Source organism: Patiria miniata, unplaced genomic scaffold (assembly GCF_015706575.1).
Source record: "Patiria miniata isolate m_02_andy unplaced genomic scaffold, ASM1570657v1 HiC_scaffold_30, whole genome shotgun sequence".
Classification (NCBI taxonomy): domain Eukaryota; kingdom Metazoa; phylum Echinodermata; class Asteroidea; order Valvatida; family Asterinidae; genus Patiria; species Patiria miniata.
This window is the reverse complement of record NW_024037070.1, coordinates 2,826,535-3,114,892: the sequence shown is the minus strand read 5'-3', so window position 1 is coordinate 3,114,892 and position 288,358 is coordinate 2,826,535. Positions and strand designations below refer to the sequence as shown.

Below are 288,358 nucleotides of genomic sequence, written 5' to 3'. Positions count from 1 at the left end.
CAGAATTGCGACAAGTTTCAACTTTGGAAGCCATTATAGGTCAAATTTTTCTGACCCAAAACTGGCGTCCCAAACTGGTACTCCTCATGTCGCATTTCTCAATGTAAGGCTACACGGCTCTGACTCTACTGATTTGAGGAGATCTCCTCAAATCAGTTAATACTAATCAAGGTTGATTTCTCGTTTTATTTTGCCTTGTCACCGAAAACTCCTTTAATCTAAAACAAAAGAATGAATTAATAATTAAAAACAAAATAATTAATTAATAATTAGAGTGAATAGTAACACTCTTGCGAAATATAATAACACTCTTGCAAAATTGCCTGTACATCTGCGTGTAAAATTTGATTCCAAACCCAACTGACTAAATGAAATCATGAACGATGATCCCCGGGACATGATTTGGAGCAATCCACGGCTGATCCGTGTTTTCTAATTGAATTGAAACCCCTTCAGTGACACGGCCAGTCGGTGTTAATACACAGACTCGTAACCCGCCTCATAATCTCCGGCCCGAGCCATTATCAATTGGTAAGCTAAGAGTGCTGACGAGAGACTACATGAGAATCGGCGTATATATCTCCAAATTGATAGCAACTCGATTTATACCAAGCCATAGGCATCATCGGTACAGTCACGGGCACGCTGTTCGTCTAGACTTACGGCACAGTCCAACGGGTCCGCCGCGCCGCCCCGCACGGTTCAAGTTATCTAATGGTGACGCGCTCTCCAAAGCGTCCTCCGCTATAGCCCCACCGCGTCTGGGGGATTTGTTGCGAAGAGAGAAGATTCTTCGAGTCGGGATAGGGAATATGGAATTATCATTGGATACAAAGGCTGTGGAGATTACTTAAAGCCATCAGCTTTATGCGAATGACTGATGACTTTGAGTCAACACGTCAAGCCTGTACGTACGTGCGGATGGACAAGTAGGAGGGAGCGTATAGTTACCATTCACCAGCAATTGCGATCTTTTTATCACTGAGATTTGGGAGAATGTGACAGGAATGAGTGAGCGTACATCGACAAGGACTACTTAATTTAACAAGGTGAGTTGCCCGATTTCAATGATAAGCATAGCATAAATGTTCAAAGCGTCTTCCGATCAGATTGGTGTCCAAAAAAAAATTCAAACCTTATCACAAAATATCATTTTGTTGTGTGTTGTCAGGTTAACAAGTGAGTTGCTGCATTACTTTTATAACGAGTGGGTTCGGTTCTTCATTTGTTCATTCAAAACAAGATAAGTGGGAACCAATCAACAATGTGTTCAGAATGTTGGACGCCTTCAATTAACAAATTATTACTAGCCAAGCTTTCGTTACCAAGCCGTTGATGACATGTTAACTTTAACCCCTCCCGAGAGTGCTGAAACAGTTGATTTCGGAGTTAATTTGATATTAATCTATATCCTCAGATCACACCACTCTGTAACAAAATGTTAATCCTGGTATAATCCTCCAATGATTACTTTTCTGGAATTATATTAATGCCTCGTAACACGGGAACGCAGTTTTACACCAAATGACACCTTATTCTTAGAAGCTAAATGTACTTTGTCTAAAAGCGTCTGTTATTGTTTCTGACAGACAACAGCCGTCGCGCAACAGGTTTTCACAATTTTGATTTTCTCATATTTTTTTTTCAAGTTGCGTCCCGATAGAATAAGCAGCTTACTGCACGTTGTAGCTGCAAAGATGAGTTATCAACAAATCTTTTTTGGTCGGTGTATCCGATATAATTCCTTCTTAAAATGCATCAGATATATAGGACTTTTGTTGGCCTTATGCCGAAAGGGCAATTGAAAATATAGTTTTCATAAATCCCATCTGCTCCGTTTCCGTGTGCATCATGCATCAAAGTCATAAATGTAAATCTACAGAATTCATTTGCCTCTTCTCATTTACCGCTAGCTGAGATATCCCACAACGAAAAGCTTGTCTGTGAGGGATGGGATTTGAATTCATTATTATTTATTTGATAACAATTATTTCATAGTTTATCTTATTCAGTCTGAGTTAGTATTTATCGGTACACACCAGTTTTGTTTTTGAAAAACAAAGTTTCTTTAAGAAATACATTCCAGAAATGAGAATAGGTAAATTAATTCTGTGAATTCACATCATTTATGACTTGGAAGGTCTAACATGCATGATGAAGTGATGAACACGAGAACGTACCAAACGAAAATATACAACGAAACAGACTGAAACTTGAAAACTCAAACTTAAATTTTAAGTATGGCACATAAACCCAACTTATCTTTATAATTATGTATGATCTGTAGTATTCTTTTCAAAATTAATGTGGTATGATTTGAAAATATGATTTGGGAAGACATGTACACTATAAAAAAAAAAAATAAGTTAGTAATTTGGGCGCAAAAATTAAATAAAATACCTACTTTAGCTTAGTCAAGCAATTTTGACTCATAGTTTGCCTCCTAGACTGAAATGTTATGCAGGTTTATTAATATGTTTCAGTGAATTGACCCATCTGACTAATTTAGTTAAGTCATTTGAGACATCGTGCAGGACAGATTTTAATTAGTCAAAATGACTTACTTAATTTTACAAGTGTACGGTCAGTAAGCTGAGACTTTGTCAATAACTGACCAGCGATTTACTGTATCTCCTCCCCAGTGTAAAACCTACAAGATCCTATCAAGCAGAAGATTTTTCAAACAAGAATTTGTTTTGCTTGGACGATATATTAACCTTGTCCAAAGGGTGGATAAGGAAGGTAATTCCATCCGGTCCACTTTGTACAGATGGTCAATACCGGACGCGCAAAACTAATCACAACTTCACAAAGGTTCGCGTCGCAAACAGGTTATCATGAAAGTAAATCACCAGCAGGAAAACACATACCAGGAAAACATTAAATTTTAATCCAAAGCACAAAAGCGAGCACTGAAGCACTCAATTTCGGAGCTAAATTGAAATGAATCCGTTTCACAGAATACATGACACTGTATTAATAGACAGCATCAATAAATTAACCCACCACAAATGAGGTTTCTGAATAATAATGTGTTGGGGGGCTGTCCGTGCTTCTGGAAATAATTTAACGGGAATGCGAGCAGCGGCGTAGCTAAGGGGAGGGGGGCGTGGTGGGGGCTGCAACCCCCTCAGCCCCCCCCCCCCCCAATTAAAAGTTCCTCCTCAGTCGCCCCCACTGGAAACTTGGCATCCGGAGAAAAGCACGACCGTATGACCTACCACGACTAGTATCTGCAAGAACATAAATTCCCATTTTCTGCGACTTTGTGCGTATTTTTCACCAAAACACTTTCTTTTCGCGAGTGGCTGTTTATGTTTACGTCTGTTGAAAGCAAATATAACAATAGTTATTGTCTAACAATAACCATGACATAGATTTCGAACAGCGCCCCCATGCCAAGCCTCCCCATCCCCTCCCCCTCCCCCTCCCCCTCGCCCCAAAAAATGATTTTACGTAGGTCGGATGTCCGGTGAAAAACACCAGTCTACCTTTCAGCACAGATGCAATTTTTGGGCGCCCCTCCATTGTAATCTGTAGTCTATTACATCAGGACGGATTTTTTTTTCAAAAGTATCAAAACTCTAAATCTAAATTTAAAAAGGACTTTTGTCGGCCTTACGTGCATGTCAGACATTCCATGTCATAAAGATGGACGAATTGCTCTGCATTATTCTTATTTTGGGATGTATTCTGAAAGAAACTTTGTATTCCAAAAACAAAACTGGTACCGGTAAAGACCAACTTCGACTGAATAAGATAAACTTTTAAATAATATCAAATAAATATAATGAATTCAAAGAGACATTTGTACAATTGTTTTAAGTATGGTCTAGCACAAAAAAAATAGAGAAAGCCACTGACATTTCTAGAGCTTAAGAATATTAGAAACTTTTGGAGTGAGCCCCAGACGTAGGTACATGATGCCCCAAGTTTCCTTTTTGTGCAGTAAGTCCCAAAGGAAGGGCTGTCAGCGCCAGCCGACATGGCTCTCATGTGTCGCGGTCTAAAGGTACCTTAACATGGATGGATTTTGACAAACTATAGCTTGTTGGATAGCGGATGAATAGGCCAACAAGCTGACAAATCGGCAAGGCTTCAGACTTGAAACTGTTGGAGTGAGCCCCAGACGTAGGTACATGATGCCCCCAGTTTCGTTTTTGTGCAGTAAGTCCAATATATAGCAAGGGCTGTCAGCGCCAGCCGACATGGCTCTCATGTGTCGCGGTCTAAAGTTACCTTAACATGGATGGATTTTGACAAACAATAGCTTGTTGGATAGCGGATGAATAGGCCAAGGAGCTGACAAATCGGCAAGGCTTCAGACTTGAAATTTTTGGAGTTAGCCCCAGACGTAGGTACATGATGCCCCCAGTTTCGTTTTGGTGCAGTAAGTCCCATAGCAAGGGCTGTCAGCGCCAGCCGACATGGCTCTCATGTGTCGCGGTCTAAAGGTTCCTTAACATGGATAGAATTTGACAAACTATAGCTTGTTGGATAGCGGATGAATAGGCCAACAAGCTGACAAATCGGCAAGGCTTCAGACTTGAAACTGTTGGAGTGAGACCCAGACGTAGGTACATGATGCCCCCAGTTTCGTTTTTGTGCAGTAAGTCCCATAGCAAGGGCTGTCAGCGCCAGCCGACATGGCTCTCATGTGTCGCGGTCTAAAGGTACCTTAACATAATAGGAGGCTAAAGCCATGGAATGACAAGTAAGACCTTGTCAACACCAGCCAACAACTAAACCTACTACTACAGCTGCTATGGCCTGTCTAATATAGGTATATGCCTACAGTACCACATGAAACATGAACTGCCTTGTTAAAATCCTTGTTTTCAAAGCCAAGCTAAGAAATAGCTCCTTTATTTGAGGTGAGTTGCACTTACCTCTCGACATTCTTCTTTCATACATTTATTCTTGATACGAAGATCAAACCATCGGACTGTGCCGTCTTCACCACAAGACAGGAAAGTGTATGGGTCATTAGGCACATGGGTCCCATGTCCAAATACTCGCATATGTCATTGTGGTGACCTCGGCAAGCTTATGGAATAATCAATCATACGAACAATAAAATACAACGAAACATCAGACTGAAACTTGAAAATTTAAACTTTAGTTTTTAAGTATGGTACATAAATCCAAATTATCTTTATACTATTATGGACAAATAATAATTCAAAATTTATGCAGTACGACCTGCACGGCCAGTAAGCTGAGAATTTGTAAACTGACAAGCGATTTACCGTATCCCCTCCCCGGGAGAACCCCCCCCCCCCCCACACCCCGTATCAAGCTGAAGATTTTCCCCCAAGATCCGCCGGCTAACACACTCCATTAAATCCCGCTCTCATGGGAATGAAAAACCTCATGAATGTCATGTAATAAGTTGATAACTTTTTTTACGCAGAGGATTTGAGGGATCAAAATCCAACATTATTTATCAAAAAATATATGACTTAAATCGAAAATCATCACGTAAAAAGATTGCTTATGAGGTTTTGTTTTAAACATGCAATGGGGAATGCATGCATATATTACTCTTCGTTTATCACTCAGATTGACATAATGTAGATATGATGTTGGTGAAATTATGCATAACGTTATCCCTTGATAGTACTGGCTTGATGAGATGGTTTTGCATACGCCCTACATTTTGGAATATCGAGTATGGCAACAGGTGTTGGTCGTAACGATGGCAATTTAATATCAAGAAAGGGTCATTGACCGCCTCCCAACCCGTGTCATTTCTTGCAAGAGCACCAGGCTGATCTAAGACGATCCTTATTGGCCGAGTGCGAGTCACGTGGGATGTCGTATCGCAACCTCGTCCCCACGGCCTCGAGCAGTGCACTCCCCTTAGCTGCTCTCTCGATATATAATAGGGAGAGGTTGAAAGCAGACCTTATCTAGGAACGAGGTAATTAAGGTCTTATATCGAATGCCCTGGAGTTATAAGTCGTGAGATAATAGAGAGGTTAAATTACGCATTCTCGCAAGAACGCGTACGCCTACGGCCCGCGTTGCGTCATGGATACGCGTGTGAACGTCACGAAATTTGCGTTCGCAACACCCGTACAACTGCTAGCTTGCCGTTCGCAACGCCAAAATACTGAATTTGCCGTTCGTAAAAACGTGTAGAAAGGTAAGGAAAACCTCCTTTTTTAAGGCACATTCTATCATTTCCATGTATAACAAGTTATAACGAAGTTTTCTCGCAAGTTACTTCATCCGTTGTCACATTCATGAGAAAAAAGTATCATTTGAAATGAAATGCGAATCTTTTTAACCTCATTGAAAAGGGTATGTTTTATGTGTGTGTTTTGATAGTGATCGTGTTGCTTGGCCACATGTTAAACAAGCATGAATTTATCTTCATCATCCTATTACATGAAGGCATATGAAGAATTTCATGTATCCTAACCAGTTCGTGTAATTACATCTTTATGACTGTGCCATACACTCGCACAACGTAGTCATTAAAAACACTTAGTTTCTGGAATGCAATTGATGATGAATCCATTAAATCACTCTCATCTGTGCGTTGATCAAACATCCATCTCCAAGCATCTGACATAGTTTGCTTCTAATTTGGTTTTTCAGCAAATGTTTTTTTTTTTCATATAATGTACTTTTCTAGATGATCTGTACGTTTCCCGATACTTCGGTTCTATCTTGTTCGAACAAAAGATGCCTCTATACCTCATTACATCTTTTCAACAAATCTATTTACTCATTCTTGTATTCCCTGCCTATATTTTTTATTTGGAATCGAAATTAATGTGAGCTTGAATGAATTAAAGTGAATGGAATCAGTGATGTGCAAGCTTTGCTTGGCTCAGATTGCTCTCAGTTTCGTTATTCTTTGGTTTGGTAGAGCTATAAGCTTATTCTCGATAGTTTACTTTCCAACAGAAAAGATAAAAGCCTACTATGGACGGAGCAAATGACGATTTTCGGCCAATGACGACATCATCTTGTTGCGAGAGGTCATGGCTAATGATCCATACTCCTCAGCTGAACCTGGAAAGAAATGGGATGAAACTGCAGACGCAACAGAACTCCAGGGTCTGAGTGGGCGACGCTGCAGGGAAAAAACATCCCTTTTGTTGACCTACTACAAGAAAGAAGATGCAGAGGCGCTGAAGAGGTGCTCACAGATATTTTTTTCTCATGAAATCGCTCAAGTCCACTTTATTGTGCGTTATGATTACAGATATAACTGAAAGTGAGTTAAGAGCTTTGAATATAACATTGTTGAAATTCTAGTTGTTAAAACTGCTGCATATTTTTATCAACTTTGTAGATCTGGCACGGAAGAGGAGATGGAGGAGAAACATCAACTCCTTCAAGAAATCAAAGAGCTTCAGGAGGAGCAGGTTACCAGACTTGAGAGTGAAAACAAGAAAAAGGAGAAGCAGAGGAAAATCGCAGTGGAGATAAGAAAGGCGGCTTTGGAAACATTGCCTAAGAAACGTACATGTATGTGTCTCGTTACTGTCATAGTTAAGATGCTTTGATGTTACAAGTTTTTGGACATTCACGTAATGCTTTTTATTTCATTTCATTTGTTACCTATACATTGCAGCCGATGAAAGCCAGATTAGCGACTCTGATTCTGACAACAACGCCACACCCAGGAAAGCAAGAAGATCTTCGTCGTCCTCAGATCTGATGATGTTTCTTAAGTCGAAGGCAGAGAAAGAAATGTCACTGAAGGAGCAGGAGATCAAATTGAAGAGTGAACAACTGGCATTTGAGAAAGAAAAGTTTGAACTAGAAAGAAAAGAAAGGGAAAAGAAAATGGAAGCGGAAAGTGAGGAAAGAAAGATGATATCATAATGGAATTCATGAGGAGGCAACTTCTAAAGTAATTAGGCTATACATGTAGATATCGAGATGAAAAAAACTCGTCTGGTTTATTAACAAATTCTATTTGGGCTTCAATATTGAAATAGTAAGAGTGTATTATTTTGCAAAACGGTTTTTAAGTTTAATGGCTTTGTATTTATTGTAATTTATTGTAGCTATTACCACAAACGCACTGTAAACCCCGGACTCTTGCCGTATTCATGTGACAGAAGAATTTAAAAAACCTTTTGAGCTAACGACTTTTAGTTAAAGCCTGTGTGTCTAATAATCATCTTTCAAATGCAGTTGTAATTTACTCAATTATAACATTACGCCAAATACTCTTCCAGCCGTGGGGGCCTGACACCAAAGTAATCTGAATTCTGGGAACCGCAGAGGCATGTGTGGCAGTTGGTCATCAAAACCGCAACTTTGTACGTTTTGCCCACAGATTGCAAGTATAATTTCTGATTTTTCTTGAAGTCGACAAAGGCAAACAATGATACGACCTTCCCAAATGCCCACTCGACACATTCACGAACACTGCTCATTTTCTTGTTGAACAGCCGCTGGTCCTCCGTTAGATTCGCTCCCTTGAATGGCCCTTGTAGCTGTAGTCGTAACGGGTAAGCTGTATCCCCGTTTAAGCGGAATGTATCCCCCGATGAATGGTCGGGGAGCATCTGAAGATCTTCCATGAGGTTGCTTTCGGTTAGCAAAGCTGAGTCGTGGCGTCTCCCTTCCATTTGCCCGAACATGTTGGCAATCAGGCCATTAGTGGTGACGACTGACTGGTATTTGAGAGCGTGCGTTCTCTTATGGCCGTTGTATACCTGTTGAAAGAAGGCAATCACTTTAATATGAAAGTTTCCCATCTTATCAGACTAAAGATAGTCACAACTATTATCTTACACGACTTGAAGCTTTGCATAGCGGATGAGATAAAGTATAAAGTTTGCGGGTAACACCAAGTGGAAAGAAATCTCTTCTTGGAAGAAGTGTGGAGGCTAAAAAGAACCGGTTGGTTGAGTGTAGAACTCAACGTTTCAGACAGTGTGCTCTGCCTGTCCTCACTCAACCTCCTGAGGACGGACAGAGCACACTGTCTCAAATGTCGAGTTCTACACTCAACCAACCTCTTTTCGGGACCACACTTCTCCAAGAAGAGATGTCTTTCCACATATGGTTTTACCCGTAAACTTCACAATTTATCTTACATGGGGTTATCGGCTTAAGTTTGCCCTTACGATTATTGACCGAAATGGAGTGCGATGGCCTAGCGGTTAAGAACACCGGACTCACGTTCTGGTGTTTCAGAGGCAACAGTGACGTGGGTTCGAGCCCGCCGGCGGACACTTGTGCTCTTAAGCAAGGCACTTAACCATTATTGCTTCGTCCTTCGGATGGGACGTTAAGCCGTAGGTCCCGTGTTTTGTATAAATGCACGTAAAAGAACCCAGTAAACACTTATCGCTAAGAGAAGGGGTTTGCCCCTGTGTTTCTGGCCTCCTGTATAAACTCCTACGTGGAGTATTTAGGAAAAGAACCAACCAAGAACCAAGAACCAAGAACCAAGAAATCAAAACAAATTCTTCCTACTTCTCGTTGATGTCTGCCAGGTCGACAAATCGGGCGTGCGGTACCATCAATGAATGCCCAGATCGATGTAAGTGGACTCCCACGTTGATGGATGGCATATGCGAATTCTTCCAATGTGGGACAACCAGGGCTGATTGAGATCGAATAACTTATCTCCAGCATGTTCCCATATGATATCTTGGATGGCATTGATCATTATGGACAACTCTTCAGGATGACGGCCAAACAGTCTGCTAAGATCTGTCAATCTGTAGTGTAACAAAAATGCGACGTTATAGTCATATTTAGAATTGTGTTCAATCAGTTCCCTTTCCCCTTTTCTTTGATATGCATTGTTACACATTAATAAAAGTAAGCTGAACCAAATGCATACAAAAATTGTACAAACTATAATGATAATCTATAAAAAGGTATAATACTAAAAGTGTACTATTTTAAACGAACCTGTTTGGGTACGCCAGACGTCTAAGCAAGAAGAACAAGGAATTCTGGCCAGATACTGTGGACTCGTTGTAGCAAGTGATCTCATGAGGGATTCTCAGTAGTCTAGTTCAATTCAATTTCAATTCAAGAAACATTTATTTCATACTCCTTTAGAGAAATACATCAATAAACAAAAGGTTTTGGGTACATAGCAAAATAACGAATTCGATATATGTGTCACACACAAAAAATTTAATAAAAGTAAACTGCGCTATTAACAAGTGTCAAATTAAGTTTGGTTTATGTACAGGAGAAAATAGGAGTATGGGGCTGTTTGAGTAAGCCGAGGCTTGTAAGAAACAGCCTTTACAGACAACAATAACAACAGAAAAACAAAACTATAACGAGACACAGACAATACAGACAAGACAAAAGTGACACTACTTAACCTGACAGGATATGAAAGTACAAAATGAGTAAATAATTGGAAAAGCAATGAAGTTGAAGGAGCTACAATTAACATGATGAAAATAATAAAAACGATGAAAATGCATAGAAATCAGGTTGGGAAGCTATGCTACATACGAGGACAGAAGGAATTTCTTGTACCGTGATTTAAATCGCCCCACGGAAGACAGTGTTCTAATGCTGGGATTAATAGTATTCCATAATCTGGGACCATGGTACCGAAGAGTGTTAAGGGAATAAAGAGTGCGAGTGAATGGAATGTACAGGCTACTGCTTGATCTAGTAAAGTGACTATGGGTGTTTTGTACTGAGGAAAGACGAAAATGTGCTGGGGAGAAGATTGTTGGTGAATTTGTACATGAATATAGCAGTGTGAAATTTATTAATATCAGCAAGAGTAAGAGTGCAAATAGATGTGAACAATGTTCTCTTGGCGATGAAAAAGTGCAAATCCGAACAGCCCTTTTTTGTGCAATATTAAGTGGATATAACTTGGTATTACTGGCACGAGCCCAGACAATGTTGCAATAGTTCAAATAGGGTAAGATGATAGCCCTGGTGGACTCCCTTTCCTCCCTACGTTACGGAGGGAGTCCTGAGTACACATGTGCTCACAACCGAACGAAAACATTTCTGACCAATAATTTCAATATTTTTACCTTGTTGGAGAAGCTAATTTTTACGTCGTAGTATTCTATGTGTCCTTATCTGTTAGTACGCTGGGTTCAGGAATTCCATATGCGATGCTGACTGACGTCAATCAGGAAAATAAACTCGAAAGCATCGTTAAACTTGTACGTGTTTAGTCTCTTTTCATCAGTTTCTCACCGCCGAGTCTATTCTAGTCGTACATCATGTACGTCTGTACGGTGCAGCGTGTAGTCTGGTTCCCTAGACCGGACAATTATTCTCGACGCTCATTATCACATCTGGTCCGGGGGACAGACTATGCTGCATGAATATGCAGTGCGCACGCGCGATTTGCTTAGTAACCACCCTCATACGCACGCGCACTTACTTGAAGGTGAGGTCGCTAATCCAATGACCGAGCGTGTTTTCGCGCCAGTTACCAGAAACACGTTTCGGCTTTGGTCATTGGTTGAGCGTTTTCCTGACATCGGTTGGCTGGAGTGACGTCACGGTTCCAACCAAAACTAAACAAATGAGGGCGCTTAGCGTGCGTGCGCGCTTTCGGATTGTACGCACGTACATTTGTACATATCATGTACATTGTACATGACGTACGACTCTGGGAATAAACTGATGAAAAGCGACTACAAACACGTACAAGTTTAACGTTGCTTTGGAGTTTATTTTCCTGATTAAAGTCAGTCAGCATCGCATATGGAATTCCTGAACCCAGCGTGCTAACAGATAAGGACACATAGAGTATGTAGGCGTGAAATATTAGCTTCTATAAAGAGGTAAAACATAACAAAACTCTGGTAAAAATGTTGTATGGTTTCATGTAGAAAAGTCTTGTCCTGGACGTTAGTCGTATTGCAATGAAGACTTCGTCCAACCTGGGCTAGGTAAGATGAGAGTGTTATAGAGGAGGGGCATAGAGGACGACAGTTAGCTGTCTTACCTGATCATGGCTAAATCTAAATAGGTTTAGACGATCACTATCAGTGAGGCTACTCGTGTCAAGCCTTGCGCAAAGAACTCTTGGTACTTTTACTCGTAGAGCATGCTCCAACAAAATTAAGTCCTCATCGGCATCAGTTAATTCCTCACTTATCAAATACGCAAACGCAGTATCGTCGACACTCGCTGCCATAGTTGTTCCCGTGGTGGTTGTACGAACACGTACTTCAGCATGCAGGGGCTCGGACAACTTAAACTCTTTATCGCGTCCTCGAAGCTTCCACTACGCGTTGCCGTATGCGTTTAGTAGAAATGGTCCATCATTTGCAGCCATCCGAAAAAGTAACTGGCGTATTATTGTTGAAAAGCATACTTGGTTAAAAAATAGTAAGTGGACTAAACTCCCTGTGAAATTAATCTTTCTGGCAAGCTATCATGTTTACGGTGGCTGATTTCCGCCAAGAATACATTTTTTTTTATTACGGCGTTATAACGCGATAAATAATTTTATCGCGTTATAACGCCGTATTATCGCGTTATAACGCGCTATTATCGCGTTATAACGCGCTAATTTATCGCGTTATAACGCGCTATTATCGCGTTATAACGCGCTAATTTATCGCGTTATAACGCCCTAATTTATCGCGTTATAACGCCCTAATTTATCGCGTTATAACGCCCTAATTTATCGCGTTATAACGCGCTATTATCGTCCTTACATTGTACTGTTTAAGTGATTTTGAACGGGAACCTCGTATTTTGAGTTTAGTAGGAAGGGGCGTAATCATACATGTCGCCACTACATTTTAAGTTAAATGGAATGGAGTTTGGCCGCCACCATGCATTTAAGTTTTTATCAGACTTGTGTTTTCTTAAAAAGAAGTGGTTTTCTGGCTAGTAAAATAGCAAGGAAGAACCGGTTTTGTGCAAGCAAAATTCAGGGAATAATCTGTTGATATTAATAACTTGTTGGAAAGTTCCAAGGTCATTCCAAGAAAGTTGCCGCCGTGAATTAGGGTTTAAAACATGGGAGGGGGATGGGATTTGCTATCAGCATCAGCAGGGCCGTTCCTCATTCTTTTCTTTTTATGGGATGTATGATAACATTGGAGTACGAGGGGCTCTGCGAGCTGATGAATCTTTTTTTGAAAACATTGTGTTTGCAACCAGCTAGGGAAGATTTTCGTTTATTTAAGACTTACAAGCAGTGCGCACGCGCACGCGCGATTTGCTTAGTAACCACCCTCATACGCACGCGCACTTACTTGAAGGTGAGGTCGCTAATCCAATGACCGAGCGTGTTTTCGCGCCAGTTACCAGAAACACGTTTCGGCTTTGGTCATTGGTTGAGCGTTTTCCTGACATCGGTTGGCTGGAGTGACGTCACGGTTCCAACCAAAACTAAACAAATGAGGGCGCTTAGCGTGCGTGCGCGCTTTCGGATTGTACGCACGTACATTTGTACATATCATGTACATTGTACATGACGTACGACTCTGGGAATAAACTGATGAAAAGCGACTACAAACACGTACAAGTTTAACGTTGCTTTGGAGTTTATTTTCCTGATTAAAGTCAGTCAGCATCGCATATGGAATTCCTGAACCCAGCGTGCTAACAGATAAGGACACATAGAGTATGTAGGCGTGAAATATTAGCTTCTATAAAGAGGTAAAACATAACAAAACTCTGGTAAAAATGTTGTATGGTTTCATGTAGAAAAGTCTTGTCCTGGACGTTAGTCGTATTGCAATGAAGACTTCGTCCAACCTGGGCTAGGTAAGATGAGAGTGTTATAGAGGAGGGGCATAGAGGACGACAGTTAGCTGTCTTACCTGATCATGGCTAAATCTAAATAGGTTTAGACGATCACTATCAGTGAGGCTACTCGTGTCAAGCCTTGCGCAAAGAACTCTTGGTACTTTTACTCGTAGAGCATGCTCCAACAAAATTAAGTCCTCATCGGCATCAGTTAATTCCTCACTTATCAAATACGCAAACGCAGTATCGTCGACACTCGCTGCCATAGTTGTTCCCGTGGTGGTTGTACGAACACGTACTTCAGCATGCAGGGGCTCGGACAACTTAAACTCTTTATCGCGTCCTAGAAGCTTCCACTACGCGTTGCCGTATGCGTTTAGTAGAAATGGTCCATCATTTGCAGCCATCCGAAAAAGTAACTGGCGTATTATTGTTGAAAAGCATACTTGGTTAAAAAATAGTAAGTGGACTAAACTCCCTGTGAAATTAATCTTTCTGGCAAGCTATCATGTTTACGGTGGCTGATTTCCGCCAAGAATACATTTTTTTTTATTACGGCGTTATAACGCGATAAATAATTTTATCGCGTTATAACGCCGTATTATCGCGTTATAACGCGCTATTATCGCGTTATAACGCGCTAATTTATCGCGTTATAACGCGCTATTATCGCGTTATAACGCGCTAATTTATCGCGTTATAACGCCCTAATTTATCGCGTTATAACGCCCTAATTTATCGCGTTATAACGCCCTAATTTATCGCGTTATAACGCGCTATTATCGTCCTTACATTGTACTGTTTAAGTGATTTTGAACGGGAACCTCGTATTTTGAGTTTAGTAGGAAGGGGCGTAATCATACATGTCGCCACTACATTTTAAGTTAAATGGAATGGAGTTTGGCCGCCACCATGCATTTAAGTTTTTATCAGACTTGTGTTTTCTTAAAAAGAAGTGGTTTTCTGGCTAGTAAAATAGCAAGGAAGAACCGGTTTTGTGCAAGCAAAATTCAGGGAATAATCTGTTGATATTAATAACTTGTTGGAAAGTTCCAAGGTCATTCCAAGAAAGTTGCCGCCGTGAATTAGGGTTTAAAACATGGGAGGGGGATGGGATTTGCTATCAGCATCAGCAGGGCCGTTCCTCATTCTTTTCTTTTTATGGGATGTATGATAACATTGGAGTACGAGGGGCTCTGCGAGCTGATGAATCTTTTTTTGAAAACATTGTGTTTGCAACCAGCTAGGGAAGATTTTCGTTTATTTAAGACTTACAAGCACTGGTATGAATACCTGTGTAGTTATATGACTAAACTGCCTAGAGCGTATTTTTTTTAGGTTTTTTTTCCCTTTTTTGGAAATTCAATACGCATATAGGGAGTAAAATCAGTTCCACTGCTGGGTTGCGGTGATGGGTGGGTTATAACTTGTCAACACATAGCGGGCCCATTAGATTGGTGATAACCGGAGAGCGGGAGTTTCAAAAAAAACTCATCCGGTGTTTAGGCGACGCAGGGACTGGTTTGTGTACATGTGGTTTTTGTTTCTAGTTCACTTAATGTTTTGATTTATACCGGTGGTAATATGCCGTCCCACCTGTTTTTCTTTTTTGTGTGTCGGGGGAAACAGTGCATATTTTCTGTGCCCTTTTTACGCACTTCATCAGTCACCCTTTGTTTAATTCTTTTGTACGTATTTACTTTATTGCTAATGATGGTAAAGAATATTTTACGCGTTAGCTTTTCTTGTAATGATCAGACTAAGTGGATTCCTTATTTTTTATTTTTATTTCGAAATCCATGCCTAAATGACCATTATGTTAGTTCTGTTCTTCAAGAAGTTCCAAAAGGATTTGAACGTTCTCCTCATCCAAGTTTTTTTCTTGGTTGGATGGTGGAGATGGGTTAATCCTTGATCGGACCAGGCCATCTTTTATGTTTTTTTGTCGTTTGTATGCCAGGATGGGTTGGGTCGCAAAGAGTGCACTGAGAAAATCATTATCGCTGATCAGATTCCAGTGTTTCAGAAGGGCCTGCTTAAGAGCTGGGTGTTTAATTTGTGGGTTGTAGGGTAAAACAAAGACCAGCGGGATATTCTTTTCGGTTTTTACACGCTTTTAGATTCACGCGAGTTTCGCCTTTTTGGGGAAGAAGGGCTAAATCTTCTTGGTTGTATCCGCGTTTTTGTAGTTTGTCTTTGAAGAATTCATCCTTCTCCTCAAATTCTTTTGAGTGTGTGCATATACGGTCATATCTCATTATTTCTCCCTTAATCAAACCGCCAAACACTGACTCAGGGTGGGCTGAATCTCGAGCAAGATACTGAAAGGTATCAGTTTTTTTGGTTGCTACTCGAGTATCCAGTTTCCCTTCTTTTTTGAACCGTTCGCCTTTGTAGATGACGAGGTCGAGGAAGGTGACTTGACTGTTTGAAATCTCTGACGTGAACTTGAGCGTGGGATGAATTTGGTTTAGAGTTTGGACGAGGTCACCGGCTTGGTCTTCGTTACCGTTAAATATTATTAAGACGTCGTCCCTGTATCTCATGTAACTCACAATTGAAGGATTGTGTGGGAGAATAATTTCTTGTTCATATTTGAACAGGGTTATATCGCATATTTCTGGACTGCATTCGCTTCCCATAGCCACGCCAATTTTCTGTCTGAAGAACTTTCCATTGAATTCAAATATGTTTCGATGCATGATAAGTTCCAGGAGACAGCGAGCGTGTTCTCTTGTAGGTTTGGGTATTGCGTACAGACTGTTATCGGCAACTTCAAGTGCATCGCAGACTGATTCAATTGCCTCATCTTGTGGGCAATTCGTATACATGGACACAATATCCAATGTGATCAATAGGCTATCCTGCTTCAATGTCACGTTGTTTAGTTTTTCAAGCACATGCCCGGAATCGCGTGTATATGTGCTTTGTTGTTTGAAAATCGGAAGCAGAAAATAGTCTATGTATTTTGAAATTGCCTTGATTGAGTCGGACCTCCGCAACCACTAATAATAGGCCTCCCCACAAACCGCGTTTCTTTGGGTGATTCTTTTAATTTGTGAACTTTCGGTAAGAGGTAGAGGCAAGGAGTTTTGATCTCGTGGTTGTCATGGTTGAGAAACTCAAATGTTTTTTTGGATATATCTACACGGATGGTGTATAATGTGCAAATGGATCCGAAAGCGGGCAAACAATGCACGCCTACATGCACTGAAGTAAAATGGATGCGTGTACTGTAAAATTATGGCGCCGCAATAGCGCGTTATAACGCGATAAATTACGGCGTTATAACGCGATAATAGCGCGTTATAACGCGATAAATTAGGGCGTTATAACGCGATAATAGCGCGTTATAACGCGATAAATTAGGGCGTTATAACGCGGTAAATTAGGGCGTTATAACGCTATATAGCGCGTTATATCGCGATAATAGCGCGTTATAATGCGATAATAGCGCGTTATAACGCGATAATACGGCGTTATAACGCGATAATTTATGGCGTTATAACGCCGTAATAAATAAAAAAATGTATTCTTGGCGGAAATCAGCCACCGTACATGTTGAAGTAATCAACGAAAGAAGGCCTTTCCAACGGTGCGTCTTAAGACGCACCGTAGGAAAATTTAAATTAGTAGTTCGTTTTGTTATTCGGCGCAGCGCGCGCAAGCATTGGCACGCGTCACGACGCACAGGCGCGCGCGGTTGCTATAATTCGTCGGATCAGTGTGCGACATCGCGTATAGCTGCAATAGACCGCTTGCAGACGCGATCGATAATTGACGCGCGAAGGTTCGCGACGCCATGTTGTGGGACAAAATGTGCATGGATAGATATACGCTTGTCTCACAACATGGCGTCGCGCGCCTTCACGCGACGATTATCGAAGGCGTCTGCAAGCGGTCTATTCAAAACAAATCAAAACATGATTCAGCAACTTTTGATTTGAAATTGAGATCCTAGAATGCTGTTTTTTTTCGGAATATACAGCTGAAGCTGAGGTGAAACTTCAGCAGGTTAGTTTTTCAGTATTCTTCATTAGATTTTGAGCACTTTTGTTGCTTCAAACCATAGATATAGAATAAAAAGACTAGATCGGCAGCGCGTCCACACGCACCCATTCACAGTGCGATATATCTCCGCCATGTTTGTTGTCTCTCGTAGACGCGCAAAAAATTAACGTAAAGTATAATGGAGCTAAATGTATCTTTCCTCCAGCACGTGACCTAGCTCAACGCGCGCGAAGCTAGAAATGCGCACCGAGTATTAAAGCGATGCGTACACGCACGCTAAAACACGTTGGCGTGCCGCTTTTCATTTCGGCTACGGGATAATCAGTTTATTTTCTGCAAAGTTAATCTTTTTAAGACAACCAATTTTGCTTATTAGGCCCTAATCATAATCATAGGCATCCATGTTCAAGAGATACTGATTGAAATTAAAACAAGAGTAAACTGGGGTTTCAACATTATGGGAACGATGTTATCTTATTATTTTATTCTCTTGTGTATAATTATAAGCATAGAAGGTCTCAAGTCACAGAAAATAAACTCGCAATATGCGCGTAAACGGCGTTGCGTTTGTCACCTCTAGCGCGCAATTTGTATCTTTCCTCCAGCACGTGACCCTCCAGTCAAGGCCGTGCGTATGCACACGCTGCCGATCTAGTCTTTTTATTCTATAGCTATGCTTCAAACGAACAAAATGCACAAAATACAAATGATGGACTATATCTTTAATCTCTCTAAGCTACATCTGGTTTCATCATTCCCCAACAATTCTTAGAAATCAAATAATTAAGTCGTTTATTAGAACTTTGATACTGAAAACGGATGGGCTCTGTATGCCCTAAAGGGAAATACTATTATGGCCGGTTTATTGTTCTCGATGGACACGTAAATTAAAGGGACATTAACGGCCTGAAATCCCCGAATATTTCATGTTTTTGATTATTTACCTATACGATTTCAAAGGTCTGGTTACAATTTGTGGCACAGCCATACGTATTTCGAGTTGTGTCTATTTAATGCAGCGTACACGTTGTGTATGGTGCACATAATACACACATTACTGGATCACATGGTGACCCGTGAAATTCGTTCTTGCTTGGGTCTCGCAAAAATAACACGAAAACGCCCAGTTTTAAAGGATGGTTGTGTGGACGTTTATATTCGACTTTTAAATGCTCTTTCTATTTAATATCGTTTCGTTTAAAATGCGTTCTGTAGCCTAGTTGGGCGCATTCCAGGCCGTAATGTCCCCTAAGGACCTTTTTAATGGCCCAAAGCAGTAACACTATTTTGGTTACGGGTACCTCAGTCGGGATAAAGACGGAAACAAGCGGAACGAATTGATAATCTGAAGTCTTAAGAGCGCGGCAATAGGGAGCAATGATATTATTATTGCCACAAGAAAGCAAAGTGATTCTCAGTTATTGCCATAGTTATCGTCAATCATTATGTCAGGTGTTTGGTTGAAATATAAATCAGACTACACATCGACGTAAACAAATTTATAAATATCATAGCAGTAATCATTAGTGCTACACCATCTGTACCAAATACAAACTGGTTTTTTTTTTTTAATCACTGACATGTATTTGATTTACTGTAAACCCGAGAATTCATGTCTGTGGCTTAATTGCCACTGCTGTAATATTTCAAGGTATCACATAAAGCATGAATGGAGGAATAATTAATGAAAGAATATCTCTGACCGATCATATCGTAATGACAGGTTGTGGATATGCTGAATATCGAATGTTGAGTCACTGTGTTTCACATCAGTTCCCTGGTGAAATTACTATTTAGATGGGGGTTTTTAAAGAGGGGGGGCGGGGGTGGCTGGCCATAAAAAAAACTATACCCTGGGTATAATTGACCAGCTGGCACAGGTGAACGTCACGGGGGGAAACAGTCTAAATATATCGCACCTTGTAGCATCATTTATTAACTGACATCGATCAAAGGATTGGGTAGAAGTCTTTAGTAACACTATACAAGTCTTATCTACGTAACGTTGACGTTACATATGTACCCGTGTATAAACAGAGCTGAGATGAGCTGTGACCGAGGGGGGGGGGGGGGGGGGGTTGCGTATCCCTCGGTTGTATTAATATTGTTTCATCCACGGCAAGAAGACACTGAATTTCGACTCTGACAAATTTCCCTGAGCTGTTTTTGCCATCAACAATTGAGAGTTGGCTTAAGCTATAATAAAATGCTTTGGAGATAAAAAAATTAAAATAAAAAAAACAACGCCCGTTCGCGAATTATGCGTTGTAAATTTTGTATTTGAACGAGGAAACAATTCGTCAGTGACACCACGAAGTAACACTCCACGTGTTAAACCATATTTTTTGCGGTTTTCAGTTTTTTTTACATTTTTAAACATTATTCATCAAGGCCTACCATTGCACGAAGTTTCAAATCTTCAAGAGCTTTACTTTAATAATTATGCTTATTACCATGGCAACTTTTGCGCGAAAGTGACAATTTTCGTTTTCACGAAGTAACACTCAAGTTCCATTAACCATTGTAATGCATGGCGCGCACTCTTCTCAAATGCGAGCAAAAACGTTTCACGAAGTAACACTCTTCTTGTTTGAGCGCGCGCGCGCTGACCTCCGTTTCAACGAAGTAACACTCTTCTAGTGTTGTAATACATTGAAGCGTGCTACTTCGTGAAAACGAAAATTTACAGTTTCGCAGCTTTTTTGGTTTCACGAACTAGCACTCATCTTTTTTCTCTTATTTCTTGTTGTTTTAATACACAAACTGGTCAAAAACAGCAAATTTAATGACATCAATACATCAAGTGTCCACAACGAGAAACCTAACTAAAAATACTCTGCAGTTTTGGCGCAAAGTGTTGTTTTAGAAGGCGTTCAACTTCAGATGCCGTTTTCTCCGATTGCTAGTTTTTACTGGTATGTACATGAGTGTTACTTCGTGGTGTCGGTGACGAATTTTATGAAACAGGTGTTATGAAACACGCCACCCGAATTTTTGAGAGAAGTCGCGGCAGACCTGATACCATGTAGGGTTAATTTGTCTGGTATCCTGTCATTTTGAAAAGAGTGTCAAGATTGGCGCCGATATTGCACCAACTAAGTCCTGTGTACCATGTGCGAATGTCGTTTCCAATGGAGACAGGGGGGGGGTTCGATTGGAAACTTGAGTGCAACTGTTCTTAAGAAATTTTTTTCATGTCAAGCCCATCTCAAATATTTGTTTAGTGCGATAAACTTTACTGCGAAGTCAGCATTTTCAGTTCGTGTGATTGGCGGTAAGTTGTGACGTAAATACTGCCACTGTCGCTTAAATTACATCAATGTAATTTCATTATAAAGCATGTCAGGCTCTGACATAGATTCGTTGCACTACTCCAAACAAGAAGTCATTTCATCAACATGACGAGGGCGCAAAATTGTGGCATGTAACACGATCGTGACTGGTAAGAATTAAATTACAAATTGAAAGGAGAGCGGGCGGCAATTCTTTTGGGTTTTTTGTTTGTGCCTTTGACGGGAGAGAAATTAAGAGAATGTATCACGATTGCTTGCCAGATTAATGGGGCACCGCCATTTTCAAAGACTGCATTGATAAAGAAAATATCACGAAAAAAGCCCCGAATCTAAAGACGAATAATGTAAATACTCTTTAACAAATTTGAGGTAATTTTTTTCTTCTTCTTTTTTTTTACGTCTGCAAAAGAGGCTTTTATTTGGGTTGCTTTAATGAACGAACAAATCCACCCCGCGAGTAGAGTGGTTCCTGCCCTATGTTATCAATTCTGATACGGGGTTGGAAACCAGTCTGCGCGAACAGAACTATTTTCGGGCCTTAAGGTATTCGAAATTTGTAAAGAAATTAATCCATATCTAAAAAAATAGGCAGTTTTTTGGGGGGGTCGATGCCTCATTAGAGAGTGAAGAACTTTCTATTGCAAAAGGAAACACTTCAAAAAGTAATACATGTAATTATATAGTTGGACAAAATAATTGACTTCAGTCAATTTCTTAACTCAATTGTATCAATATTAGTGCCACTAGTCAGTTTCCCATTGTGATTGATTACATTAAAAAGTAACTAGGGGCCTATACTTTTTTGTCGGACTGAAACTCAACAATACCACGGTCAGTAAATCTTAAACATGTGTTTCTCTCCTTCAACGACACCAACTGCACGTCCCGATCAAATTAAATAATTCCCAGCTCGTCTTATTTCCAAAAGCAAGAAATAAAACAAACACTAATCAAATTCGCATTCTGGAATTGCTGTTTCGAACAATACAATTCCGTCTTTTTTGCATCTTGGCCAATCAGTTCTCATTGTAACCTTTTTTTGTTGGTTACTCCCACAAATCAAATTAAATACATGTGAGATGCATGTTCTTCAACGACACATAATGCACGTCCAGAGTAAATCAAACTTTTCTCGTCTTTTTTTTCTGAGAACAAGGTACAAGAAACCTTATTAAATTTGCGATTCGAAATTGCTGTATCGCCCCATGAGACTCGGTCCTATTTGCCTATGAGCAGGCCGCAGTCAATATTTATGCCCTTTTGATTTCTCAGACATACCAAATAATGTTAAAGGGGAAACGCATACATGCAACCTCGTTACCAGGTGTCAATCAGTTTTGATTACAACAAAAATATGTTCCAGATGATTTGGTTTTCAAGTTATATATCATGCACAGTTTATGTTATTCGTGCGATTTTATACCGTCCACAAAACTTCACTTTAAAGGTCTCTTTCCTTTTGTGTATTTTAGATCCCAATACGATTTTTTTTTACATAAGTAACCTTAAAATACACGTTATCTTAAAGTTGTATTATTTGTGGGCTCATTGAAAAATAATTCAAAAAGCAGAGCACACTTAATTGTTACGACCAAATTTTTTGCAACTGCTGCTTCCGTAACAGTTCAAGCGCGTCTTCGTAAGATGACACCACTGTTTTGGCACGAATATGGAAATGTCTAACAACATCAAAACCTCAAAAGCCAAAACAGTAATAAAAATACTACTCTAATGATTCCATTACAAGAAAAATTCTCCTCCACTTGCTCTTTAGGTTTAGCTGATATTGTTATTATTTTTTTTTGTCACCTTTTATTGAAAACTTAAAGGGAAAATACAACATTTGCAAACATCAAAAAATAAAACTACCAAATCATTTTGAAATACCTTGCTGGACTGTTAGTGAATGAAAGTGTAAAGCATCCTGTAAAATCATGGCACCTGGTATACTGTCATTTTCAAGAAAAGTGGTATTTTTGTATCAATTTCGGCCGATCAGCGTTGGAAAAAAACTGGCTTTTTATCAAATACTGGCCCCAATTGACCATCGCACTTGTTTGCAATCGATTACAAACCTATGAACGGGTACGAGCCAGCTAGACTGGTTCCCTGACCTTACAATTCCCCAATGTATGTAAACTGCTCTGTTTCTTCTTATATTGAGTCAGGGAACCAGACTACAGGAAAATGATTGTTTTTCTTGGTTTTTATAGCATTTTCGAACCCAAAACCTCAAAAAAAGTCAGTGTAACTATATTTGCTATATATTTCCAACCCCCCAATTCCATCCATTTCTGAAAATTACCGTAAAAGCAAATGATGTATATTCCCTTTAAGTACAAGATTGATAGCTAGCATTTTAGCCCCAATGTTAAACGTGACATCCATAAGCGGATAATACACAAGCATTATTACTACACACGTGCACTGTGTGATGTACACAAAACTGGTTTATGCTATACTTTGAGACCAGTTTTCTTTTCAGCTAAGAGATACAAATTGCAGAAGTAACAGTTTTGCATCAAAATGAAACGTGACCTCCATATATTGTCTTGATTTTATTTTTAAATTGATTGAATCTTCTTTTTTGCCATATTTTTACTCTTTGTGAACACATTTTTAAATTGATATAGGCTATATAACTAAGCTATTTTTTCAAAGAATTTTAGAAAAAAATTTCACAGCCTTCAGTGTGCGTTTATTGTTACATGCCTTGTTTTGCAGCGGTACCTTATTGAATATAAATGTCATAGCAAGACTCAATTCGGAATATAAGCCCTGAAGGACAGGAGTTCATAGAAAAACATGTTCTAGTGCGTCGTAAAAACCCTGCGTCTACCATTATTCTGAATGCCTTATATCGATTATTTAATACAAAAAGACCTGGCTTGTATGAAAGCAGGTAGCATGCACATTCAGTGTGACTAACGATCTCTTTCTCCTTTTCTTGGCAAAATAACAGAACTTAACAGTAGTCCGTTTATAACTTTGACCATGAGGGTTTTGCAGACGACGCAAATTTGACGTTTATGAAACATTCGCGGCGGCGATTGATCGGTTGATTATGGGGGGAGGGGGGGGTTGCGAAAAGTACCGGTAGCCGTTTACAAGGGCCATGATGTAGAGGCTTGGATAAGGCCTGGACCGTTATGACGTTATGAAATGACCTGATTCTGGCTGGAATTAATGTGTTCATATCAGTGGCGTACCTGGGTATATATTTGCAGGCGGTGGGGCACTTAGGGGGCCTCATTTTCTGGAAGGGGGCACTAAATGAATGTTTAACAATAAGAATACATTCTTCCGTCACAGTAAACTAATTTCTTATGAATACAAATAGCTATGTCTAGCAACGCATTAAATTTATACATCATTTTTAGTTTAGCCTCGATAAAAGAAATGCTTTTATTAAGCATCTCTTTGACAATATGATATATTTCAGATTTATCGAGTTAAAAATATTAAAACATTATTAACTAAAATGTATAAAAAGTTAAAGATTGTTGGTGTAAGTTTGGGAGATTTCTGGGCGCTATATTGACAAGATAAGCATGTACAAATATAGTTTACCAAATGCACTGCCAAAACTATTTGGGCCGCAAAAAAAAGAGGTAGCCTAAATCATGCAGAAAAATAGCACATGTCTGTTAACCCTAATAGGGCAGGGGACAGAATCCACCCCCAATTTTTTCGCGATACCCTTGCAAAAAAATGTTTCCCGACCCGAGCTTTCCTGACTTTTTTAGCATGGAGTCTTGCGCATCTTTTGATACATAAAACATACAATTCCGACCATGGGTTATCGCGCAGCGAATTTTTTTGGGCGCAACTGAATTTCCCCATTATGTAGTGTGTACACAAGCAGAATTACCGTTGGTACATATGAATAATTAATAATCCGATAATTGCAAAACCCTTTAACCTATAGTCATGAACTTTCTTGGGTATGTTATATTAAGTTGTTCTATGCATGCATCAAGTTTCATAATTTTTCGTCACTCTGTGGCCGAGATCTGAGGGCCCCACCCCTAATTGTGAGATGGTAAAAAAAAACCGGCTTCTTTAGGGTTAACCCCCGGCCCCATCCCCCTTGAGAGCTAACCCCCTCCTTGAGCCAAAACTGGATCTCTACATGTCCCATTACTAGATAAAACCACAGAAAGCCTTGAGTACACCAGAAGCCTCTTTGTAAGGAACTGACAGTGAAAGGCATGCCGCATAACCGAATCATCTGAACCATTTATTCGCTGACGGATAACCTCATTCCGACGACTCACTCACTTGTGGGTGTTGAATAACTGTCCTCGCACCTCTGACCAAATGTGTTCTTGCACCACGAGTCAGAATGTGTTCTACTGTATTTGTTGTGGGTCGTGGCACTCTGTTCACACCTAGTGGCCGTATGGCACCTGAGACAAAACTGATGGTGCCATGCGGTAGCTATACAAGGAGACGTATTGCACCCCCCCCTTCCTCTTCATCCCTCCCTCCCCCATCCCCTTTTGCCCCACTCAGAGTTTTGGAAAGGCAAAAAGGAGTTATTAAAGCACATTGAGTGCCTCCTCCAGAATGGAAACACCCCCAAAGTCCCTCGCTCTGGTGTCCCACTGCCCACTGGTGTCACGCATCCTCGCAATGTAGGCCTAACCTTAACCCTGCAGATTACCACGATAGTTCAGGGAACGCACGTCGCACGTGCTGCAACACACGCTGCTCCTTTGTGACGCAAATGATGTGTGACGCAAGTGTGGTTTAGTTTTTACAAACTTTACACCTGACCAGTATTTTTTGTCATGCCTTACAGTAAAATGAAAAACCAATATGACAATATTTCTTTAAAACCCGTATCATGTATACGCACTGTGGTTTGGCAGTGTTTTCCATCCGATAGAATCTGACAATCCCACACACTTTCTGTCCCCTCTCAACAGCGCAGTTATCTCCAAGGTGCGAATACGGAAACCAGTGGATCATCAGTAAAATCTGCAAGAGTTATACTCTTTCCAAAAATGAATTGGGAATTTGGATACAATTCGAGTGAAGTGATGGCACTTATGAACGATACCACCGTGCCCACGGAGGGCAGGCCGCCTGAGGACTTCGTCTTCAGCAGGGCGGCTATGATCGCCCTGACCGTGGTCATCTCCGTGGTGTCAGCCGTGGGAATACTGGGCAACGCCATGGTCATGTTCATCGTGTTCCGCTACAGGGACATGCACACTGTCATCAACTACTCGTTTGCTAATCTAGCTCTGACTGACCTGACCTTGTTGCTATTGGATGGCGTACCTACCGCGGCAGATACCATGGAAACCAACCTTTCGGCAAAACTTGGATGCAATGTTCCTATCTATCTACAATATGTAAGTATTGTTGGCCACATGTGCATACAAGTCCTTTTTATGTTCTGCATGTTCAGTACTCTTTAAAGTTGCGTCCCCGTGCTATTTGCGAGTTTCAAATAACTTTCATCCCGAAAAAGATTCTTTTTCTACATTACTATTCTAGCAATACAAAAGTTATTTCTACTTCGACCGAAAAAATGGCCAATGATTAGCAATTATTACTCTACAATTTCGAACTATGGGCAGCCAGACAACAATTCCGTTCTCGCAGGGTAGGCTAGTTCCCGCCCCACTATCAGTGTATTGTTAATGTACACATCTGGAGCCAGTCTGCTCGCAAAGCGGTTCTGCTTGAGCCCAAAACAGAGCTTTATTTTCAGAGGGTTGCCGGCCTCCAAAAAAGGGGGGAAAGGAAGAGATCTTTTGTTGGAATAAAACATACCAGTTGAAAATTGTTTAGTAAAAAAAAACGACCAAAAAAAGCAACCCTAAAACATTTGCTTTTAAAAAAAAGGGGGATCGGTGGATGTTTATGTTTTTGGTATCAGACAGTGTTGTAGGTCTCGAGACCGGTCTCGGTCTCGGTCTCGGTCTCGAGACCACTTTTTGCCGGTCTCGGTCTCGGTCTCGGGAGCTGTGGTCTCGGTCTTGGTCTTGGTCTCGGTCCCCTTTGGTCTCGATATTTTGGCTGGTCTCGAGTCGAGACCAGCCAAAAAGTGAGGGGGCGGATTCCGCCCTCGGCCCTTTTAGGGTTAAGTAAAGAATCAGTTTAGGGCAAATGTAACTGCAGTGTGATGCTAATGGACATGTCTCTCTTCACTTTCTAGTGAGTGAGGCATAGTCCAATAACCATTGCTCCTCTTCTTATTTCTCGTTTTTATTGTGGGATGATCTGTTGAAACAAGCACTTTATAGCCATCCTCATTGATTCCAAATACAACTGAGATTTAAATATTATGAATCAAGACTGAAACATTATTTTTACCGTCAGATTTTGTATTTTGAATATGAGGAACAATTCAACTCTTTTTCCCTAGAAATATTGGTGATTTTTTTTCTATTTTCCTTTAAAATTTTTCCTTTATTCGTGGAGGCGGGAAAACGGGGTTTTTTTTCATTATATTTATTAATGGATATTCATCAATTCGTAGACCGTTAAATTGGTATTAGTGGTGGACAGCTGAATTTTGTGATCTCTTTATTAAAATAGACACGACTTGGGAATAGAGTATGCAAATTATGTGAAATGTTCACAGTTACTACTCAATAACATGTTCTTTATCCCAATTATATTTGTTACAAAATGGAGCGTGCCATTTTTTTTTATCATACGGTCACTTTCTTTTTGACTCGCCATGTATTCATCTTTTCATCTGTGATAAACACAAATTGAGCTACTGCCATGGTCACACAAAAATAGAGTCTAATTGCCTGCCTCGTCTCCTTCCTAAATGTCCATTGCATTTGCATGAGTCGAGAAGAGTTGTGTTCCATTAATCGCTATATGCTGTTTATGGCCATCACAATAAACTATTAATATATTGGCAATATGTTGTACTTTTTAATCACTAAAATATTCAAGTAAATTGCCCAGCGAAGTAGCCGATGCGGGCGATACGATGGCACGGTACAAAACAGAGAGGCGTGCGCACTGAGCCATGAATCCTAAAAGTACATCTCGCCCACCACATTCAGTTTGTGACATGCAGCGCCATTCTATTGTGTCGGCCATATTCTCAAATAGGCTAATGGCGATGATGACGGCGGGCAGATTAACAGAAGATAGATCAGGCAAATAATTATGGTTCATCAATCTCCTGTAGTATATGTAACGTTATTGACATTAAACAAAAATAAAGTGGCATTACATTTCAGCCTTAGCCAGGCCTTCTTCAGAGGTAAATGACGGAGGAACAAGAAACAAACATGTAGGGGACACACAAACATGCAGGGTTGGAAAGAGAATCACAAAGAGGGATGGGGGGGGGCAGACCAATCCATATCTGGCTACCATCTCTCAATTTTTTGGTCTACATGTACAAATCTATATTCCATGACTGAAATTTTAAAAAATAAATCAATATTTTCTTGCTCCAAATTTTTTTCGAATCAGGTTTACAAGGAGGTCCAATGTTAAATTAAAGTTGCATTTAAATATCCGTTAGTGGTCATTGCTGAAACCAAGGTAGGGTCCGAGTTCTACCTTTAACTTTTTACTTTTGTCAAGTTTCAACATGTTCAAGTTTTGCAAAAACTAGTACAAATTGTCGTACTCCCAAGTTAGAGTTTCTTCATCAGATTTACACTTAATAGTAGTTAAACAATATTTAAAAAAAAACATATTTTTAAAAAAGTGGCAAAAATATATGGAGTTCATCAAATAAGGTTTTCCCCTTCTTTAAATTAGGTTGTTTCCAATTTTTTTAATTTATTGTGACAATAACAAATTCTGTTGCCATGTTGTAATTTATGGCATGAAGCAAACACGAGGAGCACTCGCATGACACAATTAAGCAGGTACAAGTGATTTCTAACTTTCAATCACTTCCTTCACATCCCCATGAACATCAACATCTCAAGGACAGATAAGGTTTTCCCCTTCTTTAAATTAGGTTGTTTCCAATTTTTTTAATTGATTGTGACAATAACAAATTCTGTTGCCATGTTGTAATTTATGGCATGAAGCAAACACGAAGAGCACTCGCATGACACAATTAAGCAGGTACAAGTGATTTCTAACTTTCAATCACTTCCTTCACATCCCCATGAACATCAACATCTCAAGGACAGACTGTTCAGCTGTAATTAGTTTATTTAGATTATTGTTGTTTATTATCCGCGGTCTCAGTCTCGGTCTCGGTCTCGGACCATTTCGGTCTCGGTCTCGGTCCGCCTTGAAGGGGCTGGTCTCGGTCTCGGTCTCGGTCTCGCAACTTCAGGTCTCGGTCTTGGTCTCGGTCTCGGACTATCCGGTCTCGACTACAACACTGGTATCAGATGAAAGCTGAGAGCTCTTTCTTTCAAATATTGAAAAAAAAATCATGGAAATAGCACTTTGGGTTGCTGAGAAAATGCCAATGATGTAAAAGTAGTCATTTTTCATCCTGTACACAAATACTTCAAACAGTGAAACATTTTACTGTAAGCCTACTGTGCAATTATCCTTCATTTGTGAAATGCCTTCAATATTTTGACATCTTTATTATGCTGAAAAGGTATAAAATAGGACTAAAAACGATGAGACACCTGTTCAGGTGGAGAATAAAAGGTATTTCCATCAAATTCATTTGAACTCTTGTAATGTTATGTGCCATGTTGTTTGTAAGGGGATTAGGGACCTGCACAAAAATGTACAGTGGAAATCCCTTACTGTGGTAATTTTTGTGTACAGGATAAAAAAATGACTGCGATTGGCATTTTCTCAGCAACCCAAAGTGTTTTTTCATGACTGTTTTAGTATTTAAAAGAAAAAGCTCTCAGCTTTAACTTGATACCCAAAACAAAGAAATCCACCAATCTCTTTTTTAAGGCAAATGTTTTAGGGTCGCATATTTTTTTTTGGGGGGGGGGATTCACCCTGTTTTGGACCGGTACACACGCTGACTTTGCTTAGCTCAAAAATTATTCAGCCATTTTTCTGTTAAGTAGTTTAATGAAATTCGGCCCAAGTCGGAGCCCACTCACCTCAGGCTAAGTCAATAAACGACCATTTGTTTTTAGCTCATTCATTATTTAACACCCGCAGGAATATTGATTTAGCGGCATGATTATTTGGTGCGTGGTTTTAATTTTGTTCAAGACAGACGCCCTGGATGCTGTTAAGTACGGAACTGAATCAACAAATTTGGCGCGGACAGGTCTTCATCAAATTATTTATAGCTGATAGCGACGGCTTACATTATGTAGCACAAAGAAAACAAAGCGGGAAAATGAAAAGGTAGATTTATTATATTATGGTTGAGCATAGATTCAGTCACATCACATTATTTTTTTAACACTTACATGACTCAAAGTTATGTGCCTTTAACTGTGATTTGACATGTGTTTGGTTTTATGGCTTCAGAGAACACTGTTATTCGAAAAAAAAACATTGAACTAATTTTTCCGATTGCACGATGTGACAGCCTCGCGTTGAATATTATGAAACAACCCTTTTTACTAAATTTGCTTCTCAAAATGTTTTAATGTCTTTGAAATGAATACGTTGTTACTACTCGCGAGTACACAGTGAGCGGTATGTCAAAGGAAAACTCTCTTATGTTTTTTTTTTATCGGGTACCCCCCCCCTTTTGTTTTTGGCTTAGAACACCTCCCCCAAAAATTATCACCCATATTTCTCGCCACGCTACTGTAAACCGCAATGGCACAGAAATGTACATTTTTTAAGCTCTGGCAGGAGCTTCTTATGTCACTTTGTGGTCGGTCCGTCTGTCCCCGAAAATTGACCAAAAGTATGGTGTTCTATATGTGCCATCGGCGTCACATTTTTCGGCGTCGCATTTTAAGCTCTGCCAGGGATCATTTTGATCGATTTTATGCAAGACTTTAAATGCAAGACTTCTTGCAACACGGCCAAAGCTCATTGTGCACTCGCACTTGTTTGTTTGTTTGTTTTTTGGGGTTTTTTTTTTTTTTCCGAAGACCAGGAATCCATCTGTACCATGCACGCGACCAGAAAATGTCCACAGCGGTTAAATTTAAAACATCAGACTATGCCGAGTTAATCCCAACACGATATCGCAAGGATGACGCAAGAATGACTCAAAAAAATAAGGAAGGGTTCATTTTTCCCGAGATCGTTCTTTCAGTCGGAAGGGAGAGCTTAATAAATCCCTGTAGGGGGGTTTAAACTTGAGCACACTTCATCCTGACGCTGTAATTGCCTGAACAATGGAAGAGTGGCGCCCATTACGGCGAATTTCTATATGAGTCTGATCTTCGGCACTGAAGTCGTTGAACTCAATCGTCGTTGAGGATGCGAGTTTAAATTCCAGCCAAGAGCTATCAAACGAGAGGCGGTCTCTGAGGGATCTTCTGGGTGATTGCATACCTGAGGAACCATTTTATTTTCTTCTTTGACATTATTTATAGGAGGAAAACTCGGAGGAAATGTAGGTGTCAAGTGTCCTAATTAATATTTCTGGCGATAATAATAACGTACGTACGTGGCAGACATGATTAAAACGATGATTTCGAAAATCACCATTTCTTTACGGCGCTATTGGGAGCGCCATTCTTTTTCAATTCTTTTTCTTTCTCCTTTTTTTTTGGGGGGGGGGGTTTAACACGTGTTCCACTTCTTTTAAGGTGTAACGCTTGGCCCTACATTTTATTGTTTGTAATTTGATAAATGAAATGTTGGGTACAGATTATCATGCATAGGTACGTCTACATTGCGCCCGTCTAATGAACCGCCTTAAGACCGATTTTAATACCTGGTATTACAACCCAGTCAAAATGACACATTACCTCTGAGGGCATATCTGTTTTCCTCTGTGATACGCACAAGTTGACAGTTTTTACTTTCATTGTCACTGAATTTAAAAAAACAACCAGTCGTCAGTGAGGGCGCACTGCATGTGCAAAGGGTCTGCACATGCTCAGAGTCTCCGTTTAGGTTTATTTCATTCACATTGAGTTTTGTCGTCTCTAAGTCAACTGCCTTCCTTGTGAAAGTAAGTAAATTAAACTCTTCGGTACCATGAAACGACTGAGAATATTTCTATTCCCCCTGGACGGGATACCAGTCCGTCGCAGGTTACTCATCAGCTAATGCCGGTACCCATTTATACTCCTGGGTGGAGAGGGTCAAGTGAGGATGAAGTGGCTTGCCCAAGGACACAACATATGATCAGCAGCTGGATTCGAACCCCTGACCCTCTGATCATGAGTCAGGAACCCTAACCACTTGGCCACACTTACCCAGCCTTCCTTGTGTACACACCATTAATCTATCTGGTCTGACAGCATATAGTGTCGTTGTTTGTTGCAAGACTTCCTATATGCAATAATTGTTTTGAATAACGATACTCGATACATTACGTGTACCTTCTCTAATTGGAAGAGCATTGACAGTCAAAACATATGTCCATGTATACCCCGTGTCATGATGGATCATTAGCAGTGCTCCTTAATCATTGCGTGTGTGCTACCTCTATGGTGCATCAAGGGATGACAGTCGTCTCGTTTACATTACGTGTTCTTGTCTTTTGAACAGCCGTGCTAATTGTTACATTGTCTGTATTGTACGTTGCGTGAAAGTAGTGATCCGTGTGTTTCGTTCCTTTTGCTTGATAATATAAGGCCTACGCACCTTTTGTCTGTTGCGTGTCACGTGTTGGATTGGTGATGTAAGTGTTGCTCTGCGTTATTTCGAACAGCAGTAGTGCTCCTTGACGCGTGTTTACCGTATGTGTTGCATCGGGGTCATTTCATGTCAGACCAACGCACTTTTTTACCTCATGTCTTCCGATTTTGATAAAAATTGCTGTGCTTGTAGGTCCTAATGAGCAATGAATACACACCAATTTTTAGCCCGATCCGACCTACCATGTGGTCAGGGCAGAAGCCACAAAAAATGGCATTTTTAGAGTAAAACACCACCCTTTTGGTATAAATATGTCCAAACTATGGCAATTTTCATCGAATATATGTGAATTTGGTATTAAAATAATGAGGATTGCATGCTCAAATCACTTCTTTTGTCAAAATTAAATTTTGTAAAAAGTAGGTCACGTGACCTTTAATATGCTATCGTGACCTTTGACCCATTTTTTGTAATAATGTATCATTCCGAAAATCAACGAAATAAAAATAACTTGCTAGAGCATGTCTTCCTCTATCAGAATCTACTAAAAATCAGTTGGGGTCTTTAAAATTTACAACTTTATGACTATTTATGTACAGTTGGTAGGTTACAAATGAGTCAATTTATAGACTTTACATACGAAATACACCAACACAACTTACTATTCTGTTTCTTAAGTTACTAAAATTTATCTAGATGTTTATGTATAAAGTGCAAAGCCAGGAAAAACAAAATTCTACCTTCTGATTCCAAAGAAACTGTCTAATCAGAATATCTGGACTCGGAAGTGTGCTAACCACTAACAGTAACCAGGCCTTCACCCAGTACAGCGGACTCACGTCCAGGTGAAATTCATCTCAAATGAACAAAATGCCAAGTTTGTGAGAGTCATTAAAGTTCAAGAAGCACAGTGATGAATGAGTAAAGGTTACTTTGATTGTAATGTTAAGTATTATCTTCAAGCAAACTTGAATCCTAGACCCTGATTAGTCCATCTATAGCAACAACTGTGTGATTTTATATAATATTGCACAGCTATATTGCACCCCAGATATTAAAAACGTACGTGTACATATGTTGTGTTATTTTCTGCTGGACGGACCAATACACTACATGTATGCACGTACATCTTCACCGCGTGTACGCATTTGATATCAAGTTTGCTTGAAGATAAATTGGTTATAAATCCCACTTGCGTTCGTGGAACACGGAATTATGTAGTGCATCGAGTGGCATATTGGTCACGGCAGCATTGCATTATTTCATATTCCAAGCGCGCTCGTGGGATAACTAATTATCAGTGGCACCCAGGGAGGGGGGGCTTGAACCCACCCCCAACATTGTCAATTTGTTTGTTTGATGTAGGCTAGTTTTGTTGGTCCAATCTTTTACAGAAATTTGAACAAAAAACGATTTATGACCCCCCCCCCCCCCCCACCAAAGCCAAATCCTGGGTGCGCCACTGCTGATAATTTACACTATGAGTCTGGACCTCATCAGCCCTCAGAATGAGAAATTCACAAACCAAGATATATTTTAGTAACTTTAGAAACAGAATAGTAAGTTGTGTTGGTGTATTTCTTATGTAAAGTCTATAAATTGACTCATTTGTAACCTACCAACTGTACAAAAGTAGTCATAAATTTGTAAATTTTGAAGATCCCAACTGATTTTTAGTAGATTCTGATAGAGGAAGACATGCTCTAACAAGTTATTTTTATTTCGTTGATTTTCGGAATGATATATTATTACAAAAAATGGGTCAAAGGTCACGATAGCATATTAAAGGTCATGTGACCTACTTTTCATGCAATCCTCATTATTTTAATACCAAATTCACATATATTCGATGAAAATTGCCATAGTTTGGACATATAATTTTATACCAAAAGGGTGGTATTTTACTCTAAAAATGCCATTTTTTGTGGCTTCTGCCCTGACCACATGGTAGGTCCGATCGGGCTTAAAATTGGTGTGTATTCATTGCTCATTAGGACCTACAAGCACAGCAATTTTTATCAAAATCGGAAGACATGAGGTAAAAAAGTGCGTTGGTCTGACATGGAATGACCCATCGTTGAGATGGCAGTGGCCCGCGATACATTATCTGCACCCTCTCAACCTGGCAAACAATCTCGATCATATGTATTCAGCCTGACAAGCGGTCCTTTTTCGATCGTTCATCGCCCACTTCGTCTCAGTCATTTTTACCAAGTTGCTTCCATCAATTTTCTAACTTTCCCCCTTTTGAATTCCCAGAAATTAACTTTGGTAATACTCACTGGAGGTCACTATGGCCAATTTAATAATTTCCCGTCCGTACTGATAGCCAAAACGAAGAGACGATCTTTGTGAAAAAAATTGAAAGCCCTATTCAATGATAGGCCTACTTTTGGGGAAACGAAAATGCAATTATTAGGTACAACGAATTTGTCTCATCAAACCAACTACCAACAAAGTGGATAAACAAGTCTGTAATCACGCGGACACCAATAATTGATGGGACAAATTACTACCGGTTGACCGCTGATTATGTTTGATTTTTCCAGATCATATAACGTTGCCTCCCTCGTTTGAAGTGTCTCACGACGCACGTGCGACAAACACAGCTCGTCTAATGTATAAACGGTGATAGTGCATAATAGTGCATCACGGTGGTTGGGGGCGAAGAGTTATAATTACACCACTAATTCCCCGAATGGAACAAGTGGCGTTAGTATATTAAGTAGCGAGATACTTAAATTAGCACTTGGACATTGAAATTGACTCGTCATCCGTACACAATTAGGAGAGGTGATTACCGGTTTTTTTCTTGACATGAAAATTGTGAATTGTGATATTGAACGAATGAGGTTACTGGACTTTATATGTCCTCTCCGCACCAATGACAGTTGCAACCATTCCATAATGCGTATGTTGCAAAATATCGAACGGCACAGCGTACTCATCCGGTATCGTGTTTTCAAACTCTTCCCCCAATCACAATCAATCACCTGGTTATTCTTCAAATCGGCATGTTCATTTTAAATTGCCCTTTGAGTAGATTTTCCTTCATGTATTTTCAAGAAATGTCCCCTTCTCTTGATTAATAGCTGCTAGACATTGACACACGATACACACATTCAGCGCTATCAATCAAGTTAAATGGTGTTCGGCGAGGGCCCAGAATCGATCTACAGTTGTTAAAGTATAGGTTAGGCTAGCTGTTCATTGCTTGTGGTTTCCGATGTTTAAGACGATTTTAAGTCGAACATATTTTGGCAGCTTCAAATTAGGCTCGTGGCAAATTTTGAATTTTGTTGCAGTTACAAATAAACACGGACATATGGCTGTCAAATTCATTACGCAAACAGGTGTAGTGACGGGACAGTCAGCCTTTTTACCCTAACAGAAATAAATGATTAATTATTTATGGACAACACGATGTACCAATTTAAGCAACAAGACCTGTAACGTACCCTTTTTAATGCACTGTCCACAGCTGCGACAGCGTATTCTTCCGAAAGCTTTATTGCCACTTTTTATGCAAATTTGGAAAACGCGGGTTTTTTTTTTTACTTTGTTTTGCAATCATTGGTGTTCACTCGTCGGTGACTGAAGAGGCGCAATTAAGGTATCAATTGAAAGCTAATGAATTACCATTTAGGATGAAGCCACTTTAACGTTGTACAATTTCGTAATTGCATATCAGCCCATTGTTTTTGGATTACTTTTTAGACGCGCACATTTTCAAGCTGAGGGATATCATATTTCGTTGTAGCGAGGCTAGAATTCACAGTGCAGCTACTTTCTTGACTTGTTTACAAAATAGCAGCCTGCGGCTACTGTACTGGCGTTAAGGAGTATTTTATGATCATGTGTAAACTATGTATTTTATTTTATTTTTTATGATCGCGCCTGAAAAAAAGAGTTCAAATTTTATTCAGCTTTTAGGCAAGTACACCCCCATGTCAAACCAAGTCACGTAACGTGCCGTGCTTGCTCGACGGTGAGGAACCTGTTTTTCTCCTTGACTTTGCTCAAGTAAATACCAAGATTTCAAGTATGTCGCGCAGATAGTAGCTGGAAGATGTTCCCGCTACTCAGCGTCCGAGGACAAAATGCCCGAACATATAAATCCATGTCAAGACTAAAGTGGGAAACGTCTACCATGATGCATACGCTTTTACAGACCATATTGAATACACATACCATATTGAGTACACAGACCATATTGAGTACACGACGAGGATTGATGATGACGAGTTACATTGCGGCTTGGTAACTCGGTCTTGCCGTCTTCATCAACCGAACAAGACCCATTCCCTCTCTGTGATAAATCACCAGGTAGTGGCGGTTGATCGGGAGGAACGTTCGTCCAAGCTAGTAGTCACAAGGGGATGGAGCGCTGTGTCATCCGGGTGCTGCTCGCGCCATGCATTACTGGTTTTAACTCCATCGCGCGGTAAATAACGAAAAATGGTGTACGTGACTTGTATCAATCAAGGATCCTAGACACCAGGATAAACGACTGTTCTGAGCTCTAGTACAAAATGCACTGAGCGAACTTGCCTTAATTGGTTAGACGCGTGATAACGGGCATTAATACCCGTTGGCGCGTAATCGCGAATTTTCCAGGTGTCCTATTGTGTTGGGTTTTTGCAAGACATCTAAAACGGAAATATTCATAAAACTGTAAGCAAAACTGCTCCTTATTTAAGATTTAATTGTTCCAAAATTGTTTAAAAATAAATACTTCAGGATATAACAGATGGTATTGTGCAGTTTTTGTCGTCACAGATGAAGTATTTACCCGGGAAATAAACGTCAAATTTCGTGGAGAACACCGTTTACCCAAATTTCGTTTTTAATTAGGCTTTTATTAAAAAGTTTTAGAGAGATAAGATGCCGAACCGATGAAACAAATTCGACATTTCATTGTTCATCTTAAAGCTAAAGATATTGTGCTCGGCATTACCATGGTTATGTAGTTATCACTTATCAGAATTCAATAATAAAGACCAAAAACGTAGACTCATTAATATTCAAAAATATAATTCGCTGGCTTGACAGACTTCGAGGCCAGATCGGGCGCAGAGCCTCGCAAATCTGAAAGCTACCGCGTGCAGTGGTCTTTGTTGATAAGTATTCATGGTATTTGCCACCAGGGCCCGATTTCACGGCGCTGCTAAGCACACGATTTTGTGCTAACAGAGCCTCCGTCTATTTCATGGAGACCGTAAGCAAAAGCACAGCAAAAGGCACGCTTACTTAAAAGGAAAAATTTGCTGAACTATAGTGACGTAACAATGGAAATCTCCATGCACGCGCGACCGTTAGCCCACACACGCCGTGAAATAGTGCTTAAGGTTAGCAAATGCTAAACACAACTTTTGTGCTAACTGTTAAGCAGCGCCGTGAAATTGGGCCCAGTACGGGACGTTATCGCGTCTAACCAGGAGTTGGGCCGAGTCGTTAATCCTTGTGTGTAGGATCCGTGTATCAATATGCGTGGTGGTATGGCGTCATCAATCTAAGGTCAAACAGTGTATTATTGTTTGCCACCCGCGCAGATGGAATTGACAGGTGATAATTCATATAAAATATGTCGGTGACTGAGTTCATGATTAACAAACAAATCTGGGTTTGTTACACCATTGCTAATTACTTATCGTACGGAATAGTCTCGAAGTCTGGCTTCCGACCCAGTATCCAATGAGATGGCATGGCATGATAAACATTTTTTTCAAGGACAGGTATAGGTGAACATTTAATTTAATTTAATTTAACCTAGACATTTTGTTATTGCATTTTTGTTTTGTTTTTAAAAGCGTTAAATAACGTCTTAGGTAAAGTTGTAGAGCGAAAAAAGCCCCTCGTCTTCTGACGTATTATACGTGCTATGGGCAGCCATTTTATGGGCAGCCATTTGGGCAGTCATTCAATTTTATATTCAGATCACGTCTGGAAATAGAAACGCTCTCAAAGCTTCTCCGGAACGCCATTTATCAAACTTTGTAACCATGGTGAACACATCACGTCAAGTGACTCAATCTGCTTTTCGCAGCAAGGTTTCCAGGCGGAGTTTCCTGACAGAACTACGATATATTCAAGAAAAGTTCTCGTTTCACAAATAAATTTGAATTATTGAATTGCCTTTCCATTCTAGCAAATTGTATTTTCAATCAACAGAAAAACTATACAACCTGGTCTTCCAAAGATATTTTTTTATGATGTGCCAAACAAAGTCATGAAGATGGATATACATTTATATGTGGTCAAAATTGCAACGTATTGAGTCTGCTACTTACATCCCAAGGGCGAATTTAGGGGGTGGGGATTCGGTTTGGGATGGATACCCCACCCCCAGACACCCACCCCACCCCACCCCAACCCGGCCACCACCCCTATCCCATCACCCCCATCCCAACCTTGCGCTTGACCACTGTTAACGTTTTGGTACACATTACTGGTAACAATTTCCAAAGTTTGCTTCTTAAAATATTTTCAGACCATAATTGCAAATCTCACTTCAAATATTTTGTCACCGCGTCTTGACTTCAAGATCTTAGCAACCCTCTTGAAAAATCCTGGAGCAACTTATGTAAGCCGTGACTTTTTGGGGGCTGGACCAAACTTTTTCTGAAATAGCTAAAGTTGCGCATCTTTTTAAATATTGACTTTAGCAAGAAGTCAAACAGTGTAAAGTTGATCTTACCATCAACAAACCAAGATTACTTTTTTTGGTTTTACCCTTTTCCTAAAAAATTTCAAACAATTTTTTATATCCTGCTTTACTAGTGTTGATCTTAACACGAAATGAACCATGCGAAAGAAGCTCTATCCAAATGTCATCTCGAAACATCCCCTACCCAAATCGCAAAAAAAACACAGACTGTAAATTTTGAAAGGGTTCAAGCAGAAATACATCGATTGTGAAAATATCCTTCGGACCGTTGAAGTGGTACGTTTTCATCCCATGCCATTTTCAACGTGTTGTGACGCACGTAACAGGCGTGATATCTGGGAAAATATGTATCTGAATGTATATTTGCCTTCGAAATGCGTCCGGATTCCTCTGAGACGCTTCGCCTGTAGGTGATAACAAAATACTGAGGGAAGTGTATTGCCGAAATCTGATACACCGAAGCTTTAACTCTGGGTACGACTTTTGTCTTCCCTGCAGGTGTCTGCCGAGGTGTCTTCTCTAACCCTGGCTTTTCTCTCCTACGACCGCTACCGCCTCATAGTGTATCCGATCAAGACACTCCAGCGGCGGTCACCCATGGCCCTGCTGAAAATCTTCCTCTGCATCTGGTTAGGTAAGGTATAAAACACGAACCGTGCACCCAGTTGTGATGCAACGATTACCAACAGAGTTGTCATGGTGAAAAAGGGTCATTGTTGTTGAAAACATCATTTCGTGTCAGGTATCGTTGTAAACATTTCGTGTCAAGTCGTCTGTAATTTCATACCAATGCACACAATTTTATTACCATTGCTGCTCGCTGATTCGTTTAAATGGCAACAAATCGAAGTCGTTTTTGAGCGGGGAGGTTTCGAATATGTTTATAGTCTTTCGTCGGCCATACTCTAATATCTGATTTAGTGCACACTCTTGCATGGCAACAATTGAAATATATAACGCTATATTTATCATTTCTCGCAAGAAATGATAATAATTGCACTGGAAAATAGTCACATAATATTAAGATTTGACTTAAAAGTTGAAACCAAATTTTTCCAAATGAAAACAGAAAACATTTAAACCATTTTCTCGTAAAAGACTCAACATACCTGTACATGGAATACGCTGAAAACTACTACATTTTATGACTCTTTCGAACCGACTTTAGTGAATAATCTTCCAATCCTCTCAACTCTCGCGGGACCACGCGAGATCCCGTGGCTGCAATCAAAGCAGTCGTGGTCTCGACGAAGCAGGCCGTAAACGCCCGCCCGTCTGCCTCGGCACGCACAATTTGCCACCCCTTGGGTACTGGACAGAGAAAATTGCAACAAAGTCGTTTCCCGATCGAAAAAAAATACCAACGGTTAAAATCATCTCAGTTGATAGTTCTCAGAGCTTTCAGATTGTCTCTTTCCAACGTGTAATTCGAGGGAACCTTGGGGAGCAATTTCAGTCGATAAGTCGAGATATATATCGAATGACACAACGCTACCGTGTTTTCTTTCGGCAAAGAGAACAGGGTGAGTAAATAAAAAACGAGACGCAAATGTCGGGACTATTGTTTTATTGAAGTTCTGCATTTAGCACTTTCAATATCTAGAACATAAAAGCCCAATTCAAAAGCTTTCTTTTATAGTACAAGAATCATTAAACACAACCACCGTTTTAAAGTTCTGTCCACGGATCACAAAAAAAGGTGTGCGTTCTTTCAGCAAAATGACAACGATTCACACACATCGCTATGTGATTTGTTTTCGTTTTGCTGAAAGAACACTGAATTTTTTTTGTGATCCGTGGACAGAACCTTAAAACGGTGGCTGTCTTTAAAATTCCGAAATTTGAAAAGTACATGAGTGATTTGAATGATTCTTGTACTACATGCAGAACTTCACTAAAACAATGATCCCAACATTTGGGTTTCGGGATTTTTTTTACTCACCCTGTAGATCGGTACAGACATTAGGTGGCTATTTTCATTTTCTCTGTCGGTATATTAGTATTAGTCACGATGGCCTTAATTGTTAACAATACGTTTAAATCATTTCTACTAATTAAAGGCATTGTCACGGGTTCAAATCGACCCTAAAACTAATTGATGTTCGAAAGTCGACCTCTTGAGAAAAAAAATGGACTTTACCCCTATAGTTTTTTTGTATTGTGTATTTTTCTCTATTTTTATGATGATTAACATTATTTATTGTTATTCTGTTTCAATACAGTGTCTTTCATAACGCAGATTCCCACTGCACCAGCTGCGGGTCTGACACCAGAGGGCGCATGCTCTGAATACATTGCTACCTGGGGACAGGAGTACTTCTTCAGCTACATTCTAGCCTCTCTGTACATCATCCCTTTCGGCGTCATCGTCATCTGCTACCTCCAGATAGGCCGGAAAATGCTGGAAGTCGGCCCGCCGAGCAGCATGAAGGCCCACCGGCGCAGGCGAAGTGTCAACATCATCCTGGGAGTCATCGTGCTGTATGCCCTCTGTTGGATACCAGTCCACATCGTTCACATGTGGATGGCCTTTGACCCGAAAGTCAATGCCAGGAGCCCGCTGTACGTGGAGCTGCATACCGCCGCCAACGTCTTGATTTTCTTCAACAGCAGCGTCAACCCGTTCGTGTACGCCCTCATCGGCCCGTCGTTTCGCAGACACATCAGGTTGATTGCGGTCTCTCTAGCCAAATGTCAACCTAGGGTTGCTTTTGCCGACCAGAGGAGTGAGAGTAATCAGAGCCTGTACGGGGCCAAAAACGCACCCGCATCATCGGGAGCTCCAGATCCCAAGACACCGGAAAATTCGATCCCCGGTACATCCGACAATGCATGCAACGGTGTACACGAATCGACTTGGCTTTGAGGTTATTGCCACCGTATAGTTGCACACATATTTCTGTATGAGATGGCATTCAAGTGAACTGCCTGAACACTTTGCACTATCTGCACTGACCTCACTTCTAAAAACATTCCTACTGGTGTGTGACCGATACTTACCTTGACGAAACTTTTCACCTCTGAGTTATGTTTACTTTTTGCTTCTGTATAGCATCCGCAATTGGTGCACTTTTAAGCCTTGCTGGGCATACGTTTAGTGAGGCTTCACGGCGTGAACGCACTCTTTTGGTACACTGTAGTTGGGCAAAATGGGTTGATAATTCGACCAATGCTGGTCAAATTATCAACGGCCTACACTGGCCTTTACTTTCAGTTTTTACCCAATGATAGCCACAAAATGGTTTCACAAATGTTCATCTTTGTACGAGTGCTCCGAGTTCCCCACATGTATTTTAGATTTGTGGAAGTGAACGAGTTGCCACAATCGTTCTCTTTTGTGTCATGCGATTTTTCAGTTTCCGTAAATTGAGATGCTAGTAGCAATTTTACAAAGGCCTTTTCCGAGGGTGTTTTTCTGAAGAAATCAGTGTACCAAATTTTTTAAAACTCCGACTTTTACATGCTAATTTTCCTATTCGAGGGGTACGGAAGCGCGCCACCAAGGGTCAACTTTCAGGCTCTATAGCTGGAACAATTTGGAGTCATGTGCGAAATTAAATTGAATGCCATAATAAAAGGTAGTCTATGTAATATACCCTGGTCCTGGCGAAGCCGACCATGGCGATTAATTATGCAACTAAACTGCGTATGACCTCGAAAAACTGATCAATCAGCAGGCGCCTTCTATACGCGCGTAAAGCTCGCCTCATACTCTGCGCGAAAGCGAAAGCAAACGCGAATTTATTACGTCATGGCAAGTTTTCGCGCTGCGAATTTGTAAAAGTTGAACACATTTCAACCGGGGCGAATTTTGCAGCGAATTTTTTATGACGTCAAATTCGCTTCGCATTCGCTTTCGCATGAAGTAATGAAGTATTCGCTTTCGCTTTCGCATGAAGTTAAGCCCGGTTCATACTTCATGCGAAAGCGAATACGAAGCGAATTTGACGTCATAAAACATTCGTTGCGAAATTCGCCCGAGTTGAAATGTGTTTAACTTTTACGAATTCGCAGCGCGAATGCTCGCCACGACGTAACAAATTCACGTTCGCTTTCGCTTTCGCGCAGAATATGAACCGGGCTTAATGCGAGCTTCCCGTGTGCTTAAACATCACGCCCAAGATAAGTAGCATTTTTGTACAGGTTGTTGTGTTACAAAAACGCGGCATCGAAATGTACCAATCTTAGTTCTGCTTTTGGAATGAAATGACGTCACGCATGCTTAGATACGCTGTATATCAGACGTTATACAGGAGACCTGGCTCCGTGGACAGGGTGATACTCGGACTTAATAAAAGGCAGATTCATACTCAACGCGCACGCAAATTCGAACGGGAATTGGTGACGTCACGTGAAGTTTCACTCTGCACATTTGCACAAGTTGAACTATTGAACTATAGTAGCAAAGGCCAACAAAAAAAAGTCTCCGGTTTCTGGTATGCGCGCGCGTCGCCGTAGCCATGCGCGTCGGCAAAATGAAAAAAGTTTTTTTTCAACGAAAGATGATGTCTCAAAACCGCCAAACTCACTGGTTTGACTGGAATCCTGCTGCTGCACAATTTTAATGTGTTTTTAGATTGGGTTATGGTCGAGAATAAGCTTTATGTGGCCTCTCTGGACTCCCATATATTTGCACTAAGTTTAGTCGGGCACCATTTGCAGTCATCAGCACACATTTGAAGCAAAAAAAACTGGTAAAAAAAAAAAAAAAAGCCGCGTCGCCGCACCACTTTTTGGGCAAGCTTCATACCAGAAATCAGAGACTTTTTTTTTGGCCAAACGTTTCATGACTTCAAATTTGCTTCGCATTGACATTGGCTTGAATATCGAACTTGAGTGCGAAACTCAAGCCCAGCCAATCGGGCGAGGTTAGATGACGGATGATCAACACTTTGAAGGATGTAGCAAACGAATTATTGAAAGTCAGACAAGATTTAGGTTTACACGGTGAAGTCAGCAATAAGAGTAAGTTGGCGGTTTCACAATGTGACAAGAAAGTCTGTTGTGAGTTTGTGTGGAGACATCGTCATTTCTTTGGTAACACCATCAAGTGGCCTGTACCAAAAATCGTGAGTTTCCCCCAGTTCTTGTCAGAACCACGCAAACACATAAAAGAGATATTTTTGGTCACATGGAGCGACATCAAACTTGTACTCTTAAATTGAATAACGAACCCGAATGCCTCAATTCTGAATCCGGGAGATCAAATGGATTTGCAGACAAAGTGGCTGAAATACGGGGCTCAAAAATGAATCCCAATGCTTATTTTACGAAGTTTGCCACACATTTTGTTGTCAATGAGGTTAGTTTTGCATTTGAAGTAGTACGTGCACGGAAGAATTTTGTTTTCAATAAACACACGGGGCGTCCTATGTCAACGGAGGTGCGTTTTTTTAACGAACCGAAGGACGTTAATTTTAAGACGGGTGAGATTTCGCCCCAGAAGGTTGTACACCCTTTGTTACTTTGTACAAGTACTTCACTTTTTTTGCAGACGTGCTATTTATGTCAAGGTCGCAATGTTTAAAGAAAATTTGAAAAGAAAATGAATTAGCCAATGGTGGTTACACCATAATTAATGTGGTTACGTTTTAATTATTATAGTGCTATGTCGGCTGCCGATGGATTTCTTTTTTACGGTGTTACTCTTGCGTTTGTACATTATGGGAAAACAATGTGTGTTATACAATCTCAGGGTCTTTCTAAGTCGGTTGATGTGGTGATTAAGGGGGAAGACACAGTCTTCAACATTGCCAAAAAGGCTCTAGCATTGTGAAAAGGCGAGTCGAGAAGGCACACAATTATATCGGAAGTTAATGCGCTTATTCTGGGTCCATTCCACCGCAAAAGATAATACACCTTATGCGTAGCAGCCATCTTAGAGGGCAATGCCTTTGTTTTGCTGGGATATCATTATGCATGAGTGAACCTTATGCAAATTCATTGTAAATGGCCGCTACGCATAGGGTCTATAATAAAAACTCTGAAATGGCAGTTTTAACTCAAAAGTTTGAAACAAAAGGGATGCTTGTGCCGACCAGAGAAGAGAGAGTAATCAGAGCCTGTACGGGGCTAAAAACGCACCCGCATCATCGGGAGCTCCAGATCTCAAGACACCGGAAAATTCGATCCCCGGTAGATCCGACAATGCATGCAACGGTGTACACGAATCGACTTGGCTTTGAGGTTATTGCCACCGTATAGCTGCACACATTTCTGTATGAGATGGCATTCAAGTGAACTGCCTGAACACTTTGCACTGTCTGCACTGACCTCACTTCTAAAAACATTCTATACTGGTGTGTGACCGATACTTACCTTGACGAAACTTTTCACCTCCGAGTTAAGTTTACTTTGCTTCTGTATAGCATCCGCAATTGGTGCACTTTTAAGCCTTGCTGGGCATACGTTTAGTGAGGCTTCACGGCGTGAACGCACTCTTTTGGTACACTGTAAAAACAAAAGTTGGGCAAAATGGGTCGATAATTCGACCAATGCTGGTCAAATTATCAACGGCCTACACTCTTGGGCAAATTCTACTCAAAAGTTTGACAGTTTTTACCCAATTCAACCCAATATGAGGTAATTTCATTCCAATTTTGGGTAAATTACATTACCCAACAGTGTTTTATCCAACCTTTTTACAACGTATAGATGTATAAACGTGGATTTACACTTTGAAAATGTTTCCTGCTTATGACCAAACAAACTTTGAGATTCCTCTTCTCTTATATTTTCAGAGAAAGGCAATCGGGCCGATTCCGCAAAAGTTTGTTTTCTCCAAAATTTGAGCGAAGGCTCGGGTACATACGGGAGCGGCTCCAAAATCACAACCAAAATCAACTGTCAGCTCCCATTTTTGATGAAGTTTGGTAAAAGAAATACGATCAAAGCATGCAATTACCCTTCAACGAAATGCCGACCATATTTCGAGCGAAATTGAAGTTAAGCATTCAGTGTGCTAGAACAATTATTTAGGTGGTTTTGCGTTCTTCCTTTTTTAGTCTTGCACAAGTTGTTTGCCCGAGCTATCTGTGTTACTTTCAAATTTGTTAACAGACGATCTCTTATCGCTGTCAAAAGATCCTTTGCCAAACATTTTGTATTGCTGCAATGGACATGCGGCTGCGAAGTTGACCCATCATCGGAAATCATTTATCGCACATTGATGTGAACACAGCGCGCTGTAAGGATATGAAACAAAAAGCGTTTACCGTCAGAGCCTGGAAGTATGGCATTTACTTTCAGTTTTTACCCAATGATAGCCACAAAACGGTTTCACAAATGTTCATCTTTGTACGAGTGCTCCGAGTTCCCCACATGTATTTTAGACTTGTGGAAGTGAAAGGTCAGTGTTTGACACGATCTTTCTCTTTCGCGTCATGCGAGTTTTCAGTTTCCATAAATTGAGATGCTAGTATCAGTCTTACAAAGGCCTTTTCCGAGGGTGTTTTTCTGAAGAAATCAATGTACCAATTTTTTTTAAAGTCCGACTTTTACACGCTAATTTTCCTATTCGGGGGGTAAGGAAGCGCGCCACCAAGGGTGAACTTTCAGGCTCTATAGCTGGAACAATTTGGAGTCATGTGCGAAATTAAATTGAATGCCATAATAAAAGGTAATAGACCCTGGTCCTGGCGAAGCCGACCATGGTCTATTATTTGTTAACACATTCGGCAATTAATTATGCAACTTAATTGCGTATGAATTCGAAAAAATGACCAATCAGCAGGCGCCTTCTATACGCGCGTAATGCGAGCTTCCCGTGTGAAACATCACGCCCAAGATGAGTAGCATTTTTGTACAGGTTGTTGTATTACAAGAACGCGGCATCGCAAGATTGACCAATCACAGTCTTAGTTCTGATTCGGAATGAAATGACGTCACGCATGCTTAGACCACTGATCTCTATATAAAGACTGGATAGCGGATATGCATACAACATTCACACAGTAGACTTTGCATATTGACCAATTCGCCCCCGGTCTCACGAAGATGGCCGCGTATATACGAACGTTCTACGCGTAAATACGCGCGCGTTGTATCAACAGTTGACGCGCATTTTGGTCGTGTACACATATTATGATGTTCTAAAAAGACACATTTCCGTAGTGATTATTATTTCAAAAACGCCGAAAAAGTGATTTGCGGCATTATAAAAGTAACCACGACGTTAGAAAAATTGTAGTAAACCTTGGTCAGTTGGTCAGTGGTGGTGGCCAAAATATAAGTCAAGTGAACCGCGACGTTACAAAAGAAATCATGCTGTCTATAAAAACGACAACTTGTCCTTTGTAGATCACCAGCCGGTCTCACCAATATGGCGTCAAATTCGTACATTGTGCGGCTCTTTATTAGCTATCCAGTCTTTATATAGAGATCAGTGGCTTAGACACACTGTATATCTGTATATCAGACGTTATACAGGAGACCTGGCTCCGTGGACAACGGGTGATACTCAGACTAAATAAAAGGCAGATTCATACTCAACGTGCACGCGAATTCGAACGGGAATTGGTGACGTCACGGGAAGTTTCGCTCTGCACATTTGCAAAAGTTGAACTATTGAACTATCGTAGCAAACGTTTCATGGCTTCAAATTTGCTTCGCATTGGCATTGGCTTGAATATCGAACTTGAGTGCGAAACTCAAGTCCAGCCAATCGGGCGAGATTAAATGACGAATGAGCAAAACTTTGATGGATGTAGCAAAAGAATTATTGAAAGTCAGACAAGATTTAGGTTTACACAGTGAAGTCAGCAATAAGAGTAAGTTGGCGGTTTCACAATGTGACAAGAAAGTCTGTTGTGAGTTTGTGTGGAGACATCGTCATTTCTTTGGTAACACCATCAAGTGGCCTGTACCAAAAATCGTAAGTTTCCCCCAGTTCTTGTCAGAACCACGCAAACACACAAAAGAGATATTTTTTGGTCACATGGAGCGACATCAAACTTGTACTCTTATTACATTGAATAACGAACCCGAGTGCCTCAATTCTGAATCCAGGAGATCAAATGGATTTGCAGGCAAAGTGGCTGAAATACGGCGCTCGAAAATGAATCCCAATGCTTATTTTACGAAATTTGCCACATTTTTTTGTCAATGAGGTTAGTTTTGCATTTTAAGTAGTGCGTGCACCGAAGAATTTTGTTTTCAATAAACACGCGGGGCGTCCTATGTCAACGGGGGTGCGTTTTTTTAACGAACCGAAGGACGTTAATTTTAAGACGGGTGAGATTTCGCCCCAGAAGGTTGTACACCCTTTGTTACTTTGTACAAGTACTTCACTTTTTTGCGGACGTGCTATTTATGTCAAGGTCGCAATGTTTAAAGAAAATGTGAAAAGAAAATGGAATTAGCCAATGGTGGTTAAACTATAATGAATGTGGTTATTTTAATTATTATAGTGCTATGTCGGCTGCCGATGGATTTCTTTTTTACGGTGTTACTCTTGCGTTTATACATTATGGGAAAACAATGTGTGTTATACAATCTCAGGGTCTTTCTAAGTCGGTTGATATGGTGATTAAGGGGGAAGACACAGTCTTCAACATTGCCAAAAAGGCTCTAGCATTGTGAAAAGGCGAGTCGAGAAGGCACACAATTATATCGGAAGTTAATGCGCTTATTCTGGGTCCATTCCACCGCAAAAGATAATACACCTTATGCGTAGCAGCCATCTTAGAGGGCAATGCCTTTGTTTTGCTGGGATATCATTATGCATGAGTGAACCTTATGCAAATTCATTGTAAATGGCCGCTACGCATAGGGTCTATAATAAAAACTCTGAAATGGCAGTTGTAGCTCAAAAGTTTGAAACACAATGATTAAAACTATTGGAATGTACTATGTGCAATCAACGTTTTCGTTTATGTTACCCAGATGCACTCGTTCCAAATCCTATCTCGACGTAGACGTCTTGCATCTGATGTCACATCTGAGAAGTCTTTGTTCCTCTGGCATAGGCATAGGCACGAGTTGATTCTTTGTACATTCATTGTCACTGAATTTGAATAACAAAACAGTGCGGAAAGAATGTTGCATCCTGACGCCATTTTTTCATCATATATTATCTCAATGAAGGTCATGCAAAAATGTTGTAGAAACATGAATCTGGGACTGAAAAACAGTTCCAGTTTTGTTACTAAATACTCTGAAAATGCACTCAACGCTCCATAGACTTATACACAACCAAAGAAGTGGCGTCTAGATACTACATTGAATTTCTTTCCAAAACTGCCCTCAGTGACGGGGCACAGTGCACATATTTTTAATCTTGACCTATAGTCTAAACCATTTTAATTGAGGCCACCTTAATTATTCACAGGGAACTGTTCCATTATTTTTGTACAGCATGAAAGCAGTTCTCCGGTTTTGTGGAATCGTTCAAAAAAAGTTATATTTTGTGACACTTTGCGACACCATTTGAACAACGTAATAAAAATCAACACTATATACACTTAAAAGTTGGTGTGTTTTCTATCTTTTACTCCGAAATTCCTTTGCCTTTTCCCAATTTTTAAACATTTAAACACTTTATTTTAAAGTTTGAAGCTTTTTACTTGAGCCATTCAATTTTAAATTGTGAAGAATATCCCACTAATGAAATTGAAATTGTGAAAATCGATGGAATAGATTTTCACGTTGAATGTTTTCAGCACGAATATACCGCTGTTAGTTCCATCAGGATTTGAAATATATACTTCGAACCTCGAACCTTTGGATCCAAAGCTTTTTGTTTGCATTTCGAAAGTGGAAAATACAGTTAAATTACAAAGTGCGTAAGATTTCATTCACATTGATAAGTCCGCACATAATGTTAAACTGACAAATAAATGCACACGTGACAGTTTTAATTTCAGAGAAATACATGGATGTTACATGTACCATGCTAAGTATAGTGGCACAGGTTCAAGTTTGCCTGCCTAATAAAGATAATGCAGAATTCTTGTAATATCTACTCATTTATCATAATTTCATTCAAGAGATTGTCACATAATTATGGCATATATTGATGACTAGCATTTGAATTATAAGCATGCACCAGCATCAAAATAATTAAACTGCCCGTATATGTCGGGGTTCGAATCCCGCAGAGGGCAATTTGCACATACAGCTCAACTGTCCATTCACAATTACACAGCGGCTGTGCTGCATATATACAGAAGGGGGAAAAAAGAATGACATTCACCATTCCTTTTTTTGTCGATGGTTCGAATCTCGTATGATTTCATCCGTCATAGCCAGTCCCGATTCATTGTGCTGGTTTTGCATATTGCAGTTCCGTCCAAATACATGCATGTTCGCTTGAAACCATGATGAGACTCATATGAGAGAAAGTGATCAGGACGAGGAATTCGGTCGGGAGTTCGAATCCCGTATATATAGCAGTCACAAGTGAGTTCCAATTATGTCCGTTGCTATCGTGGGTTTAAAAGTGCAGTGGTGTTTCGATCCGGTCCGTTTCCATCGTGGGTCTAGAAGTGCAGCTGTGGTGCAGGTCGTTTGCATATTCCGTGACGTCGCCAGTCACATGGAACATCGCTCCATTCACCAGTTTGCAGTACGTTAGCGCAGTCTTCCCTTTGACCAGTGCTGGGTGTAGGTAGGGTCTCCTCACTACTGCTGCTTCCTGCACGCCCCAAGCCCCCAAGCCCCACTTCCTCACGGGCCCAGTTCCTGTACCTTACATTACTGGTACCATCCTTGCACTCCCAGGTACCTAGATTTCAACGTAATTAAAAACAAATCATTAAAACAGCTTTCATTCACCATAACTTATAACGTTCACAAAACGTTCACGCTTCCTGCATCCTGTGGACCTCTTTGGTCAAAGGTCCACAAAGAGAATGCAAGGTTTAGAGCACATTTTAGAGCACGCTTTAGCCAACCGGCAGCGGTGATATAGCGGTGATTTTACAGAGCGAAATCAATCATCTTGACAAAATGCAAATTCTTCATTTTCAGAGCATCAATTTTAAAAACGTCTTCGGTTTACATCTCGGTGCAGTTAATCCAAAACTATGACGGCCTCACGAGAAAAGCCTGCATGGCGAAATAAAGAATTGATTTTCGAATAGACAAGTGAAAGAAGTGCACAATAAGCTCTGGCCGTGTTGCAAGATGCATGAAAGTCTTGCATGAAATCGATCAACATGATACCTGCCAGAGCTTAAAAATGCGACACCGAAAAATGCGACGCCGATGGCACATTTTGAACACAATACTTTTGGTCAAATTTCGGGGACAGACGGACAGACAGTCAGACTGACCGACCAACAAGCTCCTGCCAGTGCTAAAAAATAGTATAAAACGCACCTTCAGACTGCAGATCATTGCAGTGAATCCAAAACTTAGATGACACCAGACTCACGAGGAAATCAGTTTCATCGTCAGACTGTGGCACGACCAAGACACTTCCCATCTTGATGCACTCCTCCTTGGCCTCGGACCACGTCAGGCGCTCATCGGTGGCTTTGTAGCATCTGCCTCCCCAGTGGTTCCAAGTAGGAGGACACGCCCCTCTAATGGAGGCCTCACACATCTCACTACTACCCATACATCTGATCATCAGATGAAGGCTTATCAAGCTAAAGATAAGCCGTTTGGGCAACATGATTCCAAACTGGCGTCTTGTGGTGAAATAACGCAGTTCCCAGGTTGACCTGCAACGTACAGTTAACGTAATAATTAATTGAAAGGGATGACCATCCGACCACTTCCGAAGCCATTAAGCCTCGCACGTCACAGCAATATTAAGATTAAAAATGTAGGCTGCTGGTGCCACGTTTCTGGCCATAAAAGTGTGTCAATGAAAATTGACACTTGGTTACCAAGGTCACCGAGTGCACCTTTCATTAACTCCGTTTGTTTGGTTAAAACGCTCATAAAAGAGCTACGATTGACTAGTCTAATTCAGAGAATAACGGGTTCGTGAGACACCTAATTAGGCATTTTTACGCTTTATTGATCCCCAATTCAGCTGAAGAACTTATGGCCTTCTCTCGGGATAATTACCAAAACGCATTGTTGCAATTGTAAATCGAAAAAGCAGTTGGGCACAGTATCGCTTAAAAATGAGAGCGCTCTTTCGTTTCAGGTTTACGAAATCTCGATTCTACTATTTAGCGGACTGGCTTCAGCATCCAATGTCATGTTTTGAGAATTGGATCTATATCTAACAGCTTCGTTTCTGGTGTTTTTTTTTCTTTTTTCAATGCACATATCCAATGCCACCACACATCCGTTCTGCTCGTTATGTTTCTAGAGAAAAGCTTGCGACTTGACCACAACTGAAATCAAAACCACAATTTGGTAAACCCCGATGGATTGGCCATGCAGACGCCGACACTTTCTTTACGCGTGCAGGCCTGTATACTTACTTACTGTGGGAGTGCAGTCGCCCTCCCATAATTAAGCACACGTGTAAAGAAAACATGACATCAAGATTTAGGCCCAAGGGTTATCATTCATTAAATCAGTGAATAAAAGCAACTATCAATAAGAACGTAATAGCCCCCGCCCCCACCGGTTTAGAATTTGCAACGAATCCCGGACACGCAACTGTCATCTTGTTCCCCCTCCTCCCCCCCCCCCCCTCCTCCTCCTCCTCCCCCCCCCCCCCCCCCCCCAAACTTTGATTCCAGATCCAACGGGACTATGGAATATCCCCTTGGACCGTAGTCTGGTTCCCCGACCTGACAATTTCCCCCGATGTCTACACGTCTAAATTGTAGGTCAGGCAGCCTCCGTGGATAAAAATAAACATGACGACATTGACGGCCCTTTTTCAAAGCTCGACTTCGTTTCCGAATTCGCTTTATCACATAAAGCCTTTAATGTTCCGATAATTTTTTTAAAAATAAATCACTTGCTTCATATATCATACAGTTATGATATACAGTTTAATACTTCTGTAAAAAAAACATTGACTAATTTTCACCTGGAATCTTCAAAGTTGGACACCCAAACAGCACTGTTAGCAGGCGGAGCCGAATTGAGACCACGCCGCGTTTTGGAAAATGCCGGTAACGGTCGTCAAATTCAAACTAGTGCATGACGCAGCAAAAAGTTCGCCCCTCGTATACGATCCGAGTGCAAAATCGTCGTTGAATTTCAAGTTTTCTAAATAAAAGCAATGGATATTAAATATCAACTAGTTTTTAAAGTTTTTAATAAGCAATTAGCAGTTAATAAATCCTGTATTATACTCGGAAATACTTGGACACTATCCGATTGTCGACGAAATGAATTCGGTAAACTTCGGACAGTTTCGGAAAAAGGAGGAATTCCTCCCGTTTTAGCAACGTTTTAGTCACGTGGTGTAAATTGTGATACATTGTATTACCGGAGGCTACCTGACCTAAGATTCATCAGGAATAGTCGGAATCTTTTGGTCTGGGAACCAGACTACTTGGACCGGAGACAGAGAGAGCTCCGCGCGCCGTTGGACAACGGGTGATAGTACTCGATCGGACTACAGGACGTGCAGAGAATCCTGTAATCTTTCCGAATGGGCGCGTGCAGCAATCTCATTAAGGAACGAGGCTTAAGATAATTGAATGACCTACATCTGTCGACTTGAGATATTTACAAGCGCCATTTTACCGTTACGCCTTACTGACTACACGGCAGACGGATCATTCATGATTTATTACAGCGATGCGATTCCATTGTTACATTTTTATTCGATTGTCGCTGTAGCACCTGTTGAGAGGCAGATTCATCCGTGAAAATGCGCGCTTTCACTGTGCACGTTACGGTTTGTGCACGTTGTCACCATTAGAGTGTATCCCGCTTTTCACCCGTTCATCACGAGCTTGCTGTTTTTAATAATGAAAAAATATATATCTATCAAACCTGGCTCATTTTAGCCACCATACAATGTTTAAACACAGGTGGAGAGAAGAACCAACTAAAAATTCAATTTTGGGGGGGAAAGGTGTCATTGACAGCCTTTTGACACACTCAAACGAACCCTACAGTAGACCTCTTGTTTCGCCATTTCCTCGAAAGTTAATATCATCTTGAAACCTTCAGCGTAAAATATGAGTTATTGCTCCCATTCACGCCGCGGCTCAAAAAGCACTATCCGCCCATGGGAATGGGAAATACTGTTGAACAAATAGGATCATGAGGCGATATTTGTGTGCGAATCATAGTATACAAATTTCGGCCAAGTTCGCGCAAGGACTATAGTTGACCAATGGTTAACTAATTAACGTTTGCCCGAACTCTGTCTAGTCGACGGTGGTTGACTACGCTAGTCGACTATTTGGAACCAGCCTACTAGGGTTGGTTGCTTCGCTGGTAACTAACAGCCGCGCGCATTCATTACTCTAGCAGAGAGCCAGGATCCAGAAGTTTTGCGATGACATTTTGACCAGCGTTTGACTAGAGACGTTCGCACGTTGCTATCAGTGCGCAGGCGTAAGGTACGTCACAAATCAACCACTAGTCGACTAATGGTCCATGCCCGAACTTGGCCATTGAGTGGCTCAGCGTGGAATGGGAGGAAAATTTTTGCAAGGTAAAATCTAGCCTTGGTCAATGCTCTCGTCGTTATTCGTCCCGTATGCGGTCGATCGTCGGCATATATCCTCACGCGCTATGCACACGCATGTAAAAATACAGCGCGAACAGCGACCTCATGCGGCCACTATTTTTTTATGCGAATCAGTTGGGGACAATCGAGAGCCTTGGTTCAATCGTCGGCAAAAGCTTATGTTTTTCTTTACTTTGCGCTAGATTTCTATGCGAATACAGATAATGTAAGCGGGGCTAATATGTGGAGTGTCCAATCACACCTTGATAAATCCGGACGTCATCAAATTATTTGCAGCATATGGAGAACTAGGGAGCATTTGCTCACTCGCCACTAGTGCAGCTCTGTTTACGTGGGAAGACTGGCTCATGTCTAGGCGCTCTGAGCAAATTTTCATTAATATGCGGAAAGTGTGTTGGTTTAACTTACTTCCTCGCATCGCATCACAAAATACAGATTTTCCTCTTTCACATGAATATAATTTCTTCATGATCAAAGGCGAATAATTATGTGCACTTTTTCATTGAAAAACGGGCAACTCAGTGAAAATTTCGCGTTTCTTATGGAGGTCACGGCACATTTCCCCGATTTTTGAGGGTGCGGGTTTACTTCTTCGAACAGCACACGTGTGAACCCGGTCGCATACAATTACCTCGCACGGTTTCTGAAAGATAACACAATAAGCTTTCCATTCATGTAAGGCTATGCAGGTCGCCGGGTCAATGCACTGTTGTGTGTGACCGCAGAGCATGCAGGGCTTTGATTTTCTGCACACATGGGTGGCAAAGTTCTCCATATGCTATTCCGCCTTTTGCGGACGTGACAGGAACCACTGTTTTTGTGCATTGGTGCCGTATGCAGAGACACACAATGTGTACGTGCATGGATTATGTACGGTGCCACGTTTCACTATGGAAGTTTCCACGCAACCAATAAGAAAACGACATTTAAGGTCAGCTAACATAATGAGCACCACCCTCAAAACCTCACATGGACAATTGAACCAAGGCGCTAGATCGGGTCCAACTGATTTGCATAAAAATAGTGGCCACGTGAGGTCACTGTTCGCGCTGTATTTTTAATGCACTGCATGCATAGACATTATGACTGCATGCATAGCGCTAGCGAAGATATCGTTTACCGCGCTACGGCCGGATGAATAACAACTAGCGCCTTGACCAAGGCTAGGTAAAATCTGGACTTTTCCATTTCACGAGGCGAAGCCGAGTGAACTGGAAAAGTCCATATTTTACCTAGCGATAATATTCCTCCCATTTCACAATTTAAAGCCACTCAATATTTGTTTTATATAACTGACATATAGATCCTTGTCATATGATATATATTTGAACTTTTTTTCAATACAAAACTGGAGGAAAATGCATTTTTCTCTTCCAAAACCACCCTTTCACGAAAATGTTTGAACCCAACGCTGTAGCGCTGGCTCTTTGGAACAATACGCGCTACCCGCATCGCTGAACGCGCACACCAGCATGCATTTGCACACAAATACCGCGTCATGATCGTAACTGTTGAATAGTATTTCCCATTCCCCATGGGCGGATAGTACTTTTTGAGCCGCGGCATGAATGGGAGCAATAACGAATGCCACGTGATGTGAGTTCCGCCAATCAAATGACAAGGATCTTTATGTCGGTTATATAAAGCTTTTTGTAACACCTCACCCACAGATTCTGTGTCTTGGCGAGAGAGCGAGTCACATGTTACTTTCTATTTTTACTATCTTTCTATGCACGGCCAAAAGTACTATACCCGTAGCAACCAAACTACTATACCATTAGCAACCATTATATAACCGACATACAGATCCTTGCACTTTGATTGGTGAAACTCACATCACGTGGCATTCGTTATTGCTCCCGTTCATGCCGCGGCTCAAAAAGTATTATAACACCTCACCCACAGATTCTGTGTCTTGATTGGCCGAGAGCGAGCCACATGTTACTTTCTAATTTTGCTATCTTTATGTGCACGGCCAAAAGTACTATGCCCATAGCAACCAAAGTACTATACCATTAGCAACCTTAAGTACGTTTTACACGGCGCGGTATTTGTGTGCAAATGGATGCTAGTGTGCGCGTTGCGCGTTGCGCGTATTGTTCCAAAGAGATCGCGCCGCAGACTTGGGTTCAAACATTTCGTGAAGGGGTAGTTTGGAAGAGAGAAATACATTTTCCACTAATTTTGTATTGAAATTGAAGTTTATTTCAACTGTGTTCAGATTTAAACAATTTGAAATACTAAAACCAAGCAGAATCTTTGGATGAAGTGTTATAAAACAAATATTGAATGCTTTATCTCGTGGTGAAGTAAAACTAGCCTCCCTCGGTGATCCATGGACCATTCTATTTTCCCTCGGCTTCGCCTCGGGAAAATAGAATGGTCCGTGGATCACCTCGGGAGGCTAGTTTTACTACACCACTCGAAGCATTCAATATTTGTATACTCTCCGCCCATGGGGAATGGGAGATTCAACAGGTAGGATCATGACGCGGTATTTGTGTGCAAATGCATGCTGGTGAGCGCGTTAAGCGTTGCGCGTAGCGCGTATTGTTCCAAAGAGCCAGCGCTACAGCGTTTGGCTCAAACATTTTCGTGAAGGGGTGATTTGGAACAGAGAAATACATTTTCTTCCAGTTTTGTATTGAAATAAAAGTTCAAATATATCAAATGACAAGGATCGATCTATATGTCAGATATAAAACAAATATTGAGTGGCTATAAATTGTGACATGGGAGAAATATTATCGCTCGGTAAAATCTGGACTTTTCCGGAGTGATTGTTTCAAATCAAAACCAACTGACAGAAACCAACCACGGGTTTGTTGGGTTATTTGTTTATACTTATCTGTTTGTTGGGTAGTCGGGTTGTTGGTTTTTCGGGTTGTTTGTTTGTCAGGTTGGTTGGTTGACGGGTTGTTTGTTTGTCGGGTTGGTGGGTTGACAAGTTGTTCGTTTGTCGGGTTGTTTGTCGAGTTAGTTGCAGGGTTGGGTGGTTGCTGCAGGCTGGGTGGGTTGGTGGGTTGTGCGGTTGGTTCGGTTTTCGGGTGGGTGGGTTGTCAGGCGGGTAGGGTGGGCGGGTGGGTAGGGTGGGCGGGTAGGGTGGGCGGGTGGGTAGGGTGGGCGGGTGGGTGGATGGGTGGATGGGTGGATGGGTGTATGGTTTGTCGGGCGGGTGGGTGGACGGGTGGGTGTCTGTGTGTCTGGGTGGGTGGGTTGTCCGGCGGGTAGGATGGGCGGGTGGGTGTCTGGGTGTCTCGGTGTGTGGTTTGTCGGGTGGGCAGGCAGCTGGAAGGGCGGGCGGGTGGAGTTTTCTTTCTTCTTTTTTTTGGAGTGGTGTTTGGGAGATTCATCACAGCAAAGGTATACAGCCATTTTATTCGACGGAATTACCCTTTAAATTTTTAAGTTTATAACTGTCTTGTACGGGCTTGTCGTCAAGGGGGCCAGGGCGGCCGGGCCCCCTGATGAGCAACCCCCCCCCCCCCCCCCCCCCTGTTCTTTGGACCACATCATTTGCGGTCAACTAAGGCATGTGCTTTTCATAAGAGCAATTTTTCTGCATATCCACCACTCCCCCCCCCCCCCCCCCCCATGTGGTGTGCCCGCTGGTTAGTACTGTGGCCCCCCTAATGCCAGGAGCTGGCGACGGGCCTGCACTTGTATTATTGGGCAAATTTCCATACGAACTGTCATGTTATTATGCCTTTTCACATTTTTCCAGCAACATTCGGTGAAAAATGTCATCAAAATCTTTTTAACCAGAACATAACGTTATTTCGAAAATTACGAAAATGAAACCTATGCAGCCTCCATCCCTCCAATTCAGCGATTCATCATTTCATCCAGCTATCAATCCAATTACTTATTCCAATCAGTCAGTCATTCACTTGATGAACTGCAATTAAATGTTTATATTTAAGCTTTGCATTTTCATGCACGAATTTATTACCAAGCTAAAATTGCCCAATTATTTAATGATACATTTTTACACTGATACAAGTCATATTTACAATACTAACAATATGCCGACAGAAATAAATAATTGCTAAATGATACTGAACATGAAAATAGAATGGGTTCCCAATCCACAATGCGCAAAGATGCACAAACACTCATAACATGGGGGCCCGGGTGGGTGTGGAGTATGGGTTTCACTCATAGGGCCCGGGTATGGGGTATGGGTTTCACTCATGGGTTCCGGCTGTGGGGTATGGGTTTCACTCATGGGGCCTGGGTGTGGGGTATGGGTTTCACTCACATGGGGGCCCGGGTGTGTGGTATGGGTTTCACTCATAGGGCCCGGGTGTGGGGTATGGGTTTCACTCATAGGGCCCGGGTGTGGGGTATGGGTTTCACTCATAGGGCCCGGGTGTGGGGTATTGGTTTCACTCATAGGGCCTGGGTGTGGGGTATGGGTTTCACCCAGCCAAATCTGATTTTCTCAACAAATTCTGGCCTGTCTTCTTCTTTCATAAAAGTTAAAAAATACATGCAAAGTCTGTTTGAAGAGCTTCTTGACATCAGATTTCTTCTATGCACGACTTTAAGAATTCAACAGAATTTTCAATTGACACTGATGATTGAAGCCGTTATTTTCAGCAATTTCATCTTACAACAAATGCTTATACCTGCATTACGTGGATAGACGTTCCACAGACAGAAAGGCATTCACTTTTTACCAGCCCAATAAGGTATTAAAAACTTGCTTAAATTGATCTCAAAATATTGTACACAGTGACCATCATCTTTATCTCACATATCAAATACAAGGACGTTTTACGTAAAAAGAAGAAATTAAAGATTTTTTAAAAATTCCTAAAACCTTAAGTCATATTCATAGTAATTTACAGAATATAAGAAATACATCAACCCTTAACCAAATTGCTGTATTTTATAAGAAAGAAATGTAGAAGATTTCCAAAGATCAGCTGATTCCAACAATCTGTCAATTGACTGATTTTTGGAAATACAAAGTGCAATGGACAAAATTGTGTTTCATGATCAAAAGGTTGTGCATGGTTTTTCACTGATTTCTCAAAAGGTGTAATATCCACTGAGTTGAAACTTCAACATGCTAGGTTGTGAACACTCTTCTTTAGATTATGAGAGTGTTGTTATTGGAAACAAACAAAGTGCATGAAAAGCAAATGATCCTACATGCCTTTATGCTTGCTTGGCGGTTTTGCCATTTGTTGCTTTAGTGAGCTTCAGCCGTTATTAGACTTGTCTCCAGTTCTTCCTCCGTATCGGATTTCGTGCCTCTCACCTCAGAGTACCACTGGTTTGCAAGATGTCGCATCTGAATTCTACCATCCGTCAAATCCTGTAATTTTTGAAAAAAGACGCAAGCTCATTCTGACAATTTCTTTGCTCAATGCGACATGTTTTTTCCATACTGGTGAACAGGTTGCACTGCACCTTTTCCATACACGTATACAAAATTGTATACATGTTCGCTGGTATGGAAAAGGCGTGGTGCAACCTGTTCGCCAGTATGGAAAAAACGCTACAAATAGATACATAGGCAACTTGATGCAAGGTGGAGGAGTTCTGCTCAAGTATAAATGAGGCAAGGGTTAAAAGGTAATAAACAACATTTGCTTTTTCCGTAGTTTTGAGAAATGGATGTATTTGGTGTTAGTATTTTATAGCAAAAATGTTACACTGACCCGTTTAAAATTTTGTGTTTACAGATGCTGGAAAAACCATGAAAAAAATGCTGTTCTTGTAGTCTGGTTCCCTGACCCGTACTTCAGATGAAACGCAGCAATTTATAGACGTCGGGGAATCATCAGGTCAGGGAAGCAGACTAGCTGGCTTGCACCACAATCGCTAAATTAGGGCTAGTTTTGGAAGCATGTCTGCTTGGTACATATTGTTACAAGCTTGGTACAAGCAAAATCAACTAGGTTGGTTGTGCAGTCACATGTACCATTATGCCAAGTAATACAAAGATAACATTTTATTTTGATTGACATTTTCACGTACTCAACCAACAGTTTCCCAAGCTACTTTTATGTATACCTACCATAGGTTACTAAACCCAACCTTCCCAAATCCTCCAAAATGCTCTTTGCAAAATGCAGGATTTTGCAGGATTGAGGCAATATGGCAAAAGTGTGTTGCTGATTTTGGAGGATGCACTGTGTCAAGGTCTTGGGCCGGACCATGTGTTGTTTATGCTCAGCCATGCACAAATTTATACTTGAAATACTTGAACTACATTATACTTGAAATCCTCCGCACTGCTCCAGGATGCACTGGCTCTGCCTCAACATACTGACAGTGATTGCCAGAGGATTTTGCAGGATTCAGGCAGTGGTCAGCCCTCCAAAGACCAAATTCAAGAAATAATGGAGAATTTTGCAGGATTGAGGCTGTGTACAATTTGAACATGGAGGCAGTTGGAGGATTTTGCAGGATTGAGGTTGCATCCTATCAAATATGCCTAGGGAGTTAGGGTTAACCCTAACTCCCTGGGGGGTGTGCAAAATCGTATTGAATTTGGAGGATTCAGGACTGTTAGGGATCACAAATGGTATAAAATACCACTCTTACCTTGTTTGTCAATCGCCGAGTGAAGAACGGCAAAAAGTACTTGGTGTCCCACTTGACGAAGCCAGTCAGATGAGGCTTGATGTAGTTGACTTCATATTCCTCTTCTGTCAGCTCTGACAGATGCTCAGCGTCAACGGCACTTCCCTACACAAATAAAAGGATCCACAAGTCATCAGTTACTCTGAACATTATCTCTGGGTCATTCAATAAATTTAGGGTCCAAAGTAGGATATATTTCCTGTCCCTGTTACCTTGGTACTTTGTAATTTATGACTTCAAGTGATTTTTATTTGTTGGGTAGGTTGTTTGCTATTCATAATCACTCGGAGGATAACTGCACTATGGAGTCACGACTGCAATAAGGAAAGCAGTTATGAGCTGGAGTCCCATCACAATGCAACGTGCACGCAGCATCCCAATGTGAAAAGACAAAGTGTACTGGGCAGTAATGACTAATTACAGTATTATTGACGCTTTTTTGTGACTGTTTTGGCAGAGTTTTCTAAGGACTTGCCGAACAAAAGCTTGAGATAAACAGATGTACTGACGTGGACATTTCGAGTTACAGTCATTCCTAAAGGTTCACAACAATACATGAACAGGTTTGTTAATTCAGATCATGCTAGTTTTTCTTTTTTCATTTTTTTCTTCATAACTCACCAAATCTTCTGTTTTGCTGAGTGTGACTTCTTTCTTCGGTTTGCCCGACTCCGGTCCGATAAGCTGCAAGATGAGAAAAGACGTCAAATACTAAACAGCAATTGCAATGGACTATTGAGTCCGTGCATGAACAACAGAGGCCTCTAATCACCCAAGCGAGGCAAAAGCCTCAAGCTAAAATGAATCTCAGGACTGAAATGTCTACCTTCAAGACCGGCATAGTCAGGCCACCGATGACCACAACTGTAAACAGGACAACAACGAGGGTCGTGGTTACCAAGACGTGCCTGGTCTGATTACCAAACATCAAATGGAGACTGAGGGCGTAAGCGATGGCTCCCCGCAACCCTGGTGACAGGAGAAGCAAAAAATAAAACAAAAAGTCCAAATCTAAAACAAAAATCTGAACCACAACCCTTGTGGGCAAGAGTAATAAAATGAAGCAATTGATAATAACTTATGACACAAATCAATTATGGTTCAAAATTTTTAAGTCAAAAATTAACACAAGCCTGAAATTACGACCTTTTTTTTTTTTGAAAAGGACAGGGCTAAATTTCAAGGCACTGCTAAGTACATGAAACGCTAAGCTTTAGAAATACTGTTTTCTACTTCTTCTTTTTTACAGACATCCTTATAAGCAATGAAATGGCAAAGGGTACACTAAAGCTCCAAGGGTAACTTGCCCCTCCCCTCCACAACCAAACAAACGCATGAATTACTTACCACTGAACCACATGACCAACTGCATTTTCAGTGTGATCTTGTGTTCTCGGAACTTGTTGCAGAGAAACGACAGTGGGAAGATGTTAAGTGCCCTGCCAACCAAAATCAGCACCTACGTAGAAATGAAGGGGGGGGGTTGTTAAAAATATAAACAAGAATTTGAAATTTTGGTAAAATTCAACATCTGCTATACCTGGGTTCTTGGACTGAAGAAGGTAGCACCAATTAATCATTACCACAAATTCTTCTTTAAAATCGGTCAAATATCAGTCCTTCTGCTACCTGTTCTTAATATCATCTTAATAAGCTCCTTGTCAATGTCGGGCTGGCACATGTTAAACTTAATCACGCATTTTGAATATTGGAATATTCGGTCAAATTAATATTCGGTCAAATCCAAGTTGTAATAATCGAATGCTTATTGAGCCCAGGTGCAAATCTGAGACACAAACCAAGTCTAGTCCGGGGCCTAATCTTAACTCAACCCTCTCTTTTCCAGTTAGGGACTCAAGTTGAGCAGCATCCCAAGTCTTACTCCTAGTCGCACTTACCAACGTCCAGATGATGAAAGCTGGCTGGAAGTCGTGATTAAACGTCGGTACAGCCAGTCCCAGATACACAAACACACAGGTCTCTGTCAGGTCAAGAAATTAAAAAGTATTTACCTCTGAAATCCAGGGGATTGATAGATTGATCTGATAGATTGATACTGCAATCAAAACAAGTTCACTGCAACTCACTTAAACCGGCTTACCAACCACTATTTCTGTTGACATCCACAATCATATTGTCACTAACGTCCATAACAGATTCCGTCTTTATGACTGGAATTAATACAACCAATGTTGGCCTAACCTTTGACCTATGAGTTTTGATTTACCTGTTGGACTCTCTGCAGACATCATATCCATTAATCAGTGTAATAACTATAACTTATACTGAATAATAACTGTAATTATAACCTACACGGTTTGGGGACAATAGTAGTCTTTAAATGATTTCGAAAGTAAAACCAGGAATTCTTAATTTGCTTATGAAACCATAAAACAACCCGCAAACGGTTAATTGATCAGTGGCATAGCGAGAAATGGGGTTTTTGGGGGGGGGGGGCTTTACCAAATTTGATTTCCGCCAAAAAATTTTTTTTCATTTGGCAGACAGCCATGAAACAAAGACAAAGTCAGGGTTTGGAAACGTCCTGAGACTGATGGTTCAAGCAATGTGCACATACCAGCTACTCCTCCATTCTTTCCCCCCTCCCTTCCCCCAGTCCCTTTTTCACCCCTACTTTGTATGGGAGAGGTTCAAAAACAGGGGTTGGACCCTAAATCCCGCTCTCTATGCCACTTAATTGGATATCCCACAACTTATATATCATATTTGTAAACTTACCTGCCAAGAAGGCCAGCGTACGGAAGGTCTGTTGGACGTTGATCTGGGTGATGGGTGACAGGTTATGATGCGTGTAGTGAGACATGGTGATGCCACAAAACAATATAGACATGATACCTGAAAAGATTGGAAGGTTTGCACGGTGAAGAAAATATAAAATGTTGCGGTTGAACCATGTAAAAAATCCCTTTTGTGAGTTTGTGAGGTTTTCGAAAGATCCGCAGAGAGAACCCAACATTTTGGACAGTATGCTCTGCCCGTCATCAGGAGACATTCTGTCCAAAACGTGGAGTTTCCCCTTTTCTTTTCAGAACCTCAGAAACTCACAAAAGAGATTTGTGACATGGTGCTACTGCAAACATACTCTTATAGCCATAATATATGTCCAGCACAAAACTAGTATTCACATACATTCAGTGTGAAATATCACTGTTAGAGTATTTCAATGGTACTCTTGAAGATACAAGAACACACGCATTCTGTTGTACTTGAACTGGGAGCAACTTTGAGTTTTATGAGAAAACTTGTGGTATGTTATGCAGGTCTATAACACGCATACAGAGCATTTGTGGCGCCCATCTTCTAACAGTTTTTACGGCACTGGTGATCAGGTCTGTAATGTATGCTGTACGGTAAACAGCAGTACTACTTTCATGGCCCAAGGTGCAGGTCACACAAAAGCACTCGGTATTGGAGAAGCATATGGGCTCCGTGCACAAGTACCCCCTCAATGGTAAGAAAGGGAAAGTTGGGGGAGACCACGGGGAGAGACATTTGAATGTATTACCGATGACGCTGGCTGCTCACGTAAAGATGCTATGGTTTCAGCACATTCAGGACAAAAAGAAGTCATGCGAACTTTGCGCTATATACATGTGCAAACCAGTGCACACAGGAGCCCATGCACTGTACCTAGTAATGAGACAGTTTAAGCATAAGAATTATGGTATTTACCAGATAGTTTGAGTCCTTCCGAGAGCACGTAGGGCAGGTAGGAGAAGATGAGGATGAAGGCAAACTCTAAAGAAGGTGTCTTCCTCAAGTCAATATGCTTCAAGAGGTACAAAAAGGTCAAGGTCAAAGGTTATGCTAATATCTTACAAATAACTATAAGAAAACACTCGTCACAGAACTAATTGTGTTTAAAATCAGTTTCATCACATACCGGATGCACAGTGCCCTGCCTGTTACTCCTTTAGGCCTTTTCACACTGTCATCTCACCTACCCATGGTGAAATTAAAATGGGTCTACGGTAAGTGAAACTGCGTCCAACTATGGGTAGGCAAGGCGGTATGCGTACATGTACATGGGTCAGTTGTAGATTTGGGTTTTCTACCCGGGTACAGCCTCTCAGCCCTGGTCCTGACCAGGGTTGGATTTTACCCGTGTAGACAGCTGGACTTGTGAAGAAGTTGTGTGGGATTTCTGCTAGTGTGAAAGGGGTTCCTGAGGTCTCTGTGTTGGACCCGGGTTCAACAAGGAGATTTGATAGTGTGAAAGACCCTTCTAACTACAAAAATTCAAATTTTCTTGAAAATGACACCCCGACAGGAGCCATGATTTCACAAGACGCATGGGACATTATTCACTTACAGTCAAGTAAGGTTATTTCATAATAATTTGGTAGTTTTGATTTTGATGTTTGCAAGTGTAATATATTACCTCTGAAGTCTGGACAGACACCAAATCTACACTAATCTCAACTGTAAAGGATATCAAGGCACTGATGATACCAATCAGTATTCCGATGGCAGCCGAAGCAGAGAACATGAGACAGAATGATCCTACGGCGTAACCAAATGCCTCGCTAGACGTCACGTTGGCCATCTCTTGGCTGTTTAGATTGATGACAGTGCTGGAAGAAGACAAAGACAAGACACGATTTGATAAATGTTTCATATCAGCAGAGGTTACATTAACATGGTTTTCCCATCTTTTTCTGTAGACTTTTAACACAAATAACCCTTAGCCAAAAAAATATTATACATTGAAATATTAAAGGCATATAGGATCATTTTCATTTATCCCCAAAGCAATCTACCAAACTATCAAAAAGCTTACTTGAATTAAAGATCGTACTGGTACTAAACACCCCGTGAAATTATTCTGTCGGGCTTGCTGTCATTTAGAAGAAATTAAAAAAATGTAGGTGATTTCCAACGATCAGCCAATTGACTCATTTTTGCAAATAAAAGTTTGCTTTAGACGAAATCGTGTTTCGTGATTAAAAGGTTGTGCATGGCGTTTCACTGTTTTCTCAAAAGGGTAATATTCACTGAGTGAACATTCTTCTTTGGATTTTGAGTGGTGTTATTATTGGAAACGATAAAGAAAATGATCCTATATGCCTTTAAATTGTGCCCCCACATATGTAATGTTATAAGCGCTGTATGCCTGGTGCTGTCCAATTAACCCTAACTCCCTAATACTTCCTCAGGACTACCCTGCTACATCCAACAGAATCCAACCGGAGATTCCTGCTCAATCCACTGTGCCTTATTATTCAGTTGTCTGCTGAATCCAACGGAGTCCAACTTGGCGTTATAATGCGGTTCAGTACACAAGGGGTGTACTGCTCAATCCAACAGGCTCCATCGGGTATATGACATAGTTGGATCCTGTTGGATTCAGCAGGGTTAGGGTTCTAAGTCTTCACTTACGCCGACATGACAATGGAGACAGCATCATTTAGTATGCTCTCTCCAAACACCAGCATGTTGAGTAGAGGATGAACATCGATAGCTGAGAATATCGCCAGCGTTGCGACCGGATCAACGGCTGAAATCAAGGAACCAAAAGCGAAGCTCTCCACCAAGTCCAACTTGTAGGCCACTTGCGCCTGGAAACAGAACAGTAATAGCAATACTTGTGGCCATATTGGTCAACTTCCTTCCGTATGACTGACAACAATTAAGTGGTTGTAACCAGTACTGGTCCCAATCCAAGGCCAAAATTGCAAGAAAAAAATAAAACTTGAAATTTATAATTTGTCGTGAGTCCTTGCTCAAATGTGGCTATGATTTTGGATTCAACATTACTTTCTGAAAGTAATAATGATCTTAACCAAGACCTGGACTTTGTCAGTTGTGTGTCCGGATGCGAGTCTGAGACCATAAGAACCTTCAAAGTAAATTGCGCGTGTCCAGGGTGTAGTCATTTCCTTTTTTTTTTTAAATATTGATAGCAATTATGAAAAGTCTCATTTTGGGTCCATAAAAGGCCAATTAACCATGATATCTAATAAATGATGTACAGAAACGATCCCAAACTCCTAGTCTGTAATCTCATTGACAATTACTAGATGATGGATGCATAAGATTTTGGGGGAAAAAAATACATTTTCTGGTTTATTCACTGAGCTCTTCAAAGCTCTGTCATGGACATTACATCTCCATTTTTTTTCAGGGAATAAACAAACTCATCAGTTAATTTTCCGCATTTAAGAGTTTTCAACTCCGTGTTCATGTGTGCCTGTAAAGTAAATACATGTAACAGAAATTTTCAGAAATACCTGACCAAGTAGGTAGAGGCCTCCCCCCACCACACTGGCTGAAATAACGGTGCCAAAGACAGCAAACACAAGAATGGAGCCAATGTTCTGGAAGAAATTACCCTACAGAGGCAACAAGAAATTGTAAAGTAATTCAATGAATTTGTGCAAAAAGAAAGACAAAATAACTTTGAGAGAAACTTACATGCCATTAGTTTAAAGGACATACAACATTTGCTTAATTAATATGAAATACATAGCACCTGGTGTGCTGACATTTTCAAGAAAAGTGGTACTTTTGTGTCAAGTTCAGCCGACCAGTGTTGGAAAAGAACTGGCTTTTTTCAAATACTGCCCCACTTGACCATATTAAGTTAGTCCACATTCTGTTTGCAATCAATTACACACCTATGAACGGGTACAAGCCAGCTAGACTGGTTCCATGACTTTACAATTCCTGACGATTACAAATTGCTCTGTTTCATCTTAACTGGGGTCAGACTACAGGAATGTGATTGTTTTTCTTGGGTTTTTCCACCATCTACGAACACAAAACTTCAAACAAGTCAGTGTAACATATTTGTTATAAAATACTAACCGCCCAATTCCATCCAATTCTGAAAATTAACAGCAAAAGCAAATGTTGTATATTCCCTTTAATGCAGGGTCGTTGAAAAGAATTATTATCTAAAAAAAAAATTAAATCAACTTTTATTTCATTTCAATTGGATTAAATTGTTTTACTCTCAAAGAATTTTAAAAAAAATTATACAAAATATCTGCTCTAAAAAATGAGATAAATCTGCCGCATCACATTTGCCAAATCACTTGAGGTACTCCATCTGTTTATGGAACACTGAACATAAGTGAAGGACCCACTATGGAAGCCTAGTTTGTCATCTGCTAAAATGTTTCTGTCCAAACAAAGATTGCAGTGAGCCGGCAGTTGTACGTGTGTTAAATATTACACATGACGCCCAGGCTCTGACCTTGTGCAATGAGTAGCCGGACTCGAAGATGATCGGAGGCAGAAGAATAAGAAAGAACATGGTGGGATCCATCATCTCATAGTCCTGCAAATTGGCAAACAAGAAGAATTAATGAGGAAACACATTACTATGACAGGATGCGAACCAGCTACATCTGGAGTAACCTGCAAGCGTTTTACCAACCGTGTTTTATGATCTCAAGTTGGTTAACTCTGAACCCTAACCCCAAGGCCTTTTTGCTAGCAACCATCCTCAATCCTACAAAATCCCGCACTTGTACATGTACATGTATGTTCAAATGACTGCCTCAGTCCTTCAAAATCCTCCATCAGCCCTGCCTCTCATAAAACATTCAGCCTACATTCTCCAAAATCCTCCTCTTCTTCAAACAACATTCATCCTCAATCCTCCAAAATCAACCGATACTATGTCCATGTGCCCTCAATCCTCCACAATCACCCAAAAATTGAATGTTGCATTCATCCTCAATCCTCCAAAATCCTTCAAAACCGCCCGGAAGACTTTGGAGGATCGAGGAAGGTTAGGGTTAATCTGTCAATATCTTTCTTTTGCAGATCCTTGTAATGGAGAATCATGTTTCAATTAATTAATGCAAAAAGAAACAATAGGTGTGGGCGGGATTGCGTCATCCAATGAAAACATCTACTCATTTGCACACCAGATTTCATCAGTTGCTATGTGTTACCATTCAGCACTCCAGACTCAAGAACCATTGGGTTTCAAGGACACAGGTCTGGGGGCTAGATGAGCCAATGTAAAAAATATTCCTGGATGTTCACGCCCACCTGTTTGAAAATATCAACCTCTTCTTTGAGGAAACATTGGCTCTTTAAGAAACCAGTGATGTGAATGTTTTCTTGATGTTCTGAACAATATGCTCCATTTGTCTCCACGGAAATATCCAGATATATTATGTCTGGCCCTTTCCATCCAAATTTGTTTTAAAAGGGGACATTTAACGATGTTGCAAAAACTTCCACCTCTTTAAGACAATGGTATCTCCCTCCCCCACCCCAAGAAAAAAAACAAAACGTTATTTTATTTGTCTTCAAGGAAATCACACAGGAAAACTGACCAGGTGTGTTATAATTATTTGAAGGTAGAATAAAGTAATTGACTGAAGCGGGGTTTGAACCTGCGACCTCCGGAATGCCGTTCCGGTGCTCTACCAACTGAGCTATCCAGCCCTATGTTGGCGCCCCCCCCCCCCCATTTAGTCAATGTCTTTGTTAAAAAGTCGCTGGTCTAAAGTTATAGACCCATATATGCCATGTAGCTAGGGATCACGGCCAAAGTCACTTTGCTAGCAACATAACAAAATAAGACAAAGCTTCAGATCTACGATTGAAGCTTATGACATACCGTGAGTTTATACTCTGCATTCTTGGCATTCTTGGTGAGCAGTGATATCAGACCAATCAACACTCCCAGGCACACCACAGCGACACTCTCCGGTAAAAGATGGAACTTGAACTTGATCAGAAGATGGACCAAGATGATTGACAGGGCTGCAAGGGTGACAAAAACAATGAAAGAAGCTGATTTGTAGAAAGGTTCAGGGTGTTTTTTATCATTACAGTGCAAACTGTAAGTATTATCCTCTTTCTTCACAACTGCTTAAAGGTAATTTTGCAAACATTCAAAAATGAAACTGCTAAAATAACATGAAATATCACGGAGCCCATAGTATGGAATTTCCCAACTATTGTTGGGACTGTTGCCACATTTGAGGCGTAACATGGTCATACCTAGAATGAGTAGAATGAAGAACAGGGCCAGGCTGCTGGAGTGCTCTTCCTCAGCTGAGTCTTGAGCAGGCAACTGACTATCCTCCGTTGTCGTCTTGACTGGACCTGCCTCAGTTAAGGTCTGTAAGACTGACGCGGGGGTGGTGTCCGACTCATTACCAAGCCTGTCAAAATATATCACGGGAAAGAATATTGCAATCTGACGTTACTTCGGCAGTTCTGTACAAAGTCTATTGAGGGTCAAGAAAATTGTTTAAGTAAGCCTTTTTCCTAACAAAATTGGAAATGTTTTTCAGTCCCAGATTTATGTCTTATTATCATTTGTGCAATCACTGACCTTCATTGAGATAATGTATGAAGAAAATGTTGCAACATTCTTTCCATGTTATGCGTTTAACATTATTAAGGGGTTTTGTCAGCATACATTTCATCAATTTCTTTTATTACTGGGCAGTTTGTTTCACTCTTCCAGAGTGGTCATATAGAATTCACTTCTCTAACAACAAATGAATGAATCTCTACCATATCACATCCTATTGCCTACACTCTACAGTTGTTTGTGATGCTGCTTTTGAGGGGCCAGGAGTTTATATCTACAGTGTTCTGACTGCACCATAGCCAAGGCCGATGTCTTTTTGTCTTTGCATTGAGGAAATGATTTATAAACATGCATAGCCATGTTAATAGTGTGACTGGCTCACAGTCACATAGTATTTCCTGGCATCCCAGAAATCCCTGTTTGATTGTGCTGATTCAATGGCAAGAAACATTGAGATGAAGTTGATTTATTAAAGATAGTGGATATTTTGCGGGAGGTAATGACGGCAAACTAACGTTTACTAAAGGTTTGCCGGCGGCAATCCATATCAACAGAGGGCGCTGTACTCTTTAAGATAGGGCTGAATTATAAGATGTATTAAATTCCCACCAAAAGTTGTGTAGTACGTTTGGTGTAGGGGTTAAAGCGAAGGCTCTAGTAAGCGGGATGACTCGGGTTCGATTCCGACCGCAGCACATTTTTAAGTTTTTTTTCTCATCCCCAAATAAATAAGAATATTCTTCTTTTATTATTTAAACATGTCTCAAACATTTTTTTGCAGAGTATTACATTTTCTTTTTCAGATTTGTGGCTCTGGAGGATTTTTTTTAAAAGGGAAATAAAGTCCGAAATTATAAAATGGTCTGAATCCCATCTTGTGAATACGAGGTTACAACGATAATTTTGGCATGGAGCCAGACTAAAATTTGTCACCGGAAAATGTTTAAGCAGTGTTAAGTAGGTACAAAAAAACAGTAACTGCGCATTTACACAGCTTCTTGGATTCCTCTTGGGTGAAATCACAAGACAAGGTGAGGTGAAAATTGATGTGTTTGGCGGCTACTACTAGAACTATGATGCTCCGCGTATTTGGCGGCAGTTAATTGGTGAGCTAGTAGTACTAGTAAGTAGTAAAAAAATAGTATGGACATTTTCCCGCAACATTCTTCCCAAAAAGATTATAGGCCGTTGGCCTATAATCTAAGTATTAGGCCGAACAGTTTACCCTGTGCCATTGATCTGTTCTGTTGTTGACATTTCGCTGGGTTGTTCTTCCGGAGGAGCCGGAGGTTTTGTTTCCTTGTCATTCTTGTCATTGTCACCAGACCGGCGCACTCTTTTGACCTCCTTTGAAAGTACCGATCCAAAAGGATCAGAAGCAACACATCCAGACCAATCTATTAATATCAAGGCTACTAACAGTCCTCTTAATACTGAAACATTCATTCTTGTTGAGTAATAAAAGTGCAGACAAATTCTAGGTATGTTGTCACAATTAATTCTTCGTACAAAAATGATGATTTGTTTCTTTTTATACACAACATGGTACCTTCTTCAGATAGCATGTATTTTGCAGAGCGGTCGTTTGGGGTCCCAACATAAGTTGATAAGTTAGTACAACAGAGGGCGCACTAGTATATTCCGATTGGGGCATCTGCAAAAAAAAAAGCAATTTAATTTGTGCACAAAATGAACGTGCCCTGCGACAGCCGAATTATTTTGCAGCCAATAATTGGATTATTGTAAAGAAAAATGTAATAACTGCATTTCTGTGGATTTTTTTTCGTTCGATGTCTCATTCGAAAGTGAATAACCTTTATATTTATAGAAAATCAATTGAACAAAAAAACGTATCTGTATAATTATTGAGGTACAACTCGAAAATAGCACGTGAGGAATAATCTTTCAGGTTTACTCAAATTTGTATAAAACGGAAATTTTGTTTTGTCCTTATTTTGGTTCCATTTGTTCGAATGGTTCTGGAGGATAAGGACTATACAATGTGAATATTGATGTCAAGATTATCAGCAGAAACTGCATTGTTTCCTTTGTGCGCCCCCCCCCCCTCCCGCAATAAAAAAAATATATAGGACGACAGGCCTGAGGCGGATCCAGAGAGTGGTTGTGGTCGACCAACTCTCCCCCTCCCCCGCCCCGAAACCGAAAAATTATAACAAATTATATGCTGGATCTGCCCCTGGACGATTTTACGTAGTAAGTGGACTATCGTGTACTAGGCAGCCCCGTGGTTAAAGTTAGCAATAAGATTCAGTTTCATATATGGATATGAAACGTCCCATCGTAATTCTTTGTTTCCAGGTCTTTATCTCACTTTTACCACATAAGTCATCCTTGCATGTTCAAGTTCCTGCCTATATACCTTTTTCCCTGATATTGCATCTCGTAGACGGTCGGGTTAGTTCAAGTTCCACAGGAATGCAAACCACTGTACACCACAAATAAATCAAACTATTATATACCGAAAGCCCATGGACTACAAAATCAGTGGTAAAGGAGCAAAGATACGTTTTTAGTATACGGTCAAATTATCAGTCTTTATTACTATTTATTCTGCCTTCTTGTGCTCGTGATGCCGAGGCCGGCGTACGTGAATCAGTAATTTTTTCAGGTCAAAATACTTGACGGGTACAAAGTTCACTTTTAGTGGCTGAATATTTACCAGGTTCTAGTTCAATATGATGTTTCAGTGACACACCTGCACGCATATTTTGTCTGTATATGTCTATGCACTGTAGCCGTAATGTAATTCGGCCCATAGTCTGGCTTTTTTGCGCTTGGTGTGGTTCTTCCTAATGCATTCTAGGCGAATTCGACTTCAAGGCTGGTAGATCTATACATAAAACTAAACTTGGTAAGGAATGCACATTATCAAAATTTCTATTAATATGCCTGTCTTTTTTGATATTTACTATTTCGCTGTATCCAAATTGAACTGGATCAGACTAGCAAGTTTGAAATTGTTAACAGGTTTTATTCATACACCATTAAGGTGCAGTATAGCCTTGTTTTAATAAGGTAGGTTGTTGCGGTAGCACCATGTGGCAAAAATCTCTCTTGAGTCTGAAAAGAACCGGAGGGTACTCAACGTTTCGGACAATATATGCTGTGCCCGTCGTCAGGTCATCGTTGGAATCCCTCAGTCACCTGACGACGGGCAGAGCATCATCGTGACTGTCCGAAACGTTGAGTATCCTCCGGGGTTTTTTTTTGTCAGAACCACACATACTCACAAAAGAGATTTTGCCACATGGTGCTACCGCAACAACTTACGTTATATAATAGTTTTGTTTCAGTTTGTTTTTCGCTTGAAAAAAAAATGATGTATTAAAGACACGTTCGGTTATGGCTCTCGGTATACCAGTAGGCCTATAAGCTTAAAAACCCGGCTTCCTTCTTACACGACAGTGAAAACACAGGACACTTACTGATCTGATAGGCCTACCCTATAGTTCCCAAGTTAATCGAGTCTGAAGATCATGGCCGAGTTGAACCAACACGATGTGGAGTCCAGCAAGGCTCAACCTAGCGGAGCTGGTCGGAAAAGTGCCTGCTGTGGGATGGACATGGATTACGTCAGGTCAATCAATGGTATACTGAAAGGCAACCAAATCGTAAGTCCTTTTGTCCATTAATTTTTAATTCATTACTTTTTATATAGGGAAGGAACAGTGTCCTAAAGCGTATAGAACGATGTCTAACCCCACGTCACCTCGACACCCACCCCCAACTCCAGTCCCCACCCTTCTGTTCGAATTACTCCATATTTTGGTTCCCCCCTCCCAAAAATATTAAACTGACAGCTCGCCATACTCACTGTTGGTTTTCTCGGTTCCAGGGCTGGACGTGTCTGGCGTTCATCATGAGTTGGTTTTGTGGATTGGCTGCTCTATCTATCCTGTTTGCAATTGCCATGTGTTTCGGGCTTGTATTGACGATCGTGATCTTCGTAGCCTTTGCCTTTTCGCTTAAATCAAAGAAGATCGACTTCTATTTAGCGGTGAGTTGGTATGGCCATTTTATCAATTTCGAATTCGTGATGAAGAAGTTGCATCCATGACAGTTTGTGTCGAGTGAGTATTGTGCATGTGTGCCTAAGATGCAATTTTCAGCATCAGTCAATTCTTTTAATTTTTTTTTTTCATTTACGGGAGAAATACAGGGTGAGTCAAAAAAAAGCGGAACCCAAACCACCCCCCCCCAAAAAAAAGATATTCATACTAAAAAAAATGTAGCATCAAAAATAATAATGACTGAATAGCCAATTTCATAAGCTACTTTTAGATTAAACAATTACTGAAATTACTCCATCCGTCAAAGAATATCACCATTTAAACGCAATGACCCTAAAACCTGTATCGTCCAACAAAAATGCTGACTGTTTGGAACAACAAAGAAAATGACACAGGATACTTGTTTCAACAACTGTCAACAACTGTAGTAAACAATATCTTTATTAACAACCAATAGGCAAACAATATGATTTTAAAAATGGTTTGAGAAATTAATTTTTAGTCGTTTGATTTCTTTTGTAACCAAAAACAGTTTTCTCACAGACTGTCAGTTCGGTTTAGAAAACATAGATCGACTGAAATGGCTGTAGTTCACGCTGTACACAAAATACTTAATGCGATAGAGCACCAAAAAATGTCAATAGGGATATTTTTAGATTTGTCTAAAGCTTTTGATACGGTTAATCATACAATACTTATACAAAAGCTAGAACACTACGGAATTCGTGGAATAGCCCTAGATGGGTTTAAAAGTTATATTTGTAATAGAAAGCAATTTGTTTATTATAACTCTCAAACGTCTGTTCAACAGTACATTTCTTGTGGGGTTCCACAAGGCTCGGTTCTGGGCCCCTTGCTTTTTCTTATTTACATAAATGATATTTGTTATTGTTCCAGTATAATATCTTTTTGTTTATTTTCCGACGACACGAGTTTACTTTATGACCATGATGATATTGATAAAGGGGTTAGTATACTTTATTTGGAACTTTAAAAAATAGGGTCATTGCTATTATCAAATAAGTTATCCCTAAATCTCAAGAAAACAAATTATATGATATTTAGTACTGGAAAACGTAAATATTCTCAGACAGTCCCCTTGATCCTCAATGGTACTGTCATTGATAAAGTATCAAATACAAACTTCTTAGGAGTTCATATTGATAGTCATTTAACTTGGACAAACCATAGAAATTATGTAGCTACCACAGTTTCAAAAAACATTGGAATTATTAATTGATTAATTAAAAAGCATTTTATTCCAATTGATACTTTATTAACATTGTATAACTCGTTTATACTTCCTTATTTTAACTACTCAGTAATATAATTGTTTGGGGCAGTTCCGTTTCACAAAGTAGTAAACTGGTCCTCTTTATACAAAAAGAGAGTTGTTCGTATAATTTCAAAAGCTGGTTATCTTGACCACACGGCTCCTCTAAGCTGTTAAAATTGGAAGATATCTACAATATCAATCTGGGCAAATTTATGTACAAACTTATGAATGGCCCGATGCCTACCTGCATACGTTCATACATTTCATTTTCCGCTGATGTACATTCATATTCAACGAGAAGTTCATCTCGAAGTAATCTGTATCAAATCCATAATCGAGCCACTTTGTTTAAAAATGGAACATTGCAACGCGGCATCAAGTTCTGGAATATACGGTGGCCTTGGAACGACATTTTAATATTGACCTTTTTAATGTGAACCTTGTAACCTCTGAATATTGACGTTGTACCTTCGCAATATGCACGTTGCACGCGGCTTAGTATCGCATTTTGGAAGTTGTTCCTTCTTAATGTGAATGTTCCAACTTGTTGATATTCACGTTCGATCTTGTCAATGTACACCATTGATCATGCTTGATGTCAACCTTGCACCTTGCTTCTTCGCAAAATGAATCATGTACCTTCGCATTGTGAACGTTTGACCTTGCATCTTGTTAATATCATTGTTGAACCGTCCTCCTTCGCAATGTGAATCATGCATTCTAAAAAGTACGAAGTCCTTGCCAAGCCCTTTAGTTAGATAACCAGTTATGATGGAGTTTCAATCTGACGGCTGTTTAATGTCACTTAACCCGGGCGTCTACCTTGTAGTGATTTTTATCATGACTCAAGGCTCTCTGTTTTATTTCACTCATCTTTTATAATTCATGTTCAGGCTAACCATAACCCAAGGTTGGGCATACATGTAAAAACATGCATCCTGAAGCAAATTTGTCATTGTTTCAAGGCGATCTAATCATTTCAACCGTTTACTATACACAAATTTATACCGGTTTGCTTTCTGAATGTAATGATTTCTTTCTTCCTGTACTTTCATCTTTGCCATATCCCAATAATTTTTGACTCGCCAACAGGGCTCCTTACCAAATAGTATGAGGATCCCCGCTGTTTTGACGAGCATTTGGTTTTCGGGCTACTGCTAAGTCGAACCCTACATTAATGAAAGACATATTAAAATAAATGTTTCTTAAAGGGAATATACAACATTTGTAAACATCGAAAAATAAAACTACCAATTTTTTACGAAATACCTTACTAGGATGTTGGTAAATGACAGTCTAAAGCATCCTGTAAAACTATGGCACCTGGTGTGGAGTCATTTTCAAGAAAATGGTATTTTTGTATACATTTCCAACGGTCGTCGGCCGACCACCGTTGGAAAAACCTAACTATTTTCCAACTACTGCTCCAAATTTACAAAAAAAAATTCAGTCCAAATGTTGTTTGCTATTGGTTACATGTTCATGAATGGGTGCAGGCCAGCTAGACTGGTTCCCTTATCTTACAATTTTCCGACATCTATAATTGATCCATTTTATCTTTAGTGGAGTCAGGGAACCACACTACATAATTTGCATTTTCTCAGCCACGCAATGTACTGTTTTTATGACTTTTTCAGTATACAAGAGAAAAAACTCTCAGCTTTTATCTCATATCCAAAAACTTAAAAATTCATAGATCACGTTTTTGAATAAAAAAAAAAGGGACAAATGTTTCAGGTTTGCATTTGTTTGGGTCACCTGTATGGGCGTCGGGAGGGGGGGGCAAGGGGGGCACTTGCCCCCCCCCCCCCTGGAAAAGCAAAAAAAAAAAAAAAAAAAAAAAGGGGGGGGGGGGAAAAAAAAAGAGGCGCGAAGACAAAGTGGTGTAGATTTAATGAGTTGGGGGGGGGGCAAAATGTCCCTGCCCCCCTCTAAAACTGATAAATCTAGAATGTGTTGAGAAAACAAGCATTTTTTTGGCAAAATTTTTTTTGTCCCCCTCTAGAAAAAAATCCTGGCGACGCCCATGGTCACCTGTATATATAGTAAGCAATCATAGACACCGATATTTTGCCATCGGGAGACGAGTATATCTTTAATTTCAAAAATGTATGTTTTGGTTTACATCTTGACCGGTTTTCTTTTTCTATGTATAGCCATCCATGCACCATTTTCTGGAAAGAAATGTAATCTACACCGTATAGATTACCTTTCTTTCCAGAAAATGTTCCAATTCTAGTCTAACCCCATCCTGTTATTCAACCACATCATATTAGGTTACACATCCTCATCTGTAGTTAGTCAGGTTTCGAGGAAGAGGCCAACATCGAAGGCGAAACGACAAACCATTTCCATCATAACTGGTTGTTTAACTAGGGCTTGGCAAGGACTTCGTACTTTTTAGAATGCATGATTCACATTGCGAAGGAGGACGATTCAACAATGATATTAACAAGATGCAAGGTCAAACGTTCACAATGCGAAGGTACATGGTTCATATTGCGAAGAAGCAAGGTGCAACGTTGACATCAAGCATGATCAATGGTGTACATTGACAAGATCGAACGTGATCATTAACAAGTTGGAACATTCACTTTAAGAAGGAACAACTTCCACAATGCGATATTAAGCTACGTGCAACGTGCATATTGCGAAGGTACAACGTCAATATTAAGAAGTTACAAGGTTCATATTAAAAAGGTCAATATTAAAATGTCGTTCCAGGGCCACCGTAGGAATAGCCTTACAAAACCATAAGACAGTCGGGGTCCCTAAATGTATTCACAAAGAAACTTAAAACCAAGTTTACGTCAAACATTGTATTACTCTATTCTTTGTTGTGGTCTGATCTCCTGTTGTTTTTCATTGTATTGTGTTGTTAATTGTACTCTGGTAATAAGTCACTTGTCCTTGTACTTCTATGTTAAACACAGTTAATGTTATAATGTAACTATAATACGGGTGATAATGGAAATGGGATAGGGGGAGGGATAAAAGCCCTTGGCTTCTCCTGACCCCCTGTGCAGACGCTTCTGTAGGTCATTCTAGTAAGTTAATCCAAAATTTATTTAAAAAGATTGGCCTTCAAAGGACTTTGTTAAATATTTTTAAGTTTTAAACTGAAGTTTTATCGCTGGTGATGTTTGAAGACATTTGTGACGACGATTCTTGAAATCGCATTTTTGGACGAAAGAGGTTTTTGGGTCGTTTGTGATTGAATGGTGATATTTTTCAACGGATTTAGCAATTTCAGTATTTTTTTTCGTCTAAAAGTAGCTTATGAAATTGGCTCACCAGTCATTATTATTTTTGGTGCTGCATATTTTTTTTTAAATATGGAATATAATTTTTTGGGTTTGGGTTCCGCTTTTTTTTTACTCACCCCTGTAGGAGGATTTTTTTTCCGGGAAATCTCGAACATTCTTCAAGTAGGATATTTAAGAAAGAGATAAATTTTAAGAAAGCCTAGGTTTGTCTGTCTTTATTACAGGATTTTCTTGTCAGCATCGTAGCCACAGTTGTCTACTTCGCGTTGTCGTTGCCTATGCTCATTCTCTCCGGAGGGGCGCCACTCTTTATTCTTGCGGGAGTAAGTACATTACATGGACTTACTCGACAAATACTAAAATTAAAATCATGATGTAGACCTTTCTCTATAGTTTGTAAAATTGAGCGCCGTTTTGTAAGGGCTGCCACAATAACATTTAAACCATGGTTGGCAACAGACTTTGCCCAAGATTGCATATGGACATATTCTTTTCTTTAAGAAAGATTTCATTAAGTTTTTTGGTAGAGTTTGTTGGTTATTTTGTAATTTTTAACAATCCAATGATATGTTTGGGGACATGAATAACTTTCTTTGTGACTTTGACCTTCCATAGTTTGCCAAATCATGGTTGACAAAAATTGCCAACAGTAGGTTGGCGAGGGAAAAGGTCTGGTTAAATTAAATGATACCACATTGTTACATAATTATAATCAACACAGAATATTTTACGTTTTTATGACAGTGAAATCATCCAATGTTTCCCATGCAGTTATACTTCATGGATACTTTGTTTCAAAATTTTACGATTGCCATCGAATCTTAGAGATTTGTCCTGCGAACTTGTTAAGGAGGGGGGATGTGACTATTTTGTGGGCGAGTACAGTGTATTAATTATGTGCTAAAATCTCAGCACTGTCGAGAATTCATTCAGAAACATTGCATGATTTATATATAGAAATGTAGACAGGTATAACGCATGCCGTAAAAAGCGACCATGGTCAAAAAGATAATGGGGATCTTAACCTAAACGAGTGTCTTTAAAAATTAAAAATTAAAAATCTTTCTATTTTTCGTTTTCAGATATTCGGCTTTCTGGCGTTGGCTGGCTTCTTCGTGAATATTTTGTTCAGTTTCAAGAGATGGCGATCTTCTGGCACGAGAGCCGCTAGCGATAACCAACCCTACGATACGAACCAGTAAAAAAAAAGACCCATCATTCTGCGGTGCCAAACAAAAGGCAGATAACAGAACGAGACATAAAACTGGGAAACTCAAAAGATGTAAAACTTGTTTCGAAATATAACCGTAATCATTACAGAAACTTGTACTGCTTGTGAGGGAAATGTAACATTATATTTAAAGGTAATTGGTATTTAGTTTTAGTCATTCAAATTCGGAAGAAAAAGTCATTTTGCTTACTGCATATTAAGTCAGTAGTTGACTTAGTGGGGCGCGTCACGTAACAAAATATTGATCACCTGTCGCGCCCGACCGATTCAAATCTTGGTCATTTTCGAACTCAGTTTTGTTTGCATGCAGCTTCGATTTATCTCAACCTCCAGAGTCATATGCTCGTTTGGTCATGTTGCTGAAAATAACGATGTGAGATTCCGAGTTTTATTTGAAGCTTTAGCTCATATGTTTCAAAATTAGTGAAAGATTCGAATCGGTCCCCAATACTGAATGGCGGCTTTTTTGTTGCTACACTGATGCCAATGACTAAATAAAATAGCGACGGGATTACGTTCTACACTATTCCCGCTTAGATAGTAGCATGCAAATTGATTTATTCAAAATTCATGGCATTATGTATTTCATTTATAGTACAGCATTCATTGCGTATGTTCCGAGCTTCAGTTCCTCGTTTTGTAAAGTTTCGAGTATAAGCGTGTGATTGATGTACTTCTTTTCAAAATTTAAGGTTAGGTCTATTTTCCAGCTGTTTTCAATAGCTTTTGTCAATTTCGATGTTTTGGAGAGACGTACGTAGCTTACATTGCCATACCAAAATCTGTTAAATAATATTTTGGTCCTGAGTTTGTACATTTAAAAAGGTAGTTACATATGTATTTGGAAACGACACCCGATCTCGATATCATTGTTGCTGGAAGGGTACCAAATCCGCAGCCCGACTCCATTTTGCTGTCGTATTTTCTTAATTGACTAATGTCTTAGGATTTCATGGTTGGGCACTATTTAGTGGATGCGTGATATCTGTAAATAAAAAAAGCTGCGGGAGATTGACAAGCCTATAGTGAAATGCCTAATGATGTAGAAACGACTAGTTGGCTGCAAAAGGCTGCAGAAGCGCCCTCACACGACCGTACGCATGACATCAATGTCACGACCAATCAAAATCAAGGTAGCCCGGCCCGTACCCGCCTACATAACCTGACGTCATGAATATCTTAAACTTTCTTTTGAGAAAGTAAAATAAAGGCATCGAGTTCAAATGGCATACTTATAGGAAAGAATGTAACTACGAGACGCCACTTCAGCGGTTGTGTACAAAGTCTATGGAGAGTCAAGAATATTTGCAAAGTATGTCCCAGCAAAAATTGGAAATGTTTCTCAGTCCCGGATTCATGGCTTATTTTTGCAATGACTGACCTTCATTGAGATGATATACGAAGACAAAAGTTGCGTCAGGATGCAACATTCTTTCCTGCTTATAAACTAAGCATTGAATTAAATTCAGAAATAATTGAAATGCTTCATACGTATGTATTCAACAAAACAGAACAAAAACCTCTTTTCACTATACACATAAACAGAAAAACGATCGCAATGCTGGGAAATATCTAAATTACCGTTTATTTCAACTAGAACTTAGGCGATAAATTTCAGCGATAAGTTTGTCGACAAATCTTCAAGTGATATAAAGTAGCGGTACAGTTAACTATGCTTTATACAATCATTAGCTGCAATTATATAAACCATTTTAATAGCAAAACAAAGCAACCACTCATATTTCTTCTGTTCACATGCCCTGTCCAACAAAAGGCATCAGACATGCAGAAAGCTTGCACTTGGTTTTCTAACTGCATGCTGCGAAGAATTATAATTTATCAACTTTGTTTGGATTCCTAAACGTCATAGCACAATTCAATACATGTAAAATATCAAAATACTACATGTAACAAAACAGTGGAATATCAAATCATACCAAACACTTGATTTCAGTACATGGCCATTACTTGATGTATTACCTTTCATAGTCATTTGGCATTCCATACAGGGCGAGTAAAAAAAACCGAAACCCAAATGGCAAGATCAATTTTTAAATAAAGTTTGCCTGTAGCACTTTCAAAATCTAGGACATATGAAAACCCAGTCATTAAGCTTTCTTTTAGTACAAAGAATCATTCAAATCACTCATGTATACACTTTTCAAGTTACGGAATTTTGAACACAAACACCGTTTTAAAATTGTCCACGGATCACAAAAAAAGTTAGTGTTCTTTCAACAAAACGAAAACAATTTTCATTGGGATGCAAGTGAATTGTTTTCGTTTTACTGAAAGAACATTAACCTTTTTTGTGATCCATGGACAGAACTTTAAAACGGTGTTTGTGTTCAAAATTCCGTAACTTGAAAAGTACACGAATGATTTGAATGATTCTTGTACTAAAAGAAAGCTCATTTATTGGGCTTTCATATCCTGGATTGTGAAAGTGCTACAGGCAAAAATTCCTTCAAGAACTGGTCCTGCCATTTGGGTTTCGTTTTTTTTTACTCGCCCCGTACAGATGACAAATTAATAACTGTAAGTAACACAAACCAGGCTAAACTTTGATCTAAATTTCTCTAAGATAGCTGAAGCATGATTGCACCGATTTCTCTTTGAGGCGTATACAATGACTACAACAAATTCTTTAAGTGATATGATTATTTTCCTATTCATAGAAATAATTGTATTAATTTAAAAAATGTTATAATACGGCTACATAACTAATATTTTGGCAAATAATTCTGGAGTTTTTTTTTTAAAGATAACTGAGGTATGATTCCACAGATTACTCTTTGAGGCTTGTGCAATGATTAAAATAATTTTTTGTATGTATTATGGTTCAACATAGTTCTTTTCATAGATACAATTTATTTATTTTTTAAACTAAAACGTCTTATAATAAAGCTACATAACTAAGATTTTGGCAACTACTTTTTAACAATACATATCAAGTGCACAATTTTATGTACACAAATGTTTTAACAATTTTTTTATAATTTGAGTTAAAATACATTTTCAGCAAATTCTTCAAAGACTTCAACTACATTTGTATTACACACACTCAAAACTTATTTGATAGAAATCAATATCATAAATTATACCCGTTAATTTCAGACAGATATTTCAGACATTACAAAATATACAAATTACACTTAAAATTTGGTTTCAAAATTTTACGCTTGATTGTCAAAGTGGCTACGGAATGAATTTGCAAAAATGTTTAAGTGCAAATTTATTGTATTTCAGACATTACAAAGTTTACGATTGATTGTCAAAATGGCTATGGAATGAATTTGCAAAAATATTTAAGTGCAATTATTTCATTTAAAAACAAGACAAAAATGGCAGCATTTTCTTTAATTTGGCAACAATACAACATATGCAGAGGTGCAATTGGTCACAATTCAGCCTTAGAGGAAACAAATGCGTCAAAGAAAATGTCAAATGTTGGAAGCCTCGGGACATTCAACTAGCATTGTGCTAGCTATTGTTCAGATAATCCGTCATGGGGCAGTTGCTTTGTGCAATAGCCTGCACAATGGTTCCTGCACTTGAGGGGGCCACGCGAGTGTACAGAGATTACGGATTCGTCTACAATTCTGCAAAGCAAGCAATGGGTATTATACAACACCTAAATAAATCCCTGTCATCTGATTGGTGGATCGTTGATCACATGTCATTGAATTATTCGTCCCAACGCACGGCGCGCGCGTGGCGCACAGCGCACAGTGCAATAGAAGTTTTATTGCACAGTGAATAGAACTTCCACTGCACGGTGTCACTCCTGCCGGTGGTGGCGCTGTTAAAAATCGAGATAAATTGAATATGATTGTGTTCAACCTGTTGAACAGTTTGCATAAATTAAATATGATGAACTTGTCGAACTTTTAAACAGTTTTTAACCTAAATAAATTGGCTATTAAAGTCAACCAATCCGATGACAAGGATTTATTCAGGTGTTATATAAAACAAATAATAAATGTTTCACGTTCATGCAATGGAAAGAATAATTTCATTCGATGACAGATGAAATGTTCCATTCCACTCGGCTTCGCCTCGTGGAATGGAACATTCCATCTGTCACCTCATGAAATTATTCTTACCATTGCACTCACAAACATTCATGATTTGTAATACTATAACTAAGTATGGTTTGCAGATTAGCATGATGAAATGAAGACAAGAAAGAGGTTTGCAGGCTACAACATCTGGTGTACTTATCTCTTCTGTGAAGAACTGTTGGCTCTGACGAAAGAACAGGGCCAAATTCCACTGCGCCACTAAGCACAACAATTTGCTTAGCACATAAAAAGTCTGGCTTATAAAAGCAGGTTACCAGCCAAATTTCCTTGTGATATATAAAATTGCTTGTGATTGGTATTTAGCTACTGTTTGCCTAGCATGAAAATCACATGGAGTTTTGGCTGGTAACCTGCTTTTACAAAGCCAGACCTTTTTGTGGTAAGCCAATTTTTGCGCTTAGCAGCTCCATAAATATTGGCCCCTGGTGGTTAGAGAAATCACCCGGAACACAATGTTGATCGCTGGCCTTTGAGAATCAACATGTCTTCACTCAGAAGATGAATTCTCACACGATGTCATCGGCAAACCTCATTTTTGAAATACAGAACTCGTTGACAAACCGCCCTCTACAGACACTGTGCATCCATGGCACATACTTTACGACATCACTTCCCTGGAATCAGCCACTCCCCTTCTGTAGGCGGAGTCATCGTACGCGACACTATTTCTAACTGGAGACCCAGTGACCACAGTGACAACATCAGTACTTGCTGTGTCTGGGTTGCTGCGATCCTTCAACTGTTTGGCCCTCGGCGGGGTGGGGAGGAGGACCTTCTCCAAGTTGGCAAACGGGTACTCGATGGCCAGTGATGCCAGGACGGCAACGAGGTACGACACGGAGACCACGCCGGCAAAGTAGAAAGCCTGTCAGGTTGGAAAACACGTAAAATATCAAGTCAAATGGAATGATAAAATCAGTAAATAAACTAGAGGTTCGCGTTTGTTGTTACAAACGTAGAGTGGTCGGGCAGGCATTTTTTTCATTAAACACTGTTAAGTTATGAATATTTTTATGTAAGAACAAAGGATCAAAAATTAAATCCTTTACAGTACAATCAATTATTTTGTGATAAAATTCAGTAAACATTATCTGTACACATTTAAGTTATTTCTGGCTTGATGACGTAATTATTCAAAAAAGGGAAGTGAATACTGATTTAGTTCGGAGTGGATACATGTTCATTGTGTGGAAGTTAAATAATGTATGAATATATGAAAAATGTAAGTGTATGTATTCATAACATCTAACATCCGGTTTGATAACGTCACAGTATTTGGAAGCATGCAAAAAGTGAACATTGTAATGGATATCGTTATTTGGGCTACGAAGATATTCGACATGGATCGAATGATATAAAATAGACTTAAAATGCGGGTCGTTTTCAAATTCTCATAGAAGTAACTTCCGGTCTGATGACGTCACGAATTTGAAACCTTGCCAAGTTATTTGTGGTTATTCAAAGAATATCAAGAATCGATTTGATAAAAATGGATGGTTTTCAAATTAAAGAAAGCAAACACTGTTTTATGTGTCGCTAGGGGGCGTCCTTTCGAAAGATGACGTCATCACACTGCGTTTTTGTCTGGCATTCCTCACTAAACACTTTCATAATTTGTATGTGTGTAGTAAAATGATTCCGCTTTTGAGTTATATTCGGTTTTTATTGCATTTCCGGTAACACCGGAAGTGAAGGTCAAGCGGTTTTGTGTCCGTGAACAAGAAATGTTTCTCACGGCATAGTCTACAACCTCAGGAAAAAACGAACACGATTCTCTATTTACTTCAAAAGATATAGCGCAAACTATTTTGTCAAAATTTGCCCTTAAATCGCTTGTAATTTGATACCTGATGACGTCATGATGACGTTACAAAATTTATAACATCTTCGTCAAGGCCGTAGGAAGCGGTACGGCAGGTACGGCTATGGCCGTACCAATAATAACAGGCATATCTTTTTTTTTTAATGTATACAAGGCCTTGCAAGGGTGGATTTTTTTTTTTGGTTTCTAGATGCTCTGTGGTGCGACTCTGAGGCAATTTCTGACCACTTTAACCATTTTTTTTAAGGAAAAGGTGGTGGTGTATGCAGTACCTGCCTCTATTGCGACGACACTGAAAAAAAAATGGGTTACATTTTTTTTGGGGGGGGGGGGCATGGCCCCCGTTGCCCTCCCCCAAATTTTTCTTGTGTTGTTTTTGTGTTTTGCTTTTTTTTTGTGTTTGTGTTTAAAGGGAAAGGGATCATACATGTCGCCACTAGGCCTACATGTTAAGTTAAACGTAATGGCGATTGACCGCCACCATGAATTTTAGTTGTCCTCAGACTAGTACTTGTGTTTTCTTAAAAAGAAGTGGTTTTCTAAATGAGAAAGTAGCAAGGAAGAACCGGTTTTGTGCAAGCAAAATTCAGGGAATAATCCGTTGAAGTTAATATCTTGTTGGAAAATTCCAAAATCATTCAAAGAAAGTAATTACCGCTGTGAATCAGAGTTTATGAAGGGACGGAAAGTGGGATTTGCTATCAACAAGACCGTTCGTCATTCTTTACCTGATGGGATGTGAATCAATTGGAGGATGAGAGACTCTGCGAGCTGATGTATTTTTTTAAGAAAAAAAAATACTTAACAAATACGCTCGGCAGTGCAATCATGTACGTACACTGGTATCCATACCGGTGAATTAAATTTCTAAAAAATACATCAGCCCGCAGAGCCTCTCGTCCTCCAATTTGATTCACATCCCATAAAAGGTAAATAATGAGGAACGGCCCTGTTGATGCTGATAGCAAATCCCACTTTCCGTCCCTTCATAAACTCTGATTCACGGCGGCAACTTTCTTGAAATGATTTTGGAATTTTCCAACAAGATATTAGTATGAACGGATTATTCCCTGAATTTTGCTTGCACAATACCGGTTCTTCCTTGCTATTTTCTCAGCTAGAAAACCACTTCTTTTTAAGAAAACACAAGTACAAGTCTGAGGAAAACTAAAATTCATGGTTAAATTCCATTTAACTTAACGTGTAGTGCATGGCGACATGTATGATTACGCCCTTTCCCTGTAAACACAATCATGGATCAAGCTAAAGAGCACAAATCTAGAAAGAGAGTCAAGCTACAGTTTTGATGTGATGCTTGTGATGTAATTTATCATCTTTGATGACCCACCCACTAAAACACGAATACATTTCATTCAAAAAGTCAGGGGAAAGTGGCCAGGAAATGCCTCAGATTGCACTACAGAGCATGTAGATCCACAAAAAGTTTTGCGATGAGCAAATGTCCAAAACTTTTCACTACGATAGGCTAAATTTTGACGAATTAATTTTGACGATTTATGTAAAGTTCATCAAGTGACATATACTGGTTAAACTTGCAGATGTGCAGTGCTCCAAAATGTGTCTTGTACAAATTACGAAGAAAGAAATTCCCTGTATACATAGTGTTGGGGGGGGGGGAGTGGCTTTTGGTTACATTTGGGAGGGATTGGGTCAAATCCTGGATCTGCCTCTGCAGGCCTGCCAACTCTAACACATTGAGCGTAAGACTCACACATTTCAGGTTATTCTCATGCTTTAACGCCGACATGGGATTTCTCATGCAAAAAAAAAAATATATAAAAAGGTAATTGACTCCAAACTTGAAAATAACAGCGTTGCTGTTGAAACCCCTCAGCCAGAGTCAAGTTATCATCCGGAAACCATTAACCTTTAACTCAACGTGGTGACCTTTGGCCTTTGGCCTTTGACCCCAGAACCAGTCCCAACATGCCTGTACCAATGGGAAACCCCCTACCGAAGTTAGACACCAACATTTCATTTCTAACTCAAGTTATCATTCGGAACCATTTACATTGAACTCACCACGGTGACCTTGACCTTTGACCTTTTGACCCCAAAACCAATCCCAACTTGCCTGTACCCAAGGGCAAACCCCTACCTCAGTCAGACACCAAAATCTCATTTCTAACTCAAGTTATCATCCGGAAACCATTTACCTTTATCTCACCATGCTGACCTTGACCTTTGACCTTTTGACCCCAAAACCAATCCCAACTTGCCTTCTCCCAAGGGGAACCCTCTTCCAAAGTTAGACACCAAAATCGCATTTCTAACTCAAGTTATCATCCGGAAACCATTTACCTTTAACTCACAATGGTGACCTTGACCTTTGACCTTTTGACCCCAAAACCAATCCCAACTTGCCTACTCCCAAGGGCAACCCTCTACCAAAGTTAGACACCAAAATCTCATTTCTAACTCAAGTTATCATCCTGAAACCATTTACATTTAACTCACCACGGTGACCTTGACCTTTGACCTTTTGACCCCAAAACCAATCCCAACTTGCCTACTCCCAAGGGCAACCCCCTATCAAAGTTAGACACCAAAATCTCATTTCTAACTCAAGTTATCATCCGGAAACCATTTACCTTTATCTCACCATGCTGACCTTGACCTTTGACCTTTTGACCCCAAAACCAATCCCAACTTGCCTTCTCCCAAGGGCAACCCTCTTCCAAAGTTAGACACCAAAATCTCATTTCTAACTCAAGTTATCATCCGGAAACCATTTACATTTAAAGGGAATATACAACATTTGCAAACATCGAAAAATAAAACTATCAAGTTTTTGCGAAATACCTTAACAGGATGTTGGTAAATGACAGTCTAAAGCATCCTGTAAAATTATGGCACCTGGTATACTGTCATTTTCAAGAAAAGTGGTATTTTTGTATCAATTTCCAACGCTGATCGGCCGATCAGCGTTGGAAACAACTGGCTTTTTTTCAAATACTGGCCCCAATTGACCATTGCACTTGTTTGCAATCGATTACAAACCTATAAACGGGTACGAGCCAGCTAGACTGGTTCCCTGACCTTACAATTCCCCCAATGTATGTAAACTGCTCTGTTTCTTCTTATATGGAGTCAGGGAACCAGACTACAGGAAAATGATCGTTTTTCTTGGTTTTTATAGCATTTTCGAACCCAAAACCTCCAAAAAGTTAGTGTAACTATATTTGCTTTATATTTCCAACCCCCCAATTCCACCCATTTCTGAAAATTACAGCAAAAGCAAATGATGTATATTCCCTTTAACTCACCACGGTGACCTTGACCTTTGACCTTTTGACCTCAAAACCAATCCCAACTTGCCTACTCCAAAGGGCAACCCCCTACCGAAGTTACAACCCCAAACAACATTTCTAACTCAAGTTATCATCCGGAAACTAAGCTGCCCGGACGGACGGACGGACAGACACACATACATCCGGACGGACGGACGCCCTAGGCGATGACAATAACCCTCGAGCCTCTCGGCTGAGGGGTAAAAATGATGATAGCTCAAAAAAAGGTTAAAGTGGTCAGAAATTGCCTCAGATCGCACCACAGAGCGTCTGGAATCCAATTTTTTTCGGGGCCCTTAAGCGGGCCCCGAACCCCACGCCGTTAGGGCTTCGCGCTACGCGCTCGCATCAACTGAGCTTCCTGCCCTGAGATGAGCCTGACCAATAAATTTTAGCTTCCTACGGTTGTGATCTTCGTAACATGGTACGAGTTCACACTAGGTTTTAGGATCATACCGTAAACCGTTTGGAAGAAACGGTGTTTTGTTTTGATTTCAGGCTAATGTCAACATTTTGAATTCACCTAACTTTGACCTTCCGGTAGCCCCGGAAGTAAAGGTCAAGCGAGTTCACGCACATGACAAAAAATGTTTAGCAATTAATGGTCTATCTGATTACAAGGTTGGAACATGATTGATCATTTTGTTCAAGAGTTATAGGTGACAGAAGATTGTCATTTTTTTAAGTTCATATAATAAATCGTTTAGGAGAAAACCCGCGGAAACATGCTGTACGGGAAAAAAAAAAAGATTAATCGTAACAATAATAGAGAGTGGTCGGGTTGTGCCCGACCACTCAAAAAACTTTGGTACAAAGTCATCATCTTATAACCCCCCCCCCCCCCTCCTTTCTTGTGCATCAAATTCATGTTAGCTCCGAGCCTGACAGTGCTGACTACTTGGCGTAGTGGTATTTTTTAACCAAAATTGATTTTCACTCGGCCGGCCTGGGGAACAGTAGTAAACTTCTACAATTCAAGATTTGAAAAATTTGGTACGCTACAGGGAAAATCCTGAGAATAATGCAAGGATTCAGGAAACATACTCACCAACAGGTACACAGAAAAATGGAAGGGAGACGCAAAGTTGTAGTAGAAGACGAAGATGACGATGGGATGGAACAAGTAGGCTGGGAATGTGACGCGGGCCAGCGGAACCCAGGCACTCCAAGACAGAAAGGTGTTGATCCAACCTGTGAGGGAGATATAAGGTCATGGAACTGCTAAACTTAATGATCTAAACCCTTTGGGATTTAAATTTGAAAAACATCTGGTACACTGCACTAGCTCAGAATGCTTGGCACATTTTACTTTTGATTTCTCCAGACCAAAGACACTGTTGTTAATCACATGATTCGGGGCAAGCTCTTGCATAGTCACGTTAGAGACACTCAGCACCAATACATTGTTCACAATGGGTGAGAATGGCACAAAGACATCAGACCATGCCGGAGCTGGGGTTGCTAGCATAAGGCTGGCCCTGAATCACATGATATAGTAACAGTTTCTTTAGTCTGAAGAATGCACAGTTAAAACATGCAAAGCATTTGGATTCTGTCAGCGTTCCAGATTTTATTTAAATTTAACTTGCAAATGGCTTATTGACAGAGATAGGATTGGATCTGTCTATGAACTCTAGACACTTCTTCAGCATCATGGCTAAACATTTTCACAGAATTCCTGAAATGTACCTTTATCCCATCCACCTTAAAGGGTCCATGAGATGAATTTTTCTTCGGAACAGATTTTGTGTGACTTTCTAACCTCTCAAATGCATGAACACTATTTGACATCCCTGTTCAGTTAATTTTATTGGAAAAAAAAACACTTTTTTTTTAATATTTAAAATCTTCCATGCTTTTCCTGACAACCGAGGGCACTGTTGCTGTGATATCATTTCAGGAAGCCACTGTTCAGTTTAGGGAGTTCCTGTTAAAATTGTGAACCTAAAATTTGCTTGTTGAAAAAAAATTTGAGAAAAATTTGCTCACTGGCTTTTATCTGTTCTGGCTTTTATCTATTCGATGCAGATTTAACAGAGAAAGTAAAAAAAAGGAAAAAAAAAGTTCCCGACCCATTTGAACATGTATTTCATGATACTGACCTCCATATCCATATTTGCAAGCAAACACCACCCAGGCTAGAGCCAACGCCCAGACAAAACGACTGACTGAGCCATAGACGATATTGGCTGCCTTGGTCATCGGTGGTGTGTGGGTGGTTGGGTACAGACCATAGACCACGCTCAGTGCCAAGCCGGCTGCGGCTAACCAGCCCAACAAAGCCAGAACCTGGTCAAAAGAAACAGGTACAACTACTGAATGGTGTCCCACAAAAGACTTGCAGTCGATTTCACATACTCACTGTTGCTGCCGATTTTACGAACTTTACGCAATGGCATAAGTCCACTTGCGCCATAATTTATAGCACAAGTTGTGCAAAATTTCAAGCTGTGCAACATTTCAGTTATGACAATTTCACGACAGTTTCATAGTACGCAAGTCTACAACTTGCGCAACAAATGACGTTACTTGCGCAATCATTTTAGGGGGCATAAGTTGTGGCATAGCAACAACTTATTTTGCAAGCAAATTGTGATCGCCGTGGAGCCTGTTATTGCACAACCTATCAAGGATGATACAAGACACTCACAGCTTTCTGTTTGAAGTAAAAGTAATTAAAGTGAAGTATTTTACTTGTGACAGAGTTTTTAGAGTTGCCGCACAATTCCGAAGAAAGTCAGACAAAAATATTTTTAAAATGGCGGGCAGAGGTGATTCAACAACTGTTTCATGAACAAACAAAATCATACACGAACAGCCATCATAAATGCTGTTATTTGTCCTCGTCAAAGATGTTAAGATTATTTAAAGCAAATTTACTGCACAGCTGCACATAACTTAAGATGGATTTCACGAAACTTGGCGTAGCAAGTCCAGTCATTAGTAACAGTATTGAACAATCAAAGGTAATTTGAATAGCTTGTGATTTTTTGAGTGCAGGACTTGTGATGGACTCGTTACTCGACTACGTCCATGGTTATGATTTATCTGTCTTCTCACGATGCCTCTAAACCCATCATCAGTTCATCCAGTATATTCCAGGCTTAAAACTTTTATTGAACTTACTGGAGACATCTTGACTCTGCGTTTGCCGATCCGGTGCATGATGTAGCCGAGACCGATCCCCACCAGATACGGAGCAATGCGGCAGTAGGGCTTACCGTACACCATGCTTGAGAAATCAGCACCAGGCAGTTTCTGTTGTCTGGGAAAAACACGAACAATAAAATAACGTGATAATTAGAATCCAATGACGTTTATCGAATGAATGTGCTGCAGTGACACCATTTTCTGAGTATTGTGTAATACAGGGGTGTGATTGGACAAAAATGAAAAATCCACGAACTTCGGTTGACATGTAATATACATGTACATGTCATGTATTATTGTACATGTACTTGTATAGATGTACATGTATACATATGCATGCACGTATGTCCATATATAGGCCTAGGGCATGTACATTTTATGTACTGTAATTTCTGTAATGTTAGCAAATTTTGTCGCTTCGGTAAAGAAAACAAATGGGGGAAAAATTAAGAAAAAACGTCTGGTAATTAAATAATATAATCCATATGTGATTGATTCATAAAGGCTTTTTCTGTGTGTGATGTTATTACTTTTGCATGTTGCAGAGAGAAACGATTCACACAAAACAATATGAACGGTGCTGAAAAAGTTTAATCTTACTTTAAACTCCAGTCCCAGGCTTCCAAAACATTTTTGAAATTTTGTGTTGGTGGTGGCTATTTTTCAAAGCACTACTGCAGCTCAAACTGATTTCCATCCACAGTGACACTTTATTACCAGTTCTTCCAGCTATACTCTTAAATTCCTTGACAAAATCGCGACAATAATGACACCAATGTGTTTGCGAATTGCTAGCACACGATCGTCACTGCACAATACATGCACAATACACACACTCATCCACGTCCACACGCGATATACAAACACGAGGTGCTGCAAACCCATTGAAAATTATTTTTAGTCTGGTCCTCAAGTACTCCACTGCGCATACTGCATTAATGTCTACTAGGTTCTTGACCGCACTGCATTAGACTTGTCACCAGTCCATCCATTATCGTAAATTAGAGCCTATATTTCGCCAGAAGTTTTTGGGCGATATTATTACGGAAACAGAAAACGTTAAAAATCCGGAATCCGCAAAAAAATTCCGCAGACGTTAGATTAAAAATCCGGAAATCCGGAAAAATCCGGAAAAATCACACCCCTGGTAATAACCTCATTTATTGACTTACGTTGTTTGGCCAAATAGATCTACACTGAGGTCGTTGGTACCAATGATCAGCCCAGTTGATACAAAGGAAGCTATCAGCGTTGCTACAAGAGCCAGCCAACCAAATATCGGAAAGCTGTAAAATAAAACATTAAAAAGGTGTAATCAAAGAATTGCAAACAATCCTGAACACCATCCAAAGGAAATTGACCTATCTTGGTAGAATTGCGTTAGAATTGCGTCAACGCAGCCTGTGAAATATTGTCCAATTACATGATAAACAACTGGACGCGGAATGCGCAAAATCTGAGACAAACAAAACTGAGTGTACAAACAATATTTTGCTCAGGTAAGAGGCTGCATGAAGCTAAGGTTGGAAGGTGTAAATAGGTCAGAGACTCAACAGACTGAGGCTACTGAGATGGTGTGGGGCAATCAGATGGGGTTTGGACTAGGGCCACATATCAAACATTTTCGATCTCAGGCTGTGCTCCGTGGTCATATATGGGTTGTTGTGGCCGGCTGCCAGAGGTGCCTTTACGTGCCAGCAGCCCAACAAGGTTGTAGCCGCGTCCTTCACAATTCAGCTTCTCCGCTGCCAGTAAGGATGATTAGCCTCCCAAATTATCATTATTGTTATATGGGCTTCGTGCACAAGTACCCCCTCTACAGTAAGAAAGAGAGAGTTAGGGGAGACCACTGGGAGAGTAATTCGAACACAGCTTGTCAACAACACCTGATGCTCACGCCAAGACGCAATGGCGATGTGCACACTCAGAATAAAACCAGTGCATGCACACGGGGTGTGTTCCATCCACTGGAGTCTCCAAAGTGGTCAAAAGTACCCATTGTTTTTCACACACGGAGCCTATAAAGAAGGCTGATACTAATAGCAGGAACATATGAGACAAATAAAGAAAAACAAGTCAAGAGAAACTTACTAGAATAGGGGTGCCAAGAGCAGAGGACTGATGATGAAAAACTGCATATCATTGGCCAAGTACCAGGTCCATGCTATACACTGCAGTCAAACACATTATAATTACAGACAGACTAATCACAGAGAGTAAAAATTTTTACATGAGGTGTCCAAAAAAAATAACTCTTAATTTTCAGAGAGTTGCAGACATTCAAAAGGGGGATTTTTGGAGGGGCTTTAAGGGCACACAACTTTAAAGAGACTCTTGGAATGAGACATACCTCGCCTTCGAATGCCTTGGGCCAGAAGTTATTGATATAAAGCAAGTCACTCCACCAGTATTGTGAACACAGAGGTCTTGCTGCAGAGCTCTGCCACAGAGGACCCGAGCCAAAGAACTGAGGGATGTACATCCAGATGAGAATGGTGAACGCAAGCAGGGGTGTCAACCTAGAGACAAGGAGGAAGTAACACAAAGCAACTTCAGAAAACCTTTTGAAGATGCGTGATTCTACATGTAAGGTTTAATGAGACGGCAACAATATTATCAATTTCAACAACAATACACAGAACATTTTGGATTTCACCCAAGCCCACTGCCACCGTGATATTCATAAGCCTTAATGGGCAGACATTAGCTTTAATCCTGGTAATAAATTCACCATCGCTGGCCCCTCTTTTGTTGTATTTTCCCCTGAAGATATATTTAATCCCTAACCAGAATACCACATAATACCTGTAATGTAACGTCTTGTTCACAACCCCACATGCACAGTGGATAATTTTTGGAATGGTATTTCCAATTATTTACATTAAATCAGGCATTGGGGCATTTGTTTCGTCATTCTATGTTGGGTTTTTCTTTTCGCGGTTTGGTTCCCGTATTCTGTGTTCTCCTCCAGCCTTGCAACTGCACTGGTCTTCTTAAGGCAAAACAAAAAATAGTCGGTCTCTGGTCAGCGCGCGCATCGATTTTGATCATGTGCATCAATGCCTATTGTTTCAAAAAAAATTCCGCAGTAGCTAAAACAGCGCCCTCTATTGCCGCCCCACCTCAAATTTTCATGGGCAGCTCGACTCCAATTGAAAAAGATATTCATTATTACAAATTACCTCCAGTAGCGATGGAAGTAGAACAAAGCCCATGTCTTGACACTCCTTAACTCCCGAAAGCGAGCAAAAGTGAGAAAGGCAAGCAAGAACCCACTAAAAGATAAAAAACAACAACAAAATTAGACAAACTGTTCTACATTTTCACCCACTAAAATTGTTAATCAAACAATGATAAACAATATGTGGTTGAGTAAGTATGTTAACCTTCAAAAAAATGAAACTGAACTTGAAAGACAGAGAACATAGGAACAAGCTGACAGAAAAGTAGGTTCGATTTCACCAAAAATATGACAAAGACTAAACCTATCAATTTGTTTCTTCCGTCTCCAAATAATGAGGCAAGTCTGGCTGAATCGGTGAGATCCACCAGTAGGTTACTTTAACCTTTCTGCCGTGATTAATTTGCAATAATGTATTTTCACCTGAGGAAAAAGAAACTGTCGACTGAGAAGTACGCATTGGCGATTGCTTGGAATCCAGCGTGTGTCTTAACCCAACTTAGTAACGTCGGAAGGTTGTCTGTTGAAATAATAAAAAAAACACAAATCTCTTTCAATTTTCAAACTAATCTTTTTCAAAAGAATGACATCATTGGCAGTTTTGCAGGTTGTTGGTTCTGGTCCAGCCTGGGGGAGGGTGCCTTTGGCCAAAAATGTGTCACTAATTTTTTAGCCCCACCACAGAACAAGGGCAGAGATGGTTATTGTGTTTGAATTAGCTGTTTACGCCTACGATTTTCATTGAAAACGCTACGGGCTCTGTTCATAGGTACCCCCATAGAGCCATAGGTACCCCACAGAGCCATATACACCAATCCGATTTTGAAATTACCGTGACTGCTCTGGTAGCCATTACTGGGACGCCTTCCCACCTACACGCCCATCACACGTGAGTTCTGTGCACTCTCAACATGTCACTCAAGGGGATCCCATTGTGTGAAATATCAAAGTGAGCTTTGAAGCGTCCCAGTAATAGTGGAAAGCCACCCCAGTTATCACATGGGCGACTTGGATTGGTATCCATGGATACCCATTATTATTACCTGAGGAACCCAATCCAAAGACCAACGTGTGACCTAGCATGACCCATGTCATGCTGATAACCCTGATGCCGTTCAGGGAGCCGATAGTCTTGTCTCCTTGCTTCGTGTCCATCAGTTTGGCCAGGTTGCGATTCAGGGCAAAACACAGGAGAAGTCTGGTTGCTAAATCTGAGGATACAATGGGTCCAAAGCTTTAAGTCATGCTTATAATTTTTTTTTTGGGGGGGGGGAAGAGACATTATAACTAAGTGGCTAACATAACTGGCAAACACAACTAACATAACGGGGCCGTATCATAATCCGACGCCTCATAGTCCAACGCCTCATAGTCCAACGCCTCATAGATCCGACGCCTCATAAGTCCGAAATTTCAGACTTATGAGGCGTCGGACTATTAAGCCATAAATTCCGCCTCAAAGGTCCAACGCCTCATAAGTCTGACGCCTCATAAGTCCGACAATAAGCAAACGCTGTTTCGGACTTATGAGGCGTCGGCGCTATGAGGCGTCGGACCTATGAGGTGGAATAAATAAATTGTATGCCTCATAAGTCTGACGCCTGATAAGTCCGACGCCTCATATGAGGCGTCGGACCTGAGGTGTCGGACTTATAAGCGGACCCCAACATACTTTTGCTACTATGCACCTATGCTTAGTTGAAATTCTCTCATTCAAAAATGCTCCAGGTTTGTGAACATGCAGTTGACTGTTGCTTCCACCCACTCACAATGCAGTTCGCCACCAAGAGTTTGCCAAGGAGAGTTCATTTTTCCCAATGCATTGTGGGAGATGGTCTTCGCAGTGCGGGACATTTGAAATTGTCAGTTTTTCCGGTCAGTGGTTTCGTAAGCGTATGATTCCGAGGATCTGTTTGCCCATTTCTTTTCTTGTTATCAATATGGTGTTTTTTGTAAGGCCGCAGAACGCTATGCCCCAATCTATAACATTATTAGCTCAAGTTGTCTACCAACACTCATTCAAATGAACCATGTTTTGTCAACCGTAAACTTGAAAAATGGACTCTCCGTTGCAAACTCTTGGTGGCGCACTGCATTGTGAATCGCCCGAATTTGTGAGTCAGTGAGTCAGTGAGTGAGTCAGGTACAGAGAACAGCTGTCCCTCTTTGGATCCAGCTATGGCTGTGCATCGGAACCGGGTACCTGGGAATCAGGTCAACCAACTTTACAAATTACTTCTACAACAATGAAAAAGAAAGGTTTCTAATGTCACTGGTGAGGGCATTTTCAAGTGACAACCAGGCTACATGGAAAAACAAAACAAATGTCACGTTTATGATGCTCGCGAAAGATGATTTTTTTCACCATAAAGCTAAAGCTCACTGTACACACTTAATGATCACTGTATCTTAATGACCATGTCTCCAATGCCAAGCGCTGGCCTTTCCTATAAGTTAACTCACTCTGTTTCTTCATCTCATTTCCCTCCCTATTGATGGACGGCCCGGCAGTCCCTACATCCTTCAGTATCGGCACATCATCATCGTCATCCGCCTCATCTGAGTCATCCAGTAACCTCCACGGACGTCGGATTCTCAGACCAAGACTTGGACCCAGCGGCTTCTCGGCTTGAAGCTTGAGGAACTCATCATAGAGGGCGCCAACTATCATCAGCGAGGCAATGAAGCCACAAAGAATTCTAATTTAGAGAAGAGGTCAAGTTAAATATTTGGATTAAAAAAGTAAAGAATAGTAGATTTCATGGATTGAAATTGGTAAAATATATACACTCCTTTTGTTCTTACAACCCTACTATCAAGTGTGGACAATTAATGGGAATTGTGTAACCTAACAAGAGTGTGTGATAGATGGTTAAATCTCAACCAAAAAAGTCTTTCTTTATTTAGAAACTGGGAACAAATTTCAAATAATTTCGAAGACTTCTGAAGCCATATTGTTACGTAAATCCTGTCTCCCCCTTAAAACAAACAATGGGAAATTAACTATTTTACAATAAGAAAAACAACATTTCAAGATTCTCAGCATTTTAAGTTTAAAATGTATGATAAGGTTAACAACAAGTTGAAATGTTATTCGATCAAAACACCTCTTGTACTTTGGTCAGCTTCCAAAACCAACAATACACACGATGAAGTGCAATGATATGACCCCCATACACTGTACTTGGAGGTACACAGAATTTAATACATGGCTAAATGAAAGGTCATTTTTTATAGCAAAGATAAAATGATGCAAGCCAGTTGAGTTGGATGCTTCTAAAAATAAAAAAAAAATCCAAATTCACTTTATTGCACAATTACAATAATAATTTTCATAATATAATTCACACAGGAAGGATTATTGTTGGATACGTTGCACTACATGTTAGTTGTTGAAAAGGATGTTGAGAAACAGGCATAACATGAGTTTAAAATAAGCCTTTGCAATGACAATGTCACAGTTTTTAAATATTGTCCAGCCCCTCCCCCCAAAAAAAGTATAACAATTTTTTAAAAAGGCGATTGCCTTGTATTTGAAGACAATTCTTTATATTTATTCTTTCTTTTCTATTTGATTCAAACTCCACGTAGCATTTTTAAACAAGTCAGGTGTGTTTACAAACACAAATGCCCCGCAACCGTGACTGTTTCCATGACATAACACCACTCTAACATCAACTTACATACAGTACCTTGGTCAAATGGAATGTTCATTGACAGCATTAGTGTCTTCTGTAGGTTTTATATGAATTAATCCCTAATCCCTATGATCTCAGAATAAATACAAGATTTCTATTGTTTTAGCCACTGTGACCTTGACCCTTGACCTTTCGACCCCCCAATGCGATAGGCTCCTTAGGATTGCCAAAGACAATCCACAAACCAAATTTGAAGTTCATATGTAAAGTATATCTCAAGTTATCACGCTGACAAAATTTCTTTTGTTTTTGCCACTGTGACCTTGACCCTTGACCTTTCGGCCCCAAATGCAAAAGGCTTCTTAGAATTGCCAAGGACAATCCACAAACCAAATTTGAAGTTCAAATGTAAAGTATTTCTCAAGTTATCGCGCTGACAAAATTTCTATTGTTTCAGCCACTGTGACCTTGACCCTTGACCTTTCGGCCCCAAATGCAAAAGACTTCTTAGGATTACCAAGGACAATCCACAAACCAAATTTGAAGTTCATATGTTAAGTATTTCTCAAGTTATCGCGCTGACAAAATTTCTATTGTTTCAGCCACTGTGACCTTGACCCTTGACCTTTCGGCCCCAAATGCAAAAGGCTTCTTAGGATTACCAAGGACAATCCACAAACCAAATTTGAAGTTCATATGTTAAGTATTTCTCAAGTTATCGCGCTGACAAGATTTGTCCGGACACACACACCCACACACACACCCACCCACGCACCCATACTTGTTTCACATGACTAGTGTGGACTTTCCATTGCTTTCGTGTAGTTAAGAAAAACCAGTGAAAAAACTCATTTTTCTCAAACTGTGAAAACTCTTTCAACCCAATTTTTTTTCTATGATTCCCTTTAGTGTTTCTCTTCATTCTGCTACAGATAAACCTAACCCAAAAATGCCTCTAAACCTGTTTTCCAGAAATGGGGAAACACTGTGTGGACGTGGGGTAAGTCCACACAACGTCGGTGCTACCTACATTATGTGGACGTCTTTTGTTCGGAAGTCCACACTGCGTATGTAAGACAAACTCACCCCCACCCACACACACACCCACCCACACACCCACCCACCCACCCACCCACGGAAGGACAAGGCGGAAACAGTATGCCCCTTCGGCTTCGCCGCGGGGCATAAAAATGTTCCAGACTTCTCCTTAATCTACCTCTGGGGTTCATTCTTGTACTTAAACTTTAGAAAGATTATTTCAAGCCCTGCGACTTTTCCCTTTCTCAAAAATCCTGCAGAAAAAAAGCAGATGGTCTTTGAAGGATATACAAAGGTTTGAGTTTGTCAGTAAAGTTAGAGCAGGTTTGAGTTCATCAGTAAGATAAGAGCAACATTTTTAGAAAGACAGTTAGTAACCCTAACCCTGCCATACGCAACACACTCAGTGCAACAAATGTACAACTCTGTGGGACCTAGCTTGCTGCATTGAGCCAACACCAGTGCACAAAGCCAAGTCTGAATCAATGAGACCTAGGCCCAATTTAACGGCGCTGCTTAGCACACAATTTAATGCTAACAGAGCCTCCGTCTATTTCATGGAGAACGTAAGCATAAGCACAGCAAAAGGCACGCTAAACCCCAGAGGAAGAAGTTGCTTAGCAAATCTCCATGCACACCCGACCATTAGCACATCCACGCCGTGAAATCCTGCTTAAGGTTAGCAAATTATTCTGCTATGCTAAGCACAAATTTTTTGCTAACTGTTAAGCATCGTCGTGACATTGCGCCCAAGTCCCATAGACTTTACCACAGTTGCATCCTACTGCAGTTGTTGTGACCATACTCGGAGGCAGTTGGGCCCTAAGACTTGTGACCTGATGAATCTTGCTACACTGATCAAATCATTTTGCCGTAAGTGCCGCAAGTTGTTGCGTTTAGCAGGGTTTCTGGCCAGAATACACTATGGGGTTAGGGTTAAAGGGAGAACTCACATTGTGCAGATAACACCTGCGCTGTACGGGATTGTTGGATCCTTTGCACACGTAACACTCTGTTCTTCCAGAGCATCAAGTGGTATGTTAACGCTCTCAAAAACCTTGAGGGCATCTGTTTGCACCACCGGAGAGGAATAAAAGTTAGTTGTTAAGGAAGATCCCGCTCTGCTAGGAGGAAGAAGACTTCTCTGTGTGTTCTTGGGCAACACACTTGTCATTAATTGCTCCGCCCAACCCAGAAGAAAATGGCAGCAGAGTTGCAAAATGTTGATGTGTTTCGATTAATTGTTAGTACCACCAGAGAGGAGTTATTAGGGTTAAAATGTTAAGGATCTCCATCTGCAAGGTGCTAAGAAAACTTTTCTCTGTGTCCTTGGGTAAGACACTTGTTATTAATTGCTCCGCCCAACACGGAAGAAAATAGATATACATTGAGAGCAGAGTTACACTACATTTCAGATTAATTTTATTGTGACAAAAGAGCAGCATTTAGCTATAGTTACTTCTGAAGGAGCTAAAAGAAAGTTGCAGGAGTATGTTATGGGATTGAATAGCATGAACAATATTTTTTCTAAGTATTTTTTCCTTTTCATACTCTGTGTCTAAAGTTGAAACTAAAAGTAGTGGGCAGCTGTGTTACTTAGTAGTACTTAACTGAAAATAGCAAACTTTTGTTATAAACTAGTCATTTTACTAGTGCTACCTTACTTTTCCAATTTGAAACTAGAAAGAAGTGAAGGAGAGTGGTTTTACTTACCCAGTAGGTGTGTTAAGACAGCGCTGATGTCATTTTCACTACAGTTGCTGGGTAGGCATACCCCCCATTTCATGCCAAATAAGCCCACTTCCCCCAGACTTGTTGCTATATTCTTGTTGGTCGTGCTTTTCTGAAAGGCAAGTTGTCAACAAAATCAATCAAAAGAGACTAAAAGTCAAAAAAAAAAAAAAGAGTGGAAAATAGAGGGCTGAACATCCAACTCTAGCTGGATTGTAGAATCTCTGCACCAACTTTAAAATCCAGGAATTTTAGGGTAAAGTTTTGTTGACTAATTCTCAAGGTTATAAAAAATATTCTTCAATGTCCTTTATCTTTTGGAGGTACTTGACAACTTTGTAGGGGAATGTGGCACAATGCATCAGGATTTGAATCCGGCTGCTTACGTTGTTTTTTTTTTCAGTCACTTCTCCAACACTTGTTTCCTCGATGTAGTATGGGTTTTCCCGGCTATTTTCAAACGTTTATCATTCAAATTCACTGTTTCTAATATTCAAATTCGTCCATCAACTTCGATTTAGTGCACTTCCAATGTTTAATTTCCTCTTTTGTCAGTTTATTTCAAATTCAGTTCAAGTAAATTCAAACAAAGAATTTGTTTTCATCCCGAAGTATCAATTTTGTCTCGTCCACACCAAACCTTGTTATTCAGAAATCAAATTTGAATACGAAATACGAATTTGATCTGTAATGATGAATATTCTCGACAGTGACTAAAGAGGGTAACCAAACATTGAAATTGAATGGTAAATGACTAAATTGGTTTTGTTTAAGCGTGTGAAATTTTTCTCGAACAAACTTGAATATTCGAGCCGGGAAAACCTATAATAAATGAGTGCCAGTATTTACCGAGGACTGGAATAGCCTACAGAAAATTGCTATCCAGGGGGATATTCTTGTTTCATGAGAACAAAACAGGAGACAACTACCGGCGTGATAAGTTAAGAGAGTATTTCACTTACTGACAACTTGGTCGTGTTCACATTTAAACCAATCAAGCAGTAGTTGAACCCGTCTATTGTCATGCATTCATCATAGTGTCCAAGCCAGGCCACATTTAACTGGAGAATTCCGGCTGGAGGCTTGCCAAATGCATCCAGAGCTGCAAAACATGAACAAGATCAGTCCACCTAGATGTCCTACAGTGAATGCCTTGTATGATTTGATTAGAAGAGGATGGATTGCTCAACATAAAATTTTCATTAAGGTCGGGTAGGGGGCAAATTCTCCTGATGCAAGTTTTGTCTTCTTTATCAAATTGTTAAAGAGCTCATGCAATGATTTTTTTAATGCAATCCTTGAAAATGCACCTTTGTGTCCCATTTAAGCCTATTTTTTTAATATTCATTTTGCCGTTTTCAAGGGTATATATTGGTGCCTTTTTAGGTATTTATGCTATGCACATTTTCATATTCATGAGCAAATATGTGATGTCATTCCAGGCAGAAACCTCAATATTACAGCTATTTCAGCACCAACAGTTGCCAGAATTTTGGATATTTTGCTGTCGTGAATGTTCTTTTCTTTGGCGATTCGTTTTTGTATCAGCACATGGCAGTAAGCCGATGAGCAAACTTTTCTCACAAATGTTTTCAATGAACAAATTGTGGGTTCACACTTTGAACCGATAGCACCTAAACTGAACAGTGTCTTTAGTCTTTCTGAAATGACGTCACAACAACAGCGCCCTCAGATTCCGGAAAAACATGGACAATTTTAAATGTTTAAAGAAGTGCACTTTTCAATAAAATTAACAAAAAAAACCTAGTTTTCATAATTTTAAGAGGAGTAGAAAATTGCACAAAATATGTTCCCAAAAAATTCACTTCCAAGTTCATGGGTCCTTTAATTAATGTACCTGCTTCAACGTCAGGCTTAGCTAGTTTTTAAGCCATTAGCAACTGTACTACATGTACATTGTGTTTATTCACTGATGCATAATTCATAATCCATAAAACCATAGAACTCTCGGGCAGTTTTGGGTAAGCAGTAATAGTATAATGGGTTAACAAAGAAGTAAAAGTCTACTTGGAATGCTAGTTGAATCAGTCGAGAGTTTAGTATAAAATGGTGCTGCATATACTCACCCATAACAACATCTGTTTCAAGGGTTTTCGGATTACTATTGATAAGCCTGTTTATTTCAGCTTCACACTCTGCCGAGACATCGTAACTATCCTGTGCCATGCTTTGCATTGGTGGGGACCAAGATTTGTACAGTATGTCTTTGAACTTCAGTGGATTTACTTGTACATCGGCAAAAACGGCGCAGCAGCATAGGGCTAGCACCAGAAATTTGACATTCTGTGCTGCCATGGTGACAACCAATTAATCTGGCTATAAAAAGCTTTTGCAGCTAGTTAGAAACAGTAATGGTATCAGTTTAATCTCTGTGATCGTGAGTGGAGCTTGTTTCAGATGTCTGTGAAACAGAGAGAGATGAACCTGGATATTTCTTCCTGCAAAAAAAAAAAACAGACAGAAGTGATTTGATCATTGTAGCCCAACTGTCACATTGTACATGTAGCCCTTAGGGGTGGGGGTGGAGGGGGGGGTCCCAGATTCATGTCTTTTCAATACTGTTTGAATGATCTCTACTTTCTGACTCTAGTCTAGCTCTACTGAGTGGAGCGTTGAATTACGGGTACCCCTCCATATGGATTGGAGGGGTACGCTCCACTCAGTAGAGCTATAACTCTAGTCCAATTGACAATGATTGCGATGATATATGATGAAAAAAAAGTGGCTTCACGCCTTCAGAATCCAACATTCTTTCCAATTCCGAGATTACAGTTACTGCGTGATTTCTGATTAGGAAAAATAAGACAAAATACATGAAAAATTTTACTCAAAATTTCAACGGAAAGTAGGCCTATGTTCATGATGTTATTTGTTATGTACTGATGTAGCTTGAGTAACTCCAGCTCCAATGCTCATATTTTTTACCTGCAACCTTTTTGAATGTCTTTTATAAGTTTTAACGCAATTTCAATGCCCCCTTTTTAAAGTAAGATATATTGATTGCAACACAGTCTGTAACAATAATATGTATTTCTCTATATAGACAATTTTCTGTAGTCAGATCTGTATGCACAATGTTTAAACCTTTTCTAATATTAGTATTTAATGTCATATTGTGTTTTTTAACTCGGTAGGCCTTTAACTTTTTTTTAAATGTATTTTTTTTTAAATGTAAATCACGTGCAGTTTAGCTGTGGCTGCCATTCATGATTTGTTAATAAACCATGTTGAATGAATGAATATGTCGAATTCCTGATGAGCAATGGAGCTAGTCCCATAAATGTGACTGAAATATTACTGGACTACCTAGTCCAGTATTTCAGTCACATTTATGGGACTACATTGGAGCAGTAGTAGTGATGTACGTGAGAACAGAACAAAACACGATGTGCACACTTAGTTATACTCACTAGATCATGTCACAAAAACAAATCTTACCTGGTTTGCCGAGCCAGAATTCTGTGAATTTTTAATCAATAAAAAAAAGCGCTAGCGGGATCGAATCTCGAGATTTCCAATAAAAATGCCGGATCATGATCGCGCATATCATGTGATTGCTTGTAGTTGTACTTTGATTGTGTAAACAACGGTAACGATTCTGAAAGTTTCTGACCTTCTTCACAATACTGCAGCATGCAAAACGTCATGTCCAAATACTATGCATATGGAACGCCAAAGCCGCACGGCGGTACGGTACGGTACACCCGCGTTAAAACCTAGACTTAGCTCAAGGCGTATAGTCTGATGGTCGTACACGCAAGTCCGATTTATACCCACGATGAGTAAGTTTGCACTAGTGGGAGACTACACCAGGGATGTCCACGGGGGATTTTACGAATAACTTTTGTCAGCTGTGGCTCCAGTCCAGCTTTTTATTGTATATTTTAATAGTCTCTGCCAACTTGCAAAATACCATTTTTTACCACCTGATGTTATTACAATTTATACAACACCTGAATAAATCCCCGTCATCTGATTGGTCAATTGTAGATCATGTGACATATTATTATTCGGTATAATGCACGGTGCGACCATGCGTTATACCCATGCGTTATACCGTTTCACTTTGCGCTTGTTCCATGACGCGGTATTTGCGTGCAAAATGCATGCTGGTGTGCGCTCTCAGCGTAGTGCGTATTGTTCCAAAGAGCAAGCCTTACAGCGTTGGGTTCAAACATTTTCGTGAAGGGGTAGTTCAACATCTTTAAAATCAAAGCAAATTGTAGTTTATAATTTACCAATCAAATGACGAGAATTTATTCAGGTGTTGTATAAAACAAATAACGAATGTTTTACGTTCGTGCGATGGAAAGAATAATTTCATTCGGTGACAGATTGAATGTTCTATTCCACTCGGCTTCGCCTCGTGGAATAGAGCATTCAATCTGTCACCTCATGAAATTATTCTTACCATCGCACTCACAAACATTCGTTATTTGTATAATAAAAATATGCAGTGCAAACTGTTTTAATAATAGAGCATTTGAATAAAATTCATATTGTGCAAATTCCCCGGCCTTAATTATATTCGAGCACCCTTCCGATGCGAAGTTTTTTAACCTGTTTCTTCATATATTGTGCGTACTATTTTATAATGAGGACGCTTGTCGGGTCTAGCAGGACTGAGTTTACAAAACGCTTCATCTGATAGTTTTTTAAATGCTCTAGGTATAGTATGCCAGATATTTTTATAACAACCTTGTGTTGCATTTCTGAGAACAAAATTATGACAGAAACAGAAAAAAAAGTAGAATAAGAGTCTCTGGGGGAGACGGGGGGCCGAACTTTTTACGTTTGTTGTGACAGTCTTATTGAAAACTTTTGAAACTAGTGGGAACTATTCCTTTTACTGGATTCAGTCACTGAGGTCTATTTTCTGGAATGAAAAAGCTAATTAAAAGTATAATAGCTTAATTAAAGTGTATTGGGTCGCTCGAGTAGCGTCTGACTTGGGTTGGTAACAAGTCATTTTTTGCAATCCCAAGTCAAGTTACAAGTCATTGTTTGCAAGTCCAAGTCAAGTCACAAGTCAAAGCTGGTATTTACAAGTCAAGTCACAAGTCACAAAAATAGCGACTCGAGTCCGACTCGAGTCCAAGTCACATGACTAGAGTCAGCAACTCTGTCGGTAGCTATATACAATGGCTCTTTGGCTTTGTTTCAGGATGATCAGTGTCAAAGAGGACGGCAAAAATTGAGTCATAAAATTTTGCCATCGACCACCCCAACATAAGCCACCCTAATATCGAATGACCCCCTTAACCCCCTCCCAATTTGCAGATTTAAAAAAAAATAGTGTCCAATTTGACTCCTTCATGTCATACGAGAGTGATGTTCCATTTTAAATAGTTATGTGTCCAAAGTGATCCGCTGTTTTTTCATATCATAGTAATTTTGGGTCGACACTCAATAATTTTAATGAAATATTCCTCCTTAAATGCCTGTAGCCACTTGCTTTCCAGGAGTCGCGAGAAATGAAATAGCGCCCTCAAGCGTTCGCTAAAAACGCGCCTGTTTTCTTGCGATTGTTCACGAAGTTTGTTTGTCGATAAAAGTTTTGTTCGACAACTTTATCCAGAATCATCTTGCTGTATAGTCGCTTTTTGAGCGAATCATCAACCTATTGTGTGCCTCAAGAACCGTTATTTCTGCTCAGCATACTGTTGGCTCTCAGTTCTCAGGTTCTCAGATACAAGTGAGAACTTCTTAATCTTAGTCTCTCTTTGAGATAACTGAAGGGACGACCTCACCTGATTGCCGTTTGCCAGATCTGAATTTCACCTGATAAAGAAATCTACTACAGTAGGCCAGTGGTCATCAGAGGTGCTCCGTAAAACTACTGGAGTGAGCCTACTCAAGGAGACCAACGACTTCGTCTGCCTTGCAGTACCGGGCCAGTTTACTGACTTCGTTGGAGTCACCGGTTCAGTCAAGTCGGTTGACTGGACGTCACTATTTTGGAACTGTGAAAGCTCCAGCATTGACTTTCTTGCCGGCCGGCCATTTACTGTGCGCATCATTGGGCCCATTTTTGTGTGTATTACTTGAGCATCGTGGATCCATATCCTTTTAATTAAACATTGATTGTATTTTGATTGAATTGTTTGGCCAAACGAAATTGTTGTTACACAATAAAAGCTGATTGGAAATTAATTTATTGTTATTCTCCTGTGTCCTTCCCTAAACGGTTACATATTTGGCGATCCTGCCAGGACACATTTTATTTAGGGTTGGATTTATAAAAAAAAAAATAACCTTGTTTGTTGTACAACTGCCTGTAAAATTGTAAATTAATAAGGTGATTGTTCACATGTATTGAGAGCCAACAGTTACAAATTCTTTTTTGTTTTTCCCCATTTTAAATTTGAGCATTTTTCTAGCTTCTTATCTCATCCATATAGTTTCTAAATTCTAAAACCGAGTGAACGATGGCAAGCGAAGCTCCTTCGCAGGTTGAGATAACTGATTGGTGTAAGAAGGAAGATATCCGCCCGAGCCATGCCCTCCTCCTGAAAGCAGATGGCATTCTCACTGACACAACCGAAGACATCCTGATCGCTCTCGCTAAAACCGTACAGCACATCATGAGTGTCTCGCGGAGGGAGAGAGATGTTGCTACCCAGCTGCTCTGTGAGTTTGAGAAAGAGGCATCGGATGTCGTACTGCCCTCCTCAGGCGAGGTTTCACTGAAGCTTGGTGGCCGACATGTCCCGCTAAAAATTAACCGGTTGGGAGTGGTAGTCAAGAATCGGGTGAGGATTCAGGATCTTGTCGAGAAAGGCTTGATGCTGACAACTCAAGAGAAGAAGAATGCGAACCAGTTGGGGGAGGCGTTGGCACGTTGCACACTCAACAGCAGCAGAAAACTAAGGCCATTCTCTGGAAGCAAAACACCAGCCAAAGATGAAGATGTCTTTGACACCTGGATTGAGCTGGCGAAGGGTCAACTGGATGAGGAGGAGAATGATCAAGAAAAGAGGAAGCGAATTAGGGAAGCTCTTCGCCCTCCAGCGGCGAACATAATTTCTGATCTTAGACGAGACCAACAAGCTGCAACTTCTGAAGATTACTTGGGTGCTCTTGAGTTGGCTTTTGGAGGTACAGAATCTGCAACCGAGTTGCATGTATTATTTCATTCATCCCATCAGAAGCAAGGGGAGACACCGTCAGAGTACTTGACTCGTCTTCAGGATATTCTTCGCAGATTGATCAGGAAGGGTGGAGTGGAGAAAGAGAAGAAAGATGGCTTGCTGCTCTCTCAGTTCATCAAGGGTATTCTTTATGATGAGATGCTTTTGGTTAACTTGCAGTTGAAGGAAAAAGTGTCACAACCCCCCACCTACCTTCAACTCCTCCGAATGGTGAGACGTGAGGAGGCTGAGCAGATGGTAAAAATGTCTCATCGTAGTGTCGATGCTCCTAAAAAGGAGGCCAAAACATTCCATCAATCTGCAGGTAGCAAGGAAGTTGGGGAGAAAAGGAAGACTCCTACAAACAGCCGACCCAACTTTTGTTACAAGTGTGGCTTAGAAGGGCATTATAAAGGGAAATGCCCCAATGAGCCTGATGTTGAGAAGGTTAACAGTGCATTGATCAAGTTCATCCATCAGGGAAACGGGACAGGGCATCTGAGGGGGGCCGCCCAGAAGCCCAAAGAACAAGGCCCAATTCCAGTTGTACAATTGGCACAGATATTCCTGCTTGTTTAATTGGAGAGCAGCTGATCGTGAAAGGCTATGTTGATGGAAAGATAGCCCATTGCTTGTTAGATACAGGGTCACAAGTGACTCTCATATGTAACAGTTTCTTCCAGCACCTGCGGAGGACCCTGTATCCAATGAGTGATTTGGTTTTGTGGCATGGTGGAAGTGGCACAATGCCATATCTTGGGTGGACCCAAGTTGAAATTGGGCTTGATGTCGGGTTCTCTGGCACAAACGAGTCTTTTCTGACACTGGCATTGGTGGTGCCAGATGGCAGAGATTCAGATAGGCACTAGTTGGTTGTTGGTACAAATTCTGGTGTACTGCGGAATTGTTACCAGGCTGTGTTTGGTGGAGACTTCCGAAGAGTAGACACGACTGGACAAATGGATGTACACCCAACCTGTGCCAAGATTTACAGAGACCTCGAACTCTCCAAAAGGGTTCGATCTGATGGACGCATTGGAGTCATAAAGTTTCATTCTCGGGGTACACTTACAATTCCTGCCAATTCAATGAAGACTGTAGCTGGCACATTTCGTAACAGAGTTGGCGGACAAACTACTGTACTGATTGATGCTGCTGTGCCACGCAAGTTGCCTGGTGGTTTGGACGTAGCGTGTTCCCTGGTAAAAGTTGGTGCTGGATTCAATAGAGTCAGCGTATGTCTGTTGAATTCGACAGGGAAAAGTGTACAGCTGCCGAACAAGTGTGTTCTGGCAGGGGCATTCATACCTGCCTGGACAAGTGAATCTGTCTGCAGCAAAAGTGCAAATAGTGGCAAAATTTCTGCAAGTCCATCAGACTCGTCAAATTCACACCGAAATGATCGACCGACGACAAGGACAGAGTTTGCTAACTTACCTTTCAAGTGGGGTCCCATCAGTGAAGAGTGGCGTGATAGAATTCTAGGACTTGCCCATCAGAGGTCAGAGATCTTTTCCAAGCACGAGTGGGATGTTGGTCTCACTGATGGAATTCAACATGAAATCCGACTAAGTGACGAGCAGCCTTACCGCGAGAGATCTCGGCGTGTGTCCCCGGCTGACTTGAAGGATCTTAGGGATCACTTGCAGCGACTGTTGGATATTGGAGTGATCACTGAATCCAAAAGTCAGTATGCATCTCCAATTGTCATCGTCCGTAAAAAGAATGGCCAGATGAGACTCTGTGTAGATAACAGGACTTTGAACTCCCGTACCTTGCCCGATCAGTATGCAGTTCCCGTTATTCAAGATGCTCTTGACTGTCTACATGGATGTAAATGGTTTTCAGTGCTAGACCTGAAATCAGGTTATTACGAGATTCCAATGAAGCCTCAAGACAAGGAAAAGACGGCATTTGTGTGTCCAGCTGGTTTTTTCCAGTTCGAGAGAATGCCCCAAGGCATTAAGGGAGCACCAGCAACATTCCAACAACTGATGGAACAGTGTATGTCAGGTCTGAATTTTGATGAAGTCCTGGTGTACATGGATGATATCATAGTTTTCGCTCCAACCCTGGAAGAGATGGAGAAGCGGCTGGGTAGGACCTTTGATCGTCTCGCTCACTATGGTTTAAAGGTGGCACCGGAAAAGTGTCAGCTGTGCTGCACCTCAGTAAAATATCTTGGCCATGTGGTTTCAAGGGAGGGTGTCGAAACTGACCCTGCAAAGGTGGAGGCGATCAGATCCTGGCCACGTCCAGAAACGTCAGACAGCTGCGCTCTTTCTTGGGGTTTTGTGGCTACTATCGCCGATTTATAGAGGGTTTTTCCAAAATTGCTAAACCTCTCCATCAGCTCACTGCAGGTTTCCAGCGGCACGATCCTTCAGCAAAGTCTGCGGGCAGGACACACATGGATAGACGGGTGTCATTCGGTCAGTTGTGGACGGCAGAGTGTGACAGTGCGTTCAACATTCTCAAGGACAGGATGTGTGCTGCTCCTGTATTAGCCTTTGCGGATGTAACACAGCCATTTGTGTTACACATAGATGCCTCCCGTGATGGTCTTGGAGCAGTCTTGTGTCAGGAGTCATCAGGGAAACTGCGCCCAGTAGCTTATGCTAGCCGAGGGTTGACCCGCACTGAAAGAAACTACCCCGCACATAAGTTACAGTTTTTGGCCCTCAAGTGGTCCGTCACCGAAAAGTTTAAGGACTATTTGTACACAGCAAAAGGGACGAAGGTGTATACAGACAACAACCCCCTTACTTACATACTCACCACAGCAAAACTCGATGCTACGGGCCACCGCTGGCTAGCTGCCCTCACCGTGTTTGACTTCACATTGCACTACAAGCCTGGACCAAGCAACAAAGATGCTGATGCATTGTCTCGAAGGCCTCACTGCCAAAACTTGGATGTTGTCGATCAGAAGGAAAAGATCCACATCCTGGAAGCTCGATTGCAGGGTGAAAGTGGCGAGACTGAAAAGCACTGTGATGTTGAAGTCATCCATGCTATTTCTGCCAGCCTCTTGCCAAGCTCTGCAGGCAGTGAAGTTGATGAAACCCCAACCTATCCTTTAGTGCATTCCTTGGCTCTGGGTACTGAGGCTATTCCTGCATTGTATTCTACGCCAGATGGGAGTGGATCTGGTGAACCAGTCGAATGGAAGAAAGAACAAGCTGGCGACGATACATTCAAAAGAATCCTTCCAGCAGTCATAGATGGCAAGAAACCCAAAGTTGTGGCTGATATGACTCCCCAAGAGAGGATGATGGTAGCCCAGTTTGACAAGCTGGTTTTGAGAGAGGGAATTCTGTATCGTCGGGTCATCAGTCCAGCTGGCGAGGAGACGTTTCAGTTGGTGTTGCCTAAGAAGTTCAGAGAACAGGCAGTGAAGGGACTTCATGATGACCTGGGTCACATGGGAGTAGAGAGGGTGGTTGCTTTGGCTAGACAGCGGTTTTACTGGCCCAAGATGACTTCGGAGATAGAGGATTGGGTTTCTCATTGCCTTAGGTGTGTCTCCCAGAAAACAACGAAAAAGGCCGCTGCGCCCTTGGTGAATATATCAACCAGTTCTCCTCTTGAGTTGGTGTGCATGGACTTTTTAAAGTGGGAACCTGATAGGAGTGGATACCAGTATATCTTAGTCATAACCGATCATTTCTCAAGATATGCACAAGCTGTGCCAACCAGGGATAAATCATCCAGAACTGTTGCTAGGGTGTTGTGGGAACGTTATTTCCTGCACTATGGGCTCCCAAAACGCCTTCATTCAGACCAGGGGCGAGAGTTTGACAACAAGCTTATAAAGGAGCTTGCGTCTCTTCTGGGGGTGTCTAAATCCAGGACAACTCCGTATCACCCACAGGGCGATCCACAGCCCGAGCGATTTAATCGCACATTGCTCAACATGTTGGGTACTTTGCCTGTCGACAAGAAGCATACTTGGAGCAAGTTTGTAACACCCCTGGTTCACGCATACAATTCCACAAGAAACGATAGCACAGGGTTTTCCCCCTATCACATCATGTTTGGAAGGGAAGCTCGACTTCCCATTGATGTGTGTTTTGGCACAGCTCCAGATGGCGTGTCCCACAAAGAGCACACAAAGTATGTCCAAAATCTCCGACGTAACCTGGAGAGTGCTTATCGACGTGCGTCAGAGGAATCTGCTAAATCAGCAGCTGCCAACAAGCAACGTTATGATGTGAAAGTGCGAGGGAGTGAGTTGCAGACTGGTGACAGGGTACTCGTCAGGAACGTAGGTTTCAAAGGCCCTCATAAGATTGCAGACAAATGGAATCAAGACGTGCATGTTGTTGTTGGCCGCCCAGATGATAATATGCCGGTGTACAGGGTCAAGTCTGAGTCTCGACCTGGTATTCTGAGAACACTGCATAGGAACATGGTCTTACCAATTGGTGGTATTGCTCCTGAAGTAAGCCCCAAGGTTACAGCCTCTAAGGTTCCAAAACCTGTTGCCCAGAAACTGCGGACATCAAACTTAAAACCTTCACCAGTACCAGCTCCAGTCCAGAGTGAGGAGGAACATGACACTACTGCCCCTGATGAAGATCAGGAAGTAGTTCTCATTTGGCCTAAAGTTGGAAATCCAAATGAGGTTACTGATCAGCCGGACCCTGTTGAGGAGACACGGGTGGACCTGAGTCAACGTCAAGAAACCAGTATGAAACCAGGCTGTGAGAAGATGGATTCGGTCAGACTGAGAGTGGATGCTGATGTATTTGTTCCTGCAACTGTTCCACTGACTCCATCATTGAGTTCAGTGCAGCAGGATACAAGTACCTCCACAGCCCTGAAAGTAACTGATCAGTTGAGAGAGACGACGACTTGCGACACAGGTGTGACAGAGACTCTCACTGAAGAGGGTATTACCTCTTGTTCAGAAGTACCCACACCTATTAGCCAGTCCACATGTTCTGACAATATCCCCACAGTTACTTCAAAAGCAGCCGGGGCTGTAGATGTATCAAATTCTGATGAGGAGAAAAGCTTCGGAGAAGTGGGACTTCAAATCAAAACTACTGTAGAGGTTGAGCATGATGGCGGTGGTGTACATTCAGACAAAACCGATGACCTTGGAGATGGAACTGGGATGATTGATGATGATGGTAGCCCTAACAGCTCAGTGGTTGAAGCTCCTTGCCGTGAGTCTTCTTTTCTTGATTCAGTAGCTGAGTCCGAGTCTGAGGAGGGCACTATCAGTGATCCATATCCCGAAGATTCTGAAGAGGATGAAGGGTCCTTGCAGAGTCACCCTTCACGTCCCTCTAGGAATAGGCAACCACCAAAGCGATACACTTTTAGGGTTTTGGTTGATGGAATAATGGAGTACACACGATGTTGGTCGTACAGCAACTTTATTCTAACAATCGAACAACTAGACTACCGTATTTACAAGAGAGGATTTGGAGACATGTGTCTCGTTTGATGGTTGAAAGAAGAGTGGGCGAAGAAAGTAATAAAGGAGAGTGAGTGAAGAATCTAATAAGTAAGGTGGGGCTGACTATCCAATTTAAAAGCAATAAAAAGTAGAGACTGAAGGAATGTACTAATGGACTTTGTGGTTAGGTGATAAAATGTGGTAAGAGGGACAAAGTAATAAAAGTGGGGCTTGGCCCAGTAATAGTAATCAATCAATTAGGGAGATTGATACCATAGGGTCATAACTTTTACCCACCACTGGACTGTTGCTGGGGGCAGTGTACGAGGGGTTAAAAGTTCACAGATTAAGCTATAATTATATGGAAGAAAACGCTACAGGAGCCCCCTTCCAGTGAGTGAAAAGTAACAAAAATTGATAAAACACTTAAGAACGAACGAATGTGACATAGCGTTTGGGCCACTGAACTGTGCGGCCTGAGCGGGTTGTACGAGGAGGTGGAATATCTGAGGTTGGGATATTCTGCTCGGTATTTACAGGATTGGTTTGAACTATTGGGATAGAGTGGTTGGGTTTGGGAAGAGCAGAATTCATAGCATGACCTATATCCAAATGGGCAGATTTAAGGCGATCTATGCTAACTGTGTCATGACGATTGTTCAGTTCAATGACGAAATGTTTAGCTGAACGACTGAGTACTTTGAAAGGTCCGTCGTACGGCGGTTGTAGAGGTTTGCGCACTGCGTCACGACGAACGAAAACATGAGTGCATGTCTGAAGTTCCTCGGGAACATGCGCTGTGGGACGCTGCTGTGCGCGGGTTGTTGGTGGCTAAAGATCCTGCATGGCGCGTTTCAAGCGATGAACATAGTTCGTAGGCTCTAAGGCAGTGGCATCAGCGGTGTTGTCAAAGAATTCGCCAGGCAGGCGAAGTGTGGTGCCATAGACGCGTTCGGCAACACAGTGACCGAAATCGGACTTGACTGCAGTTCGGATTCCCAAGAGAATCAGCGGCAAAGTCTCTGTCCATAGGCTTGCGTCTGGTTGTGCCCGTAGTGATGACTTCAGTTGGCGATGAAAACGTTCCACTAGTCCATTCGCGATTGGGTGATAGGCTGTGGTACGTATGCGGGTGGTACCAAGCAGATTTGTGAGTGCGCGAAAAAGTGCGGATTCAAACTGGGCACCGCGATCAGTGGTGATTACCGATGGAACACCAAATGAGGCAACCCATCGCGTTACAAAAGCACGAGCGACTGTTTCAGCTGTGATGTCAGGTAGAGGGATGGCTTCTGGCCAACGCGTGAAACGGTCAATACAGGTCAACATGTATACACATCCATTGGATGTGGGTAATGGTCCAACAAGATCAATGTGAACATGCGCAAATCGGGCATCTGGAGTAGAAAACTCAGACAGGGGTGCAAAGGTATGGCGATGGACCTTTGAGCGCTGACACTGTATGCACGATTTTGCCCATTGTCGCATTGGTGAGATAGGGAGTGTAGAGCGTCAAACACTGCACGACGCATCTCCACTGGAACAAATGGACGTGCGTTTCCAGTAGAAATGTCACAAGTTAATGTAATGTCACATGATGGTAGGGGAACTTGTTTGAACGTGAGCGAGGATGACGATGTGCGCAAGCGTTGAAGTTCCTCGCTGGTGTTCTGCAATTCCGCCATTTTGTGGAAATCGATGAGTGCAGTATGATCCGTGCGAAGAGCATTTAGTTCGACACGAGATAGGGCATCTGCGGCAGGGTTATCTCCACCTTTAACATGTCTGATATCACAGGTATTGGGAAACAAAATCGAGGTGGCGAATTTCGCGAGGGGAGTGTCTGTCCGTTGTGGTGCCGTGAGTATATGTGAGCGGTTTGTGGTCCGTTAGCACATGAAATTGACGACCCTCGAGTGAGTGACGAAAATGGCGGATGGCAAGGTATATGGCCAAAAGTTCGCGACCAAATGTGCTGTATCGTGTCTCTGCTGGTTGAAGTCGCTTTGAGAAGAAAGCGAGTGGTTGCCATGCATTGTCAATTCGTTGTTGAAGAACAGCTCCCACTGCGACATCCGAAGCGTCCGTCATGACGCACAGAGGCGCGTCTGGCTTTGGATGTGCAAGGAGAGTGGCGTTAGCGAGGGCAACTTTGATAGCGTGAAATGAAGCGGTGGCAGAGTCATTCCAAGGGAGTGGTGCCGACTTCTTTCCGGCATTAGAAAGTAGATCGGTGAGTGGTTGGAGGACCTGGGAACACTGGGGAATGAAACGGCGGTAGAAGTTGACAAGACCGAGAAATTCCCTGAGTTTGGTGAGAGTTGTTGGTTGGGGAAAATCACGGATAGCACTGACCTTTCCAGCAAGTGGTTGCACTCCGTGACGGTCAACGTGATGTCCAAGGAATTCCAGTGACTCTGTGCCAAACAGACATTTCGCGGGGTTGATGATCACACCGTATTGTTGGAGGCGGTCAAACAGAAGGCGAAGATGCGTTTCATGTTGATCGGCATCAGTACTGGCAACTAAGAGGTCATCGATGTAGGCATAACAAAAGTCTAAACCTCTTGTTACTTCATCAATGAAGCGTTGGAACGTTTGGGCGGCGTTGCGCAAACCAAATGGCATACGGGTAAATTCGAAGAGCCCAAACGGAGTCGTGATAGCGGTTTTAGCAATATCGTCTGGTGCCATGGGAATCTGATGGTATGCGCGGATGAGGTCGATCTTGGAAAATATCACAGTGCCATGTAGTGATGATGTAAAGTCTTGGATATGTGGCACTGGATAACGATCAGGCACTGTGGATTTGTTGAGAGCCCGATAGTCACCGCATGGACGCCAATCCCCAGGTTGCTTTTTGGGGACCATATGAAGAGGTGAAGACCAGTTACTGGCCGAAGGGCGCACGATACCTAAGTCCATCATGTGTTGGAACTCGTCTTTGGCGACTTTCAAACGGTCAGGTGCAAGACGGCGTGGGCGTGCGGCTGTAGGGGGGCCAGTCGTGATGATATGGTGCTCAACGTTGTGTTTGATTGTAGTGTCACTATAGGTGGGACGCGTTATGCTGGGGAAATCCTTCAAAATGTCCGCAAATCGAGATGGGGTGGGCGGTTTAAAGATGGGGCTGAGCGATGGCGATGTTGATGCTTTTCCATCGATGCTTAAGCTGGTCGTAGCATCAACTAGCCTGCAGTTGCGAATGTCAACAAGAAAGTTGAAATAACGAAGGAAATCTGCGCCTATGATTGCATGTTGAACGTCGGCGATGATGAACACCCATCGGCATGGCCGCCGAATCCCAATGTCAAGTGTCAATGACCTTTCACCATAAGTAGCTATTTGCGTTGCGTTAGCTGCTTGAAGGTCATGTCCATGACAGCGGTGGGCGCGGTCGTGAGATGAAGGAGGGATGACACTCACCTCTGCTCCTGTGTCCACAAGGAATTGTTGTTTCGTTACTCGATCTGTGACATAAAATAGGCGATGAGATGGGGAACGGCCGGCAGAGCATGTCGCCCCTACTTGCCGGCTTGGTCGTTTTCCTGGTAACCGGCCTTATAAGAACATGGCTGCGTACATTTGTGGGCCATAGCTCCAAATTTCTGGTGGTACCAACACTCTGCATCGTGCGTGGCCGTGGCTGCTGATCTACGGTCATCAGTGCGTTGGCGACGCGGTTGACTGCGGCTGCGACTGCGTTCACGTGGACGGCTGGTGAGGGTGGATATCATTGATGCCAAATTCGCTACTTCGGCCCGCAGTTGTTGAATTTCGGTTGGTGGCGGAGATTCAATGGTAGTGATGTGTGCAGAGACGGGTGCCTGGGTAGGGGAGACTTCCATGATTTTATCTGCTAACTTTGCCAATTGGTCGATGTCGACCTCTTCTGAGGTGGAAGCAAGAATTAGCCGAGCATTGGTTGGAAGCCGCTGGAGAAAAAGTTGTTTCATTATTGATGGCTCCAATGTTCGCTCCCCCAAGAGCTGTTGCATCTTGCGGAGCAGTTGGGAGGGCTTTCGATCCCCCAACTCCTCTGTTGTCAAGAGTTGATGCAAGCGTTTTTGTTCAGATTGAGATGTGCGCTTGATAAGCTCCTTTTTTAGCGTTGTGTATGGAGCCTCTGAGGGTGGAGTTATTAAAATATCCCTCACCTCCTGCGCTATAGATGGCTGCAGGGACGCCACCACATAAGCATATCTGGTGGGTTCGGAGGTTATGCCTCGAGTGGTGAATTGTGCTTCCACTTGGGTGAACCATATTGTTGGGTCAGATGGCCAGTATGGTGGGAGTTTGAGGCTGATGGTAGCGGTTACGGGTGGCTGTGCTGTTGCGCCGGTACTAGTTGTAGCAGGAGTAGCAGGCATCGTTGCAGTTGATTCCAAAATTCCACTGTTTTGTTGTATAGATCACGTCTGGGTCACCAGTTTAGGGTTTTGGTTGATGGAATAATGGAGTACACACGATGTTGGTCGTACAGCAACTTTATTCTAACAATCGAACAACTAGACTACCGTATTTACAAGAGAGGATTTGGAGACATGTGTCTCGTTTGATGGTTGAAAGAAGAGTGGGCGAAGAAAGTAATAAAGGAGAGTGAGTGAAGAATCTAATAAGTAAGGTGGGGCTGACTATCCAATTTAAAAGCAATAAAAAGTAGAGACTGAAGGAATGTACTAATGGACTTTGTGGTTAGGTGATAAAATGTGGTAAGAGGGACAAAGTAATAAAAGTGGGGCTTGGCCCAGTAATAGTAATCAATCAATTAGGGAGATTGATACCATAGGGTCATAACTTTTACCCACCACTGGACTGTTGCTGGGGGCAGTGTACGAGGGGTTAAAAGTTCACAGATTAATTAAGCTATAATTATATGGAAGAAAACGCTACACACTTTATATGATGTGTTGGGTCAACCTACTTGTAGAGCAGTACAGGCTAACGCACAAAGTAGTTGGATTCCGGAGTTCTGTAGATCATTTCTCTCTACAGACAGACATGTTATCGGGACGATACAACATGTTTAGAAAGGGAGGAGTGTAGCCACTTGCTTTCCAGGAGTCGCGAGAAATGAAATAGCGCCCTCAAGCGTTCGCTAAAAACGCGCCTGTTTTCTTGCGATTGTTCACGAAGTTTGTTTGTCGATAAAAGTTTTGTTCGACAACTTTATCCAGAATCATCTTGCTGTATAGTCGCTTTTTGAGCGAATCATCAACCTATTGTGTGCCTCAAGAACCGTTATTTCTGCTCAGCATACTGTTGGCTCTCAGTTCTCAGGTTCTCAGATACAAGTGAGAACTTCTTAGTCTCTCTTTGAGATAACTGAAGGGACGACCTCACCTGATTGCCGTTTGCCAGATCTGAATTTCACCTGATAAAGAAATCTACTACAGTAGGCCAGTGGTCATCAGAGGTGCTCCGTAAAACTACTGGAGTGAGCCTACTCAAGGAGACCAACGACTTCGTCTGCCTTGCAGTACCGGGCCAGTTTACTGACTTCGTTGGAGTCACCGGTTCAGTCAAGTCGGTTGACTGGACGTCACTATTTTGGAACTGTGAAAGCTCCAGCATTGACTTTCTTGCCGGCCGGCCATTTACTGTGCGCATCATTGAGCCCATTTTTGTGTGTATTACTTGAGCATCGTGGATCCATATCCTTTTAATTAAACATTGATTGTATTTTGATTGAATTGTTTGGCCAAACGAAATTGTTGTTACACAATAAAAGCTGATTGGAAATTAATTTATTGTTATTCTCCTGTGTCCTTCCCTAAACGGTTACATGCCTATAACTATTACAAAAAAAAGAGCCACTTTATACACTGTCTGCTTGAACCTTTAACTTCTACACAAAAAGAACAATGAAAAAGGTGGGTTTAAAGACAGCACAGAAAGTTAACTGTAGGTTTTATGGGCCCATATCAGTCCCGGATCCCGTCGCCAGCTCCGGGCATTAGAGGGGGCATGCACAGTACAGCTGGAGGCACACCACACAAAAACACACAAATACATATAATGTTCATGCTCATGGTTTTTGCCGGGGGAGAGAATTGCTTGCCAAGGGGCTTCCCCCCTCCCCTTAGCGACAGGCCTGGAGCTAGTAGTATCCCATAAAATAATGTGAAGTTAATCCACCAAAGTTCACAGTTATTCGCCGGGGGGGGGGGGGAAACAAGAGCTAAAAAACGTTTAAAAACTTTAAATTCATAGTATTTTACTTCGGGTCTAAAATGTATTTTTCTACTGTAGCGAGTAAAATGAGCCCAATTTAAACAATAAAATGCGAAGGCCCGAGGCCCAAGTTATTCACCCCCCCCCCCCCCAAAAAAAAAAAATACCCAGAAATATAGGTTTAAGTAAACAAAAAGTCGGTTTAGAAACTTTAAATCTGGAATTATAATAGGCCTATTAGCAGGCCCGGATTAAGTGTTTCGTAGGCCCTAGGCACCAGTGTTCAGTACTTCGCCCGGCCTCGGCACCAGTGTTCCATAGACCCTACTCCGCCCTGGCCTCAGCACGGGCACCAAAGTCATGTTAATGCTATAAGTACAAATCACTGTACAAATCAAGCCAGGCCAAACTGGTATAGGCCTAGGTGCTAGCTCTAAAAGCCTGTTGGCACCAAGGGCGTCAATCGCTTCTTAAACGTGGGGGGGGGGGGTACATAATGTGTATCTTGATCAGAACTATAAATGTGAGTGCGAAGTCTAAACGGCGTGGGGTTCGGGGCCCGCCTAAGGGCCCAGAAAAAAAATTATTCTAGACGCTCTGTGGCGCGATCTGAGGCATCATGTAAACATCGTTTTCGAGTTTGGAGTATTTGAATCAGCTATTTTGTGCTACAGAATCAAATGTAGGCTACACATTTTAATTCAGGGACAAAAATAGTTGGGGGACCGACATGTCCCCCGTCCCCACCGATCGACGCCCATGGTTGGCACCGTGCTTCATAACGACAGACATTACACGTAAATTTTATGTGTAGGGCCTACATGTATATGCCTATACATAATTATACAGCGTCAGTTGGTGAAATCGAAAATTGTAAGAGAGACCCTAAAACTTTTTGAAATCTTTTCTCTGCGCGTGGGTACGGTGTGTGTGTGCATGTGGGTATAGGCCTATGTGTGTGTTTTATGGCACACTGCTGTATTTTCGTATATACGGCCCCCAATTTTTTTTAGGCCCCCGAATTTTTCGTGGGCCTATAGGCACAGTGCCTATCATGTGCCTATTGGGTAATCCGGGCCTGCCTATAAGTGCGGTTTCTCCACCTTATGCTTTTGCCCTAAAGTTCATTTGTCTAAAGGTTTGATGTCCATTCCTGGTTCCAGTCGTTTGAGCAGAGGAACAAGCAGCATTTGTAGAGCACAGATGAAATAGATTCCAGCCAGCATGTAATATACAGAGTTGTAGCTGGAAGTCTCATCGAACAGCCAACCTGTGGTAAAACACACAATAATGGTGAACGTTTTTTTCCCCCCATACAGAGCTAAAGGTCAATAACTAAGCGTCTTCAAGATTGAGGTAAGCTCAGTAAGATCAGATGGAGCTGTATTGCCTACCACGAGGGTAACCACAATAAATACGTTTGCAAGCACTTGATTCATGTGAGCGTGTATAAGCCTTTACATTGTATAAAACCATCTTCGCATAATGAGCGCATGGCAGAAAACAATGCTCGTATATAGTATACTATGACTGGTGCGGCACCACAGCTTTCAAAAAGAACTAAAAAAGAAGCTTGCTTTACTGATACTTATTCATAAGATGGGATTTTTGCGTCGGGGCGATGTATTATCAAATATACATCATATCAAATTTAGGCTTTGCCCTTCACCGACGTATAAACACTGTATACTCAGTATGTTACCTCCCGAGTGAAAGTTGGAAAAACGTATAGTAGGCCTATACGTATATATATGAGTGATTTTTTTCCAACTTTCACTCGGGAGGTAACATACTGAGTATACAGTGTTTATACGTCGGTGAAGGGCAATGCCTAAATTTGATTTACTGATACTGACAGTGTTTAATGAGACAACACCACTTACCTGCAAGTATGGGTCCACTTAGCATTCCCACGCCCATGAAAATATGAAAAAGTCCCGTGCAGATAGCGAAATATCCCATTCCCACAAACCGCCGTGTCAAGACAACCGTAATGGCGTAAAAGGCTCCGGTAGAAAATCCCTGCACGATGGACGCAACCACCAAAACGGCGTATTCGTCGGCGTTGATAAGAAGCGAGGAAACGCCACACAGGAATAAACAGGCAGCGCTGACGTTTACAGCGGAAATCTTCCAGCTTATCAAAAGTCCGTTCCCCAGCTGACCAACAAGACTACCGATACCCAGTGCGCTGATTAGAAACGCGGCTCTAGAGGGCGTGACAACCCCAGTACCGACAGGCCCATCCTTTGAAATGCTCTGTGCACGTGGAACGATAAACACCGCAAATGCTGCATAAGGACCGGAGAATTCAAACAGGGTTAAACACAACAATGAAAATCGGTAACTTTGCAGGAAAATGTTCAATCCCAGTTCAGATGATACTCTCTTCAGGTGTTTGATAACAGGTGATTTCTCGCAGACTGGATGTAGCTTGTCTGTCTGTATCTCTGGCCCTCTGCACGGTATGGTACAGCCATCCTGCGGGTCAACAGAATCACTGCAAGTCACCATGACAGATCTGGATTCGTCATCACAAATTGGATCGTGGTCTATGTCTGTGATTCCTTCTTGGCTATCACCTGACACATTATCATGCTTTTTGAAATCGTGTGAGGTTTCAGTTCGCCTGGATCGGCGCCGATACCGAGGTCGGAGAAGTGCCCCGCATACCACGACATTGGCCACGATTGCAGATATGACTAAAACGGCGCCCCTCCATCCGTAAGAATCCAGAAGTTGTTGAAATACCGGAGGCAAAGCCATTATTCCTGTCCCTATACCGGAGAAGGCCACCGCATGAGCTACTTTGTATTTCCTTTTAAAATACATAGCCACTGCCACTAATCCAGCATTGAATGATATCCCAAGGCCAGCACCTATAAACCAGAAAAGGTCAAACCAAGTTCTCTCCGTAATAGTTTTTACTTTCAAACTTTTACACCATATGAAGTATACACCTCAGTCACGAGGAAGCCATATTTGATCGTGTTCCCTGAATGTATTTTATAAATTGTAAACTGTTGAATTGGATGGTGCCAGACTATTTATACGTTCCAAGCCTCACTTTCAATTGGTTTTTAAATGTGGCTAAAAATGTAGGGGATGTTTAATCAAACATTTGAAATTATTCATCAGAGCAGACTGATAATAATTTGTAATAAACTTTATGTCATGGCCATCATTTCTATTCACAAGTTCAAAAAATGAAGATTTTACCTCGCTTTCAATTGAATATGGTCGACTTGTGAATACAGACCCGGTGAAAATCCAATCAGAATATAGAAACCTAATTTGTATAGTGAAATTACCTGCTATTGAAGCCGTTATGTACAAGTGGAATATGCTGCTAACCCAAGCGCTACAGAACATCCCGAGAGCAGTCGAAGTTCCTCCGACTATTGCAGAGAATCTACAACCGTAGCGTGTCGTCAGAACTCCACCTAACAGGACTGCCATAAGATAATGATATGAGCTGTTGCGATAATAAAAAAAAAAGGTATGAAGTGGAACAACTGCAACAGTTAAATACCGGTACACTTTTGAATGACTGTAACAAGATAACAGATCGAAAGGATTAATCTTCACCTAAATTATTTCGAGTAGGTCCTAATATTTTCTCGCGCTATGATTTTGAGTTTCCCATCTAAATTGCTTAGTCTATGTAATGTAATAATATTTGAGCAGATTCGCTGATTAATTATGCAAGACAACCGCATCTTGACCTCTAGATTTTGACCAATCAGCGGGCGCTTTCTATATCGGGTCTACGGTCATTCACCGTTGTCGCGTCATAGATATGGATACAAAAGTACCCTAAACACTGCAACAAAGGCTGTGGTCACGCGCTCTGTATTATGTTACGCGAATACGCGCCCGGCTGTCGTTGTATTACAAAACACTGCATTCGAATTGACCAATCAAACGTTTAGTCCTGATTTGGGAACGAAATGACGTCACGATTTAGTAAAGTCGGCTCCGATTGGCTGAGGTGCGAGATCGCATAAATATGCATGCTTTGACATATCAGACGTTGTACAGGAGACTTGGCTCCGTATTGTCGTCATTAGGAGTACAATATTTCCACACTACCGTATTACACCTATTATAGATGTATGAACCATGTACTTTTGGTCGCACGTGATTGATTTTTTTGATATGTGTGTTAATTACGGTAAACGATAATTTTATTAGTGAAGAGTCCAAAGGCATTTTATGTGTTTGTGTAATACGTAAAAATGACAAACGGGTGAATATTAATACAAGTCATGATATTCGCTCTTTTATCAACTGAAGTATATTCGCCTTTTTGCAGTATATGGCGCATGGCAGGACCAATAGGAGGGGCTATTTTGGACTAACTAAACTCTTAGCGCCCATATTGTGTACATTGTCATGCCGGTGCCATGCCGCTCAGTTAAACGAGATAACAATGATATAGTCTATACCGTATTTAGGCACATCCTTTCCATAAAAAAAAAAATCGGTTTTGAAACAAGAGCCTAACCGCAGTGCAACTGTGAAAACCATACAAACATGTGGGGATGCTGCGTAGCACTGTAGAGCATTTAAAATGTCAATAGTAAAAGTGAAACAGTGCTCACCGGATACCCAAGCTTTCGGTGCGATGGACCTTCGTCAGGGGAATTATAGAATCATATATACATGTTTACTGTAATAAACACGTGAAAACCATACATACTGAAACAATGTACATGGCTTGTATTACCAAAATGACAGATGATGATGATCTCTTACCACTGAAGCAGGAAACAGCCGTTATGAGGCTCTGTACTGCCGCTGTCTCCTTAGCACTGGCTTCAAACTCCGTTTTCCAGCTCAGATACAAGACTCCAAATCCTCTCATCAAACCGAATAGAAAGGCGAGCTTCAAATGAGCTGCAATGACCACTACTATGCCCCATCCTCCCTCAGCTGGGATCGGCCTAGATCGTTTCTGGGCCACAATGGTGCTCCGCATTTTGGTATAGCTATTGCAGCCAGATTCTCGTAAACAAAATTGGTAGACAGAGCGCCTGGTGAATTTATATACTGCCAAGTCTTCCGTGTTCACAGCATATATGCAACATGCTAGTGCAGTATAAAATACACTAAAATAATGGTGCTGTTTGGTTAATCTTCCCGGGGAAGCACAGACGTGAAATACAATGCTGCCCCAAAGTCCGTATTTTGACCTTTGATTTCATATGGCCTACGTTCAACCATAGCAGCCAAATGCTGAACTATGGTCAAATGACATTAAACATATAAAACAAGTTGAACATACTTAAAAAAAAAAATTAAAAAAAAAGAGAGAGGATATTACAATGACATTGAAAAAACAAATAATCAGTTATGTGTCTTGGAGATAAAATTGACTTTAACTAGAGTTGTGTTTACAATTGGGAAATATTAATTAAAAAAATCTTTTGAAGAAGAAGAAAAATGTTTCTGCACCAGGCGGATTAACAAAAATTAAAAGGTATTGCTTTTAAAACGTGACTAAGCTTTGCAACACTGTGAAGATTACTTTCTATTAAAAAGAAAAACAAAAAAAATTACATGAGGCACAATAATTTCTTGGAAGAAAATACAAATACATGTAGTGCTCAAACAGTGTTTGACAGTTGTTCATTTATATAAAGACCATTCAGGGATGGGATATTGCACTGTTTCTGAATTAGCGCTCAGTCAGTCCTGCATCTGATGTTTACAAAGAACTGTTGTGCCTTGTATTCAGGGTGATTCCAAAAAAAATGAAACCCAAATGGCAACCTCTATTTATTTTTTTAAAAGGAAGTTCTGCATGTAGTGCTCTCAAGATCTACAATAGAAAAGCCCAATAAGCTTTCCTTTATTTAAAGAATCATTCAAATCACTCACGTATACTTTTGCGGTTATAGAATTTTAAACACAAACACAGTTTTTAACGTTGTCCACAGATCATATTAAAGGTAAGTGATTTTTCAGCAAAACGAAAACTATTTACATATAAAAAAACTATTCACATAAAAAACATGCACATCAGAACACTCTTATAACCAAGATAACTGGCACTTATTATAACATTATTTTATTGAAAAACCTGCTGCTTCCAATACAGCTTTATAACGTCAAGATCAGGACACGACATAGTTTAATTTTCAGGTTAAAAAAAACCCGGTGTTTGTGTTCAAAATTCCATAACTCAATTCACTAAAAGAAAGCTTATTAATTGGGCTTTCACATCTGGAAATCGCTAGTGCAGAACTTTAATAAAAAAAAAGGGGCACTATTTGGGTTTCCATTACTTTTTTACTCACCCTGTATGTAGGCTGCCCTCGTTGGAATAGGTATTGAAAGGTCGCCAAACTGATTGTGTAACGTCGTCGATCACAGATTCAGTTACGAAGATTATTCTGTGTAGTTTTGTTTGGCTAATGGAGCTCACAAGAAACAAGCGTATGCCACAATTCTTCAAAACTGGGACATAATGTTATTATGTGCAGGCTGAGACTGCGCAGTAATCGCGACAAGACGTATAGGCAAGATAATTTAACTATGATGATAGCATCGATCCACATTGTTATTTTAGTATTATCCATTAATGGAATGTGTAGTATTTTATTAGTATAATGTTGAACTACTGTATCACTATAATAGATTCCATTTGTGGATGGCACTAAACTGTGTTGTGACTTGCCTGACTTGACTAAACATTCAGTCCCACTCATCGACGTTTCTATCGACGGATATTCTCCAATAAAATTTGGCTTGGTGTGCCTCACTTTTTTGGCTGCTTCATGTTTTCTTATAAACTTTTTAAAACACTTCAGACGTAGCTCGGCCGAGTGACATTGTATGATCTTCAAACAAAATACCGTATGCTGAAAATTCGAGATAATTATCTTGTTTTGCGAGAAATAATCCATAGGCATTATGAGTGCTTATATAAGGAGCGAATTGGGTGATGATAATTAATTGCACTACTGGAAAAAAACTCCATGTCTTCAACTCAAAAACACATTTTGACAACATATTTCGTTCTCAAGTTAACCTGCTTGCGCCTTCGTATGGCTGTGGCTTTCGTATTGTCGCGCCTAGACTCCTAGCCCAGATTCTGGCCGTTATTTTATTTTTTTCTGTAGGCCCTGCTGTCCATACTTATTCAATTGTTTTCCTTGAACGCATTTTTGTTTGTCTTTTGGGGGTGTCTGCACCCCTCTGAGAAAGAGAGTTTGTCGGTGACTATGTTATTTTCTAAAGGTATGGTTGCAGACCAGTAAATTGGTCCGAAATTGCCTACGCCGGCCAAATCTCGATTTGCATGCCCTCAAAATCTTCAGTATTTGAGCAAAACCATGAACTTGAGGGTTTGTAAAAAAAAAAAAATATGGGTGGAAGCCGAGCATAGGACTGGGAGCTTGCAGTTCTGTGTAATTTGGATGTAATTTGGACCCTAAAAGCGCTCTATTTTGCAATGGAGTGTATGCATCGTTGTTCAAAATGGCGATGGGCTTCAGGACTATTTTCAGGGGTGATCATCTTCGGATGGAAATTTCTCCTAAAAGTCATCAGTTGACCCCCAAAAAATTTAAAAGAAAATGAAAGATGATGAAAGCTTTTATTTGATGTGTGTCTCGAACAATACTAAACTGCGTCAACAAGCGTCAACAAGCGTCAACGGTCGTCAGCAAGCATCAACAAATGTTGTATATGCTTTTGAACATTAGGGTTAGGGTTAGGGGTTAGGGTTTTCAAATAATTTCAACTTTAATTGATATGCAGAAGATGTTCTTTATTGCTTTTTCTACCATATAAAGCTACTTTCAATGTTCAAAAGCATATATACAAAATTTGTTGATGCTTGTTGACGACCGTTGACGCTTGTTGGCGCTTGTTGACGCTTGTTGACGCAGTTTAGTAGGACCTATTGAATAAACCAGGGAGCCGGTGTCACATGAAAATCCGACTCCTATGAAAATCGGACCCCTTTTCCCTATTATTGGTTAATCCCTCTCACGTGACCGGTCACTTTCCAAATTACCATACTTACGCATGCGCGTTATGACCAATGAGTCCGAATTTCATAGAAACGTAAATGCACGCTACACCTGCAGAGGCGGACGGACTTCATTGCATCGGGGAAGATCAGACAGTCCGCTGATAAAAGTGAAACAGGGGTCATGGTGGGGAAGGGCGCCCCATTGCGTTGGATAGGTAAAAATCAGATTTGCTCCATGTACTAAAAGTGATAAACTTAGTTGAGCAAAGCCGCTATATTTTTTGGTAAAATCATGCAGATATGTAACATTTTAAAGCAGTTTATTCTCTGATTGATAGAGCCTTAAAAATGGATAGTGCATTACGGACACACTCTCGCAAAATGTGGTCCAGCAGCTTTCTATACAAAAACCTCGTTGTCTTGGGGTTTTGTACGTAAACCTTATCAGTCAGCCGATCACGCTCAATTGACTTCGGCCAAACCGCAGTCCCATCATAAGAAATAAGTTAACAATGTTATCCGAACCATTTTTTCCGAGAGTGTGTCTCTAATGGTACAGTTTTATTGTACAGGAACGTTACATGACAGATACAGGATTCAGAGATATGGGGTGGTAATTTGAAACACCCCCCCCCCCAAATATATATATATATTTCCACTTTTCATCATATGTATTATTGTTTATGGCTTATTCTCAAAAGGATTTTTTTGTAAGTACACAATATATTAATGAAAGGAATTGTTAAAATAATTAATGACATTATTTTTCTTTCTCAGGAATTTGCGTATTTGGTGTTTTTTTTACAGTGAACAACGCTTGTAATGTGACATGAAAAGCATTTTAAAATTAATTATTTTTATACCGTAAAAAAATGAAGGGGATCATATAAGGAATTAATACACTGATGCTCATATGAGCAATGGGTTCTACTTAGAAAATGATTTTATTCAAAAATAAAATGTGGATCATTGCGAAAAACTTGAAGCTGGTTTCCATATTTGAAAAATTGCAGGAAAGTTTTGTAAAATTTGAAAGCAATTGCCGCGAGACTCCTTATCGTTTACATTGCAGGTCTCCTCACCCAAACTTACATTTAAATTGTATTCTCTGATACTGATAAGCATTGCCGAATCTCAACATGTTACTATATTCACTGACAGGTCATTTGTTTGTTCAGTTATTCATTCCTTTATTCATTTCTTCATGTTTTTAAAGTTGTTTTTCTCTTTCATCAATGGAAATCCTGCTCGCATTTTACACCCGAATCGGGTCGATGTTGTCATTTACGTGTAGATGTAGCCTCAGTGGCGTGCCAGGGGGCACGTGCCCCCCCCCCCCCCCTGGAAAACCTAGTGCCCCCCCCCCCCCCCCGAGTGCCCCCCCCCCCATCTGAGATTTGGGTTGGTTAAAAAATATATATATTTTGTTATATTCAACTCCCATCATCTGAGTTGGTTTTTCAGATCGAATTTAGCATCAAATGTGGCACCATTTTGCATCTAGCCCATCCTCCGTATGCGAAAAATTTCTAAAGGGGAGGGGGGCACCTTAGACCCCTCCCCCAGGACGGCGATCCGTATCCACCTAAGTGCCCCCCCCCCATCAAATGCTGGTGCCCCCCCCCCTGTGCCCCCCCCCCCCCCCCCCCCCCCCAAGACTGAAAAATCTGGTGACGCCACTGTGTAGCCTCACACGCGTTTACCTACTTAACACTAGGGCGATCGTGTTTCATAGGTCTCTGTACAAAAAGATACCCAGTGTCCAATCCTTTGCTCAGGGTGACCGTTTTAGCCGATTTTCGGCTAACTTTGACAGAATTTTTGTTAAAAAAACGAGTTTGACAGAAAATTTGACAGAATGAATTTTTTGGCAGATTTCTGGCAGAAGTCTGCAAAAATGGTTATTTGACAGGAAAACATTAAATTTGAACAAAATGGTACATTTGTTAAAAAAGCTTCAATCCTTTCAAACAAACCCGTACCCTTGCATAAAAGGGACAGGTTGGCTGGTCTAGGTGCTGAGGTTCACTTAGTCCGAGTAACTTGGACCCAACTTATCGCCTTGTTAAAAAAGGCGATAAGTTGGGTCCAAGTTACTCGGACTAAGGTTCACTGGGAAACGGACTTCGTCGTGGCCGGATCCGTTTGCCCGAAATTTACGCGATAATTTCACAACATCTTTATGAGACTATAGATTGTTTATAATGTAATTTGAACCTCAATTAAGGCAAAAGTACCAATCTGCATGTGATTTTTTTAAGTGTTTATAGTGTATTTCGACTTTTCGAGTAATTCTGGGGAATTTGGCAGATTTTTTTATAAATCTGACAGATTTTTGATGTGCATCTAGCAGAATTTGGCTCTGACCTTACGGTCACCCTGCCTTTGCTGCACTCACATGACGAGTACAAGAACTTTAAGATTAGAAGTCAAGTTCTCGAAATTTGTTTTGTTGTTTTTCCGGATTTTATGAGAATACATGTAGTACAAGATGGCAGATCGGGTTCAGGACTACGGGCCCATGTCACCCGCGTGCGCTCGAGCGCTGAGTGATAAAATGTACGAGAAAAGGAAAGGAGCGGCTTTGGAAATCGAAAGGTAGGCCAACGTAAATAAACGAATGCACATTGCCATTTGGCATTGCCATTATTAGGCAGTGTATATTTTGCCGGAGAGGGCAAACCTTTACTAGTTTGCCCATGGAGGAATAAGACACACTTATTCCTCCATGGTTTGCCGGATATGCACTGAACATGCGCAGTTACTGTTTTTTTTTGTACTTGAACATTTTCCGGTGACAAATTTTAGTCTGGCTCCAAAATTATCGTTGTAACCTCGTATTCACAAGATGGGATTCAGACCATTTTATAATTTCGGACTTTATTTTCCTTTAAAAAAAATACTCCAGAGCCACAAATCTGAAAAAGAAAATGTAATACTCTGCAAAAAAATGTTTGAGACATGTTAAAATAATAAAAGAAGAATATTCTTATTTATTTGGGGATGAGAAAAAAAAAAAACTCAAAAAATGTGCTGCGGTCGGAATCGAACCCGAGTTATCCCGCTTACTAGAGCCTTTGCTTAACCACTACACCAAACGTGCTACACAAGGTTTGGTAGGAATTTAATACATCTTATAATTCAGCCCTATCTTAAAGAGTACAGCGGCTGCGCCCTCTGTTGATATGGATTGCCGCCGGCAAACCTTTAGTAAACGTTAGTTTGCCGTCATTACTTCCGGCAAATATCCACTATCTTAATATTAGCCCCATAATCATCACCTGATCACAGTGATCATGCTGTTTGTTGTGTCTCATCTTTAATTATTACAATCTAATCATGACTTACCTTATTGTGAGCCCCACAGCAATGCGTGCTAAATTTCCCAAAAAGTTATGTTCCTTTATTTAACTTAAAACATGTAAAACATAAACGCTAGATTGTTTTTGCACTTGATTATTGCAAAAATTCGCTGCTTTTGCCTGCTTTTACCGGGTTAAAAAAAAATCAATGGAAAAGGGAAAGAATGTTGCAACCTGACACCACTTTTTTCTTCATATAATTCATCTCAATAAAGGTAATTCATTGCAAAAATGATGATAAGACATGCATCTGGGACTGAGAAACATTTCCAATTTGTTAGGAAATACTTTAAAAATTCATAGACTTTGTACACAACCGCTGAAGTGGCGTCAGGTTGCAACATTCTTTCCGGGAAAAGATAACATTTCCCAGGGGAAAGATTTCCGTACCTGGCCATCACTAATGTTTCCCTGCAGTGACCTATCAGCCATCATAAAGTGGTAATATCTCCTAAAAAGTCAAATTTAGCAGGGAAAATATTGAAGCATTTACTGAGAAAACACTTATAATTTTTCAGACCAGTCTCGTAGGGTTTGTAAAGTGCACAGGGTGACAAATGATGTCCAGGTATGGAAATCAAATTTTAAGGGGGGCGATTTAGATAATATTTGTCCGAAATGATGGCATAACATTAGACCATGAGCAGATGAGAATGAAATGTTAGATTTGAATCTGAACATTTTTGGAAAAGTCAAGAGGACCTTTTTTCATTGTTCATTATTTTTCATTCTGAAGTTCAAGTTCAGTTTCAGATGACTTTTGGTGTACTTGTACATTTCAAATTAGATCGGCAAATTGCAGTTCTGACATTGTCTTAACATCTATACTTTAGCATAGTGATTCATTTTAAGCAGAAATATGGAAATTTTTACAACGGAGTGCCCAAAATGTTGCAGATTTGAATCATGCTTTAGTAAATTTTCCTCTTTCAAAGAGAAATTTGTTTTTAGAAAACCTAAAAAATAACGGGGAATTGCCTTGAATATCTTCAGATTGGTGCGAGATTTAATGCAGTCGAACAGCACAGACCAGATTGACAAACTCCTACACATTCTGGGCACAGAGTTTGCATTGTCTGCTAATGGCCACGCTCGTAAGGGAGGATTGATTGGGCTCGCAGCTCTGGCTATTGGTATGGGAAAGGTAAGAGATTGCCCAAGAACTGTAAGGTTTAGCATCATCTTTGACTCTTTGAATATGAAGTAAATTGCATCCAGAGGGAATTTTAAAAATGTGCTATGAAATATACAGGGTGAGTAAGAAAACCGAAACCCAAATGTCAGGACCATTGTTTTAGTCAAGTTCTGCATGTACATGTAGCACTTCCAAATCTAGGATATGAAAGCGCATAAGCTTTCTTTTAGAACAAGAATCATTCAAATCACACGTGTACCTTTAAACATAACCACCGTTTTAAAGTTCTGTCCTAGGATCACACAAAAAAGGTGTGCGTTCTTTCAGCAAAACGAAAACAATTTACATAGCATGCATAGGGATGTGTATGTTTTAGACAACCAGTCACTTAAAGACGATGAAATTAAATTGAATGACAGTTAGCCCATAATGTGATCTGAAAATTGTACGAGAGACATTAGAGAAACTTGGCACTTTATTATTTTTTTTAAAAATGTTGCCAGGATTCAACTGCTTACTTACCTCAACTGATCCAACCTGTCATCGCCTGCTTCAGTGATCCTGACAACAGAACCAGGTACTTCGCCTGTGAGGCGTTGTACAACATTGTGAAGATTGCACGCAGTGCAGTACTCTTGCACTTCAACACAGTCTTCAGCATACTTAGTCAGGTATCTGTTCTAGATTCTTTTGTAATATTTTCCCAAATTAAAGAAGTCCTCCCTTCCCGTTTACACTCATCTTAAACTCTTCAAAGGCATATAGGATCATTTGCTTTTGATGCATTTTGTTTGTTTACAATAATAAACCGCTCAAAATCCAAAGACTAATGCCCAAAATCTAACCTGTTGAAATTTTGCCCAGTGGATACTACACTTTTTGAGAAAACAGTGATAAACAATGCACAATCTTTTGATCACAGAACACGATTTCGTCAATAGCACTCTTTATTTAAAAATCAGTCAAAATTGACCGATTGTTGAAATTCAACTACATTTCTTGATTTGTTCTAAATGATGGCAAGCCAGACAGAATAATTTCACGGGGTGTTTAGTACCAGTACGATCTTAGTAGGCTTTTGGATTATAATTTGATAGAAGACATTTCGGATCAATGCAAATGATCACGCTTATAAACCCTAAGTATCAAACATTCATCAAAATCCATTTCCCAGCCACAATTGCACTCTCTGTGTTGTAATGGTATTTCTACCTGTTGTATCTAATTTGGTTGCTTTTTCCCAATTCAGTTAGCGGCTGATCCGGACATCAACGTTAAGAATGGATCGGAACTCCTTGATAGACTTATGAAGGTGAGCTGAGTACTGATAACTCAACAGTATAGACCATTATCATGTTGCGGCCATCTTGATTTTTCCCATTCAAATCAACGTAACCAAAGCAAGGCTGGAAGGAAAAATAGTCTGGCTCCTTTTTGCACAAAAACCATTATCATTCAGTACTATTATTAGATACAAGGAACATGACTAAAATGGTGGCAGCATGAATAAAGGTCTGTTGCCGAGGACAGTGGTCTGATCACCAGGCATACCTAAGGGTGGCGCTCCCCGCACTGACTGGAAACTTTGAGAAAATTCCCCCAGGCTGAAAAAATAGTGCACCTCTATAAAACTGTGTGCTACATGGAATATAAGAGTCAATTTGGCTTCCCTCGGCCTGACAGAATCCCCAGTCTTATCTTTGTCAAAAGCCATCAGTTTAAATTTTCCCCACCCTTCATGAAATCCTGCTGACACCGCTGACTGATGACAAGCAGGGGTGTGTGTGCATGGGGAGTGGCCCTCAAAAGATAGCAAATCTCCCATTATTCCTGCAATACAAAAGGTTTTTCCTGAATCTAGATTTAAAGATGTATTGTCCATGCTATTTTATAGATCTTCTCCCCCAAACATGACATGTTCTTATAAGAATATAAATGTATTTCACTTTTAATGAAACATTTTGCTGAAAATTGGCTTACTTAAAAATTACTTTACAATTTCTTAGTTATATGCGGTAGACTGGTTCCTGCCCTCATATCAGAGTTGCTAATGTAGGGACCAAGATCAGTCTACTCACATGGTGGATCTATGTTTTGTGCAAAAATAAAAGTCTCTTTCAGAAGGTTGCATATGCCCACAATAAAAAACACCTAGTTTTCTCATTTAGATTAAACGTATCAGTTTAAAAGCTGTAAGGAGAAACTAATTTTGGAAAAAAAAAAAAAATGTTGAATAGCACAGCCAGTCATCTTTCAATTTGTGATCAAATCCCTGTGAAGTTTTTTAAGAAGTGACATTAATGTTATGTGACATTGGCCACATCTTTATTATTCTCTATTCACTGACAGGATATTGTGACGGAAAGCCCTGCCTTTGATTTGGTCGCCTTTGTTCCTCTTCTAAGAGATAGAATTTACTCCACCAACTCCTTTGTCAGACAGTTCCTTCTCTCGTGGGTAAGTGGAAGTGTCGGTGCTATTTATGAAGGCTAAACCCTTCCTATTTGAAACACTCTTGCAGAAACATTCCCCCCCCCCCAAAAGAAGATGTTCCATAACATTGTTGTACTTGGAGCCTTGCCATCTTCCAAGGTAATAATTAAGAAATAGACGTAGAATCTGAAGGAGTGTGGAACTGAATAAAAAATATGGCTGAAGAGCAGTCTTAGCTGTAGCCCTGGCTTCAGCCCAGATTTTACCCCGGACTTCAGGCATACTTTATTAACCCTAACTCCCTACTGTCTTTTACTAAATGTAATTTCTGGATCCAGTCCACCAAAATCCATCAATCACATTCCAATGCATGCTTTGCTTTACGCCTCCAGGCCCAAGTCCATCATACTCCATCAATATTTAGTCAAACCAGGCCTGCAGGACCAAGTCCCCCAAAAATCCACCAAAATGGGGGGATGGATTTTGATAGAGTTGAAGAGGTTAGGGTTAAAGGTCCTAATGGTCTTCGACACACCAGGTCCAACTGAAATAATTTCCATGTTTTCATACACTCAACCAAAAAAAGAAAGTCCCCCCTTCCAATACTTTTTTGTCTAACTCAAAAATTACTAAGCCCCTCTCACTCAAATAACGACTAATCAGTACAGAAATTCCTTAGCAATCCAGCCATACTCTTTATTTGGCCCAAAACAGTGCTAATGTGTACGAATTTATGCAGTTTGTGACAAATGATACCGAAAACAGTTGCACTTTTGTATACGTGCAAGTTGTGGTTCACACTCACCTTGTAGTATACAAAAGTGCCACTTTTTTGGGTACCATTTGTCATAAATTGCATAAATTTGTGCACATTACCACTGTTTTGTGCCAAACAAAGAGTATGGCTGGATTGCTAAGGAATATCTGTACTGATCAGTTGTAATTTGAGCAAGATGTGCCCAGCAGTTTTTGAGTTAGACAAAAAGGTGTTAAGGGGGACTTTCTTTTTTGATTGAGTGTATTTTGGGATTCCTTCTTAGATCACCACATTGAACTCAGTACCAGACATCAATCTCCTCGTCTACCTCCCAGAGATTCTGGACGGAATGTTCCACATCTTGGGAGATGCCAACAAAGAAATCCGAAAAATGTGAGACACCATTCAGCTTGGGTTCATGTATTGTAGTATATTCTTCCCACGGCGTCATTGCATACAGGGCCTTTCAAAAACAGGTGGTAGAGAGGAAGAGAGTAGTTTCCACTTTGAATTGTGTGCAGGAATTATAGATGAAGGAAGGACACATCATGGTGGCGCATTGGTTTGTGCACACGTGTGACAGGCTGTCATATTTCACATGGGTCACTCTCAAAACCTTTTAGAGTAGGAAAATGTCAAGTGTGCTAGGGGTGTGCATCGGATACCCGAGTACCTGGCCGCTCATGTCAAGAACCGTTTCAGATCGAGTACCCGTAACCAACTTTACAAATTACTTTGTAACTTTTCAGACAATGAAAACGAAAAGGTTTTAAATGCCACTTTTGGAGAATTTCAAAATTAAAACCAGGCTACATGGAAAACCAAAACAGATTTCACGTTTATGTGCATTTTGCCTTACAGTTGATGTACGCGAAAGTTGCAGTTTACCTCGTAAAGCTGTACAGCCCTTCAGACTACCTCTGGGATTTGAATTTTGGGTTGTTTTTTTACGGGTATCCGGGTACCTGTGTTTTACTCCAATAGGGTACCCTGTTCCTGTACTACCTGAAAATGCACACCACTAATGTGCGCATAGCACTGGAGTCAAATTTCTCGAATATTAAATGTTGTTAGGCCTAACTGGCATGCACAAAATGGCTGCTGAAAATAGCAAAAGGCAATTCAAATTATTTTTGGATGTGGAAATTTGTGTTAAAATTTAAATATTTTTGTTTATCTATAAAATAATGACAGTTTATACATAAAAAAAAATAAGAATCAAGATTTTGTAAATATTCCATTTGGAACTATGAACTTTGAACTTTGACCTTGCAGGTGTGAATTCTGCCTGGATCATTTCATGAAGGAGATGAAACAACTGCCGTCCAGTGTGGATTATGCGTCAATGGTTAACATACTCATAGCACACAGCCAGGCACATGGTAGGTCAGAAGAATAAAATACTGCCCTTTTGCGGTCATCACGCACAACCCAAAGGGGCAGATAAACATAGGCTGATGACCCTAACTCACTGGGTGTTTTTGCTAGGAACCCGACGGAATCCTCCAAAATTCTCCACTGTGAATCAGATCAATTATTTTTTCCTTTCGGACTCAATCCCATGTGAATCCTAAGCTTTTATTCAGGGGTGGAGAAAAAAATGATATCATGAGACCTGTTGGCTCCGTGCGCCAACAAAAGAGGGCACCTTTTTACCTTTTTTGAGAGCCCCTTGAATTGGACGGGACACAGTGCATACTGTACTCTACTGGTTCGTGCGCGTAGTACGCACGACTACCTGAATGTGCCAAAGCTATTAGCCACAGCGTCTTCACGTGAGCGTCAGGCATTGTCGTCGCGCAAATACATTTGATTTTGACTTGTGATGGTCCCCCAGACTAATCCCTACCCCCCAATAACTTTGGATCATTCGAAATACGCAGTGGATGGACCGGGAGCCAGTCTAAGTCTCCCCCAACTCTCCTTTTCTAGCCGTTGAAGGAGTACTTGTGCACGGAGCCTATTGTTGGCTGGAACGTTATGATATAAGGTATTCAAAATTCAGTGGAAAGACATTTTTAGCAACTAGGCAATACCGTAAGTACGGGCGTACATGTCAGGCACTTTAATAAGCTGCTGTTGGAAAAGTAAATGTGATACATCACTAATAATGTGACATCTATTGAGTAGAAAGCAGTTACAGACCAAACTAAGGTACCACCACCTTAAGGACCTTGTACATGTTCATCATGTGGCCGGTCGTACATCGGATTTTAGGGACTTGCCCAACTTCATAATGTTGCCTCATCACATAATTTCGTTAAGAATAATTTCAGATATGTTACACTGTCAGTTGCTAAACTGCCATGGGTTGGCTTTCAAGTTTGAGCAATTTTAAGCAAGGACAATGGATGAATTCTGAATTAACCTATTTTTCGATAAAAGAAATTCTTGATTTGTCTTTATATTGGTTTCAGATGAGGTCATCCAGCTGACTGCCATCAACTGGCTGTTGGAGTTTCTGAATCAGGCGGGACGTACCATGATACCCTTCACTTCGGGATTGCTCAATGCCACAGTGCCATGTATGGCATATGATGATGTACAAAGGAAAAATATCCTTTATTACTTTTAGGTGCTAATCTGGAGCCAAAGGGGTCAAATCACAAGATACCCTCTGGCAGTCTCGTTCAAATCACAAATCCAACATCTTGATGTGAACATTCTGAATGATTAATAATAATAATGATTATAAAGCAGGCATTTACATAGCGCTTTTACGCCACAACGAGGTATCAAAGCTCCTTACAATTATTATTTTCCCTGTTTCAACGGGCACACACTCATGAAACCTGTTCAACTCCCTGGGGAGCATACACGGCCGGTAGGCAGCCATTTCTGCGCTCTTGGCCGTAATCAACCTCCCATAGACACCATCTCTGCCCTCACAGGTACCCATTTATTCCTGGGTGGGGAGAAGCAATGAGTGACAAAGTGCCTTGCCCAAGGGCACACGCACCTTGACCCCGGGCTGGACTCGAACCCACAACCTGCAGAATTACCAGCAGACCACAAATTCAATGCTCCAGACCACTAGGCCACGGCACTCCACCATGTCCACTGATTGAGATTGTACTTTTTATTTGTAAAATGAACTTACACGGAAAGACAAATCACACAGAAATATGTAGTGGTGTTAATTTTTGCTTTATAGCTGCTTTCCTTAACAGTTGATTGCTCCTTTACGCATCAAAGAAGCAGCTAAACTAGTCAACCAAAACCTTATGAGGCTCATTACCACAGAGGATGACAAAGATAATGACGAACTAGAGGACAAACCCCAGCACACAACACCCTTGGGCCAAAGGTGAACCTAATAGGGTTTGGATTGGATATAAATCCGTACAAACATATTATTTGGAAACCGAGTTGGCATAGACCATGTGCCCTTTAATGCCATGTCAACAGGCAAACGCTGGGCGACATTGAAGCATCTTTTGCATTTTATTTAGCCCACATTAACCGAAAATTTTGATTTTCGCAAAAGGCAAAATTCCCAGCCAACTTCTGATACACGGCCAAACGCCACAGAGTCATTTCAACAGTAATTGTACGATTTTTCTTGCCAACATCTGTTTCAATACTCCGGGGTGTGCACTGGAGCGTAAATTGTACAACAATAGGCCGTGCACAACGGCCAATTCAGGATCCACAACACATGGTCCGCCTCCACAGACTTCATGGAACCTGTGTGTGTGTGTGTACAAAAGGCACGAGGGATTAGCATATTTAGACGTGACCCGGTGGCAAGTCGAGGCAATCTTGACGTCTTAACCCGTCAGCCGTGCCTGTGTACAAAAACAGCCAGTGCGTGTTATCACGTCCTCTGACGCAAACTGGTTAAACAGTGTAATGTCAACACTTTTAAACTGATCACACATCAAGAGATACACATGCAGTGCAGAAGGGAATAATTTGCTATAAGTTGGCAACACGTAACCATATAACACTCAATTTTGTAAGCAAAGGTCTTTAGGTTAATGACATTTGACTAACACCCCTTCAACAATTTGGGTAACTAGCCAGTTACTGTTCCTTGCGCACACAAAAAGTGGAAAGGAATCCTACCGACTAATTTAATGATTCAAAGTAGAAGGCTTTGTACAATGACGTTGACTTTTGTGTGATTTACTCTCTCCTTTGGTTTCAACCCCTCCAATATCCAGAGCGATAAGATTGGACATAGCCCCAACGGTTGACGTAATAACAAGGTGCATGCAGCATGATTCCATGCAGTGTAAGATCACTGCGCTGAGATGGACCTATCACTTACACATGAAGACACCAAGGAAGGCAGGTTTGATTTTTAAAAACCAGTCTTACATGTATTTTCCATTTTATTTTGGGTGTTTGGAGAGGAATTGATATTACTCCAATGCATGCTGCGATCGCAGGTTAAGAGTCATGAAAAAATTGAATGAGCTCCATTCATATATACAAAAATGCACCCACTCTTGTTTTACATTACTCCCGAGGACATTGCTTTGTGTTTCCCTTTGTCCCTGTAATATAACACTCTCCCACTACAGAGGACCGTTTTGAACAAAAGACCCAACTCCCTAGGACTGAAAGGATCTGTTGTTCTCACTTTATGTGTCGGTCCTCAGGGTTATGTAGAACACCTGCATATACGTGTCCATTTGTAGGACTGTTTAGAGCCGTCTTTCATACTGTTGTCACTTTTGTCTGGAAATTGAAAACCCTATTGTCTGTGCATCTTAATATTTGTTTGAATTTGACTCGTACATAATGAATAACATGGGTATGAATATCATTACAATTTGATATGGCTAAATTTTGTAAATATCAGGGCTTCAAGCAAGGATGGTAGATTATTTTTTGACAAATGTTTCATTTCTTTGATCAATTGGCAGATTTTTCAGCATGTTGAAGACATATTCCCAGTACTTGTAAGAACACTGTCCGATGTCTCAGATGAGGTGAGCATTGTTCAGTCCAACTTCTGGCCTGTCTTACATTTAATCATAATAGTGGGTATTTATAAAGCGCACATATCCACCAGGACTGGTGCTCAAGGCGCTACATCATTATTATTACCCCTGCTCATTGGGCCCATGAAACATTCCAAATACCATCTCACTCAGCTCCCTGGGGAGTATACAGCTCAATGCTGCCTGCTAGGTGCAAGGAAGCTACTTCAATCACAACAACCATGTCTGCCCTCACAGGCACCCATTTACTCCTGGGTGGAGAGAAGCAATGAGTGACAAAGTGCATTGCCCGAGGGCACACGCACCATAGCCCCAGGCTGGACTCAAAACCCACAACCTGTAGCTTTACCCGCAGACCACGAATCTAATGTCCTTAACCACGAGGCCACAGCACTCCATCGTATTTTTACTAGTTATTCTGAAGACATTCATAATATAGTAATTGAAACATTGAGCGGTTTACCTTTTTTTTGGTATTGTTGGAAATGCTCTTCACCAGGTTGTATTACTAGATCTTGAAGTCTTAGCTGAGGTGGTTTCATCGCCGGCTGGACCGGCAGCAACTGCGCAGACAACAGAGGGCGCTAGTCAATCAGACCAGAGGGGTAAATCAGCCTCTGCCACCAATGCTTACTTCCATAAGTTCATGACTAATCTTCTGCAGCTCTTTGCATCCGACCGCCAGCTCTTAGAAGATAGGGGGTCCTTCATTATAAGGTGAGTGTCATCAGGTATCACTCATGAATTGGTCATTTGTTTTTAGTTGGGTCATCTTCTCATTTTTTGTGCCATAAAGAGCATAATACCAGCCAAATTGGACTGACGTGAATGACTTTGAAGTTACTCTGCTTATCTCATGCTTAAAAAACACTAACTGCCAAGCCATTTTCATAGCTGCCAACTGTTACGAATTTTTCGTAATTATTACGAATTGTTTATTAAATTACGAAAATACGATTTGCCACTAAAACATTACGAATTTCCCATTTTCTACCTAACGAAAAAAAAAATACTTGTAAGGCAAAAAAAAAAAGTCGCCGGTTTCTGGTATGCACGCGCGTCGCCGTAGCCATGCGCGTCGGCAAAATGAAAACGTTTTTTTTTCAATGAAAGATGATGTCTCAAAACCGCCAAACTCAATGGTTTGACTGGAATCATGCTGCTGCACAATTTTAACGTGTTTTTAGAATAAGCTTTATGTGGCCTCTCTGGACTCCCATATATTTGCACTAAGTTTAGTCGGGCACCATTTGCAGTCATCAGCCGACATTTGAAGCAAAAAATCAGGTAAAAAAAAAAAAAAAAAAGCCGCGTCGCCACACCACATTTTGGGCAAGCTTCATACCAGAAACTGGAGACTTTTTTTGGCCTTAGAAGACAAACGAAGGACGCTCACAGGGGGGAACTGAATGATAGAAACGCGTTAAAGGGCATGAAACGAACTCCAGTGATGTGCACTGAATGAGACGCAATAGCATGAATCTGGCAAAGGGACAGAGACAATGAGCATACAGGATGGAATAATACTTTATTTATTCAGATTAATTGGTAAAAACACCTGTCTCCCAAAAATACAACTATCCAATTAAAAGTAGTATACTAAATTCGATTAAAAACCGTCCAACAGAGTAAAAATACATTAACAACAATAATTCCCTTAATTACAATAATTCCCTGAATAATATGAAAAATCTGTGCGACAATTACATGTAGTCGTGTATATTATAATTATTTTGAGTTGCATTATAACAGTGTGTTAATTATCTCAAATTTAAACGAAATACAAAGTCAATTGCAAGACTGAGCAGGAAAATATATACTAGAAAAACTGCATAGTTATATTTCTACAGAAATTCTATTGATAGAGGATAGTCGTTGCGTTTTCCAAGCTTTTGATAGCATTTTTGAATACAACAGTTGAATGTCCATGAATCGAAAAATACAAGTTTTGAATTTATGGGACGGAGCAGCGTTTTGTGCATTTTCACTTTGACGTAGGCCATGATGACATTTCATGCCAGATTGACTTATTCCTTAAACTTAAGCAGCCTTCGTATTTCTTAGACCTCATGGGTAGACTTTATGAGTATAGCGGCCGTCTTATAGGGCATCATTTGTTATTTTAATTCAGTAACAATGAGTGCTTAAAAGGTTTATTTCTGGTATGTCACAGCAAGACAAATGTATTGCCTTGATGACTGCTGATGAAAGATGATGTCTCAAAACCGCCAAACTCACTGGTTTGACTGGAATCATGCTGCTGCACAATTTTAACGTGTTTTTAGAATAAGCTTTATGTGGCCTCTCTGGACGCCCATATATTTGCACTAAGTTTAGTCGGGCACCATTTGCAGTCATCAGCCGACATTTGAAGCAAAAAAATCAGGTAAAAAACAAAAAAAAGCCGCATCGCCGCACCACTTTTTGGACAAGCTCCATACCAGAAACCGGAGACTTTTTTTTTTTTGGCCTAAAGTATCGTTTTTGACCGAAAACTTCTGGCGAAATGTTGTGATAATGGATGGACTGGTGACAAGTCTAATAAGAATGCAGTCAAGCACCTGATAGACATCAATGCAGTGTGCGCAGTGGCGTACTTGAGGACCAGACTAAAACTACTTTTCAATGGTGTGTCATTTGTGTGCATCTCGTGGATGTGCAACCTCGTACCCAGGGTGTCGAGCAGTACGCGCCCACCACTACCAACCTTGTCCTCAGTGCTTACTTTATTTCCAACCGCGTTTCCAATAGTTTCGAAATGCACATGTATGTGTTTACAAACGTGACTCATTATCATAATCGATGCATCGCGCGCGCTCAGTAACGGAATCGCACTCGGGATACGGGGACCATCGAATATACGCTGGGCATGAAGAAGAAATCGCGTCGTTCAAACATTAAACACGATCGGAAATTTAACGTGTTCAAGATCGCGAGGGGAGCTCTCCGAATTGAACGGAAAATTTCACTTTTTTCTGAATCGTAAGTAAACTTCAGTACAACCATCTTAATCATCGATGTCTACTTGTACCTCAGGTGGCATATCTAGTAAGTTGGAGGCCATTTTGAAGGTGAAATCTGATGTTTTTGTTGGAAAATGTTGGTTTTTGGGATGGGACCGTGTTGTCCAGCTCGCGGTATTAGCTTGGACCTTACTATCGCCAGACCATGTCCAAATGTTAAAAAAGGCGATAAGTTGGGTCCAAGTTACTCAGACTAATTGCATACGGTGGCCCTAAATCATTGTGTGTAAAAATATTGATACGAACTCGAAACCCCGCATCGATAGCATGCATCTCAAAAAAAAATATGCGCACATGTTATTATTGTTATTATTTATTTGACTTCAACAAACAAATACAGACATTAAAACAAAATCAATTTAAAAAAATTATATATTAAATGGTTGTTTTTTTTTTTTTTTATATTATCTTTTGGCCTACAGTACATTATTATTCACAACAAGAAGGGTATGCACATGTATGTGTACATGTAAACCATGTACCTGTACTCGATGTTTGTAAAGCTTTTGATAAAACGAGCTGTTGAAAATGACCGCGCGGGTTGATTACTAATTGGGATTTTGAAAAGTTGGCAGCTATGCATTTTGTTAGGGCTTTTCCTAAATCCTACAAAACGCAGGATCCCATTGACACATCAAGCCCCATATGGGCTCCGCTGTTCATGAAGCCGCATAAGGACAGATCTGTGACATGAGTGTCCTATAACAATTACTAATCTAGTTCATACCTTACTTTATATTTACTAATGACTACAACCAATTTTTTTTATGTTCGCCACAAAAAGCGAGGGGGGGGGAATTATCCAGTGGCCCATCCCCCGGTCAAAAAGTAGGGTGGATAAATATCTCCTGTCCCCCCCCCCCCCACCACCCTGAATTACGCCCTTGCTGTCCACCACTGAGTTTAACTAAAAGCACGGTAAAGTGTGTCTATCGCGTCCAGTCTAATGTCCCGTCTCTTATCTGTAGGCAACTGTGTCTCCTTCTCAACACCGAAGACATCTACCGGACCCTGTCTGAGATCCTAGTTGATTACAAGGATCTCCAGTTTGCAACAGAAATGGTCCAAACGCTCAACAGCATCCTACTGACGGCAACAGAGCTGTTTGAGCTCAGGAATCAACTCAAAGATCTCAATTCGGAAGTCAGTATTCCATATTTGTTCAGTTCAATTCCAGAACAAAAAAAGTAGCACTTCAAGTCCAAGGCCCGATGTCGCAATGATAACAAGGGTTTCAGCTAAGTTGATACTGCTTGGATTTTGTTGACAGCAGGCTTGATGCAACAGATGTTTTGATTCTGTTGTTGTCTTGGTTTTTTATTATGGAATCTAAAATGCTTTGATTACAAGATTTTTATCTTGTGAAATTCACATTTATGTCACTATTACAATTTGTAATTTTGTTCATTGGGGCCTGTTACTAAATTGGCAGTATGTTGGGGGGTTTTTGTTTGGTTTTCTTTCCTCTACAGAGCAGCTGCAAGTTATTCTGCTGTTTGTACAAGTCCTGGTGCCACAGCTCCATTGCCACCGTGTCCCTCTGCTTCCTCACACAGAATTACAAACATGCCTCTAGTCTCATCTACTCCTTGTATCCTTTTTGAAACAAATTGGACTGAATGTGGACTGGAACCCGTAACCCCTGCAAGTAATTCCAGTGCTGTGCAGTGTATCCAATGTAACTTTTCCTCAGCTGTTTTTTTTTTTTTTTTTTGTTCTTCGCTTCACATTTATGCTTTTAAAAATTGACAAAAACGGTAAAATTCTGGTAGAGCTTCTAAATTCCTCTTCTCTGTTACTTCCATTTGCATGCCTGTTTGTTGAATTGAATTAGTGAAGACAACTGAACCTGAGACCACTAAACTACTGTTCCAGTGCTCTTGCCATCAGTTTTTGTATAAATTGCCTGGCTGCTTTGTCATCCATACCCAAAATGCAATAGGAAGCTAGAAAATACAACTCAGTAGTAGTAAACTTTAGTATGCAGTACTAGCATACATATTTGTTCGTAGTACTATGTGGTATGTTCTTCGCTTCACATTTATGCTTTTAAAAATTGACAAAAACGGTAAAATTCTGGTAGAGCTTGGAAATTCCTCTTCTCTGTTACTTCCATTTGCATGCCCGTTTGTTGAATTGAATTAGTGAAGACCACTGAACCTGAGACCACTAAACTACTGTTCCAGTGCTCTTGCCATCGGTTTTTGTATAAATTGCCTGGCTGCTTTGTCATCCATACCAAAATGCAATAGGAAGCTAGAAAATATGACTTGTGGTAAACTGTAGTATGCAGTACTAGCATACATATTTGTTCGTAGTGCTATGTGGTACTTAATACCCCAAATGAACTCTTTGGGTGTTAGGCTTAAAGGGAATATACATCATTTGCTTTTGCTGTAATTTTCAGAAATGGATGGAATTGGGGGGTTGGAAATATATAGCAAATGTAGTTACACTGACTTTTTTTTAGGTTTTTGGGTTCGAAAATGCTATAAAAACCAAGAAAAACGATCTTTTTCCTGTAGTCTGGTTCCCTGACTCCATATAAGAAGAAACAGAGCAGTTAACATACATTGGGGAATTGTAAGGTCAGGGAACCAGTCTAGCTGGCTCGTACCCGTTCATAGGTTTGTAATCAATTGCAAACAAGTGCGATGGTCAATTGGGGCCAGTATTTGGGGAAAAAAGCCAGTTATTTCCAACACTGATCGGCCGATCAGCGTTGGAAATTGATACAAAAATACCACTTTTCTTGAAAATGACAGTATACCAGGTGCCATGATTTTACAGGATGCTTTACACTGTCATTCACTAACAGTCCAGCAAGGAATTTCAAAATGATTTGGTAGTTTTATTTTTTGATGTTTGCAAATGTTGTATTTTCCCTTTAACATAGATAGTCCTGCTTTTCTTGCCAAAAAAAATAGAATCCATTCCTTCCTGGAAAATCTCCTTATCATTCTGACATTTAGCGGTGACCTGGAAGTCACAGTGCACTTCCTGACAGAAATCGACAAGTTGGTCCAGTTATTAGAATCCCCCATATTCACATGTAAGTACACATTCTATCAGGTTTCTAATCATCATTTCCTTCTCCATGTAAAATTTACAAGAAACAACCTTGTTACTGTTTAAAATTTGCAGCTCCATGCTTTCACAATCAAATTATCACTCGACCATTTGACCCCAAAAATAAACAATGCAGTGATGAAAAATTATCATTTTAATAGGCTTTTTAAAATCTACAAATCTGGCAAAATCCAGAAAAAAATCACACTTGGCTCATACTTTAGTTGACAAGGTTGGCCGAGTTCTAACTTTCGCAAAAAATAATGAAATTAGATAAGTCAAATTACACAAAAGCAGCTGTTGTTTTCAACAGATTATGGAGGTATAATGGTAATGGCAAGTACAGTGAAACGATGCTATAACAAGTGAAACGATGCTATAACCAACACCACTATAACGAACATATGGCTATAACGAACATCCCCTTTGGGTCCCGAAATAGTAAATTTGTTATAGTGGCGTTCTACTGTACTATTGCGTTAAACCAGGGATGTGATTTCTCCGGTTTTATCCGGAAATCCGTTTTTTTTTGGCCTCAAAAGTCCACCAACGTGAATCGTGTGAATCCGTTGAGAAAATAGGGGGGTAGAATGTGCTAATTAATTATTCATAATGAGTTTTGCTTGCCGAAATATCCGAAATTTACTTACGGACATAAACTTCGTTGATCGATATGTATGCCGCACGCACATATTGGACACCCGATGTGAGAACGAAGTTGAAGACCATGCGTTGCCATTAGTGCAATTATGATTTTTCGCTCGGGGCCGAGGTTGTGGTTATGTAGGTCTAGTTCCTGTGTCGGTAGTCGAGATGCACGTGTTGCGCTTGTCAGGTGTGCAGACGAGTGCAGCATGGTACACTGGTACCCTTCGCGTGCTAACAGAATCAATGCTATGATGAAGGACCGGAACCAGTGACTACTGCAAGTACTCACAGTCACAGGTTCGTTTTCCGTGCGTATAATCGGCCGAAGTTGGATCGTAAAAATAGTAAAAATACCAAACAACCATCGATGGAAAAAGAGGATTTCTGCAAATTAATTCACAGAACGTGATCTTCATTTTCTGTTTATGTATTTTCCATTGAAATGACGAGATTGCAAAACTCGAACCTGTGGACAAACATCGTAACGTGTTTCTGCAGTCCTGCAGAATTTTCGGCCAATTGGGACGGGCCGCCGGCCGTACACAGTGCAGCAATGCACACTATACTGCGCCGGGCCGGCCGTGTGTACGGCGCGATGTTCGGCCGGCCAGACTGAATGTTTGCGGCGCTAGCGGCCGTGATGTACATGTACGTTAAGCATAATTGTGGAATGACCCACCTCAAATATATAGATTTTTAATTAGGTGAGGCAAGTTTTAAAGGGAATATACATCATTTGCTTTTGCTGTAATTTTCAGAAATGGATGGAATTGGGGGTTGGAAATATATAGCAAATATAGTTACACTGACTTTTTTGAGGTTTTGGGTTCGAAAATGCTATAAAAACCAAGAAAACGATCATTTTCCTGTAGTCCGGTTCCCTGACTCCATATAAGAAGAAACAGAGCAGTTTACATACATTGGGGAATTGTAAGGTCACGGAACCAGTCTAGCTGGCTCGTACCCGTTCATAGGTTTGTAATCGATTGCAAACAAGTGCAATGGTCAATTGGGGCCAGTATTTGAAAAAAAAGCCAGTTGTTTCCAACGCTGATCGGCCGATCAGCGTTGGAAATTGATACAAAAATACCACTTTTCTTGAAAATGACAGTATACCAGGTGCCATAATTTTACAGGATGCTTTAGACTGTCATTTACCAACATCCTATTAAGGTATTTCGCAAAAACTTGGTAGTTTTATTTTTCGATGTTTGCAAATGTTGTATATTCCCTTAATCACTTTTGATGGCTAGTCTTGATAATTTTTGTGGCGCAAATGAGAATAATCCAGGCACAAAATACATGAAATATAAACGATTTCTTGCTTTACTACAAATATAGAAATGGTGAAATATTTTTTTCCAACAATACTACCGACGCTATTTTGAAAGGCATGTTATCGGAAGCAGAAGTGATTTAAGTTTACAATTTTTTTTTTTTTTTTACAAAAATATTACAAGATCTCCTCTGAAATGCTCTAAAATGCACCAGAAAGCTTCTAAAGTTCAAAATTTTTCGGGGCCCTTAAGCGGGCCCCGAACCCACGCCGTGGCTTCGCAGGTTGTATCACAACAAAAATTCCCCTACAGGGTTGAAAAAATTCTGGGGAGAACAGCATGGTTCTCAAGTTTGAGTACAGAAAAAACTTTATTAGAACAAGAGTACATTTAAACAAATAAAGGAAAATTCTTCATAAAATGAAAACAAATTCTGCTTCAGAATTTCAGAGGAAAGTGCCCAGTAATTGCCTCAGATTGCACCACAGAGCATCTAAAATCAATTTTCCGGGGCCCTTAAGCGGGCCCCGGACCCCACGCCGTAATGGCTTCGCGCTTCGCGCTCGCCGGAGTTTGCACTTCATGCATTTAAATTTTCAGGTTTTTTTGTCACAGACCAATCACATCCCTGATTAAACTTTCAAAGTTAAGCGAAGTTCTCAATATGTCACTGAACTAGTCTTGATACAGAGAACTGAAAGCAGTATTACAGGTTTTTTTGCTGATGTTTTTGTTTTCAGATCTCAGGTTACAGCTGTTAGACACTGAGCGTAACCAGCACCTGGTAAAGAGTCTATACGGACTTCTGATGCTTCTGCCCCAGAGTACTGCATTTACCACATTGCAGCGTCGGTTAGCATGTATACCCAACTTACTCCAGATTCCTAAAGATCAGAGGTAATTATGGCCAAGCAGTGTTATGGTTGGGTCTATCGCAATTCCTCACAAGTCTTTACATGCCTCAAAAGTCCATCACAAGTCCACACAAGTCCTCACAAGTCCTCACATGACATCACAAGTCCTCGCAAGTCGTCACATGCCTTGCAAGTCCTCATAAGTCCACACAAGTCCTCACATATCAATCGCAAGTCCTCACAAGTCCTTACAAATTCACATGCCTCACAAGTCCTCACAAGTCCTTACAAATTCACATGCCTCACAAGTCCTTACAAGCCTTCATCATTCCTTACAGTTGCTCACAAGTCCTTCAGAAGTCCATCACAATTCCTCGCAAATCCTCACAAGTCCTTCAGAAGTCCATCACAAGTCCTCACAAGTCCTCATAAGTCCATCACAAGTCCTCACAAGTCCTTGCATGACCTCGTGTGTCTGCCAGTCTCGATTCAAGTCACAAGCTATCAAATGAATTTTAGCAAAGGCATCCTTTTGTTATTGCCTGTCCCCTGTTAATTGTTGCCGGAACTTGTGAAAGACTTTATTAACGGAAGGAATTGTGGTGGTCTCAACTACAACACTATGTCCCTGGGACAATGTTAGTTTCAAATTCTATTTTTTTGCCTAGGCTCAATAAGTTATTTGCAAGTTTACATTGAAATATTTCAAGAATCCTGATTTTTCTGGTATTTTAGTTCTAATCCTCCAATTTCACTGGGCTGCTTAAGTAAATAAAAAAAAAGGCAAATAACCCATTGGTAACCCATTTATTTAAGCAAAGTGCTTATGTCGGAATTTTTCTCACCACGTAAATAAACTAAGAAGTAAACCAAACTAAGACCCCGTTCCCACTTGATCCACCAATTGGGGGATCTGATCCACCTTTTGCCAAATTGCCGGATCAGATCCTTCAATTGGTGGATCAGATCCAGCAATTGTGTGTAGTGGGAACACTAACCGTTATAAGGTGGATCAGGATCAGATCCACCTTTCTTGATCCACCTCTGGACTAGGATACAGATCCCCCAATTGGTGGATCAGATCCGGCAAATGCCGGATTACGATCAGATGGGAACGCAAAAGGTGGATCTGATCTGGCAATTTGACCTGTCAACATCCGCCCGGTGCACGAGTGGCGCGAAAATGTTGCGGTCTTATGAACGAAGAAACACGTTTTCAGGCATGTAGATCGTGTGAAATTTCCAACATACACAACATGCACAATAAACAACCGCTGAACTACGAGCTAGCACCGCGCATGCACGATGCATGCAGCGCATGTGGTATATCCTAAAACTAGGCCTTTTCAGTTTTTGTTTGCCTATTCGTCCATTTATAAACCTTTTTCATTCGTGAACATTTACTTATTTTTAATCCATAAATAACTCTGAGTCCGCACTCACCAAACCGCGTCACTTTGGCACAGAATCATAGAAAAGCTTACGCATATGCGATGAGAATAGTGCCGATAACACGGTACGTACGGAGGTGACAAATCTGTAGTATTGATTATAGAAAATTAGAAAATGATGTCATAGTACATCTTGTGCCCATTTTTAACCAATGAGAAGCTTCAGAACCAGAGAATCCCTTATCGATGCAGTGGTTTCTTCTGATGTCACGCAATGAGCGGCGCTGTACGATTTCACCAGTTAATTTATGCACGCATGGACCCTCTACGGATCCGTGATTTATGTTGGTGAATTCGCGTAATTTTTTGTCGGTAAATTCTGATAGCACTATTTGAAAACTGGCCCGTCCTAGTATGCAACACTGGCAGTCCCACAGAGCGCGCGTAATTCAGAACTCAGTGACCTTTCGGACTCGACATTTCTGTTCGAAAAGGTGGATCAAGCAGAAGTGGGAATGCGACTTGCGGTTTAGTTGCGGTAAGATAACGATCACACCAAAATGCCGGATCTTGATCCACCTTTTCCCAATTCAAGTGGGAACGCGGTGTAATTTCTATGGAAGACTGCATTGCATTAGCACCGTGGTCTAATAGCTTTAGACTATGCTTCTGATATTTGTTTTGGCCTACTGTTTGTTTTTTTATAGAAAGATCCCAGGCTTAATTCCAGAGAAAAGACCATCAATCAGGTCCATCAATTGGGAAGAGATGCTCGCTCACTTCATGAAGATCCAAGCGGAGCACAACAAGACCAAACGTCTCCGCCTCCGATCTACGGATGACCAGCTACAGTCTCTCAAAATCTAACCACTCTCGCAGTGGACCCGAGTTCTAATTCAGGCAGCCACATGTCAATCACATGTCAGTCACCTGTCAATCACATGTAATTCACATGTTGATCACAAGACGATCACATGTCAAGCACATGTCAGTCACGTGTCAGACACATGTCAATTACATGTCAATCACTAGTCGATCACATGTCATTCGCAAGTTGATCACACTAGTCACATGTTCTATACTATTGAGGTCACAAGAAACAGGGCATAAACCCTGACACAAGTGTCACGTTCCATCTTAGCTTTGGACTGAATGACATTTGATGATTTTGTGTCGACTTAGATGACTTCATTACAACTTTGTTGAAAAGGGTAACAGGGAAGAAAGGGGTTCATGCTCAAGCGTTCATCCCTATCCTCTGAGAGTGCTTGCCAAGGACAATCCTGTTTTGATGAACATCGAAAGTAAAGTGGGGCACTACATTGTGTTCTAGATTCCAAAGGTAGGGCAAAACTGTAGCATCATATGTACGCAACCACTTTCCCGATGTGAATAAAAAAAATCACATTCTCATCTAAATATTGTACAGATTTTGCGTTAATTGAAGAAAAAAATGATCGTTGTTTCAAGATAATTGCAGGAAGCCTCTGATTCTGGTTGGCCCACCAGCATTGAAAAAAAATGGCTTTTTTCAAATACTGCTCCTAATTGATCATGTTTAGCAATTAGTCCGCATTTTCGTGGCAATCGATACCTGTGAACAGGTACAAGCCAGCTAGACTGATTCCCTGACCTTACAATTCCCTTATTTGCACTCTGGTTAAGATATCCTATGTGCATGTGTCATATTTGTGGCTACCATCAGATGGTTTTTATTGTCAGTTTTACTTTTTGTAATGTTGGAAACTCCTTTTGGGTAGGGTGGGGGGGGGGGGGGCAAGGGGTGGTCTACTTTACCCTTTGGTCGAGGAGCGTATTTACTCAAGGTTTTTATTATATTGCATATATTTCCTTTGCTGACTTTTGTTAAATGTGAATAATCACTGTTTGTTTGTTTTATACTGTTGTAATACTTCACAAGTAAAGTATTTAAAAAAATAGAAGATTAAAAGTGCAACAATTTTATTTTATAAATGAAATCTAAACATATTTCTTTATTGAAAAAATAATGACTGACTCTAATCTTATGAAAACAATTTGTCCATGAAATATGCCACATCTTAAGTGTATATGGAATATGATGGATGGAATAAATATACTTAAAGATTATGTTGCCAAGCTGTGTGGTTTCATAAGCATCATGGAAACTGGGTGGCATGGGTGGCTTGTGCGTAAAGCGCTCGCCTCTTACCAGGTTGACCAAGGTTCAAATCCTGGCCGCGGATCACATGCGAGTAGAGTTACGCGTTGGTTCTCTCCTGTGCCACGAGGGTTTTTCTCTGTGCCCTCCGGTTTTCTACTCTATGTACATGTAATAGACCACGGTATGAAGCCCGGGAAGCACGAATTAGTAATTCGTTCGCACGAATTAGTAATTCGTGGGAACGAATTAGTAATTCGTGGGAACGAATTAGTAATTAGTTCGCACGAATTAGTAATTCGTTCGAACGAATTACTAATTCGTGCGAACGAATTACTAATTCGTGCGAACGAATTACTAATTCGTGCGAACGAATTACTGGAGTTTGCTAATTCGTTCGCACGAATTACTAATTCGTTCGCACGAATTACGAATAGGAATTCGTTCGAACGAATTACTAATTCGTGCGAACGAATTACTAATTCGTGCGAACGAATTACTAATTCATGCGAACGAATCAGGAATACGTGCGAACGAAATAGCAATTCGTGCGAACGAAATAGTAATTCGTGCGAACGAAATAGTAATTCGTGCGAACGAAATAGTAATTCGTGCGAAAGAATTAGTAATTCGTGCGAACGAATTAGGAATTCGTGCGAACGAATTAGTAATTCGTGCGAACGAATTAGCAATTGCCTAAAAAAAATTCCACCCTGTCCCTTCCCGGGCTTCATACCACGGCGCCTATTATGCACGAGCAGATTTGCTGATTAATTAGGCAAGACCCCGCCTCTTGACTTCCTAGATTTTGACCAATCAGCAGGCGTTTTCTACAGGTCTATCGGGTCTTCGGTCATTCACCCGTGGCGCGTCATAGACTAGTCTGAGTGTCACCCGTTATCCATGGAGCCATCTCCTGTCTAACGTCTGATATGTCAAAGCATGCAGATGTATGCAAGCCGCGCGCATAAATCTGCATGCTTTGACATATCAGACATTAGACAGGAGATGGCTCCCTGGATAACGGGTGACACTCAGACTACCAGAAATCAGGAACTTAAAAAAAACTAGGGTATATTTTTAAACAGCGCCCTCTTGCTTTTAATACACACTGTTCACGAATGCACGTAGCATGCAAGTGCACATTATGGGTGCAATGTGTTTCATAATAAATTTGGGGTTTTCTGCAACTTACCCCCCCCCCCCCCCCGAAAAAAAAAGAACCGAGTTTTCGAATGCAATTGATGTCTTGGGCTGGAATTCGTTGGCAACAAAAACAAAATGAGTAAACACGTGAAAGACAATCAGAAACGTATCGGTAGACTACTTTATATTTTTTTTAATTAATTTTTTTTTTATTGGCAATGACTTCCAGTATTTACTCACATTCCACCAGGCCCGTGTTTTGGTGTGTACTCGGCAGCCTTGAGTATGGAAGTGTAGATAGGACATGGTTAAAAATAAAACTAATTCGTACGTACGAATTACTAAACCGTACGTACGAATTACTAAACCGTACATACGAATTACTCAGTGGCGTAGCCACGGGAGGGGGGGGGGGGGCGTGGGGGCATTGGCGTAGCCAGGTTTTTGTCAGTTAAGGGGGGGGGGGAGGGCCGCTGCTGGGGGGCTGGAACATTTCATGGGGGTGTCAAGTAGATCAATGATAACTTTTTTAGAAACTCAAAATCTCAGTGGGGGGCGACAGGGGGAAACAAGGTTTCATGGGGGGGGGGCTGTCACCCCCACGGCCCCCCCCCCCCCGTGGCTACGGCACTGCGACAGCCCCCCCCCCCCTCTGAAACCTTGTCGCTCCCCCAAGTCGCCCCCCCCCCCCCCCCACTGAGATTTTGAGTTTCTAAAAAAATTATCATTGATCTACATGAAGCCCCCACAACCTGAAATGTTCCAGCCCCCCCCCCCGGCCCCCCCCCCCCCCCCCCCCCACGGGAAAATTCCTGGCTACGCCACTGGAATTGCTAAACCGTACGTACGAATTAATAAACCGTACGTACGAATTAATAATCCGTACGTACGAATTAATAAATCGTACGTACGAATTAGTAATTATTTCGTACGTACGATTTAGTAATTCGTACGTACGGTTTAGTAATTCGTACGTACGGTTTAGTAATTCGTACGTACGGTTTAGTAATTCGTACGTACGAATTAGTAATTCGTACGTACGGATTAGTAATTCGTACGTACGAATTAGTATTTTGTACGTACGGTTTAGTAATTCGTACGTACGAATTAGTTTTATTTTTAACCATGTCCTATCTACACTTCCATACTTGAGGCATGTTAAGGCCAAATAATTTCCAAGCAAATGAAAAATAATTACTAACACCGGAACAAAAACGAGGGTGAACAAATAGATTAAGGTGCGTGCGTCGGTCTAGCGATAGCCAAAGTTGTGGCCTTTCTCAGTGGGTCAGCAGTTTTTCCAACAACTTTTACCCAACTTTCGACACTATAATATTACATTTGGTAGTTATGCGCCATCGAGCCTGGCTAGGCTGAATGTCTGGAATTGCGCACGTGCTGGGATTAATGAGAAGTCCAGACAGTGTTGTTGCGGGCGGGGCGCGGCGTAGACATGAACGAATTATGATTCTGCCTGTTCCATTCATTGTTTTGGACCAACTTTTCCCATGTACGCAATATATGATGATTATTCAATGAACCATTTAAGAGACAATAACCATTAATACTGATACTAGATCGTTACAGCAATCTTCGATAATCAAATGGTTAAAGTATCAGTTACCAAATGAGTCGAAGGGGTCCTGTTTTCAATCTTACGAAAATGTCCCAATTTATTCATTTCCCTACCACAAAATGGTCGAGTCTTCTTTCACGCGGGATTGTAGACCACGTGGTAAGTATTGCGCCAGCCAGTTACGATTTTGTTTACAAACTGACCGATTGTCCATTCATAAATTCACTACAGACACAAAGGAATGGTGGGTGTGTAACTGGTTCGAACCGGCTTTTTTGCATATTTGCCACGTACGTACATTTTTGTATACAAAGTATACGTTTCTGCATATCATCATAGTAACGTGCATGCCGCCGGTATTTTCGCGCTGTGATGTGAGCACATGTTGCGATTAAATTCTCGAACGGAGTGTTTTCTCCACATTTTGTAGCCAGCAACCATAAGTCAAGTTTGAGAAATCGTTTCAGAACAATCTGGACACTGTTCACGGGTTGTTTGGTAGTAGAATCGGTTTGCTCTTTCGAAGAGTGTTGACACGTAAGTGTGGGGACTTTCACCAGTGCAGTTTCACTCGCATCATCAAGAGCCAAAACCATCCGGATTGACTTGTATTTTGTAAGTTGTAAGTTACCTGTACAGTTGTATTAGGCCTACAGAAAAATGGGGAAAGGCAAGCCAGAGAAAAATGGTGTGAAAGCAGTGGAAGGAAAAGAAGATACTTCTTCGAGTGCCGGTTCCAGCGATGTAGTGGTCCTGAGGCGTGAGATCGGACTTTGGGGATGTGTCTCCATTTGCGTCGGTATCATGATCGGCTCCGGTATTTTCATCTCGCCCAAAGGAATCCTGCAAAACACCGGCACAGTGGGCATGGCACTCATTGTCTGGGTCCTCTGCGGTGTGATGTCGGGTCTGGGAGCCCTCTGCTTCGCCGAGCTCGGCACCACCTTCACCAAGTCTGGCGGCGAGTTCGCCTTCTTGTTGGAGGCCTTTGGCCCCCTAGCAGCCTTCTTGAGACTTTGGGCTAACATTATCGCCATCGGTACCGGCACAATCGCCGTGCTTGCCATCACCTTCGCTCATTACACCCTGGCTGCGTTCTTCGGTGATTGTCAAGAAGTGCCAACCAATGCTGTTCGTCTCGTGGCCGCATTAATCCTGTGTAAGTACATGTAGGCCTATAACAGTTACAGAGACTTGCTCTATCAAAAGTATCATGTCTATCATTTTGTCTATGCAGAGACCTACATGTTTCCAAATTGAAATTCATACCCCCCCCCCAAAAAAATATAAGCCTGGACCGACTGAAAATCCTTGATCATTCATTGTCGATGCCTAATTGTAATAGGGCCTATCATATGCCTATCAATTGTGTCCCCCCCCCCCCCCCCCCGGCTGCTCCACCCAAGACGTGGGGATTGTCATTAACCCACACCCATGGCATGACTGGGGTGCACTCATCATGGTCAGAATGCTAGTGATTGCCTTTTAGTTTTATGATGTAGGTAGTACGCCAATGTAAACAATGTAATTTGAGTGACCAAAATCCCTTTTTAGTCTAGTCTTACTCACTTTGGCGTTCACATATAAAATTAAAAACCCTGAATTTCATTTTGTTCTACATTTTGAAATGTTCATTTATCTCTGACAGTGACAGTTGTCAGTAGGTCTTCCACTTATCAACATGTTTACTTATCGTGTAAAAAATAGAGATGCATTGCCTTTTCTCCCTCACTTCTCAGACCCCAACCAACAAAAAGCTAAGAATTTGAGAGACCCTTGACAAATGCAGACATATTAATATTGTGTAAAGTTATCAACTCAATTAAGCCATCTGGAGGAAATGTCGGATTGTCACGAGGGATGCTTTTGTCATTCCTCCGGTCCATTGTATTAAAAGCACAGAAAATGTCGGCCAGTCATGTGGTCATGGTTCACGTAAAACTGCATGGGACCGGTTCTGAGCGGACTTTGCTTGAATTTGGCAAGTATTGCAAGTTGAATTTGGCAAACATTGCAAGTTGAATTTGGCAAGCATTGCAAATTTTATATGGCATCATCTTGAAGTTGAAGGAAGAAAGGTAGCCTATTTTACCACCTGTAGGCTGTATCCATGTGCTCGCTTCATCCCAGTGACCTTTGCTGGTATCGTGTCGAGAATCATCCCAATTAACCTAATTTTGTAATAAAATTGCCTGTCATTTGTGTATCTTTACAATTAAAATTTCAAAAATCAGCATGAGATGCTTGGCTCGGGGTTAGTAAGGTCAGGGGCATGTATGGGGCACATTCCCTAGCATTTAGAAAGGATCAATGAAAGGAGTGGTTGCCTTTAGTGGAGGCCTTTCATTCATCAATTTGAAGTGAAGGTTTAGCGTTTTTGCCAATGAGGCGCAACGCAAACCACAAAATTCATGCTAGATCTGATATTCGGGGACCCTGGAATCAACCACAGTTGATTACAGTACACATTGTTCCGTTTTTGTCACGGTTGGCTGTCGAAGCGATAATCGGATTAAAAGTGAAAGAAAAAAATTGCCACCAGTGCGTTGTTGTTCAAAGCGGTATGCAGTGCAGATGTTGCGCTTGGTTGCAGTGGAAATTATTGGAGCAGTCTGTAACCAACCTAGAATCGTGCATGCACGTTACATTATGCTTTGAGTTGGAATGCACAATACAACTTGGCAACAGGTGTTACTAAGTGTACTGATGAACCATAGCACTACCATTCAGTTCACTGACAAATTTTATGCAATGTTCCAGGAACGCCAAATTCCTGCGCAGCGCGCATAATTAACCCTTCATCATTGATCACATGCAGATTTCTAATTATAACAGACTTTTCTGATAATCATGAGCATGAAGTGAACATTTGGGCCTTCATTTACAATGTATGCGTACATAAAAAGTATGAAAAGGAAAATTTTGACATTAAAAAGAATGTTTGCCAAAGTTTGATACTACTCGAGATCATCTTGTCATCTGATTTCAAAGTTTGTTTTGAGGGGTCGTGCTGCAGCTAGGCGGTACCTCACAATGCCTTCCACGTGACCTTTGTTAAACAAGGTTGTCTGTACCTTTTTGGGTTGGGTAGTTGTACATGTGTGTAGCTCATTACAAACCCCATACCATTACCAACCTCTGAACTTGTAAACTGGATTTCTTGTACCAGTGTCCACCGCCCTTGATCTGATGCCACTGCCCTGCAAAATTTGATTACAATGGATTCGAGGATGACAATGTGGTGGTTGGTTGTTTTTTTAAGTGCATGATAGAGGTAAACTTCAAGGTCCATCGCTGTTTCACTGTTACCCAGAAACAACCGGTTTAAATTTTAAAAACTTTGCTCATTAAATTAACCCTAACCTCACCTACATTGTAAATCTACAAAATACCCGGTACTTCTACTACTGTAATATATGCCCTACTTCAGGGTATACATGTGAGTGGGCTTAGCACTCAAAGTATTTTGTAGCATGTGGTACTTTACCCCCAAATGAACTCTTTGGGGGAATAGGGATGATCATTAAACAATTAGATGTTACAAAGTGTTTTCTGTTCGAGGTTTTTAAATCATTGTTTGAAGTTGTAAAATCATTGTTGTCAGCAAATATCAGGTGCAGAATTTAAAACTATTTAAATTTTCAGTTAAACATATAAAGTTCTATTTTGATCTTAATTGAAGTACATTATTTCAAACCGGGGAGGTCCTAAATCTCAAGATTTTGAAAGGTTTCAAGAGTTTTGATGTATTGATCGGGTGTTGGGGGGGGGGATTGGGGAAATTAAATACAAGTGCCGAAAGCTGATTTTTTTTTGTGTACTTAAGATTCCCTCCTGCAAGGTGCATTTTGATTCAGTCTCAGAGCAAAGTGCGAAATGGAGGAGTACTTTAGCGGTTGTTCAGATTTGGTTCTTGGGGAGGGGGATCTTCTTGGTCAATAGGGTGCTCAGAGGGTGAATCTGAAATCCTGTAGGCCTCTATTTTAACAGGTTAATTTCAAGTAGTGCACCTGTGCTTTTCAGAACTTTCCTCAAGATGCCAGCTGTAGTGTTAGAGCGGCAGTGTTTTGTGTTTGGGGTGGAGATAGATTTTGAGAAAAATACCAAGTAAGAATGTCCATACCAAATTGTGGTATTAAAGCTCTGATGATCTGATATGTACCATCTTTCCAAGTCAAAATACCACTTACTGTTTACAAACATACTTTTTTTAACACCATCACAAGGTCTTATGCCAACATTTCAAGTCTTGCTGTACATTGGGTGCTGAAAAGTTTGTTGAGGCGGAGGCCTATGAAAGGCATCACAATGGCTCGTCATCAAAGATTACATCACCTAATTAACATGAGAATACCTATACATACATAACCTAGAGTTAGCAAGGAACTTCAGTGTGAAGTTGTGATGTTGTTTGCAACCCATAGATACGCCCACAAACACACATGGTTTAAAAGTAATTCCTTTTCCGTAGTACATGTTTTATGCCCCAAATCTGCCCCAAAAAATGTAGGAAAGTGCAAATATTGAATCACTGGTTGTGTAGACATACATGTATGTTCAAATCTCATTCAAAATTTGATATTTTAATGGTATTAGTTCAGCTGTAATTGTAAAAGTTTGAGTCGTTCTCATTTGAAAATTCATAACATTGTCATTAGACAATAAAATGTTAAATTGAAGATGTAATGCATCCAGAGCACTATAAGATTTACACTGCTGGTCACCAGTTAACACGTGGGAGTGTGCCTGATCTGCAACAAGATTGCAAATTTCTTCCATACGGTTGCTCCTTAAGTCACTGCTTAGTACCTTGAGTGTCTGAGAAGGTTTTTGTGCCTAAAAGACCCCCTTTTGTACTTCCTACAAGCAGCCAACAATTGTGTTACTGATTATACCAAGCAGACCCATTAATTGATCTTCTCTTATGTAACACCTTGCAATATTTCAAAAGAAAGCTTAGTGCTCGTAGGTCTGACCTCTCTTAAAAGTTCGTCCAGCCAACATCCTCTCTTAAGCATGAGAGGGCGTAACTTAAGTCTTGGATTTCTGGTGTCTTTGTTGCTTAAATCTGCACTGGTATGCAATAGTTGAATGGTTGAACAAGTTTCATTTTTAGGTCTCTTACATTGTCATTTATTGACTTAAATATAACAATTTTATGGATACTATATGTAACTTTTATTGATTGCACATAGGAGAGCATATCTCATGTAATTTTTGACGTGACATATAACAAATTTGAATCTTTAATCTTTGAATCTTGAAGTATTGTGTCTGTCTGGACAGTATCTTGATGTAACTGTCATTTGTTTTCTAAATAAACATTTAAATGATCTGTCATTCAGAATTATAATTTACTTGTAAATTTAAACTAAGCTAGAAATTGATTTCATGATCAGAGAGTCCAATAGATCTTACATGTACGTAATTACCTAATTATTCCTGGACATTTGCCGAACTCTTGAATAGCAGAACCATTCTGACATTTTTCCTTACCACATGTCCACCACAAAAAAAACAAAGTTCTTCCTTTTTTATTAGCACATTGAGCACAATTTTATCTTTAAAGTTTTGTTCCTCTTTACATTGGTTTTTTTTTTTAAATGTATTTATTGTAACATACAGAATGTCCATGTATGCATATTACTGTGGTAAATACCCTGCAAAAAAATCGAAATCTGTCAATCATGTCATGAAAAGATAGAAATCAGATAATAAAGTTCTCAGCCATTTAAGATTATTTGTGTACAAGCATGCAACAAAAGGATAGACAAACGAACAAACACTTACGTAATTGACTTTACAAAGATAAGATAGGTTGCATAATGATAACAATTCCCTACATGTATGTACTTGTTCACTTCATGTACTGGCTTTCTTTTACACATCGTGTTTTCACAAAAACAAGTAAAGAGTCTATTTTTATAATGTAAATTTACTTTTGTAAAATGTCTTTGAATCAAACAGGCATTCCTGTTATACAAACGTGTGTAATGGTAGTACATGTACGCAAGTGTTTCTGTACTAGTACACATCAATTTTATAGCACGATGTCGCCGTCAAAGCTATTCAAAAGTGGACCTGTGGTTTTGATATTTTTGTTCAAAAACTTGTTCTCCTATTTCTCTTTGTGCTGCAGTTGTGGTTTTCTACCTGAACAGCGTCAGCGTGACATGGACCACTAGAGTTCAGGTGTTCCTGACCATTGCTAAAGTCATCGGCCTCACTATCATCATCATCACGGGCATTGTGCTCCTCTTCAAAGGTACAAGCCTTTTTGTATTTCTTAGATGGGAGGCGTGGGGGGGGGGGTGGCAGCTTCGTCTTGATGACAGGTCTTGGATTACGAAATCAATTGTAGTATGAGCCGTGTCCGAAACAGGGATTGTTAACCATTGGTATTCTCTTCCATTGGCCAAAAAACAAAGCCAAAGGCACACAATACCTGCCTGGTTCAAATATGGCTGGACTATTTGGAAACTAGTCTGCAGGTCATGGCACTGGTAGCCTCACTGGCAGGGTACCGTGCACTGTGGAGTGTTGTGTTGACATAATTGAAAAATTTTGACCATCCTGATTGAGATTAGGCCTCGGGGTTGACACACGATTGAAAACGTGGCGTTCCACACCTGAACATTTTTAACCCTGTGTCAACTCTGCTTCCACCCTGAGAAAGATTTTGCCCCGGGTTGAACTCAACCGTACTCCAGACCTGGGTGGAGATTTCTACCCAGGTTGAAACTCTCGCCAGGGTTCGAAACAGTAGTATTACCGAGCAAAATAAGCCCAGTTTGTACAAAACAAGTGTGAAACAAAACAGGGGTGAATGCGGGGTTGAATAATCTCAAAGTCAACCCAGGGTTGCACTGGATTCGGCCAGGGTTGAGTTCAGCCCAGGTTGAAAGGCTGTAGTGTGAAAAGGCCTGTAGAGTAGCCAGACGCACCCCACAAGATGCCCGCGTAACGTGGTCAAGTGCACTGTGAACGTTGTGCTACATGAAGTAATGTGAAGGTGTTATGCATTTGGCAAAGATTTAGTGCTTGTAGGAGTTCACTCAAAAATATTGCCTGTCTCTCAATCAAGTTTGAAGATTGACAAACCTTTTTGTAAAGTCACCCAACCCTTGTTGTCAAATACAGGGAATAAGCAACGTTTTTATACCATAAACAATACTCTTAAAAGACATCTCCAACCGACTGTAAAGTACAGGTATTTAGTTTTTCCCATAAGTGTGAAAGTTTTTTAGTTCAAGACAACTTGACAGCGATGCAAAAATGAACAGATTCCAAAAAAATTGAAAATGCTGATGCAAGACGTCTGGCAGTGACGCAGCAGGCATGTTCACTTCCCTCAGGACCTACGGGTATATGAAGTCTGAAGCAGATGTGAGAGCTGCAAGTTGTTCAAAGATATCAAACTGATTTGAAGGGGAAGTACCCAATAATCCCTGGTATGCTGGCATTTTGCCAAGAAGCGTGGACCTGGCCGATTGCCAAGAACATATCCAGGACTTGGCTCGCTGGCTTAGCCCAAGTATTCATGTATCAAAAAGAATAAATAAGACTCTTGGCATGTATTCATGTATCAAAAAGAATAAATAAGACTCTTGGCATGTCGACCACAGTAAATGTAATTTATGGACGTAGGTAGGTGCGTCAAATGTTTCTCTTTATTAGGATTCCTTGCCAGCGCAATGTTTCAGCTTATCCAAATGTTCACAGATGACCCAGAAATGAAACTCTACCCAGCTCGCGGGGCACATGAAATGTTAACTCCTGCCTCGAGAGCACTGGTTTGTTTTGAGGTTGTCTGCGAGAGCAAATTGATTAACGACTTCACAGTCTCTAAGAAGGCCACTCTGAGTGGGGGGTTAAGATGGATGATACTGATCAGTCTTAAGATGCTTTTGAGTCTGCACTTTCAAAGGTTGAGCTTCAGACATTGAATGTTGTGCTTTGGATGTGTCGCCATTCCATGACCGAGTCAGGTTGGGCATCTATTTTACTGTCCCTCAACAGATAACAAGGACAAACGGATTTAGACTTCAAGTCTCTATGTATAGGCCTGATATTTTTCAGATTTTTGCCCGAAATCAGGCTTTTTGAATCTGAGAGAAAGACATCAGTATAGAAAGAAATGCATCTTTCAGACCTTTCATCCAATTTTCAGACTTTTTTTTTTTTAATTGACAGTCGCATCCCTGTATCACTGTCTAGATTGTGAAAAGCATGACTTGCAAAATCACTTGAGTTGGTTGGAGAGATTATACAAACCACAAACCTTTTTGTCTAAACGTGATCAAACAGGTATGTTGACATAAACACTGTTAATTTTACATGTAATGCGAAGTGAGATGTTTTTAAAAAACAATTAATTTCCTTTGACCTCGAAGAACATTCTGTGTATTCCGTTGTCTAGAAACCTTATTGTATGACCAGTGTCTGACACTTGACCCAAATAAAACTGAAGCTGTTTGCCTTTCCGACATGTTTTCCTCGCTGAAATGAAACGTTTTGAAAGTCGAAACGGTTATGACTGGGCAAATTTCAAAAATGGACACAAATTCTTTGAAGGTCTTGTGTAAGTAACGGATTAAATTAGCCTGTCACTTTGGATGCGTAGGGTGTCTATCGGCATGTTGAAAGCTTCCTGAGTAAATAAATGACTTGGCAGAGTGCAAGTCATCGATTGAAGCATCGTGCTTCTCTCTAGTGCCAATATATTAAGATGTGGATCTTAATTGAAGAAAAAGAAAAGCACAAAAAAGTTATTTGAGTTCTTTCAAAATCTTTTGTATCATCTTATTTGTTGCAACTAAATCATTGGAAGTTGTGTAAAGGGCCAAGGCCGGTTAATACTTCATGCGCATGCAATACAAAATTCACGCCATAAAGCATACATGCTGCAAAATTCCCCTGAGTTGAAATGTGTTCAACTTTTGCGAATTTTCAGGGCGAATAGTTGCCCTGACGTCACAAGTTCGTGTTCACTTTCTCATGCCGAGTGTGAACCGGCCTGTTGCCTGCTCTCACAGACTGATTCCATCTGCAGTCTTGATTCGAATTCTTGTTCATTCAGTAACTAGTACAGATATGTTGTTATGGTGCTGCACAAACTGGAACGACCAAATATATGCTCAAAATTTGTTAGGGAAATGACGTTTCCTTCCCAGGAGAGCTGAAAGTGTCACCTTTGCTCAGAAAATCATTTCCTTGTGACATGTTGAAAACGTTTGTGGATAAGGTGGTGTCAGCCAAAATGTAATTTAGTCAGATTCATGACTACCAGTGAAGGGGGAGGGGGTAGGGGGTAGGGGGGGGGGGGGGGGGGGGGGGGGTTCAGCAGCGGTCAGTTGGGGGAAATCTAGAAATAGGAAGAATATATTTGAGAAGAAAATTAAGGAATCACAGACTCCATTTGTGAACCTGAACCTGTCTGTGCCAGCTTTTTGGAGGAAGGAACAAGTGATATGGGAAAGGATGTTGCGTTATGGTTGTCTTGAAGACAAGAATTAACATGGTTGGGTGAATGACCTGCAGTGCAAACTGACCAACCACTTTTAATGACTCGACAGTAATTTTTTTTTTAACATGTGACACTTCTGGAATGTACAATGTATGCTGGATGACAATGCATGTTTTCACTGACTGTTGGTTTGAAAAGTACATAGTACTGTTAGTGTTATTGGATGTGCTCTCAGCCATGTGGTTGCGAAGGGCAATTTCTAAAGGTTACGTAACACTTTATTTTGAATGAAACTACATGTACATAATGTACACAGACATGGTCATGTTGGCGGGTGAAATCTTTGAAAATTAATTTCTCCAGTTTGGAAGACTGTATCTTCATGCAACTTTCAGGATTTATTTCCCATATAATGATCCAAGTATGTACTAAAAGTTGTTGTGATATGTTCATTACTTTTCGTTGAAATTGGAAACATAGGCCTCGCTACGTGCAATTTTGAAAATTGTAACACTGCAATATCTATCAATCTTTTCAAGCCTCACAAATATTAATGAGGATAAAAGCCTCCTTCACGAGTTGTTAAATAACAAATATCACCCTTTTTGCCGGCTTCCATTGGTCGATACCGAGACCCACGCCATGTCACGCGAGTGACGCTAATGAATATGCTAATATGCCCGTCATTATTGTGGGCTGGGCCGAAATCAGTCAGCCATAGCGCCTACGGCACTTTGCTGAACAATGCACATGGTTTGGGCCGCAAATTGAAAAAAAAAAATCGTTTTCGAAATTTTGCATGGAGATGGTTCACGTTGCCACACTAGCGTCCGCAACAACAGATTAAGCTGAAATTCGGAATATACTTGGATGATATAGGGTCTAAGTGTTCAATTTCTCGTGAAATAACAGCCAGGATGAATTCCTATCAATTGGGATAAATACATACATTTGGGGAAGTTTTCAAACGATTTCTTCCAGACTTTGACACTAACCAGTATTGAGGTTTCGGCATCGATGATGGCGATTTTTTCACTGACATGAAGTTTAGAATTTCTTCTTCAATTAGAATGTAACATTTCAATCATACCGAGCATATTTTCTGAGAAACACAACGTTCAAAAGGCCATGTTTTTGGGGTGCATGAATTTCACTGCTCCATTATAGCATCTAAGTACGTAATCGGATTAACTTCAAATGCCTAACAATGGCGAAGCTTTGCGATTAGCAACCATATGGCTGCTCTGCTTTACACAAATTCAGTCAAAAAAGTGCTTACATCGTTCTCGTGCTTACCTAATTACCTTAAGCTACAAACTCCAGACAAAAACTTTTTAAAAGATTTAATTAACTATTTGAAATGTTACATAGGAATTTGGTTTTTACAAAAAGAACAGTTTTAGATCAGGTTTTTTTTTTTTACTATTTAGGCTTTACTTTTTTTGTTTTGGCTTGCAATGATTTTTGATCAAGGGTTAGGACAAAAATGTTGGATACAGATACATGCCAAATACTTTCAATTTGTAACTGACTATCGTCAATAATGGATGACGCATTTGTACATGCTGCCGTATTGCCAAAACCTAATCAATACTAACAACGACACTGGATTTACATCAGCTGATGGAAACGCTTCCGATGTTGGTCTTGGAAGCCAGAACAACTGCTGCGTCATTTGGCCTTGTTAAGTTAATTAATAATAGGATGGCAAGCATGTCATGGCATTGGGACGACAATCTGTATTTGTTTTGATTTGACATCAGAAGGTGTCACTTGGAGATGTCAGTGACTGGTGTATTTGGGTGACCGGTGTTTTTTTGGCCGAGGCTTTGCTTGGCCTGTTTTATCAATGGTTTCCATGGTTACTTAAATTACCTTTATTTATCTTGACTGCTGCAGCTGTTGAGTTTTGATATTGATGTTTCCGTTTTCAATTTCTGTTTCTGCTGTATCTTAGAGACAATACTAAAATCGCTGAAAACTATAAATTATAAAGAAATATTCATTTTTATTCTCTACAGACAAACTTGTTGACTTGTAATTTGATTTATTTTTTAATGAACGGCACCTACGCTTTATTGTAACAACTGTTTTGTTTTTTCACCTTTATTAATTAATAATAAAAATCAACACTGAATGTAAAAAGGTTACATTTTGTTCGTTTTTTATTGAATAAAATTTAATTGGATGTACTGCTTTGTTATAAATGTTGTTCACTTACATTGTAGCTCCATGTTTAGAGTAACTGATTTAACAAGTATACACATTCAGGATTCAAATCCTCCTTTATTTAAATTGTTAATTTAATTATTGTATCAATATAGATGACAGTGTATTCACAAATTTTTAAAAGTTGATTATATATTAACAGTTGCAGATTAATAAAGGAAATATCAAAGGAATACAATTTTTAAAGGATGATGCAACCCTATTAAATGATCAGTATCTGGGCTGTTTTGTTTGATAGTTTCATTTTGTTATCAAATACTTCCGGCTTTCGGTACATGCACATCATGCTGTTAGATATTAATACTAGAGTGTGTGTGGATGTTTGTTGTGTTTTGTCTGGGTATGGAAGCTCAAACAGATGTCAGCTTTGGCTGAGTAACTTTTGTAATTAATAAATCTGATATTTTTTTTTTTTAAAGTGTCGGAAAATAAAGAAAGGATATCCTAGCACGCAAACTTTTGCGACCCCGCACACCAGCCAATCGGAGATGACTTTAGAAACTGTGATGTCATTTCGATCAGAAATGTGGACTAAGCTGTCGATTTGTTAATTGGCTACCATGTTTTGTAATACAACAACAGATTACCGAAGACCCGATAGAAGGCGGCCGCTGAATGGTCCTAAGACTCTTGAGATCAAGGCGTTGTCTTGTTTTGCATAATTAATCGCCAAATCTGCGCGAGTATCATATATACACTTTTGTGCAAGCGGCTATTTAATAGACTAAACCAGGTCTGCCAGGAGGGTGATGTTAGTGAAATGTTTGTCCTGGATTAAAATATATTGGAAAGCTGGGAGGTGTTAGTTGTGCAATACAGGGTGGTCCAACAAAACGGACCCTCATACTTCCACTACCCTGAGACTCAAACCACAATGCATGGGGAATCTTTTTAGAAGAAAAATGAAACCAAGATCGCCCGATTCGGGGCAATAGCTTTTGTTCTAGAGCCTGTTTTGTGAAGCAAGGTGGGGGTCATTTTTTTCCCAATGAATTACTAAACTGCACCCGGAAATTTGACTTGCATTGATAGAGGGATTGTTATCGAATAATACCCACATGAAAGAAGTATCCTTCACAAAATAGGCTCTGCAGTAAAAATTACTGGTCCGAATTGGGATATTTTGGTATCATAATTCTTCTAAAAGGATTCTCCATCAATTGGTACAGGTGGTTTGAGTCTCAAAGTAGTGGAAGTATGCCGTTCCGGTGTGTTTTTTTGGACCACCCTGTATTGGGATAAAGCAGCAGTGAGGTTTGCCCCACGGAGAAGTGTCAAGTTTTGGTGGAGAATTTTGCCATGTGTGATCAGTTGACAAGACTCCTTTTTACTTTTCTCCAAATGTTTACAGGACAAACTGAGCACCTTCAGGATGCATTCCATGGTTCCGAGAACACCGACGCAACCAAGATCCCACTGGCGTTCTACGCTGGCCTCTTTGCATACGCTGGATGGTAAGATCTGGCATCTTTGCTTCTAAGTTTACAAATTTGAACCAAAACCAAGAAGTAAGATTGAAAATATGCTCAAAACCAACATGTTCTACACTGGCCTCTTTGCGTACACTGGATGGTAAAATCACACACGTATACATTTGTCTCTAATTTTACAATTTTGAACCAAAACCAAGAAGTAACATTCAGAGTATTCTCAAAACCAACATGCTATGTTTTGTCCACTTTTCATTGTTTATTGAGCTTCAAAATTGCATGACATGGGCATTGCTTTGTGCAAGTCTGTGCTGAGCGAGAATTGATGTCAGTTTGAATGGATTAATTTGCAGGCAGATGCTGCCGCAAGTGACGGAAGAGATTCAAAATCCATCGAGGTAAGCCTTGCCAAGACGGGAGTTGTGACAACATTCCTTCATGTCTGATGGCGCAAACTTAGTTTGGTGGGAACTCATTTTATTGTTGGCGCTTAGCCAGAGATACGTAGGCGGTCACCAAGTTGTAGCTGCCAGGGTATCAGAGCATCAAGAGCAAATGTCAAGAGAAACGAATTAACGTAGAGAAAAAAAGAAATTTACGAACATGCAGTTATGGTCTAGAGACAGCCTTTGGGACAGGCCAAATTCAAACTGGATGTTCCAGAAGATTTAAAATGTGGGGATTCGATCATTTAGTGCATTATTGCTGAGTGTACACAAATGCTTTCAACAATGTTTGCCATTTTTCAAAAAAACAAACCTGGTAGTCGTCCTTGGCTGGTTTACAAAGGGCTTGTTTGTGGAATGTGTGTGTTCTTGATGTAGTTTTTAGAGCTGGAAATGCAGTGAATGATGGTTGCGTGATAAAGGCTTTTTGTCGTGTACATTTTATTGCCAAAATGTTATTGAAGTCAAAGGCACAAAAAGCATTTGTGCCCTCTAGCAACTATATTTGTAAGGATTTCAAACAAGGAATTTAATGAATAATTGCTATAATTTGTTGGTTAAGTGCGCGTATCTGCAATCTGAATGAGAACGTGTCCCGGACGCTGAATTTGGGCGCAATTCAAACGTGACTCTGCAATTTTTGATTTGAAATTGAGATCCTAGAATATTGGGGTTTTTTTGCGGAATATACAGCATTCACTGAGCTAAAACCTCTCAGGTTAGTTGTTAAAGGGAATATACATCATTTGCTTTTGCTGTAATTTTCATAAATGGATGGAATTGGGGGGTTGGAAATATATAGCAAATATAGTTACACTGACTTTTTTGAGGTTTTGTGTTTGAAAATGCTATAAAAACCAAGAAAAACGATCATTTTCCTGTAGTCTGGTTCCCTGACTCCATATAAGAAGAAACAGAGCCTTTAACATACATTGGGGAATTGTAAGGTCAGGGAACCAGTCTAGCTGGCTCGTACCCGTTCATAGGTTTGTAATCGATTGCAAACAAGTGTGATGGTCAATTGGGGCCAGTATTTGAAAAAAAGCCAGTTGTTTCCAACGCTGATCGGCCGATCAGCGTTGGAAATTGATACAAAAATACCACTTTTCTTGAAAATGACAGTATACCAGGTGCCATGATTTTACAGGATGCTTTACACTGTCATTCACTAACAGTCCAGCAAGGTATTTCAAAATGATTTGGTAGTTTTATTTTTTGATGTTTGCAAATGTTGTATTTTCCCTTTAAGCACCCTTTTTTTTAGTTTTTGAGCACTTTTGAGCTTCAAACAAACATAGTGCAAATGATCATACCTTAAAAAATCTGAATGGCAAATTACAAAGGGGTCATATGATTAACTTAGAGATTAGTTAACGTTAGACAGTACCACTGCTCATTCTTTTGCACTTCACATACATTTTGTACCAGGGCATTTCTGTCTTATATTTATAAATATACACAAAACCGTGAAGTTCTGCTCACCTGCATCCCTTGATTTTCGTCTTTTTTATGTGAAAGTTAGGTTTGTGAGATCATGAGAAGGCTCAACAAGAATGCCTTTTAAGCAAAGCAGGTGATTCAAAGAAGGAAACAAGTTTTAACCCAAGTCCATAAAAAAATAACTTTTAAGAAGGTTCTTCCCATTCGAATAGCAAGGCCCTCGATTTTTATGTGTATTTTCCTGGTTTCATCAATTTATCTATTGCAGATCTCGGTATAGATTCGTGGAAAGTGTGTCCCCGTAGAGTTAAGCCTCAGACACGAAACAGCATAACAGGAAATTATTGCAGTCTGTTTTCGGCTTAGGGTAGTCTCGATTTCCCCCATCATGTTTTCATGTCTTGAAAGCTTCTGAAACATGAGAAAATGTGCGCTTTTTTGGGTGTGTTTTTTTAAGTCTGGTCCAGTAGCCACTTGAACTAGTAAAGCTACAAGAAGTTTTGAATGTTCCCCCCAAAAATGGTCCAAATACATTGCTGTATCAGATTTGGGGAGAGGGGTCTGGGAATGTGTCAAACCCTGTTGGTCTTTCTTTCACTTTCTCTCTTTTTCTCCCTGGCTGTAAGCCGGAGGGGGATGTTGCGAAAGCATATTCCTTCTGTGTGTATGTATGGGTGTATATGTGTGTATGTGTTCATCTTTTCAAGCCATCGATGAAAAAATACCAGAGAACAAAAGAGAACAATATCATCCACGATTCCCAGCATACAAAACCTTTGGGAGTCTTGCTAAAAAGTTAAAGGGCAATAGGACATCCACGATCGACGGTGAACACACGTTTACCTGCGTATGTGTTTGTGTATCTTATGTCTTGGTTAGGTTAACTTTTGTAAGCACGATAACTTAAGAAATACTTTACTTAGGAACTTCAAAATTGGTTTGTGGATTGTTCTTGATAGTCTTAAGAACCCTATTGATTTTGAGGCCGACAGGTCAAAGGTCAAGGTCACTATTCCTAAAACAAACAAAATCTTGTCCATGCCATAACTTGAGAAAAACTTTCCTTTGGAACATCAAATTTGGTTTGTGGTTGCTCCTGTTAGTCTTATCAAGCCTATTGATTTGGGGGTCGACAGGTCAAAGGTCAAGGTCACTATTGCAAAAACAATAGAAAGCTTCCATTTTGGTTAGGGACACTGACTTTATAAAAAAAATGCCAGCATGATAGGGGGATTGCGCAAGTCTAACTAGCAGTATTTTTTTGGCTTTTTGAACCTTTGACCTTTTACTCCAGACAAAAAAGGAAGTGACTTGATGTTCAGTTGAATGCCTCTTTTGTTAAGCTGTGCAACTGCAATAAACACTTCAAAAAATCATTGTTGGCAGTGAAGAGTGTGCATGATAGATGTCACGCAATTCTTTTTTGAATCATGAATAGACTGCCTCAGGTCGAATGAGAAGTTGGCTGCATGCCAGAAATATTTGGATTTATTTTGGCAATTCTATTAAACACAATGTGGCCAAATGTACATGCATCAACAGCATTTCACATTAATACCAACATGTAGCCTACTGGGGTTGTTATTCAAATCCTTTTTATTTTTTTATTTTTTTCCTCCAAAAAAATTATGTCTGTCCAGAAAAGCTGTCACCAACAGCTTTAAATAATAGACATTTTTAATTTCTTTCTTGGTGGGATCCGAGTATGGCATATGATTTGAGGATGTCAGTAATTGATGATAATTTATAACCAATTTACCAATAATATTTGAATGTTATTCAGTCAAAAATTATTAATACCACATTAGGACAGGAAATTGTATCGATCGGTCTATTTTACTGAAACACTAACCAAATTTGACAATTTGCCAAGTTTCTGATGCAATCAACTGCCTAGTCTGAGCCGAGAGCAGACAAGGGTTTTTTTTGGTTATCATCAAAACAGATGGATTACTGGGAGGAGACGTAGCAGACAAGTTGAAATTGGGTTTTTATTTGACATGGACATTAAACGGTAAAATGACAGCAGTACAGAAACTAACAAGTAGGGGACATACAAGCATGCATGGGTGGAAGGACAAACAAACAGAGTGGATTTTCTGGATTAAACATTCATAAGATTTGTGAGTGCATTGTTGGATGTCTGAGGAACTATTAGGACATTTTTAAGCAGACTTTCCAATGCATAAGTACAGAATGACAATAAAGCGGTAAGTTCAACAGGGCCAACTGGGTCGAAGCAGAACTACGTTGGATAGTCACAAAGTGACTTATGCAGGCCGGAATTAATCCGAGTGCAGACGCACCGTTGGCAGAATAGCCACAACAGAATGTTGACAATCTCTCACGGTTAATTTTTTTTCAAAATTAAATCCAGCGCAAACCCAGATTTAGATACAAAGGAAAGAATATTCGAGAAGAAACTTCTTATACACATGTACAATGTACAGTATGTAACCTATAGCACTACACAAAACTCACTCACGGACTGTCCCTTATATCATTGATTTCCTTACAATGTGGTGTTCTTTCTTCTCAACAATTTCCTCTTCAAACTTGGACACCAAATATTGTATTTCAAATGACTATTGAATAGTCCCACTCTTTAGCCAACAGAAACCCATTCTTTAGCCAACAGAAATTGGTCCATATGGTACTGAGCTGGCAACTTCACAGTTCATGAGTTCAGAGCACTGTCAGTGTCATACTGCATGGCTGGCCTTGTTCACACGCAGTCAATGGGTTTGTTTTGATGATGCAATCACACTGGATGCTGCATGGTTGGCTGTTGTGGTGTTCTAGAAGTAGAACAGCATTCATTTTTTCCCATAATACATGGCTGCAGTCGCCCGCAACTGGTTTAATGATTTTCACATTCTGAGTGAAAGACTAAATTTGTGTTTATTTTGGGGTGTTTTTTTTTGGGGGGGGGGGGGAGGGGGGTGTGATGGGAAGGTTATGTTTATAAACAGTTAGGTAATTAGGTGCTGAAGTGCTGAAAGAATGTCTCCGCTTGTGTGTCTCGTTTGTTCATTCTTAAAAATTGGTCAAGCCTGAAGAGATAGGAAAGAGATTACAGTATATAATCTCACATGTATTTGGGCAACTCTCTAGTAGGACACGAATATTAAAAACAAAACAGCAAGTAATTGTGACATGTAAATTTAAAGTATGTGGATAATGGCACAGCCTGGTAGCAGCGTGAATGGACTGTCCATATTGGGAATTCTCCGGTCATCGTGTAAATTCTTCATTCATTGTGTGTTGTAATGACATGGTCAGAGTTTATTTTGGAAAGCATTGTGATATTTAATTGGAGAATTCACCCAATATTTTGTTAGTCTAGTTACTCCCATTGTCTGCGTGGATAACAGTAATTTGGTTTTTTTTTGTCAAACATTTTGCGGAGAAGAAAATTAATTACCCAAAGGCCATCGAGACGTTTATTTCCTGTGACTGATTCTTGTTTTGTTAAAAATTATTGAAGAAAAATCTGCTTTTATTACACAGAATTGGGCTCTAAATATACTTGATTTGAATCGGGGCAAGAATATGGCACGTGTATAACAACTGCACCGACCAAACGTACATGCATAACCTACATGTACACCATTGTGTCATACAGAAATTGAATATACTGTGATTTGCTCAATTGTTTTTGTTTGTTTTTTAACTTGCCAGCCTTGAAATTTATGTAACAATATTTTCCTAAGGTCTTCTCTCTTGTAATCCTTTTTTTCACGGACATCTGTTTCAGCCAGCCATTCACTCAAAATAATATGGACAAAAATGGTCTTTTTGTTGCTATAGAAACCTGCCCCTGGGAGTTCTGTTGTCAGTGGGCATCGTGATGGTCATCTATGTGCTGACCAACATCGCTTACTTCACTGTCATCTCGCCTCAAGAGCTACTCATCTCCAAAGCTGTCGCCGTGGTAAGTAAGAGGGTGACACCTCCGCCTCCCTCCCCTCCCCAAAAAAGTACCAACAAGGAGTAGCAAAAAGGATGGCAGCCATCTTTAATTACCGCCAACTCTAAGAACTTCTCTTTATTTTTTTCCATGTCATTTTATTTCTACAGTAATTGCTAATTCCTAAACCAGCCCATGACAGATTTCTGTTCCGTTTTGGGGAAGTGTCGGGTAACTGGGTGGGATGAAGATGGCCGCCGAACTTTAACCCGCTCTCGACATGTACGTCTCGTTCAGTGAATTCTGCATCACAACTGACTGTTAAGATGCTAACTGGTGTGACTTTCTCAGACTGAAGCTCAGAAGTTGAAGAATACATAACCGCGACCCCAGGTGCCGAGAAATCCAAGCAACTCAATTGACTGAGCGAGCCAGAGTTTTCTCCATCAAACTTTTTGCCGCCTCAAAGTTCAATGTCAGCTGAGATGAAACGGCTTCACTTCTTCGTAATCTACATCTGACTACAAGTTCTGATCTTTGATGCATTGAGGTCGAACCAGAGCCTCATCTATTGCGTGCACAGCTTCTCTACCATTGTTTCGACTCGTATCTAAACTCCTATGGCATGTATGGCATACTAATGAACAGTCCTAAACCCCTCATAATGCCATTAGAGGATGGTAAGTGTCACAGCTCAAGTCCTGCAACGAAGTTTGATGTATCTCAAATTTGCTTTTATTGTTTTATTTGCTAGTAAATATTCAAGTGCCATACGTTTAAAAAAAAACAAAATGGAAACTGACTAGGTGTATTATAATATTTTTTGAAGGTCTCCTTTTTTTCAAAAATGGGGAACTGCCAACATACATGTATGGCTGGATAGCTCAGTTGGTAGAGCACCGGAACGGCAATCTGGAGGTCACAGACTCTAACCCTGCTCTAGTCATTTTCTTTGTTTCTTCAACTATACCAAAAAAGGGGGGAAAATGTGAACTTGTGTTGGCCAAAGTACACGTACCTGTGTGTAATACCTCTTGCCTTGAAGCATGTATTTGAATCATTATTTTTTTCCTTCTGCACAAATTTACATGTAGTTCTTACTAAAATGTACAAGTCCTTTTCTGGTAACAAACGCCATGCACTCTGTCTTTATAGTATACGAGTATACATGTATACTACACTAGTGGACTAGAAGTGGCTTTTGTCATCAGTCGGCATGAAATTTGGTGGCATATTTCAGACTTTTATTTTTGCTGGTACAAGGTCATTATTAAGCCTAGTTCATACTTCATGCGGATGCGAAATCGAAGCGAATTGGACGTCATGAAACATTTGCTGCAAAATGGGCCCGAGTTGAAATGTGTTCAACTTTTGTGAATTCGCAGCGCCAATACTTACCATGATTCACAAATTCGCGTTCCCTTTTGCTTTCGCACCGAGTATGAACCAGGCTTTACGAAGGAAACGGAGAGAGACAATTAATTGTATCCTGCCCGTTGTACAAGAGATAGATTAATGATTTTCGTTATTCCGGGTGTTGAGATTAATCTGATTTCTTTTTCCGTCTTTCTTTTCCAGGGTTGATTTTATTTTAATTTTGGCTGTTCTCTTTGAAATTGTTAAGAGTGGCATAGCTGGCTTGCTTCGCGACACAAAAAGTTGTCAACTTTTCTTTTGTGTGCAAGAACATGAGTTTTCCAAGAGGAACCCAAAAGGGCCGTTTGGCACAGCAAAAGTTTCATATTTTTTCCATCTCATTTGTTTATAGACTTTTGGTGAGCGGATGTATGGACCGATGTTATTCGTCATCCCTGTATCTGTTGCTCTGTCCTGCGCTGGTTCCATCAATGGCAGTCTTCTCAGTGATTCTAGGTAAATTTAGATTTCAATTCAAATTTTGAAGCGTTTGGCAATTTTTTTTGGGGGGGGGGCATAATAGGACCTACAAAAGTAAAACCAATTTTAATATTTTTTTTTAAGTGGTAGGTAAATGAAATTGCTATCGGCATTGAAGAACATTAAAATGTACCATTGGAAGTAGTTAATTGAACTTGTTCACTCTTTTGAGACTTTTGAAATAATAGGATGTAGGGCCCACTAATTAAATCTTGGTTTAGTTTTGGAAAAATGCCAAGTTTTTACCCATCCCCTGTGAATAAAATCGGATTTTCATCATCAAAATCAATTAATTGAAAACAAATTTAATTTGATATGATTTGATTTAGATCCAAACATCACAATTACATTAACTTCTTAGATAATTTGGGGTAATTTGGGTCAACAACTTAAAAAAAAAAAAAATAACATGAAATTGGAAGATTGGCATCTTTCATTGTTTGAACGTGGTTCCCAGCTAAAAGATGTTCAAACCAGCTGAATCCAGATTGAATAGATATCTCTTCTTTAACAACCTGTTGAGGCATTGTACTGCAGACAAGTGTCATTGAACTGATAACAATATTTGCATCTATTGGTAGCATTGTGTGACAATGGGTGCTGGATAACATGGAGAACTTTGATTTGAAAATAAAGCACTCCTAAGCTTGTTGACCTTGCTATAAAATCATCACCGACACCACGAACTGACACCCTCTGCATCACATGTGTACAAACAATTTTAACATTTCAAATTTTCTTTTTTTGCCGATATTAGCAGTTTGTTTCATGAAGTTTAACATGACGAAGTTAAAATTGCTGAAATCATCTAAAATAAGCAAATTTTACTAATGAATTTTCAAGAAATTTGTCAATTCTGGTGTTTTTTGTTACCACGAAGTGACACTGCACAGGGTGTCAGTTCGTGAAAATAAAAATTTACGTGTTTTTGGAGAGTGTGCGCATGCAATAGTGTAAGGGAGTGTCAGTGCGCAGTGTGTGCGCGCACTCTCCCAAAACACATCAATTTTTGTTTTCAGGAACTGACACTCACTAATGCTATTGCATGCGCGCACTCTCCAAAAACACATACATTCTCGTTTTCACGAACTGACACCCGTCTTAATCATTTAATTGCTCATTAACTAAGCATATTTTCACAATATAACGTTTATAATTGAGTAGTTAAAGCATTTTCACGTTAAGTGATACTAAAACCTCTAAGATAGATGGATTATTTTACTAAGTAAATTTGTGTCAAACCTTTAAAAGCGTTTTTCTCCGATTTGTATTTCTGCAACACTGACCACCGGGTGTCAGTTCGTGGTGTAGGTGACGAAATATGCAATATTGCTTGTATACAAGATGTAGTCAATATGACCCATCTGGCCGGTTTTCTTGGCATGAAAAGACTAAGAATATTTCTATTCCCCCTGGATGGCACGCGAGTCCATCGCAGGTTACTCCCCAGCTAATGCCAGTACCCTTTTAAACTCCTGGGTGGAGAGAGGCAAGTGGGGGTGAAGTGGCTTGCACGAAGACACAATGTATGGCCAGTAGCTGGATTCGAACCCCTGACCCTCTGATCATGATTCACGAACCCTAACCACTTCAACTCCACTTCAGGTGAACACTTGAAAAGTGCGAAAAAATAGTTGTTTTTAGAAACCGAAAAAGGAAAGATTTTGTGATATGTTCCGAATGGATTATGTTTATTGGTTGTTTTTTTCTTCTAGGACCACGTTTGTTGCCGCCAGAGAGGGCCATCTTCCAAGGATTCTGTCCATGATCAGCATTAACAAGCGTACCCCACTGCCTGCTGTCCTCCTGATGGTAAGATATAGAAGTCACCGAAAGAACTGAGTCAAGGGGAAGGAAGGGCCATTGAAAATTGAATGTAGCAATACCGAGACACAAGCACACAATGTGGTGTCCACCTGTTTTCCTGACCCTGTTAATCTGACAACTATGCTTTTATAATTCTGATGCACTCCTTTATGCAGTCGTCCCCCAAGAGAGATTAGGAATAGCAAACTGCCTACCCAACTAAACAATTGTTTGAAGTCATTCTTAATTGTACTTGAATGGCAAATTACAAAGTACCAAGGTAACAGGGACAGGAAATATGTCACACTTTGGACCCGTAATTTACTGTATAGAATGACCAATTTGTATATGAGGATGCATACAAGTCTCGACGTAGTTATGGCAGCCATAATTTTTTTCTGGACTGTTGACATTAATATGGCAATTTTGTACTAAGATCCACTTGTGAGTTACTTTGCTTTGCCAGTAAAAGCGAACGCAAATTTGTGACATCAGGGCAAGTTTTCGCACTGCGAATTCACAATTGTTGAATACATTTCAACTCTGGCGAATTTGGCAGCGAATGTCTTGTGGCGTCAAATTCGCATCGCATTCGCATTAAGTCTGAACCGAGCTTACAGTTTAAACAGAAGTTTACATATAACCTCAAAGGCGCCACTGTCAAACATGTGGGAATCCTAAACTTTGCGTCAAAGTTCAAATTAAAGTTGACTCATCTCTGTCTTGTTTTCCCCTTCATGTCCCCTCAGCTGCCCATCTGCTTGATCATGCTTGCAAGCGATAACGTCTATAGCCTCATCAACTATCTGAGTTTTGCCAAGTGGTTGTTCCTGGGTCTGTCCGCAGCTGTCCTGCCTTACATGAGATGGAAGAGGCCTGATATCCCAAGACCTTTCAAGGTAAAAACCTGCATTTCAAACGTACTTTAAGAAAAGTTGATGCAATGGCAGGCTGAAAGCTTTGATCAGTAGTAACCCTTTTTCAGTGTACATGTATGTCACATCAAATAACCTAATATTGCAAGCAGCTGGAGTAAACAGGGCACCCAATTTGCTGACTAACCGGTTAAAATTGCACATGCATATTCAATCCAAAGTTCCATTGGGGTCATCTAACAACAGCATACAGTCTTTCCCATTCAGATGTTATATGTCTCATTCAGAATAATTATGTCTCCAATTTTGTTTGCGAATATATAACCAACGTTTCAATCAAATCCCCCCCCCCCCCCCTCATGTGCTGCAGGATAGCACCTCAAAAAATCATCATGTTTCTCTGTTAGGCGGTTTGTTAGTGAGAATGTTGACATTGTCTGTTGCTCCTACATATTTTGACCAATTTCAACAAAACTTTGTCAAAAGTATCAGTAGACCAGCCCCAACATGTCACATGACCAAACTGGGGTCAAAGGTCATCATGGGGTCACTGGGGGCGCAAACTAACCTGATTTTGTTTACTCCAAACACACTCCTTCCAGAAATTACATGGCACAATCATGTGACTCATGTATGAACACAAAGTCTTGGCCCGCAGCGTCCAGGATATTTCCGATCGAGCTTGTTTAACAGAGCAGTGTTTTCCCAAAAAATTGCAACTCTGTAAAAATTTTATGAATGTATGCAAATCTAACAATTAGAAATAGGACATTGTTTAAAGTGTTTTAATTCTCATCTTTGTTTTGCTTTGACTGTATTTTGTAATTGCTTTACAGGTCAACCTTATTATCCCTGTCCTGTTCATACTCTCCTGCCTCTATGTGGTTGCCGTATCCCTCTACTCTGCCCCATTGGATTGTGGGATAGGTCTGGGCATTCTACTGACGGGCGTGCCTGTCTACTATCTGTGCATCTGGTGGGAGAACAAACCCATTTGGCTTGATGACTTCATGGGTGAGCAGAGCTTTTATCCTAAGACGACAAAATTGTCTCAAGTTCAAAAGAGAACAAATTTCTATCATTCAGTGCCAAATTCATTTGTTTGCAGTTGTTGGAAGCAATGTTATTTCGATTTCCATGCGTAGAACACTGTATGGCTATACTTTGTAGAGTACGTGTACTTCTGAAAGAGTGCTTGAAATCATTGGAAAAAATCCATATTCCCCCCCCCCCTTTTTCTAAAGGCTTTTAAAAAAATGGTTTAACCCAACTGTGCAATAACTGGTCAGTGAACTTGACAGTTTTCACTTTAATTCACTCTTCTTCTTTTTTGCAATATAGTAAAATCCACCAAGTTCCTTCAGAAATTGATGCTTGTCGTCGTCCAGGAGAAGCAGACATACTAAATTCTGGAGGAAACAAATCCCCATGGAGTCTTCCCAGCAGGAGTCAGGGGACTAGACAGCAAGTGCATCTATCGTAGACTTTAGTTCGATGATCAAGGCTGATTGGCAAATGGGCAATTGCAGCGTCACAGACATAACACATCTGACATTTTTGGGGGGTAATTTAAGAGCTCAGTGAATAAACCTGAAATTGTGTTTTTCAAATCTGATACACCCATCATCTAGTAATGGTCAAGGAGATTACAGACTTGGATTTTTGGATCATTTCTCTGAATCATTAACTAGATTGGTTTGTCACGGACATTACATTTTCTTCCATAACGCTGGATTTGCCCAGTAGTACTGCTGATCTGTATATCTCTAGTTATTTGAATGGTGAGTTTCCCATAGCAACAGTTTGGACAGTGGCATGGAATTATTGTCCAAACTGTTGCCTGGTATTCGAGATGTAGAACGTGTCTCTGTGCCTTTTTTTGTTGTAAAATGTCGCTTAAGCTTGGACTCCAATCACGTGGTAGTGCACAGGGAACCTTAGGACCATTTGGAAAAAGCAATTTACATAGAGTTATATATTTTTTTACATGGAAACTAAAACCCTACAAAAAATGGAACTAACAGAGACTTGAAACAATCAATGCAAATGACGTCTTCACTCTCGGGCATTGGGATAGGGTGTGGTTGAGTTGCTAGCAGTGTAGATGTTAATGACTTCATCTTTAATAAGGGGGGGAAAACAGTGTGGAATTAAAGTTACGAATGGCGACTTTGCTGCATATATATTTATTTTGCTGTATTGTTGGGTGAAGGGTTGTAGTTAGGAGGACATGGGGTGTATGCGGGGGGCGTGTTGGTGCTGTTTGACATTGTCGTTCCCATTGTCCTCCAAAAACACCCCCTCCCCTCCCCTCCCCACCCCCCCAAAAAAATTAATCAAATAGTTTATTCAGCACAATGATTTACTCAGAACTTTTACTCAGAATCATTTATTTTTTTGAGATATATCATTGATTTATTCCCTTTTTGGTTTGAAATGCTTGTCTATTTGTAAGGAGTTTCTTATTTTTGAAGCTATACAGAAATCTGCCTTACTCATTTTTTTTTTTTTTTGATTTGTTTTATTTTTAAGATATATCTTTAATGTGAAAACTGTTCAATATATACTTCTTGTTATATATGGAAACAGGGTCAGGATGTTACTATATGTCTGGGAAAAAAATAAGTAATGAAAATATTAAAATATGAAACTTCTTTGTAGATTTTTTTTTGTTAAAGTCAGTTGACTTTTATTGATATTAGTTTCAATGTATTTATTATTTCTGGTGCAGAGTCTGCTTCTGAATTTCTTGAAATATTTTTGCTGGTTTTTTTTTTCTAATTGTTAACTGCTTGTTATATAAATCAACAAAGACAAGCAGGAAAGAAATACTGTAGTGGTTGTTTTTATTTTATTTATTATTTTAAGGCCATGTTCAAACCAAAAATCTTTAGATGGTGCCAGAAAAAAAATCATTTGAAGAACGGATGTACATGTATGTACAATTTAAAATCGTTTGATTTTGTTGAGCTCCATGTAAAATAAATATAAACCTGTGACTGGTTTAATTGATGAGTTTTAAATGTAGTTTAGTAGGTTTTAAGGAGTCGCCATTTTCATGGCTCTAAACTTGGAACTCTATAAACTTCACTTTTGTTAACGATGAAATAGAAGAATGGGAAAAAAACAATCAATGCAATATATTTCTAATTTTGTACATACAAAGCGTAATTACAAAAGTTGAATATTTTGCTGCTGCCTTTCAGGCGATATATCATTAAGTGAATTTGATCAATTCTTGTTAAACCGTTGGTTTGAAGAGAGTGTTTTCAATGCAAGAAAATTTCATGTGAAGGGATTTTTGTACAGTGCATTTATTGCATGAAATGATACTGACTTAAGTATCTGTAAACAATATTGACTTGGACTGAAGCTTCTGAAAAAAAACTTTGTTTAATAAATGTTCTTCTTTCTTTAAATTTGAAACAAATATTATAAATGCAAACCAACAAATTCTGATAAAGGGCACGTCAAATGCCATTTCGTGGTGAAAATGGCACAACTCGTGTCATTTTGGAACGCTTTTACATGCTGTTATCATTCACCATTCTATGAACATAGATGGAAGAATAACAAATACATGTATTTAAGATTGGAACAGAGGGTTGATTTTGCTGTATATTTAAGAAATACATTGTAATTCATAAGTTTTATTGAACAACATTTATGCACTTTTTTTTCCTGCAGAAAACTTCTGTAATTTTGTAAATATAATCTTCAGAGTTATGCTTGTTACCATTTTTGGGGAGTTAGAGAAATTTGTTTAAATTTTATTTCAGATTTTGAATTCTCCTTCAGTTAAAGTTTGCTACAGTAAAATTTTAAATTGCAGTTTAACTAAGGTAAAAAAGCATGAATAATCCAATTATGATTTATGGTATTTGTTTAGGTAACCTGCATGAATTAAGCAATTTGAAGTATTCTTTCGAGATTTTTGTTCACCCTAAATCTTCCAGATCTGTCCAGATCTGTCCAGATCTAAAAACTGAATTGTGCCTAATTTTGATGAATTCGAAATTGTACAGACCAGATTGTAATGATAACTCTTCAATAGGATTTGTGTCTTAATATTGATTGTAATATATTTTGTGGACTCTGGAAGATTTAGCCGGTATGTAATGTAACACTCAATAGTAAATACATTTATCAGTATATCTCAGCATGAACTGTTTAAAGTTTACAATAATGCTACTTTGTTTATTTTTGGGAGCAAAGTGCCTTTGGGCATTATATGTAAATATGTTAAATTCTGACCTTTTTCTGGGATATATATCAATGTTCAGATATCATATTACATGTATTGGAAATGTTTGAAGTTCAGTGAAGTGTCTTCATTTATGATTGGGATTAGGCCAAGGAAAAATAAACAACAGTTGATCACCCAGGATTTTTTTCAAAAAGAGGAGGATGAGGGCATTTTAAATTTATTTTATTGAAAAATAGACTAAAGTAGTCATATTTAGCTTACACGATATGTGCCTTAAAAAGAGGTCCTTTTTATTTGATAGTTCTGGTAGTTGTCTACTAGTTGCGACCACAAAACCCTCTGAAAGTACTTATTGAACATTAGTAAAGCTATTAGAAGCATCTGAACCTCTGAAACATCTTTTTTTTTTAAATCTTATGCCGAATTTAAAAAATTGATGCAGCCTCAAAAAAGGAAGCAGGCGGTGACGATCCACTGGTATTTTTTTTTTTCCTTGGCCTTACTAGAAGTCAATCACCGTGTATAAATATACTCTCCATTTACTGAAATATTTCAAGAACATTACATAGTTTGTCCCTTTCAAAATAGACACTTTGTCGCATTTACTTTATCCTTTTCTTTTTGGTTTGAGTATTTAAAAGACAAAGACATTTTTTTTTTCCTTTCGAGTTCAACCTGTAACCATTGTATATCCTGGTGGATAGAAATATAGAAATAAAAACTATTGGAATTATCTGCAAAATTGGATGTTTTCATTTGATTGATGTGATGCATTCCCGACAATAGAGAGGTTTTGAAACAAATGGATATGGCTAGCACACCGGAAGGGTCATCAGTTGGTGTGGGTCTTGTGACGACAAACGCAAATCGCAATCTGCTATGCATGTACGCAGCACGGATGCATCGCGTCAGTGTGAAAAACATAGTAAATAAACAATTTTCACCCTCTATTTTCAACCAAGAGATTTAATTATGTATGATTTGAACCCACTGGCAAACCTTATTTGAAACAGGAGTGTACTTTTCCCAGTAATTTCCTTGGACCTCTAGTCTTAACATAAATATAATAATAACAATCAAATCTGAATTATGATCAGGAAATCTTACTTAAAGTACAAAAATATAATCTACTTTTCAAAAAATAGATTTTTGCTTTTAAAATAGTGGGAAAACACTGTGGCCTCTACTATTGATAAATAAATGACTAATATGACTAATCGTTAGCTTCATTAGTACCAAAAGTAATGGAGTCAAAGTACAGTTTCATCAAACTGCAAGCTAAAAACTCCGTTTAACAAATTAGTTTAAAATCAGCACAGAATTGGTGAATATGCAACAGATATCTGATCTCTTGGTCAACTTTTTTGGGCTGTCGATATTTGCTCTGTAAAGACCAATCCAGGCACGCGTTTCACTTTTATCATGAAGGGCCCCTTCAATGGCAGAAGCATTGTGCTAGCTATTGTTCAAATAATCCGTCGCAGGGCAGCTGCTTTGTGCAATAGCGTGCACAATGGTTTCTCCATCGAAGGGGGCCTCGTGCGTGTGGAGTGATCAAACTGCCCGGATTCATCTAAAAATCACAGAATTGGTAAATACGCAATAAACATCTAATGATATTTCATTGTCCAGTGAACCTTCCTTACTCTATACATCGTGTGATATCCAAAACAATGCGGGGCCTAATCCATCATTTTTAAAGCATTAATCAATTTTTGTAGTAAATCAGGTGCTGCCTTAGAGCTCCCTGAAATTCGGCCCATGTCTTTGTAAACCATTATTACATTCATGTTTCCTGGGATATATCACAATGCACTTAATCTTTGACTAAATCTTATTATGGACGAAATCTGTTAAAAGATGAATACTTTTAAACTTGTAAACAATAAATAAGATATGTAATATCGATTAAAGAATTTTCAAAATATATTAACCAATAGTTTTTCTAAATTAATTTGATAAATTAATATATGATTTAATATATAAATTAATGATATAAAGTTCAACTTCCAAATGGAAACAACATTCTCGACAACGACATTGGTGGAAGGCAAAACAAAGAATTAAAATTTACATCGCTGGAATTCAAAATTCCATAATACCTGACAAATTTCTGCAAATTAATAAACATTACCTTTAAAACTCATAAAACAAAAACATTAAGAGCTTGCAATCGACAAATAAGATGAAGTCTTGTAAGCCTAAGAAGTTAGTGAAAAAAATGTGATATTTTGCACAATTTCCACTATCCATGTCATTTTTTAACTTAAAAATATTGTTCAAATGGACTCCGTGCACGAACTATTTTAACCAGTATGACTGCATGGTTAATATTGCGAATTGAATCTGACTGAAATTAAAACTGCTGTGGCAATGACCAATGACAAAACATCTCTGGGTGGACTTGATGAAGCAGGCCCTTTTTCGGGGGTGACATTATTCTCTACCACATCCATCTCTGGTGCCTGATTCCTTTTGCCAGGCTGACACTGGAATGACACCAGGCTGTAGAACCACTCCTCATTGATGCACTCACATGTTAGGTCAATAGCATTGAACTTTGACCCTTGTGGGCAACCTTCAGAAATAAACCCAACACTCCGGAGCTAGTGAAACAAAAAGTGGAAAAACTTGTCATTTGTTTATATAAAATCTTGTGAAATACATTTACATGAAAATTGGCCAGATATAGGCCCATTTTGCAACCACTCTGTTGAAAAGAATAACGGCAGACCTTAATTGTTATGTTTTCTGTTTTTTATGTCTCTTTTGCATGTCATTAATGATGGCCATTTCATGTACGACACTAATCAAAATGTGTAATGCTATTTTGCATTCAACTGTGTCCCCAACACGCACCTGGGGTAGTTTTGTCGAAGCGATCAGCGTTCGTTTCGCCCGGTGCCCATCTCGCCTGGTTCTCTCATCATCGGTGCTCACTAGCGTGTATATTGTCGTCATGGTGTACGAATTCCTCTCCTCTGTAAAACAATGTGCATGAAGACATTCCAGTTTATTTAAAAATGGTCTTTTGTATTTGTAAACATTGATACATTTGCTACATTATTAAATACAAATAATGAATGTTTGTGAGTGCAATGGTAAGAATAATTTTGCCAAGTGGATCGAACATTCCATCTGTCACTGAATGAAATCATTCTTTCCATTGCACGAATGTGAAACTTTCATTATTTTGTTTTATACAACACCTGAATAAATCCTCGTCAACTGATTGGTCAGGGCCATCAAAAGTGTGATCGTGCAATGGAACTTCCATTCACCGTGGAATGGGACTTCTATTTTTGCCGTGCCGCCACACTGGCTTTGGGACGAATAATTCAATGACATGTGATCAATGACCAACCAATCGGATGACGGGGATATCTTTTAACCTGAAACCTAAGTGTATAGACCCAGTGCATTCAGCAACCATTTCTGAGGTACTGTCTGCTACTGACAAACAAAAGCATGACCTCAAGGATGGCTGCCGTGCGTACAACCCTTAAACAAATACCAAGAAAATTTGACAACTTTTTCTTACGGGATAAGACAGTATTCTGGAGCTGACTTCGATGCACATTTTTCTCTCGGTCATATTCCTCCAGGCGAAGTGCACTGCCAGGAGGCGGGGGTGAGATCACGTCTCTTGTGTAGGTGACGGGTGGGGGCAAGGTGGCAGGAGGAGGAATATAGACTGGCGACAAAAAAAATGAATGCACTAGTTTTGGATAATGTGAAGTAACAAAGAAGTTGAAAATCAGCATTGATAGACAGCTATGTTTTTAGTTTAGAAATTAGCCTGTTTGTATTAGTAATTGTTTGATAGTGGAAAAACGGACTGCACCCTTCCAACCCATATCTGCCAAATGTTAATTAACATGAATTTTAACAGACTTGGGCTAACCCCAAGACTTCTTAAATTTGTAAAAATATTCCAGTTTGTTACAAATATTTATCCTGGTAAATATGTCTCAATGAAGGTCTATTCATACCTGATTTGGAATATTTTATGAAGATGGCAAATTCTTCAGCAGAGCCAAGCTGCCCTACATGACACGAATGACAGAAAAAAAGGAATACTACAAATCAAAACATGTTAGAATACCAACCAATAGAAGAATTGCATTTGCTCATAAATATGTACGAGTTGTACTCATTCCATACCAGAGAGTTGCCTGCTCACACTGTACCTCTTTTGAAGTTGGTCATAGTGTTGAGCTTGCTATAGTAGAAGGCCGGGTAGGAATGGTGTCTTTCCCACGGACATGGATGGTCGTGCTGCCCACCGTCGAGCACGACCAGCCAGCCCAACTGATGACCACAACCCTTATACCAATGGCTGATGAAGAAACGACGTCCAAGATTGCCATGGCTGTATATAACAACCAATAAAATCGGTTAACACAAAATAAGCCTATAACCATAAACCTGAACCCTAACACTAATCTGGACCTAAAACCAGTAAACAGCACATTAAAGTCCACACATTAATGGAATCATCATTTTCTTTGTAATCAAACATATTTAAAAAATGAATGTCAAAATTGTTGTCCAGAAAAAAAAACATAAATCACAACCAAAAGTAGGAACAGTACCCTACTAAAGTTCATGGCTTACTTTTGCTGAAAGGCATATATCGGATTCTTTGCTTTTTGTGCAGTTTGTTTGTTTCTAATAATAACACAACTCAAAATCTAAAAAAGAAATGACCCGTTGAACTTTCAGCTAAATTATACTTTTCGAGAAAACAGTAAAAAAAAAAAAAACCACACACAACCCTTTGATAACAAAACAGGATTTGGTCCATAGCATTCTGCATGTTCTGTATTTCCAAAAAATCAGTCAATTGACTGATCATTGGAAATCACCTACATTTCTTGATTTCTTCTTAAAGACGGCAAGCCAGACGGAATAATTTCACGGGGGTGAAACGACCTTTAATCCAAGTAAGCGTTTTGATAATAATTCGGTAGGTTACGTTGAGATAAATGCAAACGATCGGATGTGCCTTTTGAAGTTTAAACCTCTACATCTGCTTTGGAAATAATTAAAAGTTTAGTTTTTCCCATGAAATTGAACAATATAAAACTGGCAATTTGTGAGATAATTACCCTTCTATGCTAAAGAAATTCTTGCTGCTCCTGCTGATGTCTTCAAAAGGAGAGGATATCAGACGATTGTCGCTAAACCAATCCATCTTGTTGGAGTCTGTACCATCAAAGGTTAGCTCTAGAAGTGGCTGACGACTCTGGTACCACAGGACTACCTTCACCTACAATCAAGGGAAAAAATGCACACCATGACTTGAATCCGAGCTGGTAAATGTCGGTTTAAATTTGCCTCAGTGCCCCCTCGGTCAACGCCTTCTATTCCTAAAGGGTGTCTGAAAAAGAAACAAACCCTCAATGCCCGCTCTTTTTCATAGCTTTCAAAAAATACCTCGCAAATGTTGAAACATTTGTGGAGAGTATAGTTCATTAGCTTTTCACCAACGAAACTATCTTTGGGTGATAGCATCTAGCATAAGAAAGTCCAATTCATAAGCTTTCTTTTAGTACAAGAATCATTCAAATCACTTGTGTACTTTTCAAGTTACGGAATTTTAAACACAACCACTGTTTAAAGTTCTGTCCATGGATCACAAGAGGTAAGTGTTCTTTCAGCAAAACAAAAACAAATCACATAGGGATGTGTGTGAATTGTTTTCATTTTGCTGAAAGAACGCACCCCTTTTTTGTGATCGGTGGACAGAACTTTAAAACGGTGGTTGTGTTTAAAATTCCGTAACTTAAAAAGTACATAAGTGCTTTGAATGATTCTTGTACTAAAAGAAAGCTTTTGAATTGGGCTTTCATATCCTAGATTTCAAAAGTGCTACATGCAGAACTTCCCTAAAACAATAGTCCCAACATTTGGGTTTCCCTTTTTTGACACACCCTGTACACTCTCTAAATGTGTATCAAAATTTGCGATTAATATTTTTTAAAAGCTGTGAAAAAAGGGACTTGAGGGATCGGGGTTTGTTTTTTTAGACACCCTGTATTTATCCCTATAGTCAATACCTTCTCTACAGTGATGGAGTCTGCCCATTCTTCTACCAAGCTGCTCTTGTACAGGTCCGAGTTGACTGCCGAATCCGAGGTGTAGTCTGACGAAGCCCAGAAATCATAGATGCTATACCCAGTGTGCTGTGTCGCTTTGAACACTAGACGGAACCCTGTTGTTGAGAAATGTGCATGGAATAAGTTTGCCCTTTTACAAATATCTTTAGCCATTACCTGCATGATATACATGACGTTGTATCGCTCGATGCCACAGTGAACTGTTGAGGCATGTTCATGCATACTTCTACATGAATTTCAGTGCGAGGAAATTGTTAGGGCAAATGTACATTGCAGTGAAAGTGTAGGATGTACAGCTTTTATTAACGATACAAAAACTTACCCTCACTGTCGTAGAGATCACAGTCTTCTCTGTTGCATGAACTAGTTTGGCTGCTCTGGCCGCTGCATCCATTCTGTGTATCTATGCATTCTCTCTGTCTGTTGCGAACACCGCCCCCACAGGACTGTGCGCATTCGGTCCACTCCGACCAGAAACCCCACCCTCCCGGCAACGCCTCCAGTGTGGTAACGACAGGTGATGAGTACGCCAAGAATGTAATCACTTCCACCCAGTCCATTCGACAATGCTCCGAGTAACCTGCCAAGAAGCGACCATTTTGACACGTGGGAGGCTCTAGAGTTATCTCAGGATTGCGAGATTCTGTCGTATAGAAATTTCCTTGGTAAATTCCACTTCCCAAGCTGCATATGCTCCACAGGAATCGGTAAAAGGAATCATCAACCGCCAAGCTCTGCCAGTAGTCTTCATCCAAACTGTCCGAAGATTCCGATGAAAAGCTTTCTGAGTCTTCTCTCTCGTTCTTCGTGAGTTCTGAAACTATCTGTAGCACTTCTGTCAACTGGACATTGTCATTTGTATTCAATCGCTCAACTGATTCGATGACATAATCGCTGAAACTATGAACCCTATCGGCAAAGTACTGCACCCTGTCTCTTAAATTGCTCAGGAATCCAGAGGGCTCAAACCCCCGAATGATTTCTTCATCTTGAAACAGCAGAATGCTATACAGGGCCGTATCAACGCTCTTCAAGTCCGAGTTTTCTTGAAACTCAAGGAGTTTTCGGAAATAACTGGGTTCCAGATGTAAGACTTGTAGCAAACGAAGAGTCTCCACTGACAGAGACACATCCTGACTGGTTGCGACTATCTCTTGAACGAGGTCCCTCAAGTTAGTCAACTCCTGCAAAAACTGACAGGTGCGAGATGACAAATCCACCCAGTCTGGTTGATAATGGTACCGATAGTGCCTCTCGGTATCAAAATCTTCACAGTGGAGGTTGACTGGGTCTGTAGGCCCCACATACGAAAGGACCTCAGGCTGGCTAGTGAATGCTGAGTAGACAGTTTGGAGATCTGAATCCAAGCTGGCGTCAGTTCTCGTCAGAACCGTCTCGAGGATGTGGTACTGGTCCAAATGAGGAGCAAAGTGCAACTGGAAGGCAGGGTCGTCTACGATAAATGTCGGCTGTAAAGTCGGAGGACTTGATGAGGACAAGGGCTCAATCATATACAGCACGGCCAAGCTTGCATCACCTGTGTCATCTTGAAGGAAATAAAGGGATGACGTAGAACTCCCTAGAGAGGTGCTGATGGTAGAATCATGATGAGGTCGGATGTAGACACTGTCAGCGACCACTCCAGTCAAAATGATATACTCCTGGCTCAAAACTTTCTCAACTGTCAAGAAAAAATACTATCAATAATAAATTTACAGAACTATACACAGTTTGTTGTGTGCTCTTAATGTAAATAAATTCCCCAAACTACAACAGCTGGATTAAACAACCCCCCCCCCCTAAATTTCACATCGCAGGGAAAATGATTATCATGTGAACTTTCACAGTTGAAACATTTTTAATGTTTCATTGCAGAAACAATATTTTGTTTAACCAAAAATATTACCTGACATTGGGCACATTGTATTTCTCGTCAAGGACCATTTAGTTTTGCATATCTGTATAATCAAAAGTCCTGTAAATTTTTCTTGTTTGTTAAATGTGGGAAATGAAACAACAAGGTGCATATCCATAATAATTCAACATGGGGACTGAGGCAATTTAAGTCTTACCTGTGTATGTTTGCGGGACAGGTGTTGGTGGAACCACTGTTTTGAAACTTTCACCGACTTCATCTACAAAATTACCCAAATATTGATTACAACTAAAGGTTGGGACTGTTACTCAATAAATATTCAATTAAATAAATTTTGGGGGCTAGTCGTCCTTACTCGCGCAGCAGAAGCTGAATTGCGAAGGATGCAGTTACAACATGGTCAAGCCGAAGGCATGTAAAGGTGCCTTAATACCGGAGCACTCAGCCAGATCGAAAGTGTTTATTTGCGGAGGGGGAAAAACCTGAGAATTCAGAGGAAAAACCCTTGTGGCACAGGAGAGAATCAACGATTAATCTACTCACTTATGACCCAAGCCAGGAATCGAACCCGGGCCATATTGGTGAGAGGCAAATGCTTTAGGTACTGCGCCACCCATAAACTTTCAATTTTTCTGTTGAATGGTGATAGGTCAAACATGGCTAAAAACATGCATGTTCACACCTAACAAGAACTATTTGAGCTTACCTTCTGATGGTGCATCAGTTGGCAGGAGCATGGCCTGGTATTCCGGCTCCTCAGCAGGGTCAAAGGTGTAACTGAGATCCTCACCGACAAAGGCGGAGTACCTGTCCTCTTCCCTGGCTCCAAGACAACCCTGTACAAAGACCCTTGAAAGTCTGGTTCATATTCTTAACGGGTGAAGTCAAAATGACATCTCAAAACATGACATCAGCAAATTTTGCTGTGGTGTCATAAAAGTCCTAAAAGAGAGTCATTTTTTAAGATGCATACACCTCTTAAAAAAATTGAGTTTTTTTTCTCCTAATAAACTTTCAATTTGTATGTTTTGTTTTAACCAACAAAAAAGCTACTTTATTCTGATTTTAGGGCATCTGCAACCCTCTCAAAAGGGTTTTCATTTTGCGCACAGATAACCCACCCTGCGAAAACCAAATTATTGTCTGGCAGCCAATAATTCAAATCTTGTGAGGAAATAATTCAATAACTAAATGTCGGTGGATCTTTTTCGTTCAATGTCTCTTTGAAAAGTGACTGACTTTTATATTGCTAGGAAAAATAGCAAGTGAAAAAACAAATCCATTTTTTGAGGTGAAACTGGAAAATAGCACGGGGAACACGTCTTTAACCATTCTTGCTCATAAGCAATATATCAGTACATTTGACAGCTTCTCTTTTTAACCCCTTGATGCCGGGGCATAATGGGGACATTCCTCCATACACAGAGCAAGTGACCCGCATGACTGCACAGCCGTTGTGTGGTAGCGGGACTGCACAAAAGCAGCAGCTGTGGAACTACCCATTGGCCGTGTGCCACGGCATACCACAGCTGGCAACTGCATTCCAATGAGGATTAGCAGCCACAGCTATAGCCGCTCCCCGGCTTTAAGGGGCTAACAACTTGTCTGCAATGATTTGAGAGAGAAAGAAATCAAATTACCCTGGAAGAGTCCATGTGTTGATCTCCGATGCAGACCATAAAGAGCTGTAGCTCAAGGGTGTAACTAGACCGTAAGAACGCTGGGTAGAATCGGACTTCTACAGTGATATTCTCCATGTGATTGATTGTCCTGCCGCCTCGCATATCCTCCCCTCTATCATTGGCTAGCTTGACAATCGACAGCTGGTGACAGGTTATGGAGAACAACATAAAGTGATGGTTACAGTGAATGACGATGGCAATGATTATGCAGAGTGACAACAGACATTGGCAACAGCCGAACAAAACAAAGTTTTCTTACTAACAGAAGCCACGTCAAAGAACTAAACTCAGCCAGTCATTCAAACAAAACAATGCAAAAACAAAATGACTCCCAAAAAAACAAGACAACGCAGTTACAAAGGGCACTAAAAAAACAGAGCAATGATTATTTTATTAAAACAGTAGCCAGCACCAGCGACAAATTGTAAAGGAATGACCGATCACAAATGATATAACCAAACACAAAGTTTCTCATCAATGGAACAATTTTTCTAAGGATGTCTCCAATTTAATGGAAAGTGTCTCATGCTGTTGAAACTTTTCGAACCAAGGCTACGAAAAAAACCTTGTCATTAAATTTTAGACCCCTGGGTAAAAAAAGTCATTGAATAAACAATCATCCAAACTTACACAGTGAATGTTGGAGTCCAGGGTGCATTCCATTCACCCAAATGTTGCCAATGTTTCTCATCATTTTGTGCATAGTAATGTTTGCGCTGTTTGCCTAAGTGGCATGAATTCATTGTCTGCCGATAACAAGTGCCGTGTACAAGCTACAGATGGAAGTTGATTAATAATAACTTGAGGATTTGTGAATGTTCTTTTCACGACCTCTAACTTTTATTTTCTAACCAAGATAATTGACTGACCGTGACGCTATCCTTCTGTTCATCCACTGCGTCCACAGTTGTCTGGAGTGTCAAATCAATCCTCACTTCCCACGGTGGTAGATCACTAGTCATATTACAACCTCAAAACAAAAACCAATTCATGGGCAGCGTCACTCAATGTAAAGAAAAACAATGCTAGATTTTTCCCAAATCTATCAGCCAAGCAGTTACAACAAAAGGCAAAGCCAAATTCTATTTTGCTCTGGAATTTGATCGTCCCACTAATTTTTTATTTTAATATCAAGTTTTAAACCAGTTCACCCCGGCATTATTTTGACAGTGACCAAACCCAGGTGCGGGATTGTTTTTCACGAACCTCGATCCCCAGACGGGTTCAGGCCGTCATCTGCGGGTAGCACACCCAGATATTTCCGGCCTCGCTCGCTGCGAGCGGGTCGCAGTGCGTGTTTATCCATCATCCATTCCGAATACTGCAAAACCTTTGGTGTATACACGTCATCCGACGCAAACTGGTTAAGGGGCTGCTAAAGCCTTTTTTTTTTCTTTATGAGGTGGAATTTGCCTTGGGGAGATATAAGTTGTATAGTGGGTTTTTTGGCCCAATAGATCAGCGAGGCACAAACAAAACCAACATAAACAGAAAACACTACTTTACAAATATTTCTGCCCATCTCTGCCCTCACAGGTAAGCATTTACTCCCAAGAGGAAATAACAATAATAATAATAAAAAGTTATAAAATGCTGGTATCTAGAAAAACCTTTTCACTGCGCTGTGGTCTGAAACAATTAATATTGTGACAAACTGTCCTGCCCAAGGACAAACATGCAACAATGTTATATAGGAAAGTATTGTCTCACCCTCAGTCGTGTTCAGAGTCTGGCATATGTAAGAGTCAAAGTTGAACTGGAAGACACCAGTAGCATCCAAGGGAAGCTCCTGCACCAAGGCTGAGATATCCATCTTCAAAACCATCTCAAATTCCCAGGATTGTAGACAATACTTGGGCTGACGGAGATTACATAGCGAGGTTTTTTCCAACGTGGCGGGAGGCTGTCAGAGAAAGATCAGATGGGTGAGTTTTAGCCAGGGGAGAACTAATTATAGTTACTCATGTTCATCAATGAGCATTCTTGAACCTTTTTTTCCAAGCTAGGTCTAAAACCACTCCAGCATGACGATCTTAACAGCCAGTTTGCTTTCTCTCTAAAACACACAGAACCTATCTGGACACTGACAAATTATCATCACTAAATAACTGAATCTCTTACAACAAAAACATTATCCTGAAATGTTACCCTTGAGTCCTTCTGTCAGAGTAGCTTACCCAACTAACAACTTCTTCCAAAGAGTTCCCCTGGACTTCAGGTTCGTAGATCTCGGTTCCATTTTGGAAGACGACCATGGAACGATTCCTGGCCGGCAGCTGTGTTGAGAAGCCCATCTGCAGACGAGCACGCGACAGGTCCGGTGTGCCGTCGCTCAGGAGAAATGGCTCGACGATGGCAAAGTCAAATAAAACCAAGAGCTGACCGATCTCGTCTATGAGTCGGTCACTTACAATTGGGACAGAACTCACCACAAAACTGAAAAAGGTGAAAGAATATAATTTGTTTCGGAGCATTTGTACTTTAAATAGCTAACTTTCCTCAACTTTCAAAGTCAGTAAAAGCAATTGCACAGTGCACACCTGAAAACTAATTATCTTTTTCGAAGCAGAGAACAACCAGAACATTTCCAATATTATGCATATAAACTAGAATTCAGATAGACCAGATTAAATCCGAATTGTCTCCGACAGCATCAGCCCCAGAGATTTGTTGTTAAACCCATAGATAACAATTTGCAAACAGAGTTAATTTAACTCCCTCTGGGCCTGGGGTAAATGCCTCCAATCAACTATCACAACCCCCCCCCCCTTCCTGAAAACTAGATCCGCCCCTGATACTGCATGGATCAACTAGGGGACCAGTTTTACTATTCCAATCTAATGATGTGCATCGGGTCGGGTTGACCAGGCCAAACCGACCCGAAACATTAGCGATACAAACTGAATCCGAACCGAAACCGATTTTAACTCCCTCAAACCAACCCGACCCGACCCGAACCGACCTGACAAAAAATAAGGTAAAACCAACCTGAACCAAACAACCCCCCCAAAAAACAAAAACAAAAACCAAATACTTTGCTTGGACAAAGTGATCACTTTTTTGTGCCTGCCCTTACCCACGTGGCATGAATTCTTTTGCAAAACCATCGTCTCTCTCTCCGTCATACTCAGTTGGTTGATCGAGAGTAACTCCGCTTATTGAACAAACACATGGTATCATCACGAGGTATCATGAAAACTGTTACAATGTATCTATTTCACTGTCAGTCCCGTCCACTAGAGAAATTAATACCGTGGGAACTTGATAGTAGTACGCATGTTGGCCACCGACCGACCCGACCCGACCCGAAGTCGGGTCGGGTCGGGTCGGTTTCGGGTCGTTTTTCCACATCATTATTCCACTCACAGCAGTCAATAGTTGTAAACTATCTACCTTCAAACACTTACTTGACCATTGCAATTCGTGACAGCCTCCACACAAGTTTAATGTGCGTCTGAACGTAAGCCACTGCAGGGACGTGAACAGCGCCCCCTGGGGACCAATCAGGTACAGGGCGTATGTTGGTAGCGTAAAGGACGGTGGTGTACTGAATCTCCTCAAAATGGATGCTAAAATCCCAAATATTGGACCCATCCGACCTCTCGCAGTAAATGAAGGTGTCGAGATTGCCGTCATAACGGATCTGTTGACAAACAAGAAATCATCAATATCAGAAATTCTGAAAGAAATTAAAAACTGTGCTAGATCCAAGTCCGCCACAAAAAGAAAAGTCAGCTGAAGTATGCCTTCTCCCTTTCTAGCATCCTATCCTAATAATGGGGCAATTTTATGAGATTTACAATTTATTTGTGATGCTCCAGCACACACAAAAACAGTCTGAAGTTGCACTGCCATATCTTTGAGATAGCTTGCAGCCTATAAATTACATAGAATATTGATGCAAAATGTGACCTGGAAATACCTTTAGTATTAATCCGTCTGATTTGTCTGATTCCCATATTCTATACATCATTGGAAAGCTTATTCAACGTCCATTCCCATGAGCCTAAAATCCTAGTTTTCAAAAACTGTTCCAAGTGACTGATTTAGCTCTAGACGGTTACATTTGGTCTTAAAGTTTTGAGAAAACATTTTGTCCTAGATTAGACATGGTTCTAGACTGACAAATTTATAGGGTAGTAATATTTCAAAAGACAAGACAGTTTCAGACCAGACGTTCGCTGGTATTTAACAGAGATTTTGAAGAAAAAAAGAATTTGGAGCATCCAAACTGGCCACTAACCTCATCAAGACGAATCCCGGAAGTTGTATTATCACCTCCTCGGAGATACTCAGAGAAAAGATTCTTGACACCAGAGCTGTTGTGGGACTGGAAGAAGTCATCGTCAAAGTACTTATCGCCCCATCTTAGGTTCTCCTCGATGTTGGAGCACAGGCCGGTTCTACCGGACCACAAATCGCCGGTTTGATGGTTGATGGGAGTAACCGTCTTGTAGCGGTAAGGCTGAAAGTCAAGAAGCCAAAGTTCTCTTGCACCTTGGAAAGAATGAGGTTTGGGTGAGAACAGTTGGAAGGAAAATAAGGGGAATATGTACACAAAACAGGAAAGAATGACCAACACAGAGGTGGGGGATTCCCTCTGTCCCATATCGCGCTACACATGGAAGGCAATCCACGTTTTTAAAGGGAATTCCACTTTTTTAAAGGGAATAAACAACATTTGCTTTTGCTGTAATTTTCAGATATAGTTGGATGGGGGGGGGGGGGGTTGTTCAAATATTGTTACTCTCAAAACAGGAAAGAATGTAGTATTTCCAGACGCCACTTCTGTGGTTGTGTACAAAGTCTATGGAGAGTCAAGAACAATTTCGAAGTGTTTCCTAAAAAAAAATTGGAAATGTTTCTCAGTACCATATTCATGTCTTTTCAACATTTTTGCAATGACTGACCATCATTGAGCGTCACGGTGCAACATTCTTTCCCTCAGTCACGCCTAAATACTACACAAGTAAGGGGTTAGTATCGTTCCTTCTTGACTGACCGTATGTAAATCACATCTCACCGATGGTATCTTCTAAGACGACATCAAGTTCCGCGGTCTCACCGTTCACCGTGAATTTCCTGATCCTTGCCCGGCCCATGTCGCCAAACAACCCATCGGTCGTCTTGTCTGGAACGACTACACCGAGCTGAGATCCCTGCGAAATCCAAGTCATCTGACGAATGCACAGACACATCCACAGCACGATGATCTTCACCATCGACTTCATGGTGTTTGACGGTGGAATGCAGGTAAAAAGACTTCGACTTTTATTCAGCTCATGGCTTTCTTTTTAAAATAATGGGGTTGACCAAAAAGCCCCCAAAACGCGGCGCGCCTCCACTCAAGAAAGAATGCATATAATGGCGCCCGTTAGCGCGCGAAAAAAAATTGCACGTGGTTCGTTAAAGTTTACTATCGCCAAACTGTTGATTCTCAGAAATAAATATTATTTTAACAAAATAACCAATGTGGAAAGATTTAAGGGGAAAAGGGAAAATCGGAAGAACAGAATGCCGATAACTTCTTTCATATTCAAGCCGTCTATTGAAGATTTGAAACAAACTAAGTTTACGCAAATACTCTATACATGTAGGCCTAGGCATATACACGTTAATAACTAGCGGGAAAATTAACAATTATAATCAAAGGAATCAAAATATCCCGGGGGGAATTAAAGAAAAACTTTTGAATCGAAATGACCACAATGAGAAAGAAATGTTCCAATTTTCACCCAGCAATATTTTATTTTAGGCAACGATGTTGATAATGTAATTATTTTTGTTAACAACACAGCAATATTGTTCATCTCATGCAGATCTGTCTTTTAATTTATATACAGGCTGGGCGCGGCGTAAGCTCCAACGCGGTAAGCTCCAACGAATGGACCCACTTTTGAAAAACCATCAAGTTCAAGAAATCAAGAGATTACACAAAAAGTTTAGTTCAAATTCAAGGAAAATATAAAAAAAGGGAATACTTTTGTTTGCAATCATGTGCGGACAACACCAAAATAATGGGAGAAATGACAAGTCTAAAAATGTGAGCAATTCAGTTCGCAACATTTTCGCAGGGCATGCAGGGCCCTGCCATTTTAACGAACCATTCTTGTTTTGCCAAAAAAATGTAAATAGGTCCAGGAATGAATAGGATATAAATTTATTCTATAGGCCTATTCATGGAAACAAAACAAATTTCATAAAACAAGAAGTATTCAATAAATAATTTGAAAGGTTTGCCAAAAGCCTTTTCTTTACACCAAGATGAAGCCCCAAAATTAAAATAATGACAGAACACTTTTTATCTACTCTAAAACAAACCCAAAAATTAAACAAAACTTAATATGTTTAAAGAATAGTATTTAACGAAGTCACATAAAATTATGTGACGAATGTAAAGAAGTGTAAAATTACAAGGAACAGGCATACCAAGTAAAGCCGTAAATAATAAAGGGCTTTCCAAACAATCATAATTAAATTTTTTGTTCAAAAAAAATCGCTTATGTGGTCCAAATTCGTATTCATTTTTGCCTGGTCCAACTAACAGCAGATTTCACGCGCCAACGATTCAAAAATTAGTGGTGAAAACTACTAATTACTATAAACAAATAATCATATGTTTTTAAAAGGCGAGTGCCAAATTTAAACCTCACAATTAAGTTGAGAAAAAAATATAAAATACAACTAAAATACAGTCCGTTTGAAACAGAATCACACATCAACTGAATGAGCAGTAAAACATGAATTTAAATTTTGCCAAATTTCTAGGAAAATATATACAAAATTTGCTTAATTTTCAAGCCAGTTTTTGTTATCTATACATGTTTAGATTCAGAGCAACATATATAAATAATTCTTATATATTTCAACGGCTTTTCACCCGTGATGTATGACCCTGTTTTGGAAGGACAAAAACATAATTAAAGAAAGAAACATAAAATAAAAGCTAAAGTAAAATCATTAGAAGTCATTTCAGGTAAATTACTTTTAACTGAAAAAAAACATCTTTCTGTAAATATCATTTTAATACAAGGCATTTTGAATCTGCATGCTATCCTACAGATATCACTGTAAAGATATCATTTAGAGAAATAAGTAACAACTAAATAATAAAGTTGTGCAAATATATTTCTGGCTTCTCTTTTGCCAATCTGTGTATCACTTTTAAAACATTTCTCACCGCTGTATTTCAGTCAAAATAAAATAACTTGTAATTCCAAGTAACTTCAAAAGTAAAATACTTGCTTACACATTTAGAAACACTACAAGGTAGACTTATTGTTTTCTGTGTACATTTCATTTGTTCACAAATACTTTTCTCTTCTTCTTTTTTTTTGCATTCATAATAATGCTTATTATTTGAGCGCTAAGTCCCAACGCACTGTTAATTAACATTACATTACATTCTATAGTTAATGCAATCTTGGTACTTGTCAAAAGTGTCAATGTTTTCGTAACGTCTTTAACCTTAACTTCCTCGACATTTCTGCAGGTCCCAGAGTGCCAGGCTTGCACCTTTTTTCACTGACTGACTGACTCCCTGACTGACAGACAGACTGACTGACGGTTAGTTGAGAGTCAGCCTGGTTGTTGGCTCGCGAAGAGAACCGTGCAGTGCTATCATATATGATAACCCCTTAATTGACTAAATCCAGCCAACAGTGTACACTTATACCCAGTAACTCCTTGTTTTTCTTCAAATTCTGACTTTGGTTGGTCCTGCTAGTATGACCGACCAAAGTCAAAATCCAGGAAAAAGGGAGTTCTCGTGCCCCAGTTATACTGGGTCTAGTGTACAGCAGATGACAAGAAACACAATATAGGGGGCCACTTTGCATCCGTCACGTTAGCAGTTTTTCCAATGGTTGTCATTTTTTTTTACAGTACCTGAAACCACCCGAAAAGTTTTTGACATGTGAATGAACATGTAGGCTTATAATCAAGTAATGTGTTGAATCATTTCTTTCTTTCTTTTTCAATTATTAAAATCACCCTCAAATTTCCATCAAAAATGGACGGAAAAAGTTACCAAAGTTTTCCGTCCACTTTTGGATGGAAATTTGACGATAACATCAAAAGGCAATATTTATAATCAACTCAAATCATCTAGCGAAAGGCTGCATGTCCATTCATGTGTTGAAATTCTTCTTTGGTAGTTTCAGGTATTTAACAAAAAATAACAACCATAGGAAAAACTGCTAACGTGATGGTAAATAAGTGGCCCCATTTATTGTGTTTCTTGTCATATGCATGAAAAGACTTCTAGTGAGCAGCCATTCTGAAAAATCGAAAAAGCGTTTTATGATCTCTGGGACCAGCTCTAATAGTCTTGCCTTGTTCAGGAATCTGACAAAATCTAAAACAGTGCAGTAAACAAATAGGCACGTTCTTTGCACTTTCTAAGTACAAGTAAAAACAGGACATATTATCAGTAAATTGACAGAGTTGTGAAGTCCTGAATTCATCAAAAAAGCGCAAAAAATTGGAATCCAATTTTGACGGAATCCGGTAGTTAAGGTTGAAAGAATTATGAAACAAAGTGACAAATGTTAGGCATACATCGCCCTATCAAAGCACACACATTATGTGCAACATCTTTACAATAATGGCTAACGGTTTACTGCATTGAAAGGGCACATTTTCAACAAGTTATACAATTTTTCATAATTTCACAGCAATCTAACTACATGTACATATTCTTTCAGTTGACTATAATTCTCAACAGACCACAACTACATTATATTTCATTACCTTTGTACAAATTGTATTGTAATTACATCACATGCCAATGACATTAATTACCACATTTATCACCACGTTTTATTACATTTTCGTCTGCTTTTTATTCAAACATTTTGATTTTATTGATTAGCTTTGTTTTTTATTTTCATACTCCACAGTTGCAATGGGAAATTTTAGTATCATAAGAAGGCAATATACCCAGCACAAATGGGACGAAGGGGTACCCCCCCCCCCATCTCCCTATAACCTATACACACCCTAGACTATTGTTACCTAACACATCCCCCTAGATATCTCAAATGAATTCCTGAGATTCTGGTAACACAATGACCAACACAGAGGTGGGGGGGGGGGATTCCCTCTGTCCCATATCGCGCTACACATGGAAGGCAATCCACGTTTTTAAAGGGAATTCCACCTTTCTAAAGGGAATAAACATTTGCTTTTGCTGTAATTTTCAGATATAGTTGGATGGGGGGGGGGGGGTTGTTCAAATATTGTTACTCTTGACTTGTTTGAAGTTTTGTGTTCCTAGATGCTGGAAAACCAAGAAAGACAATCATGTTCAAGTGGTCTGGTTCCCTGACCCCACATAAGATGAAACGGAGCAAGTTATAGACATCAGGGAATTGTAAGGTCAGGGAACCAGTGTAGATGGCTTGTGTCCATTAATAGGTGTGTAATCGATTGCAAACAAAATGCGGACTAATAAATATGGTAAATTGGGGGCAGTATTTGAAAAAAGCCAGTTTTTTCCAACGCTGGTTGGCCGACCAGCATTGGAAATTTTTACAAAAAAATACCACTTTTCTTGAAAATGACAGCACACCAGGTGCAATGATTTTACAGGATGCTTTAGACTGTCATTCACTAACAGTCCAGGTGATTTAAATTAACACCCCTGTTTCCTCTCAGAACCTCTTTTAAAGAGAAATTTTTCTAAAAATGACTCCAAATGCCCTTTTAAAATTCCTGACAATTCATCAGGTGGCTGAAGGAATAAGAAATACCCATTCTTTAAAATGACTTACATATTTTTTTGATTCTTTCTAATTTTTTTTTTTTTTTTTTGCTTTCACTTATAACGCACCATTCAAGTATACATTATTGCTTGGGAAAAACACATACTGTTACATGTACTATGGAACTAGTGTACATCCATAATGCACTTTTTTAATGTTACAAAATGACTAAAAATAAACAGTAGACATATTTCCCGATCCCTACACCACGAAAACAAAACAAAATCCATGAAAAAAAATATTTCAATTTCAAAATACCTTCACTTTAAAGTTAATTCCAGAAGCTCGTCGAAACAATCTTAAAGATGACACTTCCCAAAATTTAAAAAAACGCGAGTAAAACAAACAATAATAACCTTTAAAATCTGAATCTTAAAAAAAAGGATAAGAGAACACTTTTTTGTGTGTCATTGGCGTGGTAGATTAAATCTGATTTTAATATTAAATTTTGATATTATTTTCAAAAAAAATTTTTCCAAGTTCAAGGATCAAAGTAGTTTAGAAACCACCTTTCCTTCCACGCAGCTGCAAAATTTCCAATAACAAAATCCATGATTTTCTAAAATGAACATAAAATCAACAGCTTATTACCGGTACTGTTTAGTGTTCCGTAATTTTTGATGTTCTGCATAATAAACAAAATGTTGAACATAAACACAAAAATGCTAGTGTAATAAAGCACCCTTAACCATGAGTGATATACTCTCCATGACAAATGACATGTCCTTCTCGGTTTTTGTGTCTACAGAAAAGACTGCCTTCTTAACTAAGTTCCTACACAGAGAACCTAAGAAATGTTGCACAGCACTGGAATTACATCGTCGTATACCCCACTCATATCCCAACAACATGAAAGTTGAATCGGACACCTTATAACTTGAAGTTAACTCCACTTAACTTGGTAACCAAACTACCCTACAGAGAAAGAAATAAATTAAAAAATGCTCAACGCAACTCAAAAAATGAACACAATCCAAACCAAAATTGCTACTAACAAGTTCATCACAGGCCTGAGATCATTTATAAAAACGAAGTACGGCAAGTTAAATCTGCGCGATCACCCTGGCATGCTAGCAGTGTTTATAGTCAGTTAGTAAGCACAATTTTTAGTGTACCTTACCAAAACCAACAATGACCTCATTTGACCCTAGATGGCCTTTGACCTCAAATATCTTAATTCATCTGAAGTCTCCTACCCAAAGATTATTGTCAGCAAGTTTGGTTGAGAATTAAGTCTTACTTTTCATATGACAGCACTATTACAGTTAACCAAATGGAACACACACAGTATACATGTTTATGTTACATACCTAGTGTGGACATTCCTTTGTTGTCGTATAGTTCAATTTTTCAATTTAATAGACATTTATTTCCATACATTGCAGAGAAATAGACAAGGAATAATAGAAGGTAAAATAGTAGTTAAGAATAACCTCTGCAAAACTCCAGAGGGGGGGAAACACCGTGTGGACCTGGGCAAATCCACACAACGTCGCTGCTACCTGGTTTATGTGGACATCTTGTGTTCAGAAGTCCACACACGCACACCCACGTTTCTTTATGGTGTAAATTGAGTATTTTCTATTGTTCCTCCTCCCTTTTCCTTTGTTTAAACTCAAACTTGTTTGCAACAACTCTCGATTTGGTTCCTTTCCTCAATTCATCGATGATGTTGCACATGTGTCCTCAATTTACACCATAGACAAACGTATACAAACTGGAATTTGTAAGTCCTTGACCCAGTCCTGAAGTTCAGTTGATATTTTTGTACCTAAGAATCTAAGACATGTTATGATGGTTTAAACAGCCTCCACTTCCCAGCGCCCTACTTGCCTTTGAAATGCAACATTTTTCTATTAAAGAGACAATGCACCAATAAATCGCAACATTTCATTCTGGGTTTTTTAATCACCAAAATCAACCATTTCCCGCATGAGCGTCGCCAGGATGGGGCAAGGGGGCGCTTGCCCCTCGCCCCTCCACAAGAGCCGAAAAAATGTCAACAACAAAGGAAGAAAAAAAAAGAAAAAGAAAAGAAACGAAAAAGAGGTTTGAAGCCATATTTACTATTTATTTAATACACATTTAACAAAATGGGCATATGCATGGGTGTAAATAGGGGTCGGGTGCTTATGGGTAGATATCCCCCGCCCACCCTTGAAAAATGAGAAATTGAGAATATGCTCGAGAAAGTACAATGATTTGGGGGGAAATATGTGCTTTGACCCTCCCCTGAAAAATCCTGGCGACGCCCATGATAAGGTAAGTTAATCCAGTTTCTTTTCCTCAGCAACAACGACAAGGAATTTCTGCATCTTGTAGGTGGCATTATCTGCGTATAAAAAAGGAAAAAAATTGTGAGAAAAAAATATGAAAAATTGCTTATTGATTTTAGAATTTGATTAGACAATTTTGAATAATTAGTAAGAACATAAATGTGGATTTGGGAGGTATTATAACACTCTGTTTAAGACCGGTTGGAGTCTGGAATCAAAACAAGTCAAAGACTAGATGTTGCCAACCATTTTCTTCAACAATTTTACTTCATGTGTTATGAAACCAAATGTTTTACGAGTCCAAATTTCATGTGACACTGGCAAAGTGTTTAAGACCAACCAACCATGTCTTTATCATCCGTTTAAGACCGGCCACGTGACGGGCTCTTGACCAATAGGAATGGGTAAACATTAGGTATTTATGAATGGAAATTTACGCTCGCGTTTTTTTGGAGTGATATTCCTTAATTTAAATGAATTTGGAAGAAATGCAGTTCCCCCCAAAAAAACAGAAGGCAAAATTGAAAGGAATATTGAAAAGCTTTTTTTGGGGGGGGGGGGGGGGGGGGGGGGGGGGGGGGGGGGTTGGAGTGGCTGGTGGAGAGGGGTGTAAGTATGTACTTTGAGAATATGATCGTGGCAAGTACATAATTTGGGCGTTTTTGTAGGTTACTTACGTATAAAGTTGACGAGCCAGTCCGGCTTGCTGGTCCAGTAGACTCCAAAGAAATAGACAGGGAACCCTGTGCAGATGATGGCGGAGCCAATCAGGCAGTCAATCGGTGCAGCTACAAAACCCATGATGACCAGGAACAGACACATGATCAAGAAGATGATAGGCAAGGCAATGGGAACCTGGTGTGGGACACAGAGATTTGGTTTAAATACACTTGAAATATGACTTGGTTCCAAGAGCTAGATAGGAACTTCACGACCTCCGTTTCTGAACAAGAGAGGGCACATTCAAGAGCTCAGCGGTTGGGAAATGCCACATGCAGATGCTGGTCCGAGTGCGTACGGCATGGCGCAAAGTGTGCACAACTTATTTTATTTTGAATGTGCACAAAGCCACATGGCATCTTTGCATGAGCATCAGGCATCATCGGCAGGGCATTCGAGTGTCGCGTCATCCAGTGGTTTCCCCCAACTCTCCCTTTCTTACCGTTAAGGGGGGACTTGTGCACGGAGCCCATAGGAATACAAGTTGATTGATGTCATACGTTAGTGCATTGCATTCTGGGAGCCAGGTGGCAATGTGCTGCCATTAACAGATCATTTCAAGTTCATCATGTTCATGGAGAGGCATTTACTGGCATTTCAAAAATCATTTAAATCATTCTTCAAGAACTGTTTTCACTGTCCAAATTAAACAGCTACACTTCTGAAGGACTACATTAGTTTTTTCACTATACAGTCGACTCCCGTTATAACGAGGTCCGATGGACTTTCACAATACTGTCGTTATAGCCGGAACCTCGCTAAAACCGGAGCGCAGTTTTCCTCATTCGTTGTGCACAAGGTACGGTACATGTGCGCGCGTGTTTTAATCGTGCAAGACATGAAAAGGATAGTCGTTTGTTGGTATGTACGTCTGTTATTAACTCTTTCGCTACGGCGAGCCGCTGACAGCGGCACATACAAATTGTACAGGTCGTACGGAGAGCCGCTGGCAGCGGCTCGGTTGCGTCGCTATGAATAAACAGGGTATCCCCATGACGTGGGCCATATCTACATAATTTATATTGTATAACCTCTGACCCTAGTTTCAGCCGCTGCCAGCGGCTCTCCGTCTGGCCTGGGTGCGCTTTTGGTTATTGTGAGCAGTTTGTTTACGGAGATACATTTAAAGATGGCGGCGCCCACATCGACGCTCGGCAGAATTTTCAGCTTTTAATTACGTCCAGTTGGGACGAAAAAGGTAAATTTAATTCCGTAGCGAAAGAGTTAATGTATATTAAATATTTAACTGATGGTGATGAATAAATGAAATAAATAAAATACCTTTTTAAGGGAACATTGTTTAATATTTGCGGACCTGAATCCGGAGGAAAAGGCATCATCGCTGAGAAGAATCGCTGAGGAGAATCAGGCAAGTAGGTCACTCGCACAAATCGTGCCGAGCGACATTTTGCTTTCATTTTGCATTTGCTGGAATCGGGCAAGAGAGGGCGCCAATACATGTATTACTTCCAGGTTTTAATGATCTTTAGATGTGGAACTTTACTTTTTGTTGTTGACCTTTTGGAGCAGTTGGGTATTATTGTTTCTGAAGGGATTCTTTGAAATTGTAATTTTTTCGGTTAACTATAGCGCACATTCGTGCCAAGTGACATTTTGCTTTCGTTTTGCATTTGCTGGAATCGGGCAAGAGAGGGCGCTAATATTACTTCCGGGTTTAAGTGTCTCCATGTGTAATTGAACTTTGACTTTTCGCAGCAATTGGTGATTATTGTTTCTCTGGAGGGATTCTTTTAAGTTAATAATAATAAATAAACAAAAGCAGTACTTTCGGATTAACATTTGTACATGTGGTGGGGCATTTGAAGTTCTTGGAAACCTAGCTGTTTTCATTGGGATTGTTTTTTCTGGGGCCGGAGGGGGTTCTTTATTTGTTTTAAGATTTTTATTTTTTTCTTCTTCGGATGAACCTTTTTGGGGGTGGGGACCACAGTATGTTTTAAACTTTATTTTTTCAAGACAGACTGAATTATCTCTTTTTGGAAGTTGTGGTGGCTCTGAAAAGAGCCGTTTGTTTTATGATGCTGTGTTCTTTTCTACTGGAAAAAGTCGGTGATTCTCCTCTGGATGCTCGTCCCAAGCTGCTCCTCTGACAGGTAGTCCATGATGCCAGCTGCGTTGTGGTAGACCTCATCTGTCATGTTGGCCCGAGTGCAAAGGAAGTGTTGCACTTGAGTCATCATGTTGATGCACTGCCGGACAGTTAGTTGTTCTTTCTGGACCTCCTCTGCTTCCGCCGCCGCCTCCTCCTCGTCGTCATCATTACGCACCCGATGTTCGGGCGGCAGTACTAAAGCCTATTCCTTACAATGTCAACACTTATCTCCTGAGCGCCCCCTATTGTCCGTTTGTAATAATCTAGAAACGTGGTACCGCAGTCGTAAGCAAACTTCAAACCCTGGTCATGCTAAGGGAAACCGCAGCGGGGGATTAGCGACTAGACCAGCGGTCCACTGCGCCGATTATCACAGTCCCATTGAATTTATTTATAAAGATCGGCGAGATGAAATAACGTTGGGTTGAAGTCATTACAAAGGTACATTGATGGGTGAAGCTTAAGTGTGTTGCTTGAATTGGAAGACGGGAGCATGATACCCGTTTCGGGACAAAAGGTCTGTCGTTGACAAGCTGCAATGCCCGTAGTTTTGAAAAGATGTCGTTGTAAATGGGTTGAGAACAATGCTTTTCCTCGCATTGGGTCGGCCAAAAATCGTCGTACCAAATATTTCCCCATAGTAATGTACACAAATTGATCGGGACTGGGAGAATGTGCTCGTTACATCCGGGTTATCGTTATGACCGAGCTCGTTATAACGGGAGTCGACTGTATTTGCTTGTCAATCTCTGAAGGTGAATCAGAATTTATTTTGCTTCATAAATGATTCCCCTTGAACAGACCAGTACAAGGTTCATGCTTCTAGGTCACAACGCAAGCAACTGTTGCTATAAATCTTTTTTTAAGGTTTCTCACAAGGGCATTCAAAATTGCAAAGTTTCTACTAGACTAAGGTGTAAAAAATGCTACCGGTGTGCAGAGATCCGCACTCATTATAACACAAGATCTGAATTGAGTGCAATTTTAATCAGGTCAACTTAAGTCATCATTTTTGGCCAACAAATGTAAGGCATGGAAAAGATGTCTTGATTCAAAGTCTTTTTTCTACTTGTGGAACAGATTTTTCCTCAACGTTTTCATCATTAAGTGAAACCATGTGATTTGAATTTGAATATCTGTACAGTAGAACACAGGGTCCACAAAAGATTGGCAAATGTCTAACTTTTAAAAAGATGCACCATTTAGTAATCTGGTGGTATAACATACAGAGGGAACACTTGGAATTAAAACAAAAGTTTAGAAGCAGATGTTTTGTTGACACATTTACTTGTGCAATATTAACCCTAACCCCTTGAGCACTTTTACCAGAAAGTATCCTGAATCCACCAAAATCCACCTATTGTGTCATGCACAAGAATTGTGGTGTTGGTGACTGCTCAGTATGGAGGTACCCTGAATACATCAAAATCCTGTAGTACCACTTGGCTTACAATCCTGAATCCATCAAAATCCCCCTGTTTTCAATATGGAGGTACCCTGAATCCACCAAAATACTCCAAAACAGGGGTATGGATTTTAATGGATTCAGGTACGTTCGGGTTAAAGGATTGTAAAACAAATTATTTTACGACAGTCCATTTTCTTGTATTGCACGGATGATGTTTTGAACATAACATAAATAAGGGCTCCAAATAGACAGAGTTGAACGTCCCACAGAATTGAGACTTAAAGCTTAATCTTACCTTGACAGGCCTAGCCATTTCTGGTCGTTTCCAGCGAAGGAACAGCTGCCCAGCGATGGCGCTACCGGTCGCCAGCCAGGTGACAAAGCTGAAGTAGTTAATCAACTGAATGATGTTCTGCGCAGGCATGTACAGCAGGGTCAGACAGCACTGCAAAATAAAGGAGGCATGTCAAGATCTTAGAAATTCATGGTTTTCTGTCGATCAAGTCCAATTTCCTTTTCCTATTGTTGTTTTAAGGTGCAGGCCAGAATGCACGATTTCGGGTAGGGAGTGTGTAAGCTAAAGACACCAGACCAACTCAGAGAAGTGTGTATTTGCCTGCACTCGGGACCCCCTATCGTCCCTCTTTTGTCCGTACATTAACTTTTTAGGAAGACCTCCCATATGTTTTGTACATGATCGCCAAATTGGGGACCTTCAGGAATTGGGGACCCTATTGTCCTCTATTGTTCAACGTCCCCTATTGAATGCAGAAACAAACTCATGATCATCATACATGTACATCAACTTGTATGCATACCAACACATGCTTATTGTTTAAACAAATATTTGTACCAACATTTTTTTAATAGTTATATTGTTTCTGAGTACAACCAGGGGATTGCTGTCACTTATCCTTGGGGGAGGGGGGAGGGGGAATTTTACAATGGCTTGGTACACTTAGGTAAGATCATTTCATCTCCAAAGTATCAGGAAGAACAATGTCTGATCTTAAATCTACACAGCAATCTGATGATGTCTGTCTATGTACTCACAGTGAGGATAAGGGAAGGCATGGGTGTCTTCCAGCGGACGCTGATCATAGCTAAAGCCTCGGGGAGGTGGCCATTACGAGCACCCACAAAGTATATCCTAGACAGACAAAATAGGTATCGAAAAGTTAAAACCTTCAGGTGCCATATTAGGGTCAAATAGTCTGCATTACAGAACGTCTGATTGGTGGGTTATTGATCACGTCATGAATATTCATTCCAACCCACGGCCCGGCCACACAACAAAACTAGAAGTCCCATTCCACTGTAACTAATTAATAGAAGTTCCATTGCAGTCACAATATTCAGGCACTGTATAAAACATTTAATGAATGTTTCACATTCGCGCAAAGGAAAGAATAATTTCATGAGGTGACAGATGGAATGTTCCATTCCACGAGGCCATCATTCTATCTGTCACCACATGAAATTATTCTTACCACTGCACTCATAAACATTCATTATTTGTCTACTGTCTAACTCTTATTATGATTGCCAGTAAATTTTTAGCATACACTAGTGAAGTACAACGAACACAATTTTACTTGAAAACTTATTTTCTTTTCTCGTTAGAGTTTGTCGTAAATCAAAAGCTCGGAATACAGTGCGTTACATCTTTATGAGTGTAACTTTAACTCCTTTGGAACTTTGAATAAAAAGCTTTACTACTCATTCAAGAAGTATGTTACTTGGCTCTTCCTCCCTCAATCCTGCCATATCTTCCAGAACACCAAGGTGTTTGAAGGATCTAGGATGGTTACCTGGGGAAATAAGCTCAAATTGAATTCGTCTTACCGAGATCCAGTCAACAGAAGGCCATTGACCCCACCGAAGGTCGACAAGGCAACAGCGACAGGCATGATCCAGGCCATGGGACCAAGAAGCTTGAAACCAAAGGTCTAAGAAAAGGAGAAAAGGAGAAAAGACGAAACACATCAGTCAAACATCAGCTTGCACTACTTGGGAAAGCCAAACTATTCTTGCAATAGTAACAAAGCAATATCCCAAATTTCTGACAATTAGTTTAACTTAGTAAAAATTTCAGATCAGGTTGCCAAAAAGTACTTCTGAAAAATTCCATCTGAAAGTTACAAGGGGAAGGATACCTTTTTAAAAGATTGTGGTGAAATTGGGGAACATGAGCGAATAGTTAGCAAAGCGATAAAGTGTGTGAAGGAAGAGTGCCTTGGCCTCGTGGTCTGGAGCATTGAATTTGTGGTCTGTGGGTAATTCTGCCGATGGTGGGTTCGAGTCTAGCCTGGGGTTGTGTTGTATGGGCAAGGCACTTTGCTTCTAAATGGGTACCTGTGGGGGTAGAGATGGTTATTGTGATTGATTTTTGCTGCTTTGCACCGAACTGGCTGCATCGAGCTGTATATAAAGGGAGCTGAGATTGTCTTGGGGATGTTTCATTGGCCAATGAGCAGGGTAATAATGATGTCGCTAATTGATACAGATGCCACTAATTGATACAGAGTACCCAACTCTGATAAAGCCAGATTCGCCCCGTACGTTTTGGCTCACATGCTCTAGAAAGATGCGGTAAACATTGGACAGTTCTCAACAGGATCCGGATTCCGGACTTTGCCAACACGGAACACCATCTACACAAACCATCCACACGCAATTGTGAACATGGGAACAGACCAAACCGTACAATATGTTGAAGACAACACCCTACAATGGTTTCCTGGTGGCTTCAGGCTATAATCTTCCAACAATGACGACAATGCCAAGCAACATATGCCAGTCTAACAGTCATGGCAACCAAAACTTGAACAGACACTTTAAACTGCTCATGGCCAATGTCACTCAAGAACCAAACTACCCCAACAAAAATTAAAAACTTAAAACTTTCCACTTTTGTACTTAGCTTACCAGAGCATAAGCATGAAATCAATAGCTGGCTGAGTGTCTCGCAGCTGTTAACAGATGTAGTATGTGAAAAAAAGCCGTTTTTTTTTCACAGCGATAATTCGGTCTGAACCATTATTGGTACAGATCCGAAGTTTGTATTTTCTTTAGAACGACAGCATACTATAACCAGGCCCTACGATTTCGCAGAATGCTTCATAATATTATTTACTTACAATCAAGCAGGGTATTTTGTAACATTGTGGCATTTGAATGTGATTTGATAAAATGAAACTTAAAGAACCTCCTGCTTTGTATGCACAAATGAGATGCTGAAATGGATAAATACCCTTTGAATGCCCCTATATGTAACCTTGGTATTACCATGGCAACCCTTTCCCTTAACTAATCCCCCTGGACTGAATCCAAGCCTCCACTATATATGAGCATGAGTCCAGCTGTCTCCAGATGACAAACAGAGCACACTGTTCGAAACGTCCGGTTAAAACAAGTGGTTCTTCTCAGAACCACAAAACTCAAGAGATGTTATTTATATGGTGTTAGCGAAACTTTACATTCTCCATTTCAGAAATCTTTGAAAAGGTTTGCGGAATTTAAAGAATTGTTTTTTTTCTCCTTGCCATTTGTTCTGAACTTTACATTCAACTGACAAGAATAAGTAGCTTTCCACCCCTTTCCACCCCTTTAACAGCTATACTAGACAACAATAACACTTAACAGCAAAGTGTCATAGCTTTTTTTGTTTACAGTTTATATAATACAGTACTTGGTAAAGTAAACTGAAAGGGAATGTACATCATTGGCTTTTGCTGTAATTTTCAGAAATGAACTATTTGAGGGGTTAGTATAATACTCTATTGTTTAAGTGACATGTTTGAGGTTTTGTGTTTGAAAATGCTTGAAAACCAAGAAAAACAAAAATTGTTTAAGTAGTCTGGTTCCCTGACTCCACTAAGGATAAAATGGATCAATTTATAGATGTCGGAAAATTGTAAGGTAAGAGAACCAGCCTAGCTGGCCTGCACCCATTTATGAACATGTAACCAATAGCAAACAAAATTTGGATGAAAAAAATTGTAAATTTGGAGCAGTAGTTGAAAAATAGTTAGGTTTTTCCAAAGGTGGTCGGCCGACCACCGTTGGAAATGTATACAAAAATACAATTTTCTTGAAAATGACTTGACACCAGGTGCCATAATTTTACAGGATGCTTTAGACTGTCATTTACCAACATCCTAGTAGGGTATTTCGTAAAAACTTGGTAGTTTTATTTTTTGATGTTTGCAAATGTTGTATATTCCCTTGAACACTGGCTGTGAAATATCAAGGTGTAAAGCATTAGTTAACCAAGAAAACGTTACATGGGTTATTTAGGCATTTCTTAATGTTTATTGTACACTGCTGAGAAAGGACGCAACAACCGAAGCAATGCAAATTCAGGATACTCTGTATGGCAACACAGAAAGCACAATGCTGTCTCTGAACTGTAACTATACAATGCACAAAGCAGAACAAATTCATGCTTCTTTGCAAGGACGTGTTTTAGAAATCGGAATCTGCGCCCAACCTGAATTTGTGCCACCTTCCTCTTGTCGAAAATATTACAATGTACATACTCAAGTTCCTTATCATATAATTGATCGTTCAGCCAGGGTAGGCTAAAAACTGATAGTGTGTCCAGACCCAATTGTCCAAAGAAAAAAAATACACGCTCCACATCAGCTGACAAAATAGGCTGACTATCTGAATACAATGCAAATTCCCCAGCTGTTCGATTCGCAAAGTTTACAATCCAAAGTACATCCGTGCAATTTAGCTGGGAATATGGGGTTTCCTTCGTTTCTGTCTGAGTTTTTGTGATGGTCTGAAGACAGGAATAGGAAGTGTGGTATGACTAGCTGATTCTTAAATCTGCTTGCAGAGCAGGATGTTCAAGTTGTGATTTTAGTCAATCGTTAACGCAACTGTGCACTTGGAAAGATATCAAAATTGTGCACACACAAAAATTGGCCCAGTTTTGTGGCTCTGCAGTATTTTACATTGGCAATCACCATTTGGTGCCTACAGCCCTGGCACAAACATTCTGTGCTAACCCTATAAACACATTATATTTACACGATATGCACATATACACAGGCCAAGTATCATACCGTTCCGTGATCACAACCATATTGCAATTTTTCGTACTGCACTTATTTTGTTCTTTTGCAGTTACAGTTTATTACAATCTTTCATTGCACCCATAAATGTATGGTTGGAATAACTTTTTACGAATAGTGTAAAGTTTTACTCACCACAGCTACAGCTTTGGAGGCTGTTAGTTCTGCTGTTGACATAGCAGAAAAATATGCCACGTTGGCCAGGACGTAAACAACGATCACCAAAGGAACAGAGATGACAATAGCACGGGGAAGGTTTCTGTAAATATGTTTAAAAATATAAAAGGCGGGAAAATATCAACATGTTTTTCCAGCAAAATCTGCATTGATTCCATTTCAAACTGGAATATAAAAATACATGAATTTTGAACTGAATTTCATGGAAAACAATAACAGATTTTGAACTTACCTGTACGGATTGACCAACTCTTCTGTAACAAAGTTCAGGTAATTCCTGTGGAAAAATCAAATAAATATAATAAACAATTGACCAAATTTGCAGTTCTTTTCGGGATACCCTGTATGGTTCCACAGAATGCAGCTTCACATTGGACAACTTTAAAATGGCCATGAAATGCCTGTGGTATTACTTGCACGGTGGTCAAAAGCATTTCTGAGACTATTACAACTAAAACTACACGTATCTGGATGTTTATTATTTCAAGTCAACTTAAAAATTATTCTATTCTTCTGTCATTTCTGTTCAATACCAAAAGTTAAAGGAGAATGTTAAGTTATATAAACTGCGGTACACACAATGCAACAGCTAGACCACAATGCAATGCATGCCCACAAAAAGGACAATCACATGTGGTGGACCTAGCAACAGCACAAGCTATTAATCTCCCCCACCCCCCCCCCCAAAAAAAAAAGCTTTTGGTGAAAGATACACAGCCACACATCGCTTTGCTGTTTAACAGTTCCGTGTTCCCAGAAAGTCAGACTAAGGGAACATGGTTGTTTCTGGCTGATAACCCTCACCATCCTCCGTAGGCAAACAGGCCAGAGTAAAGGGCAAGCACAATGTCTCCAACACTTGTGGTAGAACCTTCAAAGGAGTTCTCAAAGTTCTCGGTGTTACCTAAATCAAAAGACAACAGATTTTAGAAAGTGACAAACCACCGTTCTCACTCTAATAAAAAAAAAGGAAACCCCTAGCCTATTCTTAAATTTAAAAAATATATTTAACTGAGCAGGGCCAGATCCAGGAATTTTCGCAGGGGGGGGGGGGGGTTTAATCAGCCAAAAAATCTGAAAATGTACACAGGTTTTTTCTCCGGACACTTGGCCTCCGTAAAATCAAAAACTGGAGGGGGGGGGGGGGGGCTGGTACCATATTTCAATAGGGGGCACTGTTCAAATTTGATGATTATTAACACTAGATTACAGAATGGTGTACCGTATTTTGAACAGGGGGACATTATACCAGTATAATTATTTTGGGGGTGTCATGGTTTTTTGGGGGTTTTTTTTACCCCCAAACCCCCCCCCCCAACCCCCTCTGGATCCGCGCCTGCTGAGCAGTGTATCAAATAACATCCTGTAAATCTGTGCCATTTGAATTACAATTTTCCCCATCCCCACCCTATTTGTCACTTTATGAAATGTTTGTTGGGGAGGGGGCAATTTCTTAAGCTGTCAACAGTGGTCATTTGTTTAAATGCCTAATAACAAATTCAAATAAAGATTGCCACATGAAAGAGTTTATCAGGATGAGAAACTATCTTGATGTACTTGCCAGTATAAGTTCTGGCTCCAAGTCTGGTAAAAGTTTGGACTAAAACTCACTACCCAGGGTTCCCAGCACTTTATGAAAACACAATTTCGGAGGTTTCCCTCCAATTTCCCCGAGAAATTTCCAAAATTCCATGAAATATATTTTTTGCTTTAAGGTTGCTGTGAAGTCACTGGTTGCAACAGAGCAAGTAAGATATGGATAATTCACAGGCAACTTGTTGACAAGCGATGACCTCCCTTCTGCCCTTATAACCATCCTTTCTCACCATATGCAACAGAGACGCACATACACCAAACTGGTGAAAAACTTTCCCTTCTGGGTCGCTGTCAAATTCCCCAAGTTTTCCCTGATTACTTTGGCATTTTTCTCAAATTCCCTGAGTTTTCCCTGACTGGAAAACTGGAAACTCATTTTCAAGGTTTTCCCTGACTTCCAGAGTGGCTGGGCACCCTGCTTACAACTCACCAAGGAAGAGGTGGACCAGGCCAGCGACGATGATAAGGAGGAGGGCGATCACCTTGGAAGCAGTGAAGACATCTTGGACACGGGTTGCTGCCTTAACGCTAAGGCAGTTCACAAAGGTCAAGATCACTGCAATGAAATCAGAGTTTCTTCATTAAACTCGGGCCTTCTTAGAGAGAGTAACCTTGCCGAATGCAGCAACATTTTATCCAATACTTGCGCGGTCTTAAAGGGAATGTACATCATTGGCTTTTGCTGTAATTTTCAGAAATGGACTATTTGAGGGGTTTGTATAACAGATCAAATATTGTTACACTGACATGTTTGAGGTTCTGTGTTCGGAAATGCTGGAAATACCAAGAAAAACAAATATGTTCAAATAGTCTGGTTCCTGGACTCCACTAAAGATGAAATCGATCAATTCATAGATGCCGGAAAATTGTAAGGTAAGGGAACCAGTCTAGCTGGCCTGCACCCGTTCATGAACATGTAACCAATAGCAAACACAATTTTGACTGAAAAAAATGGTAAATTTGGTCGGCCGGAAATTTATTCAAAATACAACTTTTCTATAAAATGACTTCACACCCGGTGCCATAATTTTACAGGATGCTTTAGACTGTCATTTACCAACATCCTAGTAAGGTATTTCGTAAACATTTGGTAGTTTTGTTTTTCGATGTTTGCAAATGTTGTATATTCCCTTTAAATAACAGTTCGTTTTCCAATAATATCTCAAATCTGCTCGATCTCGATGATCGGAGAAGTGCGCAGTTGGATCATTTCAGATTCAACAGGTTAATATTTCAAAACAGATGAAGTAGAATCCAGGGAAATTAATTGTTTGTACTTAATTTGAACCCTTACTAATTTGGTACATTTCATTTTAGGTAAAATGTCTGGGCGTTCCGCCATATTAAATCCGATACGGTAATTTTGGGGGGTTTTCCCAAATAAGAATTTCCCAAGGTTTTCGCCCATCCTGATATTAGCAACTCAACCCTCATACTTTCATGTTTAAAATGAACTTTGTGAAATACGTCTTAAGTACTTGTATTTTATAAGTATTTACATACCAAGTCTGTTTCACCAATGCACTTTTTCCTTATGAATTTTGTTTTGGTTAACTTCATTTAATAATTTGTAATGTATGCAGGGCCCCAATGGAAATAAATTATAATTTTATAAACGATTTGGGCATACCCTGGATAAAGAAATGTAATAAATACATTTTAAAAAAATCAAAATCATTAAAAAAAAATGTTTTTGATGAAATTTGTAGGATTTGTGAAGGTAAGTGTAGGAAAAAAACATTGGTACAAAAATATAATTATTACTTGCTTGCAACTACATTGCTGGCAGTAAAGCAATTAATGACCCATTCTTCTCAGAAACGACCAACGCCAGCCAACAGCCCCCACATTAATTAACAGAGGTGGCTCATTATTTACCACACACGTACAACCCTCCCTCACAATAAACACAACTAGAAATCTCTGGCTATTTTTGACGTTTACTGACGAGTCCACCTGAGAATTATTTGCTGATAAAACACCACTGCTAATCAGGGCTACTTATTTGTTACATAATGATAATTGTGTGTGCTTCATTATAGAGCTAATTTCAGCGATTTTATTTGGTACATGTAGCAAATGAGGACTGCAAACTATTATGTCGTTTTCAGAGTCAAATTATATCGTTGCAGTTTTCAAATTGAAAACATTTGAATAGAAAACTGAAAAGAACCGAATTAAGTGACTCAGTGTCACTACTGGTAATTTTGTGTTATCAATTCAAGTACAAATGTAGCATTTTTGTACAGTTGTATCTATATCAAACTAGACAAAATTGGACAAGCGATGTATGACAAGTTCATCTTATTTTATTATTTTGGACTTGACCTTGTGAAAGAAAGAACAATAAATACATATTTGTCAAATTTGTCATTTATCTTTCAATGAAAATTATGACAAATGAGTTGGTCAAAATTCACGAATAGGTTTATCAGTAAATAAAATAGAAACTTGCAAATTATCAATTCACTTTAATGTTTAATATTTAAGCAGTTTGTATCGATCACAAGAATTCACTGGCACATAAAATAATTTTGGTTCCATTTATTATCGAAACGTCTGAAGTTGTTTGTAGTAAAGTAACAAAATATGGATCAATGGGAATCAGAATTTATCAGTACAACTGGATTTGGGAGCTGGAAAGTATTGCATTTGCCTCACTGAATGTTCCACCGCTTGTCCCTTTAGAATCATGCATGCATTCTGTAACTGTTTACATGAATCATGCATGATTCTGTAACCATGGAAACATGTACGTATCAAAATGTTAAACGTTTTTGCATTATCGACAATGCAAAGCCATTAACTAGAGTCGTATTCTTCATACACTCAATGGAACCATGGAGTTTCCTACCTCCATGATCGAACTGAGTTTAGATTGTGTCTTTGCTGTAGATTTCATTATTGTCAAGGTGGTGGCATTATCATGTAAACAAGCAAGCAATTTCCCTTCGATTTAATGACGCCGAGGTGAGATTCTAAACATCATCGTAAAAACACAGATATAGGCAGCTGCAAATTGCTTTCACGACGATGGCAGTGAATGAAACACCATATAAGGGAATCATTCATCTATGAATGGCAGGGTCGCGATGACGTCACGAGCGCGCCGCCCGGAGGCGAGGCAGTTGATACACGAAGCAATCTTCCTCCTCCATCATCAGTAGAAGAGTTTGTTACCACTAAGAAGTATTGATCCAGAGGCTGGCTGCGGTTTATTTACTACTCCATGGCGGCGTTTTGGCGACCTAATCCAAGCTTGTTTTTCCCCCGACCCCCGGAGATCGAAACGTATTTCAGGTTCCACCTGCCGCCAATGATACAGCCTCTCGGCAAAAAGCGACCAAAAAGTCGAAATCGACGTCAGGCCCACTGAAGTACAGAACAGCCCGAACTGCGCCAGAGAGAATAAATCTACCTTCTACTACATGTACTTTGAATTAGCTTTGCGTTCGGAATCACCAACACAAATTGGAGGTACTAATTAAACATCCAAAATGCATCAGAATATTGTTCACTCAATGCAGAAATCAACACTACGGACAAAACGACAGACTGGCTGTATATTAAAAATTATTATACACTGTACATCATTACCTGTCCACGCACGGCACGCGTGTGATCAGTTCATTGACGAAACACATGCATGCACAACCCACATGTCTGGTTGTGAATCTTGGCTGCAAGCCAATTTTGCCCGCGGGAAATGAAACAAAAAATTCCCGCCCCTGCGTCCATGTATATTCTCACTGATCTGTGACGCCACAGGCCAGAATAATACCTGGCCATAAATTATTTCATTTATACACCAGATTTCTTTCTTCCGGCTAGCTTTTGCCAGTTATGAACATGATGGTCAAAGGCAACCTCTTCATAAGACCTCAAATGGGACGTGATACTTTGTGAGGGGATTTTTGCGTTGCGGTGATGTAAATCAAATTAGGTTTTGCCCTTCACCGACGTATAAACACTGTATACTCAGTGTGTAACCCCCGAGTGAAAGTTGGAAACTTCTGCACGTTATGTAATGTTTTCCGTTGCATGAACATTTTACTCCATTCCTTTTTATCCTTCCCGATCTCTTCCAATAGATCATTTATTTCTTCACCCCTTCTCTCGGGGGCATTGATAGCGAGTTGTATTACGGAAATGACAACGGAAAACTCCGAAGGCACACTGCTAGTACTTCCGCTACTTTCTTGTTTCTTTGGAAACACGTAGAATTTGTATTTGACAGACAAGTGGATTTTGGAGACAAAGAAAATTCAAGAATAAAGGAAAAAGATCATTGTGTGATCCGACCATTTGGGCAGATTTAATTAATTGGAGAGAAATACTATGATCAGTTGAGCGCACAATTAAATTTTAATGGACGTCTTAAAAAACAAACAAAGCCTCGAAATTTGACAGATGTTTTCTAGTTTGTTAACTTCTAAATTGGATTGAACTTTCTCATATGCCGTCTTTTGTTGTCGTTTTGGTTTATTCCACAGCGCCGTTCTTCCTGTTTTTACCTTACTGGCACCAGACAGTCTACATCCTTACACCCTGCTGACACCCACCCATGTCACATCAGGTACGGTACAGGTACTGCAGGCAAGTAAAAAGGCCCTAAATCTCCTGCGTGGGGCAAATCACGATTGACATGCCCTCAAATTCTCTATTAGCCCTAAAATTTACTCTTTTTTCCAATAGAGGAATCATTTTTCAAAATGGCGACGGACCTTCGGGTAACTTTTAGGGGTGATCATCTTTGTAGTAAAATTTTAAGACATTATAAACCCCCCAAATGGACCAGAAAGTGAAAGATGGTGAAATAAGTTTCAGTTTGATGTGTGTCTCAAACACATTGGAGAGTTGCGAGTATTTGTCGTGATCGTTTGAAGTGAGGGCATTTGTCATTGGGGTTTATGGCAATTGATTCACTTGCCTGCACCCTGAAGCCATAACACGGCCGGTGTTCTCGTTTGCTCTATTTTGAGGGAACTGGTAACCTCTCATTGGCAGACTTGTATTCGAGTCATGAAACATCGAGTCCAAGTCCAAGTCCGAGTCACATTTCTCGAGTCCAAGTCCGAGTCCTCCAGGTCGAGTCCGAGTCACGAGTCACAAAGGTCGAGTCCAAGTCCGAGTCACGAATCACCTCTAACATTATTGGAAAAACGTACATTTTATGGAATTCAGAGATTCAGAGTCACCTTTGATATAGTATTGGAAATACGTACATTTCAGGTCCTGTAAATTTCCATTTTTCCCCACAGCTTTTCTCTGGAATGTTCTCTGGAAATGAGGAGTTCATTTGCAAAAACAGTTATAAAGGCAATTCAGACGAAACTGGTATTGTCCTAACTTATGCAATTAAAGTTCAGGTGTTTCAAATATCTTTTGTTAGACTTCTATGTATGTGTGCGTGTGCAGTGCGGTAATTTCCGTCGAGTCACAAGTCAGTTCGAGTCCAAGTCCGAGTCCGTAGCCCCGAGTCCGAGTCGTAAGTCAAAGTGACTCGAGTCCGAGTCCGAGTCACTAAAAATGTGACTCGAGTCGGACTCGAGTCCGAGTCCGAGTCACGAGTCTGCGTCTGCTCATTGGTCAGATTTTGTTTTAATAATGTCCCGTGGTACATGTACATGGTCAGCATTTACAATTCAGCCTAGCATACTCTCCAATAAAAATGCATTTCAAAACGGATGTTTAAAAATCTGAAAGGAGAATTGTATCTTTTGTTCCTTAAAAATTTAATCAAGCGGAATACGAATCCGCATTGTATCCCAAATTCCCAATACTTGCAATTATCAACGTAATGGTGTGTTACGAATTGTGCGGTAAAAGCCTAGCTTATTGACCTATATCATATTTTAACCTGTTTTATAATTTTCATCAATTTTTCTTTCACATGACTGACGGAGCAAGGGCCAATACTATCATTCCTATATTTAGTATTTTTGAGGTACAATAGTTTTGGGGACAAAATTGATAGTGGAGTTGGTGTTTTGTAGTTATAGATAATCTAGACACCCATACAAATCATCCATTCGAAATCATTTCCAGGAAAAGGAACTTACAAAGAAATAGCGCCCGTACGAAATAAAGCGAAGTAAAACCCTGCGAGACATTGACACTGTTTACATGTCAAAGAAAACTCTAAAAATAACGGATGCCCTTCGCGAGTTCCACGCATATTTTCGTATCGATGTTTGGAAATGGCATTGACTGGATAGGCTCTTTAAATGCTCCAGTATGCCTACTACCATGCTACTTATCACTTTCAGCCATCGGTGTTCAGTCAGAGCTAATGCACGTGTAGGCCTATTCAGACTACAAACAGACGTCTCGGCCTCGGGATATGACGTCAGCATAAATGTCTCCTGCCTTATTTTGTTGGCAATGAGCCAGCGCAAGTTTGACGGGCAAGCATAGCTACATCTAGTACATGTACATGTACATGCACGACAAAATATGTTAACCCAAGATATATTCGAAGTGTTCGACTTCTTTCAAATCATCACTGCGATACGGCAGCAATATTGAGCAATATGGTGTAGGATGACATAAAATTAGCTAACCTTAAACATTCTCGTAAAAAAGTTACAAGAAAACGAGTTGTAATATCGAGTGCATTGCAGTTGAATGTCGGCACGTCCTGCAGTAATTGTGTAACCAACAACGCTTTGAATTTTTGAAAACATTTCGCAGCCGCTGCTGAGTTATGTCAATGCATTGTTTACATAGTTAATTTCTAACGGAGGTTGTAATTTTGTCATATGTTAAAACGGCTAGGCGACATTTATTGGAACTTCCTGTTTAATATAACGAGCTTCTGCGACCGCAGTAAACAAAACAATTTTACTAAAATGACCACACTGCAAAAACTGTAGTGTTAATTTAACACCATTCGGTATTTATATAGGACAACACCAGTAAAATTTAACACCAGATGGTCCTATATAGATACCAATGGTGTAAATTTAACACTCCAGTTTTACAGTGCACGGAGCAGATAATACACAATAAAATATTTTATTACAGAACTGATGCAGATGAATTATCGTGACAACGGCAAAGCAATATGGGGTTGCGATGAGAGATGAAACGTGTGATACTGAATTGGGCCAGGTTCCGTAATTGGGCCCCTTCTAGCTTCCTCCACCACGTGGTGTGTATGGTACGACTGACTTTCAGTCTCAGTCACGCATCGGGGTGATGCAATACGCGCCATGGTCACGAGATCATCATGTGTTTTATAAATCCAAGATTATTCACAATTGTACACCGCCAAATACAAATATCTTTATTCATTAAATTGCCATTTTTTCCATGAAGTAATTTTCAACATGCTTCATAAACATAATGTGCTTTGCAGTTTTGGTGGCGTTTCAAATTCCTATCAAATTGGGGGGAAAAAACAGACATCACACAACAACTAAAGAACATCAAAGGCGTATGTTTAGTTTTAAAAACACAGATATTTTACCATTACCTGATAATCATGATTCATCTAATAAGTATAAATGTCAACTATCTAGCCTTTTTATTGGCAAGTTTTTCTTTTTTACTTAGTGCCATTCATCTCTATAATTCTAATTTTATCAGATAGGCCTAAATACTGTAATGTTTGCAATGTTTTTACAATCAGATTTGACCTTTTTAAATAAATAACCTAAGCATATCAGCATGCAGATTTGAATTTTTTTATAACAATAAGCTTTTGTTTTCAAGCTTCTCTTTTTTTAAAGTAGGGATTTTTGCTGGCGATTTTATTATTATTTCTTCATAAATTGTACTTTTCGACTTATGTAAATGTTTACTCGTCTAAATACATGTATATTGTTTTTATGTGCACATGTGAGGAAGAAGAAATTCACTTTTAAAGTTATTTAATTGTTATGAAATAAAAATATTGAATCGAATTGAACTGAAAGTCACTCCAGTGAAAGATTCCACTCAGGGCGGGAAAAATATTCAATACAGTACAATGACTGTATTGTGTTTTGTTACAAGTTTGACCTTGAATCGGGGTTGCGCCATATGGAGCACACTCCACACTACTCAACTACCCATCCGTACATGTAGTAGAACCAGGCGGATTTACGCTAACGGCAAAATCTTTCTCCCGCAGAAAAACGATTAAATGCAAACACATTATAAAAGAGATTTAAATAAGTCCTGGGATTTTCTGCGCTACAGACTCCTAATTTACTATAGTAATTAGTATTATAACCGTAACATAGGAATATTATTGAAATGGTTCCATGAATGTTCAGGGATGTACATAACCATTACGGTACTAAAGTGGGGGAGTTCATTTCCATTCATGTTCGCCGGTATGGAAAAGACGCGGTGCAACCTGTTCGCCAGAATGGACAAAAACGCGACGAGTTGTAGTATGGACCAGAGGTGCAATAGGTAACATCGAACACACAATAGGTACCAGCATATGCATGGAGCGCCAGCTGCAGCAAAGTCTGTTCACTTTCTCTTCAACATCTTCGCACATATCACAAAACGAGCAAAAACATATTTTGATCCATCAACAAGCACTAATTTGGGTAACGATGATGACACAATGAATCCCCCATGCGCATGTCCCTCCCACGCCCCATCCTCCTACAGCAGACGCATTGAGTTACACGCATCTTTTTGCTATATTTTATAGCGACTCTTCTCTAAATATTGTACACAGTAATAAAGAATTGTGTGCAATGTACAGGGTGCAGTTTAGGCGGGAATGTTCCTGTCACACGTGCACACTTAGAGAGGTCACTATCCTCCATCCATGATCCTGCGATATTGAGACATTTCCTCTCTGGTGTCGTAATAATCCTCTCGGGTGTTGGTTTGAAAGAGAGGAACAAGATGCCTGCTTGGAAGAACCCTGGAGCGATCGATATGATGGCAGCACTTTCACAACTCAACAAAGAGTGGATCCTCTTAGCAAACAACAGAAGGGAGGCTTGGCACAGCCGCACCGTTTAAAAGTGTCAATAGAGTACTGAAATATACATTCTATGTCTGGATACATAGATTTATAATGGTCGTACCGGGAAAAAAACACAGATGTCTGGTTCTTAATATGGCCCGATTCGTAGTTGGGACTGATGACCTTTAAGAAAGTGCGTGGACCTCAAGTGATCAATGCTGACTGGATGATGTTACTCACTTCCGCGTGTTACTGTTGTGTTCTTATTCCTCCATGGTATAACCATGCGATAATTTACTCATTCCATACCGAACTTGACGTAAACCAGTTCCCAAAGGCAAGGGCGGATCCAGGGGGGGGGGCCAAAGGGGGCCATGCCCCCCCCCCCCCCCCCCCCCCAAATACGAAACCAATTTTTTTTTTTTAATGTGACATCGCAATAAAGGCAGGCAATGAGTACACCACCATCTTTTCCTAAAAAAAAATTGGTTAAAGTGGTCAGAAATTGCCTCAGATCGCACCACAGAGCATCTAGAATCCAAAAAAAATTCGGGGCCCTTAAGCGGGCCCCGAACCCCACGCCGTAATTTTTTAGACCCACTTTTTTGGGGGACCAAAATTTTTTTTGGCCCCCCCCCCCCAAAAAAATTGTGTTCTGGATCCACCCTTGCCCAAAGGTATCATAATCTGCTCGACGTTTCGACTGATGTAAAAATTCAATTCATAATTTCACCAGCATCTGGTCAGATGTTGGTTTTCACTCATGACAACAGTCACCAAATTTAAGCTACAGATGCTAAGACTTTATCGCCCAATCTTTATATATTCGCCATGAGTGGGATACTTGTGGAAAGTGTGAATTTACCGCCGTTTGACGACATAAATTCGTGGAGAAAACACATGGCGGTTGCTTTGAGAATAAATGTCCCGAAGTGCACGTGGCACGTGTACAAGTAGGTTCAGGTCAAAGTAATCTATATTTCGTGACTTGACAGTTACAATGTATATCATGGAGGAATTGCAGTCATTCTGCTACAGTGACTTTTCACGAGGGCCGATCTTTACCCTTTTCTGTAAAATGCAAATACCTTCCATGGCACGGCTTTAGAAGTATCCAAATTGCCAAAATGACACCAGGGGTTCATGTATCTGCCTACATACAAGTCTGAAAAAATCTATGGACAGGACAATACATCTTTTGTAAAACAGACCTACAGATTATTGAACCTGGAAGCCAGTCGTCTGCCTTTCAAGCAATATATCCATACTTCCCGCAGTTCTGGTTTTATACACTTTACAGTGAATAATTTGCAGATAAAGAATGTTTGGTGCATTATGCGTGTCGTGTATGCACTCTTTCATTTTCTGGGCTCACAACATTATGCGTCGAAGGTATTGTCATGCAACATGATTCATTATTGGAAAAGTTGATGGTGTTGAGGGCTTTGCCTAGGAACAAAATTATGACTATACCAAAAATCTTAATGGCACTTTGAGAGCCTAACATTTTGCAAAGATACAGAACTGGAAATCAGTTTTCATATTTTTTTGTAGCATGGACCTAGAATGATCTCCCATAGCTTAATGACAATTCTACAACTTTCGTGTTACTGAACAGCCAAATGTTAACGGAATTTTGTCAACAAAAACGAGAGACAATTTTGTTTTGGTTGGAAAATAAAAAAAATCAGAAACAATAATTTTCTTTCCTATATATAATGAATAAGTATGAGTGGAACTTTAAGAAAGTGCACAGTAATCCTAAGTATCTGGACTATTTTTATGGAATGGTGCAATTAAAATTGGTGTTTCGGACGTCACATCTTCCGTAAACAATCTTACCCCTCATTCAACACACTAGGACTACAATTTAATTATACATTTATATCAATATTAAAATACACTTATTGGATACCCTATTCCAATGCCTAAAAAGAAAGTACATGTAACATTGTTTTATTGCAGTGACGTTGTTTCAAACTTTGTTCATCAAATGAAAAAGTTATCTCATTTTCTGTAAACAAAAATTGTAACGTCCGAAACAATGTTAATTTTGAAGTCTCAGAAAATAAAGGAATTGCAGAACCTATTTATTATTTCATTTTGGAAGAAACTCAAGGCAGCTTCCCATCACACTACAGCATAAATTAATGCAGTATCTAATTACAATATCATTATATCAGCAAAACAAATTTTCCGTTAACAGTTGTAACATCCGAAACAAATGTAACGTCCACAACAAAAAAATACCATTCCTCAGCTAATAACTCAAAGTAGAGGGTACCTGAAGTGAATCAATCATCATGAAATAAATCACTGTTATTTTTAAAACAAATCTAAACATTATTAGATCATTGATATCCAACAAAATTCTCATAGCACAGGAAATTCGTTTCGGACGTTACATAATTGTATTGTCAACACAAAATCAGGGTTGGCGACTTATTTGATTTAAATCAGATTTTTTTGATTTTTTTAACTTTCAAAATATTGATATGTCTAAACATGTGTCTAAATCTCCCCATGCACCCTCACACCCATCACAAAGGAGTTTACAGGTTCCTATAATACCCATCATCCACAAAACTCAATCAATTGATAAATGCTTTTGAAAAAAATTGTATCGAATCAGTGATTTAAAAAAATCACTTGATTTCTTCTACATGTAGTCTACATCATTGGTTCAATGGTACATTGATACTGAAGACACTTTAAAGGTGCATTCCTTGATTGATACAGCTGAAATACGTTGTGTGTGGATATGAATGAAAACTTGGTTTATGGTACCTGTACATGGTATACAAAGAAAATATGACAGTTCTCCATGGAGATGGGCATGTTGGTTTCATAAAAATGCTTCTAATTTCAAAACCGGAGGCACTGATCCTTGTGTAACTTATAGTGTTTGATTGATGGTCCAAGGTGGAGAACAGAAATTAGGCCTTGCACCTTTAAAAGGTTTTATATAAATCTCAATCTAAATTTGTAGGGAGAAACGTTAGGAATAAGACTATTATTATTAATTGGGACTTTTAATACACCTTTTGATGGTTCACGTAGGCCTACACCAGCACAGTTGATTCACAATATTACTGTAAACAGATCAAGGAATATTAAAGCAAACGTGAGTGTGTTCTCTTTAACATTAAAAACTTTGAAGAAAAACTTTTAAACTCAGATCTTGACTTAATCAAAACGATTCTGTGTAATTATGCAAAACCTAAATTGAGTCGATGGTGATGAAGGAGGGGTGTTTAAACGTGTTAACAACATCTTACACTTTGTAATTAGGTGGAATCAGTTGATTTAAGTGATGAACCTCAATCAATTGATTTTGCCAAAATAAGATTTTTACAAAAAAGTGATTTAAATCAGTGATTTTTATTAAAAAAATCATTTGATTTAAATCGCGATTTAAATCAGTGATTTAAATCAGCCAACCCTGCACAAAATTGTCATTTTTCATGCTTTTTTATTACATCAATATTTTATGATTCTTTCAATTTTAAATCTTGTCAAGAAAAGTATTTTAATCACTTTATTCAGTTTTAAAACCATTCAGATGACCTTGTCTGCAACCCTCCAACCCCGAGCATCTTGGGATACCCTACACCGACTCCCTTCTGTCATGGCAGCAAAGCACAGAGTGTGTCAAGGACTGGCTTGCCAGCTCATTCAAACAGGTCCCAGAAAACATGGGCCATTTCCAAAACCTCAGAGAAAGCACATGCTTCCTGAAACAAGAGACTGTAAGTAGAGTTCTAGATGTTGCGTCCCTCTCCGCAGTGCTGTATCCACATCAGCATGCCTTACTATACTCCACGATGTAGGAACAGCGTTTGAACTTTGAAGTACTCATCGTAACCTCAAATTAACTTAACTTTTGAGAAGGGATTTTTGTTCTTAACCAATTTATGACCAATTTATTTTGTTTCTCCTCAAATTTACTAACAATCGTATTTGAGATTAATGTAAGTTAAGCTATAATTTTCCTTTCATTTATTATTCTGTATTTGTATTTTTGAGTTGCATTTTCCAGACTGATAATGTTATGAAATTAACTTCACTTAGACTCTTGTACTTTGTGATGAAAGTGATGGAACATTCCATTATTTTTACCATGGCTCTCATAAACATTCATTGTTTGTATTTTTTGTTTCACGGTACTGGACATTAAATTGCTCATCAAATCTTTGCTCATAGGTGGGCACTCAATTTATTGCAAAGATTGCCTTTAGTTGAATTTTGGTTCACGTATAGTGACAAGACTACAGCTCTCAGTTTGAACCACACAAGTTGTGTTTGTCTGATACTGGTCAAGATACATGTATTTGTATGGAGAATAATTGTAGCAACTACAGTACATTTTTTTTATGTACCTGTAGGTTCTCAGGGCAGGCACGAGTCGGTGACCAGACCAACAAATGCCTACAGATACTCTCCATTTGCATTCAGCAGTCTACTTGACCCCGCCATGACTAGAACAACCATCAGCTAAAAACCTTGAAATCATGCATGCACCAGAACTGGGATCTTTTCGGATTCAAAGGGAAAGTGCATGTGTCAACACAGACCAAGGTCATCTGAGCAATAAATACATAGAGCTGGACACACGAACAAGGCTGAAATAAATTTGTGTTATACATGTAATATTGATAAGCATTTACAATGTAAAGGGAGTATACAACATTTAAAAACATCAACAAACAAAACTACTCAATTATTATGAAATACCTTACTAGACTGTTAGTGAATGACAGTCAAAAGCATCCTGTAAAATCGTGGCTCCTGGTGTGCTGACATTTTCAAGAAAGCGTTGGAGAAACTGGCTTTTTTTTCAAAAACTGCTCCTAGTTTTTCATATTTAGTTATTCTCCATTTTCTTTGCAATTGATTACACATCTGTGAAGGAGTACAAGCCTGCTAGACTGATTCCCTGACCTTACAATCTCCCAAAGTGCAACGTTTCATCCAAAGTGGGGTCAAAGAACCAGACAAGAAGAACATTATTTGGCTTTCTTAGATTTTCCAGCATCTCTGAAGCCAAAATGTGAAACAAGCCAGTTTAACAATATTTTCTATAGCATACTAATCCTCCAAATCCATTTATTTCTGAAAATTGCAGCAAAAGCAAATGTTGTATATTCCTTTTAAAGGGAATATACAACATTTGAAAACATCAACATTATTATGAACTACCTTACTTGACTGTTAGTGAATGACAGACAAAAGCATCCTGTAAAATTATGGCACCTGGTGTGCTGTCATTTTCAAGAAAATTAGAATTTTTCTATCAATTTCCAATGCTGGTCAGCTGACCAGCCTTGGCAAAAAAACAGATTTTTTTTATTGCACCCACAGTGCCATATTTTATTGTACCCACATTGCCTGAATTTTGTTTGCAAACGATTACACATCCATGAACAGGTACAAGTCTTCTTGACTGGTTCCCTGACCTTACAATTCCACGATATCTATAAATTGCTCCGTGTCAATTTAAGTGGGGTCAGGGAACCAGACTACAAGAACATGATTGTTTATCTCGGTTTTTCCAGTATTTGCGAGCACAAAACTTCAAACAAGTCAGTGTAACAATATTTGCTATAAAATATCAATCCCCCAAATTCACACGTAATTTCTGAAAATTACAGCAAAAGCAAATGTTGTATCCCTTTAAGAAATAAAGTGACATCAAATAATACTGTCCCTTTCTCGAGTACTCCTGGTCAATACCTTCTTTTTTTTTCAATTCAAAAATGGAAAAGTTTTATTTTGACTTAACCTTAATAATCATCTTTGTGGTTGTAAGAACTGCATTGTATCCAGACTACCAGTCTTGGCAGATTTTATAGGCAAAGCAATATTTAAAATTGATGCGTGCAATTTCTTTTTCGAAACCCAAAAAGAGTTACACAAACATATACTGAAATGAAATGGAAACTGAAACACTGACACTAAACAAGGGAAAAGAAAAAAGCTTTCCTGTGCCAGCAGCAAGAACCTCCATTTGAAGTTCTGAGACGTAGCGATTTCCTTAATGGATATCCTCTTCCAACGCAACCTAAGGGTCTTGATGTACATCCTCTTGAATGCAGGGTATCGGACTTATTTCAGTGTTTTATGACTTCTCACAAATGTTATGTTTTAAACAATATATTTTCTGCTTTCACGATTTCAAGTCTTCATTCACAACGATGCTTGGGGGTTCTTGATGGTGAAGTCTACTTGATGCTTTTCGAAATCTGGCGACCCACATCAAACATGTATATATTTTGTTTGATGTACTATACATACATGTGTATGATAAATATGTGTATTGATAATTCCCATCACAATTATTTTATAAGCGTGCGAGCAAATCCAATGAAATCTTCAGCTTAATAAAATTCGAAAATTGTAAATGAAGTATGAATTATGTATTCCAAGCTGACCAGGCCTATAAATTAATACTCTATTGATTTTCAACATTTTGAAGTGCAAATATGAATCGATTTATTTATCTTTTTAAAAAAAGTACCAGCACAAAGCAAAGGTAGATTTGTAAATTTATATATGTTGCAGTCACGCATAGAAAGCTTCCGGTAGGCTAAAATTTCATCATTTTCTATGGATGATGGATGAATTTCCAAGAAAGACTATTATTAGGCCTACCTGTGTATTTTATAATTATATGCAATAATTTCCACATCAGGGGAAAATGTTAAATATTTTGACATGAAATGTTATGTGTATTTTACTGTGTAGCACAGACAGAAAAATAAAGGGGGTGGGCAGTTTCAACATAACAATAGACCGAAGACCTAACAAATGAATGACATCACATTTTGTTTACATGTGCGCTTTATAGAAAAGTGCATATGTAAAAAAAAGCGTGACGTCATTAAGTCTTACGAAGCCAGTTTGGTATTTCAATGATCCGAGGTCGTTCGGGATAACATCGCTAACGTGATGTTACACGATGTTATGCGCACACCCATTCTGCTGGTAATTTACACGCAAGCGTCGTGCGCCCGCGTTCATGCGCCTTTGAAGCATTATCCCGAATGACCCGATTATCCCAAATGACCCGTGACCTGTCATTGTGCACATGCACAATTGAAATATCAAACTGGCTTGTTACAGCAAAGGCATGAATTGTGGTGCTAATGGTCTTGGCACAAGACTGGATTTTGATTTTGTGGAACCTCTAATGCAGCCGGTCCTGGTGGTATCAGGCCTGGTCAAGGTAGTCAAGCCCATGTACATGTAGGGCAATATCTGTGAGATGAATCAAATGTAGTCTTGGGGTCATTGGCACTCTGAGTGTACCTCCTGGGTCTGAGTGCCAAAGTTCTCAAAGATTTAATTCATCTTGTTTGATAGCGCCCTCGACCGCCACATCGGCTTGATGACCGCCCTAATGACAGTAAAAGTTAAATCAGCCATACTTACAGACACAGCAGCAAGCCAGCAGCTTAACAGCAGACGTTGGCGGAGGGCAATCTTCAGATGTGAAAAACGGCTGCAAGATGTAATTAGCAAATGTCATGGCAACCACCGCCTGGGCCGTAGGTCGGATTATCACCACGGTGACCCAGAGAAGTAGGAAAGCTGGCAGGCCGCCAAAGGCGACGAGAATGTAGGCATAGTCGCCACCAGACATGGTGATCATTGTGCCAAGCTCTCCGTAGCACAATGCACCAATCATGGAGAAAACGCCGCATGCTGACCAAACAAGCAACGACAGCCCGACTGATTTAGTGAAGCCTAAGACAATCTGAGGCGAGATGAAAATACCGGAGCCTATGATGATCCCGACAATGATGGTGACACCATTGAACAAAGATATCTTAGGCTTGAGTCGGACTAGATCCGAGTCTGAGACAGGTTGCCCATTGGCGGGTTTACTGTCCGGGCCAGGAGACGCCGGGGCAAAGTCTGTCTTGACTGCATCTCCACCTTCACTGGCCATCGTTAAGTCAAGATTACAAAGAATGAGGATTTGGCCTCTTGTGATTGTGGACACTCTAAGTGCTGACAATGAAATGAAGACTGACGTTTACTCTCAAAGTCAAAGACTGACCTGTGTGTTAAAGACGAGAAAAATAAAACCAATGTCATTGTAATAACTGTGTGCAATAACATTACGAAATTATACTTTTCTGGCTAAAATTAAATTCCCATGACCCATCTTTGATATGCTTGAGTAATGGCTTTTAAACCCCAATGATTCCCCCCCCCCCCCCCCCCCATCTAGATCTCTCGGGGTCTTTACAATATTACATAGGTGTGGACAGGCCTTCCTAGCTCCATATGCGTGTGCGTAGCAATCGCACGCGTGCAGCACTGCAGCGGACCACGTGCAAGCTAAGCGCTTGTACTTATTGTGCACAACTACAGAAAACTAGAGCGATTTTGTATTTTGTATACATTGTACTACAACGCTACTCTATCTACACAGCATGCATGACGACATCGCGACACGCACACAATAAACAGTAACACTAACCAACAGACTGAAGCATCGAAATCACTCGAACAAAATAAACTTCAAATCACTCGGTCCACATTTGAATTTAATACACCACAATTGTATTGTCTAAATCTTCAAGACTTTGTGCTCGGCACAACTTACCTGGATGTCACCAAAGACCCCCAAGACTCGATGGAGAATGGTGCAGATTTGCTTCCAGATTGTCTTCGGCGAAACAAAATTTTTCACCTCGTTCGACCTCGTGTGTAAAATTTCGCCGGTATAGCTCGATCTGCGCGCGCCGCGGCATGGTAGCGCGCCAATCGTCATTCATTGTTTGGGTGCTCCGTAGAATGAACTACTATTTATAGGGGTGTACAACCTGAATTAATATATTCATCAATTGTAAAAAGTCAAATAAACGACACAAAATCAACCTAAATATTGTTAAAATTTGTATTATTTATCTTCATTTAATAAAAAGTATTGTCTATTAGTTACAAGATTATCTTTCTTGGATCATAGTTGATAACACCCCTCAAATGTAACAACATGAAGTGGTCTTCGTGATCACTGAGACGATTGCATCACCGTGGCACCGTTGATTGTGAACGTACGCATTGAACCATACAATGCGTTGGCCAGTATACGAGTAAAAACATGTGGTGGGAAATTTCCACTATATACATATGTTTACAAAATAACAGTCCACTTCTTCATTCATAAAAATGAATGGATTTTAATACGTCGTGGAATTTAACTTATGTGTACCTCTCAATTACTTAAAGAGCACTAGGTCCTGGAACAGCCCAATTTGGCTACAACGCGCTTTGAACGAGATGATGTTAATCGGAAATAACATTTCAAAGTAGGATATAAACATCCACACAACTACCCTTTTCAAAACTAGGCGTTTTTGTGTTATTCCTGAATTATGCATGCGAGAACGAATTTCGGGGTCCACTTTTTGCGACCCCATAAATTCGAGCTGTTTCGATGCTAGTTGTGATTTCATTCGTAAAGTGTTCGCCTTTTGCGGACGTTGAAGAAACCACTTTTTTGCATTGGTGATTGGTGTGGTCACCGCTGTTCCCGAGACACATAACGTGTACCTGTATATCGTACACTGTATGAGAACGACACGAAAAACGTATTCGTACTCCGTCGTGTCCGATGTAAACAAAAAGGGTTTTTTCGTCTTTTCTCGGGAACGGTAAGACATTAGGTTGGTTTCCTTTCAACCAGATGTTTGAAATAAACAATCCAAAACATAAAATTTTCGGGGATTTCAGGACCTAGTGCCCCTTTATTTAAGTTGGATTTTTTAAAAGACCTACTAATTTATTGTGAAACAGATTTTTGTTTCAGTGTTGACTAACAATTTGAAGCCTGAAGGTATTATTTTTATTTTGGTTTTGCGAATAGGCTGAGCTGAGCCGAGTATGATCGGAGATATTTTTTTAAACATCTTCAAATCTTTCTCATGTGAAACTGATTAAAACTAAAATTCGATTGCTGACCAATAGGCCATGCAAATCGGGCTAATACGAATGGACTTATGCATTTTTCGGTTTATATTTTTATTGAAGTATATTTATTATTTATTTATTTATTTTTGGCACCTGACTCAAATCTGAATTACTGAAATTGCAATTTTAATATGAATACCACCAAACCAGTGTGAAACCATTTGTTAACCTGGATTTATAATTTAAAATAAAGTATTAGGAAACCGAGTGCCTTAATTATTAATGTCTACAATAATGTCCATTGTAAAGCAAAATTACTTTGAAATTAGTATTCAATGCTAGGAAATTTAGTTATGATCAAAAAAATTTGCCGTGTGTAGTATAGCTGAAGGTGAACGATGACGACTGCCGAAACGGCTAGTTGTGAAAGAGTGTCGAAAGGGGGCGCTGTTTTAATTTCATGGAAGATACACAGTTCGCTCATCCCCATCGCCGGAAGGCGAACGATGAAATGCAGTTTTGAATTAGTGACAGTTCGAAAAACTGAGTGAGAATACTCCCCACAATAATTTGCGTGGAAAATACATATTCTCTTTATAAACTAACTTAGAAAAGCTTTAACACTGAAGTTCACAACTATTTTATGCGCTCATTATAGGCCTATATATATATATATATTTTTTAAATCAATGTGCCAAAGGCGTACATGTAGGCCCATCCTTTCTCCACTTGATTTTGTTTTTAAATTTGAAGAATTTTTTCATCAACATCTCCTCAGTCATGCAAACAAATTTGGGCTCTTCCCAGTATTGTATTGACAACGTGCATGCCTGTGAATCCTAAATAAATGGGTTACTATTGATAACACAAAATACTTTTAAATATCTGTACAATTTCAATGGGCCTTATTCATAAGTCGGCCATTATTGGATTGAGAGTGAGGTAAAATCTTCCGATTTTGGAACTTATGTAGAGAAATGAAAGCAATGACGTTACTGATTAAAACCAGTCTGTTCTGCTGAATAATTTAAAAGTTGTGATTAAACATACCGTAATGTTTAAGCCACACTTAAAAAAAATGAAGGTGAGGCTAGAATTAATAAATAGTCTGGCACCACTGATCCCATTCAACAGTTCACAATTTTTGAAACACATTCAGGGAACGCGACAAAAATTGCTTCCTCGTGAATAGGGTCCTTTAACACTGTTTATTCAACACGAATAAAGCGTTCTTTTGAAACGTGGGAAAGTATTATACATTTTAAATACAGACATATTTCGATACCACAATGGTAACGAAGGTGGTGACAAAATGGTGTACAGGGCGAGTAAAAAAAACGAAACCCAAATGTCGGGACCATTGTTTTAGTGAAGTTCTGCATAGCACTTTCACAATCTAGGAAATGAAAGCTCAATTCATGAGCTTTCTTTTAGTACAAGAATCATTCGAATCACTAATGTACTTTTCAAGTTCCGGACTTTTAAACACAACCAACGTTTTAAAGTTCTGTCCACGGATCACAAAAAAGTAAGTGCTCTTTCAGCAAAACGAAAACAAATCACATAGGGATGAATTGTTTTCGGTTTGCTGAAAGAACGCACACCTTTTGTGGGATCCGTGGACAAAACTTTAAAACGGTGGTTGTGTTTAAAATTCCGTAACTTGAAAAGTACGTACATGTAAGTTATTTGAATTATTTTTATACTAAAGAAAGCTTATGAATTGGGCTTCCATATCCTAGATTTTAAAAGTGCTACATGCAGAACTTCAATAAATTAATAGTCCCGACATTTGGGTTTCGTGTTTTTTTACTCACTCTAGTCTGAAGATTATCCAAGCATGCAAAATTGTATGGGTTATTTTGGTCACATTGTTTAGAGCAGAAATTCTTTCAAAGCTGTCGGATTGGTCAACAGCTGCCAACTTTTTTCTCATACAACATCGGGTTACCGAAGACACGATAGAAGGCACCCTCTGAATGGTCAGAATCTGGAGGTCAAGACGCAGGGTAATTTTGTATAATCTTAGACGCTTGTCGTGCAAGAAACACCATGGATAGACTATATGTGCCTGGTATTGATATCGGTACGATAACAAAACGTGATTATGGTGACGATATGCCAGGCCTCCTGAGGCTAATATCGATCAATAGTTACGAACAAATCAACAACAAAAACTATTATAAATTACTAAATAATTTCATTATGAAACTACGGCTATTTTCTTCTGAAGCCAACCGGAAACATTTAAATAATTGAGTCGTTAAGGCCTTATAAGGCACATATTTTTACTGTTACTGTAAAACTTGGTTCGCTGATAATGCTTAAAAATACTGAACAATAAAAAGTGTTATATTATTCACAAAGCTGCAAAACATTCAATTAGATAATGCCACAATATTCCAATAGGACTGTCGGCCGTGCCGTAAGTAAAATAACAATTCCACGTTTATTGGAAATTTCACATCAGCCATTTTGCTTTCACACACACACAAATGGGATTCGTGCAAAACTCAAGATTGGTGCAAGACTACAATTACCCCAGCCATATATTGATATTGGTTTGAAGTACAGGTGATATACGGTCATTTTCTTCCAAGCATGATTAATTGATATGTCAAGCAGCAAGTTAGCATGTAAAACGTTCGAAGCGAGCATAAACTGTTCCTGTTTTTTTTTTTCTACGGTCGATCTTTTCGGCAGAAGTATACTCCATCGCCACCAAAGTAACCTGTAGACCAAAATTAGAATAAATATAACATTACACAGCATAATGGTTTGATGTAAAATTCGTAAAAAATGTATAACTTTCAAAGGAATATCGTGTTCATAAGTATAGTTCGTATTTCCAAATGTTTCGTTGCATGGATACCTTGTCCTCTTAGGTTTTCTCCGCACACGGAGCATTTGAAGCAGTCAAAGTGGAGTCCTCGTCCCTGGATCTTGGCAAATTTACCCCTGTAACAGCATGGGCAAAATATTAATTCAGGTGCCGATAATGTCAACCACGCGATGTCATTTCAGATAGTTGTTATTTGAATATGGCAAAAACGAATAAAGGTACATGATAACGATCTTCAATGCACGGCAGTGGCAGTGGGCAATAAGTTTGCATGAGGTTTTCACACAGAATTCAGTGTCAGTTCTAAAGATGATTCTTTACTAAATTAAGTTTAACCAGAAATCACTTACCAAATTTCAATTAAACATTGTTTGTTCTGCGATTAATTACGAACAAACCACATACACATGCGTGCGGAAGTAAACCTATCATTTTTTTGTACATGTGTATTAATTTCTAAAAAGGACGGTGGTGAAAAAGTTTAAAATGGAGACAATGTCACAATTAAAAAAAAAAATATTTGATTCAGCATTAATGAACAAACTCCTTCTTTATTATTAATAAAAATATTTCCCTCCAATAACTGATTCCTTAATCTTACTTCAGTTTTTCCCCGCAGACAGCACACAATCTAGCATCGTAGGATTGAAGTGGTTTAGGAGCCTCGGGAGCCTTAGACTTAAAGACGGTCTCTCGGCCAGTCTTTGTTCCGCTAAACACTGAGGGCGCTGTGAACAAATTTGAGACAATAATCGACGTTATCAGTGTATGCAGACAAAAAACGCATCATTTTGCTTTTTACACAACTTTCGAGTTTGGTATTACCAAAGATCCGGCTTAGAATTTTACCTCCTTAATATAACAACTTTCTAGTTGTTGACAACGTATACTCGAAACCTTTTCATATTGATTAATAGGTTTCGCGGCTTCGCCCATATCCAACTTTCCTTTGCATGGAGTCAAATCCAGTGTTTAGTCGGGTTTTTTTCCAAGCCCCATGGGATTGTGTATCAGAAATCAAGTCAAAACACCACGTGCTGACCGAGTCCGCGATCCCAGTCCTCTTGGACATTTCAGCACCGTTAGTTGTCCAAATACTCGGTTAACCCAAATGGAGTCGAGAGCAAATCGGGCAACACTCTTGTTTCTTAGGTTAATTTCTGCACCGTATACACCGGCCTATTTTCCAGTATACTTGTCGAACACTGTGCCCACAACAGCTATTCAAAGAACTATTGGGTAATGATGGGCGATTTTGTCACGCAGTTTCTTTTTGATAAAAAGTTTTGATTGGAAGGCCTATTTGTTTTCTTTCGAATGTTAAAACTTCAAAAAGGGCCTTGCGGCATAATGGCAATGCATGCGCATAGACCTATTCTCGGCGCGCAAGTTATTACTCTCTGAGTGCATGGCTCTCTGGTAATCACAATCATCGCACGGACTGGCTAGATATCTCTTGTTTTCCAGTGGGAATTTGAATCATTCTATTTTCAGACCACGTCCGGAGAACCTTTAATCCTGTTTGTCTTGCCCTGTGATTTATTTACCTTCGCCCGTCTCTAGCTTCTTGAAGGATTCCGAGACGGTGAATCTATTCGAGACAAGCCCCTCTCCAGTCTCAGCAATCTCCTGTTGATCCATGACTGGCCTCTCCATGGGAGGCAGGTCCTCGTCATCATCACCCTGACAACGGAGACAAGAACAAGGAGGACTATTGCCTGGATAAACACAAGAGATACGCATGCGCTCTCTGCATGGATCGGAGATACGGAAGTCTGCAAGTCTGGACATTGTTGATATCTTAAAATTATTTCATCATCAGGATAATCTCGCAATGTGTAAGACATATCGACAATTTCAAATAACACACGGGATGCATGTTGATATCTTATGGAAAAAAATGGGGCCCATCATACCTGAGACGAATGGTTAGAATGGGAGAACGACATCTTGAAAGCTAGATTTTGTATTTTCAAATTGTTTTAGGCAGTATGCATGGCGGCATGGTTCCATGATTTTACTATCTTCGCGTCCAATCCGATGGCATCTCAGGACGTCCCCGGCCCCAGAGGGCGTTGTTGAAATTACTGTTATTTGTTGTTTTGAAAATACTATGCGTATACTCTTTCGAGAGATGTCAGCATAATGATATTTCAGATTATGAACGAAAGGAAATACTCTTAAACGACAGAAATAAAATGCGGAGTTATGTTTCATAGCTTGATTCCAATAGGAGTGGCACCCCTCGGCCTACATACTTGACATTCCAGTCGCGTGTGTCTATGCTCCTGGATGTCAAGGCCTTTCAGTATATAGACTACAATATTATTATACTGTAGTAGGCCTGTATCTATATATAATCATAAGAATGGCACCGTACGAGAACAGCAAAGTGTATAAGGAAAAGATCATATTATGGTAAGTTCAACCTTGCAGGAAGGCCCCATGTATACTACGATCATCGCGGGTCAAAGAGTTTCATTTCAAGCCGGAAATTAAGAAAATATTACTTTACCTTGGTCTGTAGCCTTGGATTTGACCATAAAGTGGTAATTTCAAGTTTTTGTTTATGGACCGAAAACATAACAAGCAAACACGTGTGAGGGTCTCAAAGCTGAAGGGGAAACCAAACTTAAGTGTAGCCTCCAATGCAGTCGTACACCACGTTAATTGGAACTAAACTTTATAGTTCATGTTGCATGGATGTTGTTTTATGCATGCACTTTTTATACACGGTACACCCTCACCGCACAGCTGCATTATGATTGCATATGCAGTGACAAGTTGAACAAGTGAAGTTTTGACCTCGCACCGAATCTCATCAGTACAATCACAGCAACAGCACAACAGTGCAATCAAACGGGAAACGGTACCATGAATCCCGTACCGGCACGAAGTAAGAAAAAGTTCTACACACACACATACCGATCCCATGATGGCACATGTACAATGACGTATGACAATAAGTTGCAATGATTCTAGCCCTAAATGAATTTGTACTATAAATCCAAACACAGACCAACACTCGAGATGTCACAATTTGTACAATGAGGCGAAACAAAACAACATCTTATTCCATTTTATGAGTGACGTGACGCCGATTTACATTATGTACCGGTAATATTAAAGTATTGACGCTGCAAATGCGTCTAGAAGAAGTGCATTTTTCACAAACCTGTAAGTAGGCCATAGTGAATATCCGCTAATTCTCTAAAGTTTCCACGCCAAAGCAACTTGTCCAGACGATGATAATTGACTTCCTGCTCTCAATGCTCCTCCAGACTGATGTCTGCTCCATAAACATCGTCGACAAGACACATCATCAAGTCCCTAAAGAGGTGAAATGACAGGGGGCGCCTAGGTATGATTTATACGGGTCAATCAGTTAGCGATATCCGCGGGCATCACCAGTGCATAAAGTTCTTTGCTTTCTGCTTGTAATCCCTGGCGAATAGTCATTGCGCGCTCAGTCAGCCTTTGGTTGGCCAAAATGGCCGGCAGCGAGTGTTGCCTAATATTCCTTATGGGCTTGATGATTTATTGACCTGGCGAGCAGGGATATTAACCTTGACTTTACTCGTCAATGTATTTTGTCTATACAACAGAGAATACATTGTTGCGGATTGTCTGGTTAAATCATATAATTCATCGATGAGTGGAGTAGTCCTATTGGCTGTAGAAGCCTCCTGGAAATTCGCGAACGTTTCAAAAGCCATGGGGGAGTGAGGGATAGGCCTACCGTAATTCGTATTAAAATATATTATTTTTGTAAGAAGTTTATTTAAAATGGAAAACGTGCAGTAAGGGTTCAAAAGAAGATGGCCTAAGGGGCCGTTCACAATTATAGACTTTGTCTAACTGGGCTGCAGCCAGATGCTTTATACATAGGTCATAGGCCACTTCCTTCACAAGATTCTGTGAAGCTCATCAGAGTATCCCAGCGTCCTGTTTGCAGGGCGGGGGGTACGAGCGAAAGTATTAACATGAATAGCCCCCCTAGTGTCAAATGAGTAGAGTAGAAACGTGCCCTTTGAGCAAAATCCGACTGCAAATCAGAAATCACCCAGAAACGGAGCCCCAGAAACATTCGTTTAAAAAGGCCAAATGTTGAAACCAAACCTCCGTCATCGGGGTTTAGCGCCCTCTTTGACGCTTAAAGGCCTGTTATTTCCTTCCTTAAAATATGAACGGCTGGAGCGGAGACTACTAATTGTTGTTCCCGTGAGATATCAGTTCAACGATAGCAGCCGCGTAAAAACTGCATAGAACAACGCGTGCATGCCAGTGCAGTAGTATATAAAGCGTGTCAGGTGCCATGGTGGTGCACAATACATCTTCGAAGTTGTGGCTTGCCACTCCGTAAAGTGGTTGTTTTTTGGAAGACAACACAGACCAGAAATGGAGGAGTTGTTGCCACATCCTTCCGCCATTAACATGTCGTTGAATGGCAGCGGGGGTTGTCATGGCGGAATGGAGTTTGTTGAGGACGACCAGGGTTCGCAGATTCTGACCAAACTCCGTAAACAGCGGTCAGACGAAAAGTATTGTGACATGGTGCTACGGGTTGGTGGACGGGTGTTCAAAGCTCACCGCAATGTGCTAGCGGCTTGTAGTCCGTACTTTGATACCATGTGCAATAGCGGTTTGGAAGAAGACCTCCAAGCCATGGCTGATATGTCTTGTACTTCGGCTGAGGGGATGGAGTTGATTTTGGACTACATGTACACTGGCAGAATCACACTAACTGCGGATAATGTGGAGTGTATTCTGAGAGGAGCGGATCCCTTTCTTATGGTTAATCTCAAGAACTATTGTCACAAGTTTCTCTGGCAGAACATGAATGCAGCGAATTGTTTGGTGGTCAGACATTTGGCTGATTTATACGGGTTTAAAGAGTTGCACCAACGGGCCTGTAAGTTTATCCGCAACCAGTTCATGAACGTTGTTCAAGATTCCATTGAAGACATTCTCCTGTTAAGTCAAGAAGAAATTCTGAATTTGATCACCGATGACAAGATACGTGTGGAGAAAGAGGAGAGCATCTATGAGTTGGTGATACGTTGGGCACAGATGGACCCAGAGAGGGCCAAGCATCTTCCGAAGTTGCTGTCGCACGTTCGTCTGTCCCAACTTGACCGCAACTACCTCAAAGATGTGGTGGAGAAAGAACCCCTAGTCACAGCCAACGGAGAGTGTTTAAAACTCTTAGCAGATGCGCTGCACCAAACAGACACAACCAGAAGAAGTTACTGCAGTGACAGTCCTGTCTTGAAGCCACGAAAGGGGCGATTGACAGACGTTGTGGTCATCACCGGAGGCGTCAGTGATCAGGGGCCGTTGGAGAAATGTTTCGGTTACATCATTGATGAGGATCGGTGGACAATGTTGCCTGGGTTGCCTAACGAACTCCGATTCCACGCTGTCGCTGTACTGAACAGTTGTCTATACGCAGCCGGTGGCTCAAGCAGTAATCTGGTGTCCAATAGCGTCCACTGCTACGACCCCATGAATAACTCCTGGAGCACTGTGGCTAGTTTACAGACACCCAGAGAGTACATGTCCCTAGTTGAGTGCAATGGTTGTTTGTATGCCATGGGTGGCATACGATGGGATCGCTTACAGCAGAGTGTAGAACGATACGACCCGGATGTGGATCAGTGGACTTTCGTATCCCAGATGCCTACTAAACGTTACTCCATGCAGCTTGTGACACTCGGTAACCATTACATCTACGCCGTATCGGGCCGGGATGCATCTCGACGACCCGTATCCACCGTTGAACGATACGACATCCAAACCGATGAGTGGACAATCCTCCCCGACATTCCCATTCCACAAGGTGACCAGCCTTGGGAATTCCCCATCGTCGAAGCCTACGACCATAAAATCTTTGCCACGGATCTTGCCACCAAGTCGTTCAGTCTTGACGCCGTCAGAAACAAGTGGTCAGAAGAGACATGTAACTTTGGTCCCGTGGCGGGTCGTGCCTGCTTACAGTACTGCACCATGGAGAAGAACGTCTTTGTGTTCGAGGGTTGCAACGCTTGTATCTTCAATCGGAAACTTGGCCTTTGGAGCAACATTACGGCGCCCCCAGTGTCAACTTTGGCATCAGCGTGTTGCGTGCTGCAAGTGCCTTACGAATTCCTCAGCAAGACATAGGACCATTGTACGATGACCAACACATGTCAGGTTAGTTTCAAACAAATTCTCGGAAAGAATGTAGTATCCAGACGCCACTTCAGCGGTTGTGTACAAAGTATAGGGAGAGTCAAAAATATTTTCAAAGTATTTTCTATCAAAATTGGAAATGTTTCAACATTTTTGCAACGACTGACCTTCATTGAGATGATATATGATGAAAAAGTGGGTCAAGATGCTGCAACATCTTTCCAAATTTTCCTCATTGGGAAAAATACATGTACATTATTTCATCTGCTAGTAAATTTTGGAAAAAACATTTGAGAATTTTTATAACATTTTAGAATTGAGAAAGAAATATTTTATATTCATGAACATATCAAGGTTCTTACCCCCTACCACGTTTAAAGCACTCCCCCCCCCCCCAGGCCTTTAGGTCTGCACAAATCATGTAAAAAAATTCTGTTTCTTTTTGTAGCAAGCAGACCACACACGTAGGGGCATGGGTAGACCTAGTTTGAACTAATCCACTTTTGTGCACAATGCGACAATTGTCCTTTTAACAAAATCAAACGCGAGAACTTGTCACAGTTTGCAGTTTGATTCAAAATTGAATTAATCTTGGAATGGATAAAATAAATTATGTGACTGTAAGCCACTCTGTTTGGCCCTCAAATTTCTCCCTGAAAAAAAATGAAGGCTTGTTAAAATATCAAACAGAACCTAACTCAGTTTTAAAATTTATGCCTTGGTGATGGTACATGTACATGTACATTACATAAAAAAAACTAAAGTTATTAAAAATATCATACTTGAAAAATACAGAACAAATTTAATGAACAAATTATAACAGGTTTTCATTGCCCGTTTGTGAATGTAAAAAGTTAGCCCTGTTTTGTGTTTTTAATCAATCAAAATTGTTCTGACTAAGATTTGATTGTATATTTTTTTTAAGACTCTGACATTGGTAATCCTGCAACTTAACAGAAAAGCCTGTTTAGTGCTTTATCCATTTTGAGTAAGAGTATACAGTTTCAATGAACTGTATGCTGATCAATTCCCGTCCCCAAATTTCAGTTCCCCATTCAAATACCACTTTTCCAATCCATAAAACATGTACTGTGGTTCTATTGGGTAAAAAAAATATTCTCCAAAGACTCGGGATCATGTACATGTATGGTGTCGTGGGATAGTCCAAGACAATTTCTCATGTCAACTAGAGTTTTAAGACGAACCGTTACAGCCTTTCTGATGTGTTCAAAACAACCAGCCAGACGTGTTTCCGTAATGTAGCCCCCTGACAATTGTTCCTCATTGATTTACTATTGATTTCTAAGAAGTGCCCACCAGAAATTGACTCTTCCCGGCGCACCAGTCAATAAGAAGCAGTCCCAGTGATGTGGATCAAAAAGCTTTGCTTTGTCAGAGCTTCTGTCGAGACAAGGAAACGGCATTTGTAAGCCCCACCCTTCTATTTGGCAAATTGAAGAATAGATGAATTGAAACAGGTCTCTTTAGAAATACCAGAAAAACATGGACATTACAACAAGATGGGACTTGACAAGTTGACCAGGATAACAGACATTGCATTGCCTTTTTTAAGGATGTTACATGTACCGGTACTTCTTGCTTTTTGAGGTACAGGTACAATGCAGTGTGTTGTACCGATATACGAAATTCCTATTTTACTGTATATTATATCAATTCCACTGTCTCTAAACTGTTTTGCGCATGGACACATCCATGGAATCACACAATCATCGAAAAACTTTTTTTCAGTAAAAAAATTGTCTCAGATTTCTGTAAAAATTTAAGTTAGTTTGTGATTCTCTGGGTTAAAAATGATAACAGATACCGTACACAAAAATGAATAAATACTTGGGTTGGTTTGAGAACATTTGGAAAGTTCAACTTTTTGAATTGTATCCATTGTATCCAGTTTGTCATTGGGTCGCTTCATTCTCTACAATGGATTTTGCTGTTTTACATTTAAAATCTAGCAAAAATCTGTGGAACATTTTAATTGTCATGCATGCATGCGTAGACAAATGTCATGAATTTAAGAAGCTGTATTTAACCTAAGGTACACATCACAGTGACTTTCTTAGAATTTGCCCTGTATTGTTGGGCCAGGGCTATTCAGCCAGCCATGCGTGGCCACTACCCAAGCGCTGCATTCACTGCATTATGAATAACAAGCACGTCAAAGATAATTGTCTCCAGATCCTAGCCGAATTCATTAGGCTAGCCAGGAAATGTACATGTACACTTCCTTGACTCATCACAGATTAATTGTTATCAAACAGGATTACTTGATGTAATTACGGTGATTAACGAGGTGTTCAAAACAACGTTTGAGTCCCAGAAACCAAGTGAGGGCCCATGACGTTGTGTACATGTGTATAATAAATTCACCTGCCCGACTTGTCTTCGTTGAAGCCGGCACATTTCTTACTTGTAATCTCTATTGTGATGAGATAATAAGCTGGCTGCCCACTGACTGCTTTTGAAGATGCTGCAGTAATGTTCCTTCCAAAGAGGATTTTCTGAAAATCTGTGCCCAGATTACAAGCTAAAACCCTACTTCCTGCTTTTTGAATTCTCAAAATGGTTCAGGGTCTTCTTTCTGGAGAATCTCAGAAATGTTAAAACACGCAAGCAAAGATGTGGGCACATTAGGGTTAAAAGGTTTCCGGAAGTGGTGCTTTTAAGGGAGTCAACACCGGCAGTCCAAGCGTGATTTCATTTCGACATTAGTTGATGTAAGATGAAAGGATAAAGGTGAGGCATTGATTCCAGCATTGTGTACATGTATTTGACTTAAAGGGAATGTACAACATCTGCTTTTGCTGCAATTTTCAGAAATAAATGGATTTGGAGGATTAGTACGTTATAGCAAATATTGTTACACTGACTTGTTTCACATTTTGGGTTCGTAGATGCTGGAAAAACCAAGAAAACCAATCGTGTTCTCGTAGTCTGGTTCCCCGACGCCACTTAAGATGAACCGGAGCAATTTATAGACTTCGGGGAATTTTAAGATCATGAGAATCAGTCTAGCAGGCTTGTAGTTTTCACAGGTTTGTAATCAATTGCAAAGAAAACGCAGACGAACTAAATATGAAAAATTAGGAGCACTTTTTGAAAAAAAGCCAGTATTGTTTCTAGGTTAAATGTCTTACCTTTAATACTGTGTTTCAACTTTCAATCAAAATAGAGGAGAATCAGTCTGATGTACACTTTTTTGTTCATTTTTGCTCTTGGCTAGTAGCCAGTTGTTGCACAGCCAGCGTTTACTGTGATCAACTTATTTCTGTGCAAAGTGGAATTTCCACAGATCACTGCAATACCGGTGACAAAAGTGTGATGAATACATTTTTGTTTTCCTATCCGGATGTATGTTTATATCCAACTAATGGACTTCTCAGTCCTGCAATATTATTACATTTACACTTCTATGTTTTCTTTAATCCTATCAAGTTGCCATCAATTAAACACCTGATAAGGATCGTTTGCTCAAGTATTTATGTTTGTGTACTGAATAATATCTACTTTGCTGAATGTAAACTTTAGTCTAGTGACCTTAATTACAGTGACTTTATCACAATAGTGAAGGGGGGGGGGCAGATGGAAATTGTGTAAAATCACTATCTGACTTTTTTGGGGGGGAATGGCAAAGGTACAGACAGTCAAAAGGTCAATCCTCTTCCCTGCCATTACACTATAGGCTAGTCATCAATAGTCAGATTGTATTTCAAGCAAGCGCTGTGACTAGTCAACTTAAGTCAACGAACAGGTAAGTGGTACGATTAGGCACAGCTGGCTTATCAATCACGTACAGTCAAAGCATTGCTGTATCAAGTCATTTACCCTTAAACCCCTAGTAGTTCCTCAGGACTACCCTGCTAAATCCAACAGAGCCCAACCGGAGTTTCCTGCTCAATCCACTGTGCCTTATTTTGAGTTGTCTGCTGAATCCAACGGGGTCCAACTTTGGCGTTATAATGCAGTTCATTTGCCTACTGAATCCAACATTTGGCATCACGAATGTACACAAGGGGTTAACTGCTCAACCCAACAGGCTCCATCGGGTATGATAATTCAGTTGGATCCTGCTGGATTCAGCAGGGTTGGGGTTAAAGTTAAACAGTCACAGCCAGTCCATCCACTTTATGTAAGCTGGGAGCTCTTAACTGTTAAAACAGTCACTTCATTGATTTTGACAGAAAGGACAACTTTGCACAGAACGTATGTTTGCATAAGTTTAGGAGGGATTTACCTAATGTACTCTCAAATTTACATGTAACAAACCGGTCTGAGGCCCCAGAAAAAAAGTTTAACAGTTCAATATTTCACTTGATCTTGGAAATACTTTTTTTGGTCTCATAAATTTCTCTCTGAAATTCAAGCACAGGCATTTCCTCAAATGCACAGAGGGGGAAAAGGCCAATTTATTCGGATTAAAATGTCACAGGTTCCAAAGTTCCCAGGTGGGTGAGCAGCATTTAGCATGACGGGTTAAATTGGGCCCCACGAAATGTGTCAATGAATATGGACAAGTGTAGCATGTGAACGTCATGTCACCCGTACACCTGATCTCGGAGATATATAGCCCCGGTATTCCATGCACGATCCTGGCTTTAATTGGAAATTCAGAAAGTTGAGCTTATTAAATAGGGCATGGAATTTTTGTGTTGGTGTGGTGTGGGGCATTTGCCCTACCCAGCGTATTATATTTGCAGAGTATTTGCTGAGAGCTCTGCAAGCTTAGTTTTAATTTAAATTGCTTAAAAAAACAGCAAAGTAACTTGCTTAAAACATTGGTCTTTTATTGGGTTTTTTTTTCAGAATTTTGGCAAGAATCCAATATTGAAATGTTCATGAATTCACGTACACGTGTGTACTACGTGTTGTACAGTGGCAGTGAGCGATTAGATTTGTGAATTTACAAAATATCACAGCCCAACCAAGATTGCTACATGTAATGTATCATTTTTGTATGCTTTTTGTATGGAATTACTTGGTCAGTGTACATACTGGCACTACATACATGTATTTACAGTTGCAAGTTGAGGTTTTTTTATACTGCCTCAGAGTTTCCAGTGAAATACATGTAGTCCAATATTTGAGTGGCCATTCTATGCTGGTGATGTAGATGCAAAACGTAGTATCATTGTAACACCAAACCTGCCTGCATTCCGCTGCTTTGTCATTCAGACAGTCTCCTGGCCCAATTTGCAGCATATCTGGGTTTCCATGCCTAGAATTTCACCCAACGGCTAAATTGGGACCAGTCAGCATTGTGAAAGCTGCCCATAAAAACAGCCAGACAGCCCCATTTATCCAGGCTATTCCTGGGCCAAGAAAAGAGAACTTTACCTTGAGTTCATTGCACTCAGAAGGACGTGTCTGTCCATAGCCCTAAACACATACTATTAAAGCTTAGAGCTTGCCCCATTAATAGGACACCGACCGATTTCGAACAGTCTATTGGATTAGGCCCACCCATACATTGTTGTCTTTTTTATACATGTAATGATGTATTCCTGGGCTGGATTGGAGAAAATGTCGGTCAGATTGCACTGGGAATTCACCATTGATAATATCTTTATATTAAATCCATTTGGGGAATATGTACCGGGTGTGCTCTCTATCTCACGCGGTTTACACAATGTAAAACAAATCCATGTTTGTGAATGCAAAATTGTCAGATGAATTCCTTTTGAAATTATATGGACCAGGCAAATGATAAAGGCTTGTTGTGTATACATTACATGTACGTACATACTGTTATTGAAGTAACACAATTATTTTGGAATAACAAATTCTGTTATTTTGAATTCTGAAGTTTCCAGGGTTCTCTAGACATTTTGCATACCGTAGCTTGTGTAACTAAATAAAAACACAGTGTACCTTCGTGTACTTGTACATGTAATACGAATTCTGTAGCATTTCCAACAGGCGTTTTCATTTGAAATTAAAGGTACATTATATGAAACAGAATTATTCCCCAGGCAAAGTCTTTATTTCAATTCCATCTTCCTATACACTCAGTCAACATCCACTATGCATATTCTCACCATATAAACTTCAAACGAGTACCGCATACCCCGTCCCCTTCCCCAACTTCACTTTTCATCCATCAATGAGTCTCGGATTCCCTCTGGCCTGATATTTGAATGCCTCAAGTCCCCACTGAAGAATGCCAGTGACCGTTGATGCATCCGTTGCCGTCCATCTGTGGCCATTTCTCTCCAAACCTAATTTTACCCCGCTAAAGCCCCCCAACCCGTACTAATTTATCATTTGAGGGAATATGAGGGTAGAGTTCCCACGTCCCTGGAGGCTCGGCCATGTTGGAGGGTAATTCCGAGCGTTAATCCCCAGCGCTGTGTATACGAGCTGAGGGAGATTGGCCGAGTTGAGACCCAATTTGCGGCCGTGTGTACTGGAGGATAAGCAGAGGCGCTAAAGCTTGGCCTAATGGCATCTCCACAGAGACACTGCGATGGAATGTTCTCTGATGTGTTCAGAATACACGACACGTTGCTCTCTTTTCTTTTTTGTCCTTTCTTTTTCCAGTACAAGATCAGCCAGTTCATTTGCACTTGTATTCATGTGGGTATTGATGCACAGTTCAACATGATGGGAGGGAGGCAGATACGGGTAGAATTTCATGGTTGAATTAGCTGCACAACATCTTGCAGGAATGCATCATGGCCGATGGTCCAGATCAGTAGTCAATCAACTTTTTGCAAATTCTTTCATGCCAGATTTCAAGTTTGAAGAGAAAAGATTTTAGCTTTAAACAGATTTCAAGCTTTGGAAAAAATTGTGCCCTTTTTGTGGCACCGGCCGTTACAGGTTCCTTAAAAAAAAAAAAATGTTGCGCATGTTACGGAGGTTAAATGTCTGGAGAGAAAAAACATGTCTACATTTCAGCTTGGATGTGCAAGTGCCCTTTTCAAGAAATTCCCCCCCCCCTTATAAAAATGACCTTGCTACGCCCCTGCATAATGGCAGGCCTCGGCTTCAATTGGCTAAACATTTCAAACGTTTACACGGTTCTTGCTTAAACGTTTACAAAATTAAACGCAAACTCCCATCCTTACTGTATGTTTAATTTAAAAAAACATGGCACAGTGGATAGTGAGAAGCTTCGATTGAAGCCTTGAATGGATAAGGCATAGATCTCCACTGACAGCGCGCCACATTCCCAATAGCAGATACTGCAATTTCCATGCAGAGGGCTTACATTCTGGTGGATGGATGGATGGAGAGAATGCAGGGAGCCCTCTAGGCCTTATCCTGAGCGAGTTGACACAAAAATTGAAGAGCTCCTTTTACTTCACTTCCCCTCGTGTGTTGGCGAGTTTGATGTGATCTGGCCCAAGAGCTGCCTGCTACCTCCGCAGCAGCAGCAGCACAAGCTTTCTAATTTGATTGTACCTGATGTCCAGGTAATTGCGCACTAGCCGTGATGAATTTGAGAAATTTGGTGAGGCCCTCAGTGCTCCGTCGCCTTCAGTTAAAATGATGGGATGGTAGGAGCGGACTGTGTTGGGTATTTGTATCAATTTCCTCGGGCGTCGAAGATTCATTGGCAGCAATCGTGCAAGGCACACACTTCATGTACTTGAGAACACTTTACGCTTAATGTGCAGCAACTTGAGGGCTTTTCAGACAGTTAATGGTTTGGAATTCATGGGGGGGGGGGTATTCCATGGTCTTATTTCCAGCATTGCATTTTAATCTTACCTGCCTCAATTTAATCAAAGTCCACACCTCTGGTTTGATAGATTTTCATGGATTCAGGACTTCAGTGCCACCGTGAAATTTCATTGAAAGAGGCATTGGTCACACTTTTTTACATATATTGGATTTTAAAGGATCAAGGAAGCATCCCACCTGCGGAGGAGTAGGATAAAAGTTTATTCCAAACGGTACCTACATTTATCTCACACTGAAATTTAATTCGCACCCCCTTCTACAAGAAATGTTGAGGTCCATGTATCACTCAGATGGAGGTCGTTCACCTCACACGCGTGTACTTAACAAGTATTTTTGTCTTTATTGTGTAAGTGTTGTAGTCAAGAGCTGATCTCAGTCGTTAACCCTAACTCCCTGCCAGGGCCTGGGCATTTTTGCCAGGATGCAGCCTCAATCCTGCAAAATCCTCCAACTGCCTCCATGTAAAAATTGCATTACACTTAACAGCCTCAATCCTGAAAACTCCTCCGTTATTTCTTGAATGTGTGATTGGACGCTCCACATATTAGCCCCGCCTACACTTATCTGTATTCGCATACGAGGTCGTGCGCTAGAAATCTAGCGCAAAATAAAGAAAAACATAAGCTTTTGCCGACCATTGAACCAAGGCGCGATGGTCCAACTAATTTGCATAGAAATGGTGGCCGCATGAGGTCGCTGTTCGCGCTGTATTTTTAATGCACTGCAAAATACATGGCCCTAGCGAGGATATCGTTTACGCGCCACGGCCGGGATGAGTAACATTTAGCGCCTTGACCAAGGCTAATGTGGTCCTTGGAGAGGTGACTCCTGCAAAATCTTCCAGCAATCACTGCCAATATGTTGAGGCAGAGCCAGTGACATCCTGGAGCAGTGCGGAGGATTTCAAGTATTATCTAGGCCTAAATGTACATGTTTGCACGGCTGAGCATAAATAAACACAGTGCATCCTCCAAAATCAGCCACACATTTTTTGCCATGCAGCCTCAATCCTGCAAATCCTCCATTTTGCAAAGAGTACTTTGGAGGATTTGGGAAGGTTAGGATTGATAAAAATGCACTATTTTATAAAAACATTCTGGTATTCTGGACTTGTAAATGAGTGCTCATTAAGTGGACTTGTATACCATCTCAACCCCCCCCCCTCAAAAAAGATCATCTTGACACTGTACTGCATACATGTACACTTTAAGTTACAGACAAGTACGTGAATTTTTGGCAGTCAATTTGTGGCAGTACAACTGGTAATGAAAACATTGTGCAATGTACGTGTACGAGCTTGTTACCCAGGAGAGTACCATATGAACTTGTCATCCATCATTTGTAATTTCATTTACAGGTGAGTACGTAAATTGTCCTGTAATAGGACCGTTCCAGTGAAAGACCACGATACTCTCCACAGATCAAGTTCCGCACTTTATATCATTCCTTCTCCTCATTGTATTCACAGAGTAATGTTCACACGTTGCAAGGCTTATTTTTTTAGCAACATCTGAGTAATTTTTTTTTTCACTGTAAAAGAAGACGCTGTACATGTAACTGTAGTGAGAACAAACAGTTCCCAGCGCAGTTTAGAGGGTTCTATTACAGTTCATGACCGGCCAATTGCCAGGGAAACACTCTTGCAGGATCTAGAGTCAGTGTTGACCAAAAAATTGGTCAATATTGGACTGACTGGCTGAGAACTCTCGTCACAGAGGGAGCACTGGCCGCTACAAGCCTGGCTGATACACTCAATCTTGTTGACATTTCGGATTAATCCCGTTTCTTTTCGCCGTTGTTTTTTCCTTTTCTTCCTCTTCCTTGCTCCTTGCGCACTAATTGACACATTACATTAATTGACAAATTGTACTCTGTGGTTGAGGAGGTGAATGGACGGACAGCGGTGACCCGAGGCAAAGACACTCGGGCCTTCACGTTCCAGGGAAATGCTTGTACAGGTCTGGAAAATATTACATGCAATTCCAAAGAACGTTTGATTGAAACACAATCTTAGAATGTAGAACTTGCAAGGTTGAAATTGCACGTATGTTGTAATACAGGAATTTATCAGATCCAAACCAACCTTTATTGTCGGTTAAATATATAATATTATACAATGCCTGAATAAATCCCTGCCATCTGATAGGTGGGTCGTTGATCACATGTCATTGAATTATTCGTCCGAACCCACGGCCTGGAAGCACCACAAAAATGGAGTTTCTGTTCCACAGATAGAAGTTCCTTCACACAGTACACACATGTTTGGTGGATCTGCCCAATCGGATGACGAGGATTTATTCAGGTGTTATGTAAAACAAATAATGAATGTTTGGCATTCGTGTAATGGAAAGAATCATTTCATTCAGTGACGGATGGAATGTCATCACATGAAATCATTCTTACCATTGCTCTCATAAACATTCATTATTTGTATAGTATTCCACCGTAAAAGCCTTAATCCACCAAAAATCCACTAAAATCCAAATCCAGTTTTCGTCATATTTTGGTGGATTCTGACCAATTGAGCCATGACATTACATGTATATTTGGCTTGTTTGTTGTAGAACTGAGAGATTTTGGCAATGGTGTCAGTATTGGAGTATCGGAGCGTGATTTCACCTTCAAAAGAACGCCACTCAATGTAACACGCCAGACCTCAATCAGTTCAAGCATGAAACAGTTTGTTTTTCACTACTTGTGGCATTTTACGGACACTCTGTCATGGGTGAAAACAAAATATTCGTAGCCAGAGGCTGACCAGCATTTCTTCTATTTGTTTTGTCCAATCTCACCTTGAATCAAAGATCAATTTAACGGCTCAGGTCTCAGCCGAATCCTTCACGTGTGACAGAGCTTCACGTTTCCAGCTCAAACTGAGAATCGACTCATCCGTCCGGTGTAACAAACATGTTTGTCAGGAGTAACAAGAGCGTAAAATGTCAAAAACTGCTTGTGTGACCCCTGACCTGTATTGGGTATTCTGTGGGTTTTTTTTATCTCTTTGAAAAAACAATTGGATTATGATCACACAGTTTGGAGTACATGTAACTACATGCAAAGTCTGTTTATGAAAGGATGTTCTGTATTGATATGAACACTCTAATGAGTTCCAGGCTTCAATTAAAAACGAAAGAAATCAGTGAAACACCCTAAGAAAACACTTCTATACTTCTACTAGATTTTTGGATGGGAGGCCCAACAAACATTGAAGCAGCAGATAAGAGGTGGCTAGTTTTCTTTCACCCTCCCCAACCACCCAGGGGGCATGTGCACAGGAGTAAGAGTAAAAGAAGTTATTCAACCTGACCAATTGAACCATTAAAAAGATTAGCAAAAACAAACTCATTCAAATTCCAAGCTATACACAGTACATGGACATCTACATACGTACATGTACATGTACCATATCTTCGCAAAAAATGCAGGAAAGTTACAGCACGTACTCGTAGCACAGATTAGGGGACCAGGAAGTATTCTAGCCTGTAGGAGTGTGGTGTAAGATTCAGAATGGTAAGGGGCCTCTCCAAGACTGCCATGAGAGGGAGATCATGTGACCAGCAACCCTCATCAAGCTATCACCTGACTTTTGTTTAGCTCTTTGGCCTAGATGCATTTGCATGAACCGCGACTCAAAATAAAGTTGCGAGCACGGAGGCTTGAAAACAATCGTCTGTGCAAGCAGAATTACCATACAGAATTGCTCCTTGGCGAGTAAGAATGGTTTAAGAGGCTTGCCTGCAAGCTGAATCTGAATGATTAAACGGATCACGAGTCCGCCGATGGAAAAAATGAATGTATGCATAAGGCCCTCAGCTGCACAACCCTTGATTTTTGCGGTGGGCCTGTTATTGCATGTGCCGGGACGTAGGCAGGGAGTTGTTTTGTCAGAGTATCAGTTTGCTTCAGCTGTGAGGATTGGGATGGGGGAAATCGATGGGGGAAACTCTTGAACTATGATCTAAAATATCAACAACAATCCATCATCTTTCACTGCTCATTTTTTTTTCCTTTCCTTTTTGGTTTCCCTGCTGAATTGTGATGTGATCTTTAGCTTTGCATTTTTGATACGATGAATTTGGGCAAAAGGAAGAACAAGTTTTTGAAAGGCTGGATTTACATACGTGATGTAAATGTTTACAAAATGTTGTTGCAGCATGGTTCCACCTATTCTTTTGTTTGTTTGTTGGGTTGTTTGGTTGTTCGGTTGTTTTGTTATTTTTCTTTTCTGAATAGTGTGCATTGAAATTGGATTAATTTTTCAAGGGACTATTTTAAACCTTATTCGTCACAACAAAAAATTAAAACCAGTTATTTACTACATGTATGTTTGCATCACCCCTCAGTTTTGCACAAGTGAGTAACTAACTATTACACTGTACACAAATGTATTCCTGTACAGAGACGTCAATTTTCTTTTAACAAAGAAAGGAAAACCACCTTACTGTTGCTTTCAGGAAATTGTGCCCTTTAAGTCTACAATCTATCGAGAAAAATGCTGTTGATTTGCCACTTACCTAGCTTTTGACCTACATGACCCACAAGGTCAAGAGGTCACATTCCATTTTTCTAATTTTCCCATAAGGTGTCAAGTCCACAGTCTGTATGGTGTGTAGTGCTTCACTATTGTGAATTATCCCACCACATCCCCATTCTGCTCAAAATCATACCACTGACCCTTCAGTTTATTAGAGACCTCAAGTTTTGTTGGTTTAGTTTTTCTTGCGGTGTCAGACAACCAAATATAAAGATATTATCCTCGCATTTTGACTTCTGTGGTCCAGAGTGAAGTCGGGCGTGTTGTGTGGGTGGCTTGTTGTATTGGGGGGGCAGGCCGGTTGTTTGTTTTGCGTTCTTGACTAAGGTGGAGACAAGTTTTGGCGGGTGAGTTACATGGTGTGAGTTAATCGCTCTGGAATGACAGCCATGTGATGTGTGAAAGCGATGCGGAATGTGCTAGCAGTGCTTAACTGGATTTGTTGTTGTGGACACGGTAATCACCCATGACATTCTGTTCATCTAACGCTGGATCATACCGGTACATGTATACTTCCGTTGAAAACAAAAATGCTTTGATAGTTGAAGCATGATGGAATGTGGCCAAACATTGGTTTACAAAAGGGAGGGTCCGTTTATGATTGAACTTGATGTTTATCTGCGACTCAGATTTTGCAGTCATTGTCAGCCGGAGTTTTCCCATGGAAACCTCAATTTGTGCTGTCAATTTGAGTAAATAATTTTGGAAATTTACTGAATAGTTTGCAAGTTGAAATTTGACTGTAAATAAGTGTTCACACAACACACTGCAGACTTGCTTACGTAAACGTATTACAACATGTATGTGCACCTTTGACATTAAAAAACCCAATGGCATTAAATGTCATGTACATTGTACATGTAGGATGAAGACAGAAAATGAAAACCATTTACATGTAGTTTTTGAGGAATTTCTTGTTGACACTAGACACTGTGACATTTTCATTTCGCACCCACTTTTGTTTCCACTTGCACTAGTATAAGCTATAACTTGTACTGACTCATCGGTTAACAACTCGACCTGTTTGTTGTTTAAAACTCATGCAAAAAAAAAAAACAGTTTAGGTTTTGAGGGATTTCTTGTGGACACTGGGCACTGTGACATTTTCATAGTTAAAAACATTTCACACCCACTTTAGTTTTCACTAACTTGAACTGATTCATCGGCTAACAACTCGACCTGTTTGTTGTTTAAAACACACTCTAATATGTTGTGATGCCCAAGCTGGCATGTTCTCACCACCCCTTTGAGGTATAGAGTGAAGAGCCAAGAATAGAGGAATGACAACCAAGAAAGCAGGAATTACCCCCTAGTGGCAAATCATTGGAAACCAGTCACTTCCAACTTGGATCAACCAGAAGGAAATGTACATGTATCTGTTTGATTGTACTGTACCGGTAGGTTGCCAAAACCAACAAAATGTTTGGTTTTAAGTGCATTTTTCTCTACAAATGAGGCCCCTCCCCCCAAAAATAGTTGCTTCCAATTACATGGCATTTGAAAATAGGGTACATATGTAGGTAGGTTGGGGATTTTATTTTTATTGGGGGGGGGGGCAATTTTTTGTGTACGATCATATGGTGTCTGCGTGTAGTGAAGGTAACAGGTAGTAATTGATGGTTTTCTGGGGGTTTTTCCTGATCCTCCCCCCCCCCAACCAAAAATAGGTTGGGCTGTCAAAATAGGGTAGGTAGGGTAACTGGAAGCAGAATTTCTTTTTATTTTGACCGTCAGGAGTGTTATACTGTATGCTGGGATTGGTCTTTCAAATTATTGTTTTACCTTTATGCCATGCTTGCCTTAGGTTTATATTGTACTAATAATTAACGTTTAGACATAAGCTTCAATTTCATTAAGTCAATTTGAATTTGGTCACAATTAGTTCCCCCCCCCCCCCCTTGGTATTCTGTATAACAAAAAACACATTTTTGGCAAATTTATGCAAACCTGTTAAATGTACGCCAACATTTGTTATAAATTTTTAACCACACATTAGTCCCTGCTGCCGCCTCTTTGCAATTTTCTCACAGTCACACTACCTTTTCATTCGAAAATCGTTCCCAAAAGAAACGTCTGGTTAAGCAATTAAAGCCGGCCATGCGTGAACGCAATATGTAGCGGCCGTTGTGTACATCCAAATTAAATGACACTTTAGCGGTGCATTGAAGTCAATGCGACTATTCATAAATAGGTCACTTTACCCAGAACTATATCATGTATTATTAAGGCGGCATCAAAATTGGTGGGCCTTTTCTTGCGTCGGTTTTGTCATTAGCTGTACATGTGCCGCATTCCCAGGGATGTAGGCCTATTACTTCTTTTCTTTTGGCTGAAAAGTTTTGGGTTTTTTTGGTGAATATGCTTCTGCAGATACAGTGTACCGGTACCTAGTACAGGGTGAGTCAGAATGATCTGAACCCAAGTTCACCATTTTCTTTGTGGCAAATAAAGTGTATTGAGAAAAAACTGAGTGTTTCATATGAATGGTCATCACCTTGTCTTCCGCTGGAATTTTGAAATATTTCAAATTAGTGGCTGTGGTGAGGAGTTGTGCCATTTTCATTGAAGTGGCTCATTTTCCAGTCTGCACACGGAATTGGTTTTGCCTTTTTTAAATGTGTCAGTAACTTCAAGTGAGTCAGTCACCATGACTAGGTTTCTATTTGTTATTACACTGCTTCACATCAGTACACGATTTCAGTAAATTTGTGTTGAACCGTGGTCAGAGTGGTTTTTCGGCGTGTTAGGCCTATGTCCAAAATACCAGCCTATAACTCACTGGCACTTTTTTATAACTGCTAAAATTTTAATATTTTCTTCAATTTGGGTCAGCTCATTCTGACTCGCCCTGTACAATGTGTAATCATACCTGCACAGAGTGTAAGAGCAACATTAGACATCATCCAAGCTCAGTAACAAACTGTACACGATTGATTCACAACGGTTGCGCATTACATTACATATATCAACAACAAAACGGAATCATGCAGAGATTCTAAGATCTCCCCCATTTCACAAAAACATGTTTCCTAGTTTGTATCTGCACCCCAAACAATACAAATCAGCAGTTGTTTCCTACACAGGGACTATTGTTGGGGACACGCAGTATTTCCCATTGCCACAGATTCATTGTTCATTTGCTTACAAGTGTACAATTCGCCGGCTGTTACTTAGTGCCAGCCGAGTAAATCTGTGTCGGAGAAAAAACTCGGGGGGGGGGGGGGGGGATGAAGCTGAAATTTGTATAAATAATAGCAACCCGGCGGAAAAATATGAAAAAGGGAATATGGGAAGGGAGGTTGATACGTACCGGTACATTTACATACATGTACCACTTCACTTGTGTACTGTCGAGTGAGAACACTCGATTGCAACTATTCCTCAGATCCGCTGATTTCCTCGTATTTTTGTACTTTTCATGAATGCCATTACAAATTGAAAAACACTGTACAAAGTCTTGTGTTATTTGGATTTCCTCATTTTTAAAAATTCCATTTGCATGCCAGAATAATTATGTACAGAGTTTCTTGTAAGATGCAAATGCACTGTGATATGTTTGTCTTGTGATATGTTTGTACTTGTTTGAAGAAGAACCAAAGAAGGCATTGACTCCATTGGTTAATAGCAGCTTCATTTATGCTCTGCTGCTAATCACTAAGCCCAGTTTAGTGATCAGTTTCACTGCAAAACTTTAGTCACCGATGTACCGGTGTGTAGGTTTTTTCCTCCATCAATGTACATCTTGAGCAAATATTCTGATATTCTGCAAATACGAATACTATCAAAGCAAAATAACTTCTAGAAATTTCTTTTTTCAATGGTTCATGTTTGAGTGCTTTGGGCTTTTCCAGACAAAAGCCCCTCAATATTACAAATCACTTGATAATTCCTTTGAGCTTATTCATCTATTGTTTGCTGGCCTCGCTTTGTTACAGCTCACTTCTTTGTTCTTTGCCCTTTGTCGTCACTTTAGTTGTCCATTGTGGTGGTTGTCCTCAAAAAGTCTCGCTCTTAGATCAGTGAGATTTTAGCTAGTGCTTATTCAATGTCTTTTTTGCCCTCCCCCCCCCCCCTCCAAATTAGACGGACTTGATTGTATCTCAGGAAAGGATTACAATATTCTCATGTGATTCCTTTTACTCTTTTCATAGATTTTGTTTTCATATTTCATTTTTGGAAGCATTAACTACATGGCCTTGGGTAACAGCATCTGCGAACAACAATAAACATTTTGTGTACCTCCACTCATCTAGAAAGCGCACATTCTTCCTTTTTGGCACATGTTCTTGTTCACAGTGACAATGAATTTTCTTTTCATTTTCGCCGATCGTCTGCATGAACAACGTTCTATTGATGTTGTCTGTCCTGGCATGCTTAAGGGAAATGAGTTTGATGGATGTGCCGTCATCGTCGAGTCTCATAAAAAAAAGGGTTGATAAGGCCCACACAAAAAAAGTCTCCAGTTTCTGGTATGGAGCTTGCCCAAAAAGTGGTGCGGCGACGCGGCTTTTTTTTTTTTTTTACCTGATTTTTTTGCTTCAAAATAATGATAATGTCGGCTGATGACTGCAAATGGTGCCCGACTAAACTTAGTGCAAATATATGGGAGTCCAGAGAGGCCACATAAAGCTTATTCTCGACCATAACCCAATCTAAAAACACGCAGCAGGATTCCAGTCAAACCAGTGAGTTTGGCGGTTTTGAGACATCATCTTTCATTGAAAAAAAAAACTTTTTCATTTTGCCGACGCGCATGGCTACGCCGACGCGCGCACATACCAGAAACCGGAGATCTTTTTTTTTTGGCCTAAAAGAGTGTATTTCCTGAGCATTCTGTGACCTCATGTTTTTGTTCACGAAACGGACATAAAATGGAAGTTTGGTAATTACATGAATTTATTTGTGGGTATTGAATAGCAAAGCACAACATTTTTTAGGCATGTTTGTACTTTTACAGGAAAGTTTGACATACATACAAAAAAATGTGTATGTGGGGGAGGGGGTTAGATTATACACAAAAATGTAGAAAAAATGTAAAACTATATGGGCAGAGTTTTACGGGTACTTGTCAAACACGTGCATAAATGTTACCGTACATGGTGAAAAATACACAAGTACATTGTACAATCAGTACAATTTCTGTACAAAATACCGGTATCTCCAAAATACAAAGCTTTGTAACAACATGTACACATAATTTTGTTTCAAATTAAAGAAATTTTGTACACAGCCAGACAAGAATAAGACTTTGTAACAAAACTGAAATGGTGAATTCATTGTGCCTGTCAAAAAAAAACTTGTTATTTTACAATGTTCATTCACATATTAGGCAACAGCTGCACAGGTGTACATGTATGAATGAACATGTCCGTTTGTTGTCATTGTTTTTTTTCTCCCGCTTATATTTGTTGATACACCTGGAGATATGACATTCTCTTTGTCCCAGAAGCTCAGTGTGAAAACAAATTGTTATGACACTGGCGAGCTGCCCTGCTGTGTGGACCCCCTGTGGGCAAAATGGTCGATGCTCTGACATTTAAGATGTGTTGGGGAAAGGGGGGGGGGGGGAGTTGAACTTTAAAGAACAATGTATTGCAAAGGGCAGTTTCTTCACACTAGACAACAAAATTATTAGGGTAAACATGAAGGCCTGTTCAATTCTGCAGTAATGGGTTTGTTTTCCACTTCTTTAGCTTGCATCAGAATATGAGACATCTGGAGGGAATGAGTGTATTTTATTTGCAGGGTGGAAACTAGCCCAAACACTGCCTTTCTAGGATAACAGTCAGATATACTGGTCGCTGCATCACGACAGCTTGTCGCCTTGATGAACTTTGACACAAAAGGCCTTTCACACTGTCCAAAGTCACCGTGTCGGACCCGGATCCAACACAGAGACTTCAGGAACCCCTTTTTGTTCACACTAGCAAGAATTCAACACGGCTTTTACACGGGTTCGGCCCCCTACACGGGTGATATCCTACCCTTGTCAGGACTTGGGTTGAGAAGTTCTACCCAGGTTGAAAATCCAAATTCTACAGTTGACCCGTATACACACTCGTGTACACACCCATGTGAACGAAACACTTTGCCTACATGTACATGTACATTGTGTACCCACGTTCAGTGGGACCCAGTTTGCTTAACCTTATCTTCCTAAATCTTCCAAAATCCTCTATGCAAAATGGAGGATTTTGCAGGATTGAGGCTACATGGCAAAAATGTGTGGCTGATCTTGGAGGATGCACTGTGTCAATGTCTTAGGCTGGACCTTGTGTTGTACATGTAGCTCAGCCGTGGATAAATGTACATGTAGGCCTAGATTACTTGAAATCCTCCACACTTCCCCAGGATGTCACTGGCTCTGCCTCAACATACGGTACATTGACAGCGATTGCTGGAGGATTTTGCAGGATGGAGGCAGTGGTCACCCCTCCAAGGACCACAATTCAAGAAATAACGGATGATTTAGGAGGATTAAGGCTGGATGCAATTTTTACACGGAGGTACATGTAGTTGGATTTTGCAGGATTGAGGTTGCATCCTAGCAAAAATGCCTAGGGAGTTAGGGTTGCGGCTATCTTCAAACAGGTATCAGTGATTTCCAGTTAATCAAGACATAACGTCTAAAGTAAGTCTACTTCATGTACAAAAGGTTTTCATTTCTTTCTATTTTGGGGGGTCTTTTTTTGGTGGGATTGGATTATCAACCAAAAGGGTGGGGATGCACATAGTTTGTATTATGGCTTCAAAAGGAGGTGGCATCTTTTGGAGAAACATGTAGGAAAGTGTAATGTGTGCGCTTGGGGTGAGATAGGGGTGGGGTACTAGTGAGACGTGCTTGGAATTTCACGCCACTGGATAGCCACAACATTTACAACTTCAAAAAGAAAGTGGCATCTTTCCAGACAGGAGGTATTTAGTGTGCATTTGGGGAAACAAGCCCCCTTTGGAATCTCTAGCCAATCATTTCAAAATGTGGGAAGCGCAGCTGGGACGCAGTTAATCACACTACACTCGACACTGTCTGGCCGTTATCCAAGTTGAAGAATGCCCCGGTATTGCCGACACCTCTCCACACATCAATTACAAGCCATTCAAGTGAAGATTAATCCTTGTATGGCTGATTAGTTGTCATTACAGCACAGAAGCAGCTGCTACTTGTGTTTGACTACATGTCCGTTCTAATTGATTGAATGGGGATTATGTGCGATCTTTCTCCCTGAATGTTCCCAGCCGATGGTCATTTGTGTAGTGTCAGCTGCGGGATCGCGTTCATTTGGGACAACAATTGGGGGTGTTTATTGACGATGCCTGACGGGTATCAATATTATTTCATAGAGATAGGTCACCCGAAGGAAGCGATTCTAAAAATACTCACCAAGAAGATTTATTTTTCGCTTCAGGGGTTTGTTGCGATAATCATTTTGAAGCAGATGTCATGATGTGCATTGTCTCCATTATAAAGAATAATTGAGGTTGCCTCTGAGACTACAGAGTGCAGTATTTTTCTTTGACGTGATGACTACAACCATTTTTTTTGAAATTGTAAAAAACTATAAAACTGGCCAGCATATCATTCATGCAATATACATGTAGCCTTTTCCTCAGTTCTCTAAAGTCCTACGGGCGGTTTTGGAGGATTTTGGAGGATTGAGGCTGAATGCAACATACAATTTTGGAGAATTGTGGAGGATTGAGGGCACATGTACATGTACATCCAGTATCAGTTGATTTTGGAGGATTGAGGTTGAATGCGTTTTGAGAGGCAAGGCTGTTTGAGGATTTTGAAGGATTGAGGCAGTGGGTATCCTTTAATTGAACATAAGTGCACCATTTTGGAGGATTTTGGAGGGTCGCGGATGGTTCTTAGCAAAAGGGCCTAGGGGGTTAGTGTAAATGAGTTGCAGTTTTGTATGCCCAAGAACATCAGACATTTTTTCCAATTGATTTTAGACTACGGTGTGTTTGCAGTGACTAAAAACAAAGAACGAAACAACAAACAGACCTGTGGTTATTTTTTTCAAATTTGGGCTTGGATTTTGCCTCGCTCATTCAGTCAACATCAAATGTCAGTGATCGTCACTTGGCTTTTAAGACATTATGTATGGAATGGATCCCAAGGGCTTTCACAGTGCTCAGCAAAAAGTCTGTCAAGTCCTCAAGTAAAATTCCATGAATAAATAACCAATGAAGTACTGTAGATCAAGTTTTTAACTCATTCAGTCCCTTGTGTCTTGTAGAGAAAATTGCTCAGAAAAGCCCATGGGCTGAATTAAGAAGGATTAATAACAAATCTGTCCAGTGAAAGATTTTCATGAACGTAAAAAAAAGCGTTAGACTGAACAGATGAATATATGCGTGTGAATTAATAATAAAGAGCGTGCCTGGCATTAATGTTCAACTATGTTATCAATCATATTTTTGAGGGAGCTTGAAAAGTATTGTCGTAATATATACATTCACATTCTTTGGTAAAATAGTGCCCTCTACTGTATGCGCACAGTCCATATAGCCTGTAAATCCATCCCCTTTAAAAAAAAAATACCAGCAAGTCCCAGCAACCATTACAGCTTGACAAACCTGTGAAGTGCGTAAAATGATGAATGACGCGGTCCTTGGCATCATAACAAACCCTTTACTGAGAAAGAACTCATCTCTAATAGCGAGACGGAAACAGATTGGCTTCGGAATAGAAATGCAATTTGCGTTCGGTCACATCCATGCCGTTGTGTTACCAGCGCAATCGTGGAAAGGATGTACGCCAGGGGCCCAATCAATACCAAAACATAAAAGAAATTAGCGTTCAGTGGGCCGGACTTGCCAGTTTTAATTGAGAGTAGAAAGTACAGAGGGTTAATTCACAAGGAGGGAGGGAAACGCGGCTTGTTTGGGGAAACAGCAGCAAGTGCAGTCAATGAAATTATTTGGATGAAATTTGCTCTGTTAATCAAATCTGGCAGTTAAAAAGAAAGGCAGACATTTTTATGCACAGAGAATTGACTGGCCTTTTTTTTTTAGCTTGACTTTTAGCAAGTCAACCTTGCTCCATAGTTCATGGTAAATGTTGCTAACAAACAACAGTGTCAAACAGTGCATTGCTCTTAAAGTAATAAAGATTGCAGAGTGACCTTGTGATTTTAAAAAAAATACAGCACAAAAATATACTTGTAGTTACATTGTAGTTTATATGACAGAATTAACCCTAACTCCCATTTTTGCCAGGATGAAACCTCAATCCTGCATAATCCTCCAACTACCTCCATGTAAAAATACAGCCTCGATCCTGCAGAATCCTATGTTGTTTCTTGAATATTCTCCTTGCAGGGGTGACCACTGCATCAATCCTGCAAAATCCTCAAACAATCACAGTCAGTATGTTGAGGCAGAGCCAGTGACATCCTGGAGCAGTGTGGAGGATTTCGAGTACATAATCTAGGCCTAATTTATGCACGGCTGAGCATAAAAAATACAAGGTCCGGCCCAAGACCTTGACACAGTGCATCCTCCAAAATAGCCACACATTTTAAGACTTTTGGTCCATTCATATTTTGTACATACGATTTTTTTCCTATGAAATCAAAGGCGTTATCCCTTGAATAATTTATCTTTCATGATGGTTTGCAATATTGCCAAGTGTTGCATTATCTGACCATCCTGCAGGGGAGTTGGCTACAATGCTGGATAAAAGGCCATGTTTTTGGCTTTTCCGCAAAGTTGCAGAAAAGCCTTTGTTTTTGTTCTGATTTTTTTTGGCTTTTCCGCAAAGTTGCGGAAAAGCCTTTGTTTTTGTTCTCATTTTTTTTTTTTTTTTTTTTTTGGCTTCTTCTTTTTGTCGCCTAAACCCCATAGACTTTGTGCACGTTTTTTCTCAACGCCACTTTTGGCATTAATCTTTGTCATACATCATTCAAAGTTAGCATAAGCATAGTCCCTATAGCAAAGATGTGTCCCGAAGATTGACGTCATGGTGACGTCATCGACTAATTTATTATAGATTTTTGAATATTTAATTTTTCCCATAGACTTTGTACACAGAAATTTAAAAAAAATTGTCGATTTGCAAAGGAATGTTTGACTCTTTGCCAGTAGTTCGTTTACACCAATCTTTGTCCAAGCAAAGACCCTAATTTAAACAACATTGTGTAATGATGACGTCATGATGACGTCATCAGGTGTGTATTTATAGGCAATTAAATTGTGACACTTTTATATTCAAAAATGCATAAGAAATCAACCGTACGCGTCCGCAGCATTCTGTTGCTGGCAAGTGGTAGAATAGGTTGAGGTCTTTATTTCATTCAGTGTGCGTGAAATCACGTGACCCTTGCTTCCGGTCGAAAAAGGCCAAAACCGGAAGTGGCTTATCATTTGAAAGTGGTAATAGATATAAACTTGCTTTTAACGGTGTTAGTCTCTTGGCCAATAGTATTCTTCAAATCATCTACCGATGACGTCATGCAATCTTCGAGCGCCCTCTAGCGACAGGTTGAAAATTAGCAAAAATGTATTTTGAATAGATGTCTGTGGTGAAGATTGTCGTAATTGCCTAAATATTGGTGTATATGATGACCTTGACCCACTTAAGACGTGTGCGAAGTTTTAGGCAAATGACATCATCAGACCGGAAGTTACAATAAATAGACCTTTTTTCATTTAAAAATTCCTGAAAAATCAACCATGGCAGTTTTTATATTTGTTTTTACTTTAATTGTCAATTGAAGAGTAGGTCTAAAACATTTCAAAGTTTCGAGGCAATAAGCGAACTCGAACATACCCTGCGCACGCTTAAAACTTCACGTTGACAATACCTCTGCTTTAAAACATGCACAGGACAGGACGTCCACAATGTACATGTACATGCACGTACGTTGTACATAGGCACATACATCGTGTGTCAGTCAGCCTGAAGCGCACGTGTTGCTAAGGTCAAATCCTGTCCACAGTGACCGTTTTAGCCGATTTTCGGCTAACTTTGACAGATTTTATGTTCATGCATGCGCATAGACAGGGACGTATTATAGCACTCTTGGCATTAATCTTTTTCAGATATCATTGAAAGTTTGCATAAGCATAGTCCCTATAGCCAAGACGTGTCCCGAAGAGTGACGTCATGGTGACACCATCAAGTGATTTATTATGGATTTATGAATAATTAATTTTTCTCATAGACTTTGTACACAGCTTTCTCCACAAGTCTTTCCCTATACAACACTGATATATCTTACTGAGTAGTTCTGAACTTCGGCTGCGAATTACTATGAGAAGGAAAAAGAAATCGTATTTTTTTACGCATAGACAGGGACGTATTATAGCACTCTTGGCATTAATCTTTTTCAGATATCATTGAAAGTTTGCATAAGCATAGTCCCTATAGCCAAGACGTGTCCCGAAGAGTGACGTCATGGTGACGCCATCAAGTGATTTATTATGGATTTATGAATAATTAATCTTATAGACTTTGTACACAGCTTTCTCCACAAGTCTTTCCCTATACAACACTGATATATCTTACTGAGTAGTTCTGAACTTCGGCTGAGAATTACTATGAGAAGGAAAAAGAAATCGTATTTTTTACGCCTTTCATTTGATTAAAAATATTCCCAAGAGATAGAATAGCAAGTAATATTTTATAAAAATGTTTCAGTTTAAAGGAAAATCACGCATTTAAAGGTGCAGTTTTTCTGCTGTGGGATTTTTAACCTAGTGACTTCGTACACGTTTTCAAGCCACCATTTTCATATTTTGGCGATCTGGAATCGTCATCAAAGTTACAGCCAAGAAAGACCCTCATACAAAAATTATGCCAAGACTATGACATCATGATGACGTCATCATCATGTGATTTATTATGTATTCATGAATAATTAATTTTTCTCATAGACTTTGTACACAGCTTTCTAAACAAGTCTTTTCCTATACAACACTGATATATGTTACTGAGTAGTTCTGAACTTCGGCCGAGAATTACTATGAGAAGGAAAAAGAAATCGTATTTTTTTACATTTGCCATTTGATTGAAAATATTCCCAAGAGTCAGAATATCAAGTAATATTTTATTAAAATGTTTCAGTTTAAAGGCAAATCACGTATTTAAAGGTGCAGTTTTTCTGCTGTGGGATTTTTAACCCATTGACTTTGTACACGTTTTCAAGACACCTTTTTTATAACTTGGCGATCTGGAATCGTCATCAAAGTTACAGCCAAGGAAGACCCTCATACAAAAATTATGCCAAGACTATGACGTCACGATGACGTCATCACCTAATTTTGTTTTATTGATTTTTGAAAATTTACGTACATATAGTGAAGTCTTATATCTACAGAAATGTAAGTCCGATTGGGTTGAAACTTGGTATGTGGCTATACCAGGATGTGTTATAGATTAAAAATGAGGTGACGTCATGATGACGTCATCCTGAGATTTTATATGAATATTTATTTTTTTGGACCTTTTAGCCATATCTCCCGAACGCAACATGCAAAATGCAAAATTCTTTTTTGCATTTGGTCTGTTATGTAATAGCTATTCGCAGAAAACTTGAAAAATGTGTGACATCATCATGACGTCATCAAAATGCGATTTTGCAAAACTCATATAAGGAAAGGTCCAATTGTCATGAAACTTGGTGGGTAGGTAGTAAATCAGTATGCAAAGTTCGAAGTGACGTCAGATGACGTCATCAACAAATTTAAAAATATTTGTCGATTTTCAAAGTGCGTTTTCGACTCTTTGCAAGTAATTTATTTAGATCACTCTTTGTCCAAGCAAAGACCTTGTGCACACGCACATACCACGTAATGCCGAGGCCAAATCCTGTCCACAGTGACTGTTTTTTTGCCGATTTTCGGCTAACTTTGACAGATTTTATGTTCATGAATATTCAGGGCATCTTATTGATTAAAAAAAATCATAATGCGGAAAAGCCCTATGTTCTGTTGCAAACAGACATAGACCTCTAGTTTTTCTTTCTTCTTCTTTTGTTCCCTGGCAAATCTCATAGACTTTGTACACGTCTTTTGTCCACGCCACTTTTGGCATTAATCTTTGTCCTTCATCATTCAAAGTTAGCATAGGCATAGTCCCTATAGCAAAGTTGTGTCCCGAAAATTGACGTCATCATGACGTCACCATGGGTCACGTGACGTCATCTGAAAGGTGCATATTTTATTCTTTTTGCATTATGTATGTTAGGTAATAGGTAAACACACACAATTTTGAAAAATGTGTGACGTCATCATGACGTCATAAAAAGTGCGATTTTGTGAAAACACATATAAGGGAAATTCCGATCGTCATGAAACTTGGTGGATAGCTGGATAATGGTACATGTACTTGTATGCAAAATCCGAAATGCTGTCACCATGACATCATCGGTTGATTTTTTATGATTTTTTAAATATATGCAATTTCATTCCACTTCCAAAATTTAACACTTCGTAACTTGGATTGACTTCAAGTTTAGTTCAACATGATGCCATCAACTATTTTTTGTATATTTTATATCTGTTGGTTATACTAGCTCAATATAACTTTTTATGAACTTTGAACATAAAAATATAATTTACATATGTACATGACTGCACATTGGCAAAAAAGCATAGAGTCCTGCAAAAATAATAAGCGGAAAAGCCCTGTGTTCTGTTTTCAAACAGACATATATCTCTAGTTGAAATTTGAACCACTTGTGGTTTAATTGCTTTTATCTTTTAAAACTAAAAACATTCCATTATGACAACATTCCACATGTTTGTACCAATTTTATCTTACTTCAAGTTAGGTTTTTTGTAAGCTTCAAGTTAATTTATTGCAAATGATCTTAAGGGCCTTTGAAATTGACTTCTGTGACGTAGTTTTACCTCCGGCTTCTTTTCCTGCAATAGGGGGGGGGGGGCCTACTCAACACTTTCTCATTCACAGAAACATGTAGGGACAAGTCCGACATTTTGAAACGTACATGGATTACCAGTACTACTCATAAATTTCTAAAGTTTTGGCTCTCAGGCATGTGACTTTCCTCGGATCGGTTGATTTCCTCTTTTACTTTTTACTTCTCTATGTCATTAAAAATTTAAAAAACCTTGCTGAGACTGTGAGAGACTTGTAAAGCTTGTAATTTTCTCTCTTTTTTGGTGACTTCCCAGTTGCATGCCTGGGAATTGTCTTTTTTCTGCCAGAATTTTTGTGTGGGTATAAAGGCCAAAAAAATTTGGCAATTTATTTTGTGTACGATCATATGGAGGTGTCTGCGTGTAGTAAAAGGTAAAAGGTAGTAATTGGTACATGTAGGTAGGGTACACGGAAGAAGAACTATTTTTTTTGGGGGGGGGGGGCCTTATTACATACATTTGCTTCAAGTGACAAATGTAGGCCATGAAAATATCACCAATACTAACCTGTACATATCACCTCCATAAAACTTTACGACGACTCTGTCAAAACAAATGACAAGGTTTCTATGAAGTTCACCTCATAAAAATAAAGTACTGGTACACTACATCGACGTGGACTTGCACATTACCATAGCAGACAACAAACAGTCTCTAAATTATTCTGTTAATAGCCTTTTTTCATCAATTTTGGCTCAAGAGATAACCCCAAAAGGATTACCAAAATTTACATCATTAAAAAAAAAAAAAAAAAAAAAAAGTCCTGTAATCCTTCAAAACCTACATCTGCTTTTGAAATATCTTTGTAGATTAAGGACTGCATATTATGAATCTACAAAGAGTTGAATGTTTGTACATTGTAGATTCGGAAAACCTGGAAGTCAGAATACCCATGAGTTAGGATTGACCTGAATACATGAACATTTACATTTACAGTACCACCAGTGTGATGAATGGTAATGTCATGATATTTCGCATGCCCTATTTAAAACACCAGGTGCAATTGATCCCAAAAAAGATTGAGGACGTAACCTACAAGAAGAAGAAAATGGGCCACACATGGTTAAAAGAAACTTTAAAACTCATTTATTTTTCATATCGGCTTTGCAGGTGCAATCTGTCCCTTTGCTGGATCATTTTGACAAATCACCAGGCTGGATAACTTGTCACATCCAAGACCCATAGTCCCTGTAAATACTCTCGTCTATATTCTATCCTCTGCATGTAAGTCTTTGATGACCTATTTCCAACCTGACCTTTCCTCCAGCCTATCTCCATGGCTACCACCATAGATACTGGCGCCATCATCGCTAGGGCCTTCGGCTCAACCCTCCTCGTCCCCTCGGACAAATTAGACATTACTCGTAAAAAAAAAAAAAAAATTACGTGGGGTCTGGCTCCTGGCAGGCAAATCTCTAGAGTTCTCCAGTATTTTAAAGAGTTATCCAGAGTGTTTACAGTTTGGAGTATGCTTGCTTGAAGTTCCCCATGTGTATTTGATGTGCGTTGAATCAGAATTTGACTGAAGTAAATACATGTACGGTAGCTGCAGCTGTGTATGGAGTAGAGCTTATTGATCAATTGCAAGGAAACTCATTGTCATAACTTTGTGTCACCAACCGGTATATGTGAAGGCTTTTAAAAATATTGATTCAAAAGAAGTAGGAAATTGTATCTCGAGCAGCAGTGTAGCCAAAGAGGGGGGGGGGGGGACATTGTAACCCCCCCCCCCTCAGAAATTTGTTAGTTCTATAAGTGACCATGGTTAACGGGTTAAACAGAAATCGGGGTCCCCCCCCCCCCCAACAGCAAGCACCCCCCCAACTGTAACATCCGGTACCCCCCCCCCCCCCCCACTGTAACATCAGCACCTCCCCCCCCCCCCCCCCCCCCCACTGGCCCCCTACATGTACATGGTGAGAACCCTGGCTACGCTGCTGATCTGAAGTAAACTGTACCGTATGTGAAGTGGGTAAATGGTATCCAATATCGAGAAATGGATCTCTAAAAGCATTTTCCGTCCTCTTCTGTGTACTTGGAGTAGAGACAAATGTTTCATATTTCAAGATATTTGGTCAAAATAATATTTGTGTTTGTAATGTGCTGTTTTGACATACCCGGTCCTAGCTCTATGGACATACTCAGCTCAAAAGTGAAGTGCTGGGTAGTGAACTAGAATGTAATGTAATCCAGCAAATGTAGTCACCCTGATGAATTGTGAAAGTTGAACATTTGCTTTTTGGGACATCAAATTAGCTTCACACTGACATTTCCATGAAGTGTGAACCTGCGTAGAAAGTTTTGTCACAAACCGATGCCAAATATGCACACAAAAAAGTGGAATACATTTGTCAGAGTAAAACTGATTTATCAAAGAAAAAATTGTGATTTCTTCTTCTTTTTTTAATCCAGTGTAAAATATCATTTGTATTTAAACATTCAACTGGGTATCTAGATATCAGAATCTTTAATACAATGTACATAATTATTGCATGTCAAGTCAAGTCCTGCTTTAAGACTCTTTTTTTTTTTTTTTTTCCTTTTTTAAAACAGATAGACTCGAAGCCTGTTGTGGCTGTATTAACTACATGTATTATCCGAACTCCAATGCAACACCGTGTAATAATAGATTGATATACCACACCCAGCAAGAATTCCTGCCGACCGTAAATTGTTGATCTCAACACCAGACTCATCATCTCATATAGAACCCTGGAGCCCTTCTAAAAAAAAATGCACACGAACATGTCAATGTCATACCAGGCTGGTTAGTTCAAGGTGATACAACCACAGGATGAAAATGCATCCCTCGGGAGAATCGAGTGAACTTTACTGCACTTTTCTATCAACAGATATTCCTCCGCTAATAACCTTTAAGTGACAGCTGGATGTATTTTTTTTCTCTTCTCCTGTTGTCCCCATCTGTAGATGATTACTGCGTTAGAGGAACATCTCTCTTTTCGTCTTCGAGAACCACAGCCAAAGATGAAGAACATCGTGCCGGAAAAGATTGTTGACAGAAACTGGGAGCTGCCTTCAAAAGACTGTCATCTGGTCGTGAGTCAAGTTGTCCGAACCGAAAGTCGGTTGGTATTCACAGCATAGAAAGTGGCTACAATATGTCAAGTCCAATTATTGTACGCAGGTTAATCCGATGTTTGTATCCGGCTTATTCTTGGAGCAACACAAAAGTAAATTCTTGGGGATTAGTGGGTTATTTTTAGACCTTGGCTTTTCCTTTAACATCGTGGTTTTTTTTTTTTTTTGGTGGTCAAACTGGAGTAAGGTAAGACGATAACAACAAAAGTATGTTCAGGAGGTCTTTCAGTGATGTATACATGTTAATTCTCAACAGCGTTGTGCTAGGGATTCTAACTCACAATTTCTACATCAATTATGCTAATTCGAACCTGTAGCAGGTTGAGGTCACATGACTAACATAACCAATCAAATTAAGAGCTGTTGAGTCAGCCATTTCCACCCAATCACACTCCTCGGAGACCTCGTAATAAACTGTTTTGGCTTTCAGAATTCATGGACTTCAGGGTAACGTGATCAAGGAGCCTTCGGCAGAACTCATGAAATGCAAATTTTTAAAATTGGCTTTAAATTCTGATTTTTTTTTTTTTTTTAAGAAAAAGCATTAAAAATTGTTACTTTAGAATTTGAAAGCTGTTTTCTTCCTTCAGAGTTTGAAATCTGGTCAGGAAAGTCGGTGTCGCAGATTTTATATTGCAACAGGACTTCTGAAGTTACAAATTTCAAAGACAACTGAGGTCAGAGTGAATGCTGAACTCTATATGGAGGTTTACATGTACAGCACATGAATGTAGTTTCTTATGTACACTCACTGTGATGTGAGAAAAAAATATAACTATAATTGGAGATGGTAATGTTGTCCATTTCAAAAGTATTAAAAAGAAATATTTTAATCTTATCCTACCCACCTATGCGGCAGATTTAACACAGTGCATGCCCACTGATGAATGGGCCAAGAATAATTTGGATTGAGAGTGTCCCTTTAAGCCTTATAACCCTATCACATGGATTGTATACAACACATTGTAAGCAGATCACTTTAATAACTGTTTCCCTGGGGAGATTATCACAGTCATCTTCATGACCTTTGATTAACCTTGTACCAAGGTTACTGTCTGCACACAATCTTAAAGGAGCTATCACAAATGTTATGTATTTTTCAATTCCATTGTACCAGCAAGCTTTATCGGTTTTTGTCATTGTTCAGACCATTGTATTTATTGTCTGCCTTCTGAAATGGGACTATTTTTTCCCTTTTCTGGGGCCTGACTTTTTTTTTTCAGAAATTTGACCTAAATCCCAAGGCCTTTGCAATTTGGGGAAGAAACGAAGACGCAAAGTACTATTAGACTTGGCCGTGCTGGAGGGAACTCATGTCAATCACAAAATGTCAATTTGCTGAACTCACGTTAAAGTTGCAGTGAGGTACTTTTTCTAGATAAAGTTTGCTTGAATTGCTTCAACTAAACTTTTGGCCGATGGATTGGCTGTTTTTTCCCCTTTTATTTGGGAAGTAATCCTGGAAAATGTTTTGGGAACATCAAAACATTTCTCAGTGAGCGTTGGGACCAAAATAGTCAAGTAAATGTCTGATTTGATTTGCAGTTGTATATTTGGCCATTTGAAGTGAAAAAATTTGCAAACTGCAAAATATGATGAGGGGAACGTGATTTTATAATGGTTGTTTTTTTTACTTGAGTTGCATGACCCACCTGCATTGATTGTGCTTTTTTTTCTCCACGGATACAAAAAAAAACCACTTCAGCTTTCAGCGAAAAAAATTTGAGAGCCCTTGAATCGCTCAATGTTCCTAAATTACCTGAACAATTCACCTCTTCAAAGGGACTGCCTGCGAACAGTGTGAAGAGTCTACTTGTCAAAAATATGACAAAAATGCTAAGCTAATTAGTGGTTATTTTTTGAGAATTCCATGGAAACACAGTCCCAAAAGAACCCTGGGAAAGTCGCTTCTGGAACAGTCGCACGGACTCGTCTTGTTGTGTGATAGAATTTGATTGTGTCCCGTCCCCCCCCCCCTTCATGAAGTGTGTCGTGGTATGAAAGATCCCTCATGTTGCGCATGACTTCAGATAGTAAATGTTGAAGGCGATATTGCAATTCTTAATTCTTTTCTCTCAAAGTAATAGTTATCAAAATGAATTATAGTGGAGTGAAAAGATTGTAACCAATTTTCGTAGGATAATCAGAGTACTGCTAACCCGATCCTTTCACGTACAATTCAAAGTTAATGGTCTGTGATCTGGCATTGATGGCGTTTTTCTGATCAAATGGAGCTTTCAAGGTCGACAATAATCCATCCAAATTGCAAAAAAGATCAAGGTGCCTGCGTGAATTTGTCTGAATTGAAATTACAATGTACTTTATAACTTCAGAGCTTCCAGCAGTGTGCAATTGATACCAGCAATTACCGTATTTCATCAACATTGTGTGCGTGCACACTCAATCTAAAGGTATTTTACAGAAAAAAAATTCTCATACCGGTAGTACCAATCAAGCTTTAAAAAAAGCATATTTGTTTTTAAATCACTGTTCCTCTGGCATTTTTGTATTAACTGAACAAATTTGCATATATCCAAACCAAAAAATTATGAAGGAGCTAACTGTCATATTATAGAAATTTCTAATAAATTTCAAAATTGTAGTTCAACAGTTAAATAAAGTGTCATTAAGTGAAGGATGCTAGGATTGTATGCTTAAATTTGGATCCCATTATTTTCACTGAATGAATGTATTGCTCATGAAGAAAAATTTGGGGTGTAGGCCCTAAGCTTTGATACCAAATTTGGGAATTTGGGAAGTTTCCCCGCGTTTGCGATGTGTAACATTCTTGTAAAAGTAAATAAACGAATGACTGTAGCAGTTAGTCATATATCACTTTTTTGTAAACACCTTTCCGCATATGGTGTTGTCGTGCATAATGAGAAGAGGCTCCGTGCAACACGATCAGCTTTCATGGAATTTAATTTTCACTGATTGTTTGGGGGGTTGGGGTTGTTTTGGAGACATTTTACTTGTAGGAATATTTATAGATTTTGGTTTTGTACAAAGTATTTATTACATGTTTTTGTGATTGGAAATAGGGTTTTAATAACATTCTTAGAACTGTCCTTAGTATCTCGCATGTATGATTTGTACATGTGTCATTCTGCAGACACAATTGTCCAATTTTGTTGTTGTTTACAACTTGATAAACCATCCAAGATTGTTCTCAGAAAACGAGGAATTAAAATCTGAAAATAAAAGCTTTCTTTCCCAATTGGGTTACATATTGACAACTTGGTCTTGTTCCAAGGAGGCAAGACAATGTTGCTGTAATGATTCTATGTTATAGGCACCAGCCTCGACCTGTCTCATTAAACTCCACTCTTGTTGATGAGAAAATGAGGCATGTTTAAAATTGAAAGGTTTCGTTGGTTTTGTTTCCAATACGGCCAAAATCATAACCATGTCCTATTTGTACATTATGTAGTTTGTTGGAAACATGTCTATTGTTCATGTAATATTTTGTAATTGGACTAAAGAGTACGCACTGAAAGTAAAGGGCCTACTGTATTTATGTACCATGTAATTTGAAGAGGAAAAAGTTGTTACTCTAAAATAGAATTTAATTTGTTGATTGTTCACATTTTGTATAGCAGCATCTCTGTGCCTCACTAAATAGTAATTCACTTTAATGATTATAACTATAAGAATTATGTACAGACCACAACCATTGTACATGTGTATGCATATACAGTCGAGTCTAGTTAATACAAACTCGTTCAGACCTAGCCAAATTGTTTGTTATATATCAGAATTTTGTATCAAGAGGAACATCGGTCCCATTCATTGTGCACATAAATGCACAGTCGGGACTAAGGCTTTATGTTTGTTATATAACCAGAATTTTGTATTAACAGAGTTTGTACTAACGAGATTTGACTGTACTGTAAAAAGCTGCGCTGCAACTGTGCGATGTATTGTCCATTGTAGGTTGCTTTACGACACCACTTACCCATCAGAGAGTGCAACTGGGAGTGAACGTGTCTTTAGCCACATTCGTAACACATGAGGCTCAGTTCTAGATCCAAACTTGGAGGAAGAATTTTAAAAATTTAAAAGAGTGATTTTTTTGGAAGCCTGCTGATTTCCTGAAAATTTGTGGTTGGAAATTCTGACCAGAATAAGAAAAGGTTTGCACTATTTGACTGAAGATGTTGAAAAAGATAGTAATCAACTAACACAAAGTTATTTAAAAAAGAAGAAGCTTGGAAAAAAAGGTGAAAATAGACATCAATCATGTGATATTTCCACCTGTGGCTAATTTGAACCCTTTCCATGTAAGGAACGCTGTGAAATTCACCTCAGGCCGGAGACTGACAGTGATTTGTTTTTCTTTTCCTGTCAAGGCTAGAAAGGGTGCCGAAACTGCGTCATTCAAGGAGTTTGACATTTCCAGTAAAGTACGGAGCATTCAGGCAAGTGACACAGCACACACGTTCACACCACAAATCCTGTATTTTTACAGTATCCTATACATGCCTAGTTGATCAAAATGATAACGTGTGAAATGTATTGATCCGCCAGCGAAAGTGCTACATGTATAAAAATGTTGGTATTATCCTCGTATTACTATTGTATTAACAAAAAAAAACATCAATGTGTTGTAATTTATGTGATTAACATTAACTATTCACCACCTGGGGCTTTCAGAATATTGCCAAATGTATTTTTCCCCCTTTCTTAGGAATCCATTTGTAAGTATATATTCTCCAATCTCCAGAGAGGGTAGAGAAGGAAAATTGGAATGTTTTATTAGCACTTGCGTATTCACAAAAAAACTTATACATGTGGACTGTTGGCTGGGTACTTGATTAGGTTTTACTAAACATGGGAATAGCTTTTAAGATTGTGTTGATGATGAAAAGTGACTGAAAATATGGGAAATTTACCACAGAATTTCGTTTTGAAGGGACTGTTCAGTCTTATTCTTACACAAACTGTATAATGTGGGCACCTTCCTGTAGACTACAAGGGATTGCATGATTAATTGCATACCACCCTGTCACTTAAAAACCTCTCTATTGTGGCCACTTGTTCTCTCTGACCATTCTTTGACGTCCCTTCAGCAAGGGGCACTGAACTTGCCTCACACCGCTCTTCTATACTCTTTGTTACATTCTCCCTGCCTCGGGCTCTTCCCCTTATTCTCCCCCTACCTCCATTGCTTTAGTAGTTAGCTGCATCGAGTGAATTAATATTCGCAAAGAGTGCTCCCTCACTGCGCTCGACGCACACTGGCAACGAAAAGAGACGCAACCGACACTTCTCGCGCCTGATTTGCCTGCAAGGGCTGTCCGGTTTTGTCTCAAGTGTAGCAGGGGAATCTTATTAGCCTTCCATCAGAATTCTACCAAAAACAACTCGGCTTGAAAGAGCTGCCACAGACCCAACAGACTTGGCAGTAAGTTTGGACTCAAAATAGAACGCTTGGCATAAACAAGGGAGTGCACGGTAGAACACTTTCCCTCTCCCCCACCCTCTTTCCCATCTCCTTTGTTAATTGAGCTGCATTAATGCACCTGAGTTTCTCTTCTAGCTCCGGGCCTGTCATCTTGTGATGGAATGTCTTGTGATCTGCTTGCCTCCAAGGTTCAACCCGAACCCTACTCAAGAAGCTGTTGGCATTTGATGCCATTTCCAAAAAAAAAAAAAAAAATCATAGTCAACAAGCATCACCTGCAAAGTGTCTGGTTTCCATGATTCCCCTTATCCAGTGGCAGGTCCTGGGTAAGGGGAGATGGTAAATGAATACTCTCCTGAGCTTCTTCTCTTCTCTGTCCTCGTCTCGAGGTTCCTCCATGAATGCCAGGATGCAATCTCCCATGTTGCACTACAGGCTGTCACATCTCAAGTATACACTCCCAACATATCACGTGCCCGTGTCATAAACACAAGTGTTTCGGTCTATGCACTACGTCTTAAGTTAACCAAAGCTGTTTTTTGCTCATGTAGTATATATGGACTTGTAGATATCTATACCTGTAACCAAAGCGTCGGTGTCTCTGTCATACGAGTTATTTATTGATTATTGAATATTTTGTTGAGTGGTGCAAGGTTGTAAATTACCATGGAGAGATGGGGTCGTGTATACGGTTCTTAGTTTGCCAAATTCATTAGTGTAATATTAAAATGGATTCGTCAATATTGGGTATGTTGCGGATTGTTAAAAGATTTTGTTTTTCCCTGAATGTGCATGGATATTGTGTAAATTGTGAATATGTGTAAAGTATAAGTACATATCAATATTTTTAAGCCTGTAAGTATGAGGCATTATTTATGAGTATATCATCTCACAGTGTAGCCATCTTGGTCTGAATCCCAGAAGCCTTGGATTGTGTCACTGCGGGTTTACCAGCACATCATTGGTGCCAGACTATTGATCTTGAGCCTCGCTATGAGCGTCTTAGACTTGTGCATAATATACAAACCCAAATGGCTGTATTGTGAGTGTACCACAGTATCCTGTCACTTTATTTCACCATGCCTGCTTTAAAGTCGTTCGTTTGTGGCAGTATCATTAAAATTTTATTAATATCAATTAAAACATACCTAATATTCACTTTAATATGATGTTAAAATATTATCAAAGTTGGTCAACAGCCATATTAAACATTATATCTGTTTGCTATTAGAGCCTTTTGTGTGCTACGTTTAACGTTTACCTTTGACAAATCCAAAATGTACTATTATGTTACTATTTTATTACATCACACTGATCTGATAATCTGGATTAAGGGGATTAATTTGTGTCATAATAAGTCAACAGGGTTAGCACCAACAGTCATTTGCAATGGGAAACTACATGTATGAAAAACACAGTATCTGACTGTTTTTGTTTCAAGAGTTTGTGCTTTGTTATCACGCACAATTTAGCAATCGATATATTGTGCTCCAGAAATTGATCGCCTTTGTTCGTGTAATTAAGTTGTTTACTGTGAGTTGAAATCAGGTGAACTTGAGAGTTAATAACGGTGATGGTCAGTTCATGCCTCACACGCTCAGTAGACTGCAGAATATATTTCAGCTTTTCTGCAGCTGTTGAAGATAGGCCTACAGTGAAAAGGGTGCCTCATGATCGCCCTTATCGGGTTGTACATGTATATTGAGACTCAAAAAATGTAGCAGTCAAACAACTGGGGTTTTTTCTGAGAAACTAAAGCTAACAGGAACGGGGAATACCCAATTAATTCTGATCAGCCTGATGTTGAATCATAGCGAATTTCACGAATAAATAATTTTGTCCATGTTTAAATTTGGGTTTCTTTCAATGAACCATGTTTTATTTCATTTATTAAACCTACATTTTAAAGGACTAAGCATCATCAAGAATGTTGCTACATTCTGTATTTTTAATTATATTAATTATATAAATGGTATACTGTTTTTACCGCTTTGATTCTGTACATTTTCCTCACTCGAGATGTTTCTTTAAAAATGTATGATATTAATATCATCGTTAGTGTGCATGCTTAAAGTCATATCTTTACTAAATTATTTCATTTGTAATTTATATTCAAAACCAGTTCATTCCATATTTTGTACTCTCGAATCAGCCCATTTGCCCTGTTTTCTCATAACTGCAGTGTCATGTCTCAGCGGCTTGTTTGTAAAACCGATCAGTTCAAATGACCAATAAATTTTACCACTGTAGCAAAAAAAAAACGTGTGTGATGCGTGGTCTGATTAATTGATGCGCCTTTTGTACCGTGGTTACCATGGCGCCGGGGATGAGATGGCCGTTTTTATTATTACGGCGTAACTTGGATCTGGGTTGCTTTATTATCTTGTTGCTGTAGCAACTGCCGTTTGCGGTTTCATGAGGATGCTTTCCCGGATGCGGAGCCAAATGGTTGCCTGCCGGTTTTGTTCCCTTGCATGGTCATTTGTCTATAACGAGCGGAATATATATACATGTATTACTATGGGCGAATGATACACATGAATGCAAATGTGATTAACCTTGCTATAGTATATTGTGATACATCACCAATCTTTATTATCGTAAAGCATCTACATAAATTTGCCTTCCGACTTGAATTTTTATCTGTTGTTCAGTCTTCTCCTGTCTATTCCTGCCCATGCGATATCTGTGCTTTCCACTGTGTCTCTTTCCTCGTATTTGTCTCCCCATATGATTTTGTCATGCCAATATTAAAACATTGAAATATGTTTTGAATGTCGTCCTAATTAAACAATGCATTTACGTGTTATCCTTCTAAACCCCAAATCGCTCTTCTTGGTTCTTGGTTCTTGGTTGGTTCTTCTCCTAAATACTCCCGTGGGAGTTTATACAGGAGGCCAGAAACACCGGGGCAAACCCCTTCTCTTAGCGATAAGTGTTTACTGGGTTCTTTTACGTGCATTTATACAATACACGGGACCTACGGCTTAACGTCCCATCCGAAGGACGAAGCAATACTGGTTAAGTGCCTTGCTTAAGAGCACAAGTGTCCGCCGGCGGGCTCGAACCCACGTCACTGTTGCCTCTGAAACACCAGAACGTGAGTCCGGTGTTCTTAACCGCTAGGCCATCACACTCCACTAAATTTATGTTCAATGAGACAAACTAGTCCCGCGTGTTCGAACAAAACATGCGTTTCACATTTGTTGCTTTGCGACACATACATTGACAGTTTTCAGAGAAGCTAAAATTCCTTCGCAATTTCAGTACCAAGACGTATCTATTGTTTGTGTGCAAAGAAATAAACAAGTAGAATCTATACTGTGCAAAAATAATAATGTAGATTTCGTTTTGACAGTGCACGACATAAATATTCCTCCTGTACAGTCCATTAGTGACCCCAAGTTCATCAAATTCCAACCCACCTTCTAGTCCTAACCACTTATAATCTTCCCCTTTCCCATATATTTCATCTCTGCATGATTCCACCTGTTTCTTCATCCATCTCCCCTTCCATAATTCTTTCCCCAATCCAATACCTTTAATCCCCCACCTGAGGTCTTGACCACAAAGCCCGTTTTCTCAACTGTCATGTGCCCTAACTTTCCCCCGTCGTTCCTTGTTTCTTTTTCCTCGCCTTTCTTGCGAGTCCTTCCATTTTCTAATTTATATTCATTTCCATCTTTGCTCCTGCCTGTCCCGATCCTTTCCTCCTTCAATCGCTCCCAATTCCTTCTTCCTCGCCCAGTCTTATATCCGTTATTCTGTCCTACTTTCTTTCATTAGCCTCCCTTCGCACACAGACCACCGGCGAGGAGTCGCTGTACTTGAGAGGATCGGAGTGGAGTGGGTGTGAATGTGGGAAGGATAAAAAAAAAAGGCCTGACAGATTCGATGCGGAATTAAAATGTTACGTGGTCGCATCCCAAACTTGCCATTTCCAAGTCAAATGTTGATATTTTCAGCATCCTCTTTTGTCGCCCGCACTTTTTAGACAGTGTGAAGGGAATCTATATGCAAATAATCATGAGATTCGGCTTGCTTTATTTAGTGACCAGACTAGTGTAATCATGGCGCCAGTAGACTTTGGGTCAATAACAAATCGACGGCGTGTGGACGAAAAGGAGGGACTTCACGAGTGAAATCTCACGAGACTTGCTTCGTCAATGGACTCCGGCGTGTACTCCATCCTGGAGACGGCTTGTTGACCGCGTGAATATGCGAGACTTGACGACACGTGAGACATCGACCGTTCCTTGCTCCATGGTGTAATGTATGTAATAATTTCTCAGAACCCCCCACTTCTTAACTCTGAACCCCTGAGAGTGAGAGAAAAGAAAACGCGATAAGACAGTATGGCATTTCATAGTGCAAGTATGGCACATTAAAACAAGTGTGAGTGCACAATAAGCTCTGGCGAAAAATGCGACGCCGATGGCACATATGGAACTCCATACTTTTCGTCAATTTTCATTCCCTCCTTCAGGATACCGTCCAAACTCTACAGAAAATACCACGTGACTACAATACTATACATATAATTGCCTCCGTTTACACAATTTTCGTAAAAACTTAACGAATTGTTACAAACAATTTATAGAGTGCATTTACGGACGACGGCATGGCATTTGCCCAATTTATTTTGGTCAATTTTTCGGCGACCAAACGACCGACCGACACCAAAGTGACTTGTAGAAGCTCCTGCCCGAGCTTAAAAACTACATGAATATACCAACTCGGAAGTGAATGGAGTTTTGTGTAGCCTATTTGCGCAGAGCTGGTCAAAAGAACCCGGGCTTCATAACTTTCTGGTCAAGTAACCTGTTTCGCAAACTTTTCTGTGCTCAGTTTCTGTCGTAATTCGCTGGAATTTGCGTATTGCATTGTTGAACTCATACAGTGCACTATATCTGACATATAACCATGAGCTACTGTATCAGACAATATTACAGAAAGTTACCAACGTGCCCTATGGCGCACTAGCCAGCCAGATATTGTTTTCGTCATGCATTGCGCGCAGGATTTTTATAGGTATAACATTTAAATCCAGTCGGTCAGTTAGTGGCGGGCAAGCTGTGATAATAGAATCCTCCCCAGGGAAAACAAACAGCCCTCTGCCATTTTCATTTCATCGCCAATCACCTTGCTGCATCATTGCAGACGCATCGTCGCCTTCAACGTTAAGCCACTAAAACAAAACAGTATGTTTCTCAAATGTGCCGTGTGCGCGTGTGCGAAACGTCTCTCCCCGAAGTAAAGATTTTCAATTATCAAATAGACTCAACGGACATAATGACGTCACGCTTTGTTTACATGTGCGCTTTCTTATGACAGCCAGGGATGGGACGAGCCATCAAGCTCCCATAAGAAGGCGCACGTGTTAACAAAGCGTGGCGTCATTATGTTGCAGGCCTTTTTAAGAGAAACAAATTCACACATTTTAGACTATAAGATTAAATGGAGCGCTTGGATCATTTTTATACTAGGAAACATATCCAAGACGGCGTCTCAAAGATGCTCGTGTAGATTAAACCAACATGTTTTTCTATCCCTGTGGCCGAAGCTTCGTGAAAATGTTGACGTTGATTATTCCTTTACGGACGGCTGAAGATATTCTCTGTGACAGATTGTCGGATAAGACTGATGCCGATATGATACAAACCATCCCGGGCCTGTCACTTCCCAACAGCGAAGCAAGAGCTTATTCATATCTCTGCAGAGAGAAGGAGCTGGAAAAATAAATAATGAGTGTGTATGACGCTGTGGTTGGGCTTGAGGAACTGTTTGGCGCTTTCAAATAAACCGTGAAGTTCGCAAAGCGTGTCGTTTGATAGATCGCGTCGACGAGAGAGAAACGCTACAGTCAGAGGAACAGCACCTGGGGTATCATACAAAGAGAATGAAGATGGTACTGTTAGAGTATTCCTGTTGCAAGCCCCGTTTCCAATTGCTCCTTGGTTTAGGATAATAGGAGAGATTGGATGGGCTGGTTTCGTCATCTCTTGGTGGAATTTTGCTGTTCCGATGGGGACCAGCACAGTGTCACCTTTATGCCGATATCTATCTCACTGACTGCCTGAATGTTAGCCGGGCAGTGCCATCGCATAGGGTTACCCCGTAACGATGAGTAGACATTGAAACCTTGGGTATCATACAAAGAGAATGAAGATGGTACTGTTAGAGTATTCCTGTTGTAAGCCGTAATGGGCTGGTTTCGTCATCTTTCGGGAGAATTCTGCTGTTCCAATAGAGGCCAGCACAGTGTCATCTTTGCACATATCTCACTGAATGGCTGACCAAATGTCAGCCGGGCAGTGCCATCGCATAGGGTCACCCCGTAACGACAAATCCGGCCCATGAGTAGACATTGAAAGACTTACACAGCCATTCTGAATCAAAGGATTGTGCGATTGGGGACACTGTCTTGTTTTCTTTCTTTTGATATGTTAATTTGTTTTGCAGTGATGATTGATTTTTTGCTTGGTTGGTATAGGTAGTATGTTTGTTTGCATGGTTGGGTATTTGGTGCTGATATCAATTTGTTGGTTGGTTTAGTCATTTTGCCCATTCCTGCCAGTTTTGTCCATTTTTCATTTTCTGATTGAAAGAATCAACCCCACGAGACCTCCTAGCATTACCGGTAATGAAATAGCGCCAGGCGTAAAGTGGACAAACGAGATCTCCCGAGATTTGATGAGATGCGGAAGGAGCAGAGTGGTGAATCAAGACGCAGGAGGATGCAGGAAGGCAAGGAGGATGGATGAGACAGGATGGATGCGGGCGAGTTTAAGACGTGATGGGGAGAGAAACGAGGCACTAGGGTAACTAGACCAGGAAACTGGAACACAGGATGTTGATACGACCTTGTACATCCAGCAACCTCGTCCGAACTGCCTTCTCCTCCTACTTGAGGTGGCCAGGGAGAACTAAATAGTGTTTATTAGTCCCACCTCCCGGACCCAGGCTTCTAATAATAGTCTGTGTAGTGACTCATGCGTAACCAGCGTTCGTTTATCGATGCGCTGGGCCGAAACGTCATCACCTAAAGTAATAAGTCCTGCTGCGCCAGACGACATGATTTGAATGACTAAACCGATTCGCTCTACGCCATACCATGGCCGTACCAAAAATGAGATACAGGGAACAGTGCTTACGACACGATGGTGATATCGATTGGGCTTCAGCAAATAACGCGGCTTAATAAAGCGAAAAAACATCGTCAAGTGCCGACAGCTCGATTGCATTAGGCTCATTAATGGTTTCAAGTCTGCTGCAATTATTAGCGTCAGGCGATTAGCTGTAGGAATTTTAGTATGGTGAAGCACGTATACGCATCGGCGTATGTCATTAGATTGTTACATCATTGACCTTAATGGGAACGAGAAAAGCTGTGTCATATACCGCACTTTTTTATTTTAATCCGTATCACATGCCACTCCAAAGATGATTTACATGTGTTGTATTTGTCAAGGGAGACTCATTTTTGTCAAACAATGAAGTTCCTTTTTTTGGCCATACGGCAGAATCAATATACTGCACCGTATGACTGAACACAGTTCAACAGATGGTGGGTGGGTTGGCATTTCGAAATAACGCAAAAGAGAACAAGTCACGCGCTCATGATCGAATTGTTCGGATGAATTATAATTGGTCACGGAAATAAGAAATATTTGCTGTCCCCGTTTTCTAAATTTCATAAAGTTGCGTCCAAAATGACGGAATCCTTCCAGGAGTCACGCAGTGTCATGCGGACATAGCTTGCTGAGGACGAATCATCGTGATGAATTATCGCTAGGCGAACAGACGATACGGGCGTATCACTCACCCCCCCCCCCCCCCCAAAGGAAAAGAAAGTTGCATCATGCATAGGCGGTGGTAGTTATCGTGAGATTTACGGAGCTGTCAACACTTCGAGGCTGCGACTGATACTCCTCTTTTCTTCCAAGAAAAATATTAATGTACTCCCTAGTCATCAATCTGAACGATACCCACTGTCTTGTTTGGCAGGAGACAAATTGAAAATTGTAGTGGTGCCGACTGAAACATTGAGCGCGTGAGTCATATTTGAAATCGAGATTTTAATCTGAGAGAGGAGTGGGACATACCGAACTAGATTGGTGATAAATTTTCTCGTTCGGTGTTGGAACAGAGCTTAATATTTTACGGACCCGACATTATATCACGAGTATGCGGAATGTAATATCGCAATGTATATAGCGACGCCCGAATGGAATTGTATATTCGATTTCGCTGTTAGGAATGTTGCATGGGTGTGTAAAATTTGCACGCGTTTCTATTTTTACTCTCAAGCCTTGGCCAGCAGAATT

The 288,358-nt window shown here is 40.1% G+C and overlaps 17 protein-coding genes and 1 non-coding gene across 20 annotated transcripts; 8 read left to right on the top strand and 10 right to left on the bottom strand.

Moving 5' to 3' along the window:
• The first annotated feature begins 6,788 nt into the window (after nucleotides 1-6,788).
• LOC119739070 (protein PAM1-like) lies at nucleotides 6,789-7,845 on the top strand. Its single transcript, XM_038213905.1, has 3 exons — nucleotides 6,789-7,153; nucleotides 7,310-7,485; nucleotides 7,592-7,845. The coding sequence occupies exons 1-3, from the start codon at nucleotides 6,996-6,998 to the stop codon at nucleotides 7,843-7,845; spliced, it is 588 nt and encodes a 195-aa protein (XP_038069833.1). The 5' UTR covers nucleotides 6,789-6,995.
• Nucleotides 7,846-8,118: 273 nt separating this feature from the next.
• On the bottom strand, nucleotides 8,119-12,271 carry LOC119739165. 2 transcript variants are annotated; one of them, XM_038213998.1, is made up of 3 exons: nucleotides 9,898-10,583; nucleotides 9,454-9,701; nucleotides 8,119-8,687 (listed from the first exon to the last, which is right to left on the bottom strand). In XM_038213998.1, exons 2-3 carry the CDS (start codon nucleotides 9,640-9,642, stop codon nucleotides 8,184-8,186), a joined length of 693 nt encoding a protein of 230 aa, XP_038069926.1. In that variant the 5' UTR covers nucleotides 9,643-9,701; nucleotides 9,898-10,583; the 3' UTR covers nucleotides 8,119-8,183. The 2 variants fall into 2 exon arrangements, with proteins under 2 accessions (XP_038069926.1, XP_038069925.1); XM_038213997.1 differs by lacking the exons at nucleotides 9,454-9,701; nucleotides 9,898-10,583 and adding an exon at nucleotides 11,933-12,271.
• Nucleotides 12,272-26,041: 13,770 nt separating this feature from the next.
• Nucleotides 26,042-31,456, top strand: LOC119739069 (delta-type opioid receptor-like). Its single transcript, XM_038213904.1, has 2 exons — nucleotides 26,042-26,359; nucleotides 31,433-31,456. Exons 1-2 carry the CDS (start codon nucleotides 26,042-26,044, stop codon nucleotides 31,454-31,456), a joined length of 342 nt encoding a protein of 113 aa, XP_038069832.1.
• Nucleotides 31,457-38,978: 7,522 nt separating this feature from the next.
• On the top strand, nucleotides 38,979-42,991 carry LOC119739068 (G-protein coupled receptor 54-like). Its single transcript, XM_038213903.1, has 3 exons — nucleotides 38,979-39,086; nucleotides 39,814-39,949; nucleotides 41,538-42,991. The coding sequence occupies exons 1-3, from the start codon at nucleotides 38,979-38,981 to the stop codon at nucleotides 42,179-42,181; spliced, it is 888 nt and encodes a 295-aa protein (XP_038069831.1). The 3' UTR covers nucleotides 42,182-42,991.
• Nucleotides 42,992-50,729: 7,738 nt separating this feature from the next.
• LOC119739542 (hepatic lectin-like) lies at nucleotides 50,730-52,106 on the bottom strand. The gene is made up of 2 exons (XM_038214521.1): nucleotides 51,634-52,106; nucleotides 50,730-51,037 (listed from the first exon to the last, which is right to left on the bottom strand). The coding sequence occupies exons 1-2, from the start codon at nucleotides 51,929-51,931 to the stop codon at nucleotides 50,793-50,795; spliced, it is 543 nt and encodes a 180-aa protein (XP_038070449.1). The 5' UTR covers nucleotides 51,932-52,106; the 3' UTR covers nucleotides 50,730-50,792.
• A 6,678-nt stretch (nucleotides 52,107-58,784) lies between these two features.
• LOC119739311 (sodium/hydrogen exchanger 8-like) lies at nucleotides 58,785-72,337 on the bottom strand. The gene is made up of 15 exons (XM_038214193.1): nucleotides 72,013-72,337; nucleotides 70,469-70,632; nucleotides 70,083-70,228; nucleotides 68,700-68,783; nucleotides 67,732-67,833; nucleotides 66,881-67,059; nucleotides 65,937-66,075; nucleotides 65,174-65,279; nucleotides 64,220-64,336; nucleotides 63,379-63,461; nucleotides 62,828-62,939; nucleotides 62,307-62,449; nucleotides 62,102-62,164; nucleotides 61,442-61,585; nucleotides 58,785-60,206 (listed from the first exon to the last, which is right to left on the bottom strand). Exons 1-15 carry the CDS (start codon nucleotides 72,231-72,233, stop codon nucleotides 60,081-60,083), a joined length of 1,929 nt encoding a protein of 642 aa, XP_038070121.1. The 5' UTR covers nucleotides 72,234-72,337; the 3' UTR covers nucleotides 58,785-60,080.
• On the bottom strand, nucleotides 69,835-69,907 carry Trnaa-ggc. The gene has a single exon. It is a non-coding gene; the product is annotated as a tRNA-Ala (tRNA).
• Nucleotides 72,338-73,508: 1,171 nt separating the features above from the next.
• On the top strand, nucleotides 73,509-81,931 carry LOC119739309 (CKLF-like MARVEL transmembrane domain-containing protein 4). Its single transcript, XM_038214192.1, has 5 exons — nucleotides 73,509-73,659; nucleotides 74,214-74,419; nucleotides 74,644-74,805; nucleotides 79,585-79,683; nucleotides 80,443-81,931. The coding sequence occupies exons 2-5, from the start codon at nucleotides 74,285-74,287 to the stop codon at nucleotides 80,560-80,562; spliced, it is 516 nt and encodes a 171-aa protein (XP_038070120.1). The 5' UTR covers nucleotides 73,509-73,659; nucleotides 74,214-74,284; the 3' UTR covers nucleotides 80,563-81,931.
• Nucleotides 81,932-84,652: 2,721 nt separating this feature from the next.
• On the bottom strand, nucleotides 84,653-106,254 carry LOC119739411 (nose resistant to fluoxetine protein 6-like). 2 transcript variants are annotated; one of them, XM_038214358.1, is made up of 16 exons: nucleotides 106,182-106,254; nucleotides 104,635-105,006; nucleotides 103,510-103,649; nucleotides 102,530-102,659; nucleotides 101,770-101,884; nucleotides 98,604-98,839; nucleotides 97,184-97,351; nucleotides 96,564-96,660; nucleotides 96,142-96,234; nucleotides 95,310-95,478; nucleotides 95,051-95,130; nucleotides 94,132-94,245; nucleotides 92,936-93,074; nucleotides 91,912-92,098; nucleotides 90,858-91,000; nucleotides 84,653-85,541 (listed from the first exon to the last, which is right to left on the bottom strand). In XM_038214358.1, the coding sequence occupies exons 2-16, from the start codon at nucleotides 104,861-104,863 to the stop codon at nucleotides 85,275-85,277; spliced, it is 2,307 nt and encodes a 768-aa protein (XP_038070286.1). In that variant the 5' UTR covers nucleotides 104,864-105,006; nucleotides 106,182-106,254; the 3' UTR covers nucleotides 84,653-85,274. The 2 variants fall into 2 exon arrangements, with proteins under 2 accessions (XP_038070286.1, XP_038070285.1); XM_038214357.1 differs by having other exon boundaries at nucleotides 106,007-106,248.
• Nucleotides 106,255-108,996: 2,742 nt separating this feature from the next.
• Nucleotides 108,997-110,277, top strand: LOC119739066 (paraneoplastic antigen Ma1 homolog). Its single transcript, XM_038213902.1, has one exon. It carries the CDS (start codon nucleotides 108,997-108,999, stop codon nucleotides 110,275-110,277), a length of 1,281 nt encoding a protein of 426 aa, XP_038069830.1.
• Nucleotides 110,278-118,632: 8,355 nt separating this feature from the next.
• Nucleotides 118,633-119,478, bottom strand: LOC119739065. Its single transcript, XM_038213901.1, has one exon. It carries the CDS (start codon nucleotides 119,476-119,478, stop codon nucleotides 118,633-118,635), a length of 846 nt encoding a protein of 281 aa, XP_038069829.1.
• A 2,581-nt stretch (nucleotides 119,479-122,059) lies between these two features.
• On the bottom strand, nucleotides 122,060-126,263 carry LOC119739064 (monocarboxylate transporter 12-like). The gene is made up of 3 exons (XM_038213900.1): nucleotides 126,041-126,263; nucleotides 123,166-124,161; nucleotides 122,060-122,552 (listed from the first exon to the last, which is right to left on the bottom strand). Exons 1-3 carry the CDS (start codon nucleotides 126,261-126,263, stop codon nucleotides 122,407-122,409), a joined length of 1,365 nt encoding a protein of 454 aa, XP_038069828.1. The 3' UTR covers nucleotides 122,060-122,406.
• Nucleotides 126,264-131,640: 5,377 nt separating this feature from the next.
• LOC119739299 (protein VAC14 homolog) lies at nucleotides 131,641-154,281 on the top strand. Its single transcript, XM_038214179.1, has 17 exons — nucleotides 131,641-131,864; nucleotides 133,622-133,772; nucleotides 134,267-134,434; nucleotides 135,013-135,075; nucleotides 136,113-136,220; nucleotides 137,237-137,346; nucleotides 138,229-138,335; nucleotides 139,371-139,508; nucleotides 140,140-140,260; nucleotides 141,120-141,246; nucleotides 141,828-141,893; nucleotides 142,405-142,622; nucleotides 145,897-146,071; nucleotides 146,401-146,519; nucleotides 147,901-147,980; nucleotides 150,663-150,819; nucleotides 152,875-154,281. The coding sequence occupies exons 1-17, from the start codon at nucleotides 131,758-131,760 to the stop codon at nucleotides 153,032-153,034; spliced, it is 2,175 nt and encodes a 724-aa protein (XP_038070107.1). The 5' UTR covers nucleotides 131,641-131,757; the 3' UTR covers nucleotides 153,035-154,281.
• A 2,961-nt stretch (nucleotides 154,282-157,242) lies between these two features.
• On the top strand, nucleotides 157,243-185,138 carry LOC119739298 (cystine/glutamate transporter-like). The gene is made up of 10 exons (XM_038214178.1): nucleotides 157,243-158,188; nucleotides 163,169-163,294; nucleotides 170,076-170,178; nucleotides 170,508-170,552; nucleotides 175,851-175,974; nucleotides 177,719-177,822; nucleotides 179,562-179,658; nucleotides 180,402-180,551; nucleotides 181,364-181,541; nucleotides 181,869-185,138. Exons 1-10 carry the CDS (start codon nucleotides 157,690-157,692, stop codon nucleotides 181,931-181,933), a joined length of 1,491 nt encoding a protein of 496 aa, XP_038070106.1. The 5' UTR covers nucleotides 157,243-157,689; the 3' UTR covers nucleotides 181,934-185,138.
• A 518-nt stretch (nucleotides 185,139-185,656) lies between these two features.
• LOC119739297 lies at nucleotides 185,657-199,823 on the bottom strand. Its single transcript, XM_038214177.1, has 17 exons — nucleotides 199,438-199,823; nucleotides 198,658-198,911; nucleotides 197,822-198,057; nucleotides 196,592-196,850; nucleotides 196,125-196,317; nucleotides 195,284-195,384; nucleotides 194,373-194,555; nucleotides 193,439-193,568; nucleotides 192,929-192,991; nucleotides 191,179-192,537; nucleotides 190,797-190,951; nucleotides 189,846-190,006; nucleotides 188,925-189,106; nucleotides 188,727-188,780; nucleotides 188,276-188,428; nucleotides 187,594-187,715; nucleotides 185,657-187,340 (listed from the first exon to the last, which is right to left on the bottom strand). Exons 1-17 carry the CDS (start codon nucleotides 199,643-199,645, stop codon nucleotides 187,062-187,064), a joined length of 4,092 nt encoding a protein of 1,363 aa, XP_038070105.1. The 5' UTR covers nucleotides 199,646-199,823; the 3' UTR covers nucleotides 185,657-187,061.
• Nucleotides 199,824-204,209: 4,386 nt separating this feature from the next.
• On the bottom strand, nucleotides 204,210-235,231 carry LOC119739213 (large neutral amino acids transporter small subunit 1-like). The gene is made up of 11 exons (XM_038214064.1): nucleotides 235,084-235,231; nucleotides 233,901-234,531; nucleotides 217,983-218,108; nucleotides 216,761-216,860; nucleotides 216,189-216,233; nucleotides 215,915-216,038; nucleotides 212,541-212,644; nucleotides 211,749-211,845; nucleotides 210,991-211,140; nucleotides 207,132-207,309; nucleotides 204,210-206,510 (listed from the first exon to the last, which is right to left on the bottom strand). Exons 2-11 carry the CDS (start codon nucleotides 234,418-234,420, stop codon nucleotides 206,446-206,448), a joined length of 1,509 nt encoding a protein of 502 aa, XP_038069992.1. The 5' UTR covers nucleotides 234,421-234,531; nucleotides 235,084-235,231; the 3' UTR covers nucleotides 204,210-206,445.
• A 3,019-nt stretch (nucleotides 235,232-238,250) lies between these two features.
• LOC119739529 (actin-binding LIM protein 2-like) lies at nucleotides 238,251-242,699 on the bottom strand. The gene is made up of 5 exons (XM_038214505.1): nucleotides 242,408-242,699; nucleotides 240,780-240,915; nucleotides 239,834-239,960; nucleotides 239,263-239,348; nucleotides 238,251-239,121 (listed from the first exon to the last, which is right to left on the bottom strand). The coding sequence occupies exons 1-5, from the start codon at nucleotides 242,420-242,422 to the stop codon at nucleotides 239,072-239,074; spliced, it is 414 nt and encodes a 137-aa protein (XP_038070433.1). The 5' UTR covers nucleotides 242,423-242,699; the 3' UTR covers nucleotides 238,251-239,071.
• A 753-nt stretch (nucleotides 242,700-243,452) lies between these two features.
• LOC119739157 (kelch-like protein 12) lies at nucleotides 243,453-282,292 on the top strand. Its single transcript, XM_038213988.1, has 2 exons — nucleotides 243,453-245,424; nucleotides 274,457-282,292. The coding sequence occupies exon 1, from the start codon at nucleotides 243,631-243,633 to the stop codon at nucleotides 245,392-245,394; it is 1,764 nt and encodes a 587-aa protein (XP_038069916.1). The 5' UTR covers nucleotides 243,453-243,630; the 3' UTR covers nucleotides 245,395-245,424; nucleotides 274,457-282,292.
• The last annotated feature ends 6,066 nt before the right edge of the window (nucleotides 282,293-288,358 follow it).

Bases quoted from the DNA above. Each gene is read 5' to 3' on its own strand.
- LOC119739070 (XM_038213905.1), top strand. From the start codon at position 6,996: ATGGCTAATGATCCATACTCCTCAGCTGAACCTGGAAAGAAATGGGAT. The intron at 7,154-7,309 runs GTGCTCACAGAT...TCAACTTTGTAG, and splicing joins GATGCAGAGGCGCTGAAGAG to ATCTGGCACGGAAGAGGAGA. The intron at 7,486-7,591 runs GTATGTGTCTCG...TATACATTGCAG, and splicing joins ATTGCCTAAGAAACGTACAT to CCGATGAAAGCCAGATTAGC.
- LOC119739165 (XM_038213997.1), bottom strand. From the start codon at position 12,124: ATGGCAGCGAGTGTCGACGATACTGCGTTTGCGTATTTGATAAGTGAG. The intron at 8,688-11,932 runs GTAAGACAGCTA...TTCTTTCAACAG, and splicing joins TTAGATTTAGCCATGATCAG to GTATACAACGGCCATAAGAG.
- LOC119739069 (XM_038213904.1), top strand. From the start codon at position 26,042: ATGGCACTTATGAACGATACCACCGTGCCCACGGAGGGCAGGCCGCCT. The intron at 26,360-31,432 runs GTAAGTATTGTT...CATTATTTATAG, and splicing joins TTCCTATCTATCTACAATAT to GAGGAAAACTCGGAGGAAAT.
- LOC119739068 (XM_038213903.1), top strand. From the start codon at position 38,979: ATGGATACCCCACCCCCAGACACCCACCCCACCCCACCCCAACCCGGC. The intron at 39,087-39,813 runs GTACACATTACT...TCTTCCCTGCAG, and splicing joins TGACCACTGTTAACGTTTTG to GTGTCTGCCGAGGTGTCTTC. The intron at 39,950-41,537 runs GTAAGGTATAAA...GTTTCAATACAG, and splicing joins CTTCCTCTGCATCTGGTTAG to TGTCTTTCATAACGCAGATT.
- LOC119739542 (XM_038214521.1), bottom strand. From the start codon at position 51,931: ATGTTGCCCAAACGGCTTATCTTTAGCTTGATAAGCCTTCATCTGATG. The intron at 51,038-51,633 runs GTGCGTTTTATA...GTTGAAATCTAG, and splicing joins CAATGATCTGCAGTCTGAAG to GTACCTGGGAGTGCAAGGAT.
- LOC119739311 (XM_038214193.1), bottom strand. From the start codon at position 72,233: ATGAATGTTTCAGTATTAAGAGGACTGTTAGTAGCCTTGATATTAATA. The intron at 70,229-70,468 runs GTATGACCATGT...TCACCCTTGCAG, and splicing joins CTTCATTCTACTCATTCTAG to CCCTGTCAATCATCTTGGTC. The intron at 68,784-70,082 runs GTATGTCATAAG...GCCAATTTGCAG, and splicing joins ATGCAGAGTATAAACTCACG to GACTATGAGATGATGGATCC.
- LOC119739309 (XM_038214192.1), top strand. From the start codon at position 74,285: ATGGCCGAGTTGAACCAACACGATGTGGAGTCCAGCAAGGCTCAACCT. The intron at 74,420-74,643 runs GTAAGTCCTTTT...TCTCGGTTCCAG, and splicing joins TACTGAAAGGCAACCAAATC to GGCTGGACGTGTCTGGCGTT. The intron at 79,684-80,442 runs GTAAGTACATTA...TTTCGTTTTCAG, and splicing joins CACTCTTTATTCTTGCGGGA to ATATTCGGCTTTCTGGCGTT.
- LOC119739411 (XM_038214358.1), bottom strand. From the start codon at position 104,863: ATGGCAGCACAGAATGTCAAATTTCTGGTGCTAGCCCTATGCTGCTGC. The intron at 102,660-103,509 runs GTAAGTGAAATA...CTTGCCTTTCAG, and splicing joins TGAACACGACCAAGTTGTCA to AAAAGCACGACCAACAAGAA. The intron at 98,840-101,769 runs GTGAGTTCTCCC...TCTCTAAATTAG, and splicing joins GCAGGTGTTATCTGCACAAT to AATTCTTTGTGGCTTCATTG.
- LOC119739066 (XM_038213902.1), top strand. From the start codon at position 108,997: ATGGCAAGCGAAGCTCCTTCGCAGGTTGAGATAACTGATTGGTGTAAG.
- LOC119739065 (XM_038213901.1), bottom strand. From the start codon at position 119,478: ATGCCTGCTACTCCTGCTACAACTAGTACCGGCGCAACAGCACAGCCA.
- LOC119739064 (XM_038213900.1), bottom strand. From the start codon at position 126,263: ATGCGGAGCACCATTGTGGCCCAGAAACGATCTAGGCCGATCCCAGCT. The intron at 124,162-126,040 runs GTAAGAGATCAT...TCTGGTTTATAG, and splicing joins GGCTGTTTCCTGCTTCAGTG to GTGCTGGCCTTGGGATATCA. The intron at 122,553-123,165 runs GTAAGTGGTGTT...GTTTTACCACAG, and splicing joins AAGTGGACCCATACTTGCAG to GTTGGCTGTTCGATGAGACT.
- LOC119739299 (XM_038214179.1), top strand. From the start codon at position 131,758: ATGGCAGATCGGGTTCAGGACTACGGGCCCATGTCACCCGCGTGCGCT. The intron at 131,865-133,621 runs GTAGGCCAACGT...GAATATCTTCAG, and splicing joins GCGGCTTTGGAAATCGAAAG to ATTGGTGCGAGATTTAATGC. The intron at 136,221-137,236 runs GTAAGTGGAAGT...ATTCCTTCTTAG, and splicing joins GACAGTTCCTTCTCTCGTGG to ATCACCACATTGAACTCAGT.
- LOC119739298 (XM_038214178.1), top strand. From the start codon at position 157,690: ATGGGGAAAGGCAAGCCAGAGAAAAATGGTGTGAAAGCAGTGGAAGGA. The intron at 163,295-170,075 runs GTACAAGCCTTT...AAATGTTTACAG, and splicing joins CATTGTGCTCCTCTTCAAAG to GACAAACTGAGCACCTTCAG. The intron at 179,659-180,401 runs GTAAGATATAGA...ATGTCCCCTCAG, and splicing joins TGCCTGCTGTCCTCCTGATG to CTGCCCATCTGCTTGATCAT.
- LOC119739297 (XM_038214177.1), bottom strand. From the start codon at position 199,645: ATGAAGTCGATGGTGAAGATCATCGTGCTGTGGATGTGTCTGTGCATT. The intron at 198,058-198,657 runs GTTAGTGGCCAG...GTTTGTCAACAG, and splicing joins CCGGGATTCGTCTTGATGAG to ATCCGTTATGACGGCAATCT. The intron at 195,385-196,124 runs GTGAGACAATAC...TTTTGTTTTGAG, and splicing joins GACTCTGAACACGACTGAGG to GTTGTAATATGACTAGTGAT.
- LOC119739213 (XM_038214064.1), bottom strand. From the start codon at position 234,420: ATGGCCAGTGAAGGTGGAGATGCAGTCAAGACAGACTTTGCCCCGGCG. The intron at 211,141-211,748 runs GTGAGTACATAG...TTTATTTTGCAG, and splicing joins TGCCTTCCCTTATCCTCACT to TGCTGTCTGACCCTGCTGTA. The intron at 207,310-210,990 runs GTAAGATTAAGC...GTCCCACACCAG, and splicing joins AAATGGCTAGGCCTGTCAAG to GTTCCCATTGCCTTGCCTAT.
- LOC119739529 (XM_038214505.1), bottom strand. The intron at 239,961-240,779 runs GTAAATAAATCA...ATTTGTTCACAG, and splicing joins GAAGCTAGAGACGGGCGAAG to CGCCCTCAGTGTTTAGCGGA. The intron at 239,349-239,833 runs GTAAGATTAAGG...ATGCTGTTACAG, and splicing joins GTCTGCGGGGAAAAACTGAA to GGGTAAATTTGCCAAGATCC.
- LOC119739157 (XM_038213988.1), top strand. From the start codon at position 243,631: ATGGAGGAGTTGTTGCCACATCCTTCCGCCATTAACATGTCGTTGAAT.